The sequence below is a fragment of the Thunnus albacares genome, chromosome 21 (assembly GCF_914725855.1).
Source record: "Thunnus albacares chromosome 21, fThuAlb1.1, whole genome shotgun sequence".
NCBI classification, from domain to species: Eukaryota; Metazoa; Chordata; class Actinopteri; order Scombriformes; family Scombridae; genus Thunnus; species Thunnus albacares.
The window spans coordinates 9,278,203-9,566,560 of NC_058126.1; the positions used below are offsets into that span (position 1 = coordinate 9,278,203).

At 39.9% G+C, this 288,358-nt stretch overlaps 9 protein-coding genes and 1 long non-coding RNA gene across 43 annotated transcripts in view; 3 read left to right on the forward strand and 7 right to left on the reverse strand.

Annotated features, from left to right (window-relative positions):
• The first annotated feature begins 825 nt into the window (after positions 1-825).
• On the forward strand, positions 826-50,410 carry tmem108 (transmembrane protein 108). The gene is made up of 5 exons (XM_044340179.1): positions 826-1,644; positions 28,638-28,721; positions 43,794-45,158; positions 45,810-45,961; positions 48,147-50,410. The coding sequence occupies exons 2-5, from the start codon at positions 28,682-28,684 to the stop codon at positions 48,261-48,263; spliced, it is 1,674 nt and encodes a 557-aa protein (XP_044196114.1). The 5' UTR covers positions 826-1,644; positions 28,638-28,681; the 3' UTR covers positions 48,264-50,410.
• A 2,740-nt stretch (positions 50,411-53,150) lies between these two features.
• Positions 53,151-64,607, forward strand: cdv3 (carnitine deficiency-associated gene expressed in ventricle 3). Of its 3 annotated transcripts, none has more exons than XM_044339000.1 (5): positions 53,151-53,596; positions 55,321-55,394; positions 56,956-57,095; positions 57,454-57,616; positions 63,752-64,607. In XM_044339000.1, the coding sequence occupies exons 1-5, from the start codon at positions 53,411-53,413 to the stop codon at positions 63,924-63,926; spliced, it is 738 nt and encodes a 245-aa protein (XP_044194935.1). In that variant the 5' UTR covers positions 53,151-53,410; the 3' UTR covers positions 63,927-64,607. The 3 variants fall into 3 exon arrangements, with proteins under 3 accessions (XP_044194935.1, XP_044194934.1, XP_044194936.1); XM_044338999.1 differs by having other exon boundaries at positions 53,152-53,596; positions 55,318-55,394; XM_044339001.1 differs by lacking the exon at positions 63,752-64,607 and adding an exon at positions 57,717-59,469 and having other exon boundaries at positions 53,155-53,596; positions 55,318-55,394.
• Positions 64,608-69,615: 5,008 nt separating this feature from the next.
• kif9 (kinesin family member 9) lies at positions 69,616-130,693 on the forward strand. 4 transcript variants are annotated; one of them, XM_044338990.1, is made up of 22 exons: positions 69,616-69,871; positions 71,015-71,046; positions 96,938-97,109; positions 97,677-97,783; positions 97,882-98,112; positions 98,495-98,578; positions 98,703-98,795; positions 98,984-99,131; positions 99,264-99,328; positions 99,424-99,501; positions 99,662-99,730; positions 100,094-100,198; positions 100,296-100,351; positions 100,533-100,620; positions 100,770-100,909; positions 101,235-101,414; positions 101,616-101,824; positions 102,107-102,271; positions 102,395-102,474; positions 102,702-102,806; positions 102,980-103,080; positions 105,344-105,848. In XM_044338990.1, the coding sequence occupies exons 1-21, from the start codon at positions 69,865-69,867 to the stop codon at positions 103,073-103,075; spliced, it is 2,310 nt and encodes a 769-aa protein (XP_044194925.1). In that variant the 5' UTR covers positions 69,616-69,864; the 3' UTR covers positions 103,076-103,080; positions 105,344-105,848. The 4 variants fall into 4 exon arrangements, with proteins under 4 accessions (XP_044194925.1, XP_044194924.1, XP_044194923.1 ...); XM_044338989.1 differs by lacking the exons at positions 69,616-69,871; positions 71,015-71,046; positions 105,344-105,848 and adding exons at positions 95,502-95,811; positions 130,672-130,693; XM_044338988.1 differs by lacking the exons at positions 69,616-69,871; positions 71,015-71,046; positions 105,344-105,848 and adding exons at positions 95,502-95,811; positions 123,741-124,358.
• On the reverse strand, positions 77,556-89,532 carry LOC122972175. 2 transcript variants are annotated; one of them, XR_006399666.1, is made up of 9 exons: positions 88,403-89,532; positions 87,860-87,907; positions 84,619-84,654; positions 84,328-84,402; positions 82,342-84,176; positions 81,799-81,846; positions 78,555-78,590; positions 78,283-78,357; positions 77,556-78,131 (listed from the first exon to the last, which is right to left on the reverse strand). It is a non-coding gene; the product is annotated as an uncharacterized LOC122972175 (long non-coding RNA). The 2 variants fall into 2 exon arrangements; XR_006399667.1 differs by having other exon boundaries at positions 87,860-88,405.
• Positions 103,271-171,968, reverse strand: scrib (scribble planar cell polarity protein). Of its 16 annotated transcripts, XM_044338977.1 has the most exons (48): positions 170,844-171,968; positions 144,624-144,741; positions 142,968-143,046; positions 142,186-142,275; positions 141,631-141,687; positions 141,196-141,259; positions 140,110-140,184; positions 139,640-139,784; positions 138,880-138,998; positions 138,532-138,731; positions 137,945-138,111; positions 137,376-137,503; positions 136,966-137,091; positions 136,644-136,829; positions 136,166-136,537; positions 134,263-134,325; positions 130,685-130,774; positions 130,522-130,599; positions 130,113-130,430; positions 128,856-128,936; positions 126,809-127,057; positions 126,186-126,296; positions 125,888-126,064; positions 125,687-125,803; positions 125,315-125,503; positions 125,098-125,217; positions 124,365-124,421; positions 123,723-123,779; positions 122,322-122,402; positions 118,720-119,136; positions 117,959-118,030; positions 117,750-117,803; positions 117,127-117,180; positions 116,334-116,456; positions 115,526-115,636; positions 115,101-115,151; positions 114,266-114,433; positions 113,652-113,811; positions 113,343-113,562; positions 113,162-113,251; positions 112,892-113,074; positions 111,294-111,443; positions 110,553-110,692; positions 110,358-110,395; positions 109,733-109,807; positions 107,594-107,648; positions 106,640-106,669; positions 103,271-105,489 (listed from the first exon to the last, which is right to left on the reverse strand). In XM_044338977.1, exons 1-47 carry the CDS (start codon positions 171,000-171,002, stop codon positions 106,653-106,655), a joined length of 6,051 nt encoding a protein of 2,016 aa, XP_044194912.1. In that variant the 5' UTR covers positions 171,003-171,968; the 3' UTR covers positions 103,271-105,489; positions 106,640-106,652. The 16 variants fall into 16 exon arrangements, with proteins under 16 accessions (XP_044194912.1, XP_044194915.1, XP_044194906.1 ...); XM_044338980.1 differs by lacking the exon at positions 109,733-109,807; XM_044338971.1 differs by lacking the exon at positions 106,640-106,669 and having other exon boundaries at positions 170,844-171,967.
• Positions 171,969-173,223: 1,255 nt separating this feature from the next.
• On the reverse strand, positions 173,224-182,319 carry puf60b (poly-U binding splicing factor b). 8 transcript variants are annotated; one of them, XM_044338993.1, is made up of 12 exons: positions 182,214-182,319; positions 181,597-181,692; positions 181,271-181,366; positions 180,135-180,224; positions 179,571-179,621; positions 178,280-178,441; positions 177,872-177,964; positions 176,346-176,559; positions 176,033-176,265; positions 175,245-175,377; positions 174,250-174,497; positions 173,224-174,147 (listed from the first exon to the last, which is right to left on the reverse strand). In XM_044338993.1, exons 3-12 carry the CDS (start codon positions 181,346-181,348, stop codon positions 173,848-173,850), a joined length of 1,602 nt encoding a protein of 533 aa, XP_044194928.1. In that variant the 5' UTR covers positions 181,349-181,366; positions 181,597-181,692; positions 182,214-182,319; the 3' UTR covers positions 173,224-173,847. The 8 variants fall into 8 exon arrangements, with proteins under 8 accessions (XP_044194928.1, XP_044194929.1, XP_044194932.1 ...); XM_044338994.1 differs by lacking the exon at positions 182,214-182,319 and adding an exon at positions 182,105-182,127; XM_044338997.1 differs by lacking the exon at positions 181,597-181,692 and having other exon boundaries at positions 175,263-175,377; positions 176,075-176,265; positions 182,214-182,313.
• Positions 182,320-184,014: 1,695 nt separating this feature from the next.
• nrbp2b (nuclear receptor binding protein 2b) lies at positions 184,015-223,556 on the reverse strand. 2 transcript variants are annotated; one of them, XM_044339781.1, is made up of 18 exons: positions 222,802-223,556; positions 193,094-193,216; positions 192,278-192,379; positions 192,085-192,174; positions 191,611-191,651; positions 191,415-191,509; positions 191,215-191,238; positions 191,033-191,113; positions 190,283-190,338; positions 190,042-190,137; positions 189,615-189,747; positions 189,043-189,145; positions 188,890-188,940; positions 188,656-188,791; positions 188,303-188,356; positions 187,855-187,918; positions 187,113-187,168; positions 184,015-186,985 (listed from the first exon to the last, which is right to left on the reverse strand). In XM_044339781.1, exons 1-18 carry the CDS (start codon positions 222,919-222,921, stop codon positions 186,899-186,901), a joined length of 1,512 nt encoding a protein of 503 aa, XP_044195716.1. In that variant the 5' UTR covers positions 222,922-223,556; the 3' UTR covers positions 184,015-186,898. The 2 variants fall into 2 exon arrangements, with proteins under 2 accessions (XP_044195716.1, XP_044195717.1); XM_044339782.1 differs by lacking the exon at positions 191,215-191,238.
• Positions 223,557-234,166: 10,610 nt separating this feature from the next.
• On the reverse strand, positions 234,167-236,492 carry LOC122972094 (lectin-like). Its single transcript, XM_044338858.1, has 3 exons — positions 236,379-236,492; positions 234,665-234,758; positions 234,167-234,544 (listed from the first exon to the last, which is right to left on the reverse strand). Exons 2-3 carry the CDS (start codon positions 234,752-234,754, stop codon positions 234,284-234,286), a joined length of 351 nt encoding a protein of 116 aa, XP_044194793.1. The 5' UTR covers positions 234,755-234,758; positions 236,379-236,492; the 3' UTR covers positions 234,167-234,283.
• A 10,806-nt stretch (positions 236,493-247,298) lies between these two features.
• Positions 247,299-248,737, reverse strand: LOC122972095 (lectin-like). Its single transcript, XM_044338859.1, has 3 exons — positions 248,704-248,737; positions 247,794-247,887; positions 247,299-247,673 (listed from the first exon to the last, which is right to left on the reverse strand). Exons 2-3 carry the CDS (start codon positions 247,881-247,883, stop codon positions 247,413-247,415), a joined length of 351 nt encoding a protein of 116 aa, XP_044194794.1. The 5' UTR covers positions 247,884-247,887; positions 248,704-248,737; the 3' UTR covers positions 247,299-247,412.
• A 13,681-nt stretch (positions 248,738-262,418) lies between these two features.
• slc4a2b (solute carrier family 4 member 2b) overlaps positions 262,419-288,358 on the reverse strand; it is a 45,464-nt gene continuing 19,524 nt past the window's right edge. For 2 of the 5 annotated variants that reach the window (XM_044339480.1, XM_044339481.1), the window contains exons 4-25: positions 281,765-281,930; positions 281,406-281,632; positions 278,863-278,987; positions 277,653-277,873; positions 275,027-275,163; positions 273,905-273,994; positions 273,163-273,343; positions 272,912-273,047; positions 271,859-272,060; positions 271,658-271,766; positions 271,370-271,554; positions 270,606-270,822; positions 270,280-270,486; positions 270,013-270,161; positions 269,684-269,878; positions 268,969-269,205; positions 267,994-268,083; positions 267,715-267,881; positions 266,340-266,593; positions 266,019-266,188; positions 265,160-265,333; positions 262,419-264,777 (exon numbers count right to left, since the gene is read on the reverse strand). In XM_044339480.1, coding sequence (XP_044195415.1) covers positions 264,697-264,777; positions 265,160-265,333; positions 266,019-266,188; positions 266,340-266,593; positions 267,715-267,881; positions 267,994-268,083; positions 268,969-269,205; positions 269,684-269,878; positions 270,013-270,161; positions 270,280-270,486; positions 270,606-270,822; positions 271,370-271,554; positions 271,658-271,766; positions 271,859-272,060; positions 272,912-273,047; positions 273,163-273,343; positions 273,905-273,994; positions 275,027-275,163; positions 277,653-277,873; positions 278,863-278,987; positions 281,406-281,632; positions 281,765-281,930 — 3,720 coding nt within the window. In that variant the 3' untranslated portion in view covers positions 262,419-264,696. The remainder of the gene's footprint in view (positions 264,778-265,159; positions 265,334-266,018; positions 266,189-266,339; positions 266,594-267,714; positions 267,882-267,993; positions 268,084-268,968; positions 269,206-269,683; positions 269,879-270,012; positions 270,162-270,279; positions 270,487-270,605; positions 270,823-271,369; positions 271,555-271,657; positions 271,767-271,858; positions 272,061-272,911; positions 273,048-273,162; positions 273,344-273,904; positions 273,995-275,026; positions 275,164-277,652; positions 277,874-278,862; positions 278,988-281,405; positions 281,633-281,764; positions 281,931-288,358) is intronic. The other 3 variants (XM_044339482.1, XM_044339484.1, XM_044339483.1) reach the window with 3 other exon arrangements.

Here is a 288,358-nt window from a genome sequence, read left to right on the forward strand (position 1 = left end):
TAAATTTAAGAAATGTAAGCTCTGGACCCCGGGTCACATGTTGCATGTGTCATGAATTGTGAGCTGTTCCACCAGTGAGTTAGATTGGAATCATTTTAAGGGCCTGAAGATAAAACCATCAAGCATTTCACAGGAAAACTATTAAAGAAAAATCAAAGAAAAGACATTTCCAACCCTGTTATCCATCCTTTCAAGGGCTCCTGACCCCCCAGATTGAGAACCACTGAGCTATAGTCTTCTAGATCAAAAATCTTGTCGAATGACCTGATGTGAGGATGCTTTAAATGAAAAGGTCAAGCCAATAACAAAAAAAAAAGGAGAAATCTGATTTAACCATCAAATTAAGAAAGACTTAACCTAAAGAATCTCCATGTTGCCAGGAGACGTCATATCTGTCTTACCTGTTATATTTAATTGGCTCTCATGAATCAATTAATTCTCAGGAATGAATGTGCTTGGCAGCGGGCCGCAGTACATTTAGTCATTCTTGGGAAGTAATTCAAGGCTGTATAACATATCTTTTTTCCATTATCATATACAGTATATCAAAACTAGACAGTATATAATAATATATATTGGAGATATCAGAGCCCATAATTATGTCTGATTTGACCAAGAGCCAAAATACAATAAAATCAGTCAAGCCAACAATGATGTGATAAATGGATTAATAATAATAATTAAAATGATTGTGAATTTGCTGTAGATAGTTTATTCAACTAACCATTTCACAGATGTTTGTGTGAAAGCCTGTGTGTCAAAATGCTGCAGCTTTAATCTGAAACCTTCAGTTTCCACAGCAAACACATGAGAGACGAACAGAAGAGACGCTTTTGTAGCGATCAAGCTGAACAACATCGATTATCACAGGTCTCATTGCACAGTTGGCTGGTTTGTTCTGTCACTATGAACTCTTTTCAATCAACAGGTGCGCCACAGAGGTGAGCTGGCAGGTGGCCAACAGTTGAGATTCACTTGACGCTTCATTTCGTCATCACGCCCCCCCCTTCCTCTCCTGTAAGGTAAGTTTAAGCTTTTCCTGTCGGGACAGTGAATTTCATCACAGAGAGCACGACTCTCCGATGAGGGAGGAAACTCTGCAGCAGTCCTCATTAAAATTCCCTGTCCGTACACTCACCACGAAAACCTCCTTTAGAGTGGGTGGCACCGACCGGCGTCCTGCGCGCCTCTTAATTGCGCACCACGCATTAACGAGCATTCACGGATCACAGTTTCCTCTCCGTGGCCGCGGATCACGCTGCCTTGAGGCGGAGAGTTGCTTCATGTCCCGCTATTTACGGCGTCAAGGTTGAGCGAGAGAGAGAGAGAGAGAGAGAGAGGGAGAAAAGGTGGGCAGCAAGAGTCCCACAGGTCCAGCATAGGGTGGCGCCCTGCGCATCTCCATCCAGCGACTGGACACACTGAGCCGAGGGGGGGGGGGACTCACAGTGACACTGTCCGCTCCTGCAGTCCGCTGCTGGGGCTTCTCCGGCTTGTGCTTGTAGCTCATGATTGTGACATTTCTCGGTGGGGGATTGGCAACATGTGCGCCTGTGTGGTGTGAAGTGTGACACAGCGGCTTTAAGGTTGCATTTCTCTCGGATACGCCAAGTACCCGACGTTACGGCGCACCTTGTGTAATAGGTAAGTACATGAGTTTATATCTCTATTTAAGAATAGATTCTCTCCTATGTGCCTTTGGTGTGTTTTGCCACAAGAAGAAGACCTGTATTCCAAATATTGAGCATCAGATTTGCTGAAACCCTGGTTGAAGGTTTCAAGGCAGTTATGAGCAGCAGTAACTATGACAGACATAAAGGTTCACGCATCAAATCACTGTCACTGCTGCATAACATGTCACTGCAACATTTCCTAATTCATGCATCATCAGTTCAGAGCATCCTGAATGTATTGTGTGATATAGGTAATGATGTCAAGACAGGAAAAAGCCATCATCACAAGTTGAGCTGCTGCTGATGATGATCAGTTCTCTGGAAGATTCCTGGAAAAACAAGCATGAAGTCACATTTTTATTAAAAAGCAGATAAGAAGTAATGTCATTTTTAGTTCCTTTTGTCATTTTTGTTTGATTTTGTTGTACATAAAGGGGGATTCAACATGACATCAGCCTCAAAACACTGGTGGTCAATTAAGAAAATGTGCTCTGAAGTGTTTCAGTAGACTTTGGGTGACACTTTATTCATGCAGAGATTAATGGTAGAGATTCCTCAGTGGCTGGCTCTAGTCCCAGTTTCTTTACAGCTGTGGTAAGCTGGTTTGCTTTCGAAAAATTAAAAGTTTCTGAAGAGAGGCGAAGCCATCAATCTTGCAAGTTGAAGATCCCCCCCCTCTCCGAGTGCCCTTCAAGTGCTTTATTTCTCCGTCAACATGGCAGCAACAAAAGCAGATAATAGGAGAAACTCTGTTAAAACGTAAGACCACCAAGAACAAACCGGCATCACCAAATAACCCCCCATTTGGAGTGTGGAGCTCCAGCTTTGTTTCCGAGCGTATGGAGCACAGTTAAAGTGTGTACTGATTGAACCTGCCCTCCACTCTCTCCATTGTGTCAGGAATGTTTGGTTGCCGGCTCTCCACAGAAACCCCCCACTCCTTTGTTCAGGGGGGACAATCCTCCAGTGCCATGTGTGTGCGCAGTGGTGGTGGTTGGTGGGGGGAGAGAGGGGTCAGCGGGGGTGTTGACATCTGTAGCTGACAGCTTCCTCGGGGCGAGCTGACATGCTGTGATACCATGAATGGGTATTAGGGAACATATGAGCAAAGCACTTAACACTAATGAGGACATTTATGCTTTTTGCACGATCCTGGGGGACCAGTCGTATATCCAGTGAGATATCATGCAGTGGTCCAAGTTCTGTCATGATTTATTGAATGTAACTTGGTGCATAAAGATGATTAGCGACACATAGCTTCATCAGATTGCAGCTGATTGATCATACTTGATAAGAAAATGTCTTCAGTTTGCATTCATAGTTCCAATTCTTTAAACTGAAATGGTTTGATTGACGTAGTTTGAGGTCAATCTTGCGTCAAGTAAAGTATATTTCAGTATCTACAGCTGAAACGATTAGTTGATTAATCAATTATCAGAAAGCAGCCTGACAAATATTTTCATAATTGATTTTTTGTTAAGGTTTCGATCAAGCAGGGACACCCAAGAATTCTGAGTTGTGAGGATTTGTGTCATATCTCTACATTTTATAAACTGAATATCTTTGGGTTTGGATTGTTGGTCAAACAAACCTAGCTGTTTGGAGACACTGCCTTGAGCTCTGGGAACACATGATGAATATTTTAAAGACAATTACTGACATTTTTTACACAATATAGTCTATTAATTGAACAAATAAAGACAACTGTGGCTGCAACTGAAGATTATTTTCTTTTAATGTGCCTTTTTTTCTTGATTGTTCAGTCTATAAAACAGAAAAACTGTGAAAAATGTCCATCACGATTTCCAAGAATCTAAGGTCTTCAGTTTCCTTGTTTTGTCTGATCAACAGTCAAAAACCCAAAGATAGTTTACTATGATTAAAAAAAAATAGAGAATATCAGCAAATCCTCACATTGGAAAAGCTGCAATCAGAGATTGATTGGCGTTTTTGCTTGGAAATTGACTTAAGTGATTAATTAATTATTAAAATAGTTGCATATTTATGTTCTTACAGTCGACTAATAGATTCAATGACAAATGTTTGCAGCTGTCCAAATCACAACTTTGTTCCACAGAAAGAAAAATCTTCCCAAAAAAATGCCACAAAACCTCAAGAATTCATCATCCCATCAGTTACCATTTAGTTTGGATGATTTCCTACATAGACCATAACTGCCAATTCTTTCTGATTTCGGTCCGTATAATGAAGGGCAAAGTGTGTGTCCGTCATTTCAACACCTTCCTGTTTGGTGCGATATCTATTGTCAACATTTCGGAAGGATTTTCAGAGGGCAGCAGCAGAACAATCTACCACAGCTGCTCTCTTATCACCAAAGTCAGGAAAAGTCTACATTAACACTGAAAAACACCCGGAAAATATCAGCTTTCCCATTCAGAGTCGGACCTCCCTTAAACAAACTTGTCGGGGGAAGTTCCAGGAAAAAGGGAAAATCTGGTTTCTGACTCTTGCAGCAGAAAGTCCGAGCTGATGGGAAAGTGTTGGGGAATGTCGCTACGACAGTGCACCCGGGTTTTAATACTTGAGAGTAAGTTTTCCTCATGACTGGTAGAGAGTGGTACACCATGAGGTGGAATGCAGCCCCCAAGGGCCCCTCATGCTACACAGTATGTGTTCAGGATGGACTTCGCACCTTCCTCCACTTTGATAAAACAGCAAACGGCCAAAACAGGATTTCACCTAAGCAAAGAGAGGAAAGCCAGCGCCGTTTCTCTTCCTGTGTTTTCTAAATGCCACGCAGTATTAACGAAGGCACTCAGCTGCTTTCGAAATGACTTTCATTTAAGCTGAGAGGGGCTCATACACAGGATCCACGGGGGAAGGTGCCGTGCTGAAAAGCGAGCGAAAGCTGCTCTATTCAACCAAGAAGAAAAATAAATTTTTCCCCCTCAGTCACTTATGATCCTATCAGCTAAAGAGCGTTCCCATAAGACCAGAAGGAGCCTCAGCTAGTCGTGCAGAACCTCTTGGCTTTAATAAAGAGAGAAAACCTCTCTCTTTGGAGGTGTTGACATTTGAAAAGCCATTATACTATATACAGTAGTATCAGAGCAGGCTCTGTTTGCTTGTTGGGGGGTATCAGAGTGAATAATATACCATGTGGTGCCTCAGGTAAACAAAAGACTTGAGTTCTTGGCAGTAGCAGTGACTCCACCTGCCCCGACCAAGCAGAGGACACAGGAAAAGCAGACAGAAGATGGAAGAGGGGGCGCTGGTAATGAATAACTGACCATTATGATGATTACAGGGGGCGATGGGCACGGGGAGATAAGAGTGTGGTGACCGTCCGAGCATAAGGACAACGTGTTTACAAGGGGAATTCCTCGCATTCCTTAGCTGCAGTCATGCCACTCCAATCTGCACCTCCACCCACTGATGGTCACCCTCTGTGCCAAGAGGGACCCAAGGGGCTAAAGGGCCCAATAAGTTCCTTCTCAGCAGAAACCTGCTGTGATTGTTACGTAAGGCGATTTTTGAGTGCTGCTTTAGAGGTTTTAGAGTATTTCGAGTTAATAGTATTTTTGAGTTAATACAGCGAGCTGAAGAATATGTGCAGTCGTTCCCTCGGGTGTTAAAATCACTCACACAAAGGTCTGTTTTTAGCTTTGAATGGAGAAAAAGGAGATTTTCGGTTAAAGCTGAAATCTGTAGGATTCCACACATTCAAGATGCAGAAAAATAATGGAGCTTTTAGCATAGTTTCACTTTGATGTTGTTGGTATCCAGTAAAAATGCCATAAGTGAACTCAGGCAATGTGATCACAAATTTATTATTTACTTAAGGTATAAAATTAGATTGGTGTTACGAGATGAAGAGGTGCAATGTGGCAAAATTGATGAACATTTCTTGATAGTCGTGTATGTTGAGCAATCCCGACCTCGGCAAAATGTGTTGTTTTTAGCTACGTTAGCAGCATGACTCAAGGGATGCTAATATCAGCTGGCTGGTCTGAAATATCTTGACAACAATGAAGTTTCGTACCTGCATTCATGGTCCCCGGAGGATGAATCCTAATAACTTTGGTGATCCTCTGACTTTTCCTTTAGCACCACTATGAAGTTGACATTTGTGGTTTTGAGAGAAATATCTTGATAACTATTGGATGGATTGTAATAACATTTGTAAGTTTTCATTTAGCACCATCTTCCTGTTTAAAATTTAAATCTGTCTAATACTTTGGTTTATGTCAGCTAGCACGACTGACTCTAGTGTTGTTTGTGATTAACCACACTCCACCACCATACTTGTAAAATAAAGATTTATTCAGAAGAGAACTGTATGTATTTCAGATCTAAATTAAACAAAGGGCTGCTTTGTGGTCAAATATTAAACCTGCTTATGTCAGACTACAGGATGTTCCCTCAGTGCTACACCAGTAAGTCCCAATGGATTTTCCAGTGTTTAAAGGGTTACAAAGCTCACACACAAGTCTATAAAGGTCTGTAAAGTAAGACAGAAAAGCTAGAGAATACATGCAATAGTCTCTTGCAGTAATATTTTAGAATCAGGCAATAAATCAACCAAGGTAAATGTTTTTTTAAAGGTTTTTTGTTATAAGGCTCTGAAGTGCAAAGGCTTAAAAACATTTCTGGTACGCGTTTGTACAAGGAAGTCATATGGCTGGGCTTAACTCTAGTCTTTATCCCCACAGTCTATAAAACAATTTTCAGCTTTTTTTTTTTCACAGGCAAGACTTTTCAGCTTGACTCAACTCTCTGAGAAGTGTTTGTATTGTTAAAATCTGAGAGCCCCTTTATTCCTCTTGTCTTGACACATGAAAAAATGTTTATTATGGGCTTTTTTTTAAATTTTAGGTATCAGATTTGTCATATATTTTGTGGCGGGAGAGGTGTGTAATATCCACATGTGAAAAGTGAAACATAGGGATAGATGAGGTCCCCTCTGTGGGCGACTTCAGGACACAGAGGGTTCGTGTTTTAGGATCAATCAGCACATTTTTTTTTAATGCAGCGCAGATGACTGGGTCTAATAGGATTATGAGAAGGCCTGGTGGTTGGAGAAGAAGTCCCGGGGGCCACACGTTACCCCTGCAAACCCCGCCTGGCCCAGAAGGTCATGTGATGGAGGGGGACAATACTAGCAGGTGTCAGCCTGATGATTACAGGGTCTGAGGCTGGGCTCACCTATGAGGATTACTCAGACCTTCTAATGGATAGCAGGTTGTGACCCCGGCTAACAAGGAAGCAAATTGCCAGCCTTTCACCCAGCAAAGTGCTTTCTATCAAGTAAGAATAAAAGAGAGAGCTTCTAGTCTTTGGTTTCCTTGGCAACTTCTTCAATCTGGATATTTGTTATATCAGCACTGAACTTCTTGCAACACCAAAAGCATAAAGATCCTCACATTTTTTATTTGTGAATACTTATCAGTTTTTGTATACAGTAAATTGTATTTATAGTTGGTGTCCTTTTGTTTTTTATCTATTTTGGAAGCTTTTGAACATGTAATCAGTTAACATCAAACTTTGTCTACTGGCCAGACTCATCTGATAGAGGCTGCAGATTAAAGTGGTGCCATATGCTGGAGGACTGAGGAGTACCCCCCCCTCCCCACCCCACCTCCTCCCCATGGTAGAGCTTATTATTGGGCTCCCACGTCACTGTCAGCAGCTAATTGTTGTGGGGGATTGAGGTGATGGGAACAACCCCCCCTATATTATCTTAAATGCTTTGTCATCTTTACTTTACCTCTCCTGCTCCGTAAATCAAAGCTTAATTCTCAAAAATACAGAAACACACAATCTCTTTGTGACTTATAGTGCTGCAACTGATGATTGTTTTCATTTTTGTTTGGTCTATAAAATGTCCAAAAATGGTGAAAATGATGATCACTTTGTCCCGATCAACAGTCCAAAGATATTCAGTTTACTGTCATAAAGGACCAAAAAGTCCTTTTATGACAGTAAGCATTCACATTTGAGAGGCTAGACTCAGAGAATTTTATTCTTAAAAAATAGCTACTCGATGATTTATTAATTTTCAACATAGTTGGAAATTAATTTAATAGTTGGCAAATAATGGAGTAATTGTTGCAGCTCTAATGACCCATCCTTGTTCAAGCTGTTCGAGTCCAAGTTGAGGCAGCCTGACTGCCAGGAAAGGAACTCTGGAGCTGTTGATTTTACAAAACCATTGTTTTCTCTCTGTGCCCTGCCCATGCCGCATATGGCTCATTTCATGGCTGCTGGAGAGTCTGATTGATGGGCTAAAGAGCAGCAGGACTGATGTTCCTCATGTGCAGTGTTTGGGGAGGTATGAGCCAAGTCCTCAGCGAGGTCACATGAGGCAAAAGGAAATATATTGTGGATAGAAGAAGGAGGCAGGAGAAGTGTGCTTTGTGCCAAAATGCTATTCATGCCAAAAGCACAGGAAAGGTGGTTTTCTTAGTTACATGACGGGTAGCGTGCAAGCCAGAGTAGCGATACAGTTTCTGGTGTTTTCCCTCCCGTAGGTGTCATGGGAGCTGATATTTCATTGTAATCATTGCAATAACCACCTCTGGGAGAACTCCTCAAATATGAAACTATCGGCGCTTGTCACCCCCAATTAGAGAGCTGTTTATACGGTTTTGCTCCCATTCTCTCTCTCTCTCTTTCGTCCAAGAGATTCCTGGCCCCAGGGGTGCTGGAAAGCTGTCTAGTAATCTGAGACAGCATTAATACTGAATAAGACGGAGCAAGGCGTCGGCCACACAAATTAATTACCATACACAGAGTGTAGATTAATATTAATAAAAAAAAAACTGCAAAATGATAGAGTGGGATTTTGCCTGGTATTTGTGTGTGAGTGTGTTTGTGGTGCTGGTAGAGGTGGAAGCGATGGTGGTTTGTGGCAGCTACATCACCATGGAGACAGTGGCATAATCGAAGGCGTGTAGGGAGGACGCTGATGCTGGAGTGAGTACAGCATTGGCAGCAGAGAGGAACGACATGGAGACAACAAAAGCTGAGTGGTCAGCAAATGAGCAGACTTATGGCTTTGTGTCAAACACGGGACTCTTATTTAAGGTGTCCTTCACTATTATGTGGAGTTGCCCCTATATAAGATCCATGCTCACACCCAGATTATCTCATATGTACTGAGAATGGCACTGCTGTGAACAACAGCCAAATGAAACTGCTGCTGAAGCTGCTGGAATCACTCCCCCCCCCCCCCCCCCCCCCCCCCTCCTCCTCCCTGAAGAGGAAAGTGTCCTTTGGGGAGAAGAGATGACTTGACGTTTTGGGTTTGTCAGAAGCTGCAAAGAAATTGGACAAACTGGTCGCTGCACAGGCTGTTTGTGCTGTAAAATCACTGCAGCTCACAATGGTATACGATATGTCAAACACGCTGTAGTAACTGCAATGATTTTTTTTGTACCCCCTCTCAACACTGTAATGAGAGTTGATGCATCTGCTGTTGAAGTTATTCCAAATCTTTCTTGTTTCCTTCTACACACACAGGATCACACCAGTGTGTTTGCAAGTTTTACCTACTGAAAGTTTTATTCTTTAACATACAGTATCTGTCCTGGTTGATTTGGTGATAACTGGTGCTAACGGCTAGTCCATTTTAATAATATATACCTCAGAGTTTCTTAAAGTCTCTCTCCAGACAGAAATGTGTTTTTCTTCTTGTGCCTTCAGTTGTATTGTTTTAGCTTCGCTGTGCAGAATGATGTACAGTACGTGCAGAGTTTGACACTAGAAAGCTGTTTTCATGTTTATCTGCTGAAGTTTGAAAGTTTCTCTGTGCTCACAAACAACCTGAGTTAAAGGGTTGTAACTATGAGCATGATTTGTTACATCACAGCAAGTTTAGACCAATCAAGGGTCGGTATACAACTTGCATAAGCGTGATGTTGAAACTTGAAGCCTCCAGCACGCACACACACTGAGAATGGACTTTTCAGTGAAGTAGGAGACATCTTGATTCATCTTGAAATGAAACATATTTGTATATTCATAGATACTGGATTTTTCAATGAGGGAGAAGGAGGAGATGTCTTTTTAAGGATTTTTTTGCAGAGAAAACATGTCAGACATAATTGACTATTCAAAGCAGATGATTTGTATATGTCCGAAAACATGTCTGGAGGACTGACATGTATCAATACTGGGAGTATCAAACATGCCTTGAGCAGCTACTCTGTCAGAAACGCAACAGAAGAAGAGCAAAAACGAGGGCAGCAACACAAACCATGGGCATGGAGAGAATTCATTGCGTTGCGCTGTTTATCAAAGAAGACAAGAAGTCAATAAAGTCATTTGCCATGGTAATAACAAGCTTATGATCAAAAATGTCATCACTTCCAGGGCGCGCACAGTGTCACTTACTTGTGCTTGGGTACACAATTTGGATCCCGCACGTAAATAGTACAGTATACAGAATTGCATTTCTATATAGAACACAAATACATTTAATAGCTACAATAAATAAATAAATAATATAAAAAGTGGGTTTGATGTATGCTTGATGTTTTGCTGACCATTTTTGAATGCACCATTAGCTTCCATTCATTTTTGTATAGTGTGAAAATCTTGCATGAGTGGTCAAATCCATCAGATTATACATTATCAATGTTACATTATAGTTGTATACAGTTTAAGCTCAGATTGACTGAAAAGGTCTGCAGTGTGTGTTACAGACAATCCTTTAAGCACAACCACTTCATGCAGTGATTAACCGAGTTTGTTTTTTTCATTCTTCACACAACAACTTCTGTCGCTTTTCATGTGTACAAATGAGTGCAACATCTTTGAGGGTCCAACACTGTGTTCTGTCATTCTCAATTGTACAGTGGAGGATTGAAATTCTTGGAAATAGATCAGAAGGAAATGAGATGCAGCCAGGAGGAGGCTGTGACTGCCTTTGAGAGCAGCCATTTGGAATAGCTTTAAACACTTCTGCCTTTAGACATGGCCGTACATCATGTCGTAGGACCTCGTTCATTCGAAGCATACTGAACCCTTAAAGGATTTGTAGTAACTGAGCTAAAACAGGCTTTAAGTTGTGTGGTACAGAAGTCATCCCCTGCAGAAACTGTCACCACAGCCGATCTTAAAATAATGTCAGTGAGGTTTGGCCGGCGTCTCTGCTTTCCCCTGGGAACACTTCCCATTCTTCACTCCTCCACTAATAATAGATCTCGCTGCTCATCCCGTCACATTGTCCCATGCCCAGCATCACACAGAGGAGAGAAGCAGCGGAGTGATGGAGGGAGAGACACCTGCAAATTCTCTCCCAGCCAGCTCTGTCTCCCCGCGGGGCCAAGCATTTGACATTTAACTACGATAGCCGTAAACAGGCCACTGGAATGCCATTGACATTCATTTTGTCTGGCACAGTTTTTTTCTGGGTGGGTTTTGTCTCTTTGCAATTCTGCTCAGTGACAGTTTAAACCCAGGGCCTGGATACTCTGTGACAATGAAGCTCGAGGAAGCTTTCTCTAGTCACAAGTTAAGTGTGAAAAAGGTGTTAGCAGCAGAGGTTTAGTCGAAGAAACAGCTAGTTGATTTACAAACTATCTTGATAATCAATGGATTTTTTTGGTCTCGGAAAATTTCCAAGACCTGCTCGTTTCAGCCCCTCAAATGTGAAGATTTGCTACTTTTCTGTGTTTTCTATAATAAAATATCTTTGGATTTTTTGAGTGTCAGGTGGACAAAAAAAGCAATTTTATGCAAAAGATGTAATCTTGGGAAATTTGTGATGAGCATTTTTCACAATATTCCACCATTTTATAGACTAAACCTAATCGATTATTCTATAAAATAAGCAACAGAATAATCTATAATGAAAATCACTCGCATATAGCACACATTTTTTTATTATTATTATTAACATTATTGACAAATGACAAAGAAAACCAATGGGCCAATAAGTAAGAAGATGCATTATTCTCCCACTTTTCTTTTTTCTTTTTTTACCAAAACCAAACTAGTTTAAGTTAGGTTTAAACTATGTTTACTAGTGTAGCGATTATGTCTAAAAGAAAATATATGTCATTGCCAAATCTTCTTTTTCTCTACATGGATATGATGAACTTTTTCAACCGCACATAGTCAGGTCAACAGTTTTGGTCATTGTCATGTCAGAGTAAAAGAAGAAGAGACAGCACTTGCAAAGAATTTATGGAAAATGAGCGTGATGTTTTTACATTGGAATAGTAGAAATAATCAGTCTAAGATACATACTGGTGACATATTAATGTAAAACATGAATAAATGTGCTGTTAGTGCCACCATTATTAAAACACCAAATGTGGGAATATCTAGAAGAAAAGCATCTAACACCTTATGAAGATGTTTTTTTTCCCTTTCCTGTCCATCTTTATTTATTTTTCCCCTAATGAGTGAAGACCAAGATTTATTGGAATCCCATTGACTTCTCTGATGAAATAGTAATCAGTTTTTTTTTACCAGTTTGAAGTAAGAACAAAAGGGCTTGTATCATCTGTATTTTATGACTTCATCACGGTTTGGAGCTCACCAAACAAATCACCCACAAGCTCAGCTGTTCTTCTGAGCTTCATCTCCAGCCTACCGTTGAACCACCACTTCATCCATAATATTAAACGCTGCTGACTCTCATGTGTGTGTTACAGATCTCATCTAAACCATGCTGAGTCTGGCTTGTTCCTCTGCTGTTTACCTATTCATTAATTCACCCATGAGCGATGGGACGAACAAACAAAAGCGCTCACACACACACATTCTCCAAGACGCTGCCAGCGGGCGTCCCGGGCTAGCGTTGGTAATTAATGTTCTTAGCGGTTGCACTGATTGCTTCATTATTTCTGCCATAGGCATCTGTAAGGGATATTTGATGGATGTTGCATATCTGACAGTAATCCATGCTAAAGCTCCTTATATGAACATCAATCTCTTTAAACTTTAAGGCTACCTCACGCCTATAGAAACAATGTTATTTACTAAACACAGGCTGATCCTCTTGCATCAGACTTACTCAATGCAACATCAAAGCTCAATGCAAGTAACCACCACTGCTTAGTTACTCAACATGAGGGCATGAGTCCTGTTATGCTCCTGTTCGGGAGGGTTTCTAAATGTACATCAGCAGGGATCAGATTCATAGAAAGACTTAAAAAATGATTTGGAATAATTGGCTTGTTTTGATCACAGTGGTTTAGTCTGATGCTTTGAGCAGGACAGTGATGTTCAAATGCATGATCCAATTTCAGACACAGATTATTTTTGTATGCTACAAGATATTAGTGGCTGTTTCTCAGTCTTCCAGTCATGTGTTTAATCGATATCTTTTAAAACTCAAATTGTTTCCAAGATGGTAAACGTTTTTCTTTCAATGTTTCAAGAACAAAGTAGACATCGTAGATAGCTCGCTGCTCTAAAAATGATTAGTCAACTTATCTTTTTTATCAATTTGTCAGAAAACTAATAGAAAACAGTTTTGTGAATATGTTTGGGTATTAGACTGTCTTTCAGACAAAACAAGGGCAAATTGTGCTCAAAATGATGTGTCCATTTCTCTGTTTTCTGAATGAATGATCAATTTATCATAAAAATAATAACCATGAAAACAATTCTTAAACAGACAAACCAAACACTGGCTCTAGAGAGGGCCATTCGTGAGTTTCGCAGCCACTGTAGGTTTCCCTGCATGCTTAGAAGGGGAGGGGGAGGGGGTATGTTGCAATCTGCAATGTCACTTGTGCACTTGGAGATATTTCTTTACAAATAGTGCTTGTCTGCTTGATACTTTGTTCTATTCACCTAGCTCCTCTAATGGGTATGTTCGAAACAAACTAGCTCGCATAATGTGTCATCCGACCGCGTTTGAAGGCAAATGTGTTTGTAGCTGCTCCAAACAGCCACACTCAAGGCATAGAAAAAAGCCTGCTCTCATATAGAAGTCTCTCCTCAAAGGTATTCATGGTGTTGTACTCGTTTGTCTTCTGAGGAGTGAGGAATAAAGAAGAGAGCTTGAGTGAGTAGTTCACACACCTGACTGATCGCTGCGTGAAGTGTTCATGAATGTCCGATTGTTGGTTTCAGAAAGTGACAAAAATGATCGGACATGGCCCTCTCCGTTCTGATGTTGGAAAGCTGTGGGTGAGGGTAGTTTCAGATGCTTTTCAGTGATCTGACAAGCACATCCTTTGAAGTATAATGACTCCTTTAATATGGATTCATAAGATTGTTCAAATCCTGCCACTTCTAATACATCCAATTTGTGATTTGCTTCTTTCCTGATAACAGTACATTCACCACAGGGTGCTGTCTGCTCCGTGATATTAATCCAAATAATGTGTCACATCTCTGCCCCTCCAACACCTCCTCCACTGTAACTGGACTCCCACTGGACTGACCGCAGTGGGATCTCACTTTAAAATGTCAACCCTGTCAGGTCCCCACGCTGTCATATCTTCTGTCATCTCCAGGTAAACATCAGTTTCGGAGCCACAGGGAGCGTCGGCTCAAGTCATTACAGCTGCGGCTGCCGCCTCTCCCTTTCCATCAAGTTTTACACTTCCAGCTCCAAAATAATACCAATTCTGTAATCATTGCTCTCTCCTGTGGTGGCTGAAGAAGAAAGGTCACCCCTGTCTGGATGGGAGACTCCGGGTTCCATCACTCTGAAACTGGAGCACCTCTAGAGTGTGCCAATCACACACATTTTTTGGATGTGTGTATATTGCATCACATGCAATTTAGTCTTGCTGTAATTGGCTTATTAGGCCTTTAGTCTGTTTGGAGAATTGAGTAGTCGTGCTGTTCATCCATGAGTAAATTCTCCAGTTTCAGGCCAGTTGTCCTTGTCATGTTTTTGTAGAGTGCATCTGCCTTCGTCTGTCAGCTTGAATCACATGGAGAAGGCCTAATTGATGCGATGTGTGTGTACGTTCACATACAGCCAGCCAGACACACTCTCAGGACTAGCAGCTCTTGGAGTTAATCCGTCTCGCTAATAGTGGGGGATGGAGCAGAGGGGAGGGGGGGGGGCGGGAGGAGTAGAGAAGAGAACAATACAACATCTCTCTCTCCGTCTCTCTTGCTCTCTTGCTCCGGACACGTGGTTGTCCCCGGCGGGAAATCTCTGGACCTTGGACGTTCTCTACGGATATTTGCTCTTCGTGTTCACTTGTCCCAGCTGGCTCTCAGCTGTCCCTGCTGCACCGCTCAAGGAAACGAGGTACAATACACTCCCCCCACTCCAAAAAACATCCTTCCCCACTGCCTTTCGTTCCTGCCATTGTCACCAGACAAGAGGCTGCGTCAGGAGGTAAAATTAGGGATGTGTGTAGAGTAAGGAACTTCCTGAAGTCTTCGTTCATGCCTGCCGAGGGGTGTGCTCGACTGTTTCTGTAGAACGTATGTTTGCAGGCCCATGAAGGGAGGAAGGAAGTGTAGAGACACAGTGGAAAGAATAGCAATGCAAATTCTTGTGTACAGCACAGGATCTATGTCTACCTCATAGACATTCCTGTATGTGTCAAAGGGCCTTGTTTCCTGTTCAGCGCCGGACATATTTCTTGTGTGGTTCATAGATACTCTCAGTGAGATTACCACATCATATATCTACAGGAAAGAGTAAATTCCACTGCCTGTTTTCACAGTTTGTTCTTGAAATCCATAGTACAGTATTGTTCTGGAACAAGAGGATTTCCTAAGTTACTTATTTCCTTTTATGGTTACCTCAATCTCCTTAGCTTATTTAGTTGCATTCAAGTCTCAGTTATTGCAACATTTTTGGGTTGTGACCCTTTAAAGCCCAGCAGTGTTGACTTACATGATGTTTCCTTCTCATACTGTTTCATTTGGAATGTTTTTAGAGCATGACCCAAGTCTGACCGGGTCCTGTACCAGTAGGTTCTCATTTTACTGCAGCGGGTCTCTGCTCTGTATGTCAATATATCCAATACACAAGTGACTCTGAATGGACCTGAGCATATGCTGTATCAGCTCTGTGTTTTGAGGCGAGAGGGAGAATATAAAGGATTTACTTTTGATTTTGATTCACAGGTATTAAATAAGTTTGAAGATGTCTTCTGTCTGTATCACCCAGTTGGCTACAGAGAGATTTATTGTTGGTACAGGAGGTGGAAATCAGACTTTCAACTGTTTATATAAATTTGTCTTCTCTACCTCTACTCCACACACTAGCATCAGCAATAAAGCTAGTAAACTGACTTGAGGATTATTTGGCAAATACTTTTATAATAATATAAAGCTCAATTAGAGAGGTCCAATTTATGTAGCAGAATGTATTTTTTCCCACAAACAAACCTTCTAATTTATCTAATAACTGCAAGTGAGGTATCCTCAGGTTGGGAACCACTGCTCTAGTCTCTGAAATTTTACACAACATCAATAATCATGATCATCAAACTGCTCTGACACAACTGCCCAGGGTTTGTTTTTGCCTTCATCCCCTCAGCATGTTGAAATAAGTACATTGTCCCACCCTATTACATCTGTTATGTTGACTTGAAGGGATTAAACATGTTTATGGTATTATGTCCTCTATGTTGGTGGCAACCCTGGGCGTCTTATTTTACATGAAGTAAAACCTAGAAGAGGCGGGCTGGGCTCATGCCCACAGTGTACAACCCTTGGTTTGTCATCTTGCACTACTACATTTTTAATCTCTAGCCCTCAAGGCAAATAAAATTGCTTTCATGTTAATGCACAATACTTTGTTAGACGACATGAATCATTTAGACATGCAACTCGACTGCAAACGGTGTCCTCCTTTCGTATGCGAACTCGCTCTTAATATCCATCTTTTCATGAGAGCTTGTCTGGTTTTGAGGGCAGCTCACTTAACCTTGTTGATCCTCCGTCGATGTACGAGCGCACTAACTCTCCTCCCCCCAGAAACAGTGTTACACAGGGGTCTCCTAGAGGGAAACACTTTGACAAATGGTCCTTCTCAGTTAGTCGTGCTGCAGCAATACTAATAGTGTTTCTAAAGTTTTGACTCAGTATTTCAAAGCTTGTGTTCTTGCTCTCCGTCACTGGACTTCTTTAACAATTCACCTGCTTGGTATAAGAGGGTAAGGTGCGAGGCCTTGTGCTAATTGTGATGCCTGCTGGGATTGCTGCACGATGGATGGTGGCTGACAGCACCCTTGGTGTTGCTGTGCTACTGCTGTGTCATGCTATTTTGCTGTGGTGTTGGCTTGTCTGTTTGTCTCAATTTAAAATCTCTGCAGAAGTGTCTGATTTTATTGAATACCTGGAGCTAAAAATACCTTGTTCCTCACCAATAGGAGCAAAGAACATTGAACAGTGAGATGTGATTGGAGGAGATGTCCCATGGAGGTTGCTAACCTTTTTCCAAACCTTGAATATAGAAAATGAATCTAAAACAGGAAACTAAAGCACATTAATACATCAATCAATTTTTAAAGTGAGAGTCTTAGCTTGCTGATAATTTTGAATGACACATTCTTCATCCAGATATTGTTTGACATGATCAATGTGCAGATTTCTTCCTCTATGTAGCTGGTCGAAGTGGAAAGATGGGAATAAACAATCTCCTCTCTTGTCAATCTTTCTCTCAATTATGCATTTGTTTGCAACTGTTTTACATCTGCTGTCAGGTTTCATTCCCTGCTGAAATTATTCAGAGCTCTGACTATAATTTGAGAATAATTTGTTCAAAATAAGGAAAATGTCCAGTGTCCTTTTCTGTCACCTCCTAGATCTGTGTTTTTTGAAACATCCACACAGATATTTCCCCTGGTGCACTTTGAGTAAATGTCATATAAATGCTCCATTTGGATGTTGGACCAAAATCAACAAAATTAGTGATTCAGCCTTTTGAGATAAAAAAAAAAAAAGAAAAGAAAAGAAGTGTAGCTGGACTCATGCTGAGATTCTGAAAAGTTCTGCATCTCCAGCTGAGTCATTCTATTTCTGCTGGTGGTTATATTCTGAAAGTGTGTCAGCTCGCACCGAAGGGCAGCTTGGCCACCAGCAGGTCGGCCATCACCTTTACTGGCAGACAGCGAGGTGTGACAGGTGTTTCGACCTGCTGCAGACGGGCTGTCAGATGGAGGCTACCCACGTCACCGGCTTTACAGGAAATCTGATGTAGCGCTAACCTCCTCCACTCTTGTACACAGTAACATATATCTGCCAATCCAAAGTTTTTTGTACATCATAAATTTTTTCTTTGGTTATAGCATTCCACTCCTCATAAAGAATACCCTAAAATTAGACAATAAGAAGGAATATTTATAAGTGTCACTGTTTGACCTTTCTCATAACATAATGCTTTGAAATACTTGCAAAAATGCTGTCTGGGCTGAATGTAGGAGGGAGGAGGAGCAGAGCAGATGTGTCTGCAGATACAGTTTCTGTCCATTTGATGTCAGAGTAGCTTTCCTGGGCTGTTCAGGGGTCAGCAGGGGTTCACAGGAAAGTGGCGATCTTATATTGACACTGACTCTGCTGTGTTGTTGTCAATATACTGTAGGTCTGCAAAATCTTTATCAGTCTTTCCTGTCCTCAACTACAGCTGAAGTTTTGACAATTTCTCTGTTAAAAACATCTTAAGTAGCAACACTAGCTTTCCTTTTTTCTTTGATGAGCTGACATTTGCATGATGACATCTTTGAGTGCTCTATAAATTATAATTGTACCTTATATCTTCCTCTCACAGTGTTTTAAGGTTGTTCACACTCGATAAATGCCAAACGAAAGCATATTTTTTAAAATGCCAGGATGTATATAGACGTCACTCCGTTTTTGAGTGTGTTCTTGATGCTGTTAACATATGATTTAAGTGAAAAGGAGGTGCCTCTCAAACATGGAGAAAGTGTCAGATAGTGGTGTTCTGTTGGTGTTAAACTCATTAATACGCAGAAGTCCATTTTTTTCTTGTTTTTTGTGTTGTTTTCAAATATGAAATTGGTGATACTGATCTGAGGTCACAGCTTCATTATCACTTGCCAAGCATAATTTCCTGTGTGTGCAAAACAGCACAGTACAATCGGTTTCTCATATGTTGACTGCCAGAGTGTCTGTGTATGCACTCTTAAGATGTGCACACCCTTAGCCATAATAAGTCCTAATAAAGTTTTCCTGTTTACTGTTTGGTTGAAAGTATTATTTCTCAACATTAAGCAAAAATCCCATCTGCCAGCTTCCGGGCAGCTTAAAAAGCCCTCTTTGGTTCAAGTGGCTCAGAGCATGTAGACCAAGCCTGAAGTAAGATAAGAAAATGGAGAGAGGAAGATACTTACTTACTAGGATGAAAGCATGGCATGACATAAAAGAAGTGTAGAGCAAAGGGAGCTGGGAAATGAAGGAGAATAAAGGCCCTGCAGCTCTGGGCTTTACTACAACATCAAGCCCTGTGTTAGAACCGCTGCTGGAGATCACTTCACAGAGCAGTAGCAGCCTCTTCCTCTGACATCTCCCAGCTTCAGGGAGTTCGACAGACGTGCACTTATGCAAAGTTACTCTATCATCCCCGGCTTGCCAAGGATCCATGCCTGGAGAGCACAAAGCAAAGTTATCACCTACCAGACACTCAACAAACCAGTTGTCTTAGCCTCTGGGACGCTAAATCAAGAGCTGCAGTCAAAATTAGCTGTGTCTATATCAATTATAAAAATAGTCTTTCCAAATGTAAAAATAATACTTTAGAAGTCAAAGAAAGGTAGACAACTCTACGGAGGTGTACCTATCCAGCGGTGATAAAATCTTTGATTGATGAAGTCAAATACTTCATCAAACCCAGCCTCTTTTCCTGGTGTAAATTTAGATCTTTGACAGCCATTACGTGGAGGATTATGTGCTTGTTATCCGTTACTGTGGCCTCATTCAGCGGCGCCGGTCCGATAATCAATGTGGCCTCGCCGGAGCTGCAGACTTTACATATCAATCTGTCTGTTGGCCGCCGCACTGTGAGATGTAACAGTCTGGAGAACCGGCTGTAAGGCAGAAGCCAGGGATGAAGCTTTGATCAAATCTTTTTCCCCGGGTGTTTTAGATCTGAAGGAGAAAACAAAGGGAAAGAAAGTTCTGCTTTCATTTTAGAAAACAGATTTTTTAGCTGCGGAAAGTAACTTAGCTCAGTATGCAATCTAATTATTCATTTATTCTCAAGGCTGTTGATCAGACACCTTGTAAAAGATTGTTTTTTTTACATTTTTCATCCTACCTTTTGACCTTTTCTGTCTCCTATCTTGTCCTCTTTTTGGTGAACAAAACATTAAGCAGTGCTGTGTTATCACCTCATTTCACTTCATTCTTGCAGAATCACACAGAGAAAAAGGAAAACATGGACAAATTAAACAACTTTTACATTGTCTTTTTATAAAAAAAATGTTTATTTTTTATGTAATTTTCCATTTATATGAGCTTCATCAGTCAAATAATTCCTTGTGTGACCCAATATTAATAACCAAGGAGGTGTGTTAGGATTGAAAACAATACACTATCATTTCCAATGGGCATATACTCTAATTTTGCTGTAACACAACCATTGCAGAGTTGGGAGGCATTAAAACATGTTTCAGTGAGTGTCAGGATTGTGTTCAGACTGATTCGCCTAAAACCAAATAACCCTGGCGAGTGTCATTGTGCATTCGGGAAGTGTGGTGAATTTAACTGTCATCCTTAAGCCCTTTCCACCTATTTTGCAGCGTTGTTATTTTTTGATTGTCTTACCGGTTGTGACAAGCGTAGCCAGGACGTGACACGCTGTAGTTTCACGTTACTCTTCATCATCAGCAAGCCGCTAGCAGTAGCAGTCAGCCGCTTACTCAGTCAGGGGGTCACGTAAGGACAGAAAGAAGAAAGTGAGGGATAGAGGGAGACAGAGATAGAGGGGAGGATATTTACGACTCAGACATTGGCGGGGGTGAGCTGCATCCCAATGTCTGTCCCTTTACTGCCTGGCTCAATAACTCTCTCAGGAGAGAGAGGGAATAAGCTTGTGCAGAGCATTTGCAGGTATCACAGGTCTGGAGCTTTCCAAGTGTGTGTGTCTGCGTGTGTGTGTGTGTGTGTGTGTCTGTGCAGCGTCAATAACAGAAAAGCCAAATATCACCCACTGGGGAGGTCTTACAGGAGAAATCCATCAAAGCGGATATGTTTGACATCATCAACCAGTTTATCTATCTCTGCTGTTTAATACATTGAAGTATTTTGTGATAAAGTGCTGTAATTGACCTATTTTGCTCTCGTCTCTAATTCTGTTTTAGTTGATTTCGTTTGTTCCCCAAATCACCCACTCTTTTTCTTAAAATGCATTAAATTAGGCTTTTGTTGATAAGTGTGTCTCTTCTATAATGGATTTCACTGCTGGTGATTGTTGGACTTTAGTGCAAACCGATAAGCCCTTATTCTTTGATTCTAGTAACAAATCTCCATTGTCTGCAAATATCATAATGTAATATCTTATGTCATGTCATTTGGGCACAGAAACATCACTAATAAAGTCTGTCAGGTCCGACTTCTACTCTAATCAAATCCATCCACTGACTGTCTTTCAATCAGTCCTAGCGCTTGCTATTTAGTCTGTGGTGTTCTCTTTCCAGTTATATAACAAGTCTGTCACAGGTTCTTCCCCGGGGCTCTGTTACCTGTCTCGCTCTTTGTTCCTAACCAGACCTGAGGTGTGTGTTACACAGTGTAGCCGAAAGCCCCCTGCACTGATTCAATCCTTCGCTGAATCTGTCAGACAGTCTGGTCTTCTCTTGGTTTTAATGACTGCCCAGTGTGATACAGTGGAGTCTGACACCTTCCCTCGCAGTGTAAAAAGCATAGAAAGTGACAGCGCTCGGTTCAACTTAACTCCCTAAAGACTTGACTTGAGAGTTTGGAGTTGGACTCGAATAAGATTTAAGTCACCAAAGTCGATTCCCAGTCAATTGAGACTTCACTGGGACTTGACTTACTTCAGACCAGACTCGACATGGACTTGACTCGATACCTGAAACTCAACCTGATACCTGAGATTTTGACAGCAGTCTGACTTGAGTCACAATGTGCAGACTTGAGACTTAACTTGGACTTGACTGCTGTGAGACTTGACGTACTAAACACATGACTCAATAAAGGCTTGACTTTAGACTTAACTTGGACTTTACTTGAAATATGCGACTTGTACTCTGGTTGCTCTTAAGTCAACAAAACCACATGAGGCTTGAGTTGGACTTGAGTGCTGTGAGACTTAATTATTTGACTCCCTGAAGATTTGACTTGAGACTTAAGACTTGGACTTAAGTGAGACTTAAATCAGCAAAATTAGTACTTAAGGCTTTTCTTTGACTCCTGTCAGACTACCTGAAGACCTGGGTTAAGAACTTACTTGACTATTTCATACTTGACTTGAGACCAAAACTTGAGACTTGGGTTGGACTTAAGTCTACAAAATCAGGATTTCAGACTTGACATGGCCCCTTAAAGACTTGACTTGAGACTTGACATTAAGTCTCAGGTTGGCCTTAAGTCACAAAAGAAAAGACTTGAACCCTGACTTGGATTTGACTCTGAACTGAAGTCACAAAAATGAGGACTTAAGACTTGGTTTGACTGCTGTGAGACTTGATCTACTTTAGAGTTGACTCAATAAAGACTAAACACTTGATGCTTGGACTCAGGTTGGACATAAGTCACAAAGATAAAGACTTAATATGATCTACTATACCCTACAGACTTGACTTGACTTGAGACTTGGCTGCAAAAACCTCAATTTCTGACTCCAAAATATTTAAAACAACTAGAAAGTGCACAGGAAGCTCGTACTATGAAACCTTCTGCTTGTAAATGGAGTCTGTGGCAGCTGTACAAATCGGCAGGAATTCTAGTTAGCTACCATTTATCTCTTTGTCTGTCTCACATGTATTCACACACCCACATATAGGGCTTTGGCCACGTTTCCTCTGATGAATTGCTTTTAGTCAGTGTTCCTGGATGTGCGTGTGTGTGTGTGTGTGTGTGTGTGTTGAGTAATGAAGAGACCAGTGATGCTGTTCCACTCCCCCTCAGTTGCCCCTGAACACAGGTGCTCTACTCTTTCTGAGTGGGAGTTCTCCACTGAACGAGTTAGAGATTCATTCATCCTGCAAGAGCAATCGTAGGTTTCATCTTCATTGTTGATCTGACGTGAGTGCGAAGCTGACATTCTGGCATGTGTGACGATAAGAGAAGGCATCAAAGTTGGCTATAGAAGCCAAAAAAACAATCCCACTGACATCTGTGATCCCGGAGTGACTAACACAATATGAGGAACAGTAGGTTCCTGCTCCTGTGCTGTGCGCCATCGCCCTACATTAATGACTATCGACAGGCGTATCATCTTGAATGCTACACTGTCCTTATTGCTCGGTTCTGACATATAGAGTATGTTAGCCCAGGGAGTATAGCCAAAAGGGTGGTAACATGGATATGAGCTGACAGCTTGCTCACTGAGCACATTAAATTTATCAGTGTAAGCATGATGCTGGTATTGCAGACATGTGGCCCTAAAGCTGGAGGCATTTTTTTGTTGAAGTTTAGGTCTTGTCCTCTGTTTGGGAGTGGTTGTTTTAACCTTTACCAGTCAGACGTATCTGTCCTGCCGACATGATTTTCAGTCAACACAGAAGCAATTAATTTAACAGTTTTCATAGCAATTGAAGAAATGCAGATTGTGAGAGTTGTTCTGTAAATTTTACTTGACAACCTAGACAGCTGTGTCAATCTCATCCATGTTTGTTTACACTTTTCTGGCAATTTTTCTGTTGCTATTTTCTCTGGCTTCAGCACAGCTGTCTTTCAAAGTGAGGAAAGACCAGTGAGTGAGCATGACACCTGATTTATTCGAATTGCTGAAAGACTTACAGATGTGGGTAGTGGTTCAGAGGTCTGGTACGAGGCTACTTTAGCCCTGTTTTGAGTATCGAACCCAAAGGTGGCTATGAAAAGTTTTTCTTTTGCTCTTTCATGGAGGCTTGTATTCTCAGCTTTTACAAAAGATTACAAAGGAGTCCAAGGATGACCCAGATTTACTGTTAAAAAATAAAATAAGATTACTCATAGAAGCTTCTCAAACCAATACTGCACCATAATCTACTTCTGTGCTGTCTGCCCACATGCACAATATGATCTAAATACAGATCTTTTTGGCAAAATATGGACCCTGAGGTGTTGTCATAACAGTTACACCATCAATAGAAAAGGTTTAATATCCATGCCATTACTTCTAACTCTTCAATGTTTGTTTAAAGAAACAAGACGTTGAAGGTAATCTCATGTTTGTCGGGTTCATACACAGATGAAAAGTGTGTGTAAAAGTGTATTCTCCTTATATTTTTTGTTACATAACCAAGTAAGGTATCCTAGTGACCGGCTTGAACAGGGTGATGTGTCTCCTCCACGGCTACGGTCAGAGTGAACAACATGCTGGGAGCTTAATGTTCTTTTAATGGCTTGTGTGTTGCTGTACTGTGGGGAGGGCCTGGAGGGGAGCGATGCCGCTGATTGATAACCCGCGCAGCCTCCGCCAGCCTTCATGATGCAGCACCAGCAACTCATCCTGACAGGTTCACCATCCAGGGCCACGACTGACAGCGCTCACACATACAGCGCAGTGACTCAGCAATATGGCCGCCTTCAGGGATGTGAGGATTAAAAAGCTACCTGGAAACCTGCTTCTAGCTCTCGCTCCTTGCATTCAATTTAGGCCTGTTGTTGCATCGAATCAATACTTGTAATCATTCAGTTGGTGTGTGTATCCTGGCTGGATAATTGAGTTATCAAAGCCCCACAGGTCAGCCACAGTCTCTCTTGTGCTTGAGTCACTGGCATTGGTTTTTAACTCTCCCACTGTCGAAATATGGTTTCATAACAGGATTGTTCATAGTCGTAATCAGTAATCAGCTTCCCAGTTTCACAATAAGCCACGGTCTGTTGCCAAGCTAAGTTGGTCGTTTTGCAAGGTCACCAAGATGGCGTCAAACACCCCCAGAGGTAAAGCCGTACTCCTGAGTCACGGCCACAATCTCAGCAGGACTGGGGCCTCGTCAACACGAGTGCAGGAAACACGTGGCCGGAGCAAGAGTCAAGCTACAGCGCTATCAGGGGGCTGTTTACTGATTTCCATCAAAGGGTAAAACAACATCAAAGGAAAAATGGACGCCCTCTGTGTGGGCAAGTCCCCCGGGTCACAGTGAAAGGGCTGGGCTGAGGGAATGTATGTTTCGCACAACTTGAAATGGAGTTAAACACCCGGAGATCATATCAAGCCTGATCCCACTGCTTTGATGGATTCAGAAATGATGTAACCAGCTTATTATATGCACAGCCATAGATCCTGTAATCGTATTGTAAATCTGCTGTAAATTCTGAATGACGAAAAAAAGAAATTTTACTGGATGACTTTCAGAAAAATAGTTGCAGCTTCAGTTGACAGACCCGTTTTTCTCACTTGTTATTCCTGCTGCCTGTATCTGTCCAATTACTTCAAAGCCGCAGGTTTCACACTTTCACACCTCTCTTTATTCTGTACCACCTTCCTCATACAGAAGCTGACAGAAAGCTCCCTCCGGTTCATAACATAGAGAGAAACGAAAGCGTGGGAGCGTGGCATCAAAACTGGAGGGATAGAAGCATCAGTTGGAACAGTTGTGATTGGATGTCCAGTTATCAGTTGACTGTGAGAGAACATCACTGTAGTTCACACAGTCGTCGTCGACTCCCACACTTCCTTTCCCTCCTCCTCCTCGTCTCTCGTTATGGAAAAGCTTTCAGTTTGCAGCCACTGTGGGCAAGCAGCCAGCCTGCTGCCTCGGCCCCTATACATAACCGCAGAATAGAAGGAAGTCCAAAATTAAAAGCATTGTTATCCCTGCGGCTAGTGGTCACGGAGAGATGGAGTGACAGGCTTATTTCATTGTGCCGTCTCAGGTGACCTTGGCTTTGGCCTCTAGGCTGTACCCCCTCCAGACACAATATTCAGAGCTGCAGTCTGGGACCTTCGGGGACCAGGCAGCAGGACCACAAACACAAAGCCTGTACCGAGTCCAAGAAACAAGCAGATTGTTACTGGAATTCTCACTCTGCCGATTGTGAGTGAGAATTTTTTACTGTAATTCAAACTGTCCTCTTTTTTTTTTTTTTTTTTTTTACTCAATTTTGTTTCAGCCCCAAAATGTCCTTGTGAATGAATTTGAATATAATGTACTATTAGGGTTGCCATGGTGATGGCTGCCGTCTGTGTGCATGTCAGTTGCCATGCAACTTTTTTTTTTCCCTCTCCAATAAAAAGCTAGGATGCCATGTGCAAAGTGCTGAGCTGACACTGGACAGAAAACGGTATGTGAATGTTTACCTCTGAATCTTTTTGGTGAAAGCAGCGTCATTGTCTGGTGTCTGGTGGGGGTTTTTTTTAGTTTTATTGTTTTTGTCAATGTGCAAGGCAAATATACAAAACATTTCCTTCACAATTTGGAGCGCCTAGTTCACTATGCACTGCAGTTCTTGTCACTGCTGCCTTTAACGTTGACCTGGGAAAAATACAGATAGCGATGTGCTCCCTCCAATACACAAGTAGTTGCCTTCTTTTCACCTGCCAGCAAGAAATTTTCTAACAGCATGAGCTCACGCTGTGAATGAAGCTCCTCTTTTCCAGGTCTGACGGAAAACAGCTTTTTGTTACTGTTAAAAAAAAAAGCAAAAAAAAAAAAAGCAAGGGCATATGTTGGTGGGCGAAGAAGTGCAAGGTGCTTCTGCTGGAAGTTGCACTCAGGTCTCCGTACTGGTGGGCGAGTGTCAACAGCTGCCACTGAACCGCTCATTCTGTCTGTTGTTTTTGGTCGGACCTACCCTGACTGTCATCCTGTATTATCTTTTACCTGCACGTATGCACAGAGCTGAACTATGATTCAGTTCCCCAGCAGGAGGCCGGAGCAGGCTGTCTTTTGTCCATGTAGCTTGTCTTCCTTCCTCAACAAAAAAAAAAAACACTTGCACTGCTCTGTGATAACAAGTATAAATGAAACACACCATGTCACTATCTTTACCCTCTCCTTCCCCATTTATCTTCCCATTGCCTCACCCCTTGTGCCCTGTGAATTAAAGAGCGTGTCTATGAGCCTACTCTGGCTTGGCAGCGTTGATGAAGTGTAATCACCGTGAAGAGGCTCGGCTGCTCTCTTCACACCCTGCCATTGAGCTCATTAGGCTAGGAACATGACGCTTAAGAAAATTAAAGCACACGAAGTGAGTAGAACTATAATGGTACGGTGTTGGTGTTGCCATCAGTGGATGAGGGGATGGGATTGGGATGGTTGCAGCTAGTGTCATTTCTTCAAAAAGATCCGAAGCTGGGGAAAAACTAATTTTCTGCTGCTGCTGCTACTGTATTCTTGCAGCCTCATCTCTTTTGCAATTACTCACACTATATTACTAAGACTGAGCACACTCCATTACAGTCAAAGATGTGAGTTAAAGGCGGCAAAGCAGCAAGCGTCTCTGTTTTCTAAACACTTGGAACAAGAACAGAAATTGTGTGCATATTTCCTCTAAAAGTGTGCCTTGATAGCATATTTTGTTGCTTGCTTTTATTTCTATGAGAGTGAGGCCAGGAGGAGAAATTGCAAAGTGTTTTTCCAATTTGTTGATAGATAGATAGATAGATAGGCCTACTGTTAATGTCCCTTCAAAAAACTCAAATCTTAAAATCTTAATTTTTGAGTAATGTTACAGTTTATCACATTCATTTTGCTATTAGCGACCCATTTTGTTATCCAGGCTAGCAAAACCTGCAAGACAACATCCAGGCAACACAAACCCCTAGTTACATGGAGGTTAACTTTGCAACTGTTGTATACAAATATACACATTTCATCACATTTAATATCAGTCAGGTTGCTCAATGTTCTGCTTGTGCGTGTTCGGCTGTTACTTCCAGCTTTGTTTACTCAACAAAGTTTTCAAAAGTCACTAAATATTCAGTGTTTGCATACTTCAGATTTACAGCTTAGAAGCATTAAAAGGTTGCCACAATGGCAGCAAAATAAACAGGATGACTCACATGGAGTGTGAGTTGCCTCCTCTCAGTCTCCAGAGCGGGGATGTATTTATGAGAAATGAAGCCTTATGAAAGGATCAGTACCCTTTGCTTTTGTTGTGCGTCCTTCTCATCTCACACGTCTCCCGCGGAAACACAGGTTGCCTGCAACCAGACGCCTCGTCCTGGGGGGTGCAAATCCAATTTCACATGCACACTCACAGCATACAGTATTATTCATGCAGGTAGACAGAAGGGTGCTTAGGTGTGTGTTTGTGTGTGTGTGTGTGTAATGGCTTCTTTAGAGGTATGTGTCTGTTTATTTTGGTGCAGGTGAGTGTTGTGGGCACATGTGTTGCCCAAGGGCATTTCCACAAGGGATGCAAACATGCACACCTGCATACACACACTCCTCCAGGGGTGAAAGGAGAAGTGTGTGTGTGTGTGGCCTTTCATTTAGTAGAAGGCCATCAGTGAGTCATTCTCCCAAAGAGCACCCTTGGGTACTTGTCTCGCTGACACACACACAGTGGCTGTCTCAGAACAAGGCTTACTGGTCAATGTTTAATGCTCCATAATTGGTTTTACTGACCAGCACAGCCCGCAGGATGCCAATGCTGATTTGAAGCGTTGCCACTGAGGCTGACCACCACTGAAGCCCTACTTGGTATTTTGTGGTGAAATGTTAATTAGGTGTTATTCATATTATCCACTGTGAGAGGTGTTACTGTTTTCTGGCAGCCATTACAAGGATTAAACTGTCAAGGTTAAGCCGCACAATCTGGTTTACAATCCCTTCTTCCTTTTCTGTTTGTCCACTGCTTAAACATTCCCAAACATAATCACAGTATATCACAATGATACTTGACCATGACATGATACCAGCGCGTTGAGTTTCATCTTACCTCTCTGTCTAATTTTTTTTTTTTTTGCTGTCTGTCTCTCTTTACTAGAGAATCATGAGCACTGTGGAGGAGGAGCCGGATCACATGATACCATGAAGACAAGCCTGCAGGTCCTGCGCTGCCAGCTGCTGAGTGAGTGGACCCAAGGGGGGGAGCAGGGGGACAAGGGCATCATCAGGGTGTCCTGGGTGTGCACACGAGGTCCCAGCATGCCATAGGGTTCTTGCATATTTCCAGTGAAAACCATGTATCTCCATATTTTGGTAGAGTTTCCGGTAAACTGAAAGATTATAATAATGCCTCTGCATGTTATGACATGTTATGTTAAAACAAAAAAAAGTGCATTGTCATAAAGCTTAAAATAAGGCTGTTTTTCTCATGAAAAGTTGTCATTTTGCCAAACTCATAAACCATTCTAATTGGTATAGGTTTATTGATTAATTTTGGTCCTATAATATTATAATATCTTTATAGTAATGTAATATAGTTATAACTTTTTTCTGTATGTCAGCATTACATACAAACATTTTACAGGTTGTTAAGAGAAAAACCTTTGGATTAAACTTTGGATAGACAGTAATGTTCATCAAGGAAGGTCACAAAACACATATTACATGGAAAACATTAAAATTTGACAGGTTGGGAATATTTTAAATATGCAATGATTCTTGGAGGTCTTAATCCAACCCTGGGTGAGGGTGAAGGTAGCTGAGTGTTTGTTAGAGGTCGAAATCATGAATCACTTTGCTGATTTCAATCATTTTGTTCAGTTCAGCTCAAAGATTCGTAGTCAGTGACTATTTTGTTCACTTTTTTCTAAACAAATATTCTTAAAACTTTATTTTGAACCATTATTTATTTAATCAACGCTCACATTTACAATGGTGCCTGGCTAATACAAAACCAAACAAGTCATATAACAAAAAGTGTAAATCCAATACTTAAACCAAACCTAAATACAACACAAACACAAGATAAATGACTTAAAATACAAAAATGACAGTACATTACACAGGTAGTAGTAAAACAGGAGCATTCATTATATAAAACATCATCCAACAGAATCTTAAAATGTTGTAGGGATAATAATTAGTCTAATTAAGGGAGTCCTGAAGCTTATTCCACCTACGAGGAGCAAAATAGGTGAATGCAGTTTTTCCCAGTTCTGTATTTATATAATGGATATCCAAGGTTATGCAAGGTATCCCATATTTCTAAGTCTTAAAAGTGATGATAAATAAAATGGTAGTTTATTTAGGATGGCTTTATAAATAAAAACAAGACAGTGTTGTTCCCTTTGAGTGGTAAGTGATGTCCACACCCCTTTCTCATAAAGGATACAATGATGGCTCTAAAACTGTCACCTGTAATAAATCTAAGAGAACTGTGATACACAGCATCAGGAGGTTGGAGGGATGCATTTAAATTACATCTGCATAGTCAAGTCAATCTGCAACCTACTTTTTAGTCAGTTCCTCACCGTGAGTTTTAAAAGATAATTTTTCATCTAACCAGACACCCAGGTACTTATAACATGGGACTTTTTAATTTGAGCCCCTGGTATTGTACTAATAATGATGCTTCATTTGAGATCTGGTGAAAAGCATGTCATTTGTCTTATCTGGATTTAGTGAAAGCTTAAATTTAATCAGGGCCCTTTGAATAGCCAAAAAATTAGACAAAGCTTTGTCAATAGAAGGCACCGATGAGTAAATTACTGTGTCATCAGCATAATAATGAATAAAGCTGTTACTAAGAAATGAACCCAGGTCATTTATGAACAATGTGAACATAATAGGACCTAGTATAATCTCATCTTAATAGCTCAGTAGCCACCTATTTGCAACAGAGTTATCACATCATGATTGATCTTGTAGCTTTTCTGGTCTTTCAGTAAGCCTTTAACCAGACTGTAACATACTGTATGTCACATCCGAACTGACAACAGTGCTCTCATCTACGGATCTACTGACTCGGTCAGTGACAATAGTGATCCAGTATAGTCAGTTCAGAGCCTTAATTCAGCAGGTTTCCTGCATAAATTGCCCCAGCTTCCATACATCCTGAGCTTAGTTAATGGAAAATGGGTTGAGACCATTAGTCAAATAAATGGGGGCATAATTTTGCTGTAATTTTATCAGGATATTGTTTGTCTCTGTTATATTAGCACCTTGAGTTTTTATGCCACGTTCACATCATATAGTATGGACAGTGTGCATAGACATTATAGCACTATATCCATTAAATTTTTGGTTTATTTACCTTGGACAATGGTCTTTGGCTGACAAGAAGCATCCATCTTCCATCATCCATCATGTTTTTCAGCCACTTTTGTTTCATTAAGCACCAAATCAAATATATTTGAGCTTTCATAAAAATCTGTTGTTATAATTTATAATATTGATGTTGGCAATATTTTCCAGTTGGAAACTGGTAATTACAGTAACTCCCATATGACATGAGCACAGCAGAAGTTATCATCATCATTCTGATGTCTGAATCAGTCTGAGAAGATTTTTTATTGTTTTGAGAGATGGCAGACAGCAGAGGGAAATCTGTGATTAGTCATAATTGATCAGGTAGGGAGATATTTCCCTGGATAGGTCTAGCTTCCAGCTTCAGGAGATTAGCTTGAAAGGATTTGATGTCTTGGCTATGTACATTTCATGTTGGAGGATTAAACAAATGATATCTATAAAACATGTTAGTAAGTGATTTAAAGATGTGTTGGCAGGTTGATTTTGTTACCTCTTCACAGGTTAGATATTTCCATTCCTTATGATAGGCTAATCTAACTACTTCCTGGCTGTAGCTTCAATTTCAGTGTGCAGACATTGGAGTGGTGAATCTTCTCAACTTCTAACGCCTGGCAAGAAAGTGAATAAATCAGTCTTGCTGTATTATCTGTGTGTGAATGAAAAACTATTCCTTTATTGCTGGTCACAGTGTGAAATGCCTTTAGGGAACCTTTAGTTTGTAGACATCAGATACTGTATTCTTTTAGTTCTTGTTTCAATCTTCGAGTGTGGGCTGCTTTAAATTCAGAGGGTGGGATCAAGGCTCTGGGAGTGGATGTACAAAGCTCTGGCAGGCTACCACCGCCGAATGTCACATGAATATGGAACACAGAGGTCAGACTGGGACCCGCCAGGCTCCTTGACGGTTAGCTAAACAGGCTGATGATATCTGGTATGCACCCCAAGCTCCACCTCAGGGCAGTGGATCCAAAGGCTGTCTCTGACAAATCTGCCTCAATCCCTCAGAAGTGATAAACTTGGACTGGACTGCTGTGAGCGAAGTGCTTTAAGCTGTAACAGAGGGGGAGCAAGGTCACATTGCAGTGGTTTAATATAAAGAGGGGAGTCTTAGTCGAAGCTGCAGACTAGTTGTGAACAGAGTTAATGTTAAGACCATATTTTAGAGCCTCCTTTTTGGTTTTGTAAATCCAGTCTTTGAAAGCATAGCGCTGACTCTTTCTTACATGCGTACTGGACATCCAGCCGAGGCCTGAGGCAGATTACGGGTATATAACGCTTCCATCAGGGTTGCCTTTTTACAGTGTGCAGAGCTGAGGGGCCCACCTGAGATTTTTTTGTCTGTGCAGTCCAGAGACATTTCTGATTTCTCTCTCTGGACCAGCCATCTGCAGGACACAGATGTGCCTCAACATCCTCAAGCTGCAGGCAAGAGAAGAGATGCTGCAGATAGAAAAGAACTAAGTCAGATGATCCTTCATCATGATAGCTGACAGAGCAGGAAGTTTCTCTCTTTTCCTCTGGTCACCCTCAGTGCTGTTTTTTTTTTTTTTTTAATCTGTTCTCTGCATTTTAGGCAGAAAACGGTGTGATGACATAATACACATGAAATAATAGAGAGGACTCAACGTTTGATTCTAGCAAATTAAGTTTTGTCTGGCAGCTCAGTCTTCAAAGCAAGGCCTGACAAGGAAGGCAATTGCTTCCAACTGTCTCCTCTCCAAAGGTGCAAATTGCATTTTGAAGTGAGCTTCTTAAAAAAAAATCACTTGAAAGACCTGTTTGTCTGAAGTGTAAATGAGAGCACAAGGCGTGAGAACTCTTTCAAATCGGACTTCGTCATGTCTCGTATGATTATAGTATGTAGTTTCAACACCTTGTGGTCATTTTAGGGCTGCCAATGCCAATGAAATTCTCTGTAAAAGAGCAAAAGTGTCTGTGACTTTAATAGAGTTGTATAACTGCAGGCCTGCAATTCAGTGCTCTCCCCAGAATCCAGAAAACTTCCTGTTTAATGTTTCTCCTTCCTGTCTGATCTGTTACTGCTGTCACCGTCGCTGTAGCTAAATCATTATCCCAGTAAACAGCACAAGGACTCTTTGTTGTTCTTGTTTTCGCATTCTCCCTCAGCCTGATTCTCAGATAAACACGTCTCTGTTCAAAGCTGCTGTAACCTGACAAACAATTTGTGGAGCATTCAAACAGGAAGCCATTATCCTGTTGCGAAAGCTTTCCCTCTTATCTCTGGGCTCACATCTGTAAAGCCCTCCCCGCTCCGCCTCTCCACTACTCCGCCCATCCAGGCCTCCTCCAGGACGGTCACAGGGGTCCACAGGATGTGCCCTATCTGTCTGTTTCCCCCATGGGGCAGACACTCTACCCAGAATGGCAGCGAACACACCCAGGAGCAAACCAAAGGAATTTGTCTGTTTGTGCTACTGTAAAGATGGCGCTCTATTTATACACCCAAGACTCACATATTTTCCATGAGGGTGAATTTCAAAATGATCTGAGTCTGCGTTTCCACAGCCAGTAAAATAAGAATTACAATGAAGACAGTTGTTATTCTTTATTGAGAGGCTGCATTCATGAAAGATGATTGTGGTTCTGCAACATCACCACAGAGGAAGGAAAAACATTTTTGAGGTGAAATAGATGATGAGACCTGACTCATCCAGTTTTCATAGCTTGACTCTGAGATTAACATACATTATACATAAATATATGTTGTTTTCTTCACAACCTAACTGTTATATAGCTGTATCATGTTCAAAATTACTAGCTAATAGCGAAAATCTAGAGAGAATAACACCTTTTTTTAACACACCTTTTTTGTAGTTTCAGTAACAGTTACGTGATAGTGACAGGAGGAAGAAGAAGATAATTAGCAGCTGTGGAAATAAAAGCAGCGCCTCCTTAGTTTATGGGTTTTCATGGACTCCAGACATGGTAAAGGTAAAGGGCCCTTCCCCTCAAATTCAAAATGGTGACAACTTATGTGACCATGTATCCATGTCACATTCTCCTTTAGGTATCACCAGAAGATACAATACAGGTGCTGATGTGGGTGTTGTGGCACTACTTCATGCTTCTTTTATTTATTTACTTATTTATATGGTCTATGGATTATTACAATGGACTAAGGATTATAAATGTGCCAGCTGGCTAATTTTCAACTGCAGTCCTTTGGCGAAATGTTCTGAAACCAATGAAGTGATGGTTAAAAGTTACAGACAGAAGACAACAAGATGCAATAAAGACAATAGTAACAAAATACGCATTCTCAAGACAGCGCACAAGCCATGCAGAGCAATATGAAACTGCAAAACATTAGTACAATATCACAATAACAGTATCCAAAATACGTTTGGTACATGTGGCCCTGCAAGCAAGACAAGGTAATGAAACACAACCAAGCAATTCTGATTATAAATATCTTTTGATGCACATGCAGACATGCAGAGCAACAATAAGCAATAAGACATAATGTTAATCTTGAAGAAAATGTTAAAAAGATGCAGTTACAAGTTAGTAAAAAAGTAATATACACCTAACATGACCATAGACGATCATATCACATCGTTAATAAAGTAATAGATAAGTCATACATACTCAAACCATGCAAATCTGTAAACAGGCAGAGGATATGGGACCAGTTAGCATCATGCAAGCCAGTAAAAGAATGGAAGGAGAATGGAAAATCTCACCAAATGACCAGTTAATGGTCAATTTAAGTTTCTTGTTTCCTTTTTCAGGCAATGAATAAGCATTGAATCTCTAAAATTACTATCTTGATTGTTGCAGGTTTTGGCTCATGATTTATCAAATGACAGGAGCATTTTTGGGTTTGCATGGAAAAAATACAGGGAATAATGCCTTGCAGATACAAAAGCAAACATGAGTACGTCTGAACATTAAAAAATTAATTCAATTATTCAATTTACATTCCAGGGTTTACTATGCTAAAGACCAGAAGGAGGTGTACTTGGAGAATTTAGTAGCAGTAAAACGAGTTGTGGCAGTAATAGTAGTGGTGGAAATAGTAGTAGCATTAGTGATAGGTGTAGTAGTCACAGTGGTGGTCTTAACATTACTTGTAGTCATTGTATTAGTAGTAGCACTAGTAGTGGTATTAGCAACAGACACTGGTGCTTGTGGGCACAGTGGTGTAGCAGTACTAGTACAGTATTAGTAGAAGTAGTAGTAATAGCAACTAATAGGAGGAGTAGTGGTCTTAGTAGTAGCATTAATAGTTAATAATAAATATTTAGTAGTAGTGGAAGTAATGTCACTGGTAGTAGTTATAGTAGTACAGTACTAGTACTTGTAGTAGTAGCAGCAGTATTGTAGTGATAGTGTTGGTAATATTAGTACTTATGGTATAAGAGGTCATAGTGGAAGCAGTAGTGTCAGCAATTGGACTTGCAGTAGTTGCAGTAATTTAAGGGGTAGTAGTAGTACCAGCAGTATTGCTATGAGTCATAGTAGCAATCGTAGATGTAGTGATAGCACTGTAGTAGTACTATTAGTTACACTAATTGTTGTTGTGGTAGTAGTAACGGTACAGGTAGTGCTACTAACAGTATTGTAGAAATACTGTTGGTAGTGGTTGTAGCAGTGCTGTCAAGTCAAGTCAATTTTATTTATTTAGCGCCGAATCACAACAGAAGTTATCTCAGGGCACTTTTCACATAGAGCAGGTCTAGACTGTACTCTGGTCCACTGAAGTCAGTCGGGGCTGATAGCGCTCTGTCCAGGCGTGATAATCCAATCTTACCAGCAGTTAGTCAGACAGCTCTCCAGTTGGCCTGCTGATAAAGGGTTTTGTCCGCCTGAAGCTGATGGATCTGATCTGTTTCTCTGTCATGCTCTGACAGCACGTCAAAGCTTAAAATTAAAGGCTCGGACTACCTTCAACAAAACTCCCCATTTTTTTTATGATTACTTTGATTTGGGTCTGTCAACCTTTATCCTCAAAAGTGAGATATGGATTTGTTTTGTATTAGGGAGCAGCGCCGTGGTGTGTGTGCCCGTCTGATGTAATATCGACTCATTGGTATTCTGATGGACGCTGTAGATAAAGTCTTCTCCATTTGCCCTGGGGGATTTAAGGGGTATCCCATGGAGGTTTTTCCGCTACTCTGGAGTGGTTGTGATTAGCATAAACTAGCTTAAATGTGATCCATGGAGGACTGGCTGGGTGGTGAGGAGGTTATGGTTCAATACCCTGGAGCTTCCAAAGTAGCAGTTATGCATGTTTACTCTCAGATAATGAAGTGGACATACAGTAATTCCATCTAAATATAGTGATACCGAATAGCATTACTGAGATACCAGAAAATAGTCTCAATTATATTGATGTACATCAGCACAGGGCTGCCACAACACACCGCAGTAGTAAATATTGGTTTCCCCGGTGAAGTGAATGTGGTTTAACTTTTTGAAACAAACAATGATTTGTTTCTCTGTATGAATTTAAAAGAAGCAACAAAGCTATCAAGTTAATTGTCAACTATGGTTTTGACCAATTAAATACAATTTTAGTTGTAATTGCACACTTTTGGCATCAGATAAAACTTATTCCAGAAGTTAAAAAAAACTGACACAGATAGTCAAAGTGGTGTATTATTATTATTGTTCTGATGTTATCTTTTGAAACAATTTACAGTAAATCCAGTTTAAAAACATGAAAGATTCTGTTCTTTCATTTTATTTAAAGGTGCAGTGTGTAGAATTTAGTGGCATTTATCTAAACGGAAATGGCAGAAATAGAATATAATATTCATAAGTATGTTTTAATTAGTGTATAATCACCTGAAAACAAGAATCATTGTGTCTTCGTTACCTCAGAATGAGCCCTTTATATCTACATAGGGAGCAGGTCCTCTTCCACAGATCCCACCATGTTCCACCACCATGTTTCTACAGTAGCCCAGAATGGACAAACCAAACACTGGCTCTAGAGAGTGACTTTTACGTTTTTCATGAGTTTCACAGCCACTGTAGGTTCTCCTAAACGCTTTGAAGGGGAGGGGGAGCTGAGGGGTATTCAGTTGGTTGCAACCTCACTGGTAGATGCAACTAAACCTTACACACTGGTCCTTTAATGCTTCTACAATATAGACAGTCTATATTGTTACTGAATTATTTGATCTTATGACTAACATATATAACCCTCTAAAAAAAACTACAATCAAATATTAAATCTTAATACAGGCTGCAGTTTCCTTTATGAGTATGACATTGGCCAGATTCTCAATGGATGCATGCGTTTTGTTCCTTTTACTTACTTGCTTCTTCCCCGTCATGCTGCCTGAGCAGGGAGATGACAGGGCAGTAACAGTTCAGAAGTACAGCCTGACCAAACATCACAAGAAGCCTTATTGATGGATGATTTTGCAGCGCCTATTTTTGGCTTCCTGTAGAGCCTCCAACTCAAATAGTGCCACTGCCAGCTGCCCACTGATGATGCGGCACAACCAGCCTGGCTCCAGCATTTGCTTAATAGGCAGATTGTTGCCATACATTCGAGCCACATCGTTCTCCATTGCATGTAGCGTGAGGTGACCCCTGGAAAAAAAAAGATAAATATCCCACCCTCCGCAGCAAGCAGCCCCCCTCAGGATTGATCTCACAGCCAAGCTAGTCCATACGCACTGATAGCTTGCATACCGCACACTAAGTGCTCCAGTATGATTGACTGGGCTGGAAGATTCATGATGCATTGCATAGGAATTAAGTCTTAACTTAGGAGTGGATCCATGGAAAAGCTGGCATTCAGTGAAGAATTTCATCAGCAGGAGTAAATGTTATGTTGTTTTCCAACTCACCAGTGTAACTTTAGATTCAGTGACAGCCACCCCTGTCCGCTGACATTGAGTCTAATCGTGAATGATTGGTGGGACAAAGCCTGCATTGGATCAGTGCGCAGGAACCTGCTTTGCAACATGATTTATTGATGTCCCTGATGGCATCAATGGAGGACTTGAATGAATGTCACCGGCTCCCTATGCATTCAAAAGAGCCCTAATTCAGCAGGTTTCCTGCATAAATTGCCCCTCCCTCCATGCATCCTGAGCTTAGTTAATGGAAAACAGGTTGACACCATTAGTCAAATAAATGGGGGCATAATCTCACAGTAATTTTATCACAGCGTTGTTTGTCTCCTTGATATTACCATGTGCTATTCTGAGATGATCAGCTGTGTGATATAGATAGTGAGGGCAACAGGTTGGTGTGAGTGATAACAGTGTTGACTGTGTGTCGCCCTTCAAAGCATATAGTTGAAGGATGAGGAGAAAGACCTCTAATTCAGTGTTACCACTGAAATCTAATCACACCAGTTTTGTTCTTTTTTGTCCCCTGTGGAAAAAAAAGATTCAGAAAACTCTTGTTGTTCACCTCCTCAGTCCTTCACTACTGAAAATAGCCTGACTCTTATTGTGGGTTTGTTTTCGTTTTGTGCTCTGAGAAATCATGTCAGGCTAAAAACAGCCAACATGCTGAGTGGACGAGTGTTGCTGAGCAAGACAAATGTTTCAAAAAGTGCCTCCTATAGTCTCTACACCTTATTTTATAATGAATACTCTTTCATGCATGCACTAATGTGTCTAATCGAACCTTTTTGCTTTTGTCCGTGTCTCATCACTGATGAAACACCCACACATCTCCCTCTCTTACACCGCACTACACCCCTGGCCTCCTCTTTGCATGTCATACCACCTGTCCGACCTCACCATTCTTCCCCTTTTCCATCCAATTTTCTCATGTTCTTCTTAGTGCTTTGACTCAATAATGGATGTTCATAATGCTCACTTCACTTCTTGGGCCTTTTCAATCATTCCTCTTGTTAATTCACTCCCCGTGCCTGCGCCTGCGCCACATGTCTTTGTGGAGGCAGGGCCAGGCTCTCTGCGTTCAACCCGCTTATGCTCTCACTCCATCAGCCAGATGCTCAAGCCGTTGTGACAAATTACACCCATTTGGCTCGCCGTAAAAACACACAGATACACACGTAATCCCTTCACACACACATACAGAAATTCAGCAACGTGAAATATACTGTATAGGTTAAAAAAAACTGATTTCACATTCACAAATAATCAAGGATGCACACACAGCAGATGGGCTGAAAACATGTGACCACAACATTATGATAGCTTACTGTATATGGATATTTTCATTATTCAGAAATTAACTCAAGACACTACGTTAGATCAGTAGCAGTGGGGTGTTATTTTCTCTATGGGCTGCTGATGGTATGTTTCTTTCAACTGTGTCGTATCATTATATTGGCTTTGCTATTTTCTAATCTTGGCCTTTTTAGCCTAGCTTCCTCTGTATATAGCTGGCTAACTCTGTGCGGAGCTTCAAAGGCTGAACACACAAAAGTCTGCTACAGAAATAAAGGCAACCAGTAAAACCAGTAAAATTATGTGGCACTCATCCTCGCATTTCCAGAGCTTTTTTTTTTTTTTTACCATACACACTTAACTCTACAGGGGATTTCTCAAACCATCAATGGGCACCACAAGCTAGTAATGTTACCATAAAAAAAACACATCAGTATAAATGAAATTCCTGCTCTTTTCCTCCTAAATTGTGAGCGCCAAAGCCCCCTTATTCAGGATATTATATCTGGAACGTCAGCAGGTATGAAAATCCAGCAGTTTCCTGGGTTTGTGTTTTGTTTTTTTTCCTCTCAAAAAATTGAAAGTCTCTGCATACATGAACATGTGACAGGCGTTGGTGGAAAGCACAACTTTAATAAAATGAGAAAACTCCTGCAGACCGCCTCACTTACTACTGGAATATTTTGTTCTGTTAGACCTTCATCTGGTATATCACATATCTGACAGTATACATTCATGTACCTGATGAAGATCAAACAGACTGAAATGTCTGAAATTTCCAGCAGTAGGAGACATTGTTTGGGATAAAAGTCGTGGGTTTTTATAAACATAACCACATGATGCATTTTTCATCCAAAACTAGGAGTATGCCAACTCTATTCTGTCACTATCTCCGCAGCATTCATTACAAAGCCTGGCAAACATTTGTACTATTCATTTAACAGCCGTAAACATGTTTTTCTTCCTCACAAAGTTCTTGGCAAAACTATCCTCCACCATCTAGTAATTTGCACCATTCAGGTCTCTGATCTGGTCTAGACCGCTAGATGCTAATAGCTAATTATGCCAGTGAGCTAACAGGGATATACCCTGTTGGGATACTGAACATTTTCCACACATTACTTTTACGATTTGTGCAGTTCAATGTAACTCCTCATGCTATCTCTGGATTGTTCTCTACTCCTCACATACGCATTCCTCTCACTGATACTCAGTTTATTCCCTTATTATTGTAACCCTTAATAATGAGATAGTGTGGTTCCTGTCAAAGTTAAACAAGGAGTCTCACTTGCAAACTCCAAACTAATTAAATGACAGAATTCAACACAGCGTCTGATACAGAATCTAAAGGCCAGTGTTCCCCCGCTACGTATTCAGCACTAATGAATATATGGGTAGTCAGATGTCTGAGTGCAAGCTAACTTAAAAAGCAGATTCTCCCCTTTAACATTTTAGATGCAATCTTTAATAAAATATGATTTAACTAAACTACAAAGTCCCAAATGAATATTAATTTCCATGTTGGCTAGAGATCAGTCGTGAAACAGCACATTTTATGCCGAGTTTGTGATCACCCGGACGAATCAGAAGAATGTGTTCCTCTTTGTGTGTGTGCCAGAGCATTTAGTTCGCCCATTTCTGATATAACTTTTTTTTTTTGTAAAGGGAGTCTGAGTGTTATGTTTTATTCAGTAGCAGCAGAGAGTCGGGTTGCCAGGTTGTGACAGCCAGGTTTGGGAACTGATTGAAGGTGTGACTCAAGCCAGACCTTGTGTGGTAAACATCCTTGCTCCCTGTTGGCCTCTATTATCTCTTTTATCTACTTTTTGCATTGAAAAACATCATTATTTTTACCTTGCTTGCAGCTGTTGCGGCTCTACTTTACACTGATCCTACCTTAAAAAAATGTTTGATACATAATACCTATGAGTTTGTGGCTTTTTTTTTACAGTTTTTATTCATTTTTTGGCCTTTTTTTCCTCTCCTTCTTGTGTTTTGTTCATACTCTGTCTTCAGTATCGAAACATTAGTGAACTGCAGGCAAAATTTGTCATAATGTGACCAGTATTCACATTACTCAGGATCAACAATAGCCAAAATACTTGCGCTTTAGATGGTTAGGGTTGTCTGTGTTCAATTTTCTTGCCTAAAGGATCATCTCAGGAAAGACGAACACTCATAAATCAAGGATGGCCATGTGTGTTATCTCCCCAGATATGGGTCTGGAGTGGGCTCCACGGATTAGAGACGTGACAGGCTTGGTTAATGGAAGACAGCGCCCAGACCCTCTATCCTGGTAGTCTGTGTGATTGAGTATGGAGGAATATGATTAATGATTCAGAGGCTGAGTTTAAATAGTCAGTGCTTTGGGGTTCTGCTGTGGTGTATTTTATATCCTCTAGTGAAGAAAGAGGGAAGAATATGTTTAATGAAATGGAGACGCTTTCTAGGGCAAAGAAATTTGAGATTATTGATATTGACTGCTGCCTGGGCTGCTAGTTCTTTAAAAAATCATCTTTTTACATATAAATATATATATATATATTCTGTTCCTTTCTACCCTTTTTCTTCCTACATGTTTAACAGATTTCTCTTCCCACCTCTTCTCTCATCTCCTTCTCTGCCCCTTCTGGAAATGGAAACTTGGTTTCCATAGTTACTGAGGGAGCACCACGGTTAAATAGTGGTCACAACATTGAGGTCACATGGATGGCTTTAGATTGTGTGTGTTTCTATGACTCAGATGTTTTTGGGAGGGTCTATGGATACCAAAACAATGCAGTCTTAATCACTTTCCTTTATTCTCTCCCTCCACATCTCTCCAAGCCTGTATCACAGACACTTTAACAACACCCGCCTCTGTACTTCCTGTAAAATTACTCACTGTACTTCTGTATGTTTCATGTTTCAACACGTGTATCCATGGCTCATTTCCGGCTCAGCACAACTAAATTTGAACGACAGAGCGATCAGCTGATGTTGGACTAAACAGTCTTAATACATGTTTTCAGATTTGCACAATTCAGTGTAAACATTCTTTCACTGAGTATTATTAAAGGAAAAGACTCTTCTACATTTTTTCTTGATGTCAATAAATCCTGTTAGAAGACCAAAACATCAATGCATTGCTTGTACCAACAAGTGTTTTATAGGATGTAGCTTATTTCTCTGTTGTCCAAAAGCTATCAATCGTTGCACTGGGTGACTGTATCGATTGATTGGTTACAACTAACAGGACCACTTTAGTTTATTTTGACTCAGTTCCACATACACCACCCTGTAAATACTCAGCCGAGCATCAAATATGCATTAATCTGCACCTGAAAATAGACTCCATCAAATGCATTACTTGCTCCTATTTAAGTAACATTTGTAAAAAACTACAGTTCCCAGCTTCTTTAGGAAATTATTTATTTATTTTTTAGAAATAAAACTATATATTTGTGACCAGGATCTTAAAATGTACATCTTCAGTAGAGGTCAGAAAGAGATGACCTACAGTAAAACATTGTTGCCGTTCTATTAAATCTGTTGCCAATAAAAAAAAATATAGACTTTTGTCAGCCTTGTCCTTTAAGCAATAAGCCAATAAGGGTTTAGACAAAATAAAAATAGAATACAAGTATGTGTCAAAATAATTCTCACACTGTCTGCAGTTCAGCATCCATCATAAGCCATATAAGCCCACTGAGAGAGGAACTGGAATGATGTTAGCTTTGTGTAAATGCATGTTCGGTTTCTCAGATGAATGCGTAGAAACCACCCGGTGGGAGCCCAACTAATGTTTCACATTAGCTGTGTTTAACAGTGTCAATAAAGGACGGAGGGGAGGGGAGCAAAGGGGAAATTAATAAGCTCTTGCACGCTCCTGCCTCTATGACTTTCTTGCTGTCTGGATAACATAATAGGACCAATATTCCCCACAGGCACCTGCTAATGGCTTGTCACTACACAGCCTCCTTATGGAATTGAGCTCGAGAAAGAGAATATGTCAGGCTCTCTGAGATGGTTGTGGCATGTTAAGTAGGCTGTTTTGATGCTCTGACTGTCATAATTCTATCCATTGTGTTCACTGTAAAAGCATCCTTACAAGACATTTTGCCTTGTTACAATTTCACTGGCTTAAAATGCATTTTGATAACAAATGACACCTTGTTTTAAAAAAAATACTGTGTATATACATATAAAAGATCTAAAAACTTTTGAAACTGCATCAGAAATGTATGAATTTATCAAATCTTATTTTGACTTTCATAAAGGAAGACAAGATTCAGATTTTTTAGACTGAAAGTTATACAATAAATTCCTTTCTTCCTTTTTTCAGTGTTATCAGGAGGCTAAAATAAAATAATTGCTTCTTTTTTATCATCCCAGTGTTATCCTTAAACATTTCAGCATAGTAACAAAGACAGAGACAGAGACATCCTCCCAATCCCAGCTGTCACCTTATTCATGCACTGGTACACACACCGTGGTACTCGTCTAGTGAGTAATGCGGTTAATAAAGCAATCTAGTTTAACTAGGTGAGTGACAAACACAGTGGTTCAGTAGATTAAAGGCTAAGGAGCATAATGAATGCAAGACAAGACTGCACGTCTCTTCTGAACACCTGAGGAGACAATTTCAGCTGTCGAGCTGCACTCTCGCTTTGCAACGCGGGATCCTTGAGAGAAACGATGTATAAGGAGACACATGCTGAAAATACACAATTACAGGGAAATAGTCCAGTAATTCATGAATCTAAAAGGATATATGATGATGTGATGGTGCAAGTCTTTTGTCATGTCTGATCATCTTTCTTCCTCTTTCTCTGCAGGTGTTCTAGCATTCCTAGCACTGCCAGTAGGACTGTTGTCATCAGCACAGGAGCTGTACCTCAGCCAGACGTCCCAGGACTCTGTCTCCATGGCAGCCACCCACAGCAGCCCCCTGTCTGCCCCCAAACCCTCCCAGCTGGACTTGCATCAGGAAGGCTCCAGTAGTGGGGAATGGTCATCCACAGGAGGCACTCAACCCTCAGACATCATCCTTCCTACTGTTACACTCCACCCTTTTGCCTGGCTTCACCCAACCCGAACCTCCAGCCTGGCTCATGAAAAAACTCCCATTCATGACACAGATACTGTTACCCCAAACACTGTGAGCACCAAGCCAGATCATGTGACTGAAAGCCGTGTGATTCAGCCCCAGGAGCCAAGCTCTGATATTGTGAACCAAGGCCACATGCACAAATTGGTCAGGGTACCTCAAGTCTTTAACCCAGTTACTGTCAGCACTAACCAGGCCAGCAGCAGCAGCAGCCCTAAATCTCCCAGCACAGATGTCCCAAATATAGATGTGGAATCTGTTGCTAGAGGGGCTCCAAACCCCCTGGCCCTTATGTCCAGCTCTGGATCAGACAGAGGAGACACACTGGGACCTGAGCTCTCTCCACACCATGTCCAGCCTCTGAAGTTGAGTGAGGAGGAACCCACAGACCCCAGCCGGCAGTATGTTCCAGATCAGCCCTCCTCTCTGACCTCCCTCTCCTCTTCCTCAGTGGATGATGATCTTGCACTAGGTTTAAATCTCAGAAAGCAGGCTTGGGGTGTCCCAGAGGTGGCTGCACACCACACCATCACCCTGAGGGAGGTGCCTGCGAACATGAACGAGCCCCCCACTGCTGGGCTGGTGATAGAGCCAAAGGAAGGGTCTGTCTCTCCTGTCGAGAGCCCGCCAGAGAATATAACTTCCACTGCGTCCACCCCAGCCCAGTCCACTGAGCCCAGCCCCAGCACACCCAGTCCTACGATCATCCAAAACAACCACACCGCAACCAACGAGACCACTTCTAAGGACAGTCATGTTCAGGCTGGTCCTCGCTCATCACCTCAAGGTAATGGCACAGACAATAACCCTATCGGACCCTGGTCGGCGAATGTAACTACATTTGGAGAGTTGCTCGCTAACAGCAGTTCAGTCAAGGAGGCGCCTGCTCAGGGGAACAGCTCAGAGTCCCCTTCAACAGCCAGCAGGAACTTCCTGAACAGACAGGTTCCCGCCACCACACAGGACCCCTGGACAACCGGCAACAGCTCAGGCCCCACCGTCGACTCCCCCCTGTCCCGCATGACCATCTGCTTGAGCAGGATGGATATTGTGTGGATCGTGCTGGCCATCAGTGTGCCTGTGTCCTCGTGTTGTAAGTAAAGTCATAGCTTGAAAAAAAAAAGTTTAAACATTTTAAAAGTGTCTTTAGAGTTTCACTGACCTCAATCAGTATATACAGTAGATAAATCTGAGATCTTTTTGCATTTGTGCTAAGATTTTGTGATTTATTTTCACTTTCTCTCAACTTTCCTGGTCTAAATACACCTCAGTTAGTGATCTCCTACATTTCCCAGAATGCCTTTTGACAGTCCCCAGAAACACCCTGAGCCTGAACCTGTTGCATTAATTCAGAGACTCCAACAGTATATTAACAGCAAGAGAGTGAGAGTCACACAATTTTTTGCATTTTTGGCCTATTTAGACTGCTGTTGATGAAGAAATAGGGATCATTTTTTTATTCTATGATTGCTGAAAATGTGTCCTTGCCATTTATTTCTGAGAGACTGACACAATTTTGGTTTTAGATGGCTCAAAATGAATATAAGCCACAACACTAGCACCTGTTTCTGGCTGTCTTCAAGTGTTTTAAGGAGGAATTTCAACATCCAGCCACAATTTATTCTAACAGTGGCATGTTGTCCCAGAACATGACAGCCTCTACCTGAGCAGCTAGTGTGGGTGCTTTCAGAAGGTATTTGAAGCAGCCGCTCACTGTGCTAACCCTCATTTTCTCCCGCTGTAGCCGTGCTGTTGACTGTGTGCTGTATGAGGAAAAAGAAGAAGTCGTCAAGTCAAGAGAACAACCTCAGCTACTGGAACAACGCCATCACCATGGACTACTTCAGCCGGCATGCTGTGGAGCTGCCCAGAGAGATACACACTCTGGAGAGTGAGGTACAAACTAGCGGCACACTGACTCTATTACTATTATTGCACTGCACACTGAAGTGGTGGGACATTTACTTGATGTTTCAGCATCAGTCAGCAGAATGGTTTTAATGAGTACGGAAACAACAAGAGGATCCGTGTCCAATCTCTCCCGTCAGCAAGCCTCTAGGCCTGCTGAAGTGCACTTGGGTATGACACGGTATCAATAAAATTTACAGGGATGCTTTCTGGAACAAGCAAACAAAGAAAAGCAAGTATTTCTCTGTTGGAAATCTATTAGATTACTTGTTAGTAGCTTCACATCAACTAAATGCATTTTAAAGTTTTATTAGTATACGAATAATGAAAGTATATGTTGATATTAATGCATCCTTTTGGTTCTTGTAATCCTTGTTGGAGCATGATGTTGACTAATTCTAAAATATGGCAATAACTCATTAACTAAGTCACTTAATCTTTTTATTAAAAAAATAATTTAAAATTCGTTTTTTTTTAAGTTTCCAAAACTAAGAAACAAAACATCAGCATTATTTTGTCGATATGATGAGCAGGGCTGTAGAGGACATTGAGGTCATGGCCTCTGTAATATTGCTGGTAATTAGATTATGACATTACATCATTGCTCACAAATTGCACATATTGCAATATTAAGAAATTTGTTGCATTAATATATATAATTATTTTTAATACTCTAAAAATTGTGCAGAGTTTGGTTGGTGGCTGGTTAAAATGTTCTTAGTTAATTTGGACTCGTTATTTCAGAAATCCTGGCTGCAGCGATGGTGATGAATTATTGAAGGTGTTTTAGATACAGGAGCTATAGACAAAATAACAACACTTCATGATAAAAGGATCACTGTATAATAAATTATTAATATTCTTCAGCCAGTCCCCTCTGCCTACATATTTTACACCTGTCATGTCTTTGTCAATGTTCCCCTTCATCATTTAACCTGCAGGTCGACCGCAGATAATTTGGCTTCATAAAGGAGTTCTTTAGTCTCATGCTGCTTTGAAAACTCAAGTCTGTCAAGCTGACAAATGCTTCAAAAGTTTAAGTCCGTTTCCATGAGGTGTTTACATCATTTATAGTGACAAAAATAACAGAGTCAAATTTGGACTTAATCAGGCTGATGACAGTGAATCCTTGCTGAGTAACAGTAATAAAGCAAATGTGCACAGTGACAGTTTCTTCACATTTACATAAAAAAAAGTGTATCAACTTGTACAACATCTGAGTTTTTGGTGCATTATATTGCCATCTGGTGGAAATGGTAGCACAACACTGGTGTTAATTTCAAGTTAGTGTTAAATCTACAGTCTCCCTTCTTTTTATTTACAATATCATTTTGATTTATTTTCTTTTTTTGCTCTGTTTGCATGTTTTTTTTTTCTCTCCAGTTACCATTTCACTATGTGTGTCTCTTTTTCTTCTATTCCTCTACCATTGCTCAATTTGCATTCCTTTGCTGCCTGTTGGGGGCGTCAGGAGAGGGAAGCTGAGGTTGGATCATGTGTAGGATGCCCCTGGTGACACCCAGGTGTTGTTTTTCCCCCTGCTTTACCTGTTCTCTGTAGAGCAGCAGCCTCATAGCTTCCCTGGTGCTATAGGTAAATGACAGTGCTTTGGGGAGAAAAGGACGCCGTGATCATAAATGACAGCGTTAGTTTGATTTGATTGGAGCTTGCTCATAAAATGGCTTTCATCCCTGCTGTAAAACAAATTATTTTAGTTTTTTTTTTTCGCATTCACACCTCCCTCCTCCGGCACTGCCTTATTACTGCTGACTCACCATCAACAACCGTTTCTACATCCCCGCCCCCCACCCCCCTAAACTAAGTCCCTCTGTTGCCTTGTTTCTTCTGCGTCATCCCTCCCTTTTGTCTCTCCACTCTTGAAGCTTTTACACCCCCCCCCCCTCCGCCTCCCTTTGTATCTCTGTTCATCTAGCTTTGTCAGATATCTTTGTTCACCATCTCCTTAAAAGCCCCGGGGTGCACTGAACCCATATTTTATTCTGTTCGCTTTCACACTAAAGTGTCTGCTCATTGCCTGTAGAGTGACTTAGATAGAGTAGACTGCAGCGTGTGCACTAATAGTGAGCCCTGAGGTGTGAATCATGTATCACAGCCATTGTTTAGCAGTTAGGCACCTGTGCTAAAATTTATCTTTCTGTGCGTGCATTCGCAGGAGCAGGACACCTGTCTACCCCCTAATGGAGACTACAGCGGCAGCAGCGTGGTCCTGGTTAACCCTTTCTGCCAAGAGACCCTCTTCATCAACAGAGACAAAGCTTCTGCCATCTAGAGACAGAAAAAGAGAGACGCTGTTGGACTGGACTGTCAAAAATAACTGCATTCTCCTCTTCTACTCCCCCTGCTGTTGTTGTCTATTTTATATATGTGGTAAATATTCAGAGACTTTGACTTTATACTGTATATTACAAACACAAAGAGCAACCAGAAAGAAGAGTGATGTAAACAGACACTATTTACTATGAGGATGCACCTGCATATTTTTCTGATGTACATTTTCTACAAAAGGCTTAATTGTGATAAAGGTTTTTATGTCTTTATAAAATACAGAGTATACGTGGTTTTGTTTCATTACAGTGGCTTGATGGTGAGTGCACTGTGGATGTTGCCACATGAAATCTGCTTTAGAGAGAGAAACGTGCTATAAAAGCATTAAAAGCTGTTTGTAATTTTATTTTTCCTTTTGAAAATCAATCCCAAAATACTTATAGCCTGTTGAACTTGAATATAGCACCTACCTACTTGGGGGGGGGGAGAGAGAGGTTTCTGGCCAAATACTGTATGTGAAATCTGGGCCTGTATTTATCAAACTTCTAAGAAATACACTTATGAAGGCTCTGAAGACGGAACTAAAAGAGTAAAAAAAAAGTTATTTGCTAAAAGTGAAGACTAAGCAACTTTCTCTTCCTTGCAGTGACCTTTTTAAGAGCAACTCTCAAGTGATCACATGACTGATAATGATAATAAGGAGAACTTAGTACCATATTAACAAGTGCAGACAATGAAGATGAAGAAAGTGATAACAAACTAAATCAATGGTCACTTTATTCTTGTTGTTTTCACAGGAAATGGTGGTGTAAGATCCAATCAAAAGCGAATAATTGGCTTCTGAAAAACGTATTATTAATCATGATCAATTATAATTTGGACAATCACTCTAAATCCTGTCTCAGAAAGCCGGTGGTCACTTCCCATCTCTACAATGTAGTCATCTACTCAACCAACTTCAGAGACCTCTGAGGCTCTGTTATATTCAAGAGCATTGCTAAGTGATTGGAAATTTGATTCATGGCTGTAAAAGTTTGATAAATACAGTTTCAGGTTTTAATAGTTAATCGGAACAGAGTTGGTGTGATTTCTGGGTTTTCATCCAGATGTTTTTAAGAGATGGTGCATCTGTCAATTAAATAGAACTGGCTTAAAATGCCTTTTCCCCCTCATGTGTCACCAGCTTCTCTTAAGAGGGACCACGTAGATGTCTTAATTCCTTATGTTGAGTTGTTGTTGGCCCTTTATATGTCTGTGAGTGAATGCCCTATTTGTGCATGTAAGCATACTGTGTGAGAGGGGTTGAGATGTGCTGTATGTGCTGCCCTCTTAACCAAATACCACTGTTATGTTGAGTCGAACAAGACTTTGCATCACTTTTAGCTCAGTTTTATCTGTTCTTGTGTGTGTGTGTGTGTGTGTGTGTGTGTGTGTGTGTGTGGTTTGTATGCGTGCCTCTGTATGTGTTTTGTTTATCTCGGTCTCTCGTCTGTATCGTGGAGTGGCTACTGGTTATAGCCCAGTTTGAGAAAGACTCTCTCAGCGCCATAGGAAACAATTAGACCAACCTTGCTACTGTAAGTGTCTCCCTCCATAAATAACATGTTTGTCCATCAATGCAAACCGTGTTTGTTTCAAGTACAAATGTTGAATGATTGTGAATTACTTGCTGGATCACATAATATGTGTTAGAGGCTGTCAAAAATCTTGACCAATGAAAAATACTGAGATAAATAATGTCTGCTGAATATTTACTGTGAGCACATACAGAGGCAATTTAATTAAAAAAAAAATGTGTTTGAATGTTTTGTTTAATTATTGAATTGGTGGTCCTTCTATCATCTGTTTTACTTTGCATTGCTGCAGCTTTATTCAATAATTACTGCTGCCTGCCTCTATCGTCGCTAAAGATTTTTCTGCATTGTGAGATGTTGTTCTTAAATCACTGACACAAAAGGTGACGTCGAATAACACGAATAAACATGTTGATATTTCCTGCATTGGCTGCTCACAGCGGAGCTTGTTGTTTTGCACGCTCAAAAGTGGATATTTTACAAAATGTTCAGTGGCACGGTGAAGCAGTGTTCAACATTATGTATTTTTTGTACTGTAGTATACACTGTACTTTTTACTGCTGAGCAATAAAACAAACAAAAAACACCGTATGACCTTTTTGTCTGATTCATCAGGTTGGAGAATAAATTTAGTCGACAGGTTCGCTTCCACAAATTTTGCCATGGGTTATGGTTTTTTGATACCAAAGTCCAAAACATTGATGTCAAGCAAGTATGTTAGATATAGCTACCAGTTTATAACAAGGCAGCGTACACCTGTCTAGCTGACCACAGCACATCCATTGATGCAGTAGGCTGGAATTTTCTCTTTGTGTAGCAGTGCTGCATGTGGTCAAGTGACCCCCGGCTCCGGGAATCTGACGTCACTTCAGTAATCTGTTTAAAAGTCTGCTGTACTGCTGAGGAGAGGCTTTATTTGACATGCCTGTTATTAACAGATTTGTAGGCCCCTTTAAATTTGGAAAAAAAAAAAAAAAACAATTCAATTCTTCAAAATCTTTATAAATAAATAGATGAGCACGTGTTTGGTAAGTTTGGTCCAAATTTAAAGTGATTGTATTGCAAGAATTTAAAGTTTTCTCTATTTAAAATGTATTTTTGGAGATTATACTCAGTCAAAATAAAATGTGGAAGTGGCTTATGTTTTAAACTCCATCTTTTTCCTGATTTAAGCTGCTCTATAAACAACTGCTTAAATGCATCCACTCCACTCGGGTGTGTAATTAAATGGTTAGACTCTTGTGAGAATTTAGTTTTAAAACTAAAATGAATTCAGCTAAACTAAACTAAACTAAAACACAATTTTAGACCTGTTTTAACCTTGAGACAGAAAGCATTGAAGACTTCATTAATCCTGGAAGATTTCTTCTTAAAGCCACATGATACTTTAAATAGATAGATAGATAGATAGATAGATAGATAGATAGATAGATAGATAGATAGATAGATAGATAGATAGATTGGATTTTGTCACAATTATGAGATAGAAAGTAAAAGTTTTGAATTACTCTCTCAACTAAGTTTTCAATTATCTCCAAATATGATACAGAATCTCATAACTTTGACTCATATCTCAAAAGTCAGATTAATTGAAAAGAAAAAAGAATTGTAATTTAACATCTATTTCTTTACTTTCTGTTAAAGTTCCTCTCCGGTAAAAAATGTGTTTTTCTTCTTATTCCTTCAGCTGAATGTTTAAGCTTCATTGTGCAGAATGATGTATGTGCAGTTTGACACTAAACGTGGCTGTTGTCACGTTCATCTGCTGAAAGTGGAAAGTTTCTTTGTTCTCACCTTAAATCTGAGTTAAAGGGGCGGGCTTATGAGCATGATTTGTGACATCACAACTAGTTTGGAGCCAATCAAGGGCCAATATTCAACTTAGACAAGTGTGATGTGGAAACTTGAAGCCTCCAGTTCATGAACACTGAGAATGGAGAGTGAAGTAGGAGACATCTTGTGTCCAACAGTTAAACTTTTAAAGTGAAAAATATGGAGAAAAAATTATGGAGAAGAGGAAGATGTCATTTTAAAGGTCATGTATTAAGACGTATGAAAATACTCTGCTTGGAACAATAATGTGTGTCTGATATGATTGACAAAAAAAAAACAAAAAACAATTTAACACTTTACAATCCTTGAAATCGCATCTACTCCTTCTCCCTCATTAAAAAAATCCAGAATCTACGAATATTGTTCATTTAAGAAATATCTCCTACTTCACTGTGAAGTCCATATTCAGTGTATGTGCACTGGAGGCTTCAAGTTTCCACATCACACTTGTATAACTTGAATTTGAACCAGGATTGGCTCCAAACTAGTTGTGATGTCACACTTCCTGCTCATAGGCCCGCCCCTTAAAATCAGATTTTTGATGAGCTCATAGAAACTTTCCACTCTCAGCAGATGAATGTGAAGACATCTTTCCAGTGTCAAACTCTGCACACGCATCATGCATACCTCCTCCCCATCCTATCTGCCCACAATAACCTTCCCAACATCCCCACCAATGGGCCAAAATAATACGAAATAACGTGTGTGTGTGCTTTGCTTGCTTGTTTCTTTCTTTCCTTTTAGCACTTGATTTTGTTGTGATATATAATTGTCAAAACAGACGTGAAGTAAAGTATTTGTAATTGTCTTTTGTAAAATCCTCTGACTACCAATAAAAAGCAAAATTAAAAAAATGAATAAATACATAAACAAAACACACAAACTATTTCTTTTTTTCATTATTTTATTACTTTTACAATTATTTTATCATTCTTGCAACTGCAAACTAATTATAACAACTGTTAAATTGTTATAAGAATAATGGAAGAATTATTACTATTACTGTAAGATTAGTTTTTAATTAAATTAAATAAATTAATTAATGTAAATTGAAAACAATGAAAATAAAATGTACTTATATATATTTAGTTTATATATATTTTCTGTTTTTCATTTTATTTTTACTAGTATTGCTACTCTTGTTTGTTTTGTTTCAGTTGCACAATATTGCTTCTTTTAACATGGTCCTGTCTAGACGGTAACCCTAGATCTACGAACATTTTCGAAACTCTCGCGAGATTTGTAGGGAAGTGGTAACTTTAAACCACACCACGTTCAAGTGATCATTTTAACCCAAACCATGATCTTTCCCTAACCAAGTGTTTTTTTTCCGTAAATCTAACCAGACCTTAATTACAGCGTTGTCACATCATAAAAAAGCGAGAAAAGAATATTTTTGAAGCGGATCACGAGAGTTTCGCAAATCTATGGTTACCATCTAGACACGACCCATCAGGTCACCATTTAATGCTTAACGTTGATAATATTTCCGGGTTGTGGGTTGAAGTCTTTCCGGGTTACGGTGCAGATTTGTCACAGCCCTTGCATGGCATGGTTGACAGGACAGCCAGAGATTGAGACATTTTTATCAGTCTGTAACACAAGTTAAACTGTTAAACTACGGAGTAACGTCTCATCTGACGGTTTTAACAGCTGTCCTCACGTCTCTCCGAGAGCGTATTTTTTCCCCACATTTGTCATTGCTCTGGTACAGCTACTAACTAGTTAACGTTGCTCTTTGAAAATGGCGGATGCACCACCAGAGAAGAGCCTGGACGATTTCTTTGCCAAGCGGGATAAAAAGAAGAAGAAAGAAAAGGGAAAGGGCAAGGAGTCCGCCGCCGGGCCCACGTCCTCAGTGTTGAAAAAGACCAAAAAGGAGAAGGAAAAATCGACTAAAAACGAGAATCAAGACGCGCAGATTGAGAAGGTAAATAACTGCTAGGCGCTAGTCTCCGGTAACTTTTTTAATTTTAATTTTTGTACCTCAGCAGCGTCTGATGGGTCACCGGTGTCGTGTGAAATTATGTACCCCCCATCAAAATCTGTCATCTTACACCTTTCTAACGTTACACCCAGTCAAGAGGGGTTGATCGCTGATTGACGCCGGTTGGTAGCATATGGCCACCCCCGGCACACACTGTGACGGGGTACATATTTCGTCATAACACGCGTTTTATGCCTTTTTTTAGTAACCCAGCTGTATTTGGACGAGTTGTTAAAGCCGTACCGTTTCACAATATTGCATGCAGATGTTTTGAGACTCGCATCTTATAGCTGTTACACTGACATGGGCCTTGTGTTTGCATGGGGGAGGCTGTCATTACCCCCCTCTTTGAATCGTGGCTTTCCAACTAGGCCGAGCCGCCATTTGTCACAAGTTTTTACGGAGTTACAGCATTTTAGCTTCCTAACGAGATGTAGATAGAGCGATAACACAACAAGACTCGGTGACAGAGATAAGCTGTTCATTTCTTATGTTGAACGGCCTTTAACACGTTGTCCAAAACAGTTGTATCACCATTTTGGTTTTCTTCTTGTTCCTACAGTCAGGGCCGGTGTTGCATCGTATTTGGTGACCCCTCAGATTCTGTTACCTGCAGTGTTGGTTAGATTTACGCATGGGGAGTGAGATGGTTAGGTTATGAATATCAGGGCATGTCATATAATCTGATGGGTCACCAAATACAGTGTCCTGACTATGCTGGTGCACTAGGTGAGATTTCAGATTGGAGCCCCCTAAAAAATGCAATACTAGTACCTCCAAAAATGAATTCACACTAAAGCGAAGTGCAACGATGGTACTTCCAGCCCAGACAAAAAGGGGGTCAAGGCGCATGCAAGAGTGTTTGGTGGCTGTCAGGCAAAAACTGACCGACCAGTAAGGCTTTAAAAAGCAAACCAGATGAAAACCCTGTACAACAGCGGGGAAAACAGAGAGGAACAACTTTATGAATGTTGAACATGTGCTTATTTCTAAAAGCTGTATACAAGCACATCTGTCAGTAAAAAAAAAACAACCCAAAAAACTGTCCCACTCATGTGACATCCCCTATGTGGCCTATACCACGAGTTGCCCCTGCCTACAGTTGAATGTTCGAGCTTCACTGTGAAGAGTTTGACACTAGAAGGCTGTTTTCACATTCATCTGCTGGAGAAAGGAAAGTTTCTCAGCGCTCATTAAAAGTCCAATTTTAAGGTGTGGTCCTTAATGGAGCATGATTTGTGACATCATTAATAGTTTATAATAGACAATCTTGATTCATTATTCAGCTTGCACAAGTGTGATGTGGAAACTTGAAGCCTCCAGTGCACAAACACTGAGAATGGACTTTATAGTGAAGTAGTAGATGTAATTTTTAAGGCTTTTAACAAGATAATTTAACTATTTTGTGGAAAAACCATAAAAGACACAAATTATTGTTCAAAGTAGAGTATTTTATATACATCTTAAAGCATACCTGGAGCTGATCTTTAAGAAATAATGTCCACAGTGCAGCTGCTTTCCAAAGAGCCTCACTTAATTGATTTTCCAACATTTCCAATAATATTTAGATTTTCTGTGTAAGGTTGACACCAGACAACCAGACATTATAGGAGATAATGTAATTTTACTGTAATGTGCTTTGAGTTAATCTGTCTTTTGCCCAGGAGGACGAGGAATGGAAAGAGTTTGAGCAGAAGGAAGTGGACTACAGCGGGCTTCGGCTCCAAGCTTTACAAATAAGGTGAGAGTTAAATGTCTCCTCGTCCACATGAAGAGTTGTCATCTGTGTCTTAACAGTGGTGCCAATTGCAGAAATTACTGGTGCCCAGTCTGTATTTCTAACATGTAAAAAAAATCCTACTGACTGTAGAATTAAAGTCAGCTTTTCCTAATGTGCACCGCTCCCCCACATGCAGATATTTATTCTTTTATGTTGTTGTGCATGGGTTGCGGGGGAAACCGTTTGGCTTAATGACAGTTAGCCAGGCTCCAGACCTCTGAATTACTACCCACATCTCTTTTTTTTTTTTTTTTTTCTCAGTCATTAAAATAGCGAAATGAAATGGCATTTTACTCTGAATCCTACGCTATTATACAGCCACCTTACAATTTCGTTTGATGCACAATACATGACTCATGATGCTGTAAACAAAAGTAGACTGAATAGAAACTGACTGTAGAAAATTCAGTATTTACACTTTAGGCTGAAAATGTGCAAACCTGCTTTCATTTCCACCACTTTTTGTTTATATTATAGTTTATTTTAGAGCTTTCAGAACAAAATACAAATATTAGGATCTCTTAAATGAATAAATAAATCACCTTGTTTCACAAGCAAATGCTTGATGTCCAGAAAACGAAACTGATGTCTAGATAAGAGTGTCCTTATGATAGTGTTGGACTAGCACTCTCCAAACATCTTATCTCTCCACACACTATAATTATCTAAACAAATGTGGTGATTACTGCCATTCAGTACCATTTAAACAACATAAAGGAATACACTGAAGTGGCATGAATGGAAACACAGTCAGCGGAAAAGTAGAGACAAACAGAAACAGATTTGCTCTCTAGGCACCTTGAATTGAAGCAAAAATGTGTCAACTCTAGTTGAAAATGTTTAATTGAAGGGAATGTAGAGAAATAGGAAGGAGAGGAAAATAAGAAACAGGATTTCTGAGTAACTTAAAGTAATAATCTCTAAGATTTTAATTTAAATAAATTTCTGTTAAGTTACTATTTATCGCCGGATGAGGTAACACAATGGTGATTGAGCCTATGACCCACTGATGAAAGTATTATGAAATGGGTGTCGGTGGCAACATTCCCTTGAAAAAATCACAAGTGGCACTCGGTTAGTGACGTGTTTTCCATCACCCAGCAGTGATTGGTCCGCTAGAGAGGGTGGGCGGAGCTCACGCAACAGACTCGTTCTTCAACTTACTTGTGTGTGAAGGGGCGCACTGTTTTTTCTGGTCTGATGTCACACATGCGACACTGTTAGGATCTCTGGGACATTCATGGGATCGAGATCAAAAAACACACCTGCAATTACCATTTATCACCATAGGTGCCGCCAAAGAGAACGAAACAGAGATCTTTGAGATTGTCACTTTAAGGAGATTTGTAGAGCTGTCACACTCCTGACCCTTCATACCACTTAATTAAATATCCCTGAAGGTCAGCGATAGTGCAACAGATCCTCTCTGCCACCTCAAAATTTTCACAAGATTCTGTCTAGAGGCACCAGTTCAACTCAAAATTGTGTTTACTTCTGCTTGACTGTCTCTGGTTGTTTGCAGTGACGAGAAAGAGGAAGAGGACTATGAGAAGGAAGAGGTTGGTGAGGACGGAGAGATCATTCTGGTCAGTGGAGACAAAGTGTCAGGGCCCTGGAACAAGTCTGGAGCTCCTCCTCCTCCTCCTGCCGCCGCACCTGTTGGTGAGTAAACCAACTTTACCCTAACCCTTTACTCTAATCCTTATTTCGCAAATATTTTTCCAACAAAGGTGTCAGGAATTAACAGGGTACTGAATGTACTCTGGGCCTTTTTTTTAAAGGTCAGGATGCCTGTCAGGACACTGCTGGGTCATGGCAACCTGAGACTGAACACGTTTTCCATTGCGTTCCAAGCCACACAAATTTATTTTTTTTAATAAAACAATCATGAACACAGCTTGATGCAGTTGTAAACATTTAATTATTTAGGTTTATGCAGTGTGTTTGTTAATAAAATAAAAAAAACTCTAGGAATTCGCCCTTGAAAATCTTCTAACTGGTATTATTTCTATAATTACAGAGGATGTAGAGGTGCCTGAGGCAAAGCCTGCGGGTGTATATCGCCCTCCGGGGGCTCGGCTGACCACCACCAAACGAAGCCACACCCAGGGCCCTCCTGAGATCTTCAGTGACGCACAGTTCCCCTCTCTATTGGCCACCGCCAAGCATGTGGAGACACGCAAGTAAGTATAGTATTAGTGAGAGTAGTTTATATTTCTTGATATTTATCAGGAGTTTACAGTATTGTTGCAGTTTGACTGAAGCGTTACATCTGTCTTTTAGGGACAGAGAAATGGAGAAGACCTTTGAAGTTGTGAAACACAGGAACCGTGGTAGAGAGGAGAGCGGTGGCGCTTCTATGCAGCACTTGCAGCTTGACAACCAGTACGCCATCCTGGGGGATAAGTAGAACCGCTCCCCTCCGTCCCCTTGCCCCTCCAGCACGGTCCTTTCCAGCCCCCTTGAAGGAAGCTGAACTCCAGCTGTGTGGACTGCAGTCCTGACAGAGCTCACGCTGCCACCATCACCACACCGGTTACTCGCACACACACAGTCTCACATACACACTTACACAGCCATACAGCGACACTCCCTTAAATAGATCATTAATACACTTTTACATACAAAACATTGGTTGGCAAAACTGAAGGACTGCATCTGAAGGGGCTGCTGAAAGAGGGAATAATTGAAAAGGAATTGGCAAAATACACCCAAACAACACTGCAGCAGCAACAAATGACGACGTAGTTGTCCTTTGTGGATTGTACTCAGAGCAGCGGTTGTGTGGCGCAACTTCTCTCTGGACTTCAACTTGCTTCGATAAAGCCACAGAGGACCGAAGATGACTTTAGGCAAGATGATTTTACAAACTTCTGTGAAAATATCTATTTTTTTGCAAGATCGTTATAACCCAATCGCACATGGTATTTTGGGGTGTTTTTGAGTTGCGGTTGGGGCTTCGGGAGTGGGGATACTACCTCAGCAGCATAGCTGGTGGTGACTATGTGGACTGAGCTTTTTTTCGCTGTGGTGGTGAACGGGGCAAACACCAACCCCCCCACATACAAGCTGGCCATCAGGCTCTTTAATTTAGAAACTTGAAGCTTTGTTTTTTTTCTTCCTTCACATGATGATGACACTCTGAAAAGATCTATGGACAAGAAGTGATAGGTTGTGGTCCTCATGAATTCCTTTTTAAAGTGGCCTTACTGATAGAGAGAAACTGCTTTGTCATCTGAAGAGAACTTTGCTTGTTGTCTCACGGGCTGTTGCCTGCCTCTGGATCTCACCACTCTGTGAAAAAAAGATACAAAAGAAAAAAATCCTTCTGTTCGAGAATGTAGTGCTGTTGTAGTTTGCCTGATAATTACAACTACTAACTGTCTTTCATATCCACTGTTTGATTTTGCTGCCCTTACTTTATTTTGGTGTCTTTAGACATCCGCAAATTAAAGCTCACTTCTAATCCAGAAACAGTTAGTGGTAACTGAAACAAATGCTTTACTGTGGTTTGACACCAGATGTCGCAGATGTTACCGTATCAAGAAAATAATGATGGAAAACCACTTTAATGCATATTTGTTCAGGTCCTTCGCCCATATTGAGTACAGTGGTACATTTCAACCCCAGTTTTTAAGACTTTTTTTTTTATCAAGGCTTTTCCTTATAGGTAAACCTACCATCTCAGCCATCATTGAAGTTGTGTAGAACAAGTAGCTTGTGCATAACTCTGGTCCCAGAGAGTTACAGCGATTACTCGTCTGTAAATACAAACTGTCACCAAACCAACAGAGCACTATCCACTTACAAAACAGCAGTATGCCCAGGAAAAATCTAATCAAATGGGGTTTTTACAAGCATAGTTATGTTTAGAAAGGTGAAGAAGAACTGGATTCGTGTTCTATGTTTCTGTCCTTTCCATAAAAGATGTCTGGGAGCGTTGATCCCTGCTGGGACACTTTGGGTGGACATAGATAATATTTGTAATGAAAAGAGAAGAGCCTAACACAAAAAATAAAGTGATCCTTGTGAAAGATGTCTGGTCTGAATCTTTGAAAGTGGGTATTTCTACACAGTGTCTGTTTCCAGAGAAAGTATGATCATCCATTTGTGGTTAAAGACTTGTGTTAACCTGCTATCCCTCCCATAAATACCATCTCTTCTTTAATTTGTTTAGTATCTGAGTTTGTTGGTAGGTGTCAATTTTGTCAAATGGTAGAAAAATAACATTTTCAGGGGGTTTAAATTGACATTAAACCAAGGAAATTGACAAAATGAAAGAAACTTCTCACACAATAGTTTTCATTAAATGTGTATTTGAAAGAGACAGTAAGACCAATAGAATGATTGATTAAATAGCCACTTTGGCCCCCATTAGGGTTTAAAATGTGTTGTCATCGACTGAGTTTAACCCCTCCTCTGTGTCTTCTTTCATTTTTCTGTCTCCTGAAATACGATAAACAACATTTACAGAATACAGGTTAAAAATTAAAAGAAAATACTTGTAATTGCTACACACTCTCTTGCTATTTCTTATTACTGAATAATACTACTGAGAGTATTAGCAACATTGCTCAATTTCGAAGGTTTTTATTCTGAATAAATGCTACTTGTAACATCATATAAACATTAATTGCAGCAAGTGCTGAATAGTTTCTTACCTTGGTCTCATTCTTGACAGTTTGGTTATGTAGAAAATCAGTCCCATTACCTGTCTGAAGGAAAAAATTAAATGAATTCAGGATCTCACTGTATAATTTTGATGTACTGTTAAGTATTCTGAAAAATATATCTGAAATTCATTCCTCCAAAATATATTATTCTGCTATGTTGACACATCTACACGTTACCTGAAGTTGTATAAACTACCATATTAAATATGTTTTGTGCAGCTACAATTATGGAAACTCATGGGTGGTGCTAAAAACCTCAATTTAATCTAATAGAAAAGGCATTCAGTAGATGGTGAATGCTAGGAGACTGTGTTTTAAGTTTAATTTACAAAATAAACGTGCAGATGACAAAAAGCACTGTTTATAATGTTCTATTCTATAGAGGAGTACATAGTGTCCCTTAAAATGTTCAATTAGTGGCTCACATTTACTTCAATTGCAAAAATATCCAGGGCCAGACCTTTATTTGAAGAATAACATCCTATTAACATTAATTGCAGCGAGTGCTGAATAGTTTCTTACCGTGGTCACATTGCTGTCAGGTGCAAAACCATGCTCATTTTCCATAGGGCTCCAGTAACCTATCTGAAGGAAAAAATGAAAAATAATCCAGGAACTCTCTGTATAATTTTGATGTACTGTAAGCATGCTGAAAAATATATGTGAAATTCATTCCTCCAAAATATATTATTCTGCTATGTTGACACATCTACAAGTTACTTGAGGTTGTATAAACTACTAGTTAACATCCACTAATTTTCAGAAGGCCTGTCAGTGATCTCTTGAACTGCATGGGCCTGTCTTGGAAAATAATAAAATTTCTTTCTCCTGCTCCCACTTTTACACATCATTTTTACGTTATGTTTCTCTTCTTACAATTTTTACAGTTGGCTTCGGGGTTTGTGGAACTTCTTCTGACCACTGGAAGGAAAATGCATAACACTTGAATTAAATGAAAGACAATAACATATCCTTTTTGACATTTTATTTACCTTGGTCCTGCAAGCTCATTGACATTTGATTTTCAAACAAAGCAGCAAAATAATCGATCAATCAAGAAATTGCAGCCATATGATACATGCTCCTATTTATTTACTGATTCTTGCAAAAAAGTACTTCCAAGCTCTGTGAAACATGTTTAACACTTTTTCGTTGAACAGCCATAATTACAAAATATAGAGTATAGTAATTAGCACCTGAAGGACTAATATAGGATTGCTTTGTATCAGTTCCAGCTGGTTACGCAAAACAATTTGCGGAAATTAAAGTCATTGCAAAGTAGCAGTAATTTATTTAGCAGGTTAAAGCCAGTGTTATGCATAACTCATAAAACTTATAAAGCAATAAAAGACGCTATTATTTTTATTAAGTTATTTCCTTGTCAGAATCATCAATAAATCTATCACAGTGGCTTACCGAGGCTGCGAAAATAAGTCCCACCAAACAGAGTAGAGTAAGGCTTCTCATCCTGAACAAAAATTAGCTTTGTATCTGCTCATAGACCGTCTTTATAGTGTCCATGTAGGTGGAGGTGGGCAAAGTTCTGCACTGCAAAGGTGTTTTGTGCTTCACTTCTAGTCTAGTTCAAAGTCCAACTTGGTACATTTGTTGGCAAAATATAAAATTGCGCACTCACACAAAGTCTACATACTGTTCTCATTTTCAAGCATCGCTGTTCGAACATGTTAAAAGAATAAAACAAAAAAAGAAGCAACAAAATAAAATATATAAGTAAGAAAACAAAACAAACAAACAAAATCACAAAATTACAAACCAAACATTCAAACAATACAAGAACAAATATGTCAGGTTGGAATCAAACAAAATGTCACAAGTCCATCCCATATACTTTCAATATATTATTTATAATCATTTAGATTTAATTAGTCTTCCAAACATTTTCATTTTTTCACTGCAGTTCTTCCATACATGAACTCCTTTGATTGTGACACAATGCTGTTTCGCATTTGTCCTTACTAAATGCTTTTTGAACACACAAGTTCCTCTCAGGTCATGTTTACATACTCTCATTTGAAACAACCCTTGGATACTGTTGGGTAATTGTTGATTTTTTTTACTCTGTACATGATTTGGGCAGTTTTGAAGTCAACCAGATCTTTCAATTTTAGTGCTTTTGGGTTTGTTGGTTCTCATTGTTTACGATTCTTATATTCTTGTGGCTCTTTTTTGAAGGATGAAGATTGGGTTACTGTTTGTTTTACATGTATTCCCTCACACTTCCACACAGTAAGTTATATATGGGAGTATAAAGGAACAGTATAAGGTGTATAATGAAGCTTGATTTAAAAGATCGTCGGCTTTATTAAGTATTGCAATGGATTTTGATATTTTAACTTTGATATAATTTATATGTGACTTCCAGCATAATTTATTATCTATTATCACTCCAAGAAATGTAATTTCAGACATTCTTTTGATTTCTACATCATTTATCATGAGTTTCTTATTTGAGCTATTTGAACAATTACCAAAGATTATGAATTTCGTTTTACTTAAATTCAGTGTTAGTTTATTTGCATCAAACCAACTCTCTTGCTTTTTCAATTCCTTTTCCACTGTATCCAAAAGTTGTTTCAAGTTCCCCCCACAACAAAGAAAATTTGTATATTCTGCAAATAGAATAGTTTTCAATGTTTTGGACACTTCACATGTATTATTTATGTACAACATAAACAACAAACATCCCAACACTGAGCCCTGGGGAACCCCACAAGTAACATTCAGTAATCGAGATTTGAAATTTTGTATCTGAATGTATTGATATCTATTCTCTAGTTAGCTGGTTAGTCAGGAGAGTACTATCCCTCTAATTCCATATCTTTGTAATCTTTTTAATAATAAGTCATGGTCTACTGTGTCAAATGCTTTTTGAGATCCAGAGATACCCCACCTGCATATTCTTTATTTTCTATTGCCATTGTTATTTCTTCTACAAATTCCGTAATTCTGTGCAAACGAAGTTGTCTATTAGCTCTAAATCCATATTGCTGTTCATATGTACATTATGTTTTTTGATGAAGTCATCTAGTCTTGTATAGAATATTTTTTCCAGTATTTTTGAGAATTGTGGAGGCAAGGAAAAAGGTCTGTAGTTTTAGAGTACATGTTTGTCTCCAGCCTTATACATTGGTATGACTATATCTGTTTTCATTTTTCATGGAAATACACCAGTTTGTAGAAACTGGTTACAGATATAAGTCAGGTTTTGCTGTACATTCAATATTTTTAACTGTGAACATGTCAATTCAATTCCAGTCTGTGGACTTCTTACTCTTGAGATTTTTAACAGTGTCAATAATTTCTTTTTCATTTGTGCCCCTTATAAACATAGATTCTTTAACATATATATCTTTACACTAAAAGAGTAATAAAAAATTAAAACCCGTAATCCATAGCAACACTGAAGCTTGTTTTCTAACTTAAACCATTAATTTGCTAACTGGAACAAAGAGCCCTCCTGAGATCTTCAGTGACGCGCAGTTCCTCTCTCTACTGGCCACCGCCAAGCATGTGGAGACACACAAGTAAGTATAGTATTAGTGAGAGTAGTTTATATTTCTTGACATTTATTGGGAGGTTATGGTATCATTGTAGTTTGACTGAAGTGTTGAATCTGTGTTTTAAGGACAGAGAAATGGAGGAGACCTTTGAAGTTGTGAAACACAGGAACCGTGGTCATCTAAAGAGAACTTTGCTTGTTGTCTCACGGGCTGTTGCCTGCCTCTGGATCTCACCACTCTGTGAAAAAAAGATACAAAAGAAAAAAATCCTTCTGTTCGAGAATGTAGTGCTGTTGTAGTTTGCCTGATAATTACAACTACTAACTGTCTTTCATATCCACTGTTTGATTTTGCTGCCCTTACTTTATTTTGGTGTCTTTAGACATCCGCAAATTAAAGCTCACTTCTAATCCAGAAACAGTTAGTGGTAACTGAAACAAATGCTTTACTGTGGTTTGACACCAGATGTCGCAGATGTTACCGTATCAAGAAAATAATGATGGAAAACCACTTTAATGCATATTTGTTCAGGTCCTTCGCCCATATTGAGTACAGTGGTACATTTCAACCCCAGTTTTTAAGACTTTTTTTTTTATCAAGGCTTTTCCTTATAGGTAAACCTACCATCTCAGCCATCATTGAAGTTGTGTAGAACAAGTAGCTTGTGCATAACTCTGGTCCCAGAGAGTTACAGCGATTACTTGTCTGTAAATACAAACTGTCACCAAACCAACAGAGCACTATCCACTTACAAAACAGCAGTATGCCCAGGAAAAATCTAATCAAATGGGGTTTTTACAAGCATAGTTATGTTTAGAAAGGTGAAGAAGAACTGGATTCGTGTTCTATGTTTCTGTCCTTTCCATAAAAGATGTCTGGGAGCGTTGATCCCTGCTGGGACACTTTGGGTGGACATAGATAATATTTGTAATGAAAAGAGAAGAGCCTAACACAAAAAATAAAGTGATCCTTGTGAAAGATGTCTGGTCTGAATCTTTGAAAGTGGGTATTTCTACACAGTGTCTGTTTCCAGAGAAAGTATGATCATCCATTTGTGGTTAAAGACTTGTGTTAACCTGCTATCCCTCCCATAAATACCATCTCTTCTTTAATTTGTTTAGTATCTGAGTTTGTTGGTAGGTGTCAATTTTGTCAAATGGTAGAAAAATAACATTTTCAGGGGGTTTAAATTGACATTAAACCAAGGAAATTGACAAAATGAAAGAAACTTCTCACACAATAGTTTTCATTAAATGTGTATTTGAAAGAGACAGTAAGATCAATAGAATGATTGATTAAACAGCCACTTTGGCCTCCATTAGGGTTTAAAATGTGTTGTCATCGACTGAGTTTAACCCCTCCTCTGTGTCTTCTTTCATTCTTCTGTCTCCTGAAATAAGATAAACAACATTTACAGAATACAGGTTAAAATTAAAAGAAAATACTTGTAATTGCTACACACTCTCTTGCTATTTCTTATTACTGAATAATACTACTGAGAGTATTAGCAACATCGCTCAATTTCTAAGGTTTTTATTCTGAATAAATACTACTTGTAACATCATATAAACATTAATTGCAGCAAGTGCTGAATAGTTTCTTACCTTGGTCTCATTCTTGACAGTTTGGTTATGTAGAAAATCAGTCCCATTACCTGTCTGAAGGAAAAAATTAAATGAGTTCAGGAACTCGCTGTATAATTTTGATGTACTGTTAAGTATTCTGAAAAATATATCTGAAATTCATTCCTCCAAAATATATTATTCTGCTATGTTGACACATCTACACATTACCTGAAGTTTTATAAACTACCATATTAAATATGTTTTGTGCAGCTACAATTATGGAAACTCATGGGTGGTGCTAAAAACCTCAATTTACTCTAATAGAAGAGGCATTCAGTAGATGGTGAATGCTAGGAGACTGTGTTTTAAGTTTAATTTACAAAATAAACGTGCAGATGACAAAAAGCACTGTTTATAATGTTCTATTCTATAGAGGGATACATAGTGTCCCTTAAAATGTTCAATTAGTGGCTCACATTTACTTCAATTGCAAAAATATCCAGGGCCAGACCTTTATTTGAAGAATAACATCCTATTAACATTAATTGCAGCGAGTGCTGAATAGTTTCTTACCGTGGTCACATTGCTGTCAGGTGCAAAACCATGCTCATTTTCCATAGGGTTCCAGTAACCTATCTGAAGGAAAAAATGAAAAATAATCCAGGAACTCTCTGTATAATTTTGATGTACTGTAAGCATGCTGAAAAATATATGTGAAATTCATTCCTCCAAAATATATTATTCTGCTATGTTGACACATCTACAAGTTACTTGAGGTTGTATAAACTACTAGTTAACATCCACTAATTTTCAGAAGGCCTGTCAGTGATCTCTTGAACTGCATGGGCCTGTCTTGGAAAATAATAAAATCACTTTCTCCTGCTTCCACTTTTAACACATCATTTTTACCTTTGGTTTCTCCTGTCTTTTAGGTTGCTCCATGCCTCCTTCGGACCACTGGAAGGGAAATGCATAACACTTGAATTAAATGAAAGACAATAACATATCCTTTTTGACATTTTATTTACCTTGGTCCTGCAAGGTCACTGACATTTGATTTTCAAACAAAGCAGCAAAATAATCGATCAATCAAGAAATTGCAGCCATATGATACATGCTCCTGTTTATTGACTGATTCTTGCAAAAAAGTACTTCCAAGCTCTGTGAAACATGTTTAATACTTTTTCGTTGAACAGCCATAATTACAAAATATAGAGTATAGTAATTAGCACCTGAAGGACTAATATAGGATTGCTTTGTATCAGTTCCAGCTGGTTACGCAAAACAATTTGCAGAAATTAAAGTCATTGCAAAGTAGCAGTAATTTATTTAGCAAGTTAAAGCCAGTGTTATGTATAACGCATAAAACTTATACAGCAATAAAAGACGTTATTATTTTTATTTAAGTTATTTCCTTGTCAGAATCATCAATAAATCTATCACAGTGGCTTACCAAGGCTGTGAAAATAAGTCCCACCAAACAGAGTAGAGTAAGGCTTCTCATCCTGAACAAAAATTAGCTTTGTATCTGCTCATACACCGTCTTTATAGTGTCCATGTAGGTGGAGGTGGGCAAAGTTCTGCTCTGCAAAGGTGTTTTGTGCTTCACTTCCAGTCTAATTCAAAGTCCAACTTGGTACATTTGTTGGCAAAATATAAAATTGCGCACTCACACAAAGTCTACATACTGTTCTCATTTTCAAGCATCGCTTTTCGAACATGTTAAAAGAATAAAACAAAACAAAAAAAAGAAGCGACAAAATAAAATATATAAGTAAGAAAACAAAACAAACAAACAAAATCATCAGCCAACATAAATATCAAAATCCCAGTAAACAATTTAAAAAATGTATTCCATGTTAGGAAAGGAGTAGGAAGAAGTTTAAAACTTTTCTAGTCCTACCCTTTTTTTTTTTTTTTGACTTCAACAACTCAACTATCTGTCACCAGTGTCCATAATACTCATCTCAATCAAATCAAAGAAAAACAAAATATTCAAACAAAACAAGAACAAAACAGTCAGAATAATTACAAACCAAACATTCAAACAACACAAGAACAAATATGTCAGGTTGGAATCAAACAAAATGTCACAAGTCCATCCCATATACTTTCAATATATTATTTATAATCATTTAGATTTAATTAGTCTTCCAAACATTTTCATTTTTTCACTGCAGTTCTTCCATACATGAACTCCTTTGATTGTGACACAATGCTATTTTGCATTTGTCCTTACTAAATGCTTTTTGAACACACAAGTTCCTCTCAGGTCATGTTTACATACTCTCATTTGAAACAACCCTTGGATACTGTTGGGTAATTGTTGATTTTTTTATTCTGTACATGATTTGGGCAGTTTTGAAGTCAACCAGATCTTTTAATTTTAGTGCTTTTGGGTTTGTTGGTTCTCATTGTTTACGATTCTTATATTCTTGTGGCTCTTTTTTGAAGTATGAAGATTGGATTAGTGTTTGTTTTACATGTATTCCCTCACACTTCCACACAGTAAGTTATATATGGGAGTATAAAGGAACAGTATAAGGTGTATAATGAAGCTTGATTTAAAAGATCGTCGGCTTTATTAAGTATTGCAATGGATTTTGATATATTAACTTTAATATAATTTATATGTGACTTCCAACATAATTTATTATCATGATTTATTATCACTCCAAGAAATGTAATTTCAGACACTCTTTTGATTTCTACATCATTTATCATGAGTTTCTTATTTGAGCTATTTGAATGATTACCAAAGATTATGAATATCGTTTCACTTAAATTCAGTGTTAGTTTATTTGCATCAAACCAACTCTCTAGCTTTTTCAATTCCTTTTCCACTGTATCCAAAAGTTGTTTCAAGTTCCCCCCACAACAAAGAAAATTTGTATAGTCTGCAAATAGAATAGTTTTCAATGTTTTGGACACTTCACATGTATTATTTATGCATATTCTTTATTTTCTATTGCCATTGTTATTTCTTCTACAAATTCTGTAATTCTGTGCAAACGAAGTTGTCTATTAGCTCTAAATCCATATTGCTGTTCATATGTACATTATGTTTTGTGATGAAGTCATCTAGTCTTGTATAGAATATTTTTTCTAGTATTTCTGAGAATTGTCGAGGCAAGGAAAAAGGTCTGTAGTTTTAGAGTACATGTTTGTCTCCAGCCTTATATATTGGTATGACTTTAGCTGTTTTCATTTTTCTTGGAAATACACCAGTTTGTAGAAACTGGTCACAGATATGAGTCAGGTTTTGCTATACATTCAATATTTTTAACTGTGAACATGTTAATTTAATTCCAGTCTGCAGACTTCTTACTCTTGAGATTTTTAACAGTGTCACTAATTTCTTTTTCATCTGTGCCCCTTATAAACATAGATTCTTTAACATATATATCTTTACACTAAAAGAGTAATAAAAAAAATTAAAACATTTTTAACCGTAATCCATAGCAACACTGAAGCTTGTTTCCTAACTTAAACCATTAATTTGCCAACTGAAACAAATGTTTAATTGTGGTTTTACAGTTATGAATTCAGGAACTCACTGTATAATTTTGATTTATTGTAAGTATTCTGAAAAATATATCTGAAATTCATTCCTCCAAAATATATTATTCTGCTATGTTGACACATCTACACATTACCTGAAGTTGTATAAACTACCATATTAAATATGTTTTGTGCAGCTACAATTATAGAAACTCATGGGTGGTGCTGAAAACCTCCATTTACTCTAATAGAAGAAGCATTCAGTAGATGGTGAATGCTTAGAGACTGTGTTTTAAGTTTAATTTGCAAAATAAACGTGCAAAAAGCACTGTTTATAATGTTCTTTTCTATAGAGGGGAACATAGTGTCCCTTAAAATGTTCAATTAGTGGCTCACATTTACTTCAATTGCAGAAATATCCAGGGCCAGACCTTTGAAGCAGGCTTATATTTCAGAGACAGGCTCTATTCCAAATTTTCCTTGTTTTCCTAAGTGGGTTTTATTATATTTTAGAAAGAATTCTCCCTTTTCCTGTTCATCTGCAACTGTAACAAGGTGAGTGAGGTCTCAATAACTAAATAGACTAACTTAAACGGAAATAATAAACGGAATAACTCGAATCCAATAGAGACTAGAGGGTGCATGATTGTCCATGAAATGTCCATGAAAGATTAAAATATATATTTTTCAAGAGAATCCATGGCTATTATTGCTGTTTGAGGTTAAAATAAACTCAAAGCTTCCCCTGTGTTTACCTATCTTGATAAATTCAAGTTAATGTAAATAAAATCTAAATCTAAATGCATCAGTTTACTACTATTTTAGTCCAACGTCAACCTGCTATTACTCTCGCTGACCACAAGGTGTCACTGCTGTGCACACAGTGTAATAATGAGCATCTATATTAAAGCTCGTTCTGGCCGTTAAAGGGATTTAAAATGGCGGGCTAACCAAAACGAAGTTGGTGCGAAATGGCTCTACATTCATTGTGAAGTAAAGACAAAAGTGAAGATACAGACAACTACAACAATAACACTATGGAGGACGGTGATAGCACAACTTTTTCAGAACAACAGCGAGGTAGTGGGGGAAAGTTGCACTATGACCAATCCTGGGGCTAATATTGATGCTAACTAGTGGTCATAACTGCCTCTAAAGACTACACTCACCTATGCCAGGTATGTTTAATAGCATACAGCACCCTTGCCATGCCATTTCCAAGTTGGACACGGGGCCTTAAAAGACCATATTGCTGTGTTTGCTCGCTGTACCCCCTAAACTAGCTTCAAATCTAACAATGCTAAAGTTAGCTTCCAATTCGTGGTTATGGAAAAAACTGAGGGAAACAAAAATAATGATATTTAGAAGCTGAATCTCTATTTTTTTTCAACACTTACACTTGTGAAAAAGATATAGGGATCGTAGCAAAAGCTTTAAACCCACTTTCAGATTTGTGAAACCTTTATTTTGCTCATGAATGAAAATAGGGTATACATTTTAAAGTTGTTCTATATTCTTGTTGTACCCATTTCAGCCATATTGGTTTCTATTTGGTATGAGATCAATAAGAGGCTATGGCGAAACTTGCTATGGTGTAATTCTTCACAATAAACATTAAAGTCTATGTTAAATTTGCCAAGCAAGCACACTTTTATGTAGCTATGTAGTTATGTGGTACTTTTCCTGACAAGTTATACAGTGTTTTACAGAAAAAAGAATTACATGATTCAAGCAAGTTTCTACAGTCTGTTATCTACACTGTATGCTTACTAGGTACACCTAGCAAAAACTACTGCAGTCTGATCTAAAAGCAATAAATGCAATAAATCCTACCTTCATGTAAGTTATATGGTTCAAGTTTTGTTGAAACTGTTTTAGAGAGGTGTTGATTCAGCTTTATGGTAATTTTCAGAGACTATAATTTGTGTTGCTTTTGAATTAAAGAGCATTATACCAAGATGCGTTCCCAATATTTTGTCTACCCCATTTACAGACTGCAACATTTTTGTTAGGCTTGCTGTAATTTTTGCAGTTGCTAATTTCACCTCTTCTGCCCTGGTGTCATTTTCCCACAGTATTGCACAAGTTATAGCATGTTTTGGAGCTCACGCTGTATCAGCATTATGCTAATTTTTATGTCATTTTTATTGCATGGTCTTCTAGTCTATGCTGTAACTACGACTAGTTAACATCCACTAATTTTCAGGCCTGTCAGTGATCTCTTGAACTGCATGGGCCTGTCTTGGAAAATAATAAAATCACTTTCTCCTGCTTCCACTTTTAACACATCATTTTTACCTTTGGTTTCTCCTGTCTTTTAGGTTGCTCCATGCCTCCTTCTGACCACTGGAAGGTAAATGCATAACACTTGAATTAAATTAAAGACAATAACATTGGGCTTTTTCCCAGTATCGTTTTTGACCCTAGTCCTGCGAGGTCATTGACATTTGATTTCAAACAAAGCAGCAAAATAATCACTCAATCAAGAAATTGCAGCCATATGATACATGCTCCTGTTTATTCATTGATTATTGCAAAAAAGTACTTCCAAGCCCTGTGAAACATATGTTTAACACTTACAATTTAGTTGAACAGCCTTAATTATAGAATATAGAGTTTTGTGCTTCACTTCTAGTCTAGTTCAAAGTCCAACATATATATCTTTACACTAAAAGAGTAATAAAAAAAAACATTAATTTGCTAGCTGGAACAAATGTTTAATTGTGGTTTTACACCAGATGGATTTCTTTATAGGGAGCCATACTATCTCAGCCTTCATTGCAGTTGTGTAGAACAGGTAGCTTTTCATGACTTTGGTTCCACAGAGTTACAGTGACTGGATTTATGCGTCCTTTTCATAAAAGATCTTAGGAAGCTTTAATCCCTGCTGCTTTAAGTCTGTTTTCAGAAGAGGCCATTTTGGTCTTTATTCATTAGATTTAAATGTAAAGGGCCTGGTTAATGAAGTCTTGGCCTTTTGTAGGACTGGGCAATGCAATGATGTACAATGATATAAAGAGTCAACAGAGATTTTGCCATATACTGTTTATGACAAAACAGTTTAAAACTGTTTATGAAAGCTATCCTTTAAAATATCTCGTAATATATCTTCTTGTATAAGGCAGTTTTGGGCAATGTGGTGAAACATTGAACAGTATCACAACTGTTTTATGGCAAAATTGTACCTTGATTAGTAAGGTATTTCATTTATTTGTTGCCTAATTCTTTCCAAAAACAGTTTGCCAACTGAGTTTTTCAGAAGATTTATTTACTATACCACAATAGATATCAATATCAGTGTGACATTATATATGCTGTTCAAGGATAGATGACTGTATTATTGCTCACTTCTAGTTATAATATCAACTGAAGACCTTTTACCCTGCTGTCATTTTAATATCAGTCAATTAGTCAATTTTATCAAATGGTGGATAAACTGTATTGTAAAATATTTCATCTCAGCCAAAAAAAATGACTTTAAACAATTCAAATTAATACAATGTTTATTTAAAAGAAGCAGAAGCAGGACGATTAAATCGCCTGGTTGGTCTTCATCCTGATGATGTTGGCCTCATTACATTTGCATTGTGTAGTCATCTGTTGAGTCAAACCCCTCCGCTGTGTCTTCTTTGTTCTTTTTGTTATTCACTGGAAAAGATTACATTTAAAAAAAGCTAAATTAAATATATGTAATAATTGCGAAACACATTCTTGCTTTCTTGAAAGACACAAACACAGACAACTGTGTACAGTACAGCTGTACAGTATCATAAGTATTAATTGTGGTGTGAGTTCAGGACCTGTGTGTCCACTCCAGTAGTTGGTGTTGGTTGGAACCCGCTATCATTCTCAAGGAAATGCCAGACACCAGAGACCTGAGGGGGAGAATCAGGAATTTAATAGCTCAGTATAAACAGGTCGATAACTTAATCTGGAATTCATTCCTAAACATGAGACTTGTCTCTGAGTTTTTGTCTAAGTCATGCTATGTTGTTATATTACATTTCTCCCAACCCCCAACAAGAAAACTTGCACATATTGTAAATATTTAAATGAAAGGTAAGTCTTTGTAGAGACTCTTGTGTAACCAACTATAGTGCACATTATGTTAGGAAGTTACTTAATGACTGGTGAACATGTTGCAGCAAAGCACCACATATCTTTCAAAGAAGTCGATGGAACCAAAACCAGTGCTAAAACAGAATATTGGACTTATGTTAGTCAGGTGGTCAAAACTGCAACTTCAAATTGATGCTATTGTTACATTTCTCCCAACCCCCAACAAGAAAACTTGCACATATTGTAAATATTTAAATGAAAGGTAAGTCTACTTACTGGTTTCTTAGTACTTTTAGACGGCATTGTGCTCTCTGGTGCCTGAAAAAAGCAATACACTTCAATTAAAAAAAACAAAAACAAACCCTAATCCAATGACATAACCATGGGTGTTTGCTGTTTCCTACAAGGCTGTTGACTTTGGACCTCAAACTATGCAGCAAAATAACTCAAAAGTTAATCTGTTTAATAGAAATAGCAGCAGAATGATACTGTACATGCTGTAGGCCACCACTCCAAATACTTAGAAATGGAAAAAAAAACAAACCCAAAACATAAGAAATGTAAATTTAGTCCTCTGTTTGAAAATGACTAAAAAGTGTCAGGACATCAAAAAGTCTTACAGACAGGGTCAAAACACTGACTGAAAGAACCAAAATATCCTGCATATTTTGGATCACAAGTATTTATATATTTAGGTTTTGGTCTGTAGGCTTTCATCAATTTTTGGTTCTTTCACAGTCTTTTGTTTAAAAAGTCCACTAAATGCAGTACAGTAAATGAGGTGCTGATGAAGCCTGTCTTTTGTTTAATCACGTCTCTGTAGGTGACACACACAAATTGTAAAAATATAGAACATTGCTAACTAATGTCAGGTTGATAGAACCAGAATATATTATTTTGCAGTAAAATGATTAAGTATGAAGTAGTTTCAGTGTGATAGCCCAGGAATAATTTACTAAAAAAGGCATGACAACCACAGAGGAAAAGCTGCAGAATAATGTTAAACTGGTTAATAGAAATAGAAATAATCCCATACATTTTGCATCATACAAATAAAATTTATTTTAACTCTTGGTTTAAGTCAGTTGTATCAAAATGAAAATTTAAATTGGAAGCCTGCAAAGTGACATTCAGTTAACCTTCAAGCCATTGCAAATATATTGAAGAACTGTTGGATAAAGTAAATTTATAGAAAACCAAGTTAACGGTGGAACTTATCCATTACAACCCACTACAGAAACCCAGCAATCCTGTAGATATCTAATGATAAATGCCGTGCACTACTCATGCCTAGAGCGAAAGCTAAAAAAGTGCCATTATCCTCCCCTCATGACATCAGATGTTTAGTCAAGTCACTTTCATTTATGTAGCACCAAATCACAACTCTCTCAGGGCACTTTTCACATAGAGCAGGTCTAGACTGTACTCTTTATGTTTTTAAACATGGAAGATAATTTAGCCCTCACTTAACCTCTTTGTTTGATTTGGAGAGCAAGTTTCATCAGAACACATCAAATTGTCCAAAACAGGTGACACCGTTATCAAGAACATATAACACTTTCCATACTTCCAAAAACCTCTTTTAAAATAATGAATTTACTTTCTCCCACAAAGTTTTCTTACCCGTGTTGTGGTGTTTAGTGTGTCTGTTGAGTTAAACCCCATCTCATTTTCCATTGGTGTTGTAATCCCAGGACGCTTCCACCAAGGCATTTTCTAAAGTGACATTGACATTGGATTTCAAATGTGTATTAATCATCTGATCTTGATATTTTTAAGCTAATATCTGTGAGTTTAAAAACTGACTGTCTAACATTTCTTGCCCTGTTGGACAAAATACATTTTTTTGAAAAACCCTATAATCAGTTCAAACTTCCCCTACCACAGGCTCTATGCCAGACCCAGCCAGACATAGAAAATGCACAATATATCCAGATCCTGTAAACATCACAAGATAAATGTATAATGAAGCCATGCATTTCTTAGGTCTACAGAGAAAGCTGAAAAAAGTGCCATTCATCTCTTTCAAATCTTTAGACTGCAGCATAAAACACCTAGTGTTTTACAGAAAAAAGAAAGATGTAGATAAAAGACAGAGAAAAAAACAGGATTAAGTGTACAACTCACAAAATACATGGTATAAGAGAGAGAGCCAAAGAAAACATGGGATTTAAAATGCTTTTTGAAGATGTGTATTAATTTTGCTTCTCCACAGTAGAAGAGCAACGACAGCAAAAGCTCGTTCACCAATTTGTTTTCAGCCTTGACCTCTAGGAACAGCCAGGAGTTCCTGCATTACGTTATAGTTATTTTATAATGCTGTTGAAGCACGGATTGATTTAAAAAGTCTTTACTGCATGACCTCATAACAATAAAGTAACTTTGACACAACAGTAATGCAGAGCTGTGATGGATTACATGATTCAAGCAAGTTTCTTGAGTCTGTTATCTACACTGTATGTTTATTAGGTATACCTTGCCAAAACTACTGCAGTCTGATCTAAAAGCTGTGCAATAAATCCTACCTTCATGTAAGTTATATGGTTCAGTTTTTGTTGAAACTGTTTTAGAGAGGTGTTGATTCAGCTTTATGGTAATTTTCAGAGACTATAATTTGTGTTGCTTTTGAATTAAAGAGCATTATACCAAGATGTGTTCCCAATATTTTGTCTACCCCATTTACAGACTGCAACATTTTTGTTAGGCTTGCTGTAATTTTTGCAGTTGCTAATTTCACCTCTTCTGCCCTGGTGTCATTTTCCCACAGTATTGCACAAGTTATAGCATGTTTTGGAGCTCACGCTGTATCAGCATTATGCTAATTTTTATGTCATTTTTATTGCATGGTCTTCTAGTCTGTGCTGTAACTACGACTAGTTAACATCCACTAATTTTCAGAAGGCCTGTCAGTGATCGCTTGAATTGCATGGGCCTGTCTCGGAAAATAATAAAATTTCTTTCTCCTCCCACTTTTATACATCATTTTTACGTTATGTTTCTCTTCTTACAGTTGGCTTCGTGGTTTGTGGAACTGTCACTCCTTCGGACCACTGGAAGGAAAATGCATAACACTTGAATTAAATGAAAGACAATAACATATCCTTTTTGACATTTTATTTACCTTGGTCCTGCAAGCTCATTGACATTTGATTTTCAAACAAAGCAGCAAAATAATCAATCAATCAAGAAATTGCAGCCATATGATACATGCTCCTGTTTCTTCATTGATTATTGCAAAAAAGTACTTCCAAGCCCTGTGAAACATGTTTAATACTTTTTAGTTGAACAGCCATAATTACAAAATATAGAGTACAGTAATTAGCACCTGAAGGACTAATGTAGGATTGCTTTGTATCAGTTCCAGCTGGTTACGCAAAACAATTTGCAAAAATTAAAGTCATTGCAAAGTAACAGTAATTTATTTAGCAGGTTAAAGCCAGTGTTATGCACAACGCATAAAACTTATACAGTAATAAAAGACGTTATTATTTTTATTAAGTTATTTCCTTGTCAGAATCATCAGTAAATCTATCACAGTGGCTTACCAAGGCTGCGAAAATAAGTCCCACCAAACAGAGTAGAGTAAGGCCTCTCATCCTGAACAAAAATTAGCTTTGTATCTGCTCATATACCGGCTTTATAGTGTCCATGTAGGTGGAGGTGGTCAAAGTTCTGCACTGCAAAGGTGTTTTGTGCTTCACTTCTACTCTAGTTCAAAGTCCAACTTGGTACATTTGTTGGCAAATATAAAATTGCGGACTCACACAAAGTCTACATACTGTTCTCATTTTCAAGCATCGCTGTTCTCGTATTTCACCACAATTTTTTGGGTTTTATTTCGAACATGTTAAAAGAACAAAACAAAATAAATCTATTGAATATAAATCAAAAGTAAGTCATGGTCTACTGTGTCAAATGCTTTTTGAGATCCAGAAATACCCTTCCTGTATACTCTTTATTTTCTATTGCCATTGTTATTTCCTCTACAAATTCTGTAAGTGTAAATGACATTGTCCTATGAGCTCTAAATCCATATTGCTGTTCATACGATACATTATGTTTTGTGATGAAGTCATCTAGTCTTGTATAGAATATTTTTTCCAGTATTTTTGAGAATTGTGGAGGCAAGGAAAAAGGTCTGTAGTTTTAGAGTACATGTTTGTCTCCAGCCTTATACATTGGTATGACTTTAGCTGTTTTCATTTTTCTTGGAAATACACCAGTTTGTAGAAACTGGTCACAGATATGAGTCAGATTTTGCTGTACATTCAATATTTTTAACTGTGAACATGTCAATTCAATTCCAGTCTGCAGACTTCTTACTCTTGAGATTTTTAACAGTGTCAATAATTTCTTTTTCATCTGTGCCCCTTATAAACATAGATTCTTTAACATATATATCTTTACACTAAAAGAGTAATAAAAAAACATTAATTTGCTAACTGGAACAAATGTTTAATTGTGGTTTTACACCAGATGGATTTCTTTATAGGGAGCCATACTGTCTCAGCCTTCATTGCAGTTGTGTAGAACAGGTAGCTTTTCATGACTTTGGTTCCACAGAGTTACAGTGACTGGATTTATGTGTCCTTTTCATAAAAGATCTTAGGGAGCTTTGATCCCTGCTGCTTTAAGTCTGTTTTCAGAAGAAGTCGTTTTGGTCTTTATTCATTAGATTTAAATGTAAAGGGCCTGGTTAATGAAGTCTTGGCCTTTTGTAGGACTGGGCAATGCAATGATGTACAATGATATACAGAGGTAACAGAGATTTTGCCATATACTGTTTATGACAAAACAGTTTGAAACTATTTATGAAAGCTATCCTTTAAAATATCTCGTAATATATCTTCTTGTATAAGGCAGTTTTGGGCAATGTGGTGAAACATTGAACAGTATCACAACTGTTTTATGGCAAAATTGTACCTTGATTAGTAAGGTATTTCATTTGTTTGTTGCCTAATTCTTTCCAAAAACAGTTTGCCAACTGAGTTTTTCAGAAGATTTATTTACTATACCACAATAGATATCAATATCAGTGTGACATTATATATGCTGTTCAAGGATAGATGACTGTATTATTGCTCACTTCTAGCTATAATATCAACTGAAGACCTGTTACCCTGCTGTCACTTTAGTATCAGTCAATTTTATCAAATGGTGGATAAACTGTATTGTAAAATATTTCATCTCAGCCAAAAAGAAATGACTTTAAACAATTCAAATTAATACAATGTTTATTTAAAAGAAGCAGAAGCAGGACGATTAAATTGCCTGGTTGGTCTTCATCCTGATGACGTTGGCCTCATTACATTTGCATTGTGTAGCCATCTGTTGAGTCAAACCCCTCCGCTGTGTCTTCTTTGTTCTTTTTGTTATTCACTGGAAAAGATTACATTTAAAAAAGCTAAATTAAATATATGTAATAATTGCGAAACACATTTTTGCTTTCTTGAAAGACACAAACACAGACAACTGTGTACAGTACAGCTGTACAGTATCATAAGTATTAATTGTGGTGTGAGTTCAGGACCTGTGTGTCCACTCCAGTAGTTGGTGTTGGTTGGAACCCGCTATCATTGTCAAGGAGATGCCAGAAACCAAGGGCCTGAAGGGGGGGGGAATCAGGAATTTAATAGCTCAATATAAACAGGTCGATAACTTAATCTGGAATTCATTCCTAAACATGAGACTTGTCTCTGAGTTTTTGTCTAAGTCATGCTATGTTGTTATATTACATTTCTCCCAACCCCCAACAAGAAAACTTGTATTGTGAATATTTAAATGAAAGGTAAGTCTACCTACCTGTGGTTTCTCAGCACTTTTAGACGGCATTGTTTTCTGTAGTAAAAAGGTAAAGTTTGACGTAGTTCAGATCTAACAGCCCAATAATGAGATAAAGAATAAGACAGAGAAACTACAAGAGTATAGCAGTTAAAGGTATATCCTGTTCAGCCAGTTCAACATCTGAGATCAGTAAATTTGGGGAAATTTAGCCATCTTACTGCGCCTTCAGCCAATGCCATGACACTTACTCCCACCAAACAGAGTAGTATAAACACTCTCATTTTGATCATAGATTAGCCTTCTCAACTGCACATACACCTGTTATATAGTGTCCATGGCCATGTCAGTGGGTGGAGTCTTTGTAGAGACTCTTGTGTAACCAACTATAGTGCACATTATGTTTGGAAGTTACTTAATGACTGGTGAACATGTTGCAGCAAAGCAGCACATATCTTTCAAAGAAGTCGATGGAGCCAAAACCAGAGCTAAAACAATATATTGGACTTATGTTAGTCAGGTGGCCAAAACTGCAACTTCAAATTGATGCTATTGTTACATTTCTCCCAACCCCCAACAAGAAAACTTGCACATATTGTAAATATTTAAATGAAAGGTAAGTCTACCTACCTTTGGTTTCTTAGTACTAGGCGGCATTGTGCTCTCTGGTGCCTGAAAAAAGCAATACACTTCAATTAAAAAAAACAAAAACAAACCCTAATCCAATGACATAACCATGGGTGTTTGCTGTTTCCTACAAGGTTGTTGACTTTGGACCTCAAACTAAGCAGCAAAATAACCCAAAAGTTAATCTGTTTCATAGAAATAGCAACAGAATGATACAGTACATGCTGTAGGCCCCCACTCCAAATACTTAGAAATGGAAAAAAAAAACCCCCAAAACATAAGAAATGTAAATTTAGTCCTCTGTTTGAAAATGACTAAAAAGTGTCAGGACATCAAAAATTCTTACAGACAGGGTCAAAACACTGACTGAAAGAACCAAAATATCCTGCATATTTTGGATCACAAGTATTTATATATTTAGGTTTTGGTCTGTAGGCTTTCATTAATTTTTGGTTCTTTCACAGTCTTTTGTTTAAAAAGTCCACTAAATGCAGTACAGTAAATGAGGTGCTGATGAAGCCTGTCTTTTGTTTAGTCACGTCTCTGTAGGTGACACACACAAATTGTTTGCATCATACAAATAAAATGTATTTTAACTCTTGGTTTAAGTCAGTTGTATCAAAATGAAAATTTAAATTGGAAGCCTGCAAAGTGACATTCAGTTAACCTTCAAGCCATTGCAAATATATTGAAGAACTGTATTTAGAAGATTAGAACATAAGTCATTTTGAAGAAAGAGGACACTGCACTGTTGGACAAAGTAAATTTATAGAAAACCAAGTTAATGGTGGAACTTATCCATTACAACCCACTACAGAAACCCAGCAATCCTGTAGATATCTAAAGATAAATGCCGTGCACTACTCATGCCTAGAGCGAAAGCTAAAAAAGTGCCATTATCCTCCCCTCATGACATCAGATGTTTAGTCAAGTCACTTTCATTTATATAGCACCAAATCACAACTCTCTCAGGGCACTTTTCACATAGAGCAGGTCTAGACTGTACTCTTTATGTCATTAAACATGGAAGATTGATTTGTTTTAATTTAGGCATTTAAAATCTTCCAAAGTCTTGGGCAGTTGTGGGGTAAATGTCTCTCATAGTCTGCAGCAGCCCTCACTTAACCTCTTTGTTTGATTTGGTGAGCAAGTTTCATCAGAACACATCAAATTGTCCACAGCAGGTGACAAAGCAGGTTATCAAGAACATATAACACTTTCCATACTTCCAAAAACCTCTTTTAAAATAATGAAATTACTTTCTCCCACAAAGTTTTCTTACCTGTGTTGTGGTGTTTAGTGTGTCTGTTGAGTTGAACCCCTTCTCATTTTCCATTGGTGTTGTAACCCCAGGTGGCATCTGCGTTGACATTAGATTTCAAATGTGTATTAATCATCTGATCTTGATATTTTTAAGCTAATATCTGTGAGTTTAAAAACTGACTGTCAAACATTTCTTGCCCTGTTGGACAAAATGAAATTTATCGAAAAACCCTATGATCAGTCCAAACTTCCCCCACCACAGGCTCTGTGCCAGACCCAGCCAGACATAGAAAACATACAATATATCCAGATCCTGTAAACATCCCAAGATAAATGTATAATGAAGCCATGCACTTCTTAGGTCTACAGAGAAAGCTGAAAAAAGTGCCATTCATCTCTTTCAAATCTTTAGACTGCAGCATAAAACACCTAGTGTTTTTCAGAAAAAAGAAAAGGAGAAAGATGTCAATAAAAGACAGAAAAAAAACAGAATTAAGTGTACAACCCACAAAATACATGGTATAAGAGAGAGAGCCAAAGAAAACATGGGATTTAAAATGCTTTTTGAAGATGTGTATTAATTTTGCTTCTCCACAGTAGAAGAGCAACGACAGCAAAAGCTCGTTCACCAATTTCTTTTCAGCCCTGACCTCAAGGAACAGCCAGGAGTTCCTGCATTACGTTATAGTTATTTTATAATGCTGTTGAAGCACAGATTGATTTAAAAAGTCTTTACTGCATGACCTCATAACAATAAAGTAACTTTGACACAACAGTAATGCAGAGCTGTGATGGATTACATGATTCAAGCAAGTTTCTTGAGTCTGTTATCTACACTGTATGTTTATTAGGTATACCTTGCCAAAACTACTGCAGTCTGATCTAAAAGCTGTGCAATAAATCCTACCTTCATGTAAGTTATATGGTTCAGTTTTTGTTGAAACTGTTTTAGAGAGGTGTTGATTCAGCTTTATGGTAATTTTCAGAGACTATAATTTGTGTTGCTTTTGAATTAAAGAGCATTATACCAAGATGTGTTCCCAATATTTTGTCTACCCCATTTACAGACTGCAACATTTTTGTTAGGCTTGCTATAATTTTTGCAGTTGCTAATTTCACCTCTTCTGCCCTGGTGTCATTTTCCCACAGTATTGCACAAGTTATAGCATGTTTTGGAGCTCACGCTGTATCAGCATTATGCTAATTTTTATGTCATTTTTATTGCATGGTCTTCTAGTCTGTGCTGTAACTACGACTAGTTAACATCCACTAATTTTCAGAAGGCCTGTCAGTGATCGCTTGAACTGCATGGGCCTGTCTCGGAAAATAATAAAATCACTTTCTCCTGCTTCTACTTTTAACACAGCATTTTTACCTCTGCCCTCTTCTGTCTTTCAGGTGGCACCATGCCTCCTTCTGACCACTGGAAGGAAAATGCATAACACTTGAATTAAATGAAAGACAATAACATATCCTTTTTGACATTTTATTTACCTTGGTCCTGCAAGCTCATTGACATTTGATTTTCAAACAAAGCAGCAAAATAATCAATCAATCAAGAAATTGCAGCCATATGATACATGCTCCTGTTTATTAACTGATTCTTGCAAAAAAGTACTTCCAAGCTCTGTGAAACATGTTTAACACTTTTTTGTTGAACAGCCTTAATTATAAAATATAGATTATAGTAATTAGCACCTGAAGGACTAATGTAGGATTGCTTTGTATCAGTTCCAGCTGGTTACGCAAAACAATTTGCAGAAATTAAAGTCATTGCAAAGTAGCAGTAATTTATTTAGCAGGCTAAAGCCAGTGTTATGCACAACGCATAAAACTTATACAGTAATAAAAGACGTTATTATTTTTATTAAGTTATTTCCTTGTCAGAATCATCAGTAAATCTATCACAGTGGCTTACCAAGGCTGCAAAAATAAGTCCCACCAAACAGAGTAGAGTAAGGCCTCTCATCCTGAACAAAAATTAGCTCTGTATCTGCTCATACACCGTCTTTATAGTGTCCATGTAGGTGGAGGTGGGCAAAGTTCTGCACTGCAAAGGTGTTTTGTGCTTCACTTCTAGTCTAGTTCAAAGTCCAACTTGGTACATTTGTTGGCAAAATATAAAATTGCGCACTCACACAAAGTCTACATACTGTTCTCATTTTCAAGCATCGCTGTTCTCGTATTTCAACACAATTTTTTGGGTTTTATTTCGAACATGTTAAAAGAACAAAACAAAATAAATCTATTGAATATAAATCAAAAGTAAGTCATGGTCTACTGTGTCAAATGCTTTTTGAGATCCAGAAATACCCCTCCTGTATACTCTTTATTTTCTATTGCCATTGTTATTTCCTCTACAAATTCTGTAAGTGCAAATGACATTGTCCTATGAGCTCTAAATCCATATTGCTGTTCATACGATACATTATGTTTTGTGATGAAGTCATCTAGTCTTGTATAGAATATTTTTTCCAGTATTTTTGAGAATTGTGGAGGCAAGGAAAAAGGTCTGTAGTTTTAGAGTACATGTTTGTCTCCAGCCTTATACATTGGTATGACTTTAGCTGTTTTCATTTTTCTTGGAAATACACCAGTTTGTAGAAACTGGTCACAGATATGAGTCAGGTTTTGCTGTACATTCAATATTTTTAACTGTGAACATGTCAATTCAATTCCAGTCTGCGGACTTCTTACTCTTGAGATTTTTAACAGTGTCAATAATTTCTTTTTCATCTGTGCCCCTTATAAACATAGATTCTTTAACATATATATCTTTACACTAAAAGAGTAATAAAAAAACATTAATTTGCTAACTGGAACAAATGTTTAATTGTGGTTTTACACCAGATGGATTTCTTTATAGGGAGCCATACTGTCTCAGCCTTCATTGCAGTTGTGTAGAACAGGTAGCTTTTCATGACTTTGGTTCCACAGAGTTACAGTGACTGGATTTATGTGTCCTTTTCATAAAAGATCTTAGGGAGCTTTGATCCCTGCTGCTTTAAGTCTGTTTTCAGAAGAGGCCATTTTGGTCTTTATTCATTAGATTTAAATGTAAAGGGCCTGGTTAATGAAGTCTTGGCCTTTTGTAGGACTGGGCAATGCAATGATGTACAATGATATACAGAGTCAACAGAGATTTTGCCATATACTGTTTATAACAAAACAGTTTGAAACTATTTATGAAAGCTATCCTTTAAAATATCTCGTAATATATCTTCTTGTATAAGGCAGTTTTGGGCAATGTGGTGAAACATTGAACAGTATCACAACTGTTTTATGGCAAAATTGTACCTTGATTAGTAAGGTATTTCATTTGTTTGTTGCCTAATTCTTTCCAAAAACAGTTTGCCAACTGAGTTTTTCAGAAGATTTATTTACTATACCACAATAGATATCAATATCAGTGTGACATTATATATGCTGTTCAAGGATAGATGACTGTATTATTGCTCACTTCTAGCTATAATATCAACTGAAGACCTGTTACCCTGCTGTCACTTTAGTATCAGTCAATTTTATCAAATGGTGGATAAACTGTATTGTAAAATATTTCATCTCAGCCAAAAAGAAATGACTTTAAACAATTCAAATTAATACAATGTTTATTTAAAAGAAGCAGAAGCAGGACGATTAAATTGCCTGGTTGGTCTTCATCCTGATGACGTTGGCCTCATTACATTTGCATTGTGTAGCCATCTGTTGAGTCAAACCCCTCCGCTGTGTCTTCTTTGTTCTTTTTGTTATTCACTGGAAAAGATTACATTTAAAAAAGCTAAATTAAATATATGTAATAATTGCGAAACACATTTTTGCTTTCTTGAAAGACACAAACACAGACAACTGTGTACAGTACAGCTGTACAGTATCATAAGTATTAATTGTGGTGTGAGTTCAGGACCTGTGTGTCCACTCCAGTAGTTGGTGTTGGTTGGAACCCGCTATCATTGTCAAGGAGATGCCAGAAACCAAGGGCCTGAAGGGGGGGGGGGGGGGGGGGGGGGGGGGGAATCAGGAATTTAATAGCTCAATATAAACAGGTCGATAACTTAATCTGGAATTCATTCCTAAACATGAGACTTGTCTCTGAGTTTTTGTCTAAGTCATGCTATGTTGTTATATTACATTTCTCCCAACCCCCAACAAGAAAACTTGTATTGTGAATATTTAAATGAAAGGTAAGTCTACCTACCTGTGGTTTCTCAGCACTTTTAGACGGCATTGTTTTCTGTAGTAAAAAGGTAAAGTTTGACGTAGTTCAGATCTAACAGCCCAATAATGAGATAAAGAATAAGACAGAGAAACTACAAGAGTATAGCAGTTAAAGGTATATCCTGTTCAGCCAGTTCAACATCTGAGATCAGTAAATTTGGGGAAATTTAGCCATCTTACTGCGCCTTCAGCCAATGCCATGACACTTACTCCCACCAAACAGAGTAGTATAAACACTCTCATTTTGATCATAGATTAGCCTTCTCAACTGCACATACACCTGGTATATAGTGTCCATGGCCATGTCAGTGGGTGGAGTCTTTGTAGAGACTCTTGTGTAACCAACTATAGTGCACATTATGTTTGGAAGTTACTTAATGACTGGTGAACATGTTGCAGCAAAGCACCACATATCTTTCAAAGAAGTCGATGGAACCAAAACCAGTGCTAAAACAGAATATTGGACTTATGTTAGTCAGGTGGTCAAAACTGCAACTTCAAATTGATGCTATTGTTACATTTCTCCCAACCCCCAACAAGAAAACTTGCACATATTGTAAATATTTAAATGAAAGGTAAGTCTACCTACCTTTGGTTTCTTAGTACTAGGCGGCATTGTGCTCTCTGGTGCCTGAAAAAAGCAATACACTTCAATTAAAAAAACAAAAACAAACCCTAATCCAATGACATAACCATGGGTGTTTGCTGTTTCCTACAAGGTTGTTGACTTTGGACCTCAAACTATGCAGCAAAATAACTCAAAAGTTAATCTGTTTAATAGAAATAGCAGCAGAATGATACAGTACATGCTGTAGGCCCCCACTCCAAATACTTGGAAATGGAAAAAAAAAACCCAAAACATAAGAAATGTAAATTTAGTCCTCTGTTTGAAAATGACTAAAAAGTGTCAGGACATCAAAAAGTCTTACAGACAGGGTCAAAACACTGACTGAAAGAACCAAAATATCCTGCATATTTTGGATCACAAGTATTTATATATTTAGGTTTTGGTCTGTAGGCTTTCATTAATTTTTGGTTCTTTCACAGTCTTTTGTTTAAAAAGTCCACTAAATGCAGTACAGTAAATGAGGTGCTGATGAAGCCTGTCTTTTGTTTAGTCACGTCTCTGTAGGTGACACACACAAATTGTTTGCATCATACAAATAAAATGTATTTTAACTCTTGGTTTAAGTCAGTTGTATCAAAATGAAAATTTAAATTGGAAGCCTGCAAAGTGACATTCAGTTAACCTTCAAGCCATTGCAAATATATTGAAGAACTGTATTTAGAAGATTAGAACATAAGTCATTTTGAAGAAAGAGGACACTGCACTGTTGGACAAAGTAAATTTATAGAAAACCAAGTTAATGGTGGAACTTATCCATTACAACCCACTACAGAAACCCAGCAATCCTGTAGATATCTAAAGATAAATGCCGTGCACTACTCATGCCTAGAGCGAAAGCTAAAAAAGTGCCATTATCCTCCCCTCATGACATCAGATGTTTAGTCAAGTCACTTTCATTTATATAGCACCAAATCACAACTCTCTCAGGGCACTTTTCACATAGAGCAGGTCTAGACTGTACTCTTTATGTCATTAAACATGGAAGATTGATTTGTTTTAATTTAGGCATTTAAAATCTTCCAAAGTCTTGGGCAGTTGTGGGGTAAATGTCTCTCATAGTCTGCAGCAGCCCTCACTTAACCTCTTTGTTTGATTTGGTGAGCAAGTTTCATCAGAACACATCAAATTGTCCACAGCAGGTGACAAAGCAGGTTATCAAGAACATATAACACTTTCCATACTTCCAAAAACCTCTTTTAAAATAATGAAATTACTTTCTCCCACAAAGTTTTCTTACCTGTGTTGTGGTGTTTAGTGTGTCTGTTGAGTTGAACCCCTTCTCATTTTCCATTGGTGTTGTAACCCCAGGTGGCATCTGCGTTGACATTAGATTTCAAATGTGTATTAATCATCTGATCTTGATATTTTTAAGCTAATATCTGTGAGTTTAAAAACTGACTGTCAAACATTTCTTGCCCTGTTGGACAAAATGAAATTTATCGAAAAACCCTATGATCAGTCCAAACTTCCCCCACCACAGGCTCTGTGCCAGACCCAGCCAGACATAGAAAACATACAATACATCCAGATCCTGTAAACATCCCAAGATAAATGTATAATGAAGCCATGCACTTCTTAGGTCTACAGAGAAAGCTGAAAAAAGTGCCATTCATCTCTTTCAAATCTTTAGACTGCAGCATAAAACACCTAGTGTTTTTCAGAAAAAAGAAAAGGAGAAAGATGTCGATAAAAGACAGAAAAAAAACAGAATTAAGTGTACAACCCACAAAATACATGGTATAAGAGAGAGAGCCAAAGAAAACATGGGATTTAAAATGCTTTTTGAAGATGTGTATTAATTTTGCTTCTCCACAGTAGAAGAGCAACGACAGCAAAAGCTCGTTCACCAATTTGTTTTCAGCCTTGACCTCTAGGAACAGCCAGGAGTTCCTGCATTACGTTATAGTTATTTTATAATGCTGTTGAAGCACAGATTGATTTAAAAAGTCTTTACTGCATGACCTCATAACAATAAAGTAACTTTGACACAACAGTAATGCAGAGCTGTGATGGATTACATGATTCAAGCAAGTTTCTTGAGTCTGTTATCTACACTGTATGTTTATTAGGTATACCTTGCCAAAACTACTGCAGTCTGATCTAAAAGCTGTGCAATAAATCCTACCTTCATGTAAGTTATATGGTTCAGTTTTTGTTGAAACTGTTTTAGAGAGGTGTTGATTCAGCTTTATGGTAATTTTCAGAGACTATAATTTGTGTTGCTTTTGAATTAAAGAGCATTATACCAAGATGTGTTCCCAATATTTTGTCTACCCCATTTACAGACTGCAACATTTTTGTTAGGCTTGCTATAATTTTTGCAGTTGCTAATTTCACCTCTTCTGCCCTGGTGTCATTTTCCCACAGTATTGCACAAGTTATAGCATGTTTTGGAGCTTACGCTGTATCAGCATTATGCTAATTTTTATGTCATTTTTATTGCATGGTCTTCTAGTCTGTGCTGTAACTACGACTAGTTAACATCCACTAATTTTCAGAAGGCCTGTCAGTGATCGCTTGAACTGCATGGGCCTGTCTCGGAAAATAATAAAATCACTTTCTCCTGCTTCTACTTTTAACACAGCATTTTTACCTCTGCCCTCTTCTGTCTTTCAGGTGGCACCATGCCTCCTTCTGACCACTGGAAGGAAAATGCATAACACTTGAATTAAATGAAAGACAATAACATATCCTTTTTGACATTTTATTTACCTTGGTCCTGCAAGCTCATTGACATTTGATTTTCAAACAAAGCAGCAAAATAATCAATCAATCAAGAAATTGCAGCCATATGATACATGCTCCTGTTTATTGACTGATTCTTGCAAAAAAGTACTTCCAAGCTCTGTGAAACATGTTTAACACTTTTTTGTTGAACAGCCTTAATTATAAAATATAGATTATAGTAATTAGCACCTGAAGGACTAATGTAGGATTGCTTTGTATCAGTTCCAGCTGGTTACGCAAAACAATTTGCAGAAATTAAAGTCATTGCAAAGTAGCAGTAATTTATTTAGCAGGCTAAAGCCAGTGTTATGCACAACGCATAAAACTTATACAGTAATAAAAGACGTTATTATTTTTATTAAGTTATTTCCTTGTCAGAATCATCAGTAAATCTATCACAGTGGCTTACCAAGGCTGCAAAAATAAGTCCCACCAAACAGAGTAGAGTAAGGCCTCTCATCCTGAACAAAAATTAGCTCTGTATCTGCTCATACACCGTCTTTATAGTGTCCATGTAGGTGGAGGTGGGCAAAGTTCTGCACTGCAAAGGTGTTTTGTGCTTCACTTCTAGTCTAGTTCAAAGTCCAACTTGGTACATTTGTTGGCAAAATATAAAATTGCGCACTCACACAAAGTCTACATACTGTTCTCATTTTCAAGCATCGCTGTTCTCGTATTTCAACACAATTTTTTGGGTTTTATTTCGAACATGTTAAAAGAACAAAACAAAATAAATCTATTGAATATAAATCAAAAGTAAGTCATGGTCTACTGTGTCAAATGCTTTTTGAGATCCAGAAATACCCCTCCTGTATACTCTTTATTTTCTATTGCCATTGTTATTTCCTCTACAAATTCTGTAAGTGCAAATGACATTGTCCTATGAGCTCTAAATCCATATTGCTGTTCATACGATACATTATGTTTTGTGATGAAGTCATCTAGTCTTGTATAGAATATTTTTTCCAGTATTTTTGAGAATTGTGGAGGCAAGGAAAAAGGTCTGTAGTTTTAGAGTACATGTTTGTCTCCAGCCTTATACATTGGTATGACTTTAGCTGTTTTCATTTTTCTTGGAAATACACCAGTTTGTAGAAACTGGTCACAGATATGAGTCAGGTTTTGCTGTACATTCAATATTTTTAACTGTGAACATGTCAATTCAATTCCAGTCTGCGGACTTCTTACTCTTGAGATTTTTAACAGTGTCAATAATTTCTTTTTCATCTGTGCCCCTTATAAACATAGATTCTTTAACATATATATCTTTACACTAAAAGAGTAATAAAAAAACATTAATTTGCTAACTGGAACAAATGTTTAATTGTGGTTTTACACCAGATGGATTTCTTTATAGGGAGCCATACTGTCTCAGCCTTCATTGCAGTTGTGTAGAACAGGTAGCTTTTCATGACTTTGGTTCCACAGAGTTACAGTGACTGGATTTATGTGTCCTTTTCATAAAAGATCTTAGGGAGCTTTGATCCCTGCTGCTTTAAGTCTGTTTTCAGAAGAGGCCATTTTGGTCTTTATTCATTAGATTTAAATGTAAAGGGCCTGGTAAATGAAGTCTTGGCCTTTTGTAGGACTGGGCAATGCAATGATGTACAATGATATACAGAGTCAACAGAGATTTTGCCATATACTGTTTATAACAAAACAGTTTGAAACTATTTATGAAAGCTATCCTTTAAAATATCTCGTAATATATCTTCTTGTATAAGGCAGTTTTGGGCAATGTGGTGAAACATTGAACAGTATCACAACTGTTTTATGGCAAAATTGTACCTTGATTAGTAAGGTATTTCATTTGTTTGTTGCCTAATTCTTTCCAAAAACAGTTTGCCAACTGAGTTTTTCAGAAGATTTATTTACTATACCACAATAGATATCAATATCAGTGTGACATTATATATGCTGTTCAAGGATAGATGACTGTATTATTGCTCACTTCTAGCTATAATATCAACTGAAGACCTGTTACCCTGCTGTCACTTTAGTATCAGTCAATTAGTCAATTTTATCAAATGGTGGATAAACTGTATTGTAAAATATTTCATCTCAGCCAAAAAAAATGACTTTAAACAATTCAAATTAATACAATGTTTATTTAAAAGAAGCAGAAGCAGGACGATTAAATCGCCTGGTTGGTCTTCATCCTGATGACGTTGGCCTCATTACATTTGCATTGTGTAGTCATCTGTTGAGTCAAACCCCTCCGCTGTGTCTTCTTTGTTCTTTTTGTTATTCACTGGAAAAGATTACATTTAAAAAAGCTAAATTAAATATATGTAATAATTGCGAAACACATTCTTGCTTTCTTGAAAGACACAAACACAGACAACTGTGTACAGTACAGCTGTACAGTATCATAAGTATTAATTGTGGTGTGAGTTCAGGACCTGTGTGTCCACTCCAGTAGTTGGTGTTGGTTGGAACCCGCTATCATTCTCAAGGAGATGCCAGAAACCAGAGACCTGAGGGGGAGAATCAGGAATTTAATAGCTCAGTATAAACAGGTCGATAACTTAATCTGGAATTCATTCCTAAACATGAGACTTGTCTCTGAGTTTTTGTCTAAGTCATGCTATGTTGTTATATTACATTTCTCCCAACCCCCAACAAGAAAACTTGCACATATTGTAAATATTTAAATGAAAGGTAAGTCTTTGTAGAGACTCTTGTGTAACCAACTATAGTGCACATTTTGTTAGGAAGTTACTTAATGACTGGTGAACATGTTGCAGCAAAGCACCACATATCTTTCAAAGAAGTCGATGGAACCAAAACCAGTGCTAAAACAGAATATTGGACTTATGTTAGTCAGGTGGTCAAAACTGCAACTTCAAATTGATGCTATTGTTACATTTCTCCCAACCCCCAACAAGAAAACTTGCACATATTGTAAATATTTAAATGAAAGGTAAGTCTACCTACCTTTGGTTTCTTAGTACTAGGCGGCATTGTGCTCTCTGGTGCCTGAAAAAAGCAATACACTTCAATTAAAAAAAACAAAAACAAACCCTAATCCAATGACATAACCATGGGTGTTTGCTGTTTCCTACAAGGCTGTTGACTTTGGACCTCAAACTAAGCAGCAAAATAACCCAAAAGTTAATCTGTTTCATAGAAATAGCAGCAGAATGATACAGTACATGCTGTAGGCCCCCACTCCAAATACTTAGAAATGGAAAAAAAAAAACCCAAAACATAAGAAATGTAAATTTAGTCCTCTGTTTGAAAATGACTAAAAAGTGTCAGGACATCAAAAAGTCTTACAGACAGGGTCAAAACACTGACTGAAAGAACCAAAATATCCTGCATATTTTGGATCACAAGTATTTATATATTTAGGTTTTGGTCTGTAGGCTTTCATCAATTTTTGGTTCTTTCACAGTCTTTTGTTTAAAAAGTCCACTAAATGCAGTACAGTAAATGAGGTGCTGATGAAGCCTGTCTTTTGTTTAATCACGTCTCTGTAGGTGACACACACAAATTGTAAAAATATAGAACATTGCTAACTAATGTCAGGTTGATAGAACCAGAATATATTATTTTGCAGTAAAATGATAAAGTATGAAGTAGTTTCAGTGTGATAGCCCAGGAATAATTTACTAAAAAAGGCATGACAACCACAGAGGAAAAGCTGCAGAATAATGTTAAACTGGTTAATAGAAATAGAAATAATCCCATACATTTTGCATCATACAAATAAAATGTATTTTAACTCTTGGTTTAAGTCAGTTGTATCAAAATGAAAATTTAAATTGGAAGCCTGCAAAGTGACATTCAGTTAACCTTCAAGCCATTGCAAATATATTGAAGAACTATTTAGAAGATTAGAACATAAGTCATTTTGAAGAAAGAGGACACTGCACTGTTGGATAAAGTAAATTTATTGAAAACCAAGTTGACGGTGGAACTTATCCATTACAACCCACTACAGAAACCCAGCAATCCTGTAGATATCTAAAGATAAATGCCGTGCACTACTCATGCCTAGAGCGAAAGCTAAAAAAGTGCCATTATCCTCCCCTCATGACATCAGATGTTTAGTCAAGTCACTTTCATTTATGTAGCACCAAATCACAACTCTCTCAGGGCACTTTTCACATAGAGCAGGTCTAGACTGTACTCTTTATGTTTTTAAACATGGAAGATTGATTTATTTAATTTAGGCATTTAATGTCTTCCAAAGTCTTGGGCAGTTGTGGGGTAAATGTCTCTCATAGTCTGCAGCAGCCCTCACTTAACCTCTTTGTTTGATTTGGAGAGCAAGTTTCATCAGAACACATCAAATTGTCCAAAGCAGGTGACAAAGCAGGTTATCAAGAACATATAACACTTTCCATACTTCCAAAAACCTCTTTTAAAATAATGAAATTACTTTCTCCCACAAAGTTTTCTTACCTGTGTTGTGGTGTTTAGTGTGTCTGTTGAGTTAAACCCCTTCTCATTTTCCATTGGTGTTGTACTCCCATATGGCCTCGTCTGCATTGACATTAGATTTCAAATGTGTATTAATCATCTGATCTTGATATTTTTCAGCTAATATCTGTGAGTTTAAGAATCAACTGTCAAACATTTCTTGCCCTGTTGGACAAAATGAAATTTATTAAAAAACCCTATGATCAGTCCAAACCTCCCCCACCACAGGCTCTGTGCCAGACCCAGCCAGACATAGAAAACATACAATATATCCAGATCCTATAAACATCACAAGATAAATGTATAATGAGAACATGCACTGCTCGAGTCTACAGAGAAAGCTGAAAAAAGTGCCATTCATCTCTTTCAAATCTTTAGACTGCAGCATAAAACCTAACCTTTTGTTGGATTTGTTGTATTTTCAAGTGGTGTTCTACTCCCCTTTAGAAATTGGAATTAAAAACCTTAATATCAAAGGGCATGACAATGTTTGGATAATGGGGACATTGACACTATCCAAACATTCAAACACAGCAGCAGAATAATCAATAAATGAACTTATTTCATAGAAATGGCATGATAACATGCTCTAGGGCTCTATACTGGCTTGTTTACCAAGTCCAAAAGAAAATATATCCCTTGGTTTAAGTTTAGTTATATCAAATTGAGAATTGAAACCTGAGTAACATTCAAGTTATTGCAAAGTAAGGGTAGCTGAGTGAAGAACCTTGCAGCTCAGAATTAGAATAATTCTTTCTGTAGTAAAAAGGTAAAGTTTGACGTAGTTCAGATCTAACAGCCCAATAATAAGATACAGAATAAGACAGAGAAATTACAAGAGTATAGCCGTTAAAGGTATATCCTGTTCAGCCAGTTCAACATCTGAGATCAGTAAATTTGGGGAAATTTAGCCATCTTACCGCGCCTTCAGCCAATGCCATGAGACTTACTCCCACCAAACAGAGTAGTATAAACACTCTCATTTTGATCATAGATTAGCCTTCTCAACTGCACATACACCTGTTATATAGTGTCCATGGCCATGTCAGTGGGTGGAGTCTTTGTAGAGACTCTTGTGTAACCAACTATGGTGCACATTATGTTAGGAAGTTACTTAATGACTGGTGAACATGTTGGAGCAAAGCACCACATATCTTTCAAAGAAGTCGATGGAGCCCAAACCAGAGCTAAAACAGAATATTGGACTTATGTTAGTCAGGTGGCCAAAACTGCAACTTCAAATTGATGCTATTGTTGCTGTTTGTCAGCCTACTTTATATGTTTGTAGCTCAGTTTTTGCTATCACTTTAGGAATAATAACTTTATAAGCTGGTCAAATTTGGTGTCTGAATTTGTCAGCTTGCTTTTGTCAACATGTCCTTTGTCCTCTAGTGGCAAAAAGTTTAATAATGCAGCTTTAAATTTAAAGAGGACAAAACTTAAGTGTCTGCACAGATTACTTATGTGCAGATATTAAAGGTGCAATATACAACATTCAGCCCCACTAGATGTTGCACTAGAGCAACAGCAGCTCTGACCAACACCAATGCGTGCGTCATTTACTCAATACATTTTGAGAAAAAAAAAGAAAGTGGCATCTGAACACACGGCTCACAAAACTCAGATGAAACTGTCAAACTAGGTAGTGCTGATCAAATATGGATCAAGATTCTGTGTGGCCTATTTATTGCCTCAAATGTTTTCAGTAACATATATTAGTGTACTGTTTAGCTGTAATATGAGAAACTTTGTGATCTGGCCGCCATTTTGAAAGCAGACGCGGGGAGAACAGGGAGAGACCAAGCCCCCAGGAACAGCACCGGGCTTTGAAGCTAATTTGACACAGTGGCCAAACTGTGTAATTACAATGTCCCGTGATCCTGTTGGGCCCAAATAGTCCTTTTCTCAGAGCCTTACATTGTGAAACAGATGTCTGTAAATCAGCAGATACATTTTTTTGAGCGTCACAATCCCCGTGAAATGACACGTTTCACTATCAGAATTTGATCCATTCGGTCTGATCACATTTTGAAAGTCTAGAAGAGCTGCACGATTTAATTTTTTATCCCCATTCAAGTTAGCTGGGTGGCTAAACTGGAAATTAGTGGTCTCGGTCAGTGGAAATCTCTAGTGAGCATGCTCCATGGACGCATTGGGCCCATAGAGTGAATAATTGGGGCCCCGACTCCGACGCTGTATCCAGTTCTCTTTTTACATCCGTGGGAAGGACTCACATGTACTCACATGTATTGTTTCAAATGCACAAATTAAGAAATTGGTTATAATTAACCAATATTACCAATTAAATAACCAGCCTCCATGGATAGGAAGATGCATGAGTAATTGGAATTTTAAAAAAGTATAATTTAAACGCCTTTAGTTTGCTGATCTAAACAGTTAATTCACTAATTAAAACACTATATTGAAATAGGATTAGCAGTGGTGGAAAGTAACGGAGTACATATACAATATCTTATGTTACTTGAGTATTTTCATTTTATGCTACATTAGTCTTCTACTGCACCACATTTACGAAGCAAATATTGTGCTTTTTACGCCACCACATTTATTTATCAGCTTTATAAATGAAGATTTTACATAAAAACTTAAAAATAAAGTAAAATAGCTTTACATTAACTAGGTAAACATTGAAGTTATTCTAATGTTATGTTAATCCATAAATAACAATAATCCAGTAATATTAATTATACATAAATATAACCCTCAAAAGAAGCCATTAATCATTAATGTGTACTTTTGATACTTTAAATACATTTAGCTCATATACCTATTACTTTTACCATGCATTTTGTGTGCAGGAGTTTTACTTGTAATTGAGTATTCTTGCGTTGTAGTATTACTACACTACTCACTTTTACTTAAGTAAATGAACTGAATACTCATTCACCACTGAGAATGAGTAATTAGCGTCTTTAATGATAATTCTAATGTCTATTTATGTATATTTTTTAAGTGTACGTTTAAATTCAGGTGTATTAAAAAAACAAACTATTAAGTTCAAGTTGCCACCGGTATGCGCGAGCCCTCGTGGCCGTTGCCATGACGCTGAATGGAAACGGGCGCGAGCCCTCGTGGCCGTTGCCATGACGCTGAATGGAAACCACAGGAGCTGAAGAGAGTTGACGGGCTGGAGCTGTTCAAATGAGCTGAAATTACCCATTCTGAGCTGAAAGCCTCACTTCCGAGCGGTTCAGGTTGATTTAGCAGATATTTGTACAGGTTGTGAGTCGATTGGCTTCAGTTTTCCTCTGCTGTGTTTCGGGCAGAGGAGGTATGAAGGCTCACAGTAGTGAGGTCACAGTGTTTGTCCGGATCAGACCAACGGCAAACTTTGCCAAAGACCTCATTGAATGTCTTCCTGACGGGCAGGTAACTTTAAAGTCTTTGTTTTAACACCAGTACCATTAAGATTTGGCCAATTACATCGCGTTGGAAGGGCATTAAAGTTTGGCAGTCTGGAATAAAACTGGGTAACTTCCAGTAAATTGAAGAGTTGGTTTTCTTCGGTTGAGGTTGAAAATTAAACTTTAAGCTAACCACTAGCTTAAATGTTAAATCAGTGCTTCACGTTACTGTACAGTCTAACTTTTATTTGGGCATTGGCTTGCTTTTCCATCTTTGGAAACGTCCTTAAATGAAATTTTAACCATTTTAAGTGAATTTAACTTGGCTTAAGAGACCTTTTTACACAAAAGTACAGGTGCAATTAATAGCATTCATGATGGCTGCCCTTCGTTTAGGTGTTCAGGTCCGGGTTGCTCACTGGCATGCGGTCTTACAGGGACAATTAGATGCAGTGGAGCCATGATTAATGGTGTTACACCTGTTTTTATCTTTGTCATTTCTGAGTCAAACATGCTGTTGGTTTTTTTTAGTCTTTGATATAAACGTTAAATTGAATACCTTTTCAGATTTGGACTGTTGGTTGGACAAAGCAAGCAATTTGAAGCAAGTCATGAAAATAATTGCTATAATTTATGCTAAAGGTATTCTTTAGATGACAGTTTCGTTAGGTCCATCTAGCTAAAACTAATGCAGCCCAATACAATAGCCCTACAATAAAATTGTATCTTCATGAAGGTAATAATGTTCATGTTAGATTTTACTTAACTCTGTATATAGATATCTAATAGATACAGAGATAAAAAGCTTGATAGTCTCTGAATTATCTCACAGCACAGTGACCAAGACATTTTGACTTTGTCAGTGTCACATCCATTGCAATAATTGAGAGCCTTACTGCAAATGTAGAAATCCTTTTCCAGGTTGATCTGTTTTTACCACCCAATCTCCTAATTTAACTAATCATATCTCGTAGATGAAGGTGAGGTCATGTTTGTCATTTCAGCCATACAGTATGACTAACTCTAACTTCATTTTATATACTGTATATATACATATACAATATTTAGTATATTCATTACCTTTTTAAAATTTCAAATTTATGTCTGTGTGTTATAGTGCACACACAAATATTTTTGTGTTTGTTCCTCAGACAGTAAACATCTATCATAAAAAAGACTGCAGGAAGCTCCATGATTCCAAGAAAGGTCAGCGGAGCTCCTGGTCGTTCCGGCTGCAAGGAGTCCTGCAGGATGTGTCCCAGGAGGAAGTATATGCCCAAGTGTGCCAACGGGTGGTACTGGGAACACTGGACGGCTATAATGGTATCTGTCCATTCACATTAAACACAAAGTGTAGTCAAGTATTCATGCCACATTTATGTCTTATAGGATGGATGGTAGAGACTGAGGGGATTCCCATGTTAATGACTTGCAAGCATTTTCAACATCCATATTTATTTGGCTTTCAGGCATTTACGTATTATAAAGTAATATAAGATAAGACTTTATTGATTCCCAGAGGGGACATTCGCAAGTGCCAAGTCAAATATATTGGTGCTTTCAGAAAAATCAGATGTTCCCCAGTCGTTATTGCAACTTCGATATTGATGTGAGTGCTGTTTTTAAGTCGGAAACTCATACATGAAGGTGGCATCGGATCAGATTAGCATAGCCTACTTACTGTCAACATACATACTGTCAACATACCAAAGTGTATTATTTTTTTCATGTTGTTCTGTATCTTGTGTGATACTATAACAGTCAGGGAAAGGCCCTTTATTCCCTCAATTGTATTGATTCAAAGTTTCAGTTTTAGTGTTTTTTTATTACTTAACTTGTGAAATGAGTGAATGGTCCTGTGGTAAACATCATTTGTTGTATATTTTTTAGGTACTGTGATGTGCTTTGGGCAGACAGGTGCAGGAAAAACGTACACCATGACAGGATCCACAGAATCATACAAGCAGCGAGGCATCATTCCTCGGGCCCTTCAGGAGGTAACTCGCACTGTGGGAATTTATTAACTGCTGAAATCCCCCCTGACTGCTACACCTGAGCAAGTATGTTTTAAAAAAATCTCTAACATGGTATTCAGGTGTTTCAGGAGGTGGAGAAGAGGACTGAGCATGCTTTCTCTGTGCACCTGTCCTACCTGGAAATCTACAATGAGACCCTGGTGGACCTGCTGTCTTCACTGCAAGGCTCACCACACCTGTCTCCTCGAGATATGGTGGTGATGGAGGAGCCGGGCAGAGGGGTTTTCATCAGAGGTCTGTCTCTTCATCCAGTCCACAGCGAAGAGGAGGCCCTCAACCTGCTATTTGAGGTGTGTCACTTCTGATGTACTGTTAATTTGAATGAATATTTCAACCTAAAATTAAGTTTTAAGGATGGTAAAACAAAAAGGTTCAGTTTTGGAGTGATCTAAAGGTCCAGTATTTTCCGTTATTTTCTATATTTATCCCACTTCGGTTTCTGCTCATGTAGCAAACCATGCTCCTCCCTTTTCTTATCCTTTGGGAATAAATGGTTCTTTTAAAAAGTTTTAACAGTTTTTACTGTGAGATACAGTTTTATGTTTTTATTTATATTTTTTTAATGGGTATTTATTTCTTATGTTCTGTAATCAGTGTTGGTCAACAAGGATGGAAGCACTGTATCATTTCCATGATTCCCTTGATGAAAAAAGCTGTTCTGTCTATACTCAGGGAGAGATGAATCGCATAATTGGATGTCATACCCTGAACAGGAACTCCTCCAGGTCCCACTGTATCTTCACTGTGCATATAGAGGTAGATTAAATCTATGGTTTATTGTATTGTTTACAATAGTCTTGGTGCTCAAACATGAGTTTTCTTGCATACTTCATTTTGTTTTTAGCTGTGATTTTAAGAAGAAAATGTCTCTCAATCACAGTCTCGGTCGCGGACTCTTTCTGACGCCAAGTACATCGCCTCCAAGCTGAATCTGGTGGATCTGGCTGGGTCTGAGAGGCTGGGAAAGACAGGGGTGAGTTTGAGAATATGACTTCATTTGAGATGCTTTGAATGAGGCAATGTCCAGGTGTGATGTTACAAGCATGCATCCTATTGCAAGTTTTACTTGTCAAAATGTTGAAGCTCTTGTTCCCCTTTCTCTGGGATTTGTTACGTCACTTCACTTTTTCTCCATTTCATTTCATCCTCCTGTTCTTCCAGTCAGAGGGTCAGATGTTAAAGGAAGCCATGTACATCAACAAGTCTTTGTCGTTCCTGGAACAGGCCATCCTGGCTCTGGGAGACCGTCGCAGAGACCACGTCCCCTTCAGACAAACCAAGCTAACACATGCCCTTAAAGACTCACTGGGTGAGACTGCCAGGCCTGTAGTTTTTAACAATGCTGATAGCTGATGGTCAAAGTGGTCCTTGTGGTATAATAATACACTTTTAGAAGATAATGTGAAATTAATGAAATATAGCATTCTGTCTGTTTATGTAGGAGGGAACTGCAACACTGTGCTTGTGGCCAACATCTATGGTGAGGCTGCACAGATAAAAGAAACAGTAAGCAGTAGGATATCTGATACTAACAGAGCATCTTCTTTTATATCATACGTTGTGTCACTTCAGCTCTGGATGATACTTAATATTCTTTGCAGCTCTCTACTCTGCGTTTTGCCAGCAGAATGAAATGTGTCCGGACTGACCCTGCTGTTAATGAACACATGGATCCAGCAGTGAGTTCACATGATAACACATACCAACTTATATGACACAAAAGAGGTAATACATGGGTAAAAATAATGTGTTGGTTTTGTTTACAGTCTGCATTGTGCTGTGCTGTCTGTGTCAGTCATCAGACGACAGAGATCTCATGAAATTCACCTCTGTGTTTAGATTCAGATCAAGAAACTTCAGAAGGAGGTCCAGAGGCTGAAAGAGGAACTGTCCATCTACAATACGCTGGTGAGTAGAGCTGACAAGGAAAAGGGCATATATATTTAAAAATATATTATTAGTTTATTGTACTGGTCCCTGTTTCCTGTTTAACCTTGTTGAATCTAAGATCAACACAAAATTTTCACTTTATAGGCTGAAGTTGTTCATCTTCATTTACTCAGTGTTAAAAGTGTGTAAATATTTAACTTAGAATGAAATAGTTTCTTTAAAATATTGTAATTCAACCTATATTAACGTATGTAACTCACAGGGTGTGTTAAAGTAAAATATGATGCCTTCTTATGTGTCTTTTTAATGCATTAGAATCAGAAACATGTCATCCGCTTCATATCAGAATTTAAATGCCCATTGTTCACTCTTTTTCAACAGGTGAACCGTCCAAGCATCACATACGAGCCGTTATCTGAGGCCCAGCTGGCTGAAATCCACAGCCAGGTTCAGAGTTACCTCAATGGAAGTCTGAAGGAAATCAGTGTGAGGACATAACAAAGAACACAGCTGTTAATATTTTCTTTCACATACTAAACTTTGGCCTGACTCTGTCTTCACTCTGTATGACATGTGATTACAGATTATCAGTATCAGGCAGGTCCAAGCAGTGTTCGCCCAGTTCAAACTTGCTGTGCAGTAAGTATTTGTTTAGTTTTGAAATCTGTAGTTTGAAAATACAGAGTGAATATTCATACAAACGAGTCTGTTATTTCCCCCCTGCATTGTAATTTAATCTGTTCAAATGATTTCTCAGTATGTAACAAGGTTTTAATTAATAGAAACTAGTTAAATATGTTCATGTGCTGTGTTTTAACAGCGAACAGGAGCAGAAGGTGAAGGCTCAGCTATGCCAGACCTACAACTTGGTGAACCGAGACCAAACTGCTAACATAGCCACAATCAAGGTCAGTCAACATCTGATTCATGGTGACGTTGACCTCATGGGTATAAGCTGTAAATTCTTTTTTTTTTTTTTTTTTTTGTTATTACCAGTGACAACCTGTTTAATAAACAATTATTTCTGACTGAGCTTTGATTGGATGTTGCTTTGTAGACTCTTAAGGAGTTGGATACCAGAAGCAGCACTGAGGATGTGGAGGCTAGCAGCTTTGGGGTGGCTGCCCAGTCTCCGAAAAACACCCAACGTTCAAGTTCCACCAAAGCCAAAACTAAGAAGTCCAGGGAAAAACAGAGGTGAGTGAACATTTTTAGACTGAAGCCTATATTCACTTTCTTTTAATTATGAAAGGTTCAAGAACAATGCCAATATTTTCAAATTGTCATTAAATCAAGTCTTCATTGAAATGATTCTAGATCCAACTTTGGGTTACAATAGACCTTTAAAAGAATGATGAAAACACCTTGGACAGAATTTAATAGTTTGACACATGAACAGCCCCTGATGAGATCAATATGTAACCAGGCCAACACCTGCTTTACTGATTACACATTCATTTATATTAACCACAAGCTAATTGTATTGGTATGGTTATTCTAATGGCACACTGTGATTATCCAGCCAAAACAAGAGACAGGGAGAAGGGAGTCCGGTTTCAAGGAAGCGTGTGGAGAGTGCGTCCAAAACGAAGCCGAACCCCGTCCAGACGCCCGAGAAAGAGCAGGAGTCACAAGAAGCAGACACTGAGAGCCAAGACACACAGGAGTCACAACCACCAGCCAATGAACCATTGCAAACAGAGTATGTGTGTGATATTTAGTCTTGTCTGTTGAATGTTTATGCACAGATATCTTTTACTCTAAAACTGTAAATTTACAGTTTACTACTATCTATAGATATAGATAGTAGTAAACTAGATATAGATAACTTATAGATAACTATCTATAGATAGTTTTGTTTTTTGACCCTGATCACTTACAGTTTTTTTTTGTCTCTGCTCAGCTCTCCTCCATCCAAAGCAGAGGCCTTTGAGGATTTTAAGATTGGACAAGGCAGCCACATCAACTGTATCCTTAAGGAGAACAAGGCCATGCTGCTGGAACGCCGCAGTCTTCTTCGACAGCTCACTGAGGAGGTCAACACTCTCAAAAGAGAGATCGATTGCACCACGGCAACCATACAGCAGCAAAAGTATATGACAGGAGGCCAAGGTATTTCACACGTTTCTGTTAGCAACAAGGAAGCAAGTCAAAGATGCTTTGATTTGGAAAAATGTGATTCGTGTCATGAATGAACTTCCATGCTCACACATTAAATGTCTTGTGGTTTAACCAAAATATTTTCAAATAAGTACTGCAAGATATCTTTGGAAACCCTGAATGAAATGTATAATGATGGTTTTTGTGTTTGAGTAATGCTTGTCTGCACAGCGTGGGTTTATAGTGCTGGACCTGAGATTAAAAAGCTTTTTCTTTGTGTGTTTTTGTATGAAGGTCAGTATTTCAGTATGGAGGGGGAGCCAGATGCCACTTTATTGTTGCAGCTCAGAGAGCTGAAGGCTCACTACCGGCAGAGATACGAGGCACTGCGCGACATCAAGGCAGAGGTCAACTACTGCCAACACCTTGTGGACCAGTGTAGGCTGCGCCTTCTCTCTGGTCAGTTCTGAAAATATCTTTTGTAGCTGCTGCCTTCCTGATACAGCTTGAAACTTTCATAGCTTAAAACACAGTTTGTGGCTAAGAGAGAAGGGGAAAAAAAACATTTCCTATGTTTCCCAGAATTTGAGAACTGGTATAAGAAGTCTTTCCTGTTAACTGAGGAGGAGCTGAACGTAAATTTGGACAAGACTGAGGCACAAGTGAGTCTGCATTATACTAACTCTATATGATAGCTATAGCCATTACTACACAGCCAACAATGCATCTCTCATGTAGAGGCTAAATATTAATATTTCTAAATGTAATAGCACAGCTGCAGTGTAAATTCATAGAGTTGTGGCAAAAAGCATTTTTGTTTGACATTTACTGGAAAAGTTGTGACTGAAGTAATGTAGCAATGAGTTCTGTTATTCCCTGATGTTCTTAGGAAGAGGATGGCCAGCAGTGTTTGGAGCGGCTGCAGTTTGAGCTTCTGGCAGAAGACCCCAGCGCTGAGTCTTTCTGCAACGCCCGCTACAGGACACAGAAACGGGCGAGTGTCTCATTGATGAACAACTGTTTATTTTGCCTAAAACCACAGAAGTGAATGTTGTAATCTGGTCATAATGGCCCCATCTGGCCAAACACTTCCTCATCCTCTGCCAGGAAAGTTGCTGTAAAGTGCAGATGTTAAAAATTAAACCTTTGGTGTTTCTGTTTCTACAGAGGAATAGCAGAGCGCTGTCCTTTACTCCAGTGCAGAGGAACACGTCCGCTGGGCCCGGACAGAGACGACTCCCTCCTATTCTACCTGTTACCTAAGAGAAGTGAGTTTTATGTACAAACTAAAGTTCATCAACTACGGCATCCAAGTGCTTAATGAGATTGAGTGTAATTTACTTTTTTTAATGTACCCACTATTTGCTTCACTTGGTGGTTCTCTACATCTAATTTCTACATTGTTTTCGTATGTAAAGTTTGTACATTAACTAAGCACAAAAGACAAAACACAATGAATCAGCTTCTTAAATGAAAAGTAAAATTTATTATTCCTGAACCACAAAATAGACTTCTTTGGTTGTACAAATTCACTAGTTACAGTCTTGTATGAGCTCTACCCCATGACTCTAGGACTTCTGACCCTTTCCCTCCAACCTATTTGCAAGTAAATAGCCCCCGAAGAGAACTCAAGACAACAGAATAACACAAAAAACTTGAAACACTGCATTAATAATGTAGTGAAAACCATCTGAAAAAAAAATTTACCTACTGTAAGTTAAAAAAAGAGATATCAGCCATTGCAAATGTTATCAAACAAACTGAATTTCAGTCAGTGAGAGCAACATGGAAAGCTATAATTAGAAGACCCTACATTAAATTAACACAAATGCTACTATGCTGTGATTCTGCAAAAATACCTGCCAGATACATAAACTGACAGTATGTCAAGCAATGAACTGAATGTCTGATGCGATCGATGTCTCGAGAGGGATTTTAAAATCGGTTCCGCCTCTCTCGGCTCTCCCATTAACAAACCAATATACATGCAGAGAGCATCCCAGCACCAAGCCTGTCCAAACCCAGATGCATCAGCAGTCCAGACACTTGGTCTAGGTCAAGACTGGCTCAGTTTCACACCCAAAGTTTGCTTTCCTCTCAGTATTTGTACATTATTCACACAATAATAAATGATTTTTCAGTGGCATCAGATTTAAATTAACCATAGACAGAAAAATAAAACACCTGCTACCTTCACGTCACTCTGGAATACCTCCAGATAATGCAAGGATAGAAATGAATGGTTCACATTGATTAAAATAAAAGAACAAACATTACCCTAGTTAGGGCAGGGTAAGTACCATTAATTAATAAATGATGCTAAAAATGCATGTTCCCAAACTTTGATATTCAATATTCTGAACTGTTGAGTAAACTGCCTGCTGCTGCCTCCAGTGTAGTCATATTCTCTACAAGGGGAATGTTACACAATCAATAAATCTGGATAGATGCTCACTTGAAGTCTGCTGAGACAAGAGTCACAACATTTATGGTATGACTTGTTACCATGTGATGTGCAACAGCCAGACCTTGTTCAAAGCAATCTAAGCAGGATATGCTTGCCTTAAAAACCCCTGGTGACTTCAGAAGGGTGTATAAAGTTACACTACATGATTAAAAAGTGATATGCAATTCATTGGCTAAAAGTTTTGACTTCCAGACTCACCGAAAAATTCATTTTAAATGATAAATTATGATAAGCATCAGTCATCCTCTTTGTACTCAAAAGGACTGGATAGGTTAAAACTGTGTAAAATAGAGGCCCTTCAATTTGAGTAAAATAATAAAAACAATAAATTATTTAAGATATACCTTCTTAAAAAGCTGATCAGTGGCAGTGCAAAAACGATATGTACTATTTTTTTTTTGTAGTTTTTTTTTTTTTTTTTTTTTAAAGCTCTCCACAATTTGTGACTGTGAAGGTAGCAGGATGTTCCCTCCTAAATTAATATATACACTCCTGTCTGCCCAAGTCTCAAACCCCCCCTGACATTTTACAATCTATTCACTGAAAGCCTAAAAATATCATTCAACAAGTTAGTATAGCTATTACCCATTTCTTTCCTCTTCCAGTATGTTTTTTTTTGAACAGCAAAATCATCAGAGGTGCAAAAAATTAAAAAACTAAAAACGTCGGTCACCTTGTTAAAATAGATCAGCTTCTAATAGGCGAACCGAGTGTACAACAAACAAAAGGAAATGGTCTGTTAAGTAGCAATCCTAACTAACCACACTAGCACTTTCTTGCCCTCGAGGGACTGTTGAGCAATGTCTCCTTGCCAACTCATCCACAGACTGTAAAGGCAAGACTGGCACGCAGGATATAAGTGAATGTGTATGTGTGGCGACTATCAGCTTCGCAGTCTCTGCAGTGGTTATATATGGGAGAGTAAATCTCGCTCTACTGACAGTGTGTAGTGTTTTAGTGACTCTGCACCTCCTGTGGATGCATCCGTGTGTTTTGCCAGTGTTCCACAGTGTATGTAAGTGTGTGTGTGTGTTCGCATTGTGTCTTCGGATTTCTTCTCTCAGTGTGAGGTGTTACGTGGGCACAGCGGTTTCCAGGCTGCGGCGACCCTGCCTCAGTTTGCGCTTGTTGCTGTACAGAGCCATCTCCTCCAGGGCTGAGGTGGCAGGCAGCGGGGAGGGAACCTCGACCTCAGGGTTTGCAGCGGGCCCTAGACAGGAACAAAACAAACAAAAAAACTTTAGTCACAACAATACATCACCAGTTGCACAAGTTTAGCGTCTTTTTCACTTGATATTCACTTCCCAACGCCAGCTGCAGAGAAGAACAGACATTAAAAGCAACTGTACAGAAACATCCTGTGCGACTGATGGGGAAGTGGATGGATCCCTTAAACCTGTGAGAGACGCCCAACATTCAGATCAGCAGCTAGAAACAAGCAGGAGCTAAAGAGTCGAGCAGAAAACCAGAGCACCCGATGGCTGCATGTTTAAACAGGCCACTTAAATGTCCTCTGTGTTCAAACTTAAAGCAAGACTTCAAGAACTAATTTGTAATCTCTTTGTTAAATATCTTTTTCTCCCTCGGTGTGCTTTACGTGCACTAATGTGACCGGGTTTCAGTCAGCTTCCTCCAGTAAGCTGATTTCTTTGCCATGTTTACATGTAACCAGCTTTTTACATGTATGTAACGTGTTGGACAAAGACTTCAGACAAGGAAAGTATCGCTGTGGCAGCAGAGAAACAGGGTGAACGGACAGATTATTGCATTTAGCAATGCATTCTTGTATTTAAAATAATTCCACCCAAAATCCGTTTTGAAACCAAAACTAACAAAGTAACTCCTGTAAATCTCACCTCATTCAGCCTTCCCATACATACACTCCCAAAAATAAAAAATAAATTAAAACATTCGCAAGCAGCATATTATATCACTACAACAATTAACACAAGTAATGCTTCCAAAATACAGTTTGGGTTAAAAAGAAATCTGATTACAGGTTACTACAGTGCATGTAAACACGTTTCTTGTGTGTACTTACTGACTGACAATCACTTCCATTCAACACTTCATGCACAGTCTGACCTCTGGTTAGTGTGAGAAGATTAGTTTAGACACAGCACTCATATTTCTATTTTACTCTGGTCTCATCAGCTGCTTTATATCTGATGGACAGCAGAAACTGAAGCACACCCAGGTAGACACACCCTTCTCAAAGCCAGGACCCACGGCTATGCCACATAACTAGCGGGTTAGAGTTTAAATGCACAAACCAACACTCCTCTCACGTTTTCAATACATACTCAGTTGTACAATCACACATTGACCCACAAACACATGCACACAGGACAGGATCCTACCAATAGGAGCAGCTTATCCCAGGTAGTCACCTAAATCAAAGAGGATAGAAGAAAATTGTGTAATAAATGCATTAAAGGGAAACTTCTGTATTTTCAACCTGGACCCTATTATGCCATCTTTTTGTGTATAGGTGACTAATGGAGACAACAGTATGAAATTGGTCCAGTATTGAGCGAGAGTGCTGCAGCTAGCAGCCACAAAATTGGCTGCAGTGTGATCTGATTGAGCAATAACACACCTGACAGGCTCAGATTGTTATTATAAGTGTCTGACATTATGTAAAAGACCATACAGAGAAATAAAACATTTTTCTTTACCTTTCGCTTGATCCGTTCTGTTTGTTATTATGCCTAACCAAGTCTCACTCAAGGAGAAGTCTCATTCTGAATTCTCGCAAGAGTTAAGTAGTTGTCCAAATCAGCTAAATATTCAGCCATGACTTTGAAAATCTTTTAGATAACACTAAGCTACGCTTTCTGTACTCCAACACCACAAACTCCTCCCGGCACTCCTCTCTCCAACTAAACTAGCTGACTGTCATGGCTGAATATTTAGCTGTCTTCCTGCAACAACTGAACTCTTGTGAGATTTCAGAACAAAATTTCTTGAGTGCAAGGAACAATAACAAAGAGACCAGATCAAGTGAAAGATAAAGAAAAAACACTTATAACAATCTGAGCCTGTAAGTGGCAAAAACAAGCACTTTTAGAGGACGTACTTTGACAGGATGCTGTTGCCCCATCAGATTACATTGCAGCCCTTTTAACAGCTGCCAGCTGCAGCACTCTTGCTCAATACTGGACAAATTTCAAAAATTGTTGTCACTTAGACACAAAAAAATGGAAAAATAGGATAAAAGTTTCCCTTTAACATCACGTTTCTCCTCACATATCTCTTTTACAAAGCCTGTTTTCATCCAAACTGAATTCCCACCAAATAACCCCAGTGCTCACCTGGATTGCTGGAGCCGTCATCGATGAACTGCATGTCGTCGACTGTGTCAGGAGACTGGAAGAAAAGAAGAGACAGTGAATAACAGAGCAGCGGGGGGGGTGTTTTAGTAACCTGTATACCCGGGAAGCCTTCACCAGGTGAGCAGTGGAGCTGGCAGTGAGGGAGACTGAAGCGACGTGCCAGCTGCTCACTGCCGGTTTAGCAGGCAGCGCTGAAGCTCCCAATCTGTCAGAGCCACAAAAGCCAGAGTAACTCTACTTGACTACTCCCCCAGGAGAGATCGGCATGTTAAAAGAAAGGGAGGTGAAGTTAGGTCATCAGTTCCGGGGTTTGATGTATAGTTTTGGCACATTCACAAAGAGACGGTGAACAGTAGTAACCAACGAGAGTCACCAAGGCACAACGGAAAACCAAGCAGTATGTTATCTGTGTGTTGATGGTACGTTACACACTGATTGTTGTTTCCTTTTTTATAAATTTGTGTTGAGAAACTGTTTATTCTACATAGGGAAACTCTCGAGGGTCATGTGACCAGTGGGGTTAACTGAGCTGGCACTACTAGTAGTGAACTAATCTGTTACTATAGCATGTGTACTGCTGGTTGACCGCTATTGGCTATGCAAACTATTACAGTGTTATGTGATTTATTTGATTTTTTTTTATAAAAACATAAGAATTTGGCAAGGATTTTCAAGTATTGTGTGTGTATCCAAAGCCTAATATATCTTATTCCTCAGTGCTGTAGACCACTGTTGTTGTCCAAAACCGTTAAAAACACTTCAATGAGCCACATGTTTGTGTTAATGAAGTGTCACCCACTGCAACAGTGTGGCTCATTTGCATGTCTACAGCACAGAGGAATAGGATATATCGGGCTTCAGATACACACCATACTTGTGAGTAGGATCAGTTCATCGTTGGTTTGGCTCTGCACATGAGATTTGTTGACAATAAGAAAAATACAGCAAATAACCAGCCTTATTCTTTAACTTAATAATTTAGTGTCTCTTTCTAATTTTAACTTTTGTACATTTTTGCATTTATTACTTTCAAACCACAGTAATAGTTACTGCTGTCATGTGACCTTTGCCTTGCAAATCATAGCGTTCCCTTGAAAGTCTACTTTTCTACATAAGTAAAATCTGTCATTTGATGAATCATAGCCACCTTACTGACAACAACATACAGCCTTTAAACGCTACCTTTGTCAGTTCATGTGCAGGAATTAAACACAATACAAACACACTTACATACAACAATATCAATTAAATTACACCCACCAAAGGGAGGAAGTCACTGTGCATTAACCAAACCACACAAGATCCTCCAGTCAGAGGAGCGCAGACTGACAGTGTGACACACAACCACAGATACTTGACCCAAAAAATAAATAAAAGACCACTTTCAAACAAGCTCTGGTCACTCCAGCACCACTCAAGGATTCCCCTGCTTCCCCTCCCATCTCTTCCTCCACACCGAGAGGAAGAAAGGAGCTACTCCAAGCGGACCTACACAAAGTTATCACCCTTGTGAGAACGCATGAAGAGACCCGTAGTGCAGATCAGTGTTTCAAAAGCCAGAGCATGGGAGGAAATCTTATGGAGACATGTTATTCCTCTGCCCAATATAAAACCCATGCGTGGAACAAGACAGCTGATGGAGGTGAATGTGAGAGTGGATGAGATGCAGAGTCTGTGGCCGTTTTCCCCCCCGGAACCAACTCTGGTTAGTGGGATCAAAAATCTGTCTGCGTCTCTGCAACCAGTGAGTGTTATTGTCTGTGATTGATTAGTTAGCTGAGAGATAGATGGATGTGAATGGTTACTGCTAAAGATGCTCTTACATTTGCGAGTGTTAAGTGAAAAGGGGGAGGCAGACCGAGAGGGAGGGAGACCCAGGGCTGATTTGGTGTGTCATTTATTTAGAGTAACAATCTCTCTTCGTTGTGCAAGTGAGAGTTAGTGAGCCACACCACTATAGTGAAGAGGAGGAAGAACTGATCAATCACGGAGCCAAAACCTAGACTGCAGTCGCACCGATGCCTCTTGATTAACAGAAAAACTAGCGGGGAGAGGCAGCAGGGAAAGACAGGGGAAGGAGACGGTCTGGGCCCCGGGAGCTCAGCATGCAGCCAATACCTGGATGTCGTATACGGGTTTGGAAGAAGGAATGGCAGCGAACTGTCGGTAGTCAAACTTCTTTGACGACAGGGACTAGAAGGATAGCAAACAGAATGAGCAGAGGTGGAGGGAGAGGGAAGAGAGGAAGACGAGAACAGAGAGGGGAAAAAAGGAAGGGTGGGACAAAGTATAGAAAGATGGAGAAAGAGGGAAATAAAGGAGACGAGAGGGAAAGGGATGAGGAAATGGGAAAGGGAGAGGTAGGAGCCCAAGAGGCTAATGGGTGATTCAAACAGCCAGCTGTGGCATGTGATGGGAGAGCAGTGTGTGTTCTCAGCTCTGATTGGCTAGAGTGACAATGAGTAAGATGATGGATTAATGTCAATGTGTTTTGAAGCAAATCTACTTTTTTACCTCTCCAACTTGTGAAAATACTGCTGTTTCCTCTCACAAATAAAGCTCCTTAAATTAAACTGCAAAGTCAGTGTTACATCTTTGTTCAAATATTTGATGAATTGAGCTCTACAAGTCCGTACAAAAGGAGAACATTTATTTATGTTCATCCTTACACTACTGGCAGTAAAGAAGAATATCAGTCATTTGTGAAAGCTTAGAGAATTAAGACAAAAAGTTTAGTGCTTACCAGCCTGCCCGGTGAGGTTACTCCTCGAGGACTGAGCTCTGTCAGAGAAAAACAGGAACATTACAACAGAAAGGCAAGGAGGGATAAGAAGGAAAAAGAAAATCAGGTTTGTCTCTGTATTATTATTATTTTTAACATAGTATAGTAAGTCCAGTGCTTCTGCTGTTTGTCATTATGACTAAGTCTCAGTCCTACCTTCCATAGGGGTGGGAGAGGGTGTGGGTGCAGGCGAAGGTGACTCTGTCAACTGGTCTAACGTTCCACGCTTCTTCCCATCCCGAGACTTGGCAATGACCATCTGAGCTTTCAGTGCATCCTGCTCCAGAGACTTCATTCTACAAGAGGAACAGCCACAATCAGACAACAAGAAAAGGAGAATAAAATAAAGTCTTGAAGAAATAGAGACAAAGACTGACAGAACCACACACCACTATGGGTGGGGGTAGTGCCAATCACTACTAATTTTGGGTGCTCCTTGTCCTGGTTTGCTGTGACAAACAATGAGTTTAATTTCATTGCACAATAAAAAAAAAAAGAAGGCATTCCAGGAAAAGGACTACCTACTGCTAGTAGGCTTACCCTTGACTCACAAATAGCTTTTGCAAACTTACTGCGGGCTGTGTGTTAGTACAAATAACTGTGAAAATCAAGAGAACAGCAAGGCACAAATGAAACTGAAAAGTGCTGCAGAGAAGGGGGGAGACAAGACAGAGAAAAGAGAAGGAACCAGAGAAAGCTAGAGATGGAGTCAGCAATGACGTGCAGAAGCAAGACAGCGGTAGAAAGGCAGTGGAAGCACTGTCGCAGTGTTGCTGCGAGTGCTTGCTTGGACCTTTCAGAACTCGGCCTCTAGCAAAATACCCCAACACCAAAGCACCCCAGCACACCCCACGATGCCGTGCGTCTGGCCCTGGTGGCTGGGGCCGAGGAGCAGACCTGAGCTGGGAGGCTGCAGAGGAGGAGGTAGAGGAGGTGGGGGGCTGGGGGGCCACGGCCGTGCCCTGAGATGCCCTCACTCGGGCCTGGTAGAGCCTCTTAGCCAGGTCCTGCTCATACTGCTTAACATCCTCCTCTAGGCCAGAGGGCCTGTGCCCCACGAGGCCAGGGGCAGGGAGGGGGTGAAAGAGAGGAGGAGGAGGAGGATGAAGAGAAGTACACCAGGATGTAGGAGGAAGATGAAGGAGGAGAGGAAGGCAGGAAGGAAAGGCACACAGAAAAAGAGAAGAAAACCAAAGAATGGAAGGTAAAACACCGACACAATTAGAAGAGCCAGGAATAATAAATAAGATCAGTTTTAAAGACATGAAAATTGAGAAAAGATTAACTAACCGCGCACACACAGGATGGTGCCAGGAACAAACTGAACCTTGTTGTTGACCAGGTAGACAAACTTTTATTAGGAAATATGGGACCGAAGTACAATAAGTGTCACTAACCCTCTTTTACTGACAAAATGCTACATCAGCTCTGGAACAGCAAAGAATATTTTACTTTTTGACTTTAAAATCAAACCTTTCGATCACCATCAACATTACAAGAATCCAATCCAGTAATGAATGTACAGTATGTATGCAGAATTGTTAATGAAAAAAAACCCTGATTTGAAAAATCTATTTACTTTTGCTCCAATCATGTGTTTCTCTCCGTGTGTCCATGTGCTTCTGTATGCGAATGTTATCATCACAGTCAAGTGTACCGTCACATCGCTCAAAAAAAACAAACCTTTCCCCTTCTCCTCCCACTTCTGACACAAACTTTGTCCAGATTTAGATTAGTGTTGAGATGCAAAGTGTCACGGCCTTGAAATGAAATGTCCCCGTTTGTCCCTTGTTGTCTGCAGCTCAGAAAGGTAACAGAGTGTTGGACTGTACTATAGGACATTACACCCTCAGAGAAGTGTCAGGAACAAATGAATTTAGTTGAGAGCCCTGAAATTAATTAGTGGATTATTCGACAGAAACTCAGTCAATTTTACTTCTAACAATCCAGTAAATATTTCTGTAAATGCTGGTTAAACCTTGACAAGATTTGCTCGCTTTTCTGTGTTTTTACATGCTCATATTATTGTTTTTCGGTTGCTGGTCAGACTAATGAAGCAATTTTAACACACCGGTTTTGGTTCCAGTATCGTGTGATGGACATTTTTCACAATATGTAATTTTAAACACTATTTGATTCAAGAAAGGACTAATTGATAATCTCAATACATCAATGTCTTCAAAAATGTGACTGAGACCAGTTTGATGTGAATGTGTTATTCTCTCAACTGGATTAATTTATGCTTATAAATTTCTTGTTTGAACTGGTAAACTATAGTTTAAGTATTTAAGTGTTCTGCAAATGGAACTATTTTCACTATAACCACACTTATGCATTATGCTGCTTTACAACAGATAGGCTGTGTACAAAGGGATTGAAATACAAGCCGAAGACAAAAAAGTGTCTTTTTTAGGAAATGCTTAGAAGAAATACACAAAAAAACCTGATAAGCCATTTTTCTTCCTAGTTAGTGTGTAAAGTCATGTTATATTTACCGTGCTGCTCTCCACATGGCTCTTTTCTCTGCCTCCAGAGCTCGTTTCTCAGCAGGGGACAGGTCCTTGTCAGGGGCCACAGACAGTTCAGGGCTCTGCATGCGCAGCCTCTCCTGATGTCTGCGCTCTGCTTTGGCTGTGCGGATGGGAGCCGTTGAATCCCCGGGGTATACTGGGATCAGACTGAAAAGACACACAAAGAGCAGTGATGACTACTATGACAAAAACAACACTGATATTTACAGATTTAATAGTGTGCAATGTCATTACCCAGTCATGGAGTTAGGCCGCTGCTCCAGCCTGAAGCTGTCCTCTAGTGAATTCCTCTGAGAGTCTCCCTTACCATCGACTGAAGAAGGCCTGCATACAAGAACAATTAGTGGTCAATGAGCTGAAGCAGTGAAAAAAAGAAAAAACGCATAAAAAGCAAGAACTTTATGCAAATTTGTACCCTGAGCTGCCACAGTAGCTCGGTGGTGTGACGTTGTAGCTTGGTGGTGTGGAGCAGTGCCGAGACGGGGTGGATGCAGGCTCCACCTTGTACTCCACTCCGTCCAGCAACACCTTTCCTGTGGCCTTCATCTGTGCCACCTGCTTCGCAATGTCCTCCTCTTCATCCTCATCATCTTCGTCCAGCAGGTACTCCCGCGCCCGCTGCTCAAACTTCCTCTCTGAGTTGAGATGAACAGATGGGTTTGTAAATTTAAATATTTCTTAGTTATCGACAAGGGATGCTCACGGAGGCACACTGCAAACTAACCTTCCTCCTCCCTCATTTTCTTGAGGTCATCCTCTCCTACGAGGGAGACTCGAGGTTTGGGCTTTTCTGGTGTCTGCTGCTTCACGTCAATCTCAAAGTACTTCTGTCTGTCCCTGAAAGAGCGCTGCTCCGGGCTGTCCTTACCAGCAGGTGAAGGACTCTGTGGGGTTACAAGACAAATAAAGGATGGAATAAGAGAAGCAGAATAATAAAGAGTGGTGTGATCATAACACTGATTATTTGCAAATTAAACAGTCAAGACAGGAGAGCAAGTCAGCAAAAGAAAGGATGACATTTATTATTAAAATAGTGATTTTTTTTATTGCTATTTACATTGCTAAAGTCACTTCTGCAGGAACGTTTTTTCCAAAAGTAGAGAAGATAATAGAAGAGATGCCAGAGGATAAAAGTGTCACAGACCAAGCAGCAGGAAAAAAATCAATCAGGAATCAAATCAGAGCCCAGCACCATTTAACAGATTTAAGGTCAATCAATTGGTAGCATGGACGTCTCCCAGTCTGTGGCAGCAGAGACACCACCACCGGTCAAGCCAAGCACACCGCAGCTCAGATGAAGGATAGGGCTGCTCTAGCTGTGGTGGAGGCGGTGGGTACCTGAAGGTCCAGGGACGCCCTGGAGAGACGAGGCACTGCTGCCAGACTCATATACTCCCGACGGTCAGGTGAGAGGGAGGGCCGGGGCGAGACCTTGCTGGTCTCACCCGTGCCAGCTCCCTCCTGACCCTCTATGTCATCATCAAACACCTCGTTGATCAACTCAGGCTGAAAAAGCCACACAGGTTGTCACCAGACTGACTAAGATGGCTAAAAGCCAGCGGGTTTTCTTTTAGTCACTGCAGTACACTTTTGAGCAGATTTAGACTGCTGAAAATTCAATATTCATTTGTTAAATATTGTAATGGCTCGAATAAAAGATGACTCCCCACCCACTTCTCAAACATCTGTTTTTGGAAACAGTTTGGAAACTGTCTAAAACTTTTTGAAGATGGAAAACACTTTCAGACCACAGAAATTATTGATTCAAGAAGAAGATGGTCCTCAGACTGAATATTAACATTTTTTAGTTTTGAGCTCTTCATCATGACATTTTGTGGCAGAAATATTTCTTGGCTGCTTGATGCTCTGTTTATGTAGTAAAGATGTTGGAAGAAACTTGTTCCATCATTAGGCATTTATTTCCTTTATGGCAGCAAAACACACCACACAAACCGTCTGAAATTTCTGTAGGTTGCAACTGGCTTCCTAAAAACTTTTAGGGCAATCCAACAATAAAACACACTATAAACACACTTGAAGAATATTTGATGTGAACATGGAAACGTGTAGTTTTTGCAAATGCAATAACGAAAATAATTTCGCCTTATATTCGGGCCAATACTGTACTACAGACAGCTGTGCTTCAAATATTTCAGTCAGTCTGTTTACTCACCTCTGGAGAAGGTTGCTTTGGGTGGATATTGTTCCTCACACCATACACGTCCTGTTGGGCAGAGCAGAAAATAGGAGTGTTAGCAAAATAAAGGAGAATCTTGACGAAGACAGATACAGAGCAGGCAGACTCATTAGCAGCTGGGAATTAATATATAACAAGGGGACTGAAGATTAGTACACGAGCCACACATGGATGGACGAATGGATCAAGAGTCAACACCAGTATGACAGATGATGGCACTGGAGTACAAAACCAACGATGAACGCATTCCACACGTCACAGCACTTCACAGGCCCCCCGACACAGCGCAGGCTCTGTTAAGGACAGCCTGCTCCAGTCAGGAAGGGGCGGGGCGAGACCAACCAATCAGCACAGCATGCTTTGTTGTTGTGACCCGAGCAAGTCCGGGCAGCACGGCCTACCTGCGGCGGCTCCAGCACTGCCAGTGAGCGAGGCACGGCGGCAAACGCCTTGTATGCCTGCTTGACATTCATGGGGAACTCGTCAGGCGAGGTGGGGGAGGGGGCGCGAGGCTGCAGGGGGAGGTTGGGGGGGCATGGAAGGTAAGGGAGGACCATATGGTAAAGGAGCCGAGGGGAAGAAGAAGAGGTGGGTGGGGAGGACAGACAGACAGAGACATGGAGGAGAGGGTAGACGATGAAAAAAACCAGCAAAGTTGAAGAAGACTGTGGAGGAGAACAGGTGAACGGCATGGCGGCTGGTTTCGTGTGTGAAAGGGGGGAAGTATGCCAAAGACAGACAGACAGTAGGGCTTGGAAAGTTCAAAGCCATGACAGATTTTTTTGTATGAGCACCTTTGTGAAACAATCAGGAAGACGTGAGATGAAATCATAGCTTCTTCATTATTAACCAATTCAGTTATGCTGCTTGCCGAAAGAAGAAATGAGAGGAACATTTCAGGTAGCTGCAATTATGTCTGATTCAGGAGCAGTTGGACTGGATGCTCCAAATACAGATTAACCTCCAGGTGTGCCTGGAGGTCCCTGCCAGCAGCACCTGCGCTGACTCAGCTCCCCCTGCATTAATATTCAAAGTCTTCCTTTCTTTGGTTGGCGCCTCATTTAGAAACAAAAATCATTCTTGTGCCATAATTATCTTTATCTCTGCTGTGCTGCTATTAGACACCATTTGAGTGTTTTAGGAAGGTGCCAGCGGCACAGAGCTGAGAGTGGCCAAAGAGCAGCCCTACGTGGTGGTGAGGGGTCTTACAGAGGTCTGGGAGTTGAAGGGGGAGGGGCCATGCTGGAAGGGGTTGGGACTGTGGCTGTCCGGAGTGGCCGGAGAGGTACTTGGCCGCACACGCCCAACTGGCTGGATGGCACCTGGTCGCGTCTGGAGAGAGAAATACATAAGAGATCAGTTAAAACGTAAAAATAAACAGCAAACTGGGATGAATGACAACTCAAAATGAAAGGTGGAAATGAATCAGAGTGTAAATTACCATTCAGATTTTTTGTCTATGGAGTTTTGAATTTCTAAACAGCTACCTTCAGTCTGAATAGAATTTAAAGTATTTTGATTTTTATATCAAACCATTACAAGCATTAAAAGTCCCTTCAGAAATTTACTCTTAGGTGGAAAAGCTTCTAAAGCTGGATCATGAGACCAAAACTCTCTTTCAGACTGGTCACACAAGGGCCAAACGGCCTTTTACACCACAGACATTTTAACATGTCATAGTAGGAAAAGCATAGGTGTTACTTTATTCAGGTGCCCCAGTAAGTAACATGACGGTGTGTTGACCAAAACAGTTAAATGAAATTCAGCCATTATCACTTTTATTATTTACACCAGTGCTTTGCACGCGGATACGTGTAAGTGGAAATTTAATGAGTTTATTGTGGCTTTTAGGCTTGAAAAAGGAATCACAGTTTCTCTAATAAAGATTTACTAAAATGTCATTATATTGGCCTGATATATTGGTAAACCAGTACAATCAGCCCAACTCTATTCTAAAATTCCTTTTCTTAACATTTTGTTTCTGAGCTCCATAGACACTCACGGATGATGGCGTGTTGTCCTTTGCAGTGGGAGTGGAGGTGTAATGAATGTTTGCCTGCAAAAAATAAAATAAAATAAATAAATAAATGAAAAATGATGACAATGATATTGAAAGCATGCAGCGGTACCTTCCACTTGACTTTCAACACACGGTGCATACAGTCACTATACTTGAACTGTGGGAGTTTCTTTATGACGATGCAACGCCAAGTAAAGACACTCAAACGGTGCAACACCAGGATTCACCATGAGCCAATTTGAGAACTTATTGTGGACCTTTATCTTCTCTTGTAAAGTATATATAATATTCAACTTGACTGGTAAAACACAACTTTTTATTTCACCATCATCCTTTGAATATTAAGACATAACTGTAAGTAGACATAAAGGACAATCAAGTCAATAAATCTAGACCTCTAACGCACATCCAGTCTTCATGAGGCAAAGCATCAGTAATCAGCTGACCATGGAGAAGCAGTCACATGCTTTTCAGGCCGGTACAACTGTGGCAGACATGATAGCTGAACTAGTTATGTTTTATTAACAGATATGGCGCTCAGAGCAGCGGCACATGTCCTTAAAAAAATCCAGGCCAGAGCAGAGAGGGCGACAAGACCCACTTACAAAACGGGTCTCCCTGCCAGCACACGTGGAGCTGTTGGAAGAATGGTCGCTGGGCTACGGGTGGGAGGAAAGGTCAAAAGGGTAAACTGTAAAATACTTTCTATGGAGCTACAAGTGACTCATGGAAAAGGAGAAAATAAAGTAGAGATATGATATGAAAGCGGATGATGAACAAAGAGTGAGGAGTGCTGGGTGTTAAAGCTGCTCACCGGTTGGATCGTGGGAGAGTATGGTGCTTCTCTGATTGGGCTCTCAGTCCTGGTGTAATCAGAGGAAGGCGCCTGGAAAAACAAACACCAAAAACACACTTAACAGCTGCTCTTACTTTCACCCAGTGCACTGAAAAAACTGTGTAGTAACAAGGAGGCAAGGGAAACAAATTTCACTGGTTAGTCCTGTAGTGAGCTGATCCTCCAGTAAATTCAACCAACAAGAAGCTCCTGCGTTTTGGAGGCCATGTTCCTTCGTGACTTATGACCTCCGACGCAGCTGTTGGGACACACATTCCAGTCGATCCCCACCATGTACCAACTATGTGCCTAAATACCTCACAAGATGCTACAAGCTCTGTGCTCACGGCAAAAACATGCACCAGTTCAGCTGGTTGTTACACTGAGATTAATAAACATAACCTGGACACATTTCCTTGGAGAAAAAGGCCTTGTGCACCACTTTTTAGCCCATGAATCCTTCTTGAAAAGCAATGAGTAAAGCGTATCACTAATAAAGCCAAGTTTGGTGGTTTGATTCCAATTTGGGCCAACCATACAAAAGATATCTTACTAACTTTTGTTACTCTGTAGTGCTTTGGTAAACGCAGCCAAATGGTAAATGCAGCAGACAATTCTTGTGATCACTGTTAGAAGAAAACCCTGTGACCCAGTTCAAGGGAAATAAGTGAGAAACACAACAAACTGTGCGCAGTAACACACCATGCTGCCTCCAAACCACACTCAGGCAGGCGGCTTGCCTTGCTGAACAACCAGGGCTGCAGTTGGCCTTGCTTCCCGTAACCCACGGGAGGCCCTGACAGGATCTGCTCTCCAGGAGGAAGGCTCTTTCCTTTGCGATTAGCCACCAAGAATGGGTTCTCTTTGAAGCAGATAGGCTGAGAGTCCACCAGGCATTCCTCCTCTTCAGGTACAAATGTTGAATCGATAGTTGTTGTCGAGCAAATGCTGTCGGCGGTGGAGGTTCCGTTAGGGGAGAATTGGGATCCTCGAAGATAATCGTTCTCCGTGATCAGACTGGGGCAGGACTCGGGGTCCATGTGGCTGAGGGGATTTGTGGGGTGGTCTAAGCTGAAGCCCGGGGGCTCTACTGGGGCTCTGTACTGGGCCTGCAGGGGGGCCTCCATGGGAGCAGTCAGACTTACAGAAGTAGAGGACTGAACAGGAGCAAAGGAAAGAAGGAGGACACATACAGTAAACTGACAAAATAGAGGAATGACAGGAGACACAAAGATGAAACGAGTTGAAGTAACTCACACAAAAGAAACAGAATAAAAGCGGAGTTTTAAAACAATAGAGGAGACACTAAGTCAGTCTGGTTTTAACATGGAGGTTAAAGGTTTTTCAGGTTTATTACAATGTTTAACAAACGTCTCCATCACCAAATTGCAATGATCTGACAAAACAGCAGCTGGATTATAATAATTACACTATTATTACTAAACAGTGTTTAACAATAATAATAAAAGGTATTACTATTAACATGAATTAACATGTAGGCAATAATACCTCATTTCACAGGAGAAGTGAATACTTATGAGTATGGGGGTGTTTAGACTGACATTAGCTCTACATGAAAAAAACGATAACAGTCTTGTTCATTTGATTTGCACCGGTCGTCCGCCAAAAAAATTGAAAGAGGCTCAACAACGCTATGTGACATCATCTGGCAATGTGCTATTTTGTGCTTTGTAATTTCACTGATCACCTTCATTTTTTCTTCCAAATAAGACTGCTCATGTTTTTGTTTTTTTTTACTAAGTCTGAGTTCTTTATAGTGATTTGGAATTATCCTTTAGGGACATTTGTGAGGAAATCTAAAATAGATCTACAAAGGAAGGTGTGTTTTATCTTCATTCAGTTTGGGTTCAACTTGAAACAAATACAGCAAGAAAACAACCAAAATAACTATCTGAAACAACAAAAAGAAGAGAAGTTCCCCTACAGTGTGTCTTACGATGTGGTTCTCTGAATAGACATTTGACACACAAGCCTCTAGCTGCTATAAAGAGTCACTCACATCACTAAATCTTTCCTGAAGATAGGTTTCTTAGTGCTCATCATTCATGACGTGATAACTGGCTATGTGTGCTGCAGGACTAATGGCCACATTACTGCAGTCCAGGCTCTTGGCCCCGGCCTTAAATAACCATATTATCAGAGCAGTGAGACATTCGGGCACCTTCAACTCCTACTACTGTACTTAACGGAGAAGCCTGCTGATGTCACTGCATTTGAGGAGAAAATACATGATGTTTAACTCAACTCATGTAACAGAAGAGACACCCGACACTCTAAGTGCAACCTTACAAGTGTCATGTTTTTACACACCCAAAACCTAAAAATACCTAAACTATTTAACTACACAAACAACTTCAGCATTTACAAAGATGTGCCCTTGACATATGTGGCGGTAATTAAAAATAGCTGGCCTAATACACGCATTGTGAAGCAGTAATGTGGCTCTCTACATGCTGACTATAAGAGTCGGTGGTGTGATGAGGGTCAATGGGATGGAATGTGAACGAGTGCCCTTTTGGCACCGATCCAGACTGTGAGGGACAGCTGGGGTTTTTGGTGTGTGAGAGAAAAGCGAGGCAGCTAGCTCGCCAGCATGCCAACACACTGAGCAAGCCAGGGGGGAAGGAGTGCAGGTCAAAGGAACAGAGAACTGAACAATTTATACTCGTACAATAGATAGTTCTAGTCTTGAGTTTGATTTTAAACAAGTAGAAAACACCAGTAATAAACACATCATGCTGCACTTCTTCCAAAAAAAAGGATATTCAGCCAAATAGAATTACATTAAACTATAACTGATTAAAAAGTAGTTTTGGCCTTTTAACGCAGTTGTACACTCAATTTGAATACTTATTTTTGAGAAAATCGGATGCTTAGCTCTATGACTCAAGTGTAATTTAGGGTGTACGTACAGACTTTTTCCAACATTCTGCGTATCGCTTCATTCATTAACAGAGTTTGGATTTATCAGCTGCTAAACCATCATGAAATCAGCGAGAACTGTCTTTAGTTTTCAGCTTAACCTTTACTAACAAATTACAGGCAGCCTCAAAGGGTCACTGTGATACATTTTGAACAGGAGCATGCGTGCTGGAGCAGCAAATCCATGCAGAGTGTGAACAGCTGCCTGTGATATGTAGGTTAAGTTCTTCTATGATTTAACAGGCCAGAGATCTACAAGTAGGACACACCAACGTCTGATAGGTAGATCTAAAAGTCTTCAGAAGTTTACATTAATTTTATACAGAAGTGCAACTTTTAATATAACTAGATATTGTTCATAGTTGTTCAAAGATACGTGTTTAGGAAAGAATGACAGAACAGACAACTAAGTTAATATAAAATCCTCAACATGGCGCCTAATGCAGACACACAGCTGGATCAAAGTAAGGGTGATGAGTGAATGACGCACAGAAATCAATGAAGGAAAAAAAAAGAGACAAATACAACAAAAGAAGAAGTGAGAGAGGAAAGAAAAATGAAAAAAAAAAGGGTAAAACTCTTCTTCTCTTTGTATGTTTATACTCACTGTAGGATGGTGGCTGGACTGTCCTGTATGTCCACTCAAAGTAACTCCTCCGAGGACTCTGGGAACTCTTAACGGAAACACTCGTCTGTTCCTCTTAGACGAGACCCTCCCCAAACCGTCTGGCACCCCACCCACCCACACAAGAGCCTCTCCGTCCAATTCAGAGCCAGATGCAGGTTTAAAATATCGCAGAGGATAGGCTGGTTGATAGTGGGCAGCTGTCCCCTTCCCCCATCTTGCCAACTCACTCACACACACACACGCTTTTATCAAACCGTGTGTCATCCTTTGGCCACGCTTCCTTTCATTTCCACGTTCTTCTATTCCTCCAGATGAGTTCGACCTTCAAGTTTCTTGTACAAACATCTTGATCGGTCCTTGGTCTTCATGTTATTCCTCCACTTCTGCTCTTGTTAACCGATTCATGACACAGTTATATCACTCTGGGTTTGGCCTTGGAGCCTGAGGTTGGTAGTCGGTTTTGTTGACTTGGGGTTATGCACATGGAGAGGAGGTTAACATTCCTGCTCCTGGAGGGGCAACTGGTCAGCTCAGAGTTTCCCGGGACATAAACACAAGGGATTCCATGAGGAGGTCTATTCTGAGCGACGGAGGCCATTTCCGACATAGCTCGCGCAAGAATACAATTCACAACTCAGAGGAAACGAGTCGCACTCGTTTTCAAACATGAATGAAAAGCAGGACGAACGTGATACGTAAACCTAATTTTGGTGTTAAAAACCGGATCTTTAACCACCGTCTGAAGACACAAGAACATGAAGAGAGACTCACCCTGTTGACCCTCTGCAGACTGGTGGTGGGCAGCGCAGCCAGGGTTTTGTAGTCAAGTTTTAGAGGTCCAGTGCCAATGTTCTACAGGAGAATACATAAAGCCAGCGGTGAGAGAAGGTCTTAGCTGAGGTTTATCATACAACAAGCATCAATTAAAAGTGAATTATTTTTACTGGCAGAGATTATGACTTGAAGTTTAAGTAATATGGATATGCTGTTCATAATAATTGAAATTACAGGAGCTTACTGGGGCCTAGTAAAGGTACATGTCACACATCTACAGTCAAGTTAGTATTTAAGGGGTTTAGTCAGTTCAGGTTCAGTCACTTTGGGGGCTGAATGTGGCTCTAAGGTTGCCTCCGGTTAGTAGGTTAAGCTGGCAAAAATTTTGGTGCTATGTATTTAATGTCTGCCTGTGAAGCCGACCGTGATAGAGAGAGGGGAGGGGGAGACGTGATATTAAAATGTGGGAATAAAAGCACATATTTTCAGACAGTCTCCTGGAAGAGATTAGTGTTGCACTCGGTTGTTCACACAAGGAGAGCTAGAGAGAAGGTTCAAACACTGGCTCCTTTCTCACTTTCGCATCGCTGCCCAATCACTGCATGAGGTGTGATGTCGGCTCGTCGGTGTCGGAAAGTTACAGAAATGGCTGCGCACAGACCATCTGACGGGCACGTTGGAAGAACTATAAGGCCCCTTAAGGCAAATATGTGCAAGCGCACAAATCTGATATATTCCTTAATGTAATGTATGTGTGTAATGTGTAATGTGAATACTGTATTTCTACAATAAAATCTTGTGTCACAGTATTATAAACCTCTCTGTGGTGTTTTGGCTTCTGATAAACCTTCAAACTCATGGACTGTTACTCAAACTGGACTTCCTTCATCTATCCTTTATCTGAAACAACCAACACCAACTCACCTCCTTGCATTTAAAAAAAAAAAAAAAAAAAAAAAAAAAAAAAAAAAAAAAAAAATCAGGGCTGTTTATTTATTTATTTTTTTTATCTCAATGCTAACTTTAACCTCAAGTAACCTTTAGGGCAATGCCCTCTGCTCGCTTTTCACTCACAAACACTGCCTATTGTAGCAGTTTGAGTGTCCTAACAAGTCAAATACTTATCTGCCAATAAGTGAGTCTGTGGTGTTTTTTCTAACCTTTCACCTGTTCGCCTTGCTGAGGTCCTTCTCCAGTAACCCAGTAAGCCAGTTTGAACATGTGCTCAGGACCACTTTATTCAAGAAAAACTAAAAAATAATGTATTTTCCCTGAAAATCCAGGGATGAGTGACATGGTAACCTCCTGTGGAGGGAGTGCTGTGGTAATGTGGTCAGACCACCATTTTACACAGACAGGAAGTTTTGTCTGAGGACTTGTTGTTGAGGAGTGTCTCACCTCTGTCTCCTCTTCTAGCAGGCGAGTTGCCTCCTCTCGCTCCAAGCGCATACGCTCCTTCACCAAGAAAGGAAGGAGAGGAGGAGGAGGAGGAGAGTACAGAAGGGAAGACACCCAACCACACAGCCACACAGTAAATGCGATGAAGTGAAATGAGACGGTGGAGGAGTGACAGTGTTACAGAGGGTGAAGTAAGAGATAAAATAACAGTGGAAGAGTGGTATGGAGATGATGGGATGATTGGATGATTTCATATCACACCAAACACACCAAAAGTAAAGGAGAGATGAGAGAAAAACAGAAGGGAAAGAAAGGATAGAATCCGCACACATTAAAAAGTACTCTATTCATTAGCTATGGGAGCAGAAAAAGCATGCAAGGTGGGACATTACAGGAATAGTTCTGTCAAACACAATAACCACACAGGGTGCAGACGAGAAGCTTCATTCACCCGATAACAGACGGACCTGAGCAAAGCTCCACCCTGCTGTATGAAGCACCCGTGTTTGGTATTTTTCTGAGCTATGATGGAGCAAAAGTCTAATTCTCTTGCTTCGCTGTATTGCCATCTATCTGCTGATCTGACATACAATTCTACCTCTAGATTCCCAAAAACAGTAATGGATTTTCAGTTTCACTTACCACTTTCTCCATCTCTTCTCGCTCCCACTGCGATGTCTCTCTCACCATCTCAGACTCCTGGAGAAGAGCAAGATTTAACATCCTTACAATCTCATGAAATGGCTACTGTTCATCCTTTAATCTTTAACAGAAGCACTACCTGCTAAACCAAAGCTATTTTCACGTGTAATGCTGGATTTTCTGATTGTATATCAAACATGTGTGACTCCAATAAACTATTAAAAGCTCAGTAAACACTAAAAAACTGCACTGATCTAATTGTGTGTGAAGGAACAACAGAACCTAGCATTTAATAAATCGACAGGCCCGTACATTCCTTTAGTGCGGGCAGTCTCCCAAAAGCTAATCTAGACAAAATAAACAACTGCGCTGGTGCTTTCCGGGTGCTCTGGTGCATGATTGGAGTGAGTGAAACTCTGCTGTTGTTGAAAACTCCACCTGCTAACACCAAATTGCTGTGGTAGCACAGTGTTGATGCGACAGAATCGCTGAACAAAACATTTGATTCATGTGTCGACTTGGCTGCTGCGCTCACAAACTCACCAAGCTGCTTCCTGGTATGTGGATGATTAGCACATAAAGGTCTAGTTAAATGTACGGTACTGACTTCCCAGTGTACAAACTGAGTGGTAGGTAGCGCTTTACATAATTTCTATAAGTGCCGATACCTGACCTTAACTGCACAGATCATTTTAGTGTTATAAATTTATAATTGTGTATAATAGTGTTGTACCTTTTGCATGATATCTATCTCCTCGGGGCTCAGGTCTCTGTCTATAGAGGAGATGCTCTCCATACTGTTCTTACGGACGATGCCTGCTGCAAACGGGTTGGCAATGGTGCCAGGGGATGCCTGGAAAAATACACATGGAGAAGAGTTTATTTAGTTCTCTACCCCTCAAGTGTCTCTAATAATGTTATATAAATACACGCTCGTCATGGTGTCTCACCTCCACGGTGGCCAGGTTTTGTGGATCAAAGCCGTCGCACACCAGCATGACCAGAGAGTCTCCAATGGCCCGAAGCACTCGCACTGCCTCTGTGTGCGTCATCCCCAGCAGGCTGTGGTTGTTCACCTCGAGGATGCGCATGCCAACCTGCAGTCGGCCGTCTCTGGCAGCTGCACCACTTGAACTCACCTATATGAATATCAATCAAAGTACAAGTTTTAACATGTGGTGTCATACAAATAAGTACAGCCTTTATTATCTAATGATGTAATAATATAACTGGAATTTTGGCCAATTAAATTGAATAACCGAATGTTAAATGCAGCTTAAAGTCTGTGTACTTCAGTTGTGGTACTACTGTAGTTTCAATACCTTAGAGATGAAAATGCCCTCATCTGTGGGGTCAAACGGGTTTCCTGCATGACCCTTGGCCCCCCCACGAATACTGATACCAAGCTTCTCCCCCGGCTGCTTCTGGATCACAATTTCCTGCAACAACATAGAGACCGCTCATTAGGCGAAGGCAGGCTGCATCTGTGTGTCTATATTACATATTTGTGTGGTCTACCTCACCTGCATCCCAGGTGGTGAAGGGTCCCTCCGCACTAACATACGGATCTCCTGCTTGTTGGCCAGCAGCGCGCGTACGGCTTCCTGGTGTGTGGCATGACGCAGGTCGATGGCGTTCACCTCTAATATTCTGTCGCCAACACGCAATCCACTTTGACATGCCAGACCGAGGGGAATCACCTGATGATGAGACACATAACCCTGTGTAACCATGGCAACAGTACCACATGTTTAAGGAGAGGCAAAAAAAACCCCACCAAACTGGAAAACAAGGATCTATATGACTCTTTTAGAGTTATACCTTTGAGATAAACACCCCAGGTTCATTGATGCCAAATGGATGACTGGCATGGTCACTTCCTCCCACGATGCTCAGGCCTAGAGGACCACCTGACTTCATCAGAATCACTTCCTGTTAGCGCCAAGTAGAAAATTTGTTGCGGTGAGAAATTTTGAGAATATTGAAAGTCCAAGTCTAACAAAAGTGACTCAATAAAACATCAGGTCACAAGTACAGTAAACTACAGAAAACCTGCTGAGAAGTGGGAATTAATTAGAGGTCTTTGAGCCTGCTTGTTTGAAACCGTAATGTCCAGATCAATCTACATCTAGAGACTGTTAAACAAACACAAACTGACCAGTTTCTACACATGGAGATTTTTGTTCACGAGTCTAAGAAACCACAGTTGGAGATTATACAGCTGATGTGATCGGACTACACTCTACAGTACTTCGTTAATTAGACCAAGCCTTCATACCATGCACCATCTTCTCTGGAACTGGACGGCATTAAGGATGAGGCAGGAGCCAAATAAAGAAACATTAACACTAAATTCATTGATGAGGGTTCTCCAGCATGGTCTAATAAAACTAAAAAAAGCCATTCGACAGATTAAAGAACCGATTCAGAGTCACAGGTCTCACCTCGATGGGATACTCATCTTCCATCCGGCTCAGGTGGTTCCCATGAGGGGAAAGGGCTTCCTCCTCCTGGTCTGGAGAATATGAGGGTTCTGGGGGTGGAGGGGAGTGGGCTCGTGCCCGGGATTGACCTGGAGAACCTCCTGGTGCATTTAGGTCTCGCTCCACCAGGAGTGCGATGGTGGGGGAGGTGCCGGTAAGGAGCGCTACTGCCTGGTCATGCCTGGCCTCTGTCATGTCTACACCATTGATCTGGATTGACAGTAAAACCAACCACGGAGGGTGTGAGCCCACCAGGACATTCCCAATGACAACGGGCCACATTAGCCACTGTTACATGGGCATTACGAACATTAAAGAACAGATACATGGTGCCAACAGGCGTGTCTCATCAGATTCCACATCCGCATCACTCAAAACTATTTCTGAAAATCTACTTAACATCTGATTTGAGAGTTTTTTCGAGTGCGTCAAAGTGAGTAATGTTATTTGAAGAAAAGCCCAACACCTATAAAGAGTAACAGGGACAAGCACAGAGAAAAAAGAGGGTACAGGGGTAAAAGCAGGCTGCTGCAGGCAATTTAAGCTGGCAGAGCTTCCCTGAGGGAGAAAGGCTACGAGCATGCAGAAACCAGTTTTTCCCAACAAAGTCATGAAACTCCCTGGAGTGAGCTTTATGAGTGATTGTATCTGCTATCTTTCAGCGTGTTTAGTTCACTTTCCCACCACTATCTTGCCTTTATTTACTTAAAACACAAGTGGAAGTGTGTAGTTCCTCCAAAAAGTCTGATCTTAAGTCAACAAAGGCAAGCAGGCAAGTCCTTAGACAACTGTACCTTGTCATAAATAAACTACTTCATCGTTAGTTTGTTAACATTAAGTTTTGTAATTATATAAAGGGGGTAGCTTTCTGGCATGCACAACCTTAGAAACTGCACTCTGGTCCAAAGTGACAAGCAGAGGTCAGCACTGGCCCGACAGTATCAGCTCTTACCATTGGCTGGTATACTGCCGCGGCCGCTGCAATGGTAACCCACATGTCTACCATGTCAGCGGGGCGACAGGCTCAGCCCACTCCAACCCAACACCATACCCACCACCAAGCAGGCAAGGAGATGCACTTAATGCATTAGTGAGCATGCAGAGGGAGAGATAGTGAGAAACAAGAGGCAGTCTACGCAGAGACGGAAGAAAAAAGAAAAAAAAAACTGCCAGAAAAGAGGGAAGAGTAAAACCCAGAAAGAAAAGCAAAGAGGATCATTCACAAAGCTTTTTTTGTGATTGTCAGAGAGCAGGATTTGAATAAAGAAACAGTTATGAGTGCAAGAAGAGTTATTAACAAGTAGGAGCAGTTTCACATTCAGCATACTGGCATATCTCAACATGATAACATCAGCTGATTTACAGTAATACAGTGATTTAAAAAGTGAATGGATGCGACTGGATAAAAACACACAAGTCAGAAACAAGAGAGCAAAACCAAGCTGATGAGCAGAGAGTAAAGAAAGAGCAAAAAGAGGTCATGCAGGAATGGCTTAGCAGTGAAACCTAAATGTTGTTTTATTCAACCAGAAGAGCTACAAAATATGCATCACAGGAGAGAGCGGGGGTTAAAATTAGAACGAGGACTGTATAAGTAACATGTCTCAGCTCTCAACTCATGGATCTGATGCGTGACAGTGAAGTCTCATGAGCTAATTTTTTGCATGTGGTTAATCTGATCTTGACATGGACATGGCAAGACTTAGAACTTGAGTGATGAAAGCAATGATTTGCAATGGAGAGTTTAATGAAAAGAGCAAATATGTCACATATTAAGTGCTTCCTTTACTCTGCTCAAGATGAGGCACTTTGTGCAAAACTGAGAGAAGCACTCAGAATCTATTCATTTTATATAAATTATTTGGTCTAGATATCAAGTTATGCTGTAAGCAGGATATAAAAAGGAGACAATCTGGGTCTGGAAAAACTAAATTATTCCCTTTCCTGCAATCATGTACATTGTAAAGGAAACCCAGATGGAGATGTGCGGAGGAGGAGTAGTACTCACAGAGATCACCCTGTCGCCTACACGCAGCGTGCTGTCTCTGTGTGCCGCTCCACCCTCTGCGATGCGAGAGATGTAGATTCCCTAAAAACAGATTTAAAAAAAAACACATGTATAATGTCTTTAATACACACGCCATATCGTGCAATTTCTCGGGCTGTTACAAAGAACTAAAGATAAATGAGATGCTGCTGATGTAGTGCCACTAAGAATGCTTTAATCCATGGGAGTGGTTACCTAATTATTCCATAAATCTTTTGTGGCCTCTGCACCAAAGCAGACAGTGAAAAGTCTGGTGCAACAGGCTGCAACGCTGTGATGAATCACTGTGCTAACTGTGAGCCTGTATAACATATTAGGGGAGTTATCACTCAGTACGTGATATCCCACCATGAAGATCTGAACCAAAAATAGAATTCCTTTATTCATATAGGCAGTTTTGACATAGTAACTTCTCACAATCCCACAAATTTTGATATAAAGAAGCGTATATACACACAAACAAACCCAAACATGCATTACAATTGATTAAAACCACAGTATTAGATCACTAACACACTTAAGGTCTCTGCAGCACAACCAGCTCATTAAAAAGCACGACCCATGAGACATTTTTGTCCCTTTTGCTCAGACAAATAACACAATTGGTTAAACCAAATAAAACCCAGCTGAACTTCTAGTCTGGCTCATCAAAACAGAATGTAAACACATGCAAGAGCTTAGTACTGCACCGCCTCCTCATATCAACTAACATTTCAAAAACCTTTTGAAAGAGAGGCAAAACTTACGGTCAGACCCGCTTATATCATAAGTTTGAGTCCTTTCCTCTATGTGGGCGTCTTGAGCTGCATGCGTTCCAGCAGAGTCCCTCACAGGCCCATGCACTGGCCCAAATATACACCTCAGCCCGTCCAGTAACCGTGAACCTATCAAGTGTCAAGGCTGGCTATTCATATCGCCGTCTCCCTAGTGATGACTGTAAACGCTGCGGCTAGAATAGACGCTGTTAAAAGACAGTGCCCTGTGACTGAGGCAGTTACTGTAAACACTCTGTGACCCAACTTTAAAGGTATACTACGCAGTTTTTTCCTAAAAACCAATGTACAGACTCACACAAAAGTAATCCCTCTCTGTATCTACAGAGTCTCTGCCTGTATTTTCTTATTGTTTTTGCTCTGGAAGCTTCTGGGCGTCAACCTTTGGGCAGTGGGTGTGTAGCCCCCGGCCAATAATGGTGATTGCCGTGTTTCCGTGTCTCACCGTGTCTCCTGTGCGGTAGGGCGTGGAACCTTTTCCCCCTGCGATGCTGAAGCCGAGCCCCTTGTCATTGCGGATCAGACATGTGGAGAGCCGCTGCTGAGGCCCGCTTGAGGTGGGCTCCAGGTTGAAGGCGAGCCCGCTGCTGCGTCTCTCCCGTGGGAAGTAGTCGTCCTCGGGCCTCAGTGGCGTGGTGGTGATGGCGTTCTCCGGCTCCACCATGCGCTCGCGCAGCACTGTCATGGAAACTGTAGCACCAGAGCTGCGGAGAGCTTCCACCGCCGTGTGGTGTTCTGCTTCGTGAAGGTCTACTCCATTCACCTGAGGCAAAGAGGTCGAGATTGTTATTTAATTAAACATCTTACAATTTGACAGAATGGTGATATGCACAAGTGTGCTTGTAGGTCTTTACCTCTAGGAGTTTATCTCCCACTTTAACCCCGGCTCTGGCAGCAGGGCCCTCTTCAGATACTCTCGAGATAAAGATTCCCTGAAGGCACAATCAAAAAGAATATTTATATAATATATAGCTTCTAATTTCTTGAACATATCCATATGCCAGGTAGACATCTTACCTCATCATCTCCCTTGTAAGGTGTGGATCCTTTCCCTCCAGCAATGCTGATACCCAGGCCGCCTGTTTGTCTCATGATGTTCAGGGTGTGCTGCAAGTCGAGGAGGGGCAGTGAGCACGACTAGAAGTGAAACCTGCTTATCACCACTCATCTCTGGACAGAGTGAGAAGGAGGCGAGCCCACAATGTTTGCTATTTTGTTCTTTTTTTTTTTTTTTTTTTAAATTGATTGCGATTTCGTTTCACATCTTAAACTTTATGATTGAAGTTGTGGGTGACCTCCCTCTTTCTGCCAGGAGGTGGTGTCATCCTGTGATCACACCCACTGATGGATGGAGACACTTCACTCGTCCGGAGCCTAAAGTCAGTTTAAGTGGAAGGTGGATGTTTTGTTTTTGCCTTAAGTGAATTTACCTTTAAAAGATATTTTGCAGTTGGGTTTTATTTTGTTTTAGTTTATTCAAAGCAGCTGTTCAAACAAGCTGCAGCCAAATCATTTATCATCTACCAGTAATCACTTAGCTGACATTAGACTTCACACATAAAGTGAATAAACTCTCTGAAACCTTCTTCAGTTGGATTTATAGATAATAAACTGATGACATTCTCACTATGTATGTATGGGAGGAGGGACTTAAAAATGTGAGGTAAAAACACTGAATAACAACTTGTAATAGTGTAACTGTGTGTATTCTGTACACTTTCAAGCCATGCAGAGAGGGGGAGGAGTGAAGGAGAATGATGGGACAGGTAGAAGGAAACAGGAAATGTCAACAGTAACAGATGAGAAGAGTGTGCTGTGTCCTGGATGCAGAGAGGATTTCTGGACTCTGTTGTGGTGTTCAAACTTCAGCGTTTGTTGTAATAAGATGGAATTTTTCATTAAAATGTTGCAATGTTGCTCTACAACAGTGAACAGTAAAAAAAAAATCAATGTTACAATTTCTTTTTCACTAAAACTAAACACCATATGACAATTAACTATACCGCTCAGCAAAATCTAGTTTGCCATTTCCAGCCATGTGAAAACTATACTGTTTTATTCTATTAAGAAAAAACAATAGTCTCAATAAATAAACTTCTTCATCCATCCGGAGACCATCTTCTGGTTTTCAGCTGAGTTACATAACATCTCTGTATACCTGCATACCAAAATAAAAAAAAAAAAAAAACACTGGAGGAAGCTGGTGATGCAGACTGGCATCTTTCACAGAGCAACAAGCCCATTCATTCCAGGGCAACACAGCGTCGACAGGGGAGGAAAAGGAGCAAAGCAGCAGAAGCAGAGAGAAGGCAGCAGAGACGTAGTGTGGCAGAACCTGATGCTGGACTGGGACTTATAACATGAGGTCTACAATCAAAGTTCCCGCTCTCTGGAGGAATCAGTTTTTCTGGATGTCATGGATTGCCAGCCTTTTATTTATTTGTTTATTTTTTTTTTAAAAAGGCAGGATGACAAAAAAGGTACGCAACCATAATATGATTATTGTATTCAGGTGACTAATAATCACTTCAGTGTGTCAAGTTTTCTGGGAAATACATAATATTTGGCAGGTTTCCCAAGAAAAGTATTTGTTGTGCCGTTTTCAGAGCTGCTGTTCCTTATAAATAAAGTTGTCTTTTAAGGTCCAGTGTGTAGAATTTAGTGGCATCTAGCAGAACAGACTTGTCAGAAATGGAATTTAATATTCATAAGTATGTTTTAATTAGTGAATAACCACCTGAAAATAAGAACTGTTGTGTTTTCGTTACCTTAGAATGAGCCCTTTATATCTACATAGGGAGCAGGTCTTCTTCCACAGAGCCCGCCATGTTGCACCGCCATGTTTCTACAGTAGCCCGGAACGGACAAACCAAACACTGGCTCTAGAGAGGGCCTTTCATGTTTTTTATGAGTTTCACGGCCACCATAGGTTCCCCTACATGCTTGGAAGGGGGAGGGGTTAACAGTGCTAGATGCCATTAACTCTTACACACTGGTCCTTTAAATAAATCAAGGACAAAGATATGAGTCTGAAATAACTAACAGAAGTTATGTAGCATTATCATGACTTCCTTTGTGCTCCTGCTCGTCTGTTCTTAATATTTACTTAACAGTGTTTAGCCAACAGACGGACAAAAAAACCCTGAATAATTCTGAGCAACTGGTTTCTCTGGAGGACACATCAGACTAAACATACAGGGTTCTTAATCTGAACCCATTCCTGTATCAACAAAATAGGGTGGTAGCCTAAAACAATCTAAGTAGAAAATTGAAAAGGGCTGCTCTGATCTCCTGACAGATTTACAAGTTGTTATTAAAAAAATGTGTGGTCAGGGTTGAGTAACTGCAACTCCCTGTTGGTAAAAAAAAAAAAATTGGCAGGATCATTTTTGCAAACAATAATATTTAGAGTGAGGAAAAGTAAAAGCAGCAGCAGCCATGGTGGGCTTTATGAAGAGCTGCATCACTCTCGCTCTTTTTAATACTGCTCTTTAAGCTTTGCAAATGGTTGGTCACAATGTTCTTAGTAGATTCAAATACTAAAAGTGATTAATTTATTGTCAATTAATGGTTAATATGACCTTTCATGGTAGCACCAAGCAGCAACTTCTGGGGCCACTTGAGGCTCCGAAAGCGAGTCAATCCTCATAGACCTCCATGTTCAAATGCCCAACTTTACAGCAGAAATAAACATGTTTGGTCTCTGTAGCTAATTTGCCCGTTCATGACAAGTGTACAGGGGGTTATACAACTCACCCGTTTCAATTTTATTAAGGCTTAAAGTTAGGCATAATTAAGGGTGTGGCCACTTTGAATGACAGGTCACTACCACGGCAACAATGTTGGTTAGGTAATGTAACCTGTCGCTATTTCACAGTGTTTTCAAGTTAATTGTAACATTTTGGTCACCTAAAAAAAAAAAGTCTTGTTCAGCATTTGGTTGTACTTTTTGTAGTTTTTCCAGTAAGTAAATTTTGTTTTAATGGTTTTAAGCCTGTTTTCGCTAGCAAAAATTAGCACTAGCACTAGCAGCTAGCATTAGGGTCAGCTCCACCCTCTCGTCCAAATATTGTCACTTGTGGCTCCAAAAAACCAAGATGGCGATGGTCAAAATGTAAACTCGAGGCTCGAGTCCACAAACCAACGGGTGATGTCACGGTGCCTACATCCATTATTTATTTTACAGTCTGTGGGTAGCACAAACTAACTGACTAAGTAGGCAAGATCTGAAATTAAGTCAGCAAGATAATTTGAATATTTACTAACTTCACTTGCTGAGAGTTAATTATTTAAGAGACCAAGGAGAATAATTAAATACTTTTGGATATTGGCACAATGTAAGAGTGTCTGTGCTGCTGCCCTGTGGAAAAAACAATACATATGATAAATAAAATATGGTTACTGCCCTCCTGCATCCAGGTTCTGCCACACTGTCCATCTCATAAAGGAGTTGTGGTTAGGGGGTCCCTAGTGATTGGCTTGTATTAAACATGGATTTCTGTAGGTTTTCTCTCCACCTCTGAATACAGGTGGGTGAATGAGTAGGTGAGTGAGGGACAAAGAGACAGACTGGACGGGAAAGAGTAGGTACAGACCTCTTCCTCCTCAATTCGAGCAGGTTCAATCAGCAGATTATTGACTTGATCAAATGACACCCCCTGTTAGGACAGGAACCAGCGAGAGGCATGCGGATTAGTCAGGCCAAAATAAAAATATGCTCACACACACACCAAAAAAAAAAAAAAAAAAAAAAGCCACTTTCTCACTCTTTCCATAAACTTCACCAAACACAACCAACACTCCGCTGTCTGCTTGCAGGTTGTGGGGATTTCCAAGTCCACTGAGATGGACCACCTTGAAGCAGAAGCGATCCCACACTCACACCCCCCAGCCACCAGAAGCAGATACAGGCAGAGATGGAAAGACAAGACCAAGGAGCTGAGCTACAGCGCAAAACAGTGTAGAGAGAGCGGACAAGAGAAGGCAAAAGCTCCCATACGAGAATATGCCCAGCCTCAACACCACAGAAGGCGATTTCCTCCAGTAGCAAGATTTAACTTAGAAAACAGGCCTACTTTTGTTAAGTATATAGTAGTTAAGTATGAAAAGAGTTTCAGTCTACAAAATATAAACATATCTACAAGATGACTTTACAAAAGTCATTTACAGTACATTACGACTAAAGAAAATGCTGAATTTCACTTATAAGAACAATGAATGTGATATTTTATCATTTAGAAGAATTGTAACATCCTGTAAAAGATTATTATCATATGACACAAACAAGGCTCGTTGGATCTCACATTCCAGCTCTGCCAGTATACGTTCCGGTTGGTCTGAGGTCAGCCACACAAACAGACCCACATCCATAAAAACACACACAAAACAGATTTGGTGAGATGATGATGTTTGATCACAGTGTTAAAAAAAAAAAAAAAAAAAAAAAAAAGGATTTCTACAATTAGAATGATAAATCAACATGTCTCATTAAGTCTCCCCGAATACTGATGATCAATACGGAGATTCATTTAAGCGGCACCTGAGCAGACTTCACTTACTCAACTCATACAAACGCGCGCACACACACACACACACACACACACACATACACACACACAGTTATAAAAGCACGAGTGTGAAAATGTAATTAACCAATTAAAATCAGGAAATGGCTGATAATACAGTGAGATTTTTTTTAGTACTGAACAGGACCAGTGTTCAGCCTGCAGCTGCTTGTGAGGGAGGGATATCATCATTTGACATCAAAGAAATCATAAAACTAAAACTTCTCTTATTTATCTCCAAATTATGAGACAGTGTTTTTACATCTCTCTGTTACTGCATCATATGTTAAGTGATTCAAGCACTGAAGGGTTTATGTGAGCGTTATCAGTGATGATATCTGAGTGTTTGTAAGCATTAGGGTGGAGGACGTCTCGTCTTTGCGTGGGACAGAGAAAAGAGAAAGCAAAGTTCTGAGGGAGCCATTCTTATGTGAAACTACCGGTGAGTTTGTGGTTAAAAACCACAAAATCAACTTTCTGAGAAAAACATTCCCCTTGATTTATAGTACAAGGGTAGACGTTCATTTCCACAATGACCCTGCATGCAGTGACAAAATCCTTCTCCGGTGCTAGCAGCCCACTTCAAACTGAATGCAACTTGCAAGGTGGTAAGGGCACTCTATGCATTCAGTATTACCTGTTTGCATAGAGGCAATAAGCAAGCCAAAATATATTAAATTTAAATATATTATTATAACATAAATAGAAGATTTTAATAAATTAACAGATTTGGTGTTTGTCTACCTATGATATCACTTTCTTCTCATACTGTATATCTTGTTTTGCCACTTTAATACATATGAACCTCCATCTCTACACCAATATCTGCTCTAATCTGCATACAAATGCAGTTTTATTTAGCATATTCATCTATCTCTACCCAGCCAAACATCACTGAACTGCATTCCTGCCGATGCCGGGGTCTCTCCTTTACCTTTACTTGGCTGGAGTTGACCTGCCGGCTGTCTTCCAGCTCCGGCGCCTCCAGTCTGTGATGGCGTTGAGGGGTGCTAATACTCTGCTCTCCCTCCTCGTCCTGCTCGTCTTCGGCGGTCTGCGTGGGAGAGTTGAGGCCGTCGGGACTGAAGCCCTGCAGCAGCGCGGCGACGGCCTCGGGTTTGGGCAGCTTGGTGATCTTGAAGTGCTTCTTGTAGTGTGGCGTGTCCTTTCTGATCAGACGCTGCTTCTCCGCGGGAAAAGCCGGCCTCTCGTCTTCCTCGTCGCTCCTCTCACCGTCCTCCCCGTCCTCCTCCTCGTCCTCATCCCCACCACGGATGATGGGCTCCTCTGCAAAGTGCACAGTGGGCTGGAGAAAGGTGGGGTTCAGATTTTAGAGTTATTATCTTTCTCCTTAAATATGAGAAATTATCTTTATAGCTGTGTAAATACTACCGGACATTTGGAATATTTACCTCAATATACTCCACCTCCATCTCATCCAGTTCCTCCTCCTCGTGAGGGGAGTGGCCGTCTACGAGGTCCTCTCTCTGCGAGGCGACGGTTACCTCCCGTCTCTCTTCATGGGAGGTGGCTGACAGTGTGCTGTTGGACACCTGGGAGTCGTGGCTCTGATTGGAAAGGTCACTGAGCCGTTTCTCCTAAAACAAAAAGCGTCCGTTTAAGTCACTGTGCACAAGAACAAAACTGTTTGTTCACTTCCTAAAATAGCTGGTGATTTTCCATTAATTAGCATGCTTGATATAATAATCATTACATATTATATACGGTATGTACCTGTGGGTCAGAGGACTCTTCATCTCCATCAGGTCTGGATGAGTACGCTTCGTTCCTCCTCTCCTCAATCACCTTCTTCATCACTTTCAGCTCACTCGGATGTGGTGTGGCTCTACGCTGAAGGCCCTGAAAAACAAATTTAAAAAAAAACAATTGCTTTTGTAAACGTAATAACCTTGTTAAAGCCCAGAATAGCGTCAGGTGATTTTGTATCATATTGGCACTTGCTCATGCCTCATTTGAAGCACATCTTCAATCAAGATATAATAGCAATTCTGCAGCTCCAGCAAACGACAACAGGGATGTACAGCATTGATTGCTGATAAATAATAGAACAAAACATGAAAAATTCTCAACACAAGGGGACATGAGGAGAGTACACGAGTGACACTGCATTGTTGTTTTCTCACTCTGCGCTCTGCAGCAGCCTCATCATCCTCGTCCTCAGCCTTGGTCTCTTCCTGGAACTGAATGACTGACACTCTGTTCAGATTGCTGTCCGTCCAACTGTCATCAACACTGTTCTGTAGCAAATTCTCTGTGGGAAAAGGAAGGAAGGGGAGCGCAGATGTCAGATGTCAGACTGAGCTGATAGCAGCAGCAAACCTTTAAATGAACAGCTGCACGAACAGATTCTGGGTCACAACCATGTACAGATTTATAAGCCAAGACTAGATTGGTAAAAACTATATCAAAACAAATTATAAATCTCATAAACCAGCCATAAATCATGTCATACTGAGGTTTTATAGGATAAAATATATATTAAGTATAAGATAGCTAAGCAAAACGAGTAAAAGATACTCAAAGTAGGTTAGAAACCTCAGGGTGATTTAGTCAAAGTTCTGAAAACCCAGGAACATTTTCAAAACAACATACTGTATTTTAAGCATTTATCAAGCAGACATAGTTCAAAAAACATGATTTGTAAAAAAAACTAGTGACTTAACCACAATGGGGCTGAAAAAGTCCTACTCACCGAGGCTCGGGGAAGGCTGCTGGGGCAGTAAATAGCAGGTCAACACTTTCTCCCCCGTACGCTCGTCATCCTCTGTCTGGAACTTGAGCATCGGCTGGGACTGGTTCTCTGCGAGCCACATGGCCTTCAGGTTGAGGTTTGTCAGGGCGAAAGGCAGGTTTTGTAATCTTGATGTGGAAAAGAAGAATCAGTTACAAGAGAGTTAAAAAAGTACTTAATTTATTGTCAACAAGACCTCATTTGTACTGAAAAATTAATTCACAGAAGAAAAAAACAGGAATAACATGTTCATAAACCAGCAGATATATAGTTCTCTCCATAAGTTAAGAGGAATTTGAAGCATTATCCCTGACATTTTCCAGTATATAGTCAAACTTGGCATCACAGCTTTGAAGATACATCTATGTGTAGGCTACGATGTTGGCTCCTTATGACATTAAAAAAGGTAAAACTAGAGGTGCAGTGCCTCTGCAGGTTGCTGGTAATACACGAACTATTTTGGCAAAAAGCGTTCTATTTAAAGCTTTAACCTTAGCTCAAAAAGCTGCAGTGCATTATTGACGGTACAGGGTGTTCAGTGAGGTTACCTGTTTCCAGCCACATCCAGCACATGCAGCTCAGTGGCATCTGCAAGCTCAGGAGGCAGTTTGCCCAGGCGGTTGTCTCTTAATGAGAGAACGTTGAGGCTGGCACAGCCGCCCAGCTCTTTGGGCACGCTGCCCAAACGGTTGCGGTCTACATTCAAGTTGGTCAACTTCTTCAGCTTGCCCAGCGAGCGAGGAAGTGACTTTCAGGGAGGAAGACAGAGAGCATTAATAATCAGTTAAATCAATATTGAAGCTTAATAGTTGTTAATGGAGTATTAACAGGGGTATATAAATTCCACCTGGGTCAGAGTGAGGCTGTTGTAAGTGGTTCAAACTGTAAATCCCTACCTGTAATAGGTTCTCTGTCAGGATGAGTTCTGTAAGGTTTTCACACTCTCCTATCGAATCAGTCAGGTGGGTCAGTCTATTCTGGTCCACTTTCAGGATAGACAGCTGTTTCAGACAGCCTGGATAAGAAAAACATGCCATTAAACAAACTGCAAGCATAGAATACTAACAGTAAATGTGATGTGTAAGTATGTGTGGTTTTGATGTTGAAATGTTAGCCCACATTCTGGAGTAAGACAGACTGAACTTCAGCCAGTGCTGCTCTTCACTGGCATTATTTTTCCAGTAGAGGTCAGTGCTGTTCTTGTTTAACAGAGCACTTAGAGTACTCCTACACACCCACACTGGGCCTGCCATAAGGTCGACTTTATCAACAGTGTTGCCTAATTGGATGGCAAACTTTCAGTAAGTACCACAAAAACACATTTGTTCAGAGAAAACACAAAGGAGAAAGAGAAGGTTTAAAAAGGACTAATTAGTATTGGGCAACTTATAATTCTTGTAACAAGTAATATGGGCTTGTTTAACTGTTTGAGAAACACACTTCTAAATATCCTAATACACAGAATAATAAAAATACCATTTAATGATAGTGATGGAGAGTATGAAATGTATGGATGGCTGAGATGGTAAAAGGGCAGCCAATGTTGCTATGATGTCATTCATTTTAATTTCATTCATTGCTGTTTCTGACATAGTTTTACTGAGAGTTGTCATTTCCATCCTGTCTCTCTCTATTTCCCCTCCTTGTATGCCTCACCTATGCTGTCAGGGACGACCTCCAGCAGGTTCTGTGTGAGCAGCAGGTCGGTGAGAGCCAGAAGGCCGTTTAGCTCTGAGGGAAGCTCTTCCAGACGATTCTCTGACACATCCAGACACACCAGTCTCCGGAGATTCCCCAGCTCCTATAAACACATACACACAATAAATACCACTTATTTACAGCACAGAACTGATACATTCTTAAGAGCTTCTCGCCCCAAAACCATTAGACTCCCTTTAACTTCCTCCATACACACACACAAAAAGACAACTAACATAATTGTTGTCATTTTGTGCCTGTTGTTATTATTTTGTATGTTTCTATCCATGTTTTATCTGTCTTTATTTTGCATGTTGTGCTTGGAGTAAACGCAGTTTCATTCTGCTGCGCACCCCTCATGTAAATAATCACATTTCTTGCAAAAGGGCAACATAAAAACTAAATCTATGTTATGAAACTGTACTTACTGGTGGTAATGAGGACAATTGGTTACGGTCAAGCCACAGCTCCCTCAGGTTGGGCAGAGCGCCGAGGGTGTCCGGCTAAGAGATGGGATGAAACAGAAGGAGAGGAGGGAGCATATTGGTTACTCGCGGTTGGTTATTGGAGAGAGCAGGTTGGTCATTCTTGTTAATGTTTATGGTGCGATGCCAAGAACTGTGCGGTCTAAACAAACCAGGAAACAGTGAGTGGAAATCTGATCTATTTGAAAACTGTCAGAGAGGTTGAGGATACAGCAAACAAGAATCATGTGCCTTAAATACACAGGCACTCTATATATAAACTGGATGGTTAAATACATCAGCATGTGGTAGAACATGGCTTGTTGTAGTAGGCTAAGAGCTGCAAACATTAGCACATGGGTTGATTTTTAAGACTCTTTAGTTTGACTCCTCTTGGATTATAGTTTTTTGATTGACAAGGATATGAATTTAAATTGATTTATCTGGTATTAACATTTGAATAATGGGTAAATAAATAGATATAGGATCTTTACATGTAGTCATGCTCTTTCTTGGGATTTATTATCCTTTTATTGAAGCTCCTAAATCCAGTCAGTAGGCTAAAGTCTCCCAAAATTAGCTCAAATGCGAGTCTAAGCGATAAATAAAATTAAGGAGGATGTCAGTAAAGCGCTGGCTTATGACAGACACGCAAGCGGGCAAGGTTTCATCATGATGTCAACTGTTTGCTCAGCCTCCGCCCTTGTCGGGTCATGAGGCATTGTTTACCCTGTCCTATTGAGACTGGTGGGCGTACCCAGGCTAAAACCAGCAGTCACTCTGGGGTACAGCGCATACGGGGCCTCGGGTCTGACAGACCGGCTTCTGCTGTGTTCGTTGAGGTAAACATGTGGTTCGGATCATAATTATTATGGTGGGAATGTGAGAAGTATATTTATGACACATTTCAAGAGTGTGCGTGTGTGTGTTCAACCGGCAGTTCAAATATAAAATTAATTATTTTGAGGCAAAATCAAGAGTGTGTTTTGAGCACTTGAGAGGTAGATTTAATTGTCTACTGTATATCATACGGATGAGTTTTCGACTTACTAAAACTTCCAGTTCATTGCTGCCCAGGTCCAGCTGTTCCAGTTTCACCAGGAAAGAGAGAGACCTGAAAACACACAGAAAATAGCACATGCAGAAGGTCACACAAATATGTGCCCCTAACGAACAAAGAGCACTATTTTGCATATGACTACAACATACCATTCATTCCCATGTACTGACATGCAAAGAATGTTTTTAAACCTGCGTAGCTAAAAAGGTAAATTGTAGTTTTTGGCACGTTCTTCCACTCTGCGATATATTTTCTCTCCTAAAACTATTGCATTCATAAGGGTTCTAGCTAAAGAGGTTAATGTTGATATATAAATAGCTGCATTAATTCTTTAACGTTGAGATGCTTATTGTTCATGATGGAGATGGTGGAGAATAAGAGACTAAAAGCTGAGCACATGTACGCTGGAGGGAGATGACACTTACGTGGGCAGAGACTTCAGCAGGTTCTCCCTGAGCTCCAACGTCACGAGATTGGCCAGACTATAAAAAGAGGAGTGGTAGAGAAAATGAAGCAAATGTGGGAGAAGCAGGGGTAGGAGTTGGCAGGCGACGTGAAGAGGATGGGGGGGGGGGGGGGGGCGGGGGAGAGAGGAGAGGCAGGTTGGTTAGTCAGATGGCAGGTCTGTTCATCTGGGCTGCCTGGCATGGTGAGGGGCTCCTTCCATCTGTCTGAGCAGAGCAGTGGCCCAGAGCCCGGAGACCGGCTTCCTCCGAGCCCACTGGGCAACACAATTACACTTCATGAAAACCTGCTCGGTCTCGTAATGTTTCATGGATCTAACCGAATTGAAGTCCTTCAGTCTGGCGGCGTGGACGAGTGTGACGGCTTGATAACAGACTACAGTATACTTTAAAAATTTTCTTAAACCATAATAACACAACAAGAGTTTCTGTGACTGTTAAAAAGAAAAATATAGTTAAACAATAAAAGTAAGCGTAACCAATCAAAATTATGAGCCACTGTGCATGTATACATACTTTCCGATGTCATTGGGCAAAGTCTGCAATGACACGTCGTTGAGTGCCAAGTGAGCCAGCGCTCGGAGTTGAGTGAAACCATCCGGCAATCTGAGGCAGACAGAAAGAAAGAGAGAAAGAAGGGAAAATTGTGGAGAGAGTCTTTTTTAGAGATCTTTTGTACAAGCGCATGATCTCACTTTACTCACACAGACTATTGGCCCACTAGGTATTCCCATCTGTTCAAGTATTCAGCATATAAAACTTCCCAGCCATTGATTTCCGATGGGAGAATGTTAAAAGGCAAAATACCGACCTAGACATTGCTGATTGCAGGTGTAGCGAGAAATGTTTTAACAGAGAGAGAGAGAACGCTGCAACGGTGACTTTTTACAGGGGTTAAAATCTGATCCTGGTTTTGTTAATGTGTGTGATTTCATATAGAGCCATGTTTGGTCAGAGAGCACATTGTCACACAAACCATGATCTCCTCCAGGCATTTGTTCAAGTACTGTACATAATTGTGTCTTAGCAGTGGAACATTTAAAAGCTTTGCAGTTACGAGTCAGGATAAACATTCGAATATGTACTGTATACATGCGCATTCACAGTCTTTCACATACAATTGACTGCACATTTTTTTTAAAAAGCAAAGGAATTAGAGCAAACGAATGACACTCATCATGCTTCGTTGCACATTTCATAGTCGTACTGATTTTCTCCCCTTTCGTTACATGTGGGTGAGCGCGTTATTTTCTCGTAGTGATGATGAAAAGAGTGATGGGTTGTTCTACTTCACTTACCTGGAGAGGGGGTTTCCACTAAAGTCTGCAATCTCCAAGGCCCTGCAAAACTTAATGCTCTCGGGGATCTCAGGAATGTCTGCAGGAGAAAAGAGGAGAAGGGGGGGGGGGGGGGGAAGGAGGTGAGGGGTGGGGGGGACAGGAGTCAGCACCATGGACACACAGATGCAGAACGGAGATGTAGAGGGCTCGTATTCTATAGAGCGAATCATTTTAAGTTCCTTTTAATCGTAACCAGATGGCCAGAGGCAGGAAAATGAGAGAAAGAAAAGGGAAAATGAGACCGAGAGAGATGGAAGCTGTGCTAGGGAGGACATGGTCCAAGTGTACAAAGTCCCCCCCCCCCCTCCTCCACTAAGTAAAATTTAGAGTGCAATCACACATTTATAGCGACTCACTTATTATGCAAGTCCAAATTAAGTTCACTGGATCCTCTATCTGTATCTAAAAGCATTCGAGCTGTTACTTATGTGCTTCAGTCTTAAAAGAAGGGTTTCCCATGTACGGTAAAAGACATAACTTAGGGGTCAAATATAGAAAAAAGGGAAGAAACCTATGAAATCTACAGCTGGATGGGGTAAAGGCTTCTTTGATTATAGGGCTGTTTATTGATTTGTTTTGTCTGTCACAGTCTCGCTGCATTTTCAAACAATGCAGATTGGAGATAAGGAGATCTGTGTGATAAATATTTTGTACTGCAAATAAAAGAAACATATTGCTTATATCATAAAAGCACTGGTTTTATGGTGTGAAATAGTATGAATTTCCAAAGCCAATACTCATTCATTGCAAGGCAAGCAGGTGTCTGCACCTAAGCCCCACATTAAGTGGTCGTAAGATAGTTTGTAAAGTAAAAAAAATAGCTTAAAATGTTAAAAGACAAAGGCATTAATTTAGCTTTACTTTTGCCTGCTTAATCTGATGCACATATGGAGGGCACGAGTATAAATCTGACCTACAGGTCTGACCAGAAAAATAACTTTTACCACTGGATCCTGCAGGTGCATGTTAAGAAATCCCAGCTGAGCCAAGCAGCCTATGACGCTTATCTGGCTCAGTGTTGTCCTGCAGCAGGAGCAGACAGGCAGACAGATGGGAAAGGCCCCTTACAGGCCACTGAACACTGCTCCCACAGCACTTGATGCAGTTTGTAGCAGAGCAGATGTCTCACATCTACCATATAGTCTCTTCCTGCCACTGAGAATCGGTTTATTTGTGAGCAGCACGCAAGGACACAAAGAGGGCAAGATATTTGTTGATGAGTTGCAGAAAACGATACAGCAGGTCTTACTGAAATGTGTTTTATTTGAAGTCTCTGTGACATGTATGACTGTGCTTGTCTTAGGCATGAAGATCAACAGACGAATGTCTGTTGTGCCTGAGGTAAGACTGGATAATCTGGCAAAGAGCTAATATTTATCAAATGGTTGCTGCTGGCATGTTGATCCTCCAACTGATTTGGCTAGGCTTCTGATGCGAGACACCACATGGCAGGAATTTTTACAAATAGCCTATAACTCCCTTGTTGTTTTTGGTGTGGTCTTGTCAAGAGTGGAAGGTTATTTTACAACATGTCATTAAAAAGAACTGGGTTGCATGCTGACTGGTAATGAAACAGTAAAGCAATTTGTGTGCGGCAAACTTGTATTCATGTACCGTTTCTGGATATGTCCAGTTCCACCAGCTGCATGAAGTTGGCCACCTCAGGAGGGAGTCTCTGGATCTCATTGTCGCTCAAGCCGAGCTTCCTTAGGTTCAGTAGTCTGAAGAAAGGCTGCGGAGACACATGATAACATATTAATACTTCTGTAGGCAGTTGACATTTAAATTCTTTATATTTCACTTAATCATCCAATCTTGCAAGGATGCATCAAGGGGCAAACATGGACGGATAACAATCAAATATTGCAGATAACAGAATCAAAATCTATAAAACATATAAAGTGGTAGAGACAATGCAAACGCTTAATGCCTAGGGCCAAAACTAGCAATCATTTTCATTATTAATTAACCGTTTGGTGTATAAGATGTTAGAAAATAGTAAAAATGAGTTGCCATAGTTGCCATATAAATAATAGATGATTTGATTTATCATTTTGGCTCTGTTAATGACCATTTTAGATCAAAAGTGGACACACAGCTGCATGATCTCAGCGTTTAGGATTGATTTACTGGCTCTTGAAACTGCAGGCTTAAAAACATTATGTTAAAATCAGCTGAGCAAATGTATTCATTTTGAACATGTTGAGGACTTAATAATAACTGTAAAGTGAACACACAAAACATCCTGTATATTCAGAAGGAGGTCGACTCCAGAACCGACATTCCATCCTCATATTCCCAAAAACTCCTCCTCGCCATGGCAACGCCAGCCAAACAAAGTGGCTTTCGATAGGGGAGAGCTGAGGAAAGTGCTGCGGCTGTGGCCATGCCAAGTGCTTTCACAAGAGGCTGGTTGTTGGACAGGACAGCGTTCAGAAACATTCCTCCGCCAGCCGCGCTGTGTGTCTGTGTGTGTGTGTGTGTGTGTGTGTGTGTCTGTGTGTTCGTCTGTGTGTCATCTGCCGTTCAGATGGACAGACAAGACAGGCTGGCGGGGGAACAGCAAGATAAACAGGCCAAAACTATGCAGTTATTAACCCCTCAATCAATCCCTAGTTCTGCAGCCCACAGAGGACCCACTGTTTACTCTGTCAAAAGCCAGGCGACTTCTCAGACGCTGCAACGAAGGAAGCGTCTTGAGGAACTTGCCGACTTGGGCTTACTGGAATAGGAATTTGTATAAACTCATTATTCAGGGATGCTTTCTGAACATAGGGTGCACAGACGTCTGCAAGCCTGGAGCCTCAACCTTAATTCAAATTAAACCTCAAGCCGTCAACAAGGCCCTCTGTGGAAAACAACTCCTGTGTGTCAATAACCGCAGAGATTAACATACTAAATTGGGAAAATTCAGACAATTTCCAAACACTTCCTGCTTCATGGGGCTTAAGGTTTCAGAAATGTAGCGCCGTCACACTCCTGCATCCCAAGTGTTGAATAAACATGTAGTCGATCAGATAAGACAAAACGTTCTTTGATGTGTGTTGTCGGGTCTCTGCCTGACAAAAAGTGTAATAACACACAGATCTACACACTGAATGCAACATGCTGGGAGACAGCTCTACAATTACGCTGCCAAAGAGAAGAATGCGCAGTTCAGCTCCACTCAGTTCCTTGATGACAGATATTTCCTGCTCTTAACTGGTTATGTGCACCGTGTTAGGATGGGGAGTAAAGTTGGCTACAGCAGCAAGATAGAGCTTGTCAGTACTTTCCCAATATTCAACATTTCCCAGCAGCTGACTGGTAGTTTATAACCAGCTTCCCCCTCCTGATGGAGTGAAGTTGGGGGGGGGGCGGGAGGTAGGAGATAAACACGGGGAAGGACGGAGCCAGAGAGAGAGACAAAAAGGGTGTTGGCTCACTGAGTAGCAGGTGACAGGTATCAGATGGCAGGAACAGGAAACAGGAGCTCAGGGGGACCATGTGACCGAGGCCAAGCCCAGATGGGAACCGGCCCCCTGGAGGGGAGGCAACCTTGCTGGCAGAACAGGTGACAATTGGAGATGAAAGCCTCTCAGGGTGTGAGTGCTATGAAACACACACACCTGAGCACTCATTCTGCAGATACAAGAACTTAAACACAAACTTAAAAACCTAATTTCTATCCCCTACAAATATGGCTGGAGTTTCAAGTTCCCACGATGAGGCAGTACTCTCATACCAAAGTATGTTACTGCTACAGACAATCAGCGATTCTTCCATCCAGGCTAAACCAATCACCCAATAAAAGCTTTTGCATCAGTGCATTCCTCTCCTCTCTTGATATCGTCCAGAGCCCAATCGGTGATGAGGGGAAAGCTGGACGGTAATGCAATCATGCCTGTGAACAAGTAATTATGAACACTCACAAAGATGGCCATTCACTCCTAAGTAGGCGCTCGCAGACAGGGTTGCCGGTGTTTTTCTAGGAAGCAACTATGATGCTTTTACCCAGTCTACAAAACAGCTTTACTCCAGCAACGAAAACACAACAACACGGGAGTAGACTCACGAGTTTTTCAACTTTTTAGAAGATAGTAAAGATGTTAGGTAACTCCTACAACCAAATACCGACAAGTTGATAACATTTTTCAATCACGTCAACTCTTCCACGCGTAATAAATCTGTTCCAGTTACTTTTAAAGCAGTCAAAGTTGGTAAAGTAATAAAAATCCCTATCAAACAATGGCAATAACTGCAATTCCCTCAATTTAAACTGGGTCTGATGTCCCTGCCGTTTCCCACCAACTGGTGTACTTTCAAATTAAACAATGGAGAACCAACAGTTTTATACGGGTCAATGGGTCAGTTGGAATAACAAGTGGGAGCAGTGGGATTTAGTGTACCGCCACCGTCTCTTCATTGTATTACTGAGCCACATCAGTCTGCTCAGTCACTCAGGCAGCATTTACAGGACTGTTTGTGTGTGTATTTGTGTTTGTGCCAGTGTGTGTGTGTGTGTGTGTGTGTGTGTTTTGTGTGTGTTACCATTTGTAGAGTGAGACGGCACGTTGGTGAGAACCAGTGTGTTAAGTTTCCTTTACAACTTTGCGAGTGGGATGTTTTAATGAGGGCTTTGGTGAGACTTGTTTGCTTAAGGAAGATGTGAAGAGGGAGCGTGGGTGAATGATAGCGGTGTCAGCAGAGGGCAGTGTGGGGTCTCAGAGCTCCAGTCACCACAGCTCACTTGTAAATAGCCTTTAAAACCACTATGTACCAGCCTTTCTTGTGCCTATAAGACGGTGAATAACCAAATCCATCTTTGCAACAAGTCACTGGTAAAAAGTAATATCCTGTATATTTGCTGTTAAGCCTATTAAGTAAACCAAACAGAGGAAAAGCAAGCATTAAAACTGGAAATCAACACCTGCCATCTGTCAACTGTTGATAGCACTCTAATATGGTAAGGAAGTCTTCATTCAACCCTTTCTAAAAACAGCTCTAGCAGATAAAACATCTAATTCTAAGTGGTTGGATGAATAAAAAGCTAAGAGTCAAACCTAATGCAACACTCCCTTTCAAACTGCTTTGGATTCCAGAGGATAGAGTGGTAGATAAATTATATTATTAGTGACTAAGACAGCTATGAGAACTGACACAGCTGCAAAGATTCTGCCGGACTATGATAACGTTTCACACAGGGGAGGATTAGGTCTGTGTAACATCCAAAAACATGGCCAACTCAAGCTAGTGTGAAGTGGCTTCTGTGGTGCGGGTACTTCTTTGAGATATCTCCCATTATTATACAGTGAATGAAGACTGGTCACCCATGAGCAACCTGTTACAGAGAGCAGTGTGTGTGTGTGTGTGATGAGATACACTGAGAGGTTACACAAATGACACGTTGCACGTCAGTATGTGTTGAGTGTCATAAAATGCTTTGATTTATCCGACATCTCTCTGCTTGGGTTACATTCCTGCCTGACAGACGAAGTGCGTTCATGTGCCTCAGGATGTGTGTTTGTATGTGTGTGTGTGTTTGCATGCACGCTTGCACGTTTTGCAGAAATCTTTAAGTCGCAGGAGGGAAGATCCTGTGCTGTAGGTCTTTTAAGCCAGAACACAGCAGTGTTTAGAAAATCTTAGTTTTACTTTGGCTGGCGTTGCCAAGAACTCTCTGGCTACAGTAGCAGTACTCAGCATGTGTGTGTCGGGGGGGGGGGGGGGTTGGGCAGATGTTAACGTGCATATTTGTGTTTTCATGTGTATTAGCGGGGGTTTGTGTTTGTTTAAGAGTGTTTATGAGAGTGTTTATGCGCGCTGGAAGAGACTGTAAATTCACAGGGCAGAATGTTAATGTTTGTGGACCTCACATCACTCCAGACAAACTAATTAAAATGTGACTACAGATATCCAAGAGGCAAAGTGTGTGTGTGCAGCCTCACATGTGAGTAGACTCTATGTTCTCTGTATGACTAACGTTCCACTGTAAGTGCAGTGACCTGAAGCCTGATGTTCACACACAAGATAATGCTCCCATGAACATTTATTGGTAGGCCTATACCACCATATGGTGGTGTACCAATAAATGTTCATGGGAGCATTATCTAGTGTGCAGACTCTATTTTTCCATTTTTCACGTTTCTTCTGTCCAGCACCTAGTATTTATCGTTTGGATGTGCGTGCTTTTGTAAACTTTTTCCGAAGCCTAGTGTTCACAGAGGCTGCAGTGTTCCAGTCAAGTGACTCCATTTAGCTTACGGTTTCCCTCCAATCATGCCATCAGACTAGAGACAGAGCAGGCTCCTCCGGCCCTCCGAAAACACACACACACACACACACACATAACTAAACTCGACCTTCGTCTTACAGGGCGCTTTTGGTGTGCAGGGAAACCCCAGGCATCAAACTCCATGTTTACCCTCAATCACTAACCTAAAGGTCAGGTTCACAGTCTAAACATTCTTTAAAAAGGTAGAAGAGTAACAGTAGAAGAGTGGTTGGTATCATTTATACAGAAACTAAGATATCTAAGGTCTTGGCATTTTGTGAAACATAAACAAAAGGGCTGATCCGACTTGATCAGGTCTCAGCTCGCCTATAAAGGTATTCAATCAAAGAGGAAGTGAAATTACATATCATCATTAAACCTCTCCCCTATTCTTTCCATAACCCTCATTTTTGCATTTTACTCTCGCACACTTCATTTCCTCTGGAAGTGAAATTCCTTTTCACACATTCCCGAGCCTCTTAATCTTGTCCCAAATCTGCCCCGTTGGCCTAGTCCTTATGTCCCCACTCTTCCCAATATCCATTCCCTCACGATACACACCAACTACACACACTGCGTACACAATACTGGGGGTGAGGGGCTCAAAAGCGAGGGGAGGGGAGAGAGCACATGCTTTTGTGCTTGCTTGGACTCTTTCAGTGTCCGGGAAATAAAAAGCTGAGAGGATTTGGTTGACTGAGTAACTTCGTCGGTCACTCGAATGGCGAGCCCCATTACTGCACTCTCGTTTCTATAGATAGCTGCGGTTATTGTTGTGGTATAAACTCAGTACATGAGTGACCGCAGACACAAGGCAGCCATAATACAACGTAAATCCGCATTAAGAGGGAGTCCTCCTCCTCCTCCTCCTCCTCTTGCTGAGCTTAAATATCTTCAGTGCAGAGTTATGTGAAGTTAAAAGCAGCGGAGCAACACATGGGCTGATGTTGCTCTGCTAAGTTGGCCAAAGCGTCCCCTCCCCCTGCAGAGCACTGTTTGAAACCCAAAGTTCCCAAAACCTCTACACATGAATGACACCCTAACTGGTCCTCTTCCCCTCCTCCTCCTCCTCCTCCTCCTCCTCTTGCTCTCTCTGCTGCTCCACCTCTTTGGGTTCCCTCCATTTTCCTTGGCAGAAGGACAAAGGCCAAGCAGCCAGCCCCACACAGGCCTGTCAGTCACAGGCCAGCTCTCACTGCCCCCCTCCCTACAGCTCGGCCAGGGGATTCCTCCATTGTCTGAAAGGGCACCGCGGAGAAGAGAAAGAGGGACAGGAATGGAAGGATGAAGACTTGAAAGAGGAAAGTGGCAAAGGATAACAAAAGGCAGGAATGACTAAGAAGGATAGAGGAGGCGAGTGGGGAGAACAGGCGCAGGGAAGAAAAGGAAGATTGTGTGAGAAGTAGAGAGAGGAGAGAGCTGAGAGAAAGGGACTGACGGTGGATTATTAATAAAGAGTGGAGGGTCAACAATGGATTCCCACAGTGCACTGCACACTCTGCACCACTAATGGGAACAGAGCCTTCAGCCACTGACCAACAAATTATCTCACTCCGCTTTCAACGGCCTACAGACTCACTGCCCGTGTCTCTGACAGATAAATAATCTCATTTATTCATCAAAATCAAAACACGGAACAAGCCAATGTGGTTTTTGTCCGGTCTGCTGTGGTCCATAACACAGTGTGGAGTACAATACTCCCACTGGTCTCCTCAGAAAACCCACACTTATCAGACCAACAATACAACCATCCACCTACTCACAACTATAAACCTACATTCGACTTCCTCTGCCCTCACCCTCTGCCTCCCACACAATCTCCCTCTATCGCTTGCAGCTCAAATCTGTGTGTGTAGTTGTGTGTGTGTGTGTGTGATAAAGAAGAAAAAGGAACCACCAAGAACAACCAAATCCACAAACACAGCAGCAGTACATGCTGAACTACACCAGACAGGACAGCCCAGCTAATTCTATTAACCTTAATCAAACATGCTTGCGCGCAATCTACAAGGCACATAAAGAGAAGTGGGCGTGTGTCTCTGTGTGGCCATTTAATGGTGTTTTGTGCTGTTATAAAATGCCGCGCATATGTGTATGAGTGTTTGTGTTTCACTTAAGTGGCACTTTCAACCATGACTACCCTTATCCGGCTCCAGTCCCCCAGGGTGAACAGCCCACACAGAGAGAAGGGCGTGGTAAAGCCGGCGTGAGTGACAGCCTGACTAACTCCCATCTACTTACACCTGTCCCGAGGACTTTGATCTGTGCACACAGCAAACACAGCTCCAAGACAGGCCTCGCAATGTCTGTACCTACTGCGCCACTTTAGCGGTTTTGAGCTACAGTAGCCAAACTCTGCTCTGACAATTGAGGGACAGTGGGGGAGGGGGAGGTAAAAGATGTTGCTAGCCCTAAAAAAAAAACCCAACACATTATTCAACACTTCTGCTCTTTGCACAGTAAAGCCAAAAATTTGCATTGTGAGGAAATGAATGCCGTGTGGAGCTAGGGATTTTCTGGATGCACAAAAGCAACTCAGTCTGGAGCTTTGATAACACAACTAAATATTGTTTCAGTGTGACATCTACGTGAGCTACAGATTGGCTTTTTATTGATGTGATATGTAAATCTTTGCATGCATGTCTCATATGTGTGGCTGTTCTAAGCAGCTGGACCCATGTTAGTTTACATCAAATTCACTAATACATGTCTAATACCTGATGCAACTAATAGTTTGAACAAATTCTGGCATAAATATGACTCTCTCTTGTTCTGTCTGGACGTCCTGTGCTTCGCTGTGCTGCCATGTTTTCTTAAGTGAAGATGAGTCAGTGTGGATGGATGAATGGTCCTAGCTGAAGGCGTTTGGGCCACGTATGTACACAATTTATGTGTGTGCATGCGAGTGTGTGTTTATGCTTGCTAGCCTCGAAGCATCCTTTTCTGGATAAGTGGGACGGATGCCTGGAAAGACTGCAGTTGAAGAAAACAAGAAAAACTGTTCAAGAAAAGAGGGAACCCCTCTATTCAGGGCGAACAAACTGAAACAATGACAATAAAAAGCATAATAAACAACTCAAATAACCCACTGAAAATACAGTGAAGCCAGATTGTGTTTCCACGTAGCTACAGCGAGCGCCAAATGCTTGTCCAAAGTCAACATGGTTAATAAACAACCACAGTGACAACAGGGGCTTTTCCCCCCTTTTTGCCTCCTGGGAATGCGGTTCAGTTTTGTTGAGTTGACACAATAAAATATTATGTTTCAGAAGATGCCTGCCTCAATTCAGCCACGTGTACAGAACGGGACGGTTCAGCCTAGATTCTTATTAGACAGCTGTTTTTGCGTTATCAAAAGTATACTGTAAAATAAACAGAAAGCCCGTATCGCACTGCTGTCTGTCGACGTAGAGTCCAGAGGGCTAAAGGAGGAAGATTGAGAGGGAACAGGTGGACATGGCATTGTGTGGATAAGAGGCTCCTCCAATCATAAATATACATGGATCAAGAGTATCTCTGTGACACACATACAGCTGAGTGTTTGCCACTATGACAAAGTTCAAAAATCATTTTCTGTTTGGATTCACGCACCACAAATAAATTAGTAATATGTCATCTCTTTAAAAGGGGAAAAAAAAATGGAGTAGTTATATATTAGCCAGCCATACCTAGCATGACTAACAATGTGAGAGTGGAAGCAGTTTTCTGTTATTATAAAATGTTCTAGTGCAACAAATGTTTCTTCCCACAGACAGATGTATAATCATGATAAACACTGTGGCATATGATGTGGCACTCTCGGTTATGCTCTCCGTAACTGAGAATGGCGATTGCTCGATGCAGTAAAGCGATTTCCAGTCAGCACTATTTTAAAAATAGACAAGTAATCCCTCCAGTGTTGCCATATTGGGGGGCTAATCACTGCTTTGGTCACTAAAACCGTCACAGTGATAGAAAAGCTTGCACCACCGGCTCTGGGACACAATGTCCACAACTTGATTAACACAAACACACAGAGAGTCGAGTGCTGAGTTTCTGTGCAGATTTGCAATCCAAACCAAATTCAAAGCAGCAGCCAGGCTGAAAGCCTTGAACTTGATCTTTTCAGAGCTCTCTCTCTCTCTCTCTCTCTCTCTCTCTTGTCTGCCTACAGTATGCCTACGTTTCAGGTTTCATACAGCACATCTTTCACCTGACCAAAACAATCAGAACACTTATGCAAGATAATCAATAGATTGTTATTGACAACATCCTACTTCTACATTAGAGAAAGCAGGAAACCACTTCAGACTACAAACTGTGCACAGTGTGTTTCAGCAGTGTGTGACTGCTGAGGGAATGAGCAAACAGACATGTTTTTAGGGCTGCAACAATTGGCTGATTATTTGATTAGTCGACCGACGGAAAATTAATCGTCAACAATTTTTATAATCATTTAATCGTTCTTTGGGGACTTAAATTCTCTGATTCCAGCTTCTTAAATGTGAATGATTTCTGGTTTTTTTAGTTCCCTATGATACTAAACTAAATATCTTTGGGTTGTAGACTGTTGGTCGAGACAAAACGAGACATTTTAGGTTGCATCTTGGGCTTTGGGAAACACTAATCTACATTTTTCACTATTTCGTGAGATTTTTAAAGTTAATTAACAAATTAATAATCAAGAAAATAATCTGCGGATCAGTCGATAATGAAAATAATCCTACATGTATTCCCAAACTTGGCTGCTTCAGTCAGTAGCAATGAAACAAATTTAAAGCCCACTCAGCCTACAGAAGGTGTGGTGTAACCAACACCGACACTGCCTGGAAATGTAAATGAGCAGCGGTCCTGCAGGTGTCCGAGAGTCACGGAGCAAATCATGATCACGCAATAAAAACAAAGTGAAGGGCCTAAATTTTGCATGTAAATCTCATTTGTTGGTATACTGATGAAGAGAAAATGCACGCTGCTGGAGCCAGGCCTGTCAATTACTGGACTTGCAAAACTCTTTTGGTGCTGCTTCATTCAGACTTTGCTGTTCAGTTGAAGTAATTGCCTGAGATTCTCCAGCTATGCTCTCACACAGGAGGAATGAATGAGTACACAAGGATATTAGAAACTGTAACCCCCCCCCCCCCGGCCCCCCTCCTCACTCCCTGACTTCATCACATGCTCTCTTCCATTCTCCTTCTGTGTTCCCACAAACATGACACAAAACCAGAAGCCCTATTGTTTATAGTCCACAGAGGACGTTTGGCTCTTTCCTGGATGGGCTGGATCCGGTATGTGCGGCCTGCCTGACTGCCAGCTCTCCGTTTGTCCCACAGTGAGGCTGTGCTGCAGGGGAGCATCGCAGCAACCGGGCCCCTGCACAATTAATTTGCTAAATAGTATACAACAATCAAAAAATAAATAAAAAAAATGCTACAGTAAGAGGAGCAACTCTGGCTCTGAAGCTGCTTGATTCGTCATAAATAGAAAGAAGGGTATTCAACAGGCTTTGTGAAGCACAAAGACGGTGCTGAGGTCATGGTTTAAAATGGAGGGTGGAGCCAGATGAGCTTTAAGCTTTCATATCGAGCCTCGCAGGCACCAAAGGGGGATGTGGTCTCCACATATAATCTCTTACAGTATATAATACTACACAGCGTCATTATGTGGACTCAAGCCGTGTAAAAAGCCATCAGTGAAGTAAAGCCAGTGAAAAACATTATCAAACTGTTTTTACTGCAGGGATATTTTACTCAAATAGAGATCAACTTGTGCTCTATGTTGAGTATTATACATTAGAAAAGTTCCTGTGTGTGTGTGTGTGTGTGTGTGTGTGTGTGTGTGTGTGTGTGTGTGTGTGTGTGTGTGTGTGTGTGTGTGTGTGTGTGTGTGTGGTGAGTGCACAAGCACCCTTGGTACAATTGACTCATTGTGTGTGTCCAGGTTGTGGCCTCCCTCACAGGATCATGTGGCTCGGTGTCTATCATTTTCCAGTAACGGTCTCTGCACTCTCCCTCTTGCAACGGGCTTCATTCAGGTCTCCCTCTTTACATTTCTCTCTCAGGAATGTTCTCTCAACCATTTCAAACTGACATGGAAATACACAGCTGTGACGTGCCAAAGCCTGACCAGTGTTTCCCATGCGATGTTAATATTTGGGTCACCTGCATGGACTTTTTTTTTTTTTACTTCAAGATATCCGCCATATTCACTCATGAATTAGATCTTAAACCTCCTGCAGTTTCAACAGATTTCATGACTCAGTCGTGAGGCTGGAATGAAAATAACCCTATCGGGTGGCATCAACAGCCGGCCTGGTGCTGCATAGACATGAGCTGACAAACATCTGTCAGTTTTCCCTGGATCCAACAAATCTGGATTAAACAGGGACTCCCACTGTTTTTGAGTAAATAAATCAAAAAGGTTAGAGTTAGGGCTAAATTTTCTTTTTGCGCACATCCAAATGGCAATATAAAACAATAAATGAAGTTAACCTACTTAATATAATGTATGTAGCTTTTCGTTAATGCACAGTATCATAAGCCTATATATTTGTAGTGCTGTTAGGACGGATCTTCAGCTCTACAACACTAAGTTTAGTAAGTAGGTCCACAAGTGCAGCACAAAGTTACCTCTATGTAGTTCACCCATCTAGCATCCGAGCCCCTGTGGAATAATAACTGTTCCACTTTAGGTGTTGCTATAAAGTGTATCTGCCTTGCTGCTGTAGCTTTTTCAAAGCCCAAGGACAAAGTGTGGCTTTGAGACAAGCAGATGTACTCTCTCCCTCTCTCTCCTCCTCCTCCCCCCGCCCCCTTTCTCTCTGCTTCTGTGTGACAGGTTTGGCTCTAGCAGAGGCCAAGGTTTCGGTGTTGCAAGCAGATTTGGAAAAAAAAAAAAGCAATCGGTAGGGTCTCACACAAAAAGGTACAGTAGTAGGTCTGCAGTGACAGGGAAGCCCCAGCCCATCTGGTGTCTCTCCCTGACAACACAGGGTAAAAAACGCGCCCCCGCATCAGGCAAACCACTGGCCCTGGGAGATCCATCACCTTGGAGACCAGCGTTTGTTCAATGAAGAAGCCAGGGAACAACGAAGCAGAAACCTCCCCGGTGACGCTTGACTGACGATGAAATGAAAACTTAGCCTCATTGGATTCAGACACATAATCTGCTGAGACAAAATGCAGTATGTGGACATCTGCACTGTATCCTCACCACAAACAGTACAACCACTCCTGCAATGTAATTTGGCTTTATGTCCATTATCATTTCATCTCTGTGTTGTGGATTCTTTCTTTATGAACCCTCAGCCAGAGGAGCACTTAACACTTTATCACATACCCTTACCTTTCAATACAAGACAGAAGAAAAGGATGCCGTTACTTAGGATTACAAGCCAGACCCCATTAATATGTCATTGAGACAGCATAATTACAGAGTTGGCTTCACACCCCACCCACCCCTCCCTCATGACTCCGGAGAGGATCAACGCCAGGAACGACCAAAACACTAGCCCTAAGCCCACGGGGAAGCACATGCTGATCCCCCCCAAGGCCGACTGAAACATGCTCTTCTACATGCCCGATGTCATGAACCTGGTTTGTGATAGCAGATCTAAAAATACACTCCAGAGGAGCTGATGCACATAAAATCAATCACACGGTACTTCAGAGCACAGATATCACATTTTGTACGTTTGCCAGCATGCCATGTTACCGTGTCTAACATACTATGAGGTGAGTCCAACCAAACCTTGTATATGTACACTCAATCTGTACTTGTCCTTGACCTCACCTGACATCTTCCTGCGCTCAAAAGAGCCGTTAGACTGCTGAGCTGCGGCAAACGTCATACATGCAAATCACTGTTCCCAAACTCACACCGTGTCTACACGGGAGGCGTAGCATGAGCAGCACGTTAGCAGAGAAGGAGCTACTTCTACGTCTGTGTGTCTATACAGGATGCATTCAGGCACGGCGTTGAGTCTGTAGGTCACCCACATTTTGGAAGCACTCGGAGCGTAATGTACAATCACTCTAGTTAGTCACATAAAACAAGAGTGCTTCGGGTCACGTTTACATGCATATAGCACAAGCCGTTACGCAGCCCCGTGTAGACAGGTGTATTGATTAAAATAGAAGTGAATCTGTTCTGTCAGACGCACTTGAGAAGGACGACTGAAAAACACGACCGAAACACTTTCTGTGTACACCTGGCAGCTGTATATACTCTGCAGCCTGTTCCAGCAATCCTCCTGTGGTTTGCAAATCCTTAATTACATCACACTCACACAAAATTAGTAATATGAAGTTATAGTTTATTTATGAGGTGTCCATTGTCAATATTAGGAAGAATAAAATGTTAGAAATTGCTCTACTTACAAAATAAGGGGTTACAAATAGTGGAAACTTGTGACTGACATGTCCGGATGTGCCGAAGTGTCGGCCTGCAGAGGGCAGCTGAGGTGCAGTGGTGAAGAAGAAAGAAGTTCAGCAGTGACAGCCGGGTCATTCAACCACACACACACACACACACACACCGAATCCCAACATTTAAACTTGCATTATTCAAACTTTTCATGCAACTACACTACACAATCATTTTAGCTTTTGTAAATATTGTCAAAATAGCAAAAGGTGGAAATAAATCAAAAACATGGTGGAGTAAGGCAGAAATGTTCCCACTCAAGTTTAACAATGAGGGTGCATATCTGCATAATACAGTCTCGAAACAGCTATTTGCTTTTTGTGGCTAATAGACACAACCAGAGCAGTTAAACTACTATGGATTAGCAAGACAAAATTTTGCCTTTCGGCCTTGTATTTGTTGTTTAATGTACTGTGATCCAGATATTTACTGATCAGGGGTGTCAAAATGTACTGACAAAATAAAAAAATAAAATAAATAAAGCGTATTGTTAAATAAGACCTTGGTACAGGCATCTTACTGAGCAGTGCAATTGAGATATCTTCTACATCTTTCCAGCCAAACTCCTCTGCAGTATTCCCATTAGTGTTGTAAGTCCCCGAAGAACGAGGGCTGGCTTAATTAAAACACCGTTAGAATGAGAGGAGACTGACACGGGAGACTGAAATGAAGTTTGATTAGATTCGGAGTTCGACTGAAGCAAGATGTGCGTATCATGCATGCTTCAATGTTAGTCTAAGTATAGTGGCTGTGTGTGGGCCTTAACTACAGGAATGTGAGATGAGTAAGTTCAAGTGTGTGAGAGCGAGAGAGAGAGCGAGAGAGAGAGAGAGAGACACAGGAGTGAGTGAGCAGGAGCTTCCAGAGAGGGCAGGGCAAAACTCCTGGAGATTCCAGGCATGCCTGCATTTCCTTGGATGTGTCACGTGCTGCAGTGCAAACACAGCCATGGTAAGTTAATTACACGGAGCACACCACGCTTCTCGCTTTTTCCCCCCCAAAAAATGTTTCAGACTTTAAGCAAAACCATTATTAAGGGAACGTTGAGGCAAAAGGTGCTTTAAATGCTACTTATGGCAGGCAGGTCCATCCCAAAGATGAAGATTTATATTTTCTGTGAGGCTCCGGGAGTCTAAATATTGTTTTGTGATGTTGACTGAACTCTCACACACACACACAAACACACACACACACACACACACACACACACACACACACACACACACACACACACACACACACACACACACACACACACACACAACACAGATGGAAGAAATATTATTAGAAAGCTGCCCGGTGGGAAAAGAAAGCAAGGAGAATGAACACAAAGAGTTGCATTGTGCATTGCTGCAATTCCTCGAGTGAAAATAACTGACCTTTTACTATAAACAATGCACTAACAATCAACACTTAGTGAATCAGTCATCAGATTTGGCTGTTTCTGTTGTGACCAGGTCAACTCATTTAAATGCTGAGACATCAACACAAGAAATAGTAAAGGAAAGGGTTAAGTGTTGAGGCCAAAACACCCCCCCCCCCCCCCAAAAAAAACCCCCACAGTGAGCCAAAAATCGAGGCATTCTTGCTGCACAGGAGATGAAAAGATGTATTTGGGGGGCCTACTGATGTGCACGCACGTACCAGATAGTGGACATGAATTGCTGCCATCTCATATTGGACAGACCTGTAACTGCTTCATTTGTTACTCATCGCTGGCGTGAGCATGACACATACGTGCGTGTGTGACGCTTTGTCGTCTCCGGAGAACCCCGCTGTGCTTTCTGTTGACCTCTCTCGTCCATTCTCTCTCTCATACACACAAACATTCACCCATCAGCACCTCTATTAGGAGCCTCAGACTAATTTTGTGGCACAAACTCGCACATTCAACGTGCTTTTTTTATTGTGTTTGCTCACCAACCAAGACTGTGTAGCATTGTTAAACTCTACAAGTGTATCACAATGGTGGTAATGTCTGCTCAATTTGAGGCTAGAAAAGATGCTTCCAAATCAAAACTGTAGACTTTTTCCACACAGGTGGTCCTGACCCCCTAAGACTTCTATTTAACAGCAACAATATATTAGTCTGGTGACCGCTTCACACAACAATTCACACGCAGCCCCAGTGTGAACTTTTACACAGCTAAGTTGCTTAGGGAGATACAATAAAACAGATTTCATTTATATCTGTCAGTTTGTGACTAACAGGGGCTGCAGGAAACTTGTGCAATATTGAGGTCACTATTTATCTTTTTTTTTTAAATCTCTGATAGCAAGATTAATGATTTTACTCATTTTAAATTGACAACAAAATGGCACTTTCACTGTGCTCGCCTGCAATGCACATATAATCACGCTTAAAATTCAAGTCCAAATATGACTTTCTTTACATGAAATCAGTGTCATCTATGAGCAAAATAAAATATTATTGTTATATGAATTATAAATTATATGAATAATAATAAGGCTATGCTCAAATGGCAGCACAAGCATGTTACAAAATATACAACTGACATACACAAGAAAGAAAAATCACTACAGACAAGACGTTAAAACTGCTTTTGCTATTTAAAAAAAGACATTTTTAAACATTAAGACAATTGCAGTTGCTTATTTTACTTGTTTAAAACAATCAGAGATTTAAGAAAAAATCATTCAAATGATTGTTGTCCATACTTTCAGAGGCTGTTGTGACTTATTCCAAGTGGATAAAGGTGCCAACATGAATGCTCTTTTACGGAGTTCACTGATACGAAGAGAGCACTAGTTGTAATTTGACTAAATATCAAGACGAAATATGAAAATCTGTTTAAATAATGGAGTGGATTTATTTACAGATTGTTGGACGGATGGTACACAAAAAAATATATATATATAAAACGTGATGAGTGTAGATGTTATTGCTGGTGGCCTTAAGCAGATTACTGGCATATAAAGAGAAAGAAGATGTGTGTCTATAACGTTCAGTGATACTGGCTAATGGAAGACCAAATCAATAGCGTGATCAATAAGGAAGGGAAGCAGACACCACAGCAATTTAGATAAGTTGCAAATGATTATTCAGTCAATGATAACTTTAGTGACCAGGAAACACAAAGCTCTGCAGTAGGGGTTTTGTTATTGCATGGTACACATATTAGGTAAATGCTGTGTATGTGCATGCAGTGAAATAAAAATTTGTTTCAGCAATATGTGTGCGCTTGAGAAAAAGTACGGACGCACGCACATAAACAGGTGCCCGACCGTCTCACTTTACTGCACAAAAAGCTTTTCAACTCCACTGCAAGCAAGCTATAAATATCACTTGTAGCTGATTACACATTTTAAAGTCCCCTCTTCCACTCAGAAATATGTTTTTCCCTCCTTGTTCCTGCAGTTAAATGTTTGAGCTTCGCTGTGCAGAATGATGTATGTGCAGTTTGACACTTGAAGGCTGTTTTCACTTTCATCCGCTGTTAAGTGGAAAGTTTCTCTGTGATTTCCTGCATATGAGCAGGATTTTTGACATCACGACGAGTTCAGAAGCCAATCGTGGTGCAATATTCGATTTACACAAGTGTGATGTGGAAACTTGAGGCCGCCAGTGCACATTAGGAAGAGACTTTTCAGTGAAATATGAGACATCTTGTGTCCAACAGTTAATCTGAAATTAAACATATTTGCCATTTTAAGGATTTTTAAAAAGGGGTAATTATACTTTTTTTGTGGAAAAAAACCCATATCAGACACATATTATTGTCACAAGCGGAGTATTACATATCTTAATACATGTCTGAAGGGGATTGTTAAATATTTTCCCAGATTAGCTCTTGTTCAAGACATAAATATTAGCTTGAGAGGTTTCTTTTTTTGGACCCGTTTAGGCCACACACACACACAAACAGACAGTTAAGTTGTAGTTTTTTTCCATGACTTTGACATTTTAAAAACAGATTTAATTGAGTAATTTATGCTTTGGGATTTGTGGGCTGATTCGCTATTCATTTCCAGCTCTTTAAGAGCAGTTGCGATCCACAAAATCAGAAAGTGCAAACATTTCTGCTATTGAGAAGCACACTACACTAAATCTTATATAGTAGTTTGGGGGAAAATCATCATTAAAAACTGATTGGTTTAGGGACAATTATTCCCTAAATGGAATAAAATGTTGAGGATGAAAGGCGGTGAGATAGTTGAGTCAAGTGTAGAGTAAGTGGTGTCGACACTGCCATCGTAGTAACACTGCTGCAGCCACAAGAGTATTACTGCACTCCTTTATCATGACTCTTGAGCTCTGGGGCTTAAAAGTCATTCACGGGTTGGTGCAACATCTTGTAGGATTAAAGACAAACATAGAGCTTTGTGTCACTTATCATAAACACAATCAGTTAGAGGCACTGTGCGCTTCTGAGTGTGTATACAGGAGAGAGTGAGGAGCAGGAAATTTAAAAAAAACCCACTGCTGTACTAGGAGGAGTAGGAGGAGGAGGAGGAGGAGGAGGAGGAGGATGGGGGGGGGGGGGAGTAAACAACAAATAAAACATGAGCAGATTTTTCCCCAAACCTTCTGTTTTCATGCTTGGATTTAAAGTTCCCCAACGCTCCACTAACATGGTCCAGGGAGGAGATGGCCTCACAAAAACAGGGCATTCCATGGCTCACTTGATTATTCCCACTTCCTGCTTGCAGAGACGCTCCCAACAAAAAAGGAATCAACAAGAGAAACAAGGACGTCAACAAAATCAACGTGGCTCAAACCTAAACGCTGACCGAGAAAAAACAAACAAACCAGGGCTTTGTGAGAATCCCTGAGGGAGCTCTGCCACTTAGGGTGTTTTTAAACCTATAGTCTGTTTGCTTTGCTCCCAATCAGTGGATGAGTTACTAATTTGTTGCATTTCTCTTTGGTTCAGTTATGGTTTCACACACACACACAAAAAAAGAAGCGAACCAAACTGTATCAACAAAAGCCATGTGGGAGCTGTCACTCCATTAATTAGTCAGAAATCAGAGTAAGGAGAGTTTGTTTTTCTTCCGGCATATTTATCCGAAATGGACCATCAGCAGAGTTAGAATTTCTTCCTAATTACAGTCATCGTTTGGACCATATAACAAGCCAAAATATGCAAGCAGAACAGCACATCTGAAGGCACTTCAAGGCAACGTCTAGAGAGCAATGTGTTGCACCATGTTAGTTGAAGAAGATGTGCTGCCTTCAGTCTGCTGAAGAGGAGAAAGGAGGACACAATGAGCGCATACCTGCCTGTACATAACAACATAATAATAACATAATGCACAGTGCAGCTGGCTATGTGAGCTGGTTTAATCCAAAAAAAAATGTGCAATGCTTTCTGCAGTTGGGCCGGATCATGTTCATACCACAAAAGAACTGAACCGGAGTTCATTTGTAACCGGACCGAAACCACCTCTTCAACAAGGTCTCGGTCTGGTTGTTCTGAGAGCGATTGCTGTGTTCACACCTGCCCAAACCAACCGCACCATGGGGGTAAAAGCACCGGGGTTCGATTCAACCAAACTAAACAAGGCAGTTGTGAAAACACCATTAGACTAGCCCAGACAGACAGTCAGGCTTAAGTGGCCACCTGTTTCAAAACACCATAGAAATTGAGAACTGCTGTTGTGGAAGCTGTTGTGTAGACGAGTTGGTTGCTTATTGGTTAAATTCCAGTTTCCGCTATTAATACCGAATGTGTTGTCACATGCAAAGTGTTAAAATACAGCTTCTTTCACTAAATCTAGGAAGCATCTTTAACTGTAAATCCAAGATGGGATGGAGACAGGGTCTGAAATTAACACCCACCGAGCGCTAAATGCAGGTAATTTTCCCATTTGGCGAGTAAATCTCAGAAGGCTATCCACCACGCTGGCGGGTAAATGTTTGTACCAAAATAGTCATGTGATAAAATATCTGGCATGACGGCTCAGAAGGAATTATCCATGTTTGTCCCTGTACAGTGTAGACGTACGCACCATGTGTGTTTAAACACACAGTTTAAACTGTGCCACGAAACGTACTCGAGATGGTCTGAGGCGAAGGAGCACCAACCATATTTTGCCCAGTAAAAAAAATATGCTTAGCCGGTGGATATTTTTTTCATCCACCAGTCCCCTTGGCAGGTGAGTGAAAAAGTTGATTTCAGACACTGGATGGAGATAAGAGCTGATGGTGAGGGACAGTGACCCATTCAGAGCCACAAGTACACCAGGCTGAGGATGTGAGGGACTATCAGGTTTCAGAGTGATAGATAGAGGCTTTCAATGACTGTGTGTGGCCAGCAGATAAAGGGCAGCATTTGTTTGTGGTTGGTTTTAATGCCATTCCGGGTGACCTACTCCTCCACAGGGACATCAGTACCCTGACAGATTAGCCTCAAAGGGCCATTTGTGTGACTGAGAGTGTAGTTCCTGAGCTCCTGTATGATCAAAAGGTTCAGAAACAGCATCCCATCCCAAAGAAATGTCATTGCTGAATTTAACCACTCTGAACTTCACATGTTCATTGGCCGCGGTCCCTTTTTTTTTTTTTTTTTTTAATCTGCAGTCATAACCTGCTAAAATGCGTGAATGCCGCAAACAGGCAGTTTGCTCAAGCAGAACAAACATCTGGCACAAGTTGACCTCAAACTGTACTACTGACAGGATGGGAAATAAACCACATACAAAGCAATTACGACTGGCTGATAAGTGAGTCTGTTTACTAAGCTTTACTGACAGCAACAATTACTGCATTTGCAGCAGGGCTTTTCTAGTCAGGAGAGGACGTATGCAGGGCAGTGTAGTTTAAAATACAGATGTGCAGAGGTTTTGTGAATTTTTTTTTCATAATTTAAGATCAATATACATTACAAGACTTTTACATTTACTAAAAATATCCCAAACACAGTCAGACATAATTTGTAGCAAGTACAATAAAATGATGACTTAAGACAAGACTGATTTTGACCAGCTCAACTGCAAAACCCTGAATTTGCTCCTTATAATGCTGACATAAGACATTTGCTAATACAAAAAAGTTGTTACCAGCCACTCTGGCCACCGGACTGACTGCATTTTAGTTTATGTATGTTTGTAAAAAGGATTTAAGAGTGCCACTCCCTACTCTGGATACAGTCAGGCCTGTGCCCTTTACCTCTGAGGTTTTTTAACACCGGCTATTGAGAAGATGAGATCAACACATAAATACAGCTGGACAGAGAAAATGGCGTCACCTTGCACATCTTGTCTGCATGTACTTAATGCCTGTAGCCAACAGAGCTCCCATCCTATCACAGTGCTCCAGCAGGGCATGCGGCAGCCACAGACTCTCCCCTATCGCAAACAGCTGCCGCCACCAACACAGCCATCAATTATTCACTGGAGCCTTGCCTCCGTGTTTACCTTTGAGGCTGGCGACCGAGGCCGGAGTGCTGCGATACAACAGTGCAAGTGTACAGACCAGTTGTTAAGTCCAGAACACACCGCCACCGCGGCGACGCAGGGAATCATCGGGCGCACGTCATGAGACGGCCTCAGCCCGAACAGGAGATGCTACTGTGGGTAAAGTCACGCAGGGTCGGACGAAAAACATAATAATGATGCCACTTTGAAGTACAGAGCGGTATTTCTCAGCGTTTTTCTACCTCAAATACAACCTTTCCTTTTTCAATTAATCAACTCGTTTTCTATTAATAATTTGTTCTTGGAAATATGAAGAATAGTGAAAAACGCCCGTCACAAGTTCTTGAGCTGAGTGCCCATGTTGACACATTCAAATTGCTTGTTTTGTCCAATCAACAAGTCCACTATCCAAAAAGGTATTCAAATTTATAATGATGTGAAAAAGAAAGGTAGCAAATTCTTTACATTTGAGCAGGTGGACTCAGCCAAAGCTCTGCAATTTGGGCTGAGAAAAGATCTTACAATTAAGCAAAATTGCTGTTGATTTATTGTGCGGGGGGGGGGTGCTTTTCAGGGGCACTGACATTGAAGAATAGGTCAGTTTGACACCAAAAACACAACAGGCGGCCATCTCCAAGCATGCTGTATTGCAGCGCTGTGTTTTTCACTGTAGTTTTAGCATTACACAGTTAACCTTGCTACTATTTCCCAAGAAGAATGTATGATTTTGTAAAGTGAAAGGGAGGGTGAGGGAGGAGAATGTCTAAGCAGTGAGTGTGCGCATATGCTTGTCAGATAGAGTGAAGCAAAAGATCCATCTACGCGGCGCAGAAGTCTCCTCTGACAGCTCTTTCCCACCTGACACTGGATGTCAGCCCAGACTCCGGTGTTCATGTATAGATGGATGGCCCCAACATCAGAGTCCCAGAGGGCCAGGGATCAGTGGAACTCAGCCCCCAGATCACTTCCTCCGGTAGAGGTGCCAGAGCCCCCCCCCACACCCACCCCCCACCCCTTCTCCTGTTAATCCTTCTCCAGAATAAAATACACCCCCACCGCCACTACACACACACACACACACACACAACTCCCATTACCCCTCTGCCCCACCACATTGGGAGGAGGGGGGCAGGCAGGATGTGAGACCAGCTGGTCATCAGCTCAGACAAAGAAACCTGCTGAATGTGCTCCAGCATCAAAAAGGAGCTCAGATCTCTCACATTGCTGTTTCTTCGTGGGTTCACCAGCTCTGGATCTCTTTCACTTTTTACCGATCCTGTATTAGGGGGAAAGGGGGGGGGGGGGCTGATTACAGAATTTAAAACTCTACACCTGTTTTTCCCACAATATATTCTTCTATAATTGGGATGGGGGTAGTCTCAGTTACAGCCAAAGACTGAGGAAATCTTATAGCCTGTCCTGACACATGGAAACAAAACATTCACACAACAAATCTTATTTTAGATTCAGTTACACTTTGTGAACAATAGCCCTGCCGGCTTCCACATGCTTTACTAAAGCAGGAAAGAGGAGAGTAGTAGAGTGAGAAAGAGCTGAGCCAGAGGAAAGATGTGGTTTTACTGCAGAGAGGCCAGTGGCAGGTGTAATTTATCTTTCGTCATAGCCTAGTTCAGCCCGTCGCTGGGGAGATAGAAACCAGGACTCTCCTGTAGAGTTAACTGGAAACTCAGGGAGGGGAGAAGGACTGCAGAACTCAACAGCACACTGCAGGGACATGGAGTAAAGTATAGAGGTCCTAGATTGTTAAACCAAACTTCCCTCAGTGAGCAGCAAACTTTTCCCTGCATTTCTCACCCCTCCTATAGGAGTTTTACAGCAGATGGGTGTAGCACCACTCATTCTCAATCAGACGGAGCCGGTTTTCTGTCTTCCTTAAGATAATAATAAAGACTTATGTAACAAAAACATAAAACAAAAACACTTGAATATTCAAGATTAGGCAAACAATTGGAGACCATTTCACATTCAGCAAGAGCTGACTGAAGGGGCCTAATTTAGGTCTCGTTTGACCCAAGGGACTCGAGAGAAAAGCACTCAGATTTTTATCTGTGCATTTATGTGCTCGAAAAGAGACCCATACGGCAGAGAAGCAGATCCCAGAGGAGGCGAACACTTAGTTGCACTGGCCTGCATGCAGGGGGGTCGAAAATGTGGTGCTGAGGGGCGTTTTCACGGCCGGGTGAAGCCCTAATCTGTCCTTTAGCCGCAGATCTGTTCGCACACACACAGAGGGGGCACTAGTGACAGCTGAGGATTAAAAAGATTGCACAGTCATCCTTCCTATCTATCATGCACATATACATCTTTATTCAGACTGCAAACTATCCAAACGTCTAATTTTCCAATTTCAGGCAAAGCTTGACCTCCAGTTAGTAGGAAACAGAATCATAAACTGGTAAACACATGGAATCAGTTATACTGAGTTATAGATTTCCTCGCAGCCCAGTTATTGGGTGCAGAAGTTCTCGTATTCCTGAAATTGTAGAGGCAGGATCTCAGAACTGTAACATATTACGGCGTACCTGGAAGGTCCTATTAGGTAATAATACTGGGAGTGACATGCATAAAACCTGTTTGGCAAAGTTCTGATGGGGACACACCCATCAGGGATTTGTTCCCTATTTCAACAATGGAAAAGCAGAGACAAGAAGAAGTAGATATAGTAGGCCGTTGTTTGGACTACCGCATACTGTACCTGGAGCTCAGCTACCTTCTCTAAAAAGTGACCTCCTTGTGCTTTTTAGCAGGTGTAACTGACCTACAACAGATCTTTAAAATGATCATTTGAGTCGCGATATGCTTGAAGTCTTAATGTAAGGCTGGTCATGGGCAGTGCAGAGCACACAGGAAACACAAAGAGCCATGACATTGGATATGAGGGGGGCAATCAGACTGGTGAATGGACTTCTTTGTAACCTGTCATGGGACTTGAGAATGGCTAAAAAGATAATTCCCTCTTCCTCAACATGATCTTTGAGGCAGGGCTAGTTTGGCAAAGCAGCAAAAAGAAACTCAGATCACTTTGCTGTAAGCACAGGACATTTTTATATACATGCAATTTATTATAATTTTATTATTTAATTTAATTTTCCTTTTTAAAAACCTACAATGGTCTTGATGTCGCAAACAGAGACATCGTTACTGCAGCGAACATAATCTTAGATTGGTGGGCAGTGCGGGGGGGGTGAGTCACAGCAAACTTAAGGAACGAACTGTCAGGACATCTAAATCTCCATCTGTTCACTACGTTAAACCCCTACGGATACGATCTAGACCCATCCACCACCAACAACACATTAAATATCTCTACACATCACAACTGCTTTACTGTTCATTATTAATTCAAAAAGAGTTTCCAGCATTTAAAACATTTTAATGGCCATATTGATTATGTCATTGTGTATTTTATTTGTTTCAAAATTTTATTACACATATTAATTTACATGACTGAGACTAACCTTGCCTGACTGGTCTGTAGGGTTGTGTCTGTGTCCCACGACCTTTGTAAAGGTGTCTCCTCTGAGTCTACATGCTGTATATGGTTGCGCAGCCAATAAGCATGCCACATTTTGTCCATACCGTTTGTCATGAAAGGCGACCTCATTTCCAGACACATGGGATGAAATGATGAGCAAAAATGACCCGGGATGTTACACTGGCAACTAAAAATAGCCAAAGACTAACAATTAAGTCTGCAGACTCATCTCTGACTTGAATACACAGAGCCAGGGAAGGAGCACGCAAATGCCATCAATGCATTCAGACCCTTACGCACTTTTTGGGATCATTATGTTAATGCGATTCATCATACAGTCAGTGCCCTTGTTCCCAACCCTGTATGGGCAGTGACCTCGCACGCTGCTCCCCTCACTGAAGCCCCGCTGACTCTCAGGACCAGAGAGGGCCCATATGCTTTGTGTCTGCACGCTACACATTCACTGCAACCACACGAGACATTCTGTCACCACGTATTTATGTCTCCTGGTTGAGGCCAGCACCACACAGGGAGGCTGTGTCGGTTAGCTGTCTGCGCCAGAGCATTTGAGTGCATCCGTCAGTCAGTATTTCAGGGGCCGTGCACCAGGTACACTGCGGATATGTGACAGGTATGAGCTAAGTGGAGAACACGCACTGTCTGCAGGTAAGCATCACCACCGCCTCGGTCTTTGCGCAGTGAACAGTCCCTCTTCCATTAACAACAATTAAGACAAGCTAAAAATATTCAACAACTAGTGTGTGTGCATGTGTGTTGTTTTGAGTTTCTCTCTGTTCATCTGTGCTAAATCAAGCAAGTCCATATCCCCTGAGCAGCGATGCACAAGGTCATTTTTTATCAAACGAACACAGGAAGGACTGACCTAAAATAAATATGTGTGATAAAAATATTATACAAGTAAAAGCAAAAAAATTGTTCTAAAACACAAAGCTGGTCTGGTTGACTCTAGCGTGTCAGGATTTTGTTAGCTCAGGGTTTGGAGGTTTTTTTGTACTCTGACTATGCGCCTCATTTCCCAACATTCTGAAAATGAAGAGTCAAAAGTGATTACTGCAATATGTGTATCCACTGCCAAAACAAAAAAGCTCTATTGTTTATGATTCCCAGAAGGTAACATGCTGCGCTGTGCCAACACCTCAGCATCTGTTGACCTTGACTTGTTAACAATCTTCATTAGTGAATGTGCCACTTGTCCCTTTCACCACTAAAGCTAAAGCCATGAATTGTGAGACTGTCACAGTCTTCTACTGACTAGTGCATTCATACAAATGCCCTGCTCCATCAAAATCACAGCCAGTAGTTTGTCCTCAGGAAGAACAATGCCTTGAACTGAATAAAAACAGCCAGAAAGTCGAGCAAGCAAGTGTTTTGTTCCAGAGCTCTGTAGAGCCAGAGGGAAAACAGACCAACAACAGTCCTGCACCCCTTAAAAATAAACTCTTTGGCCACGCAAAGAGAACTTTTGTCATATTTCAAATAGTGGGAGTGTGGGTGGGGACAGCTTTGCAACTCATTCCACGCATGCCTTCCCACACTGCATCCAATCCAACTGGCCACTGATGCTATTACTACAGACAATATGGTGCGTGCCAGCTGTTTTGATCTGGGTTATACCCTCTTATCATGCAGCACATCCACCCTGCAGCAGGACAACACTCAGCACTCCTCTTAACAAAAAAAAACATCCTATCACACTGGTCCACTTCCCCCCGCACTTAATTCTTCTATTCAAACTAACTAAAGGCTGTTGGAAAGCCATGTCAATAAAATATACTGCCCTAAAAAGAACTGAATGAGCTGCATTAACTAGTTGTGGCGTTTTTTTAAACGTCATAACTCAAGTTTGGAGCTGATTTTGACATTGTGAGACCCTGCTGAAATACTGTTACACATACATGTGCGTGCAAGACAAAACAAAAGTATTCTAAAATGACAGGTTGAAACAAGAGATACTATCTTACTGTAAATATCTAATGCTGTTACATCACTGCAGGGCATAATGATCAAACCCATTTCCAGGGAAGTAAAGCAGGAGCTACCTGAGCTGAGAAGGAAGTATTTGAGTAGGTGATATAATGCACGCTATTTGACTGCTTATGTCACCTGGCAGTGACCTTTTGCTTCTCAAACATCTGAATAAAACAACCAAATGTGTAGTGATGCAGGGTAAACTCGACAGTTTAGACCAGAAAGCAGTAGCCTGTCATCATCCGCACATAACCCATATTTAGCCATTTCTGTCAGGAGAATAATAAACACAGAGGAGACACAGCTCTGTGCATACCTTGGGTAGTTCTTTGAGTTGGTTGGCATCGAGGAGAAGCTCCTCCAGGCTGCGACTGTAGCGGAATATCTCATCAGGGACTGTCTGCAAGTTGCAATGCCGCTTGTCCACCGACTCGACGTGGCGGTTGCAGCGCCACAGGGGGATACACTTCAGCATGTCCGGCCGCCGTGGGGGATTTGGTTGCCGGTGCTACTGAAATCTCCGCATCGGAGAGTGAAGCAGGGGGAGGTGGGAGTATATTTTGTGGGAGTGGGCTCACTCAATGTCAAAACACGACCGTGTTCCCACGACGATCCCGAACAGGAGGCCGAAATCCACTTAGAGACACAAAAATAATCCCTTCGATCAGTCAGCGATATTCCTAGTTTCAGTTCGGTCGTGCTCAAGGATTTGTCAGACTCGTCGTAGCGTCTTCCACCCCGGAATTAAAATTAGCATAAACAAAACTGTGAACTCCCACTCGGCTGAACTGTTTCCTCACTTCTTGCACTCACTTCTTCACGCAAACGGAATAACAAACGTTAGCTTGTTTTGCTACCGCCACCACCATCCCCTCTGTGTCAGACCCAAGCTCTGCCGTGGCTAGCTGGAAAAAAAAAAAATCACACAGCCAGCGACCCAGCTATGCAGAAGCGTAAAGTGAAGTGTCCTCGTCATGAGTAGCCACAGCTAATACAAACACTTGACTGGTGTTATAGATAAATAGCTACCACAACATAGCTAGCATGTCCCACGGAGCGAGTCAACAGATTAACCCGGGTATGGCTGCGCTGGGATGTACTCGTCCTCACCGGCTGTGTTGTTAGCAAGCTAGCTACCAACGGCTAGTAGCTGACTGAACGCCTTTGTGCCAAACTGCCGTTAGCCAATACTAATACCGCAAACGGCTACGGAAAACACCTTCTCAACCGGCCGGTTGTGTCTGGTAGCAACATACCAAAAGACGTCAAAGAAACTGCCCAGTGACTGCTCTTTTATTGCGACGTAGATGAAATGCCAGCAGCGAGGGCAGGAGCTTCAGCAACAGCCGCGCTTCCCTCCCCTTGTTGAGCTCGAGCCAGGCCGGTTTGGCGTGTGGGGGGCTGGGCTCGGTTTGAGCTGAAGCACCGCCGCTTTGCGCCTCTCTGTTGCAAAGGCCACACACGTTACTATACGGCTCCACCTAGCGGAAAACAGGTAGCTTCAACCAGCCTTCTCACATCTCATACTAAAAAATGTCATTATGACTTAAAGTATACCATAAAGTTTCACCTCCCTGCCCATATTTTGTACTATTAAGACATTTCAAACTCTACACTACTACACAGCTTTTTTTCTGCATCACTCAAAACATCACTAGGATTTTTCTTGGTTATATGTGGAATACATGTAGAGATATCTGTGCATAACTGGCTGCACCACATAAGAAAAGGGCTCTATGATAATGTGCATATAAGCAACCTTTAAAAATGGTTTTGGTAGTGTTTCATGTGTCCTTTAGCACTGACATGAACAGTTAACTCAGTCACTGTGGAGAAACCCTGTAACACTAAAATACCTACTGTACCTACATATTATACATATTTATTTTAGTTTAAAATACAAAATATGCAATATACCTGTATACAGACATTCCTTGTGTATACTATACTACTTAAATTCCTTGTATGTGTAAGTATACTTGGCCAATAAAGATGATTCTGATGAACAAAATCACAGATGCAGACTAAGATCTGATGCTGCTGAGGTGACCTCAGTAATTATTTTCAGGGTTCCCACACCTTCTTAAAACATAAAATTCAAGGAGTTTTCAAGGATTTTCCAGGCCCAATTCCCTCAAATTCAAGGACCCAACACAGCATAGTCTGAGACACGGATCAAGGTTAATTACTGTTGCAACACAAGTTTTTATGAGAACTGGCAGGCTTTACAGGAACTCAAACTATATGGTCTCTTGCCTTTTCTAACACAGCACAGAAAAACAATATTCTATTCTTGCACAAAATATATAAATTCAACCACTTTCAATGACCCATGTCTATTTGTCCCTTCAGGCCTTGATCCCCCCCATAAACTTTCATGGATTTAAAGGGTCCGTGGGAATCCAGTATTTTACTGATCAATGATTGAGGAGGCCTGTTCCTCCTCAAGCTGATATCCAATAATAGATAAAGCATCCACTCCCTTCACTCAGTATGTTTGGCTGCAAGTCATCAATGACGCAAACTTAAATTACTGCAGAATTGCAGGGCTAAAAAAAAAAAATAAAATAAATACTTGTCAGTACTGAGCAATCTCTGCCTTGTATTGTGCAAGATAAACAATGTCTATTGCACAATAATGACTCATTGTGACAAATGAACTTTTTCAAACACATTTCAATATCAAGTCAAACATGTTTAGTATTTATGGCTATTTTAATGTAGGTGTTTACAATGTGATCACCTCCTGTACAAACATGACCAAAGCAGTAGCATTAAAAAAAAAAAAAAAAAAAGTTAAAGGTCAAACTTCTTTAAAATAGTTTTTTTTACTCAGCAATCAAATACTATTTTCTACATTCAGATTCTAGAAATATGTTTACAGATTCTTCATTCATAAAAAAAAAAAAACAACTTTCTTCACACTTTTTGTGGACAAACAATAACCTTTAATCGTAGAAAGAAAAAGTGTTTACATGTCCCGGCAAGTCCATGAGAGGGAAAAAGAAAAACAAAAAAAAAAGAGGAGCTAAAGCAGGAAACCTAAATGTTCAGGATAGGATTACAAAAATTTGAAACTTGCACAAAAAAAAAGGAGTCTCCACAGATCACAAAGCAAAAATCTGACACGGAAATATTTTTAATGAATCCCCAAATGGGGCATTTTAACATTAATATGAACAGCAATTTAAAAAAAAAGAAAATAAACATAATTACAAGTTTCAGAGGCCCGCATTTCTAGCTGCAGTGACTGTGGCTGAAATGAGTTTGGGCGACAGGTACTGGGATGGGTGCTGTGCTGGTGAACCATTTCAGACGCTTTATGCAGAGAGGTCACTGCTGTTGAAACGGTCTTGGTCATACACCTCTGCAACAACTTTGCGACCTCCGAACCAGCGGTCGTTGAGGGCCTGGATTGCTTTGTTCATCTCTGAGGCCATGGAAAACTCTACAAAGATCTTGACAATGATATCTGCGTCTTCCTCTTCTCCTTGCTTTTCCTGGTAAATGATGACTCTGTTGACGGAGCCGAACTTGCCGCACTCTTCCGTCACCTCGCCTTCCAGGTCGTCATCGATGTCCTCTGGTCCGACCATATTTCGAAGGACCATTACGGTGGACTGGAGAGGACCAAGAATTCAATGAGTACAAATGATTTTGATACTAAAAAGGCAATCACTTTTCTAAAATCACAGCTTACAAACTGTTTAATCTTATCTCACCTCTGATTTTCGTAGCAGTTTCTGCATCACCATGTGTCTGGCGCTGCTGCCTGAAATGCTCATGTGCTCTTGGTCACTCAACATCTCCTGTCCTGTACCATCCTGAAGCATCTCCTCTTTCTCCTCTTTCTTCTCTAGTTGGCTAGAGCCTCCAGCTTGATTGGACAGGACTGGTGGTGACGCAAGCACAGGGTTCACGAGACCAACCTGGGGAAGCACTGGTATGGGAGGACGCACTGGTGTCACACCTTTGGGGGGGGGGGGGGGGGGGGGGGTAGACACGCAGTAAGTAAAGTAAACAAAGAAACAACTCACATTAAATATTGATTAATCAAACGTTTGCTATCACAGTCAGCTAGGACAGACGTATCCTACAAGATTATAAGCATCTGAATGTCCTTTACAACTAAAATTATAAACAAGATAAAGTCAAACATCCCGAAACACATCGACAAGATAAATGCAACGCATACAAATTGGATTCTTTGTTTTTTTGCAGTTTAGTATCACAAAGTTCACCTTTTGCCTTCAGAGTTCCAAACAGTTTAAAAATACATCAAAGGCTTCTTTAAATATAATTTCCTCATGTTTGAAGTACCTAAAATTAGTAGGAGCTTTGAGTCCAAGTCACATTCCTATTCCTAATTCCAAGAAGCTAAACTCGCATGGCATGATGCCTAGATTTTCATGGCATTTTAATAACATTTGGTGAGCAGATGGGACAAGAATTATACATTATTTCAGTAGTCCATCTTATGTGAGGATTCTGACCGACTCAGCCTTTGATTAAAATTAAGCAAACAAAGTACCTAAATTGTCAGCAGTTTATAGACCTTTAAAAACAGCAAGTTAAAAATTTATAGACTCAATTCATAAAATTAAATTCAACTGGTCTGGTACACAGCTTTACACCCAAGTTGTATGTTTGAAACAGTACTACATGCATCAATAAGATTTACTGAACTCGTTTACTTTTAATGAAAATGAGCACTCACTCATGTTTTGGTACACACCTGTGATGACCCCGGGTGCCTGGGCAGCCATAACAGCCTGAGGTATTCCCATTTGCTGACCGAGAAGCTGGGGCGCAGCTAACGCCCCCAGGACTGATGCCCCGGCTACAGCCTCCTTAAGAGAGGGGGGCCGAAGACATTAGGTAAGGGAAACACACAGAACACAGCACAAGGCAGCACAGTCAACGATCACACAGCATGGCACAACGTGAGCTCAACCTTGCCTCTTTTGAGGAGAATCAAGGTCACAAACATTATTTCTCAGTACAGATTTACTAACAAATTCAATAACTAGTCTTAGCAAGTCATAAATGTACAGCATTTAAGTGTTTATAAGTGTAATAATTAAACATTCTGTAAGGAACACAATTGTCTGGTTAATCATAGCGACTGTTCACACTGAAAAATATCATATTTGTGCTTACTAAGAGAAGACTCTTAGCTTGCACACCCAATCAGTGAATGGGAGGAGCTTTGCTTCCTTATATTACTAAACAATGTCGATCAAATGATATTAAATCTTACATTGTGTGTCTTCCATCATCTATTTCTTGTATATAATAGATTCTGTTTGTGTTTTGAACACATTAAGCTGAGTAAAATTGTTCTGAAATGTCTCAGAATTTTAAATTGACACTGTGTCTGGGCAACTACAGTTTACATGTGATGTGTAAAAAAAAACTGGCCTTCTCCCAGTCACCTCAATAAAAATTCTACGCCCATATTATCTGTGCTCGTGTCAATTCTAGCTAGATCTGGGTTATATTTACCTGGAAGGCCATTAAATCCCTTTGGAAGGGATTCATACTTGCCTGGGCCGTTATCTTAGCGGTGGCTGCCGCTGCGGCCACAGCTGCTGCAGGCGGCAGACCACCAGGGGTCGTGGGGGTCAGTAGGGGCATAGGCGGAGTCACTGCTTTGCCAACCCGTAGGTACTGACCCCCCAGGTCAAAGAGGTTCATAGAAGACACAGCATCCAGGGCTGACTGTGGCTTTTCATACTCTGTAAGTGAAAAAATAGTAGTTAGCAGCAGAGCGATGACAACACAAGAGCGCCGAGCGAATGAGGTCCCTCCAGCTCACCGATGAAGCCAAAGCCTCTGTGTCGTCCTGTGGTGGGATCCCTGGCTAACGTACAAGACTTGATCCTTCCGAAGGCCTCAAACACACTTTTGATGTCATCATCTGACAGGTCAGGGTGGACGGATGCCACGTAGATCCGGTTAAAAGCGCGCGCCTCCTCTGCCAGCTGGTCAATGATGGGTTGCGCCTGACCGATGTTACTTGGCCGCCCAACCTATAGCACAGATCATACCAGCAGGGCTACTGAACAAGTGGTTCATTATACAAACCGAGAACGCACTCTAAATCCTTGCCGCGCATCCGCTGGTTATGCTTAGGTACATGTCCATGACTATACTATTTAAACCTTATAATATACAGTACCAGTCAAAAGTTTGGACACACCTTCCCATCCAAGAGAATGGGAAGATGTGTCCAAACTTTTGACTAGTACTGTATATCTTTCTACCCATCTCATCCAGGCCACCTGGTACCAAATACACTAGCACTTAAAATTCCATCCTTTCAAAGCGGAGAGAGGTATAAAAAGGTAAATAAATAAATAATTAGCAAAAAAGTAAAGCTTTGAGATAAAACATGACTTGAGCACTGAACTGTGGACAATGGTCCAAGTTTGCTCTAAATCATTTGCATGTTCCAGTGACTGCTCATTTAAAAAAAAATACCACAAATTCAAAACCAGTCTCGCTATCAAACAAACAGGGTCTGCTGAGCAGACCACTTAACATAAATCTGATAACTGTAAGAAGATTTAAATTCATGATAAGTTTCTTTACATGAGTGGAAAATACAACTTTCCTTTTTCTGTAGTACCTAATATCACTTAATTCTGAATACAAATACAAAATTGATTTTACTGTGACACTATGAAACAAGGGTCAACAATAATTTCAAAACACTGGATTCTTGTATAGTGTGACTAGAGGACCGAAAGGGGAACGCAATGTCTCAGCGGCTTCGCACTCTAACAACTTCCTCTGTTTTTCAAAAGAACTAAGCTTCCTATATGACACGACAATCTTACAAAGGGTACTGGGATCTGTACTACAGATGGGGCGGCCAAGCAACACCAACCAGGCGCAGCCCATCATCAGCGCACCATGGAAACAGAGCGACGCCACGCGCCACTGGGCGTCGTACTGGAACTGGTCACTAAAACAGCCTTGACAATATCATGGATGCATAACACACAAGACAGACAATACACTAAACATACACACACAACACACGCACCTGGAAATCAACAGACACAGACAAGCAAAGAGAGAGAGAAATTAGTGTGTCTTTACATACTGTCAGACACTGAGATAACACATTTGAGCAATTTCATGAGTCATTCAAGTAACAACCAAGCAGTTAATTAAAAACTGACTCTGTATTCCAAATACCAGGAAGGAATCCAAATCCCTGTCTCACAGACTACACAAAAAAGACATCGTTAATGGAAAAGGAGATATTAGGGTTGTTCCAATTTATCCTAGTGTCGCTAAGGCCTCGAGAGACGCCCGTGTCTCCGGACAACTCACCTTAATGTTTCGCCCCCCCAACATGACTGAGTTCATCTGCTCCAGAGCCAGCTGAGCAGCCTCTGGCACATCATACTCCACAAAGGCAAACCCCTGCACGGTAAGAGAGAAAGCAAGAAAAACAGAACATTTACAAATGTTCTTTGTAGTTCTGGGCAGTTTAATCAAAAAGGAACTAGAGAATTTATACACATTTTGAAAAGATTATTATAATAGATTTTTGGCATTTTTGCTTTTATTGATAGCGGAGAGGCAGACAGGAAACAAGGGGGAGAAGAGAGAGAGAGAGAGAGAGAGATGGGGATGACATGCAACAAATCAAACCAGGGACATTGTGGTTATGTGTAGTAACCATTCGGCTACCGAGGCAGAATTCATACAATTTTTAACACTGTGAGAGACACTAACCTTGTGTTTCATTGTTACAGAATCCCAAGACATATCAATGCTCTTGATTGGGCCGAAGGGGGCAAAGGCCTGTCTGATGGTGTCCTCACCAAGCTCATAGTATATGGAACCCACATACACCCGACACATGATGGCTAGAGCACGTTGCCGCTGAGCTGCCACCTACCAACCGGGGAAAACAACACATGATAAGCATTAGAGAGTAAAAGAAAGGAAGACAAAAATACAAACACACACACTAATAATATATGTGTATTTTCTACTGTGCTTGCTTTCCCCAGAAATAGTCAGAGGCCAATTCAAAGTTAAGGGGTCTGGAGATAATAGGGTAATAATGGGATACAGTAATCAAAGGACATAACTTTGTGAAAGAAATACTAACACATATAAGACTTATAAAATATTTATGTCACCACTTGTAATTACTATATGGCCTCTATTCTGTTACTATTGAACAGACATATGGAGGAAAACACACTGAAGTGATTGACATGCACAGCCCTCACAAATATTTGGCTTCAGTAACTGACCTGTAGTCCAGGGATGCAAGTAAGGTAACAAAAGTAATCGTGGAGTTCAAACGAAATCCAAACAAAGTCTTGATGAAAGCATTTCACTTTCTTCTCAAGTCTAAGGGGAGGGATGGTTTAACCACTGAAAGTTGCTGTGTTTTATGGATGTCTTTAAGTCACTCTGCTTCTTTTAATTTTATTCTATCACCAACAAAATATAACAAGTGCCTAATTCATGACGTAATGGGGAAATTACTTGTTCATTGACAGAAAAAAAAATTGACTTTAAGATGGACACAAAGATCCCTGTTCCAGCAGTTCTCTCATTTTAGTCCATTAAAGGGATTGCTGTCCCTCTTTCGTCCCATGCCAAGGGCTTTGTTTTTAAAATCAAGCAAATGCATATTTTTCAAAGAGATTTGACTTTTCTCACATTTATAAACCCTTAATAAAGTCCTTTAAAACACCCCTAAAACAGCCAGAGAGCTTTGGCTATCTTCTTGTTAAAAAAAAAAAATACTAATGCAAATTATCCCACTGCGATTCATTAAAGCAAAAAGCCAAGTGCCTCAAAAAATTAATAACAGTCATTCTTCTCACAAGGATTTCAGACATGGTCGCATGTACACTAGCTGTAGAAAAGCAATTTTTCTTACAAAATATGCATTCTTTGATTAGATAAAATGGCAGGGATTGTTGCCAAAGCAACCAATACAAGAAGGGTAACAGTCCTTTTCCATTGGGAATGCGCACAGAAAAAAATTTAATAATCTATTGACCGATTGTAAAGGTGAGAGAGGATCTCCAAAGCCCATTGTCACTGCTGCCATCTGAAAGACAGTAAAGATGAAAAAAGTGCTGAAAAGTAGGTTAGATATCCCTTAGCTTTGTTTTTCAAAAAGGTCATTGCTTTGCTAGATAGACAAAAGTGGTTAGGCTAACACTGTATTCAGACCCTCCCTCTAAACAATATACAGTTTGGGGAGTTGCCTCCCCTGTCTAAATTACAAAATCACCACAAAGCAATTAACATAAACAAGTCCCCTTCTAAAATGCAAAGCATTTAACATTATAACCAAAGGCTTCATGATGATCTTCTCCATCTGAAAAAGAGCAGAGGCAAAAGCAAGGGCACATGGTCTACGCATGTGGTCTTTTTCACAGCATGGTGGTGAAGGGAGTAAGATTTCCAAAAAAAAACTTTATCAAAACCGACTTCTGAAACAAGAAAATTACTAACGCATGAAAAGATATTCTGTCTAGAATCAAGACTTCAACGCCGACACGTGCATTACAAACTTTTTCTTTTGGCGGATTAACAAAAAAAAAGTATCACATCTCACCTGCAGGTTGGTGAGCTGTTGTTGCTGATGGGCAATGGTCTGCTTCACCAACACACTCTTAATGCTTTGTTCCATGGCATACTTCTTTGCCTGGAAAAGGAGAAAAGTAATTAATTTAAATTCCTCATATGAACATACACTTGTTATAGCATTATTACTAAGACTACTGCAAACAAGAAAGGTTACTCAGAAATCAGATATTCGGGAAAGTGGAAAAATGTGTATACATGCACAGTAGTAATCTGGTTACTGTAAATCCATGAATACACGCAGCAGGTCAGTATTTTGGAAGACTTCTAGAGGCTGTTTACTCTGCCTAGAGTATTTGTCATGCACGCGCTTACATGTAAAAAGTTAATTAGAATCTTACTTACACATGTACATGGCCAAGAAATTGTCTTTCTCCAGGAGAAATCATGTTTCTCTAATCCCTTACCCCAATTATGGAAGCCAAGTTTCTCATACACATGATATTTAAGAATTTTGTCACTGCAGAAAACCAACAGTAACCTGATTACTTAAAGTCCCCCTCTACTCAAAAATGTGTTTTCTTCTTCTTCCTACAGTTGAATGTTTGGGCTTCACTGTGCAGAATGATGTACGTGCAGAGTTTGACGCTAAAAAGGCTGTTTTCACATTCAGCTACTGAAAGTGGAAAGTTCCTCTGTGCTCACTAAAAATCTAATTTTAGGGAGTTGGCCTCCGAGCACAATTCGTGACATCACAAATAGTTTGGAAGCCAATCCTGGTCCAATATTCAGCTTACACAAGTGAGATGTGGAAACTTGAAGCCTCCAGTGCACAAACACTGAAAATGGACTTAACAGTGAAGTAGGAGACATCTTGTGTCCAACAGTTAAACTTTTTGGAATAAGAGATATTTGCATATTTATAGATTCTGGGATTTTTAATGAAGGAGAATGAGAAAATGTAAGGATTTTAACAAAATAATTTAACTTTTTTTGTGGAGAACCATGCCAGAAACAAATCATTATTCAGAGAAAACATATCTTGAGGGGATTTTTAAGTGGATGTAAACACATTAATTTTAACATGAATTCCTCATATGCACTCTAGTTATAACATTTTTACTAAGGACATATTTTGGCAGATACTGCATGTCAGAGGTTTCCTACCCTCTGAAGTGCCTCCTGCTGCTCTGGGGTGAGTGGCGGCAGGCCAAGCTTGGAGCCTGTGCCCTGTCCATTCTCCATCGTCAGAGCTTCAGCTCCCTGCAATTCAGAAACAGCAATTTATACAAGAAATAATGTGAAACGAGAGTCTGGAGCATACACACCGTCCTCTTATGTAGCCATAACTATAATATTACCCTGTAAGAAAATTCCTGAATTGCAAAAAGAAGTCAAGTCACCTCACAAAGGATGTGTTATTATTAAATATGCTAGTAAATACAGCACATATACCCGGATTTACACCAGGTGGGACCGGACGAGCTCCTTACCTACGCAACCCTCTAATCGCTGGGTCCACCAGACTGAGGCAGGAAAGCCCCCAAGGGGAAGATGACTGACGGGAAGCTTTAACAATTCAACAAATTCTAGGGAAAATAAAAAATGCCTTCAGACTAGCAATAAGAGACACAGGCAGCTAGCAGTATTTTTACAGTGCAGCCTACAAATAGCCAGCCCGTCTTCCCCCTTATTTCAGTCAGCTAACGTGATGCACATGAATGCTAACACACTGCAGCTCGGTAAAGTAGCAATAACGGGCTAAGACTTAAGCTTAGCCGAATGGTTGTTCGGCTAAAGTCGACGTGGATAAACACTACGACTTATCTTTGTTACATTTCAATGACCCCAAGTGCATAATTACAACAAAAAGCACAAAAATGATTAGCGGGGCCTGGTTTCTATTTAGCTTCGATATTAGCTAATGTTAGGCATTCATTACTATGGCGCCAGAAGCAAGCTGTTTTTAACCCCGGTGATAGATATATATTCACAATTTACCGGACATTTAATACAGCTAAACGCTACTAGACATCGCGCGTTATTTACGCAACGACCACTGCAGCTAAATAAAGTCTTAACGTGTCTATTTGTCAAGAAATTTAATTACCGCAGTCTCCGTAACCGCCATGAAGCACACCTTCTTGAAGAGGCCCACACACCATAAATATCGCGAGATTCTCCCGTTTTCAATGAAAGGTATCGCGATAGATCAACCCTCGCGATGGAGAGTTTTGAATGCAACGGAAATAAAACAGTCTATGACCTGATTGGGAATTTCAATTATGCTGACTGTGTTTTCCTCAAGTGCAAATGTTCTGGTCTTTTATTTATGGTGACTTAAATTGGAAAAAGGAATGAGGAATATCTGGCAAATGGTTTTAATAAAATTAAAGGTCTCATTTTAAATTTTACATAGAGCAAGTACATTCAGTGAAGGTTTAAACTGAATATTAATTATTCTTGTGATTTCTGTGGTCTAGACAAATAAAAAAATATTTCGATTGTATGTAATCCAAAATATTTTTGGATTGATATGCAAAACTTTCTATCTAAATGGTCCATGCTTTATGGTAGTGATATTTTAATGTATTTTGAAAATAACTCAAAGAACAAGAATGTTACCTTTTTAATCCAACTATTTATAATTTTTTGGCAGATTCCATATACTTAAAAAGAAATGGACCAACAGAAAATCAAACTTTACCTTATTTCTTCTTGATATTGAGCTCTTTTACAATCCTCCAGTCCAGCTGCAAAATAAAAAAGCAACAAAGACCCAAACAGTTTTAATCTGTATCCATTTATTTATTTATTTTTCCTCTTCCTGTGTATTATTTTGTTTTTACTGAATGTTGCACAATCCCCTTACCATTTTTTAAAAGTATTTTATTATGTCATAATTGAATTCTCTGGCACTTTCCTTTTTTTGTTCTTCATACTTGTTTATATGTTACTGTTTTTTGAATTTGACTGTTTTCAATAAAGTCGAGAAAATGCCTGTGTTTTTTGGCACCCCATAGATAACAGGAAGGGTCACAAATGTTGATATCTATTACCAAATGTTGGTGAGACCACATGATATTTAGGTAGAATTAACTGTGTAGATTTGCTCACAGAATTTGGCACCAACCAATATCACTGATAATTAGTTTCAGCTACGCTTATGCCTAGTGCAAAAAAAAAAATTATGGGATCCATTACATAATCAATCTTGTAATTATTTTATAATCTTCTCAGATTTGGTTTTATGCTCCATAACAGACTGAATCAAATTTGTTTTTTTGAAAGTAAATTTAAAACATTTGTTTTTGAGACTTCATTCAGCCTCTCGTTATTCTGTTAGTAGCCTAAATACTTCAAATCTCTCAATTTCTACTTTAAAAAGTTCCTGTCAGTTGCAAACTTATTACTTACTTATATGAAATGTGTTATCATTTGATAACATTAAGTTTACTGGATGATACCACACTTTGTTTGTCTTATTATAATAATTTATAATGATTTGTAGATAGATTTAGGTATCAGAGAAATGTGTCTAATTTCCTTTGCTCTAATTTAAAATAGCAAGACCTACATGTTCCTATTACTAACTTTATTTAATTTGTCAACAGTTAATAAACAGCAGCTGTGACATTGTAACTATATGACCTGCAGGACAGATGTGAGATTTCGAGAGCAATTGTGTGAATTTTTGTACACAGATGAAAAGCTTTTTTCTATTATAATAATTTGCGTTTCCAAAAACTTGCTAAATAAAAAGTTATAGCTAACTTTTCTCTTAAAAATGTAATTAATTTCTAGAAAAATTGTTAATGTGAACATCACAAATATACTGTATATTCATTGTACAATAGGGAACGCTCCATAATCCACATTAATACATAAATCCTAATAATTTCAGACATAACCAACATGTCACATATTGTTTATTGTCATGTATTTAATTGCAGTAGCTACAATATTTAACAAAGGTTTAAGTAGAACACATCCAAAGGCAAGTTTCATTCAACAGATTCACAAGAAAAAGTCATTTGACATAAAATAAGACTGATATGGATGTTTGTTTGTTTTTTTTTTTGTCATGTTCGTACAGTCTAAACATTCATTTTCTTGGTCAGGTCCCTCCTGGAACTGACCTGTGACTGACAAAGGCAAAATGCAAAGTTTTGAATGGTTGCAGGCTTTTAAGACATGCAGCTTAGATCAAATGAGAGCAAGAGTGGCACTGCTTTGCACTGAAAGTTTGTCCAAAGTAAACCCCTTTAATAGCCACAAACAAATATGTACACCACAGCCTATAGTAGGTGAATGTCTGGGAAAATTCAGGGCTCCCGTCTTCAGAGACACACTGATAATAAGAAGGCTTGATGCAGAGTATATAGTAAGTAATTACTGTAAGCAATGACTGTACAGCAGCGTAACTGTTATGAAACCACGACCTTGCAGACCGGGGAAACAAATGAAGCCTAGCTAAGTGATTCTGACAAACAAGAGTATACTGCTGAAGATCGATCAGACAATTCACAATTGTTTTTAAACGTCTAGTTTTGTTAAGAAAAAAAAAATCCACCCAAATATTAAGTCTTTTCCGCTGCCAAGATTGGCTTCTCGAAGAGAAAATCTGCCAGAGCTGAAGGGATACACACTATTTTTGCGTTTGTGTGGGCTGCAATGCAATCGCTTCCAAAGGTCACTCTGATATTGTCTGAAATAAAAGTAGAGTAGATGTGGTTTCTGAGAAATAAATATGTTTAAAGCAAAATGTTCCACTCTTCTGTCAGAGATTATGTTTTTAGTATCTGCAGCCCCATAGAAATCGACATGGAAAATTGAATGCCATTGAAATTTAATGACTACAGAATTTACAAAAATAATAAAACTATAAATATTCAAAAGTTTTGGGTACATTCCATCAGGCTTAGAAATCCTACTGGCCAAAAATGAAAATGTTGTAATGAAATGAAAGTCAAATCTCCCATCGCCAGTTGAATTGTGGCTCTCAGAAGTGAACAGGTGCATACCTCTGGAAAAGATAACCTGCTCACTAAGGAGTAAGATATCATTTTTATCTATAAAATATGGCAACTTTTTATCATCTACATGGAGAATCTCCCATCTCACATGATTGAATGATCATCTCTCTATTTTCACCACACTAGTGTTGTAAAAGACCATCCTATTGTGGTTAAAGCTAACCTATCTCTATTGTTTTACTTACTCTCAGTAGCTAAAATTTTATTTTAATTGTTACGTCTTAATCTATTTTTATCATCTGTTAATTTAATTTTGAGACATCTGTAATGTACAATGTGTGGTTGTGTGGTTTATGTACTATTTGAAAAAACTAAATAGAATACTCCAAAAAGAATTGAGGGGTAGATTATTCCTTTAAAACACTTCTAGACACATTTACAAAATTTCGGTGTTAGAAAATATCCTCAGATGGTTTGGGAAATACAGCAAAAGGAAATATAGCGGTAATATTTATTGACAATATGGCAAGTCTTAAGATTACATCACCATCACCTTTTCTCCAATTTATATAAGGTCTACAATTTTAAATCACAAGCTTCCCGCTATGTTTTCCAATTTTGTAGATGAGCCGCGGCTGTTCCCAAATTAATATTGGCAACAACAGAGACCATTATCACCCGATACACAGGCTGCAGCTCTTAATGGAGCCGCCATTAACTGGTGTCAAGCTGAAGTTGGTCTTCACATTCACACAGGCTGACTTTGTTAATTATAAGACATGGGAACTGTATCCTACTCTGAATCAATGCATCTGGTTTTAGTGCTGTAAAAAGTCAGCCTTAATGGGATTTATTCCAATTTGCTAAGTTGGGTTTGATGCTGTTTCATTAGAAGTTTTTTTTTTGTCCAAAGTACATTGCCATATGAGGCACTTTTGCAAGTCTTTGGCTTTCAGAACACTTTTGCAGGGAAAACCCTTTAAGAGCACTACAGGCTAAAACAGAGGCATCATCTCATTGCTTGTCACTACATTTAGGCGTAGCATGTTTAATTCTGGGAGAAGACGCCTTTAACCCAAGAGTGCAGTGTTACTTTGCAGGTCATAAAAATAAAGCAAAAAAAAAAAAAAAAACAGGTTTGTGCAATGCTTCAATGATTCACAGTTAAACAGAAATAAATAAGTTAACTGAACGAGTATAAACAGCGCATGTTGGACGGAATCTTAAATTCCTTAAACTGTAATAAACTGAATGTTCTGGCTAGTAAAGGAGGGAGTTTTTTAGTAAGTGACTGTATCTTTGTTTACATATCAAAGTTAATATTCACTGATCAAAGTGGACACTGGAGTGCAAACGAGGCTTATGAGCAATAAAACGTCCTTCTGAAAAACATAGCTGCTGCATTTGTAAGTTAAACAAATCCGTTCTGAAGAGTGGCATTATGGAAAACCTTAGTTGTCAAAGATAGCTTAAGGCATGATAGCCCTTTTTGGCAGGGAGTTTGTCAATCTTCCACTGCTTTGTGGGATTGCTGAACACAGCCATGATGTCTCTGGTCCTCCAACCAGAGGTGCCTTCAGTTCCTTTTTCATTGCTGGCGTTTCCTCCATCTCTCTGGGATGATTTACTGGCTGTCAAGGCCCAGCGTCCTCCTGTATTTGTCCCCCTTTTTATCCCCAGCTGGGTCAGCTCCCTCTACTCCCTCTGCTCCCTCCGTTCCCGGCTGTGTGATCCTGCCTGTTGCCCTCTCCCTTTCTCGATCTGTGTGGTCAACGCCCCTGGCCCCTCAGTCAGGGCCAGCCGCTGTCATGATCCCTCCTCACTGTGTGCTCCCAGAGACGAGCGCTCGGACCCGGTGTCGACTGATGGCGTCCTCCAAAAACCCCGCAACCTTCTCACTGTCCTCCTACGCAGCACACAGGACATGACAAACATAAGACTGTTTGGTCAAAACTAATTCTTCAGACTGGATATAAAATGCTGATACTATGTCATAAATCCTTCTTTTGTTTAAAAATGCAAAATTTATTTACCTCATTTATGAAGGCATAGTGAACAAGTTCACTGGCAAGGTCTTTGGAGGTGTCAGCTGAAAGTTACACATAAAATATTTCAGTTTTATTTCAAAATCTGCAATAAAAATGAACCCATAGAGAACGGATCTTTTTAAAGGATAAGTATGGTGTTTTTTTCTATTTTTCATTGCCAACAAATTCCATGAAAAATCCCAAAACAACAATGAATTGATCCGACTGACAAGTAGGCATAGTGTGTAGCCAAAGCCTGATATGTTTTATTTCTCTATGTCCTAGACCTCTATTATTGTCCAAAAACTGTTAAAAACACATAAATGAGTCATGCTCTTTCACTGAGCGACAAATACAATTAACATGGACACTGCAGTTTATTTTGAGTTCATTCCACATTCACTGTCCAGCTGCCGTAAAAATCAATCCACAGCTTAAAATAGTCCCAACCAATTTACTTCTATTGCTAAAATGACACTAAAAACTACAAGGCCCAGCTGCTTTATTAAAATACAAGCCTTTAAAAACCAGAAAAGATATAATTTGTCCTGTTTTTAAAGGTTTACGTCTTTAGCAGGAACCACTGAGCTCGGTGCTGAGAGCTACAGACAGGCTGTAGAAGTCAGAAGGTATTGAAAGACAGACTGACGCTTTAATGATTTTGGTCAATTCATGGGATTGTTGACAATAACAAAAACATAGAATAACACCAGCCTTTTCCTTCAAGGTACAGTTGTGGTCAACGTACTTGGAAGGATGTCACAGCTAAGCTGCCGATGAAGTTTATCATCCATCTTCAGAAATAAAGACAGCTAGGGAGAGATGAAAAGGTCCAATTTAAATCAATCATGTTTTTTAACCACTACAACTGACTTAAACCTCTAAATTAAATGTTGCACTCCACTGGTGCAGAACTGCTAGACCTAATCATCATATTCACTCAAAATATTATAATAAAATAAATAAAAAAGCAACAATTTCAATTGTCACAGATACTGAAATGGGTAAAGTAACCCATTCCTAACCATCTGAGGGCAGCACTCAGGAAGGCTTTTTCATCTTAACTCATTATTTATATTAAATTATAGTTTATGTTTTTAACACTGTAGCAGCTAAGATTCACTGTGAATGAAAAGTGCAGTACAAATTGAATGAATTATTATTATTATTATTATTATTATTATTATGTGACTCACATGGGTTTTGGTTCCTTCTTCATTTGACTCCAAATTACAGTGCATCTGAATAACCTATGATACAAACAGACAAAATGTTTTTAGGTCCTGTTACATGTTACATGCAAAACAACTCAAAGGGCAATGCAACAAGATTCTTGCATAGAAAAATGTGCAATCAACACTTTAGTAACATCTGCTGCCATGACACATTTAATGTGGGTGAAATAATTCATGTTAAATACCTATAAGCATTGTTTTCTTTATGTGTGTTAGTGGCTTATAGCTGATAAGAAGACAGTGTTCACGTGTTTGCTGTGTAGGCAGCAACATTGATGATCTAATACAGGTGCGGTAACGTCTGAAAGGCTAACCTTCCTCGTCTCCGTCTCCTGGGGTTCAGGAGTTGGCGTCTTGACTGTCTCAACCTGCTCCTGAGACAAGGAGAGGGCGCGAGGGACGGGGTGAGGCCGAGATGAGGCAAAGTTCATCAAGGGGTAAATCCCATTCCTGATGGAGTGACAAAAATATTAAAGCAGTGTACACAGCTGTTTTGAAAATGTTTATTTTTCTGCACAAATCACAAAATAACTCATAATTCCACTTACTTTACATCCTCCAGAAACTTGTCAAGTTCCAAAGGGGACACATGGGAATATCTGTGGGATGCCAAGAGATACAAAAAGAGCACAGTGAGCACTGTGCTCGACATGTCTTGTGATATTCATAAGTAGCCAAAGATACACAGTGGTTGATTTTACTTTAGCTGAACTCCTTGTCTGTCTTCATGTTTAATCTCTGCCATGACAGCATTTGGGTCAAAGGACTTGGTTTTCTCCTCTACACAGTTCTCTGGAAGTAAGTCTGTGGATGCAAAACAAGTTTGTATATTAATAAATTGACAAGAGCTTATTATTTATTAGCGAGCTGCAGCCTTTGTCCAACATCTACCAGAAAAAATAATCTGCTATTTATTGGATGCTGTTTGACAGAGTAAACTTTTTCAAAATATACTCAGAATTACAACTAATTTTTCTTTAAAAAACAAAACAAAACACCCTTTTCAAACTTTAAAATGACTCAACAATATGTAAACCTAAAAAACATATCACATGAGAAGTTAAACTGGACACTCAACAGCATAATTAATTAATAAGAAACAATTTTGCATGAAACTGTAACAGACTTTTGATTCAGTTTTAAAATCTGCCTTGCAAAAGTTTGACAGTCTTTGCAGACCTGCTGCATGTAGGAACGCTGTAACTACCATGGTGAACGACACAAGAAGTGATTTTCACGCAGTACGCTCAGCGTGTGGAGGTGAGAAACTCACACTGGTTGTTGATGAGGCAGTGGGCGGCCAGCAGTTTGAGGGAGTGGACCTCGAACAGGACTCGGTGGAACAGAAGGTCATGAGCGGTAGGACGGTGCTTGGCTTCGTGACGCAAACAAGACTGGGTGAACTCCTGCAGAAAGCAACGGGACGCCGAGGTCTGAGTCCAACACGTAACCACATGACTGTACTGTATGACCCCAGGTTACTGAGCATCACTCTATGTTCTAGATTTGATTCTTGGCATGTGTTACTGAAACATACACTTTGAAACTGTACAAAGTCACTGTATGTGGTCTCAGATAAACCTAGAAGCAGGACAGTGTGTGTAGGCGAGTGTTAATAGAGTAGTGTGGGACTGTTTGTCTTTTTCCTCATGTTTCCTTGGTTGCAATGGTGGTATATTTAGGACATTTTTGAGACTCACTCTCATGAGAGGGTCTTCCAGAGATTGACCTGCATTGACGATGGCCTCCTTGGACACAGCAGTATCTCCATTGGCCTGGATCTCCAGTACTGCCATCTAGGGGTACAAATAATCTGTTAACACACACACACACACACACACACACACACACACGTACACACGCACACATACACATACACACATACATACATACATACATACACAGAGAGAGATGGGTATTTTACGGATCTGTTTCTCTCACCTCTAGAGCACAGATGCCAAAGGAGAAAATGTCTATGGAATAATCATCTTCGCCAGCTAGAAACGGAAAAGGAGAAGCACAGAAGAGGGAGGTGAGGGGGGGTTGACATACAGGCATCTTTAAGGAAAAGCTTACCCCAAAATGAAAATATAGTTTGTATCTTAACCACTGCATTTTACAGGATCATGAAGCACAGAGTGAGTTAGTATTTGTAAGTGAGGTTTAGCCTTATTACAAAAGACACAAGTGACCAATCTGTCTTTTTACTGCTCCAAAAAGCAACACAAAATATAATTAAATGTCTCCAAATAACTTGTGTGGAATAATGCAAATGTTTTGTGGCTAATCGATTGCACTGTGGCTCCACTGATTCCAGCATTTATCTCATTATCTCCAACACTTACAGTCCACAGGTCACAAACTTCCCACAGCTTTCAGGTGGAGGACTTCGCTGTCGGCAGCGAGCTTTGCAAAACATTTGGATTTTGCAACTGTGCGCAAAAATAATGGACATCTAATGCTGATTTTGGAGCTTAACACAGATGATCGTGTTACTAGAGATACTAACTTACTGTGTGTTTGATCATTTTATCAACTTCAATAGATTTTAGAGTCACACAAGGTTGAGAGGTAATGACTGAATTTTCACTTTGGGGCAAATCATTCAGTTAAGAATGAAAAAAAAAAAGATAGATTTTAGAAATTAAGCTGAAAAAAAGTTATGAACAACCTCTGCTCCATCACACTTACCACCATATTCTGGAGCAAAAAAATGAAGATTCCTCTGCTCGTCGCGATGTTGCCTCCCTTTACCGCTGGCATCTGGGAACACTGGTAAGAAGAGACACATAGAGAATAATAAATAGTTCAAATCAAAAAAATTGATAGACACCAGTGAAAACATATCTACAACAAAATTATCTATTTCTTACCATTAACAAATAGCCGATGCCACACTGTGGAAAGAAAATTAAGCATAATTGAGATATTTTTTTTTTGTTTTGTAAAACTGCAGAGATTAATTTAGTAAATCCAGCAATCCACAGTCTGTCACACACAGTTACAGTATGGGTAGCCATACTGACATAGATATATGTCTGTAGTAACATAGAAAGCCCTGCAGGAAGCAGACCTGAGCCGATCTTGATGAGGCCGTTGTGCTGAATGAAGATGGTGTCGCACGTCAGGTTGCCATGGATTATTGGTGGGTCACAAGAGTGCAGATAACTGCCAGTAAAACATAAAACATTGCAGTTTTATTTTAATCTTATGTGTGAGTCTCAAGACATCTCTCATGTTAAAATCCTGGGGAAGAAATCAGTCAGTACCTGAGGGCAGAGAGAATCTGGGTGCACCACCTCTTCCAGGCCTAAAATGTAGTGTAACAGAGCAACGTGAATCCTTTTGAAGATACTAATTTGCTCCACAGAGGGCAACTTGGCATGGTAACCTGTTGAACTACACTCAAATACACAGTTTTCCTGTTATTCTCAGTAATATAGTTGTATAATGAAAGCCACATGCAGCACTGTTTCTCTGCAAGTCTTTTCAATTCAGCAAAAGCACACAAAGAAGATGAAGAAAAGGGTGATAGATAAATTGCATGCTAATTTCAAACCCACAACACCCCGAGGATAAGATATATGTCTGAGCAGACTGAGCCACAAGGGTGCCCTGTTACATAATCTCTAATCCTGTTGGAAATATGGATCTGAATAGTGATTGGACTGCAGTACCGTGTGCCACCACCAAGGGACAGACTCATGACACATTCATACGTGACCAAGAGTAAAAACACTGACCTTCACATTCATAGTCTTGTGGTTCTTCTTGGTTTTCTTTAGAAACTGCTTGAGACTGCCCGATGACATGTATTCTGTGATGAATATAACCTGGTGGAGGGATTTTCTGTTAATTTACAAAATGAAAAAAAAAAAAAAAAAAAAAGAGTGGAGCGAGGGAAAGAAAGACCAGGGAGGATAAAAAAAATCTTACACGAGCATGAGTCTCCTTCATGTCCAGCCAGTATTTGTGGAACTTGACAATGTTGGGGTGTTCAACCTGCATCAGGTTCTCAAACATCTCCTTGATCTTATCCTAGAAAACATCGGAGGTGTTTCACATCTTCACATTACTTCATTGACAAAGTAAGGTCCTTTATCCCTCAGGCCTTTAGCAATACAGCTAAAACTCGTTGTTTAATTGATAAGACTATTGACAGAAAATTAAACAGCAATTCTTAGACCTGTGTCATAAATATCTGAATACCTTAAAAGGTATTTGACTCTAAATTGGACAAAACAAGCAATTTGAATATGTCAACTTGGGAGCTGGGAACTTTTGACTGGAGTGCTCTTGTAGCCTGGAGGTTAAAGTGCCAAACATGAACCGCAGCATCCCTGGTCCTCTCTCTACTGTCAGCTTTCTACTTAAGGCCCCAAAGAATATTTATAAAAAATACTTTTGGCTGCTAACAAGAGAGCCACTACATGGAAATATGAGCAGGCAAACCCTCCAACAAAGGATAACAGGCCTGCAGTTGTCAGTGAAATATGCTCTGTGGAGATACTGTGATTTATCTTAAGCCTACAATATGAACAATTTGTAAAATACTGGGAAAAATAAGACTTTATACTGTATATGTGCCTAGAAGATACATGTTCCTGTACAAGTATTTTGTGTGTCTCATTAACACATGTTTATTTAGCTTGAAAATACCTAAATTACCAAACTCTTCCCACTCCAAAACCACAAATTAGTTGCATAACCGTTAATACAACCTGTATCTAAAGGTAAAAGGTACCACAATACCTCCTGTGCTTTGAAGACCTTCTTGTCAGAGAAGAGCACTTCGTTCCAAACCACCTCCACACCCTCCTCTGTGTCCATGGCCAGAGATGCACTTTCCACACCTGGGACATTACCTTGGCTCACCTGCAGAGGGCAGACAGATACAGATATTGGATTTAGCATCATGCTAGCACTAGCACTTTCATACATTTCATACTATAAAGGCAACTTTAAACCTGCATGAACAGATTTTTCACCACTTTGAGGCAGCAGAAAGAAGCAACATACACTTATCACCTTGTGTAGTTGATAATGTTAACTTGTTAGCAAACAGTTTATCAAGCAAACATGGAACAACATTAGCATTCATGTGGAGTTAATTCACTACTCCTTTAGCTTTGTTTTGGTCTCCACCAACTCCTGAGAGAAAATATCTGTCTCTTCAAACGCTAAATGCTCCACTATGGTGAGCAGTAAAGAGAGGTGGGAGGATGAGTAGCAGCTTGTGTAAAGAAGGAAGAAGTGGATTAGCAGGAAACAGAGAGGGAGAAGTGAGGGGATTGTGGACGAGGGATTTAGAGAGATGAGACGTGGGTCACAAGACGGAGGAGGTGGGAACGGGCTCCATGAAGAAATGCAAAGAATAGTTAGCAGAGTGGAGTGAAGAGGCAGCGGCCCGGTCTATAATCTGGCAGACGCAGACACCCTTGGGGGATCCATCACTGCATGAGACAGCGCTTATGCAACAGCGGCAAAGAGCTAAAGACTGCTCATCGCAGGATATTGCTGCATATTGTGAAGCCGCAGCGGTGGTGCAGTTATTAAGGAGACTGGATTTGGGTTCGAGGTCCAGTCTTAATAAGAGCTAATCATGATGCAAGAGCTTTAATTCCTTCTAATCCCACATCTCGCCAAATTAATGGAGAATTGTTTCTACTTAGAAATCCAGTGACGTCATTTTCAGAGGCCGCCTCAGGATTTCCAGGATTTCCATGTTCTGTTTTAATGACCAGTATTTTTCCTGCTCTGCATCTGACCCCATTTTCTGACCTAATTGAGATTTCCTCCCAAGGATCAATAAAGTATTAACACTACAGTTATAGACAACATGGCATCATTGATCTCAGTATTGATGCACCAGACTGAAAGCTTTTACACAGTCAAACCTTTCTTGAAGGTTTTGCTTCCATGCAAAACCCTTCAGAGTGCCGCAATGAACACTACAAATATTCATATTCATACCAGCCTGCACTCTTCTGGGAATGCTTTGAAAACTTAACTCTTTTTTTCACTCAGTTCAGTTATTCTTGGTTGTTTTTATCAATCTTTTATTGAATCTTCTGATGTTTTCTTTTACTTGCAGGTTCTACAGCCTGTCAGTGACAGACAGAAACAGCCTGAACCGAATTCTTAAGATATGATCAAATGAAAGTGGTGTCAAACAGAAGGATCTGAGTGTTTTTGTGACCATCAAATCTAGGAGACATCTTAGCAACTGAATTCTCACTGCTGCCTTAAGGACGTTGCTATGCTCTACCTGCTTAGAAAAGTAAAGGCTGTTCTTTAACCCTTCTTTATCTGTCTTATGAATTATTCATTTTTTATGGATTTTGTACATTTATCTATTAATGTATCTATTAGTAATGCCACATATAGTTTTTAAGCTTATTCCGTTTGATTGTTTTAGCTTTGTAATAACCATTGTCTTTATTGTGTGTAGGGCTGGAACTAAAGATTATTTTCATTATCAATTAATCTGCAGATTATTTTCTCAATAAAATGTTAGAAAACAGTAAAAAAAGAACTTCTTAGGGCTCATGGTGATGTCCTCAAATGTCTTGTTTTGTCCGATCAATGGTCTAAAATTCAAAGATATTCAATTTTACTGTCGTGTATGACACATAAAAGCTTCAAATCCTCACATTTGAAAAGAAAACTGACCTCGGTGGCAAGCTGCTTTATACAGTTGTCCTTGCAAGAATGAATAAAGTCGCAGTGAATTAAATTGAGCTGAACTGAATAAGATCCAGCTCACAGATAATGTTTCAATTCATCCCAGAGATTCTGATAAGGTTGAGGTCAGACAAGTTCTTCCACACAAAACTGGGAAAAAAACATTTCTTTTAAGTCTTTGTGCACGAATACACTGTCACTTCAGAACAGGAAAGGTCCATCCCCAAACTAACACCACAAAGCTGGAAGCACAATATTGTCTGAAACCTTCAAGAAGTTCACCTTTTTAGAACTGTTTTAATATAAGACTTATGTCCCGTGCCACCTTGTGATTTTAGTGTGTTTTTTAGTTACATAGGATATTCTTTTTACTTGTTGTGAGTATCTTGCAAAGTAAATAAAATGTATTATTATTATTATTAATAATTTTAATTCATATCTAACAGATAATGGATCTGCATTAACCAGTTGTAAAGTTCTGCAACATATTGCTTGTTGAAACCTGCATTCAAACAACTTCCTGTTGTTGAATTTAATTACATGTACTCCTCCATGTTAACCCTGCTCTACCCTGAGGCCTTTTCTCATCATCTCTGTAGGAAGACACATGTAAACTAGTTAAAAGTTTGAGACATTTAGAGAATAAGCAAGCACACCTGACACTCCTCTATCATCATCATCATCTCTGTGGTCTTAAAATGTCAGCTAGGCGTCTCTGATGAACAGCTGTGAGCCTGACGACAGGGCTGAATGACTATTATTTAAGCTTGTCTCTACGCCCAAATGACTGCTTATTAAAGCTAAATGCTAGCCATTGATATATTCTACAGAGCTCCACTTGTACCACGCTTCATGACATCATCTTTGACTCGGCGATGAATGGAGTCAAAACGGCTTTCAGTATGCGGCTCAACAGGAGGAGGTTTGTTAAACGAACCAAAACGAGCAGAAGACAAACAGCAATCAGAGCGACCAAGAAAACAGCTATAAATATTCTTATTTTATATTCGGACTTTCTAAACACCACATATTTCTTGGTGTTCATGAAATAAACCAGAGAAAGAAATGTTTCTCGGCCGCTGTGGTTGGTTTCTTGCTTGACCTACAGTACCCTGTCTGGAGGGTAGGAGGGGTTTCCTTTACAGACAAAGTGAACAGTGCAGGAGACCTGACATATAATCTCGCTGCTCCCACTCTATGGGAGATGATAATCTGATTACTTGTATTACAAAGCTGGAACACAATGCTCCGACTCGCTGACAGCAGAGGGAATTCCTTTGCTTCGATAGCTGTCAAGAAGGAATCATGTCAAGTTTCTCTGCGGCCTCAGGGTTCGGCTGTTGTTTACTTTCTCCAGATGTTGAGAAACACTCGGTCCCCTGTCCCAGCGTCCCCGTCCCAGGGGTATAGCGGGGTCTGATGCTTGGTCATGGTAGCGTGAGACTGGTAAACAAGCACTCAGGATTCTGGGCTCCAATTGGCTGTGGGAAGGGAGGTGGATTTAGGGTGCGGAGAGGGATTTAGGGATTGTGTGTTCATGTCAGAACAACACCAACTTCTATTCTGATGTTTGCTAAATCTTCATCTGAGCCGGGTAAAACTGGATCTGTCACATGAACCTCTCCATTATCCCACCACACAAGTTATTCCTGTGCATCTCATTTTACACTGGCGTCTTCACACTCTGTCGGATCCTGCCAGATTCTTATTAATAAGCACAGCAGATTACCCACAATCCACTGGGATGCCATGTCATGTGTATGGGTAAAAGATAAATGTCACACTTAGGGACATATGTAAGTTCAGAGTCGGTCATTTTAGCTGCTAGCAGCCCGACTCCTGAGATGATCGGCCGGTTAACGTCCATCGTCATCCCGGGGAGAACATGATCCGATGAGCTGATCTGCGCAGCTCTTTGGTGATTTACCGCCGGCTCTAATGTCTCCGTAGCGTTTTGCTGTATGATATGATTCCTTTTGGAAGATAAATGTTGGTTTCACAGATGAAATCTAACAATTGCAGCCTCTGGGGCTCTATAAATGTATTAAAAAGGAACAGATCAGTCTAAATTAAATTTCGTTTTATTTTACTAAGCTACATAACAGTTAAGATTTTATCATAGCTACATTACAGACTGAATAACATAATTTACTGCATCTGTCTGTCAATGAGGTTATTTTTTTGTGTTACAGGAGCTTTATAGCTGAGATTATTTTGTCACAGTACAGTCGGGTAGGTGTGTTGAAGCTGAGCTGCTGCTGTCAGCAAGTAAGCTGCCGTTCCAAATGCAGAATGATCGTACCACGTCCTCCCGTCCTCAGAAGTTCGTGTCCCGAGTTGAACTTGCCATGTCTGAACTAGCAAATACGCAAGTTTGAACTTGGTGTACTTGGTATTGAGAAAGGCCCTCTGTCAAATTTGTTTCAGTCAAAGCCTGGCGCACTTCCTGTATCTGTCGTTTCAAATTGAAAGCCCTCTAGCGTTTCATACATGATCCAGCCATATATTAGGTTTTGACCTAGTCTTGTTTATTTGAGATATTACAATAGACAGTTCACAGGAAATGAGAAGAGCAAGAAAGAGAGATGGGGAATGATATGCAACAAAGGACACCAGCTGGATCTGTTTTAAGTACAGAAGAGCAAAATGTGCAGATGTTTCAGTTAGGCCATCTTCTTTTTATTGTTTATCTATATTAGTTTCTGCTAATGTGGTTGCTTGTCTTTCTGGGGTCAATAGATACACTGAGATAACACGTGACAAAACTATAGACATTAAAAGACACAGAGACAAATTCTAATGAGGAAAATGAAGAAAAAATAAGAGAAAAGAAAACAAATTAGTAAAAAAGACTGAACTTATATTCAGTGTTACATACAATACAATAGAAACTGAAAAAAAAAAATTAATTAAAAGAGCATTTGGATGTACTTATATCTTCAAGCTTGTATTTCATATACAGTAAAGTACACTCAGCTGTACCTTCATGAAGGTTAAAATATCCAGAAACCGTTTTAGAAAGGTGTTGATTTAACTTTGTGGTCATTTTGGAGGCTGTGGTTTGTGGTGCTGTTGAACTGTTTTGCATTATACTTAGAGGTGTTTCTAATATTATGTCCACCCTATTTATATCAATGAGGGCACACTTGCAACTGGCTGTTTATGCTGTATATTGTTAACGGACACGCCATGCTTTCTGTGCAGTGCTGAATTGGCTTTTCTATAAGCACACGAGGAGAGCAAATCTTCGCCGGCTGGTCCATCTGCAGTGGTAGTTTTATAGCCGGGTTTCAGAGTGGGATCTATTTTACATGTGGCACAAGGCCAGCGAATTATCTCAAAATGAGAAAAGGTGCCTGATGAGTCAGCCAGAGGGAGAAAGGACAGCGGGAGGATTAGCAGAGAGGTAGAGGAGAACTGAACTACAGTACCGCAGCTCTTTCAGTGCGATTCTCCCTGCGGAGGCATCTTAAATGAAAGAGTGCCTTTGTCTGAGACCGTGTGTGGGTCCAAGTCTGATAGCGACAAAGAGCTTTGTCTCCTACACGTCGGTATCTCGCCTCTACCGGGCCTCTTCCTACACCTCATACCTCCACAATGAGCTGATACGCCGCACCACATAAATATTTAAGAAGTAGGTCTGGTACAGAAACAGCTACACCCAATTAATCTGCATTACGCTGTACTCGATGCTCCCTAGGTTGGTGTACTGTATGTAAATGAGAGCAGGCTTCTTTCTCTGTCGCTTTGTGCTTTCTCTCTCGGAGATTTCACAGACATCAAAGAGGAGCAGCATCAAAGAGTTGGATCAAAATGTTGTGGAAAATGCGAGAGGAGACGTAGAGAAAATCATTTCTAACTCTGAAATGTGGATGTGCGAGTGAGGAGAACAGATGCACCCTTTTCAATTTAGACACAACTGCATACTGCTGTTACTGAAAAAGTAATGTGTTCTGAATAAAGATACTTGTGAATACCAAAAATATGATAATGAGAATTCTGAATGACTCATTAAGTGTTTGGATACATTTTCTCATTGAAGTGAATGGGAAGGTGTGTCTAAACGTTTGACTGGTACTGTAGGTGTTCTTATGTCTTATGAATAGATAAAATACCATAAAAATGTTGTAGAATCTTTATGCAATCTTGAAATTTTCATTTCTTGAGCTTTGTAGGCCAACATTTTTTGCCCTGCAAAGCCAACAAAGTCAGAAGTTGTAACAGTGACATATATTATGTGGTTTTGGGTTATTTGACACTTTGCAATTTACATGAAGTAGCAGCTACTGTTGAAAAGATTTGACAGTCAACTGTCAGAAAATGAATCAATGACAATTTACACCTTAATGAGTAATAATTATATTTAATAATTATAATTTTCAAATAAAACATAATCAGCACTGATTGGCTCAAACTTTGAAATGTGACAATTTGCCTGCTTTATTTCATATCACATCATGATGAATTGAATACTTTGAGTTTTAGTGCATGTTGGCCAGAAAAAAACAAGAGATTTAAACACTTTTTTTTTAAGATTAATCAATGATGAAAATATGTTTTGTTTGATTCTAGAGCTGCAATGATTAGTCAATGGACAGAAAATCAACTACCAACCATTTTGGTAATCGACTCATTTTGAGTCATTTTTCGCAGACAAAAACGTTCGAATCGTCTGCTTCTAGCTTCTTAAATGTGAATATTTACTGGATGAAACAGATTTTTCAAGATTTATAACCATGTGAGCACAAGCATTGGCAATCTCTATCTGCTGATGAAGACCATGAGATATTGTTGGAAGCACTGATAAAAACTGGTAAGTGGACTACTGTCTCCAATGTTAAAGTTGCAGTGTGTAGAATTTAGTGGCATCTAGCGGAACAGACTTGGCAGAAATGGAATATAATATTCATAAGTATGTTTTAATTAGTGAATAATCACCTGAAAATAAGAATCGTTGTGTTTTTATTACCTCAAAATGAGCCCTTTATATCTACATAGTGAGTGGGTCCTCTTCCACGGAGGCTGCCATGTTGCACCGCCATGTTTCTACAGTAGCCCAGAACGGACAAACCTGACACTGGCTCTAGAGAGGGCCTTTTGCGTTTCTCGTAAGTTTCATGGCCACCGTAGGTTCTTCTTCACACTTGCAGGGGGAGGGAAGGCGTATTTAGTTGGTTGTAATCTGCAACCTCACCATTAGGTGCCACTAAATCCTCCACACTGGTCCTTTATAGTCTTGCAATACCAGACAATCGCAGATCTCAGCCTACCGGAGTCTGGGATTTCTAGATGGACGGTAGTTGTTCGAACAGCGGCGAGAATGGCCGCTAATAAACCTACACCCCTTACATTCTTTCAAAGACAAGCCTTACCTGCAACGTCACCCCTCAAATACAAAGGGCCGCCTTAAAGACTTTGGATTGGTTCTGCGATGCAGCGTTTTTTTTTAACTCTCTAATTGTTTCTGCCAGGTTTTAACCACGAAACCTGGGAGCTCGTCTTCAGTCTCTCTAAAAAAGATTTAAAAAAAAACATTTTGCTGCAATATGAACTAATGATTTGAACTTTTATCTTGTCTCATTGACATACTGTATCTTTACCAACCCTCCTTTATCATCTACAAACCACTGATTCTTTACACCATCGCGCTACTCAGCAAACTACAAAGCGAACCAGACTTGACAAGCCGACTCTCACTATCCTTCTGTCCTGTCAGTATCAGGGCCTTGAGCCACTGACCGTCTGCTGACCTTCACCAGCCACACGAACAGCTGCACAGTCTGCCTACACGGCTCGCTCTCTGTCGCCCCAGGGTGTCACATGTGCAGCACACAATCAGGTCAATGTCTCAGATGGTGTGCGGTGTGTCCGCTCAGCGTGAAGAATAACGTGATGGCACCGGCCGTGACAGGAAATGTGCGACTCAACCTTCTCTGTTCCCCTTTAAGTGACAGTATATCTTAATGTGAGTGATAAATAACCAGAGAAAGCCATGCATTTCTCAGATTAACGTCCTTTATATCTCACATTATCTAAATTAAACGACCTGCTCTGCCGCCGGGATCTTGACTTTCCAAAGTATGAAAAAGGTTCGACCTCTTTCAAAGCATCAACAAGGTCGCACGTGGCTCACGAGCAGATATTAGACAGATCAGCCCTCATCATGTCTCACTTGTTCATTTTCTCATGGAACAGTTTAAGCTCCCCACAAAGAGGAATGCAGGAGAGCAAGGCGGGTTAGCAGCGAGGAACAGATGGATACAGAGAGGCAAAACAAACAGCAACAGGACACAACATAGTCTAAACATGGTGAAAGCAGGGAAAGTTGTTGAGCCTCTTTCATAAGGCTCTGCTGATAATTCAAAAGCAGGAGAGAATAGTTTTATTTCTTACTGTCGTACCGAAAATGAGGCCCAGCTTTTAATAAAAAAAAAAAGCTTGTATTCCAGCTAAAAAGAAACTCTTCAACAAAGAGGAGCCAGCCTTGATCGAGTCCACAACCCGCCTGTGTTATTTTTTTTTACATAACTGGAAACATGATGAACATTGTGAGGCCTTCACAAAAGATTAGAAAATGTTTGGTTGCTGCAGATGTTGTGTCTTTCAAATTCAGCATTCGGTTTTGTGCTTGCAGTCGAGAGGTAATCATCTGTAGCGTGCTTTAGTCTGCACCAGGGCTTCAAGATTACACTAGCCTTACTGTCCTCCTTCCCATTGTCAATGTGACAAAGCTGCAAATTTATAAGGCCAGCGAGAGAGTGATGCCAAAGCCACAACTGCATTCAAGAAGTCGGGAGCTGCCCTGAGCGGGACGTGATAAGCATGGGAAGTGTTGAACAGCCTCGTTATATAAAACTTTTACCAGTTATTCTCTCGTGTTATGTTAAGGATGAAGGGGTGGTACAGGTGTGAACACATATGTATAAGTGTTATGTATTACACACATGTGTCTGCTGATGTGTGAAGAAGTTTCACACTAATTTACACTTTGAGTCCGACAATCCAAAACATTTTATAAGCTCTGAATCCTCTTTAGGTTTAGTTTTCAATCATTTTAAGCAGCAAAAGTCTTGAGTAACTTACTATTTAATGGATAAAACATCATTCAAATACTTACAACCAAACTGGGAATCAGTGGAAATATTTCAATACTGGTGCCAGTATGAGCCCTTCGGTTTGTACCAGTATTAAAACTGGCTCACTTTTTTCAATACTTTAGTTTGAGGAATTCAGACCTCTTATTTACAAAGAGTCACTCCAATTCAAAAGGCATGAATTAATTTAAAAATTGCTTTTAAAAGATATTAGGCTATTTCCTTGAACCACATCGAAGTGAAAATATATCGTCTTTCTTCTTCTATGTGCCAATGAGATACCTCAGTTTCAGTATCAACACTAAAACAGTAACTTTTTCAACATCTTAGTTTAATTAGACCTGTTTATTTACAAAATCCCTTTTTTTATTAACAAAATGTGCCAAACTTCTCAATCCATCTGTGTTTAATCTTCCCTGTTGCATTAGAAACATACATTTTCCTGATTCCTAGTTTAGATCATAGTTTAGAGGGCAACTTTTGACACTGAGTTTTTCCAGACATACAAACACATTTGCCATTTAAGCATAACTCTGATGAATCTGTGCACTCCCATAAATCTGCTCTGAACTCTGAGCAAAACCTCTTTCCATGCAAACCAGTCAGTGAGCTGAAACACACACACACACACACATTTCAATCAATCAAACATTCCTGTGTTCAAGTGGACAGAAAATGCACAAGGTCAAGGCACTAAGAGCCCGTTTTATCTGCATACCTACACTGTGTGTTTACTCCTTTTCCCGCTCAACCTCTTAAGAAAGATGAGATAAGAGCCCTTTGACTGACATTCACTACATCTATGTGCTTAATGGAGCACAGACAAGATTCATTTCCAAGCTGAGACTAAAATGATGTTTACAAAACAGAAATCCAATATCTGACCACAAGCATTTACCTTGTATTTATCATTCATGGGTGAAATGTGTAACTCTCCGTCTCATAATCTATTATGACGAATATGAGTAGTAGGTGTTATCTGATAAGTATGTGGACCAACATCTGGGCTTGCAGGCACATGAGAATAGTAAATAGGAAATCCCTATAGTGGAGAAACAACACCTTCACCGTATCACACCGCAGAAACCACCTGGTTCTATGTGTGTGAGGTTAAAACTGATTAATCTAGCGAGATAAATCCTATCTGACTCTGTTATCTCCTCAGCATTTTCTGTTCTGGCTTTTCTCACCTCAAATAATCACTGGCGGTTACCGCAGCCGTAATTAATCATTTATCTGATCGTTCTGTCTTTCTGATGAGAGTTGTGCTGATTTTACAGAGCAAATGTAAAAGAGAGGGGAGGGCATGAAACAAAGGTCGACTGTGTCGAACTCACAATGTCACAATCACAACTGATGCACCACAACTCAATAAAGTATCATTTTTATGTTGGTGCTGTTGTTTTTGCACATTTATAACCTTTTTTTTTTTTTTTTTTTTAAAGTTATTGATTTTTCCTCCCTGTGCACGCATCATGAAACATTTAAAATTCACATGGAGAGAAGAAAAAAAAAATGTGTGTTACTCTTTTCCTATTGGAGCTATGATTTGCGCTACCATGTGCTGGAAATTGGTACTATTTTGTCAACTCTTTCACACTGGTGGATTAAGCTCTAGAATAAATTATAACCTGACAAAGATATTTCATAATATCAAAGATTAACCCCAAGAATAAAGCATGAGAGAGTTTTAGAGGCTGTTACAGCTATTTGAGAGTTCCAATATTCATTTCTTAACATCAACATAAACCTCTGTACCTGATGAAGTGAGGAGTTTGGGTCGGAAATGTACTTTAAAGGAAGCATTTTAATGTTGCATGTTTACTTATTAGCAGACATATACGCTGATACTAATATATCTTTGATAAGCTAATATGAGGAAATGGTGTTGGTTTCCTGTTTGAATTTTGATGCAGGAACTATTTTAAGAGGAAGACATTTGAATCTTGATAAATATGGACCTTATAATAATAGACTTTTGAGTATAAGTTTATAATAGATTGTTTTTGTATGTACTCATCTATGGGTTCCCTTTCTGAGACCCTTCTCATTGCAATTTGTGCTCAGTTTAAATGACAGACAGGCACTGGATATGTAATAGTTGTGTATGTGGGATGATATGTCCATACTAGAAAACTTGAAAAATACAATCTAGTGAGTTAATGATCCTTATTTCACATAGTATTATTTGAATTGTGTCAAATATTCATGCATCACTTCACATTAATCCTTCCAATAATCCAGGCGTTATTTGACAAAACACTCATCTGTTTTAACAAAATTAAAATTTCTGCCTGAATAAAACATTCAATTACTTATTGGGATGAATATTTATAATCCTGTGGAGAGGCCTGCCTTCCTCTCTCCAGGGGAGTCCAAGGTTAAAAGGTTGAACTGTTGTGTGCGTCATTTTTAATAAAGCAAACAGCCCTCAGATCAAAAGGGGGTCCTGTCTCATTAAGACTCCTATAGAGCAACACAGTCTGCCGTCCCCCATCTAAAATTTGTTTGTGCACGGATGAAGAGGTGCATATAATACTTCATGTGCTTCCAAAAGTATCTTATTCTGCTTTCTTGTCACTCATTTAAATGATTATGTCGGCTCTAATCACCTATTGTTTACAGGAAACAGTGTGATCAATCGATCTGATATGCTGGAACAGTCTGACTCTCACATTGCACATCATCAGTTCTGCAGGAGCAGCATGCAGATTCACTAAAATGCTGGAAAATTCCTTCACGTTGCAGCTAATAGCCTGATTTACTCATTTTACAGCCTCTGCTGAGCTACAGATTCATGCGGAGTCATAATTGGAGAAAATCATCAATGCTTCTTCTCTTCTCTCCCTCCTCTGAGGGACTGATTGATGGTACAGCAGCTTATTGAATAACACTGACAGATTTTTCAACAATCCCACCTCTCTGCCACTGCAACCAGGTAAAACTTCTTTTCCTCCCTAACTGACGTCGCTCCCATGGTCCTTTTTGAACAGCAGGATGCTCTTTTTAAATGCTGGCCCTGTTTCAATGTCAAGACTTACAGACTTTGACTCAAGTCCATGACGGCTCTGAGTTTTCCCACAGTGCTCGACGGCTCCCGAACAGACATTTTGAGCCCTTCATGCATATTTTCCAGAAGTCAGCGGTAACTAAGTACATTTAATCAAGTACTGCACTTTTGAGGTATTTGTACTGTTTCTACCTGACTAAAGTTTCCATGTTGTGCAACTTTATACTTCAACTCCACAACATTTCAGAGGTAAATACTGTACTTCATACTCCACTATATTAATGACAGCTATTGTATACAAAACATACGATGAACTTATAAAATATATATTCCTTCTTCATGTACTTTTGCTTTACAAATACTGCTGAAATTCAAGACTTTTGAGCATTTTTACTTTGTAGTATCTACTATAACTATATTCCTACTATTACTTAAATAAAGGATCTGAATACTTCCTGAAGACTTTGTTGGGGGAATTTAGAGCTTACTAATGTTCCAAATGGGGATCACAGGGGAAGTCTAAAATTATCAAAACCTTTTTTAAGGTACGCTTGTAATGTGTAGCTCTGGGGATGTCAATGTCTGTCTGTGGGTCAGCTAGTCCGTCACTTTGGTCCAGACTGGAAAATCTAAATAATGCCAATGTTGGATCGATCACCATGAAATCTGGCACACATATTCATGTCCCCCTCAGGGTGATTTGTAATAACTTTGAGGATTTCCTGACTTTTCATGTAACGCCATCATCAGGTCAAAATACCTGCAAATAAAATCTGAACTTAGATTGTGAACATGGTAAACATGATACCTGCTACATGTTAACATGGCAGCAGATTCAAAGTCTTGCCAAAAATGCCAAATTTGATGGTTTTAGGTTCTCAAATTTGAGAATTTGAGAAAAAAAATATGAATCCATTATGAAAATATAAGTTGCAGCCATATTTTCATGTGTTCAAACAACACTACTAAAGACAATATATTCAGACTCTGTTACACAACATATGAAACTTGCACTTCCACAAAGTGCTGTTTCATTCCACGTTGACGTTTTTGGAGCCCTGGCAGCTCCTCGCACTCAGGCACTTGATGACATCACTTTAAAAGTCTGTGAGCATTCAGTGTTCGGGCCAAGGCTTGACATTTGGTCTGGGCTGCTGTCTCACTGAGGCTTCAAAATCCAAACTGGGCCTCCATTTCCATTACGATCACTTTCACTTATAAGAAACTGACTCAGTCACACATCCGCAATTTTGGCAGCGGAGGACTTTCGGAGAGAGAGGAGAAGGTTTACAAAACAAGGATGGAGTGTTTTGCAATTGGGCCCTTTTTTTAGTGCAGTTCCTTGAATACAAACAGCAGTTCTGACTCGGCTGCTAAAAGAAGTGTGATTGTGTTTGCCTCGACCTGAAACTGGCTCCCCGCCCCGTTTCTTTAAAAACATCTACAATTGACTGTGTTCTTGGAAAAGCTAACCGGGTCTGGCAGAGTCCGTCTGAGTAATAAACTTCTCCATAAAGCGGTATAATTTCAGCCCACTGGATTACCCAATTCATGCTAGTAAATCCACACACACTGCTTGCTTCATTACTACTACAAACACAGCGGATGTGTGTGTTATGCGAGCTCCACCGACCGCACCTCCGGCAGAGGTTACTGCAGTACAGCTTTCAGGCAAGCAAAAGAGGTGACTCAGGGTAAAAGCTCAAAACACTTGGCAAACAGCGTAAAGGCTTATTGAGTATTTGCCACAGTAGCCAGCGAGTAACAGTTAAAAGCTTCACCCCCCCCCCCCCCCCCCCCCCCCCCCCACCTATTGCTGAAGGCAGGAGCAAGAAAACATCATAGTCAAGCAGGAGAAAACAATTAAAGAGGGGTGTAAGAATGCAGTTAAGCAGAAGTTTTGTCTCTCTCACAGCTATTGTTGTGTTTATAGGCTTCAATTAGTCAAGTGGCTTGTTAAGAAGGACCCATGAGGAAAAACAGAGAGGAACGCTAAAGGAAAGTAGATATTAATACGATGACGGAGTAGAAAAGAGTTGTGTTTAACCATGTGGCGTTTATCTTGCAGGGGGGGATTAAAGCTGGGAAGCGAGAGTCAACCTGAGCTGGCTCTTCAGCACGTGTTCAAACAAAAGCCTGTTGGCAGACATGCACGGAGACAGCAAGCTGCTTTTCTTTTTTGGTGCCCATTAACGGTTGTGTAACGTTACAGACAGAGCTCAATAGGAGTGTCTGTGAAAGCACCACGTGGGGTGGGGGGTGGGGGGGTGGGGGTTGGTCTGTCTACATATCAAACCCCCGCCTACCTGTCCACATTGTTTCTGCATGAGACATCAAGTGTGTGTTGAGTGTGTTGTTGTCACCAAGGCTGTAGACAGGATTTTAAAAATACCAGGAAGAAGGAAAAGTTTGTATATTTTTCTATTTGTTTCCCTTCTGGCTTTATGTTCCAGATTTTCTCAGCATAATGATCTAAAAGCTGTTTGTTGTCTGAGAGGTTTCTGCTCTCCACCAGGGATTAAACTGCATACTCAAAAATGACAGAAGTAGTTGGGTGAAGGATAAAAGAAAGAGAGACGATCCAGACTTTTCCAACTCCACACATCTGGTGAATCGCTGTATAAGGTCGACATGATTGTCAGTTTCACAAGGTTTCCAGAAATTTTCAGGCACAGTCCCTCCAACATGCACTTAGTTTGAATAACACTGTCCAGTTAAAGGACGAGTTCACAATTTTTCAAGTCTGTCTTGAAACAGCAGTCAGGAGCCCAAATGAACAGTGATACATGTTTTTCTTGTTGTAATCATTCCTCCTGTTCATACTGACCATTAACAGATCCCCTCATAATACACTTATAATGTAAATAATGGCGGCTAAAATCAAGTTTATCTGAATCTAATATGAAGCTTCAGCCATCCAAATCAGTCAAATCCAGTAGACATCTTTCAACGTTACTGTTTTTTTAGTGTTCCTCTTTTTTTAAAGTTCCTCTTTTTGTTACTATACTTCCACTGCAGCTCAATAGGGAAACAGAAAGAGGGAATTTGATGTTAAAAAAAACTGTAAATGTGTCAGATATCCACTTGATATGACTAGCTCAGTCTGTTGACGCCTCATATAAGCTTTAGATAAACTTTTAAATGCATTTTTTTACAAAATGGCTGTGTGGACACACTGTGTGGATTTTGGCCTCCATCACTTACACTAGAAGCACATTTGAAGGGGATCTTTTAATAGCCAGTATGAACAGGAGGAATGATTACAGCAAGGAAAACCTCTTTCAGTGTTTATATGGACACCTGACTGTTGTTATAAGACAGACTTGAGAAATTGTGGCCTCTGGATCGCTCCCCTCACCTTACAATTTCTTCAAATAGGTTCCCTGGTTGGAAAAACAACTGCACCAATAAGAGCTTTGACTGCGGGACTAAAATGTCATCTTCCTGTGTCAGACACACATACTGAATGGCAACAGATGAAAAGCAACAAGCGCGCAATCAACGAAGTTGTACAGGTTGTTGTATGCCCACTTACAAAAATAACAACTCTTAAATCTGCATGTTTCTTCCATCAACGTGATAAAAAATGAAGTTAACTGCTCCTAGCAACCACAGCTCCCGTGTCGACTGAAAATGATGTTGACAGGACAGATATTGCACATCACCCCCTTCCTTCAGATAGAAAACCGATGACATAGACACAATGTCTGACTAAACGATGACGGGATGTCATTCTTCATCTTTCTGCGCTTAAAAATAGTCAAATTTAGTTGACCATGCTTGCAAAATATGGCATCTGTCTTTCAAAACTGCATTTCAGGTTCCCATACTCCCAGAGAAAGAGACAGAGGACATGACCTCTGTGTGTCTTCAGTGGCAGCTAAAGCCCCAGATAATCACTGTGCAGCTCAGGTGTTTTGGGGCTTTCTATTCACCGGCTCCATCTTTAATTCATCAGGCATCTTCCTGATTGACGGCTGCTGGGACGTACTTCTAATTCTACTGTGGCTCCTGCATGAGAGTAACCTGCTTTACTTTCAGCCTCCCGAACTGCATAAACAACACAACAAATTCAAATTCTCAATGCAAATCGGGTTGTGTCTGCCAAAACAGAGACGACGAAGCATAAGTTGGATGTTATTTCAGCTGAAGAGGAGAAGAGCTTTAGGTAAATGATGAGGCCTCATGCAAAGACACTGGACTTCACAAAAATCAGGACTTCATGTCAGCTCATATTTGATGTGAATATTTTTACACAGGACTGTGTTTCCACGCTGCATCTTCCTTTCAATAAAATCATAGTGAAATTGTTTGCATTCATTGACAGATTTACACCTGAGCTGTGAGGCCAGCACTTTGTTTTGAAATAAGTGTCAAAGTTACTGCGAATTTCCCGCATGCATCTTCTCATTGCTTCACTGGTTTAGTACAGGGAGGCTATGAGCCGTAGAATAAAGATAGAAATAGAGATCATATCATACAATGCAATGACTTTTGGCAGGATGTTTTCACATGTGAGATAATACATGTTTTTCAGCCTTAAGCAAGTCTGAACAGCCCTGAAATAAAATGCATAGTTTAACTTTTATGCAAACTCCTATAACAAAATAAGGTCCAACACATTTAAACAAAAAATATTAATGTTTCTCCACGAGATTTATGGTTGCTATTTCCCTTTTATGTGCATATTTGACACACACACACACACACAAAGATATCCATATTTGGTTTCAAAGGTCAAGATACGAGCCGTCGAAGTTGAAGTGCCGAGGAATGAATCTACACTTTGAAACCTGCAGACACAGAGAGTTTTCATATCAGCTGGTCAACAAAGTAAAGAAAGCTCCCTTTGAAGCAGTGAAAGCATGTGTATATGAAGCTTCAAGTAGTATCCCTTCTTTATTGGTTGTTAAAACAGAGAGGTCTTTGCAGGGATAGTCATGTTTATAAAGGCTTAGCACAACCTGTTCTCACCTTCCTGCAGAGGTTGGAGTGCTCAGTAGGGTTTGTGCAACGTTTTAGGGCTGATGTTCTTTGATCAAAGTGTCGACCCGCGCATATAAACACCGCAACAGCTGTTGTTGGGACGGGGAGGACCTTGCCCTTCGCCTTGAAGCAGGGGGAGGGTGACACACTCACATTCAACAGCAACAGCTACCTGACCATAACTGTACCTTTAATGACTTTACAGCCTCTTCGCTTTGTGCAACAATCCTTTTAAATCAGCAGACTGTGTGGGAATCAGTCGGCACTCAGAGCAGACGGCGGAAGGCTAAAATAAAATATTTAAAGGCTTCACATTACGACAAATGACAGGAACTAGAGTGGGCTTAGAGACTATTATTATAACTTAGAATATGAGTGAATCAGAGTCATATGACTAGATTCACAACACAGGAAAATTCCACCCTCGGATAAATTCCCACTGTTATGCATCATGTGTCATTCAAGAGCTGATGTATATATTTATATGCATTATTATATATACGAAGCCACTGCACTTCCCTTTGAGATTTCTCCCGATAATCTGGTGAATATGTATATGTCCATGGGTTGAAATCATAGACTGTACATAAATATATATATACATATATATTTATGATTATGTACTGTTTTTGGTCCCTTTCTTATGTAGTGGTGAAGGCAGGGAATCCCGTTTAAGTGAAGCGAAGGCAGCATATGAGGTGGCAGGTGTGATAATTAATATCTACCAGTTGATAGTCACACAGCAGCATGTAGTGGAGATACTGTGGTCAACACTATTTTCATCTTTTCACATATTTTAAGTGTTGCCAGAGACACACGAGGCTGAAAGCACAAACATTAAGAAAACACGCTCCAAATCAAGAAATACAACAAATACATAAACACATACAAAAATGGAAAATGCTACAAAACCAATTGGTACAGCTGTAGTGCTCCAGGATGGTATGGGGGATAAGAAGCAACATGTTAAACCAGTTCAAACTGGCACTGTGCTGGTGGGGTTAATGAAAGGACAGCATTGGTTTGAGGAAGGCGGAGGTGGTGGTGGTGGGATCTTTCATAAAGCAAAACGAAAAGTAAGAGTGACAGATGGCGGACGGGTATACAAAATAAAGGCAGAACAGTTATTGTTATATGACTCCATGCGTTAAATAGTTTCTCCAGCTATTTAGTATCAAGCCTCCATAGAGTTAAGAAACAGATTTTTAAAAAAAAAGAGTGGTCAAAATTCAACATCATAAGATGAGATATTCTAAATTTAAGTCCTTGGTATCAGTAAAGCTCCAAAAACCACTGAATCCTACACTTCCCACAATGCAACTCACTTTCATTACACTCTCACTGTCTTTTACAATGTCTTTCACTATGACTGCTATTTCCACTATTCCTTCTGTTTGTATTTTATACTATTAACTTTGTGTTATTAATTTTTAGCCTCAGACCTCAAGCCAAAATAACCCTGATGACATCACACGGGTTTGTTTTTTTTTAGGCTTGCGTAACTTCTCCAGTATCACAGAGGACTCTATTCACAGTAGTTGTCACCATGACTAGTAAATTTAATGTGCGAAATCAGGGAAATTACTCTCAACCTAGTTATTGTCATCCTTCTGATATAATAATAGATAATAATAATTAAAGAAAGCTGGTTAAAAAGCCAAATTTCTGCTCGACAAACCAGATTTCGAAGGCATATTTACACCTTTCATTCAACCTACATCAATGCCTTTTTATTCTTAATCCCTGCTGTGGTTTAGTTGTTGCGTCATGGACTTTTGAACTCACTTCACCATTAATGATTTTAACATACTGTTGAATCTTTGCGCACAATGGCAAGTGTAGACAGATGCTTTTTAACACTGAAGGGCTGAAAACCGAAACCTGACATTTAAGTTTTTGTTATCAAGCTCCAATTGTTGCTGAGCTAAAAATACCTTAATGTGATGTTACACTGCCCTACATTTTGCCAGTTATCCTGAGCAAATAGAACAACACATCACAGAATGTTGTATTTAAGAGTCTCAAAGAGATTTTTTTTTACTTCATTTAACTGCAAGTGGAGAAAGAGACAGAAACTCTAGTAGCAGACAGTGATGAATGAGGAGAGATGCATGGTGATGATATTTTGTAGTTTGAATTATGTAAAATCCAAATGGAACTGTTAAGACCTCTGTTCTCTGTGTGATAAATGCCAGACCCTTCTCCACACTTTTTATATTTAAACAGTAATCATTTCCACACACTCATGTCAAAAGATGACTCGGGGGAAACTGTTGTCTCTCAAAAGATCTTGCAGACTGTGTGTAGACAACACTTGAACTGGTGCGACATGCTCCTCTGAGGCACGGATGTCATGAGATGTGAACTACTATGACAGCTCCGCGAAAGCCTCCAGACATGTCAGCCAATCCTAGAGGATTCCTTTTCATGCCAGCTCTCCGGTCCGACCGGCAGAAAGTCCGGGTGGCTCCATTTCACGCAGCTGGAGTGGAAAACGCTGACAACTACCTCTCTGTATATCCCGTCAGATCTGATGACCCCCAGAGGCCTCGCTGGCAGAACGGGTCACATTTCACAACCAGGTGATAGGTCACATTTCTGACATCTTCGTGAGCTGCATATTGAAATATGAAAATGTTTATAGGCTGAATAACTCAGGTATAAAAGCGTAATTTGTTGCACTTCTTGGTGTGAGGCCTGTTCATGATGGAGCCTGATAGGTTGAACACCATCTGTTCTGTTGTTTGGCTTTAATTCAGCTCACACCACAGCTCGTAGCTCACAGGGATATGAGAATATATTTATATATATAATGTTTCATTGTGGACCTGATGCATTAGCGGATTTATTCTTAGTCTGTGGAAGGTTTCTGTCCATGCACAGCCACAGAAAAACAACTAGTTTAATGTAAAAATAAAAAAAATATTCTAAATACTAACTTGCATTTCTGGACCTGAATAGTTGTTTCATGGTGTATTTGCCTCATGTGTTTTATAAAGGGGATGTATTATGCACATTTCCAGGTGTATATTTTTATTCTGGGGCTCTACTGGAATATCTTTGCATGATTTACAGTTTTTTTTTTTAAAAAAACTGCTTATTTATTTTATACTGGCTCTTTATGCACCCTGTAAGTAAACAGGCCGTTTTAGCTCCTGTTTCTTTAAGGCCCGCCTCCCAGTGAGCCCACTCTTTTCTGATTGGCCAGCTCAAGCCCTGGCTTTTGACTTGCAGAGAGTATTTAACATAGACATCTTACATCATAACAGTATATAAATGACAGAAAATTACAAAAAGCATGATATGTCCCCTTTAACTGTCCAAACATTTCCAGTACAACCACTATGGAGTCTCATTGCAGAAAAAAACACTATAGCATAAAAACATAAGTATGGTAAATGTCAGGTTTTGATGACAGTCCTTTAGAGCCAAAAGGCAAGCAATCATACAGTAAGAAATCTAGACGTCAACACCTCCTCCTATAATGAAAGAGGACGGCGGTAAACCGCTTTCTGTATTGACAGATGCTGCAATAAACCATCATGTAATGCTCTGTAATCCCATGGATGTAATACAGGCCCAGAAGCAATTAAAGCCATCTATGTGACAGCTCTACTTAAAGACAACAGAACCTGCACCACAGGTTTCCTTTGTTGTTGTTGTTGTTCCTACATTTTGTATAATGTCCTATTGTATGTTTCACAATACTGAAGAGGAGTGTGAGTGTGGATCTGTTGTGACAAGAAGATCTGGACTGGATTCAGACAGTTCAGGTGCAGTTTTCAACCTGTCACAGTAAATCTGCAAAATGTTGCAGTAAGAGATACAAAGTGATGTCAGGAGGGAACATTTTTTTAATAAATCATAATTCATTCCCATAGTTTTGTTGATTTTTCCATTTCTCCATTTTCTTATGTCACACAGCGGTTTGTTAACAAGATAAACTAAATGGAAAATAGTGCAGGCTATACATCTCATTTTTAATTATATCAATTACATTACTGCTGATATATTATTTACATTCAACTGCTGATTACGGTGCCTTTGGAGCCATTTTGTCTCTGCTTTGTTTACACTTTTGGCATTTTGTTCACCGAGTGAAAGATATGGTGGTCACAAATTCCCCATCTGCCCTGCATGTAATTGCAACTCGGAGGTTGACGTAAATGTTTCTTTCCCACTTGGCTGTTTGTATTTATAGTCTTCACAATATGACTTAAACACAGGATAAGTAAACGAGAAAACAAAGTAATTATTTCAATGGCACAAATTGGTAAATTGAGGGACTGCAGTAAGTATAAGACACACATTTATTTATGATTTGAGGGCTTAAGCCAATAATCTGAGGGAACAATTTATCAATTTAGCTCTATGCAGTGCAGCTGGAGGGCGTGTTGCTTTGAACTAGAGGTACAACGCAGGTTTTCTCGACTGGATTAATTTGCTAATGCGAGTGGAAAATTTTAACAGAGGCACGCTCTTTCCTTCTCCTTCCTCTCTTCCATCTGCATTCAAGTTTGGATGCCAGCTGCCACACTTACACTCAAATGAACTCAAGGAATGCACTCAATATCACAGGCTGATGATAACAGTATGTACTGTATATCAGAGAGTGGACGTTACCTTCAAGCTATTAGCAAGCTGGAGACTATATAGTAATAGCTTCCTTGTCTAGATGCTGACCAATGAGTGAACGGCACCTAAAACACATCATTCAGGTGCTATGCAAGTCCTGCCTGCTATTGTTTTGTATAAACAGGCTTCCTCCATGCACTAGTGATACTCTGTAAACACCAGAGAGTATTCAGCTTATCCCAAGTGTATCAGGAGTACGTCTGCTCTTTGTGTGTTCAAAAGCACAACGATTAGCTCATACGCACAACAGCGTGCCACCATTAATTTGCATTTTCATTTGAAACACCCCCACTGGCTGAGAGCTGTGTCGTGAAACTTTTACTACAACAGCTATCAAATACGTGGATGAAAATAGCACGCTACCTTTATTTGATGTAATCTGGCAGGCAAGGTCAAAGACGCCCAGGCTGTAAAATAGAGCACGTCATCACATATGAGAAGGTGAGTTACACGGTGTCATTAAACCATTCATAAATCTGATGGCGTGTCGAGAGGAGGAGGAGCTGCAGTTCGCTACTATTCCCGTACAGATGGGCAAATTTTAACCAGCATAACCTTTAATCGACACACACACACACACACACACACACACACACACACACACACACACACACACACACACACATCTGCGCCGACACAAACATGCAAATGTGTCCAATTCTGTAGCCGCAACAAGATACCACAATACCACATTATATCTTATTTTACTGCACAAATAAGTTTATCAGATGATACTGTTTTAGGTGTAATTCTCTATCTCTGAGGTATTTTACATAATCAGATCTTTTTTGTTAGAATAGGTTTAAATAATTAAGTGAAATGTTCAACAATCTTTGAACAAGACTACGAGTCCACAGCCATGCGAGCAGTCGACAGCAGTGCATGTTAAAGTCCCTCTACGCTCAAAAATATGTTTTTCTTCTTGTTCCTACAGTTTGATGTTTGAGCTTCACCTTGCGGAACGGTGAAGGCTGTTTTTACTTTCATCTGCTGAAAGTTTCTCTGCGCTTGTTGAAAATATGATTTTAAAAAAGGGGCCTATGAGCAGGATTTGTGACATCACAAATAGTTTGGAAGTCAATCCCGGTCCAATATTCAACTTACACAAGCATGATGTGGAAACATGAAGCCTCCAGAGCATAAACACTAAGAATAGACTTTACGGTGAAGTAGGAGACATCTTGTATCCAACACTTTTTTAAACATTTGCATATTTATAGATTCTGGCATTTTTAATGAGGGAGAAGGAGCAGATGCCATTTTAATTATAGTTTTTTTGTGGAAAAAACATATCAGACACACATTATTGATCCATGCACAATATTTTTATATGTATTAAAACATGTCTGGAGGTGATCTTTAAGGTTTAGCAGACATATTTTTGTTTAGTGTGTTAGCTAATCAGCACTGAACACAAAGTACAGCTGAGGTTGGAGGTAGGAATACCTGCAAAAATAGTGACATTCGAGCAAAGTACTGGACTATAAAAGGCCCCTTTACACTGTGTGATTTTGTCTGAGACAATTGTGAGACAATCTTTGGTCGTCAATCCAAAACGGTGCTCCTGGATCTCACTGTGAGACACGTCCAGCGACAATCAATTTGGAGCTTTGGAGACAAAAGACAGCCTGAGTCAGAAATTTAGGCCCAAATGTGACTGCTGCTATGACCCACGTCTACAAACAAACAAAACAGAATACAACATGAAATGACAGGATACACTGGCCTGGCGTGACATTTCATGAGTGCAGTTTTTAAAATAAAGTTCAGGGGGGAAACATACTCGTTCTCCTCCTTACGTCCACGGCACGCAATGAAAAAGAGGTTTGTGTGACTTTGCCGCATTTTCAAAAACATCAAAAGCTGATGACGTGCCTCCGCTTTCATATACTTGGTTCTATTTACATCGTAGCGCTATGATTCACCACACATCCAGCAAACAATCTGACAGCCTCAGACTGATATTGTGCAGACTTACGCAGATTGTGACCAAGATTTTATCGTAGGCGTCTCACAAAATGTGACATGCAATGAAGTCACATATTCGTTGTTGTCGCACTGACTAAAGCTGCCTTAAGTAAGATTTTGAGCTGATTATGGTGCTAGATGAAAATTTAAAGGCTCTCCAAAGTTACTACACTTCATCCTGCAGAGATGTAGACATCTGCACCAAATTTCATGCCAATCCTCTGAGGACCATGACTGTCTGTACAACATGTCAGGGAAATCAGTCCAATAGTTGTTGAGACATTCAGTCAAGACCAAAGTCATCCAGCATCCCTAAAAGAATCATCTGCACAGATTGTATTTGTATTCCAGGGAACTGAGGGGGGGTTGATGTGTTTCCTAGTAAAGTCTTGAGCAACAGGCGCCGGGGACCGCCGTTGGCAGAGCGACTATGTTAACAGGTGGATCAAAGCTGACTGTCCCTGCTCTCAGTCCCCCCCCTGCCCCCCGCCCCCAGGGAAATCTGAGTGGATGTCATTCCTCATAGGGCAGCTGTCAAACCAGTGAGCATGCCCACGCTGCTGGATTATTATGGAGTGTAAGTCATTAGGGGGATCCCCTCAGGACAGGCAGGGCTTAGTGCAAGCCACAACTTGACATGGGCTTATGAGGGGCAACGCTGTGTGCCGAAGGTTCGTTTGCTCTGTTTAATGGTTCGTCTTTGTGACCTTAGACATGGATAACATCCCGAAACTGCTTTGCATACATCATGGCTGTTTCTTAATCCAACGTGTGTGGCTAACCTCAGATTTTAAACACACTGCATTGCCTGACAAAAATTATACAGCTACTGCTAAAATTATTTATCATCAGCAAAAATGCAAAAACATACCCTGTTTCCAACTCCTCAAATGTGAAGATTTGCTGCTTTTCTCCATTTGATATCACTGTGAGCTGAATATCTTCGGGTTTGGACTTTTGGTTGGTAAAAAACAAGCAATTAGAGATGTTACTTTGGGTTTTGGATGAATGTGATTTTCCACTTTATAGACTAAATGATCAATCAAAAAAATATGAAAAATATCCTCAGCTGCCGCACTTATGTATAACCTCATATAACCCCTTATCTGACTTTTTGATAACTACTACAGTGTTGTAGTTGGTTGAATTGTATTTTATTAATAACTTTCACTCAAGTGCAGAAAATAAAGGAATAGTGACTTGTTAAAGTAACGCATCATGTGATGCTCCACACACCAGAGTGCAAATTAACATGACCACATGACATGACCTGCTTATAGTGCTCGTCTATTTTCATATAGATTATCTTAAAAAAAATGGGTTTTATGTTAGCAAAATACAAAAAACAGCCTTTTCCCATGTTATTTAGGTGGTCTACCTCACTGAAACAACCACCGTCTCTGCTAAGATGTATAAATGTATAAATTCATACAGTTATACCTGCAGAGGAAAAGCAAAGAGATGATATTAAACTGATGCCATACGTTTAATGACTGTGGCTCTTTTCCATCATCTACTCACTAAATTGATTAAGAGATGAGATGCGTCGGGATCTGGGTGGCTTACCTTACCGCTTTGGATAAACACTTTTCCAGGGAAAACCCTGAACATCCTCACATAATTACATGATGGACAATAATACTGTTATCAATATCAGCCTTTTTCACAGCAGACATTTTGATTTGTCACTGCAGGAAAAGCAGAGGTGTTATTAATAACATAAGCAGAATACAAGGACCCAGAAACTGAAGCAGCTAATTCAGCCATTAATTTAATTATTGACACCCATGAACCTGTGACACCGTGTCTTCTGTGGAAAAAAGGCCTGTCGCAATACTGTCTTCTCACCTCTGGCTCTACGTGAGTCATTGCCTCGAGTTTCTCAGTCCTGACACAAGCATGGGAATTTGGGTTACACGCAAGTGCAGAAACAAGCATCTAGCCGTCACACTCAACCTCACATATTCATCCGTGAATGTGAATTAACACCTCGGTGAACGTGTCTGACCCTGAGCCGCTTCATTTTCACCTCACTATGAGCAGATGGATGCAGAACCTGGAAACAGAGGATGTGTCTTTCACAGAGCAATTACTAGAAAGAGTACTCTGTACTCTCTCACTTCCGGAGACCTGCCCTGCTGCATTATGCAGCTAAGATCACAAGGGTTGGCCAGTGATAATCTGTCCAGACCAGACTGTAATAAAATGAGCTCGGTGTGATGAGTCAGGGTGAAAAGACAAGGGCTGATTTTGACAGACTCATGCTTCAACAGCAACATTTTGTGAGTCACCGTATTGTCAAAAGTGCTGCGTTAGCCTGAATGTCACCATTCTGGGAAGGCACACGTGACTCAATCAAGAGGTTACGTGCTACCAGTCAGATACTGTACAGTATGTAAATCAAGAACTTGTAAATCATGTTGCTACTGACGTGCTAATTTCCTAGTAAGTTAACAAGAAGAGCACATTGCAACATGTGAAACATTTGTCCACTCGGTTTAATTTCTTGTTCCTGGAAAGAAAATACGATAAACCATCAAGTTTAGTTTGAATAACATCTTGTGTCATCTTGTGGTGTTACTCAAGGGAACATTTTCTGCTTCTTTTCACACAAACATCAACAGAAACAACAACAACAAAAAAAACAAAACAACTGAGCAAGGAAAGATTTCCACTAATACAGCTGCTCGCACAGTTTTTTGCTTTCCAATCACAGCGATGCCGCTCGGTCCAAGAGAAAAGCCAAGACAGAGGGTTAAACTGACTTTGAAGGCAACACACATTAATGCAATTAAAAAAAAAAAGTCCAAACCACTTCGACTTCTCGCCTGCGCTGAGAAAAAACAGCCGTGCGGGGCAACAATACCATGTGCTGACCATGTGACTTGTATTTATTTTTAATGCCTGAGTTGAATAACAGATATGGCAGCGTGTATTCTCAACTTTCACCCACTGACTTATTTACCGAGGATTCATAAGCATTTCAAGGCTGCTCAGACACACCCAGGCCTGCTGCACGGAGAGAAAGAGAAGAAAAACAAGGAAACATGCAACACTTGTGCACCACAACAGTTTTAAAATGCATAGTGTCAACGTGTTTTTGACTGATTGCTTTGTTACTATTAAAGGTTTGATATGATCTCACAGACCATTTACCACAATTTGTGGTTTGACTTGAGGCAGCTGCACTGTTGTTAGTAACCTGTTTGAGCTGCTTTATGAGTTGGTTAGCAACAGCTATTATCACATGGGTTCATTCTGTTTGTGATAGTGTGGATCAAACATGTATAAACACTGAAGCCTGGAAACTGGGGCAAATGAAAAAAAAGGCCTATTCATAACTGAGGTTAGATGATGATTACGTCATGTCAAGGTAAGTATATTAAGACATAAGTGACCTTTCCAACTAAAATTCTCTTTATTGACCGGTGTGAGTGAGTGCACTTTTCTTTAATCATCACTTTTCTTTGTTTTATGTGATTGTAAACTGAATATTTTGGGGGTTTTGAACTGTTCTTTGGGGAAAACAAGCAATTTGGTGACTTCACCTTCACGTTTTTTCAGTTTTCTGACATTTTATAGACTTGATCGTCTCGATCAACCATGAAAATAATCAACATATTAAGCATAAATGAATATAATCACTAGTTGCAGCCCTAGTTTAAGGGCTGTAGGTAGGAATGTATCATGATGGTCATATCGTAGTAGTGCTGTAATGATTAGTCGATTAGTCAATCAACAGAAAATGTATCTAAAAAGAGTTTGTAATTGTCATTTTTGAGGCAAAAACGCTAAAAAAATTTGCTGGTTCAAGGTTCTTAAATGTGAGGATTTTATGTTTTTTGTGGCTTTATGAGTTTAAAGTGAATATCCTCTTGGTTTTTGGGTTGTTGGTTGGAGAAAAGTCATCTGAAGACATCGCCTTGTGGTTTAGGGGGTAATGATGGCCATTTTTCACTATTTTCTGACATTTTATAAACAAAGAATTAGCCAAATTGACAGAAAATTGACAGATTGATTGATTGAAAATAACAGAGTTCCATATCACTGTTTTGTTTAGCAAAATTATGGATTCCAAGCAAATTGTGATTAAAAATGAACAAAATTAGCTAATAAAGTTTCATGTTTGCTTTTTCAAGATGCATCAGTGGAACATAAATGAGTATTTTATGTTATTTAGCATAGACTTTTAATTTCATGATATATACTGACATCAAAAAATGACACCGTGTGTGTACGAGAGATATTCTGATATGGATTTTTTTTACTGTACCAACCAGCCCTTCATGACTGATGCTGTCAGTGGGGAGTAAATGGAAATGTGACAGTGGAAGCAACCCAGAAAACACCACACATACACACACAGATGGGTAATCAATGGGTGGAAAAACACTGGGGTTTGATAGCGGTGTAGTGTGTGTGTGTGTGTGTGTGTGTGTGTGTGTGTGTGTGTGTGTGTGCTTTCTAAACATGAAGAATGCTTAACGGTACAGTGTAAGAGAGGGAGGTCAGGTGGCTGCAGAGGACACCGTGTGTGTACGAGAGATAACCTTCAACATAAACTCTCCAGTCTTATCTGGAGCTGTTAGCGAAGGCGGCACCTGCTGCTTCACAATGTCTCGACCGTTTAGAAGAATGTTTGTTTCCTCTCTGATAATAACCAAACTTTTTTAGGGCGTTTCTGTAAAATGCCTGAGGACGAGTTTCAGTCTCATCAGGGCGGCTGATGCTGTGAATGTCGCAGATACTGTGCTGCGTTTCAGGTCTTTGATGTTGACATGAAACAAACGCGGCCTTATTGATAGGAGAGGAGGCTCCCAGCGCAGCCACTGGGTTATTTTCTGTTATGCTGCTGATGCTTTGTCTGGACAAAACAACTACTGCTGATCCAAACATAGAAATATGAAGGTGGCAGAGTCATAACAACAGCTGTAGATCTGAGATAGACGAGGAAATGCATCACTTGATTAGATGAAAATAGATTATTATTTCTGCCACAAACAACAGGAGCCTGCAACAATATTGCCACTTATTTATTGCAAATGAGTTCTTCCTCGAGTTGTTTGAATCTGCTCTGGATGCCTTTAAAGATGCTGCAACAAGAAATCTGCTATTTTTTGTGAATGGAGGGTCAAAGCCGGTTTTGCATGTTGTTCAGAGAGAAATGCATGTGCTGTATGAATAAAATTAGAGCTGAAACGATTAGTAAATTAATGGATTCGTCTGTTTTGATGGTCAATTAATCATTTGTGTCATTTTTAAAGCAAGAATACCAACATTCCCAAGTTCAAACTCATAAAATGTGAGAATTTTCAATGTTTTCTGTTATTGAAAACTGAATATTTTTGTTTTTTGGACTTAATTTGAGACCAAAAAGGATAATTGAAACAGTCACTATGAATTTTATTCAATTTTGATGGCTGTTTTTCACAGTTTTCTGACATTTTATAGACCCAACAATCAATTTAGTGATTGAGATTCAAGAAAACAATCTGCAGAATGATTGGTAATAAAATGATTGTTGGTTCCTGTTTTGAAATCTCTAATTTTGATGAGCAGCACTTTATATTACCTCACTCAGTTTTGCAATAACCAGTAATCATTACACACTCTCTCACTGCTGCCTCTTTCCATGGTGCAACAATTTAATTTTAGCTTTATTTTTAGTGATGAGGTGGAGTAGTTAAGACTTGTTAGAGTATGTTTGTTTGATTTGAAACCTGTAATTAAATGTGCCAGAGTGACAATGTCAATATCATGAACAGAGAACTGAGCAGAAACAGCAGAAGTTGAATAATAAAGTTGAATTTCTCACTGAAATAGACTTCATGTGGGCTATGTAGATCAATAGAGATGGAACTGAGTGAGGCTTGAGGTGGGATAGTGCAAAAAAAAAACACACACACCAGTGCAATAATACATGGAGCTGGCTCAAACATTGCATAATGCGGGGTGTCCAGCGTGCTCAGAGTGGGCAACTTCGCTTATTTATTCCCTCATTAAGGAGCAGATCGCTTGCAATTCACAGAAACACACACACACATATATAAATACACACACACAGACACAGACAATCGACCAACCTGCTCTTTTCGCTTCTGCCAGCGGCCGCAGGGGCTCTCCTCCAGGATTTCACTCTCATCCTCGCTCTCCTCCTCCTTCCCCTCGGATCCTGATTTCCTCTCCGGGACGGACATCGTCATTTTAATGCCGTATATTTCCAGGTTTTCCAACCACAGATCAAACCTTTATTTTTTTTTTCCTTTTCACCTTCCCTTCCTTTCCTTTCCTTCCCTCCCTCCTCTTCCTCCTGTCTCTTGTCTGTTGTGTTGTTGTGGAGGAGAGAGAGAGAGACGCGCAGTCCGCCGCTTGTCTGCGCAGTGAAGACGACACCAGCCCCCTTGGCGCTCAAAACATCTTCTAAGGGGGAAAAAATTTTAGGAGATTGCTTAAAACAAGCGCAGGATGCCCTCCTCAGTCAGAAAGGGAAAAAAAATACAAACACTTCCTTTAGATAAAAACAAAGCGTGTACACATTGCAGGGTCGTTGGAAGAACTGAGCAGGGTGGAAAAATATATCCCAGACTCTTCATGCGCCCTGTAGGCTGCATGCAAAATAGGTTGCGAAATGTTTTTTTCCTGCTGGTCCGTTTCATTCACAGTCACGCCGGAGCGACGCGGGTGTAAAAAAAAAAAAAAAAAGCTCGAGTCGGTGAAGTGAAATGTTGTGTGACTCCCCCCGTGCGTCTGTTTTTTCACGGAGGAGAGCTCATTTTTCCACCGTCTTCCACACGCGTCATTGTCGGTGTTGCTGCTGCTCTGAAGCCGTAATCTCCTGCCAGGCACCGTGCGCAGGGAGATGGAGCAAAAATACCGTAAAGACACCAGTGAATGCGCACAATATATTTATGTAGGCGTAAAAAAACTGAGTCTGCGTAAAAGAAAAAGCCGTAGCACCTTATCCGACATTATGTCTGTAATGTTGTGTTTTTATATTGTGTCATGCTTCAGTTTATGCACAACACCTTGTTTGTATTATATTTTATTTTATTTATTTCACGACTTCAAGTGTGTTATGTGTGTGTTGTTTCTGAGAGAATGAAATCAAACCAAATCAAATAAATTCTGGATTTAAATAGGGATTACTGCAGCAGTCACTACCCATAAAACCAGAACCTGGACCAGCACAGGCCACCAGATGGGCCAGGCAGGTTTTATATGTTAATAAAAAAAGGAGAAAGGGCCTTTTATTCCCTAATAATAGAAGGTCTGTGGTCTAATGTGGCTCTGTTTTAGGAGTCATAACTCCAGTGGTGGAAAAAATCCACTTACCAAGTGAAAGTTCTGCTCAGGAAAAGATCCCAAGAGACAAAGTATACTGATTATTTACTCACCAGTAATTAATTGCCAATATTAATGTTTCATTGATTTATTGCGATGGCAAAATCCTGAGCAATAAAAGTCATGAATGGTTAGTATGAATTAGAATAAAAGAAGTGGGTCTTTAGATTGACATTTTCCCAAATTGTTCAGCAGAAGACGCTCCTGGAAAGCTGCAGCTACTAACACGAAACCTCCAGATTCATGTCGAGCCACAGAGAATAAAGACCTGTGATAACAAGTAAACTGAGAAAACCTACACTGTAATCCTTTAAAAAACAATCCCAGTAATAGATTCATAGGCCTAAATTTGAACAAATGAGCAATGTAGCCTACATATAAAATCATGATAACATTAATAGAAAAATACAATATATTATGTTAAAATGCAAGTATTGGCCTTCAGTATCAGATATTTAAAACCAGATAATCAGGGTCCCCAAAAGCTCCACATTCACAGCGTCACAATTGATTTTATTGAGTTAGTTAATGGAAAAACTTTTTTTTTAAAAAAAGCTACCATATCAAGTAATGTGCGTGGTTGTGCATTATGTAAGAGATAATGTACAGCCAGTGGGTCTTTATTGAGAAAAGAACCCCGACAGGGTGATGCAGGACCCCAACGTGAATATCAATATAAGGTAAGGTGCATGGTCGTGCATTATTAACTGATATTGTGGCATTGTCTTGTGGAATACATCTACATTTAAGGCTTTAATTATTTTAGTTTATAATTTGCTCACATGGTCCACATTCCTCAATAAAATTGCGTTTAATCAAGTTGCCACAAACTAATTTACAAAAGCCAAGGAACACTGATGTCTGGTTATATGATGAAGATGTCATGTATAGTCTGCTGTGTGAACTGCAGATGTATACAAAGTGCTTAAAGGGCAGGAGGTGTGTGGCTGCAGGGATCAATAGGGGATCCACAGCACATATAATAGATTTGATAATTGTATACACACATTTCTTTTACCATGTTAGATGACCAAGATTGAAAGGAAAACCACTAAGGACAATACAAATTGTATATATACAATATATTATATATTATATATAACATTTCTGAGAAGTTCAGTAAAATATTGATTGATTGAGTGTCCCAGTGTGCCTCTCTGGTGTTGTTTGTTTGTTTCAGGGCAGAAGTAGCTTCTTTCAGATTAATTAGATGATTAGATGTTGATGAAAAAAAAAGTTTGCAGTTCATTAAAAACACACTGAGGCTCTCATCTGTTTATTATGCAGAACTCTTAGATAGAAATCCTGAGTTAATTTAGCATAATTTATAATCAAATCTACTTTAAATAATTCCCTGGGAGACTTAAGATCTATTTGCATTGTTAAAGCTCCCAGACAACATTTAAACACAGTGTGAAGAATCACAACAGATTTAAAGATGCATCGCTCTCCAAAATCATTACCCAGCCCTTAAAACCTGAAACCTGCAACAGTACTGAAGGTTTATAGTTTGTATCCTTTTGAGCCCAAACCAGAAAGAATACGGTAACCAGTCTGTATCAGTAAGTATGAAGCAGAGGTTTAGATTACTGCATGAGAACTGGTTTAAATGTAAAGCTAGTTGGCCATCTAGTGGTTCAGCTTTAAAACTCCTCTCTGGCCAAAACCGTGACACTAGTCAGCGTGTGTAGGAATGTAATTTGCAGGAATACATACATTTACTTAATAATATTTGCATTTGATGGCTTGTTTAATGTGTAAAACAATCTGGATTTTCTATATAATCTATTTGCTCTTTATGTGTCATCGTTCACATAGCAACACTGTCAGCAGCTCGGTGGAAATATTACCAGACTCGTACTGGTTAAGAGTTCATTTGTAATCACAGATCTATACAGTAATCACCCTCTTCCTCTATTTTTAGCACACACAGTGCTCACAAAGAGCCTGAGTGAGCCGCTGTTCTGCCAATCTCCTCTCGCCGTTAATGAGATTTACTCTTGGCACAAGGAGCGGAGGAGACGAGCCTCGTCTAGGGCACAAAATGGTGTTTCAGAAATGGCAGCAAATAACAAGAGGAGGGCGCCACCAACATAATAATGACTAGTCAACATCAGGAGAACTGTTGCAGGCACAATTTGAGCACAAAGTGTCAAAATTGTGCCCTAAATATTTCATCTTTTTGGAGATATTCCATGTTTAGTCTTGATCATATTTGATTTTGGCAGATTTGTTTAAATATTTTTGCCTTAAATCCAAGAATGATTCATTCAGTCTGGTTGATGGTGAGATTACAACATAGAAAATGATGAAGAAAAAAAAACAAGCACTCATGTTTACTGTCTACAGTGCTGTTAATTCAACAATGAGTATTTATTTATAAGACTTATGGAGATCCTTGCCCTTTGTGCCACTGAATTGGAATAACTTCTATTTTCTTCTATTTGAAGCTGTCAAGGCACCACAATTTCATAGGTTTAAATGCATATTTTAAAGCCAGCGGGTCATCATATATGCATGACTCTTTTGCTTGACGAGGTTGCAAATCATCCTGTAAGAGTAATGACATTAAATATCCTATGAAGTAAAGGTATTAGAAGAATCCAGTTTTAATTCTACAAATGGGGAATTAGCTTCAGTATGGAGGGAAGAATAATTTCCCATTAACATTTTTTGATATGCAACTGTTCCACATAACCACAGACACGAATGTACATGCAAAATGAAGCAAATATATGTGGATACAAAGCCTACAGTGTGTTTAGTGTGACATTGTGTTGTGTGATTAAATCACTTTCAGATCATACAGGTCATTGAGTTCTTGTTTTTTTATAATCTAACATTGACAAAAATTTGAATTAAAAAAATGTCAAAACTCTTAAACAGGCACTGTATTATGTATTCAGTTACTATTTACTCACTAGGGGTCACTGTGGACCATAGGATGTTTTACTGCATCTAAATGAAATTGAGGGAAGAAGAAGCAGAACAGAACCAGAGTCAAGATAACGCAAGTGTCTCGCTCTCCTTCTCTTTGATGTTTTGTTGACTTGGGCCTATAACGAATTGGCGATAAGGATGGTGAATGTCAGTGTGCTTCTCCTGCCATGCATGGGACAACCCGTGATTCCTTTCGATACGTGGATGAAAATGTTCAAAATTATCTGCTTGCTATTCACACGGAGGGGGCCAACTGGCTCCACACTGTCTAGGTACTAAGGCCAATGTATATTTTATACACTTACAGATGCAGGTACAATGATTCAGCAGTGAATGCACTGTGTGCACATTTCAGCCTAGTTATAAATGTTGTGGTGGGACGACAAGTTCAGAGTGCAGAGACCGCATGAGACTGTTAGTGAGTACCAGACACGTGCATACCAAGCAGCAACCTCCAGGGCTGAAAAATGAAGCCAATGCGGAAGTGCCAAAAACTGCAGTTCCTCAAATGGCCACTTGAGGCTGGCTCCAAAAGCGAGTCAATCCCAATAGACCCCCACGAGAAAATGCCCAACTTTACAGCAGAAATAAACATGTTTAAAGTCTGGTACAAAACAGTTTTGGTCTCTGTAGCTATTTCCATGTCCATTACAACTGTATTGGGGGTGAATTTTTATATAACTTACCTGTTTAAATTTTATTACAGCTTAAAGTAATGCATACTTAAGGGCATGGCTGCTTTGAGTGACAGGTGTGACCACAGCGACAGTGGTTGGGTAACATAACCATGGCGTGACCCCGGATTCTCAGAGTATAGGCGTAGCGATAGCCATTGCTACTTCAGTGTGTTTTCAGTTCATGAAAGTTAATTGTAAAATCTTGGTCGCCTAAAAAGTCTTGTTCAGTGTTTGGTTGTACTAAAAGACCCTCTAAGGAGTCGGATGTTCAGTTTTTTTTTCAGTAAGTAATTTTTTTTTTTAATGGTTGTAAGCCTGTTTTTCGCTTGTGAAAATTAGCATTATCACAGTTAACCATAGACTGTAAATGCACTGTGCTAACCAAGTTAGCAGCTAGCCATTAGCATTAGGGTCAGCTCCACCCTCTCGTCCAAATATGGTCACTTCTGGCTCCAAGATGGTGACCATCAAAACGCAAACTCGAGACTTCAAAATGGAAGTCCACAAACCAATGGGCGACGTCATGGTGGCTACATCCATTATTTTTTACTGTCAATGCTGTTACCCCTCTTTATCAAAGAGTAAGAAGCTCCACCTAGTGGCGTAATTGCATACTACAGCAAATCTACAGAACATTTTCTGACAGTTACACTGCATGCCCCTCGTCTTCTACGTTACCAGTTAATATATTTTTAACCGGTTACATTATTAACAGCAATTCACTGATAATTGATTAATCATTGACATCCCTACTTTCTATCATCTATTTTCTCTGTACTAGTAGGCCCAATTTGAAACATAACTAAGCCTATGTGAAATTTCTTAATAACCTAAATGTGGGTGTGGGTGGATGTGTTTTAAGGCACCACAGTTGAATAGAGACAAAATAAATCTTGTTCTTCTATCAGATTGAAACTTATTAAAATACATCCACATACAATATATATATTCTATATTATAACCTTTATTTTTTTATCATGAAATTATGCAAATTAGGCAAACTGAAATAAGTCAGAACAAATAAAGCAATTTCAGATGTATTGTCTTCCCTTAATCTTATGTGAATAATAATAATCAATTAATAAATAAGAAGAGAGACAGCTGACTGGAGGTCTGGCAGGATGTTGGTGGAGACAGCCAACAGCAGGGGTTCAGGTAGGATGTGGAGACTCCTCAGTACCCCGTGAAAACGGCGATGTGAGTTCCTTCGAAGGGGGACCGCTGGATGTCAGGGTGGCTCCTCATTTGTTCCATATAAAGCTCCTGGGGTTCAGGGAATGCAGGATCAGGACAGGCAGGCTGCAGGCTCACGAACCTGAGCCTAATCGACTGGGGTGCAGGCTGTTTGCAAATAGTCCGGGGGACAAACTGAGAGCTAGCAGATCAGAGTACAGGCTGAGGTGCAGAGGAGGCTGGAGTGACGGGGTTGGGAGAAGTGTTGGCATAAAACTTCCACCTGTAAAATGTCACAAACTGCGAGGGACTCAAGGAAGCCTGGCTGTTCATTTACAAAAACATCCTGTGTCACTCCAAAGTCATGCCAGGAAAAAGGCAAGCTGGGCTGGTGACTGTCTGCCGAGTCCATTTTTGGCCAGTTTGTTTGTCACGAATGAGTAATGCAGACAGACAGGCACAGGTTTGGACCGGCAATCTGGTAATTCTAGCAAATGCCAGATGGGCCAGTCCTCCTGTGGGCTGTAAGGCCATCATCAATGTGGAAAAAAAAAATGTGGGAAACAATTCAACCTGCTGGCTGCAGCCCACCTGATGTTGGAACAGCCCATCTGATTGGGGGTTACATAGTCCCAATTGTCAATAGGCTACCTATACTGTAAGGCAGGTGCAGGAAGTGCTGCCATCATCCTCCTCCCACCCCTTCAAGTGGATGCATCTATCCATGTAATGTCAGAGGTCAAGTGAAATAATCAAGTCAAGACAGAAATAGTTTGAATCGAAAATTATGCTAGCCCATACAAATAGTTAAAGGTCCCAAAAAGTGAAATGGTGGAGTGGAAAAGATCAGAGAGAAATAAAAATCTTGAGGCTGATGCTGCAAAATGCTTTAAGTTTACACATTTATTCAAAATATTGATGCCACTGCCACGCAAAATCCTGTTAGCTTTAGCATGCCTAGCTGCAGTGATAAGATTAATAGTCCACTGCCAAATGAAGAGGAGGAGGAGGAACGAGTCTGGACAGATTAGCAGACTAATTCCAGCGGAGAGAAGGAGCAAGAAGAGTAGGCCGCTGCTGAGGACGAGTGGAAGGTGCGTGACAACCTCCAGCAGGTGATAATGCTAACGTTAGCTCATGTAGTGATGGCGGAGCTCCGGACCTGACCTTCTCCGTTACACAAGTGGCATGCGAGTGCACCTTTTCAACTTTAAAATAGATAAAATAGATTACGGAGCGCTACATCTTGAAGTATCCATGCTTATGGCTACAGAAAAAGACATTCTTATGGCTTTGCTATAATCGACAGGATGGCGAGAGAAGAGTGCACTGATGGGAAGTCTTCTCACCGCCTAAAGAAGGACACGATATTCTATTCTATTTGCTGCTTAAGGCCGCTGTGCTATGTTGTTTTTTTTAAATGACGTCAGATGATTAGTCACTCTGAGTCCGCTCCAATAGGGTGCAGGCACGCTGCACTTCACAGCTTAACAATACCAGTGCATGAACGTTTAAATAGCGTCGTAGCATGAAATCCTGACTTGTTAAGCCTGAAGTGTGACTTGCATCAGATCAGCTGTGACCACAATGTCTGATAATTGACTATAAATAGCTCTCACATTTCCAGACCATCATGGGAACGCTTTTGTCCAGTGCGAAAATTTAGTTTTGGCTATTTTGTGTCAAGATGACAGAATTGCATTGTGTCATAGACTACATTCATGACATGTGATTATGTCATATTTGTTTTATTTGTGAAGTGTCGACTTTTCCTCTAGGCTACTTCTTGGCTATTTATTACATTATTTTATGAAACCCTGTAAGTACACCTGTTGTTAAGATGTAAACTTGATATCTATTGCTTAGCCTTTATGTTATAAATAGCCTGATATTGCTTTATGCAACTCATAAGTGCGTTTGTTGGGAAAAAAATGGGACTGGTCCAGACAAAAATTGCTAGGCAGGGGAACGAAAGGGGCTTTGATGATCAAAATCAAAAGTTGGGCTTACATCAGGAAGGCAGTTCAAATCAGGCGAACAAATCCAAAAGGGGTAAGGCAAGTAGGCAGGTCAAAAAACAGGCTGAAGGTCTAAACCACAGAAACAAACAGAACAAGGTTGAATGGAACCGATATATCCATGAAACCGACAATGACGAACTGGCAGAGAACAAAGGAAATGGACCAGTATATGTAGTGAGTGTCTGATGAGGGAATGAGTTGCAGGTGAGGAGTGTGCGGAGTAGGCCAGGTAACTGCAGGAGTGATGAGAAGGGGGAACTGGTGTGTAGATGGGGAAAGGAGAGAAAGTCTAAGGGCATCTAGTGGACAGTTTTAGGATGGCATGGCCTAGAAGAAGTGAGCAGGGGCCTGAGACAGAGGGGACATCTCACGTCTCTTATTGATCTTTCCTCGCTCCTCGCTTGAACCGGAAGTTGTTCTGGTCCACTTTGACAGGCGTCCCAAGTCTTTTATTTCTGCAGCAAGGAGCAAGGAAACATGAGAGCAGGCTTAACAGAAGTCTTTTACTGGCTGTCTTTTACCCACTTATTGAATATCAGTTATTGATTGGATGCTGCAGCTGATCGGACTGATCTGAAACATCACAATATCACTGCAGTTTCATACTGAAGGGGAGACAGATGAAAGATTAAAGTGTATCACTCCCAAGTTGTATATTTTATTTGTTTTCTGATTCATCATCTAGTTAAAAATCTGTGTTAATTGTAGGTCTGATCAACAAAAAAACCATAAACAACTTTCTTCATTTATTAGAAAGATTTTTCTTTTCATGATCTGCTTATTTCCCCCGTTAGCTTTTATCACGGATAAAATTAAAGTCAGGGCGAGTCTGTCTGTCAGCAAGAAACACATTTGAGACACATTTATAATTTACATAATTTGTCGTCATATCTATCCAGTCACATGTGAAGATGAAATTTCCTGAGTGTCTCGTTTGATATGAGTTACGTAACTTAATAATATAATAATAAATAAAACCCCAGTGTTCAAAAGACACTTTAATCATAGTCTGGGTTATTAAATAATGAATTCATGATCAGAATATCAATTAATACAGACACAAATAATGAATAAACAATATAAACACATTCTGCCAGTAGAAAAGGTTCCTGTACCTCTGAGCAGGACACAGTATAAATACAGGATGCAGGTTTTTATTCATGTGCAGGTGTTTGTCAAACAGGTAACAGGCTTCAGAGAGAAAACAGCTGCCGGCGGTGACAACTGTGCACCTTTATCAGTATTGTCACAGTGCACATGTGTGCAGACTCAAATTCCACCAAAAGTCGCTACAGCTGTTAAAGCCGACTGACAGTTGAGCCAGCTGTCACCAGCTGCCACCATCATCAGAAACAGATGTGGCTTCATGTGACACTTCAGAGGACAGGACGTTTCATTTCTTTAAAAACATATTTCCTCGTTTCCTCTCTCCTTGCTCGGTTTCCTTGCATCTCTCCGCTCTATCTCAGTGGGAGGGACTAAGACGCAAGGAAAAGATGCAAGTGAGGGAAATGTGGATGCAATTAAGAGACTTGGGATGCGACCAGAGATGGAGAGCAACGCAGATGGCTGGGGATGAGATAGCGTGGCTGCAGAGAGGGACTGAGGAGCAGATTGTGGCGATAGTTTCAGTATAGAGGGAAGAGTAATTTTCCATTAACAGTTTGATATGCAACTTTCCCACATTACCACAGACATGAATGTACATGCAAAATGGGGCAAATACAGTTGGATACAGAGACTACAGTGTGATCAGTATGACACTGTTATGCTTTAGTGAAGCTGCAATGGTTGCTTTCATTGTAACTAGTTCCTCTGAAGTAAATCACTTACAGGTAAGACTTCAGTTACATTTTTGTTTTCTCATAATCTTACACTGACAAACATTTGAATAAAAAAATATAAATACTATTACTCTTAAACAGGCACTGGTATGTTACGTAAGTCACACCCTAGTAACACATCTGATGGTTATTAGACAATCATCCCTGCTTAATCACCATCAGATGTTTTACTAGGATGTGGCCTACGTAACATACCAGTGCCTGTGTCCTACTATTATTGTTGATCTTGAAGAAGGTCTGAGGGCTGAAATGGCATCTAAATAAAAGAGAAATGCATACAAAGCATGAGTGTTTGACACTTTTTTCCTACTCTCAAGTCTACTCCCAGTGGTCAGCACCTCACCGCAACCGTTGGTGTGTGTTACTTTTCCAATAAATAATCTTATACATACATATCTTTTTATACTTGAAAAGTTTATTAACCTTCATTCTCAGGTTTCTTACTTCTCACAGTATTTTTTCAGCATTCGCATCTTTATTTTGATGCCAATAGTAAGTAACTGACAATATTATTAGCGTAATCACAGAACTTGAGAAAATGGACGCTTTTGGCCCCTCAGACTCTGCAGGTTTTAGTTTCTATAAGTGGCTAACTGACTGTGTTGCTACCATTGTTCAAGTGCTTATACCTGTCATCATTGTATTTGGTATTGTACTCTGCCTCTGCTCCTGTACTCTCGCCTGTGTCCATGCTTTAATTTACAGGCGGATAGATACCACTGTTGATGATCTGTTCCCTGCTTACACTTATCTCATGTAAGCAAGATGTGTGACCGTGACAGTTATGAAAGGAGGATCAAAAAAGCTTTTTTCAAAGTACATCTGATACACATGATCTCATAATAATGATCCATGAAGTCATTGTTATAGATGAAGTGAGGGAGAGTGAGGGAAGTGAGACTGACGAGGAGTGAAACGGGACTCAGACATGTCACACAAATATGGTATAAATGTAATTTACTGATCATGCTTTTATTCTTTGAAGCTTGCATTGCTGTACTGCTTCCCATGTGCATGGCTTAAAATGTACTGGCTATATGTCAATACAACTTCTTCTCTATAACTAGAGATCCAATACCAGTCTGCTCCACTGAGCAATAATGGGAGACACCATTAGATTAAACATTTGGTTTGGGTTTTTCATGTTGTTATAATTAAGCTAGAATCCCTCTGTATTTCACCGCAGCACAGAAGCTGTGACATTAGATATGATGGATGAAGCATATGTTACTTTATTTATGAATATGAGGCAACTCTTACTCATATTTCAACTCAACAACAGTTTTATGTTCAGAGTTTTGTTCATAAGTCACTAAAAAACTTGTCTATCATCACATAGTGCATCTACTTAGTATGTTAAGCATTCACTCTGTTTGAAGTTGAAGAGCCATATTTAAACCTTTGCCCACTACTTAACCAGAACCCACCACAAAGAGAAGGAAAACACATTTATGAATTGTAGTAAATAAGCTTTTATTTGAGTTCAGATTACATTACAGGGAGGTTTATTGATAACTCAAGTTGACATCCACAAAATGTAAAAAGTACTCAGTTTTTAAAAGCATCATTTTATTTCATGCCTTGGGAGTTAGCAGAGGTCCAAATCTGATCACCTTCCCTGTCCAGCACCAGTTTGCCGTCATCTGTCAGATGAAGACGGCACATGTTACTCTCAGGTTTGGCGGAGTTTGTGTGCCACTTGGGTTTATCAGCCTTGTTGTACATGACCAGGTTGCAGTCAGCCTGCATGCACAGGCGGTGAGCATCACTTCCTGCAGTGTCTGAAGCCCACATTGGCTTCCAGCCAAAGATGACAAAGTTACCATCATCCTGCAGGAAAAAACAGTGACTGTTAGTAATCAGTTACTTCTACATTTAATTTTACACAAATCAGTAGACATGTATCATCTTGCATCTTGATAAGTGTCTTGAGTGTCCGAATATTCTCACCTGGAACATAGCCTTCCACTGCCTGTTGTTGGAGATCAGATAGTCTCCTCTGCGGAGCTCATCATTTTTGGACAAGTAGTTCCTGCTCATGATTCTGAAACAGAAAGAAACTCTTGGTCAAATTCACAAAAGGACATTGTTGCTTTTGCACAAATAGGACAAAAAGAAACTGTGTAGGGGAGAACGGGGTTGGTTGTCACATTCATTGGATGCCACTCCCTTTTCAGACATTGGGATCAGAGGTCACCTACAAGACACTTGACACTGAAGTGAAAGGACTTTTAGTGTTTAATGTCAAAATGTGAATATCCAGCTCTTCAGTGTTTCTCCTCTAGGCATTTACACAATGGGTTTATAATAAAACAATTATTACCATTAAAAAGTATGAGAGAAGAGATATAGTTTAGTTTTTTTTCTTAGCTACGCTACAACATGTGGTTGTTAGCTTTGGGGGTAGCAAAACTTTTAAAATTCATATTTAAGATTGCCTCCATTTTTTTTTATTTTTCTCCATTAAAATAGAGGGACAACCAATCCCATGATCAGGATGGTTATCACAAGTGCACAAGACGCACTTGACAGTCTACATCTTTTGAACAGAATAAGCTTAAAGAGAGTAAGATCACACCATTCTTATCTGACACTTTAGGCTCCCAATGCACATTGACAGGGAATCTATCAAGGATACAGTTTTTGAGGGATTCAAGTGAAGGTAAAATGTGTGACTACCAACCCTGTTCTCCCCTAATTCACAAAGCACCACAAAGGGTGAAATGCAACCCTAACTGCGCTGCCAAGCAGCGTCTTAGTGCTCCTTTGCTGTTTGCACGAATTTAAATGAGGCACTATGCACACATTTGGTGCAAAATTGGTCCCTGTCCAATTCACAACGCCCAGCACTAACAGCCACATGCAGTTGAAGTGAAATTATTAGTGTCTTCAGAGAGTTGCTGGTAACTGAAGCACATTTATAAGGGGGTGCCACGCCCAGACTTTCCAGTGATCATGGCTTCAGGGATTGCAGCCAGGTGAAGGCATCATTATCATCACTTTTTGATTTAACTGAGACTGAAATTATTCGCAGATACATGTTACCAGGTCAAACAATTCTTGCTATACTTGATGACATCAAGGATGACACTGAGCCAGCCACCCAAAGATACAATGCAGTACCTGGCATTGTCAAACTGCTTTCAACATTTATACTTTGCTGCATGGATAATTGCAATCAGATGCAAAACAAGGTCAAATTGCATTCAGCTGTAAAACTTTATGGGTGTGTTTATGGGTCATATAATTAACGCAATATCTTTTGTGAATCGGACCTTGAGATAGTGATAGATAGACAGATAGTGGTTGCAAATGATGCACAATTTATGGTGCTATCAGCAGCTGCAATCTATTCTTTGTGAATTTACCGCTCTATGTTGAATCCATCTAAAAGACTGAAAATTCATTAACAAAATATGTTTTGTAAGTTTGCATTTCCTTTGTGCACCACCAGAGACCAGTGATGTGATTCTTTTTATGAATAAAAAAAGTTATTCTTTTCCTTCTTCCATTGGTTTATACCCACAATGAACCTAATGTACCTATTAGTAACATAATTTCAATAACACAGATTTAACAGTAAACTATAACACTTCTGCATTAAACTACTCTTGCACAGCAATGTATGAATCCATCAATCAGTGTAGAGGTGCACGGTACTTACAGACTCAAATGTTCCACACCTGACAGACTGCAGAAGAGGAAAAGAAGAGGTGGAGTGAAAGTAGTAAAATCCACTCCATTTTATATTATTTGATCTGGGGGTGGAGAGAAAATGGGGGGATAAGTGGGGGGAAAGAGGAGTGTCCTGCTCCCCTTGTTCAGGGGGACATTCAGTTCAGTTCTTTCATCCAGTTTAATTCAGTACAGAACATTCAGTTCTCATTCTGGACACACATTCTTTATGTTAGTGTCGTTTTTCTTTGGAGGACAGTCTCAATAAGCGACAAAATGCAGCGCTCCTTCCGTGCCAATGTATTTAAACATTTATCTGAAGCTTATATAAGGCTTCAGCTGTACAAATTAGTAAAATTAAGTCAGTGTCTTTCAAAGTTAAGGTCTTTTTCATACTAAATTCCCTCTTTTTGTTTCTATACTTCCACTGCAGCAGAACAGGAACACTGTCTGTTGAGACACAAAGAGGGATTTCTTTTTTTTACTGGAAGGACTGTAACTGTGGAAGACATACACTTCATTCATTTGATTATATCATCTCAGATAAACTTTAAAATAACATTTTGCTTGAAATGAGGTTTGTGGATTTTGTCCCCTGTCATTTACATTGTATCCCAAGTTTTATTGCACACTTGCACAAACTGCATGAGAATATAAATGAACAAACTCATAATGATCTTAAAATTGTTTTATTTGTTGTTGTTGCAGGTCAGCAAACACAATGGACACGCCTGTGGAGAGAGCTCTCCTCTCTCCACAGGCGTGTCCAACAGTGTTATAAATTAAAACAGACATGCTAAAAAAAAGGTTTTAAAAAAGTTGGAAGTTAAAAGTTAATCTCAATTTTTATTGCACGCTGCACAAATTGCACAAGAATAGAAATGAACAAAATTATAATGATCTTAAAATTGTTTTCTATCTGAACCAGGGTTATAGGAGAAAAAGGAATAAAAGTATTTTCTGTAGATACTACACTGCATTTATGCTACTGAGTGTAAAGTAGGCAATATAGTTTAAGTCAAGTCAGGTCTATTTCTATTTATACAGCCCAAAATGTAAGCCAAAGAGTGGTTTTTAAAGCCATAAAACTAAAATAATGATAAGGAACCACATGTTGCCACAGCTGGCCTAATACCAGAAAGTAAACAACTATGTGCTCACATTTCCTTTGTCCATCTGCCAAATACTCATAAATACTTTGAATGGAAGGGATGTCAGTAGAAGGAAGTCATGATATTATTACAGTAGCAATCTTAATCAATTCCATATCTTATGTGATAACGTTGAAGAATATCTTTTCAGGTTTTATTACTGGTTGCATGCAAGTGATACCACTTATGCCATGCATGGCAAGTACTGGATAAGAGTGGGTGGGGTGGGGTAGTAGGTAGCAGGCATCCATGACGAGGAATTCAGCCTATAAAGAAAATCTCTTAACAAGCACATGACCTGCACATGCACACAACAAATGTGAGTTACATCACAGTCTTATTGGCAATGAATACACTTTCCTCTATTGTTGCTTTGCAGATAAACACCCAAATTACAGTAAATCAAATCTGACTCGGTTAGTTTTTTCTTTATATTTAGTAAACAATGTTACATCTGGAATAAAAGTGACTTTACGAGCAAAGTAGGATCTAAACTATCACAGCAGAGGAGACTGAACAGCATCTGAAGGCAGCATTATCAATAGTGACTCATAAAGACATGCTTTAAGATTGTGTGTAATTTATATCATCAGTGAAGCCTTGATGAGAAAATCCCAAGGAAAGGACACTAAAACTGGCATGTTAATTCACTTTAGTGTGATGAGCATGCAACAGGTTAACTGTGGGTTCTTCAGTGGCTTGTTGTTATGAAGCATGTTAAAATATTAAGCATGTTATTTCTATTATTAATATACTTTTTAACCAGTAGACGCAGCTAACAGCGTAGGAGCTCCACTGTTGTAGCTCTTTTTTTTTTTGCAGTGCTCCGTCCTGCTTGTCTTCATTTCCTGAAATGAGAGAGGAAATGCAGTGAGACGAATGTTCAGGCATCATTTATGTACACAGTTGTTTGAACATTTCTGATTTTGGTGCTTCTGGTGGAAATATCAAAAGACAGGATCCAATCTGGGGGCCACTGAGAATTAAAGGATAGGTTCACAGTTTTTCAAGTCTGTCTTCAAACAATAGTCAGATGCCCAAATGAAAACTGAAGCAGGTTATTCTTGCTGTAATCATTCCTCCTGTTCATACTGACCATTAGAAGATCCGCTTCAAATGCACTTACAATGTAAGTGATGGGGAACTAAATCCACAGTCCATTTTGGCTTCAGCCATCAGAGCTAGTCAAATAAAGTGGATATATTCCAGAGTTACAGCTCTTTAAGTAAAAAATCCCTCTCTGTGTCTCAATGGACAGTGTTTCCTGTTCAGCTACAATTGATGGATTGTAACATAAAGAGGGAATTTGGCACCACGAAGAACTCAAAAATTTGAGAGATATTGAATTAATTTGACACCCGCCCCCATCATCCTGCGGGACTACCCCGTCGACACTGTAGAGTTGTTCCACACACTCCTCGTTTCGTGCAGTCTGCTGTCCCCCCCAGGACTTGCACGCCTCCAAGACACTGAGGCGAGCAGGAAAGATCATGGCCGACCACTCCCAGCCAGACAGTAAACTTTTTGAAACGCTCCCCTCCGGCAAAATGCTGCGGTCTGTCAAGACCAAAACCTCACACCACAAGAACAGTTTCTTCCCATCTGCATCCGGCCTCATTAACAAGGCCCAGGATCCCCACTGATACGGACCCCATCTTTCCCATGGACATTACACATTATATTAACGTAAAACCCTGTAGTCTTATATTGCACATCTGTGATCTTTAATCTAATATGGTGCGTTACATTAACACAACTTGTATTATTAGTATTATTATTATCATTGTAAATTGCACACTACATATACTGTTTACTCCTGGTCAGTATTTTGTACATTTCACTCCATTCTCTTCTATTTAATATTTAAAATTTAAACCTATGGCAGCTCTTTTCACTTGGAATATATTCTGCATATTTTTTATTGTAAGTTTTTTCTTTTTTATATTATTTAGGTTTAATTCATTTTGTGTATATTTCTGACTGTTATGCACCACAACAACACCAAGGCAAATTCCTTGTTTGTGCAAACCTACTTGGCAATAAACATGAAACCACAAGGATAAAATTATTGCAATATTTTGAAAAAGCACAACTTATTAAGCTGGGAAAACATGGTTAAACACAGTAGACTGTGTCTTGTTTTCAAGGTACTACACAATATGGCTCCTCCAGCACTCTGTACTTACATCACATTAAAAACAAGCCAAACTACTAGAGAAACAACTAGAGGAGATTGTTTTACTCCAAGAGGACTAAGTAGTTTTGGCCAATCTGCTTTTTCTGTCAGAGCCTTTAAGAATTGGAACAACTTACTGCAACACATAAGAAACTGTGCAGACTACCATTCATTCTCCACAACATTAAGAGCCTGGCTCATTAAAAATCACTAGAACTAGAACAGTGAGGTGTTTTCATGTTGTTTGTTGTCTTACTTGTCCTTATTATGCTTAATGTAAGAGCTGCTCTTGTTTATCATAAGCTTTGTAGGTAACATCCACACTTTATCAGTCCTGACATTGTGTTGTCGTGTTATTTGTTGAATGTGCTGTAATCCTATTTGTTTATTGTTGTCATGCTATAGTTAATTTTGTGTGTCTTATTTATATGTACTGTCCCTGTCAAATAAAGTAATAAAATTAAATTAAATTAAAAATTAAACCTGATCCTGATTCTGAACAAAGTCAGAACAAAATCCGAGGCTGACAAAACTTGAGACGTGATTGACATGGTGAGAAACAAAGAACAGAAGCCGGTTCGTTCCTGATAACTGACTTGTGTGAGCTGGATCCACAGTTTTCCTAAACTTGAGCTGAAATAGGAATGTAAAGTCTGTAATTGTGATATCATCTGTGTCTTAAGTGGAGAGTGGAAAATCCCTGATTGTTATGCCTTATTTTTCTCAGTCAGGCATTCTACTTTTACAAAGCACAACATATGGAACCAGTTTCCTGGAAACAACCTAGTCCTGGTCCAAACTACGTTTTCCCTGTTCGCTAAACTGACTCTGGAGGATATTCAATAAAAATTCATTGGAGTCCAGGACCAGTCTTGAGGATAAAAACGAACAGTGACTTTAATCCTGAATGGAGTGTGTTAAGGAGGCATGTTCTCCGTCTACAATCAATTAATGTTCTCACAGAATGGAGGAATGTTTAAATTATACACTCACTGCTGCAGAACTGATAGGGTAGTTAAATATCAAAGACACAGTATCTGCAATCAAACTGCCTTTAATGAATTACACAAATCGTACATGTACGGGCCACACACGCACTGATCGCAATGAGAGACACCGAATGAGATTACAGGATCAGTTTTACATCAAAGAGGTGGTCACACAAGTATATTTATTTGGTAATATTTGATAAGGAAGTTTCTTTTCTACTGGGTACATGTCCTTTTATCGTCATCCACCGTCAAGGCCTTCGCAAACAGCTGAAATCAGTCTCCATAAATAGATTAAACACACATTTTACATGATTACACATATGTAGGTGATCACACAGTCACATGTTTAATGTAGCTATTTCTCTAACGCTACCATGCAAGTGCCGTCGATACAGTCTGACCTTCAAAATGCTGTTTTCACAGAGATACAACTGGATCAACCCTCCAGCAGCAAGTTTCTTCCAGTTACTGTTCTTGTTTGAAAAGTAACTTTGGGTCCACAAAATATTGTTTAGAGTGGGTGCAAACAAAGTTGAGTGCAAAATGTGAGAATTAAACCTGTGCAGACCTGTCCCCAAATCAGAGAGCAGAGCAGTATTCATCAAGTGGAGCATCGAGTGACAGATAATCACTGTAACGTTATGATATAACATCCAAGAATGATGCTCCCGTTCCTCAAAGCACGACAGTATCATGTCAACACTATAAAGATAGTCATAAAAAATGTTAAGACAAAATGCTGAAAAACATTCTGTACCTCAAATATATTGTTCTTTTTTGAGGAAATGTTCTTCCACATAATCTAATGAATATGACGGAATAACTTCAGAAAATTTTAATGAACATTTTATGAATAATCTGCAATTTGGTTTATGGCAAGAAATCCCAGGAAAGCAATGACCCGCTCACCTGTTCAATCTCCACCTTTTATGCAGTTTTTCTCAAGAGTTGGTGGAGTTTATATTGAACTTATATCCATCCGGTGGACACAAACACTACTCCAGAGGGATGATCATGTCGCTCTGAGTCTGCTGGATGTGGAAGTTTCAAAGCTGGGGCTATTTGTAAGATCTGCATTAAAATTTCTAACTTTCTGTTTGCACATCTGCCAACATAAATGCTGATACTGACAGATCTATGATGAGTCTATATCAACTGATAATATCAGACATGTACATATCAAAGCTAAAGCATGTGTGGGTGTGGACTGCTCCAACGTGCTTGAAACAAATTTGACAAAAATATAAATAATGACCAACATTTCACATCAGCAGACAAAGCCAAAAACTTGAATTCATTAGATTTCAAGTTTGACTGGATTAGTGTTATCCAAATGATAACAATTATGATGTTATGAATACATTGAAAAACCTTTGTGTGGGGTGTTTCTGCTGGACTGAGGACTACTTTGTCTTTATGTGAGTTTTTGATTTTGTTTTTGTTAATTATTTGTGTTTTTTAGGCAAATTGTTTTGTGTTTTTATTCCTTAAAATTTTTCCCGCATATTTTCTTTAAAGATCCTGTATGTTTTACTGTTTAACCCCCCCAAACTTTAAACTTGACACTTTTCACACAGGTTTTTGAGAATGATGACAAGCCTCAAAGTGAAAACGAGTTGATATTGGGAATGTCTGACCAAACAACTTAAAAACTAATATTATTTTCCAACACAGTCAAAATGAAAACTGTTGAACCTACTGCCTGTAGGTTTTCTGCTCAGCAGCTGGATGCTGTTGGTGGGTTTGTTTTGAGGAGAGCTGTTATTAATGTACATGGAGCAGGAGGAAGAATATTCATTCCTTCAGTTGTTCTCAGTATCGAAGGTTTCTTTGTATCTTGAGAACTTTTGATGCTGACTGGATGCAAACCTGCACTGATTGCATTCCAATGTTCTCACCATTACCTGAAAATAAGAAACAGAGTCACAGTGGTGATAATTTGGGATATAACTGTGATTTATTAACCCTGAAAGTTTCAGCATTACACATATTCAGTAATCTTAAAGCCGCATATGTTTCAGTATCCAATGAGTAAAGGTGGGATATGTTTCCAATCTTATGTGATTAATTTACAGAACAGCTATTATCTGAATACCAGCTTTAATAAGAGAATTTGTGTTTCATACAGATACTCTTTCAAACTCACCAAAAGTCTTGACTTCATAGCCTGAACTCTGGTGCAGCACGGTGTTGTGAGTTTTAAGATTCTTACATAATGTTGAGAAACTATAGAGAGAAACTTGGGAACTGAAGATGTGTTGGTGTGAGACTTTCTGCTACAGTAAGTTCAGCTCCGTTGAAAGACATGAATCCACCTCACAGAGAGCAGCAATCAGACCTGAACTGACTTTTGTTCTTTTTCTTCCTATAATGTCGATCGCTACAGCTGCAACCCAACCGCCAGAATAAAACGTTGGCATTGTTTCTACAAACCACGGATACGTTGAATCTCAACGTTTCAATGTTGATCACCTTTTAAGTTTCTTCATGTGTCATTTAATAGCACATTAAAGGTTCTGTAAGTTGGGCCTTTGGACTACCAACAGGAAAACAAAAGAGGTAAGCTATGTTCTGCTATCAATCTGGAGCTTGTTTTCTGCTCCTTTGTTGACGAAATAATGTTGTTTTAGCTGTGTGTACTCAGGAGTGGGCGACTTGTCATTGCAGGGGTGTTTTGTGTGAAATGTGTAGTGGTTGATGGAGGCAGCTAGCTGTTTCATTAGCTGGAGAGCTAATATCTGCAGGGTGTTTCTAGTCGGTTAGCACCGTTTTTGTTGTGTCGTTGTGTCGTTATGCCGGTCGTTTGTTGACGTTAGCCGGAGAGAGGCAAATATGTCACATGGGAAAATCCAGCCCAGGTCCTTCACATAGAAATCAGTCCACAGGCTGTTACAGACAACTGAGAAAGTCTGGAAAGGGCTAATTTTTTACATTACATTACTACCCATTCATTCATTGGCAATAAAAAACAATTAATACATGTAAATTGCTTCACAATTCTATATATAGAACCTTTAAATGGCCGTTATCAGTTGAACAATTATGTTTTATGCTGTGACAATGCTGTGGTTAAAGGTGCAGTGTGTGGAATTTATTGGCATTTAGTGATTTGGCAGAAATGGAATATAATATTCATAAGTATGTTTTAATTAGTGTATAATCACCTGAAACTAAGAACCGTTGTGCTTTCGTTACCTTAGAATGAGCCCTTTATATCTACATGGAGAGTGGGTCCTCTTCAATGGAGGCTGCCATGTTGTACCGCCATGTTTCTACAGTAGCCCAGATCGGACAAACCAAACACTGTCTCTAGAGAGGGCCTTTCGCATTTTTCATGAGTTTCATGGCCACCGTAGGTTCTCCAACACACTTGGAAGGGGAGGGGGAGGGGTATTCAGTTGGTTGCAATCTGCAGCCTCACCGCTAAATGCCACTAAATCCTACACACAGGTCCATTAATGTTTGGTTAGGTTAATGGGTAATACTCACTTCCTATCACACACACGCAATCGCCTACTGAAATTTGTATGTATGTAGCCGGCCAATCAGGACGTGCCTACTGATTATGCATGTCTCGCACACTATAGCAGCGTCTCACTGCAGCTTACTATCCTCTTTTCTTCAGCAACGGCGATATCAGCTCACTGATGCTTCCTCTCCAAGGATGTAGTCGCCGCTCCCAGCTCATTCCTGCCCATCGTGCCCCAGTCTCTTCACCGCCACCAGGCATCACTTCTGCCTCTAGTGCCTTGGACGGGACAATCCAGAAAGCGGCATAATGCAGCCACCACCCTGCGTGCACTGCCAGGCACTCCCTCCTGTTCAATGCCAGAAATGGTGGGAACGTTTCAGCTGTATGATGTTTCACTCTGCTGCAACGAGAGTGAACCAGACCTCGAGATTGATCTCCACGGCGAAGATGAACTCATCACTTCATCTGGCCCCCTGCTGCCACCACTGTCAGATGCCCCAGCTGAGACTCTCTATGTGGCTTCTTCAATGGATAACGACAACAACACTAGTGCACCGCTGCATTGTCTCGTCAATGAGGTATGTTTTTGTCCATGAATTGTATTGTCATGTATTGCTTGATTGCAGCTCTTCGTAGCACTTTTGCCCCAAACAAATTTCCTTAGGGACATTAAAGTCTTCCTGGGTGAGGCCTTGGAAGAGGCCTGCACAGTCCTCCTGTTTCCCCACTTGACTGGTGGCCAGAAAGTGAAGAAACTTCACTGATGCAGGACAGAGAAATGCTGGAATATTTTGAGTATTACCCACAGAGTTCAGCAGAGGGCTCCACCTGTACTTATAGAACTAGAGTTAAAATATCGTAACCTTCGTTCTAACCAACCACCCACTATGCAACCCGCCTCATATAGTGAAAGTGAGCTCATATAGATATCACCTCAACTATCAAGTCACTTTTTCCATGATACATATTGTAGAAATGTTGATATGGTACATATTGAAATGTAGAGATTCAACGTATCCGTGGTTTGCTGAAACATACATGGACTGCGATCACCACTCGTACTTTCTCTGCTCTGTTTGGTGTTCTGGCAAACTCTATTTCATCATTGGTTATGACCCCATGCCCCAGGAGTTTATCCAGCAGCTTCTGTAGACCAGGTTCAGACTCTCTTGTGAATTTCTGCGGGGACACTCGGGAGCCTCTGCCGGACCAGGACCTGGAAGATGAAGAAGAAAAGTACCAGCTCTCACTTTAAAGAGAGCCCGTAGAGGTGACAAGAACAGGATCAAAATTAAAATGCTACAAGATTTAAAGTGCACCCACAGAGCAGCAGCAGGAGCTCTGATTTAGAGCTGCAAATGACAATCATTTTCATTATTGATTATTTTCTCAATTAACTGATTAACTGTTTGGTTTATAAATGCCAAAAAGCGCCCAGGCTTTTTGGCATTTTTGGCCTTTACATGTCTGGTTTTGTCCAAAACCCAAAGATACTCAGTTTACAGTGATAGAAAAAAGGGAGAGGCAGGAAATCTGAGACATTAGAGAAGCAACAACTAGGTAATGTTTTGCTTTGATCGAAAAAATCAGTTTTGATTAATTTCCTGTCCATCAGCTCATTCATTAATTGACTGGTGGTTTCAGCTCTACGTTGTTATGTGTTGTTGGAACTTGTGTGTGGGGTGGAAAAAAACATTAATTAGTTGCATGAAGCCACTGTCACAGACAACTTTATGTTTTATTCAATATGAGTTTTTATTCTTTAAACAAATCAGCTGTTTTTCTGTTTTTTCTCCCTGATGCTGCAACTTCTTTGTTCATCAGTGATGTTCTGTCTCCATCTAGTGGCTTTAATCCTGTTGCACATTGTTTTATTTTTAACCCCTTCCTCTCCTCCTCCTCCTCCTCCTCCTCCTCCTCCTCCTCCTCTCCTCATTTGACATCAGACCACATCATTTTGTGTTTGTGTAAGTTTAGTTCAGAGCAGCTCTCAGCTCTGAAGAGCATCAGCGGTCCATATGTTACTTTGTGATTCGGTCACATAAGGCTCTCTAAGAGAAAAGTCTAAATGCTTTATGAGTGGCAATGTCAGTCTGTCTGTCTGTCTGTGGGTTGATCAGTCCAAACTGAAATATTTCAACAACTATTAGATGGATTGTACGGAGCCCCCCTGAGGTCAGCTGAGACAAAAAAGATCCATGTGTAAATTTGTAAACCGTGTGCTCAAAAACCGCAGTGAAGTTCATTTTAAGTTGAATGTTCAACAGACATTCACTCCGGATCCAGCTGCTTTTGGTAATGTATGTGTGACAGCTCTACAAGTGCTTCATTCAGGCAAAAATGTGTGGAGGGGCATGGATTGTGCAATAAAAAATGGTTATTTATAGGGTTTTAGTCTTCTAATGCATAATTTTAGATATTTAAAGTGAAGGGCAAATTATATTCAATAATTGGGGGTGGCTGCATCTCTGTTAGAACGGTATGAGGGTTGTTTTTTTTTTTTGTGGTTTTATGTATGTGTACATGAAGGGAGTACCCTCGCCTTTTTAAAGTCAATGATAATGTTAGTGATAAATGTCTGACTTTAGAAGATAGTAATGAATTTCAAAAACACAGATAATCCTTCCACTTAAGTCTATGCATATTATTGATTAAGTCAGTGGAATGTATTTCAGATCACAATGGCAAAGCTGTGCATTTAATTCTGCTTTCTCTGCATGACAGATATAATAATACCAGTCTGCTCCGCTGAGCAATAATGGGAGACTCCATTAGATTAAACATTTAGTTTGGGTTTTTCATGTTGTTATACCTTAGCTAGAATCCCTCTGTATTTTACTGCAGCACAGAAGCTGTGACATTAGATATGATGGATGAAGCATATACTACTTAATTTATGAATATGAGGCAACTCTTATTTCAACTCAACAACAGTTTTATGTTTAAAATTTTGTTCATAGTTCACTAAAAAACTTGTCTATCATCACATAGTGCATCTACTTAGTATGCTAAGCATTCACTCTGTTTGAAGTTGAAGACCATATTTAAACCTTTGCCCACTACTTAACCAGAACCCACTACAAAGAGAAGGAAAACACATTTATGAATTGTAGTAAATAAGTTTTTATTTGAGCTCAGATTACATTACAGGGAGGTTTACTGATAACTCAAGTTGACATCCAAAGATGACTTTCACAAATTTTAAACAGAACTCAGTTTTGAAAGCCTCATTTCATTTCATGCCTTTGGAGTTAGCAGAGGTCCAAATCTCATCATATTCCCTTTCCACCACCAGGTTTCCGTCATCTGTCAGATGAAGACGGCACATGTTACTCTCAGGTTTGGAGGAGTTTGTGTGCCACCTGGGAGTGTCGCACTTGTTGTACATGACCAGGTTGCAGTCAGCCTGCATGCACAGGCGGACAACATCAGATCCTGAAGTGTCTGAAGCCCACGTTGGCTTCCAGCCATAAATGACAAAGTTACCATCGTCCTGCAGGCAAAAACAGTGACTGTTAGTAATCAGTTACTTCTGCATTTAATTTTACACAAATCAGTAGACATGTATCATCTTGCATCTTGATAAGTGACTTGAGCATCCAAATATTCTCACCTGGAAGATAGCCTTCCACTCCCTGTTGTTGGAGATCAGATAGTCTCCTCTGCGGAGCTCATCATTTTTGGACAAGTGGTTCCTGCTCATGATTCTGAAACAGAAAGAAACTCTTGAGCAAATTCACAAAAGGACTGTGTAGCTTTTGCATCTGCTAAACCTGCACAAATAAGTCAAAAACAAACTGAATAGGGGAGAAAGGGGTTGGTTGTCACATTGATTGGACATTGCTCCCTTTTTAGAATTGGGATCGGAGGTCCCGTAAAAGGTAACCAAAATTATTCGCAGGTACAGGTTACCAGGACAAACAATTCTTGCTATACTTGATGACATCAAGGATGACACTGAGCCAGCCACCCAAAGATGCCATGCAGTACCTGGCATTGTCAAACTGCTTTCAACATTTATACTTTGCCGCATGGATAATTGCAATCAGATGCAAAACAAGGTCAAATTGCATTCAGCTGAAAAACTTTATGGGTGTGTTTATGGGTCATATAATTAACACAATATCTTTTGTGAATTAGACCTTGAGATGGGACAGATAGCGGTTGCAAGTGATGCACAATTCATGGTGCTATTAGCAGCTGCAATCTATTCTTTGTGAATTTACCCCTCTATGTTGAATCCATCTAAAAGACTGAAAAGGCATTGACAAAATATGTTTTGTAAGTTGGTTTGCATTTCATTTTTGCACCACTCGTGACCAGTGATGTGATTCTTTTCATAAATAAAAGTTATTATTTTCCTTTTTCCATTGGTTTATACCCACAATGAACCTAATGTACCTATTAGTAACATAATTTCAATAACACAGATTTAACAGTAAACTATAACACTTCTGCATTAAACTACTCTTGCACAGCAATGTATGAATCCATCCATCACTATAGAGGTGCACGGTACTTACAGGTTCAAATGTTTCACACCTGACAGCAGCAGAGGAAAAGAGGAAGTGGAGTGAAAGAAGTAAAATTCACTCCATTTTATATGAACTGATCTGGGGGTGGAGAGAGAATGGGGGGGGGGCAGAGAGAGAGGAGTGCCATATGGCATTCAGTTCAGTTCTTAATTCAGTTTAAGTCAGTTCAGAACATTCAATCCTCATTCTGGGAACACATTCTTTATGTTAGTGTCATTTTTCTTGGGAGGACAGGCTCAATGGGGGACAAAATACAGACCTTTTGTGCAAATGTATGTAAAAGTTTATCTGAAGCTTATATGAAACTTCAGTCGTCCACATGAACTGTATCATTGCAGCAGGGTGGGAGACCAGTTGGTTGTTCCCAAGATCTTGAGACCCACAGTCTTGCAGCTAGCTCATTCTGTACATTGGGCAGGTCACTTAGGTCATCTCAAAACTTTCTCCAGAATGACAACTCGTTTTTATTGGCCACAGCAATTTGCTGACACAGTTCAGTTTCACAAATCATGTCCACAGTGCCAGTTAACAGCACCAGGTAGGTGGGGTGACAGGGCTTCACTTATCACCATGCCAGTTATAGACAACCCTTTCTCCCGCATCACCATGGACATTTTAGGCCCACTGGAGAGGAGCAGTGCAGTTCACAGGTATATTTTAGTAGTGTGTGACTACACTACAAGATATCCTTAGGCGTTCACCCTCAAAAAGGTCAAGGCCTGCCAGATTGCCAACAGTCGGATACAAAGGTTCTTAAGGGTTGGGATCCCCAAAGAAATAATCACTGACCAGGGGTCCAATTTCACTTCTACCTTTCTGAGGGAAGTCTACAAATTGTTGGGGATCAGAGGAGTCAAGACCAGTCCCTACCACTCACAGACGGATGTTGGAACATTTCAACAGAACCCTTAAATCCATGCTGTGGAAGTTTGTGGAAGACTCTGGGGCAGACTGGGACCAATGGCTACCTTTTCTACCTTTTGCCTATAGAGAGGTCGCTCAAGCATCGACAGGGTTTTCTCCCTATTCCAGTGCCTGTATGGTCAGGCAGGACGGGGTTCACTGGATGTGCTGAAGGAGGCCTGGGAGGGATATAAACCTGAAAAACAATGCAGTGTTCTCTTGTATGTATTGAAGATGAGAGCTTGAATAGTTCCAGGAGTTAGCCAACACTAATCTGGTTAGGTTAAAAGACTTGCCGGAGGTGCTTCCAAGAGGGCCAGTATCTTACAACACTTGACCTTTGTAAAGGGTATTGACAGGTGCCATTGACAGCCTTCTAAAGACTTAACAATGTTTATGGTCCCTAGCGGACTTTATCATTTCAGAACAATCCCTTTTGGACTGCACGGACTTCCAGCTACATTTCAGAGGCTGGTGGATGAGTCCTTAGAGGAGCTGATGGCTATGAGAGGATCACGTTCAGCACCTCTCTGATGTTCCACAATTGATCCATGAAGCTGGACTGGTCATCAATCCATGCAAATGTCACATCGTCAAGTACCTTAGATACATCATCAGAGGGGGGGGGGGGTTATCGGAGTGAGGGGGAGAACCAAAGGCCAGTGCTGCAAGCTCTTCTCAAGGGAAACAAGGTATTCTACTATTAAGAAAGAAACCTTGGCAGTGAAATGGGCTTTGGACACCTTGAAGTGTTATCTAATGGGGCACAAATTTGTGCTGGAGACTGACCATTTTGCATTGCAGTGGATGAAAAGAATTAAAGATTCCAATGCAAGGATTACCAGGTGGTATCTGTCTCTACAGCCATATTGTTTCAGGATCGACCAGGACACAAGAATATGGTGGCTGACTTCCTGTCCCGGACTGTCTTAAGGGAGATGGGAGGTGGGTGGGGGTGACAAAGTGGGTGAGAACTCTCCTTTACTTAACACTTGTCCCTTTCATTTTCATCTCATACATTACACCATATTATTTTCTGCATGTGTTCATTTTGCAATAATTTGCCATTGCATCACTTGTTTGTTTGTGTTAGCATTATTTTACAGTTCACATCAAAGCACATGAGTAGGTCAAAGACACAGCCATAAGTTAGATTCAGTTATCTTTATTATGTTGCTGTTTGAACCTTGTGTGATTGTTTGTTCCTTTGTTCAGACCCGGTTTTCTTTTTTGTAGGAATGTTTCTTTTGTTTGTTTAATGCATTCTAAAAGTAATGTATTAAGATAACTTACATTTTATTGAGCCATTTAATAATGTAAATGAGCTTGTAAATGAGTCAAAGAGTGTTGTTTGATTTCCATATATTAAAGTTACTGTGTAGGTCCCCCTTAATTGTTATGGTGCTGGCAGTAGCAGTCTAGGTGTGAATTGAACACCATATAAAGTCAGTTGGGGTTTTGGCTCCTGAGGAGGAGCGGTGAGGCCGTGCTGCCATGAATGTGCCTTTGTTTGATTTACTGACTTAATTTTCTTAGTTTTCTCGTGTTTCTTTTTTTGTTTTGTTTTGTTTTTGTATAATGGAGAGCACAGTAAATTCACCCCGGCGAAATCAAGATGTCTGCTGAGTCTGCCTACCTACCACCTTCTTTGAGCTAGACTACTTTACAAACAAACAGTTTTAGGTATGCATTTTGACCTGTTGATGGTGCTACATTAAAGATCATTAGGATTCAAAATGCATTATTCCCCATTATGAGGGGCCGTTAGGGACATATTCAGAATTACCATGCATATACATGTACATTTCCTCTCACATACACATATAAAACCAAACTCATTCACATACTATACTGAAAACCACACACACATACAAGTGAAATGCTTTTATGTACACAACTGAAACACTCTCACACAAACAAGGGAGGATTTCAGCGCGTTGTAAGAGAGGATTGTGAAAACATTTTAAACTGTTGAAAAGCATTCATAGGTACTATTGAAAAACATAATTTTGTATGTCATTTCAATATGTTGTAAGAGAGGATTTCAGCACGTTGTAAGAGAGGATTGTGAAAACATTTTAAACTGTTGAAAAGCATTCATAGGTACTATTGAAAAACATAATTTTGTATGTCATTTCAATATGTTGTAAGAGAGGATTTCAGCATGTTGTAAGAGAGGATTTCAGCATGTTACAAGAGAGGATTTCAGTTGAAACAGAAGGTGTTTCAGTTGAACAGGAAAGTGTTTTAGTTGAACTGAAAGGCGTTTTAGTTGAACCAGAAGGTGATTGAGAAATTGCACTCCCTTGTTTCTCCAACAATACACCTGCCAAGTGTGAAGTAGATCAATGAACGGTTTTCGAGATATGCAAAGGACAAACATACATAAACACATACAGACAGACAGAGATTCCATGCTTTGTATAGAGATATAGAGAGATACAGAGATTGACCAGTCAGTGGTCTGCAGTGTTTTCACGTCACCTTTTAGTATCAGCTCAACTTGAGCTCAACAAGTTTTTTCAAATGGCGTGCTCTAAAGAGAACAGTAGACAGCGTAAACAGAGCTTTTAATCAAGAATGGACAGACTCTCAGACTGCTTCCCACAGGCAGTTCCAAACCAGTATGTCTCATATAAGCACAAATCTTTTGAGCGAACATACCCACTCAAATGATCCGAACTGAAACCACAAAAAATAAACGATCAAAGAGCCCAATATGATCAATTCACTTTATTTTAGGGTGAACATTTTTTCAAAAGCTCTCTGTTATGTATTTTATTTTTAAATGCAGCCCTCATCATACTTGTAATGAGAAAAGATTCACTAAAACAGTACTTAACATCTGTAAAATGTTAGTTTCTTTCATGTTGTTGATGTATATACTCATTCACACTGTGTTGAAGCAGCAATACCAGAGAAATCCTGTTCTGACCAGGCACGTTTTGAACAGTCACTGCACTGTGCTGCTCTGCTGTGGCCATGCAGCAGAACGATCTCCCTGATTCCTCCTGATGCTGCAGCTTCTTTCTTCTTTCATCAGTAATGTTCTGTCTCCATCTAGTGGCTGAAACAAAGAACAACACACCGACCTGCAGACAGTCTGTCCTTTGTTTTTAATCCTGTTGCTCATTGTTTTATTTTTAATCAGTCCAGGCTGAAATATCTCAACAACTATTGGATGGATTGTACGGAGCCCCCTTTGGGATCAGCTGAGAAAAAAAAGAGTGTCACATAATGCATTCACTCTGTTTGAAGTTGAAGAGCCATATTTAAACCTGTGCCCACTACTTAACCAGAACCCACTACAAAGAGAAGAAAAACACATTTATGAATTGTAGAAAATAAGCTTTTATTTGAGCCCAGCTCATTCTGGACACATATTCTTTATGTTAGTGTCATTTTTCTTGGGAGGACAGACACGATAAGGGACAAAATGCAGCCCTCCTTCCGTGCAAATGTATTTAAAAGTTTATCTGAAGCTTATATAAGGCTTCAGCTGTCCAAATTAGTAAAATGAAGTCAATATCTTCCAAAGTTGAGGTCTTTTTAATACCAAATTCCCTCTTCTTGTTATGATCCTTCAACTGAGGAAGCAACTAAAATAATGATAAGGAGCCACATGTTGCCACAGCTGGCCTAATACTAGAAAGTAAACAACTATGTGCTCACATTTCCTTTGTCCATCTGCCAAATACTCATAAATACTTTGAATGGAAGGGATGTCAGTAGAAGGAAGTCATGATATTATTACAGTAGCAATCTTAACCGATTCCATATCTTATGTCACAACGTTGACGAGTATCTTTTGAGGTTTTATTACTGGTTGCATGCGAGTGATACCACTTATGCCATGCATGGTGAGTACTGGATAAGAGTGGATGGGGTTGTAGGTGGCAGGCATCCATGACAAGGAATTCAGCCTATAAAGAAAATCTGAGTCTCTTAACAAGTCCGCAAACAACAAATACGAGTTACATCACAGTCTTTTTGGCAATGAATGCACTTTCCTCCATTGTTGTATTGCAGATAAATACCCAAATTACAGTAAATCAAATCTGACTCTGTTAGTTTTTTCTTTATGTTTATTAAACAATGTTTAATAATATCTGGAATAAAAAGAAATTACAAGCAAAGTAGGGTCTAAACTATCACAGCAGAGAGAGAGGAGAGCTCAGAGTGGAGTCTGAACAGCATCTGAAGGCAGCATTATAGCAAATAACAAAGAGACAATTTAAGATTGTATGTAGTTTATATCCTCAGTGAAGTCTTGATGATAAAATAACAAGGAAAGGACACTAAAACTGTAGTGATGAGCATGCAACAGTTATTAAGCATGTTATATCTATTATTAATATTCTTTTTAACCAGTAGACACAGCCAAAAGTGTAGGAGCTCCACTGTTGTAGCTCATTTTTTTGCAGTGCGCCGTCCTGGTTGTCCTCATTTCCTGAAATGAGAGAGGAAATGCAGTGAGACGAATGTTCAGGCATCATTTATGTACACAGTTGTTTGAACATTTCTGATTTTGGCGCTTCTGGTGGAAATATCAAAAGACAGGATCTAATCTGGGGCCAAATTATTTTTTTTATACATACATAAACACAAAAATAGAGACAAATACTTAAATAGAGCAGCTCAAAACAGCACAATAACTTTTTTCTGCAGTCAAGGTGCAGTAACAACATAATAATAACAACATATCCTGTACCCTGTCCTTCCTTGCCAGTCTTTCTTTCTGATTGTCCATTTCATATTTTTTTTAATATGCTATTTTTAAACATTCATGTAAACTTACATGTTTTACATGTTTTCAGTTCCTCACTACAGCTGTTCCATAGATTTACTCCTTTGACTGTAATACAATGATATTTCATATTAATCCTCACTAATTGTTTATTGAATGTACAAATTCCTCTCAAGTCATGTTGACTTTCTCTCATTTGAAACAATTTTTTGATACTTTCAGATACTAACTGATTTTTAACTTTGTACATGATTTGAACCGTTTTAAAGTTGACCAGATCTTTGAATTTAGAACTTTTAATTTAATAAAGAATGTGTTTGTTGGTTGTCTATAAGTGTTTTTTTTGGGGGGGCCCCCCCCCCCCAAAACAGAAGTTGTACACTTCTTATGGCTCTCTTTTGAAGGATGAAGATTGGATTGTTGTTTGTTTTATATGTATTTCCCCACACTTCCACACAGTAGGTTATATATGGGACTAATCAAACTTTTAAATACATTTTGCACAGAAGGAAGACTGTGGATTTTGTCCCTCATCACTAACATTGAAAGTTCATTATGAAGGGATCTTCTAATAGTCAATATGAACAGGAGGGATTATTACAGCAAGAAAAGCATGCATCAATGTTTATTTGGGCTCCTGACTATTGTTCTAGGACAGACTTGAAAAATTGTGAACCTATCTTTTAAGGGGTGAAAGCAACACATAGACTGCACCTAATTTGTCTGCATACAAAAATGTATGTCTTCAGAATAATTTGAAAGATGCTGTAATCACATAAAAACTCTATAAAAAAAGAGGCTTTAAAATAGATATCCTGAAAGGGTAAAAGCTGAAAAGCTCCAGGTGTGTGCAGAGAAACTTTCTTACCATTAGAGATAAGAAATAACAAGACAGGACAAAAGTAACAATACCTCTGTGAGTCTCGGTTTCTGGATGCAGTGAATGTACGGCTTGGGGTTGGTTTCTATTTGGTCTCCTGCTGCTTTGTAGCAAACTGCGCAGTCCATCAGTGGCTGTAAAGTCATTGTAAACATTAACAAGATGCGGTTGATGTTTTGGATGCACTATAAGGTTGAAAAATGAACGGAGCAAGTAGAATTCACTCACTCTGTCATTCCTGAAGGGGCATCTCTGAGGGTCTGTCTCAGCTGTCTGTTTGGAGCACCTGGTAGGTTTCAGGTAAAAGTGGTGGTACAGGTATTTCACACCAAATCCAGACTGTAAGAAAGCAGAGAAGTCTGTGAACATCCTATCTGATCAGCAGGAGTTTGTTTTCTCACACTTATGTTTGATTGCAACTGATTAAAGCTGCACCACACAAGTTTTTAATGTAAATATATTTAAGTCAGGGTGAAGCATAAAGACAGGAAGAATAATAAATCTATCAATAAACTGAATTTCAAATAATCCATCAAAACAATTATTTTTTAGGTATGCATTTTGACCTGTTGATGTCTCTACATTAAAGATCATTAGGATTCAAAATGTGTCACTCCCCAATCCCTCCCAGTGCTTCCTTATGGGGAGTGATGATGACTGAACAAAGATGAAACAATTTATATTTTGTTAGTTTTATAAACTACAGCTTCCATATTTCTTAGCCATAAGTGCGCCATCACACTCTCAACTTTTCAGAAATGCTGATTAAAGAAACCTTCCTCAGGGAAATACTTTCAGAAGTGAAAGTTAGTTTAACAGAATCTAATGCGGAACTTGCGTAACAATCAGAGGACTGTGTGCAGTTTACTGGCATCACATCACAGGATAGCTGGGTAATGAACAAGCAGCAATGACCGCGGCTTGAGACCGAAGCCAAAATGGAAGTACCTTAAAGTGCAATGCCATCAACAACCACTAGATGCTGGATCCCAAAAACCCTGGGTCCAATAGACTCCTATTCAAAAATCACCAGCTTCTCTCTACATATACTAAATCAATATGTTTTTTAAACGAATCATTATGGTCACAATCGCTGAATTCGGGCCCTCTAATAAGTGTGCTGGTGGTCATTTTGTTAGTTATTGCTCTGTTAATAAGATCTAAAGACTTATAGTAGCTTTGATCTCTGCCATGTGGTTGTTGATTGACAGCTGTGATCGACAGGTTAAGTGTTTCTTGATTATGATACTGGCCATTTTAGCACAATTTAGCTAGGAACCCTCCAAAAGGAAAAGATGGAGCTGAGCATAAGCAGCAACTCTGGACTTCAGACCAGCTCCAATGTAAACGAAACGGGTGTCGTCACACCTCGCTACATCCATTTTCATATACAATCTATGGTAATGAAGTTTAGATGTTTCATGCAGTTACTTCTCACAACCTTGTGGAGCCGCCAGTGTGCATGAATTTTATAAAACATTTTAACAAATAAAATGTTTTAGTAAATATCAGTCACATAAACTATATGTACAAAAATTATATTTAACGGCCGAAGTTTTGACAAAATACTTTGATTATGTGTTGATCTTGGATGTGTCTTGAATTCTGGACTGTAGTAGTTTCTGCTTTGGATGTTCAGCTCACATATTAATGACTTGTGTAATAACTGAAAGTACTGTGTGAGCTATGGAGCAAAAATGTGATGATTTGCAGCTGTTTCATATTTCTACACGCCAGCTCATCCACTGAGTAACAACAGATGAGACCATACAACACGAAAACCATACAAGCTGCAAATTTGCACTGGTAAATTTCACAGTATTTCACAGGTGGAAGGACGATGGGGAAAAAAAATCTGTACATTGAGAAAAGTATTCCAAGGAAGACACACTTAACTAGTTTTTTGTTGCTGTTGTTTTTGTTGCAAAACCAAATTCCTGAAAACATGTTGCAGGTGTTTAAGACAAGTATGAACCTGAATTCCCTGAAGGCAACGTGAGAGTCTATAACATGTTGATCAAGTATCCTGAGTCCAGCCTTCCAGGAGAACATTTTATAAAACCTGCTACAGTATGACATATTTACCAAGCTGCTATCAATCTGCCTCCTGAACAACACCATTATGAAACAGATAAGATGTTGTAATGCAAAGTTTTCATGCTAAAAGGTATATAAACAGAGATATCCACCTTAATTCTTCAGATCAAGAATCATAACAAATGATAAAATAAACAAATACTTGCTTTACCTCGATCTCTGACTTATCCAGAGTTTTTAAGAAGCGAAAATGGTGGTGCACCCCGGCATGGGAGTTGAGTTGCTCCAAAGCCAGATCTACTCCCTTCCTGTAGATGTTAGAAAGCTGAGTATAAGGGTCCTGTGCCTCGGCAGAGTACAGCAAAGCTCCAGCACAAATCAGCAACAGCAACGCAGCAGCCATCTTCCTCTGAATGTGTGAGGAGAGCAGCTCGGCTCAGAGGGTGAAACGCCTCCTCTCTCTAGGAGATCGATACTAACATCAAAAACAAGTCCTATTAAGGCTTGGAAACTAAACAACCTGACCATCAACAGGCCTCTGCGCCAGCTATTTGCTCTTCTCTCTCTCAGTTCCCAAAATGCCCCAGGGGACAAAGATTAAAGCTTGTTGTAACAAAAAACACTCTCAAAGGGGAGTTTCCACAGGATAAACTGCTTGCCAGAAGTGGAATTACAACAATGTCCTTAAGTGTTGCAATGGAGACCTGGATTAGTAATCCAACTTCTGGTAACAAGCCCAGCATGCAGTGAAAAGCTGCTGGCTCCAGGACTGGTGTAAAGGTCAGCTGTGATCAACGGGTGAATGACCTCTTGGCTCTGCTTAGTTATAAACAGGAAAATGGGTCACTTATTGGAAATGGGATTTCCTTGAAATGCTTGAATGTATTTGATGGGGTGAGTAATAAAGCAACTTAATCACTGAAAATGAAATTCATCACCATGTTTGAGTCAATAGACAATAGTTCTTATATAAGACAATAAGTTCTTACGACCACTAAGCCGTCTGTGATTCAGTACATTGAGCACATGGTTCCCTTTTTGCCTTGTGACCCCTGAAACCAGGAAATGATGTCTAACTGTCAATAAATCAATCAATATATATGTATATATATATATATATAGCCTATTTATAATTTTACAAGACAAAAATTTGTTTCTTCTCTCATAACCATCCTTTTTTTATCATACACAAATTATATTTTCAAGGTATCTTTAAATTTAAACAGAAAACATCCATCAGGTTTTTAAAACAGGTCCTGTCACGCACAGAGACGAGTACGTCTACACTCCGTATGCGGACACCTTAACATTGCACCCATATGTGATTGCTGAATATGCTATAACAACCTCCCCTCTTCTGGAAGGTTTCCTACAAGATTTTGGAAGCTGGCTGCAGGGATTTGCTCCCATTCAGCCAAAAGAGCATTATTGAGGCACTGTTGTTGGGCGACGAGGCTTGGCTCGCTCCAATGCATCCCAAAGGTGTTGGATGGGGTTGAGGGGTTGGATGGGGTTGAGGGGTTGGATGGGGACTCAGTGCTCTGAGCAAGCCAGGCAAGTTATTCCAAACCAAACCAAGAAAAACATTTTTTATGGACTGGACTTTGTGCATGTGGGCATCTTCATGCTAAAACAGCAAAGCACCTTCCCCCAACTGTTGCTACAGTTGTTGTAAGCATGCTATTGTCTAAGATATAATTGTATGCTGCAGCATTCAGATTTCCCTTCATTGTCTCTAAGAGGCCAAACCCAAACCATGAAACAACTGCAGACAAAGAAGTATGCAGCACTAAAAGACAGAGCCACAGGGTTACGTTATAGTGCATGACCCACTTTTGTTGATGTTGTACTTCATGATGCGAATTCCTTCACAAATATGTAATTAATCAAACTGAATCATGGTGAAACTGGAGTTATTGGGCCACAGGGCAGTTTCTCACTGTGCCTGGTTGGTAGTCTTGTTGCTATTAAAGGTCCTGACCTTTGTGCAAAACTTTGTTTTTTCAAATTTCCCTTTAAAGAATTTAGTCAATAAAACTTTGGACATTTTTTAAAAAGACTGAAATGATTTCTGCACTGCCTTTGACTCAGGCGTGCTCAGGGGTCACTGTGTGTTTGGTGAACATTTGAACTTCAATAGAATTTTATTTTACGTGAAGGGGGTTGACTTTTATTGTGAGACAAAACAAAATAAGGCTGGTGTTTTTCTATATTTTTCTCATTTTCAACAAATTCCATGAAAAGACCACATCCAACAATGAATTCATTCCCCTAATAAGTGTTGTCTGTGCAGCCAAAGGGTGATATTATTCCTCTGAGTCACAGACCTCCATTGTTATCCAAACACACATTAATGAGCCTGGACTGTTGCACCGGGTGACACGGTCACTCATTACCATGGACGCTCTGTAGTTTATTTTGAGTCAAGCCCACATACATCGTCTTGCTGCTGTAAAAACCCAATAAAGCACCAAATGTGTATTAATCTAAGGCTGAAAATAGTTCACAACAAATGCACAATCAACTCCTCCCTGAATGATGTTTGCTAAAAACTACAGTGTCCAGCTTACTTGGCTTTGTTTGAAAATGTTTATATTCATGTATATATATAAAGTAGAAAGTAGGAATGAATGGGCTTGAAGCTGAGTGCCACAGACAGTGTAGGGAACACATTTTATACATTTTTATGGAATTTACCAGCAAAAAACACAGAGTATCGGCAGCTGTATCCTCTCAAGTATTGCCTCCGGTCAAATTAGGCCACTCACACCCTCTGGAAGAAATACAACTTTTAATAGTTCACAAAATGAAACTTTATTATTAATTTTGTGTAAGTCAACATTCTAACATTTTTGCATAGACATAATGATGTCTTTAAGATGAGAGTAGTTATGAGGTGAGGTATGCATCAACAATAATGTAGCTGTATGGTTTTAGTTTAAAAGAATGTAATAAAAAGTCAAATAACGCCTTTCAAAAAGCATAAAGAAACCCTGAAACTTATCTACAGGCTGTTAATTCACATTCACTTTGTTCCAGTTGATGCAAGAAGAGTTGGGGCTCCGCTGCTGTAACCCATCCTGTTGCAGTGCTCTACTCTGCTGTCCTTCATCTCCTGCCATTAAGAAATAAGTGAACATGATGAGGAAAAAGTCCAAAACAAGCTTACAGTTAACTTTCTTGCACAGTTGCTTTGCATTTGTTTATAATAAAAGCAAGACTGACCTCTGTAAGGGCCGGTTTGTGGACACAGTGAACATACGGTATGGGTTCTTGTTCGATGTTTCCTCCAAATGTTTTGTAACAGACTGCACAGTCTATCAGTGGCTGCATGAACGCACAAAAACAAAAAAACCACAGACATGTTAGAGCAGGCCTCACATTCCCCAGTTCAAAGATGACCTATAAAAATCAGACAGCACTTACTCTGTCGTTTCTGAACTGGCATCCCGTAGAGTCAACTGTTCCCTTTGGGCACTTAGTGGCTTTAAGATAGAAGTGGTGGTAGATGTAGGTCACATCAAATCCAGGCTGAGGAGAAAGAGGAGGAGGAGGATTAGCTCTGAACAACTCAACTGCCCTGAAGATTCCTCTTTGATAAAATCTCCACATTCTTTGACAATTAGAGCTCTCCCTGAGGATTTAACTCACAGAAAATCACAGGAAACTACTCAATAATGAGTCACAGCCAAAACAAATGATGAGCACTGATTCTTTCATGCAGGCATGCATGTACAATACCTCAATGTCTGACTGTGCGATACTTCTGAAGAAGAGAAAATGGTTCTGGACCCCAGCATGAGAGTTGAGCTTCTCCAGGGCCAGATCCACTCCTTTCTTGTAGGTTTCAGGAAGTTTTTTGTACGCCTCTTGTGCATTAGCCGAAACAAAAAAGGCTCCAAAGGTGAACAACAGCAGTGATAAAGCAGCCATCTTCCTCCCTGTGTCTGTGTGGGTGACGGGACTGTAACAAACCACCCACTCTGTTTTTTTTCCTTTTTTTGAAAAGAAAAGAAGAGCCCGCCCTCTTTTCCTGGCAGACAACAGGAGACTGGAGACTAAGATCACCATTTCTTTTAGACACACCTCAGTGTTTAGATATCAACATGAAAATCTGGGAGAATTTTAATGATATCTTCTACTTTCCTTTCATCTCTCTTTCATTGGTAACATCTTTGGAAAAATAGTTTACCAGCGGCTTAATAATTATCTAATGACCTTTATGACATTGTAAAGTCTGGATTTCTGTCACAGCGCCGAGAGAGCTCTTATTAAAGTTCAAGATGATTTTCACATAAGCTTAGACCAGCTAAGACCCCAGGGCTGCACTGATAGAGTGGATCACAATATATTGATGGATAGACCGGACAATTAGGTGGATCTAAACTGATTTAAATTATATTTACAGAACAGAAACTTTTTGTCTATATTGGAGAATCCAGGTATAAACAATATAAGACTTCATACGGAGTTCCACAGGGTTCAATTCTTGGTCCTGTTTTATTTAATCACTATATGCTTCCTAGAGGCCATGTAATTCACAAAAACATTATTTCCTACTGATACTGATACTCAACTTTATATATCACTCTCTCCTGAAGACTTCCAGCAACCTCTTTAATGACTGGATGTCCCTGAATTTTCTCCAATGCAATAGTGACAAAACTGGAGTAAATGTTTTCGGTACTCAGTATTACGTAGGCAAAAGATTAATACTCATTTGACCTCCCTGTCAATTAAAGCCTAAAATTATGTCAAGAATCTGGGTATAGTCATAGACTCTGATGTGAACAGAAACCACATGAAATCTGTTTCAAGATCAGCCTGATACAATCTTAAAATATAACAAGAATAAAAGAATCATTCTGAGTCATTTGTTTAGGCTCATTCAAGACTTTCCGCCTTCATGCAACTTCTTCAGAACTAACACTGGTTTCCAGTAATATCAGTGTGGATGAGTAAGTCTCCTAATGTTATCATTTTCATTTTGTTTTTATGACTTCATTTTCATTTCTTATACTTTCAGTATTGCCTTAAAATGTATCATGTTCACAATTCTGTTCATTCTTTCAAAGTTTGTTCCTTTTGAAACTTAAATGTCTATACATAGAAAACACAACTGAACAGCAGCCAGGATAAATAGAAAATAACTTTTATTTGTCATCAATATTTGAACCATCAATGTACAAGGGAAAATTAGCAATAGCCTCTTGGACTTTGTATTGCTTTTGAAATGGAACAACATATCGTATCAGCATTTCATGATTTTGACAGATACTTTGACATACACAGAGCACCTTCATTCGATCCACAGGCACAATAAGCAAACATAAAACTGACACTTCTTACTTCTGATAAATATCCCCTTCATGTCCATGGCCATGGTGCAGCCAAATGTGTGTGTACATTTAACAATTCCAAATAATCTTTTAAAAAAAAAAAAAAAACAGCAATAATGCCTCATATTGCAACAGATAAGTAAATGGAGAGATGTTTGATTTATGAGCGTCTCAAAAGTGCAAAATATTGTAACACATGTGTCATCCTTACAAACACAGCAGACACTTGTAGCTGATCACTTCATGGTCCCACAGGCACTTGAGATTTTGTGCCAACTTCCGTGACACCAAACAGGCACAAGATCACAACGACAAGTCAAGTTCAGGCTGAGATGGGACAGTTCAGAGGGAGAGGTGAAAAGTGGTGTCTGAGATACAAATACACACTTGAGAGTAACAGAGGACCGAAAAATCACGTTTTGTTTTGTTTGTTTTTTTTTTGACACAGTCAAAGCTACCGATCCATGTCACACTGACACAACATGACATAAAAACAAACACACACACACACACACACAAAAAAATACATATTTATACTTTTAAAAGCCTTCCCTCTCAGCAATGCATGAATATTGAGATTGTCTACACAGCTTCTGTTGAAAATTTGGTCGACCAAGTTAACACAAGTGTAAATGACATGTTTTGACGACTAGTTGCTGCCAATAAAATCAGAGGAAATTTTATAATAAATTGTGGAATGTTGTATTATGAAAATTTGTTAATTTAGGCTGAAACACCTTCAAGAAAATACAGTTAGGAGACGTGAGATGACTGAACTGCAGCTTATTGTTTTGACCACAAAACTATTTACATGAGACATTTGGCACTTGGACAAGCAAACCAATAAATTACAGCTATTCCCATAAACCAACCACACCAAGTGAGGCTTCAAAACAAACTCTACATTAGTACATTAGTGCCCTAAACATGTGAGTGGAGACATTTAGAGTATATTTATCATGCCACTGTGTTAACGCTCTACTAAAAAAATGTGTTATGATAAGAAACATGATACCATGGCATTAGTGTAATGAGAAATTGCATTTTCATTTTCTTTTTTGGTACGTCATGACAGATATCTCCCTCTGCTGGTACCCTTAATTCACTACAGGTACAGAATTCAATTTAAACTGCTGCATTTGAGGACAAAAAGGCTAAAAATCAATCACAATTAGTCCTTTAAGAAGCAAACTAAAGCAACATTGATATTTAAGGGGACTCAAGAGGGACTAAGGAAATAAAATGATCACATAAAATACAGTCATTGTTCAGATTTGGTGTCTTTTAAAAAGTGCTACGAGCTTCGGGAGGCGGGTAAAGTGATCAGCTGTCTAAAATAAGACAGAATGAGGGGAAAACACCTCTAAGAATACCTTTTTATTTCCTTCATAAGGCGCTTGGTGAGCTAAAAAAAAAGAGCAAAAACATGAAAAAAGCGACAAACTTAATTAGCAATAATGCAGTATGTTAATATAAAGGAATGTATCCCATTATATCCTCCACATATTCAATGTGAATCAGAGCAACCTTTCAGGGCTAAAAATGAATCAGTTTGCACATCTATCTACTGTAATCATGTTTAATTATGAGCTCGAGATCATATCACTTGATTTGGAATCTCTTGTCCCCTGAAATATATATAGTTTTTAAAAAAAAAAGTATATTATGAATGAACACATGATAATGACTGTTTGATCTCCTCTGACGTTCATTCTTTGTGCCACAAAGTGCTGCTAACCGGCAGAAAAACCCAGAAGTGTGTTATGTCACCTGCGTGTTATGAGAATAAACACAGCTGGGCCACGAATCTGCCAAAAAAGCTACTTAAATAGTGAAAAGTTTGACCAAAGCGACAACCGAACAGACCTCCGACAAACGTCCGTGTCTTGGTAATGATGAAGAGGGCCAGCTAGCTGCGCACAGTGATGTGGCATCAAATAGCTCTGTGAGTGTTTCAAGTTTGAGGGACTCCGTCGTCGGATCTCGTTGGATGTCACCGGTTGGTGGTAGAGTGATTGAGGGATTTTGGTGTCCACTAAGAGGAGGTAAGTGGTAATACAAGGGCGTGTGGTGGCTTACACGGGCATGTGCATCTCCGAGTACTCATCGTGACACTCGCGCTCGTCGAACTTCGGCTCTGCGTCGTCCGCATCAAGCTAGAAGAGGGGCAGAGACATCAGACTTAGGACTTTGAACACGCATAAGGGCTCCATTTTCAGGTAATTTCTCATTATAAATATCTTATTACAATAACAGACATTTTCTTAAAACTATGAGGCATCAACAATGAGTTATAATCCTTGGAGTCATTTATGATGACATGTGGGTACTAGTTTAGTTTCTGTAGGTTTATAGTGTTTAGTCTATTAAGGCAATTTTCCTACATTTCCCAGAATGCCTCTCTATGACCCCTACTTGAGTAGAAATGAGCTTTTGTATTCTGACACCACTACAGTCGCACAGAAAATATCTGCTTCACAATGTTTAAATGTTTGTAAAAAAAAAACAGCCAATGGCGCCCCCCTGTGGTTGACTTACACAAGCCATCTCTCTGGCGTTGAAGATGCGGCGCAGCAGGAACATCTTGACAGGGACGGTGAGGATGAGGACAAATGGGAAGGCCAGCGACGCCTGAGTCGACATAACGGCCCAAAGAACAGCTAAACAAACCACCTGGATGCATGTGAACAGGTGCATGCGCAGCGTACGGACCTGGACGGAAAATAAAGTACATTCATGTGATTCTCGACAGCATTAAAGTGAGAAAAACAAAAACTATATTTCAAAAGGTTTAGTTTGATTGTAAAAGCATCACTGTTGTAACTTTAAATATTATAGTGCTGTTTTAGGAAGAAACAAATATGAGATTTTGTGGTTCACAATATAATAAGAATGCTTAAGAAGTTCACTACAGCTGAAACGATAAGTCGATTAGTCAATGAGAATAAAAGTAATCATCTGTGATTACTCGTTAATGTCATTTAGCAAGAAAAAATGCCAAACATTTTCTCAAATGTGAGGACTTTTCTCAGTTTTGTGTCACTGTAAATTGAATATCTTTGCTTTTTGGTTGGACAAAACAAGCAATCTGAAGATGTTAACTTCAGCATTTCCTCGCCTTTTTCTGACATTTTATGATTATTCAGTTAATAAAGAGATTAATTGATGATTAAAACAATCTTTACTTGCAGTCCAAATAAAATATTTTCACATATTTTATTCCTCCAGGACAAATTTCTCAGAATCCTGCAAATGATTGTTGGTTGTCATTGTTGATAGAAATGAGCACTCATATAACCTTCTGATATTTCACGTTCTTACACCTGAAACCTTCAATCCTTCAAAGCACACATCATATATCAGCCTTAATCACAAAATGAAGAGGAGAACTTCTCACCTTGCGGACGTAGGTATGGTCCGGGTGGTACTTTGGTGGCATTAGCAGCAGCATCATACGCTCTGTTAGCTGGATACCATTGAGCGACATCACACCCATGTAAAGGAAGATACCGAACAGCACGGCCAGGGGGATCTGACGCAGCAGGTCAGCGATCACAATGGACATGCCTGGGAGAGAGAGGAGAGTACACGCGGTTAAAAATAAAACAGGAATGCCAAAAACAGCTGGAAGCACACAGGTGATGAAGGATTTTCAAAAATATTTTGGCTTCATTAATGGGAAAACAGCGGTAATGAGATTCCAATGTCTGACACTCACCGACCATGATGGCCACCAGGAGCCCCGTCACCCTCTGCTCCTTCACCTCTTGGATGCGAGGCTTGTCTCCGGGGGCGACGGCTTTACTCATGACAGTCAGGGCGTTGACATGGGTCACTGAGCGGACGGTCGCGGCCGCCATCCACGGCAGGCCGAACAGAGCTGAGCTGCCGCCCAACACCACGATCAGCATCAGGTCCAGATGGAAACCGGATCCCTTGACGAGCATCCGCTCCTTCTTACTCACGATCAGGCTGCAGGAAGTCAGAGAAACACGCGGTTCACACATCTTTGAACGGTGCGGCTGACTTTGTTGATGTGGTCATAGCAGACAGCTGTTTAGTCAACTCAGTTATGCTCTTTTAGATTAATGCCCTCCTGGTTTCCATCAGTGTGGTATACATTTCAATTAACACTTTAAAAAAACTCCAAAGTCATACTGAAAAAAGTAAATATCCCAATATTTTTGTCATTACTGAAGATGATCAGTGTCTATCAGTGTCATTCAAAATCTAAACTAGAGGAAGGTGAATGGTACTGGGGATATAATGGCAAATCAGGGATTATTCAGTTATTTCGGTTATTCACTCAGCTGATAGAAATTCTAATTAGTTCACGTAATTGTATGATTCTGCTGTAGTGTAGCCTGTATTGCATATTTGGTTGTAAATGTTACAGCAACATAAACTTTAAAAAGCAATTTATGCCCATTTTCAGTTCTCTGGAAGCTGAATGTAATGTAATAAGTTTTAAAATCTTTAATAATGTAATGAAATTCCCCCTTAAAATTGATTGTAAAATATAGGAAAACTAAAAGTGGCAAATTCCTGAATTCCTGCCACTTATTACATCATAAATGATTTTATCTGGAAATAACACCGAAAACGCTGCATTAATTATTTTATATTGTTACATTAATTGCTATTATGCCATCAAATATTGCAATGTAATTGTCGTTAAGGTATATTGTTCAGCAGGTTGTTGGTTGTTACATACTATAAGAGTTCACATTAATCAAGTATTGCATCATAAGAAGCGTGACATTCACATATTATGGGACATTTATAAGATTATCTGTCTCTATTTATCTATATTATTACATAATATTATCTATAAATTGTGAGAAGACTACTCACAATATAAATACTATATTTACGTGTGACATCAGTTTCAGGTTGTACAGTATAAACACAGCCAGGTTTGGTGAATGATAACTAATTTCAATCAACACAAACCAAATTAATCTTTGACTTAATGACCCAACTATCTAATAATAATAATAATAATAATAATAACAATAATAATAATAATAACAATTATAATGTTGTGTTGTTCTGATGTCATTCCTGTGTGATGTAACCGCAGCGTTACTCACGTGGTGATCTGCGTCTCCATGAAGATGAGGATGAAAACCAGCAGGGCGGGCAAACAGCAGGCAAACATCATCCAGATGGGGAATTCACCGTCGCTGCCCAGAGGACTGATGATCCAGCCACGTTTGTCGGGACTCGTCACAGAGAAACCACTGGGAACACTCAGTTTCTGGACAGGAGACAAAGACGAGATGAACAAGATGAAGACGGTTTGTATTGTACGTTACAGTAAACATGAGGTCAAAAGGAAAAAACATTAAGTATGATTCAATGAGTCTTACTTGTGTGTATGTGTCTGATATGCTGTAATCCACCAGGACCATGATGAGGATGGCAATGGGTACCCCGAAATCTCCAATAATTCTGCGAAGCTGAACACCAGAACATGGGACAGTTTCAGCAGAACTGGCTGCTACATACAGTTTATTATATCCAAGGACAATCAAAACAGTCACAAATCTTTATTTGTTTATTTGCACGACACATTTCTACACTGATTATGAAGAGCGGCTGTAATTTAAAACTAAAATTGGAGTATTTTAAGACTGAAAGTTCATTCCTAACTTCTGCAACACTAATTCCCTTTTGGTAGATGTACAAACTTGTTTATATTCCTGGAAAGGAGGAAGACAGTACAATGTGATCAAAACCTCCAGAATAGTGACTAAATGGACTTTATGTTGAGATCGTTTTGTCAACTGCTTTTTCCAAGGCCAAGAATGAAATTTCAACATGGCAAACATGGACGAGAAGTCCTTCAAATGCTTTGAAAAATGGAAATTTGAAGATCTACGATGTCATGACAATTAGTCAAACTCCATCTGCTGAAGAAGACGATGTGATACAATCAAAAGCTCCAGAACAGCTACTAAGAATCGACCTTGCGGTGAGATTTTTTTTGTCAAAAACTGTTTACAAGATCAAGAATGAACTTTCAATGTCAACTTTCAAGTCCTTAGAAAAAATGTTAATTTGATCGTCTACAAAGCCAAACTCCATCTGCAGAGGAAGATCATGTCATATAATCAAAGGTATCAGAGCAGCAACTAAATGGACCTTGTAGTGACAATGTTTTGTCAACTATAACATTTTTAATTGCATGATGGCAAGTTTTGATTGATTATTCTTCGTCACTTGGTTTTCACCACTTCCAAAACTTCTATGGTGATGAAGGGTTTAAGGACAGTTAAAAACATGATATATAGAAGAAGTAATGTTGCAGGATTAGTGTGATAAAAGTAAATTTACGTCCTCACCCTTCCAGGAAAGAACGCACTGTTCTTGAACTTGCGCAGGTAGAAAGCAATGAAAAACGTTGAAGCCATGAGCACCAGAGAGAGCAGCGCGGTGTTGGGTTCGCCGATGACCTGCACCGTCACAGGAACGGTGCTGTTGCTCAGCACCACTGTGATATTTTCTGTTGAGACGTTCTCGTCCGTGCCGTTGACGGTTTTGTTAAGCGAACAGCGTTTCAGAGGGTGATCCTTGAAAATCTGCCCGGCGACAAAAAAAAAAAGGTTCGTGTTAATACACGACAGTTCAACGACAGCATAAACACACAAATATGTACAGGAGGCAAACACAAACACCTTCTGCGATTAGTTTCCTTAGAAGGATTATCATGAATCACACTTTTAGGTATCACAAACACACTTGAAGGAAAATTAGATTAGCCCGTAGCCAAACGCCTTTCAAGTCTGTGCCATAAAACTCTACAAATACTGTAGCAGGCCCTTACAAAATCATAAGCCCGGATAATAGTTTAACTCTCAATCCATTAAACTTTCAAGGCCAATCAATCACAATAGATTTCAGGTTCACTTGTTAGAAAAACATACTCATTTCGACCCCGAGGTTTGAATATCATCCAAAGATTAGTCTGTTCAGTTTAGCGTCAGGGACGTAAACCCACGAGCGTGCCAACAAAAACTTTTTGTAATCAAGAGTTGTTATTTCAAGTCTCAGGCGTACCCTGCCGAGCTTGATGAAGGTCTCGCAGATGAAGATGAGGGAGATGAGGAATGAGAAGATCTCCTGGGTGAATCGGGAGACGAAACGGACCAGGAAGCTGCCCTCAAAGGCCACTGTGACGATCACGATGACGATGAGCCAAAACCCGATCCAGACGCGGCCCGTCAAGTACTCCATTTCGTTCGCTTTGCAGAACTGCGAAGACACATAGCCAAGAAACATTATTAAAAAAACAGAGTTTTAACAGTAATGACGTCAACTAGATTTTTAAAAATTAAGGCTGCTGTTTTTATCCAGAAACACTCAAAATGACTCGACCTTCAACTTACGCTATAAAAGGCTTCTTCAAAAACCAACAGGGGTCCAGAGAAGCCCACAACCAGTAACGGCTGCGCTCCGAGCAAGCAGAAGATCACACCCTGCACTGATGTCGACACGATCAGCTCAGAAACACCAATCAGACCTTCAGTCTTCTCACCTAGCAACAGACAGCCACAACAAATTAACACCACAATGAACACAATAGGGTTTAAAGGTCCATCAGTAGTTTGTCAGATTAACCATCATTACAAAAACATGAGAAGGGTTTGACTCACCCAGAAGGCCTCCGAATGTTATGGCTGGAGAAAGGGCAGCAAAGTAGATAAAGATAACAGCAGCCATGCACTGACTGTTCAGGGCGTCCTTGAAGTCGCTGATGTACTTCGGGTAACGGCGCCGTACGTCTCGTATCAACCCACCAAAGGGGCGTCCGGTGCGCTCCAAAGGATCATCTGACTTTTTCATAGGTGTGAGGAGGGCCACTGGGTGAGAGGAAGGGGGTAAATCAGGTTATTAACCACATTTCAAATGACAGGAAGTCATGTAACAACAGCTCAATTTTCCTTTGACAAGCCCGAAGCTTCAGGAGGAAATGATTTACCTTTTTCTTCAAGGCTCTTGGGCTCTTTGGCCAACAGTTTGACCTCCTCCTCCTCCCTCTTGCGCAGCATCTCCCTCTGAAAGCGAGCTACAGAGCGCAGGAGCTCATCGCCGCCCATTTCTGAAGGCGGCAGCACGATGCTGCAGTCCAGGAAGCTGTTGATGGCGTTCAGCAGGTCCTGCCTATCGTCTGCCAGGTAGGCTGCTTCATGGAATTGCTGAGAGGAGTAAAAATAAATATAAATATAATCCTCTTCTATACTTTTGTTGTATATCTCTTGTATGTAGGTCTGTTAGCCAGTTAACGCTCTATTCTCCTCTTAAACTGGCTGATAAAATGACTTCTGGTGGATTTAGGACACAAGAAACTGACTTTCCTTCGATATCTGAGAATAGTAGGTGTTGGAGGTGTAAGAGAACATACAGTAAGGGACTTTCCTTTATGCTTGATGGGAAAATATAGTGAATTACATGAAAGAGGGTTTGGGGATATGGATCCCAAAGTGCCTTAGGTTAAGTTTATTGTGCGATTTCTCTAATGAGCTGAGTCAAATGCAGGAAAATCTATGAAGCCGGGGTCTTGTAGCAATGATTGAGCTGGTCTTTAGAGAAGGAAGAGTCCAAATATACCATAATTTAAAAACTGCTTAATTATGCTGATGTATTTTTAAAAGAAACAAGAAAATCAAGAGCTGCACTGGAACATGGAATAAATTAATTTTTCAGAGGGAGAGAAAAACACCTCTATGTCTACACCTTGCTCACCTTGTCAGACATGAGCGTGGAGATGGAGCGTCCTATCTGGTGGTAGTCCATGCTGGTGGTGGGGGGTCCGAGCAGAACGAACAGGAACCTGACAGGTACGGGGACCTCCAGGACAGACTCCAGCTCCACCGCCTCCTGCAGCCGAACAAACGCCATGGTGGGCTGCTCCAGGAAGTCCACACTGCCTGGAAGACCGCAGGAAAAAAAAAAACAGTCAACATACAAAACAGTGCTGCACACACATTTTTAAAAAAAAAAAACAAAGTGTTTTGGTTAGAGATAACTCACCCACAAGGACAACAGTGGCCTCCGCATTTTCTGGAATCTTCTCCAGCAGCTTCAGTTCATGTTTTGACTTGGACCGATGCATGCCGGGCACCATGGTCGGCTCCTTCTGCTGGAAAGCAACACAAAAACAAAAATCAGCATAATGAAGAATACTTATACACGAACAGCATCCGTTAACTTCTACCTCAAAACCCGACTTACCTGTACCTCGTTCTTCTCCACGTCGATGCGTGTGTCTGTGTCCCCCGCGGCGTGGACGGTGCCCATGAGGGGGTCGGTGACAGACGGCTCGGGCTGATGGGTGTGATTGGCACTGTGGTGGTGGGCCATCAGACTGCCCAGGCTGGCTGCTGAGATGTTTCTGGGGAAAGGGCTACTGTGCTCTTTCTCATCGCTCGGGTGACTAGGGGAGGCAGGGAGAGGCAGAGAGAGGGTGAGCAGGAGGAACAGAGGGAGCGACAAGGCATATAGCCACCTAGTAGCAGGAAGCAGCAGTGAGAGGGGAGATAGTTTAACAGCTGTTTTTAAGACAATGAAACACACATTAACTGCCACTAATCACCAGCATGGAGTAGTTTTAAAAGTGAAGTTTTACCCTTGTGTCAACATGCTCAGTGTTCAGATTTTTACAGCATAAAATGAGTAGCTCCCAAACTTTTTGGGCTCTGACCCCTTAAAAAAATGAAGCAAATCTACTTAGGTCTCCCCATCACAGGGAATGACCTTAGTGTGGACATGAGCTGTGAGCAGTTCAAGTGATTTTTCTTTCTTCGATTGTTTCATTTAAAGATAAAGGCTCAAAGAGGTGAAATTATCTGTATATCACAGAAAGAGGCAAAATAAAACTAATTTTGTGCATCAGAAATGTATTTATAACCTTGTTACCTCTAAGATTCATCCCAGGGAACCCTTATAGGTCCAAACCCCCACTTGGGAAATATTTATATCCTGCTGAGTTGTTGATCAATAACAATGATGCCATGACGTCTTTGGCAGCCGCTGAGATTTCTCAAGTCTCTCCCTCCAAACTCACCATTACAACTGCATGGACGTGTTCCAATGACCAAGAAATAGTTGTTGCCAAACCTAAGACCTAATACCTGCTCAAATCTAAAAGAGCAAAATGTAATAGTGCTATTGTGGCTAAATTTTGCCTCATAAACCTGGATGGAAGAGATAAGTTCTGTGTCCACAATCAGAGGGAATTTCAGCAACACGCGAGCTTGTTTGTTGTAGTCTGGCGCCACCAGTCACCTGTGTTTAAGCAGCAGGGCCCTCAGGACGTTGGCTCTGTCCTCAGCTTTGATCTGATCAGAAATGATCATCTGCTCCACCACCTGGTGGGCGATGCCAGGCAGGGTTTTCTGGTCCAGGTCCAGCAGCACCGCACCTACACACACACACACACACACACGCGAAGCTCAGTCATCTATGAACTGCATCATTTACTTTTTAGCTTTCCAAAATGATACGTGCAAACTTAACTGTGTTTCTCTCTCTCTTACCGTGGGAGATGGCCTTCCGGAGCTCCAGCAAACTGCGGAAAGACAGCGAAGCCACGTGAGGTTTCCCCCAGCGGTCCGTCTCCTCCTCCACGTCTTCCTCAAACTTGATCCATCGAGCCGTCTCCTTCCACTGCATCTCCTGGTTCTTGTCCATAGTCAGCTCGTTCAGCTCCACAAACACCTGGTAGGAACATCACAAGGAAACGGGAATAGGTGAGATGAGGCTGACGATATCCTGAGACAAAACGACATGCACGTTCAGCGTGTGCCTGATATTCAACTAAATAGCCAAAGCATTTTTGAAACTGGTCAGCTGGGACACTCTTGATTAGTGGTGGAGCATTTTGCATGTCGTCATGAAACAAAAAAAAAAAGAAACAACAGGCTCCATGCTTACCGGGATTCCAGGTGAGTTATTTAAAGCACTTCAAACACAAAAGACTTTTCAACATTATTACCCTAATGTGTTAAACGTTGCAGAAAAACAGCAACTTAAAATTTAACCAAAAAATCTGAGGAGAGACAATCAACTGCTGTGCATCTCTCGGCTCTTTTAGCATCCAATATTTGTTAAAAGGCGATTTTTTTAAAAAACACCATGCTCGTCTTAATCCTCTGTGAAATGACGCTGGGAAATATGCCCTTCTTTAAACAGCCTTGTGCCTTAATACACCTGCTGCATGCCTGTGAAAATCACGCTCACACGTGTCAAACCTGACTCTGGCCGGTCACCCAGCCTCACCTTCTTGTACTGAGTCGTTTGACTGGAGTCCATGTCCAGTACGAAGCCGTCTGGCCGTGAGGCAGAGCGGTACAGAACCACCGGTAACGGCTGGAGGAGCGAGACGGTGCAGGAGAGGATTCAAACACTGATACAACCGACAGCGGCACAAACGAAGCGACCCTCACTTTTACACACATGCCTCACAAGTAATTCCTTCTCATCACACACGCACACACACCTGACAGGGACCTGTTGTTTACCCCGGGCTGCTGGGGGCTCGTAGCTATGTATGAGAATGTGTGTGTGTGTGTGTTAATAAAACATAGCTCTCCCTCTCTCAGGAGCTCCCAGTGTCTGGTTACCTCAGCTCCTCTCTCTCTCCTCTTTTTTCCTTTCCGTGTGTGAAAGGAAAGAACTCGTTCATTCATTTTTAATCGTCTCCTTCCCCCTCCTGTCTCATCCACAAAACAGAGAGAGAGCTGCGCTAATTTTGATAGAGGGAAAGACGGGATTTGCTTCCAGTATTTTACAGTTTTGACGCATTTAAGGCAAAATCTGAAGTGGAAAATAGAGATTAAAACATTGAATCGGAGTGATCCCCCCCCCCAAAACTTCCTTGAATTGCAACTGAATTTAAAAGATAAATAACAAGTTTATTATTCATATAAATGAAGCTTATGACATTCTGTGTATTGAAAATGTAGGGCTGTTTTCTCAGGTTTTAAAATTAACACTCCCAGGTTCCATTTCTGGGTTTTTAATATTGCTGAAACAATTGTTTGCTCCATAGATTAGTTGAGTGACAGATAACTGATGATCTGTTTTACATCACTGTCGATTGAATATTTGTAGGTTTTGAAGCGTTGATCATAAATAACACGATATTTGGAGACTTCTACTTGGGCTCTGGGAAATTGTTATGAACATTTTTTAGTGTACTTTGACATTTAATAAACACCATATCCACCAAACTTCTTAAATGAGACTTAAAGTGCACTTTTTCCCAAATATATTTAGATACTGACGAGGCTTAAAAACGTTGAGTTAAAACCAAACACCATCATCAATCTCTACATCGGCTGCATTATCTGATCCGTGTCCTGTCTTGACGCTAGCGGATGCCTTCAGGCGACGGCTCACCTCATGTGGGGTGCGGTCTTGCTTACGGCTGCGAGTGGTCGGCTCTTTGTGGTCTTTGCCGATGTGCACCACTTGTCCCTTTGTGCTCTTTCTGACCAGGTGTCTGCGCACGCCGGGGACATCTTCAAAACGATGACCTGGCGGAGAAAAGAAGAGAAGAGAATAGAGATGAGAAAAGACGAGACAAGAAATAACAAAACATCATGTAGAATTTACATGATATTCAAGTAGCAAAAATGGGAATTACGTCCCAGCATGGTAAATTTTACAGTGTATTATATTTAACTTCTGCAGTCCTCAGCCTGCACATGCGTTGACCTTTCACCTCAAGTTCAAATCTCAGCCCATTAAGTCACAAAGAGCCGGGCTACTTTGCTTTTGTTTCTGCGGTCCCACAGCAGGGAGTAGGGTTACCCAGACTGGCAGCACACCAGACATTGAAAAGGATGTGGAGAGAGACACCGGATGGCACAGATACCATACAAGACTGAGAGTAGGAATTATCCTATCAGGTGTTAGGAGTTCAGAAATCAATGGAGTTACCGGCAAAGAAAAATAAAAATAAACTAGAACAAAAAAAAAAACTTAGAAAGCAAAGCAACGAGCTGAGCTAGTCCTCAGAAATCAACTGTTACATCCAGAAATTATAATCTTACAACAAAGAGAAAATCTTAAACTACAGAAATACCCAAAATTCCCTTCAAGAATACCAATCGTCTTACCTTTAAAAAAAGCTTGTATATCCTATGTAACAAACAGGGAAGCTTTTGAGGTTCTTCATCAATGTTTCAACCTCATTATCTAAAAATCATCTGCTCTCCTGTTCGTTCTAGCTTTACTCGTACCATCTCTTCAGCTCCTACTGAGCAGGTTCACTGTAAAGTAGCTCCATGATGTGTCCACTGGTGTGTGAGTGAAGTTTAGAGTAAAATGAGGCCTGACTGGCATGGGGCTCTTGAAGGAAGAGGAGGATTTGTGGTGGGCGTAGGGTTAGAGAGCTGGCACGGCCGTCTGACTACGTGACACACTCGCTGCTCAGACCGGAGTGCGCGACTTGTGCGGGTTTTGACAAATCGGAAAAAGTTGCCATTTCTTGACCGCCGCCTGACCCCACGAGGGCTGAAACTATCAGAGTACATCAGTGAGCAGAGGAGTTAATTGCTCGGGTCGAACAAAAGGGGAGGAACAGTGATCTAATAATTCCTGTTGTTGAGCAGCAGCCAGAGACAGAGCCACTTTCCCAGGATGATTTACGGTGGCGGGAAGCAGATAAAAGATAACTAGTGATGAAGCTGCTGGGAGGCTCGACTCTTTGTCACTAAGCCCCATAATATCAAGCCCAAACCTCCATCTAAAGTTTCTTTATTTTGCCCTCTAGTCTACTTAACTCTTACCCTTGTTTCATTCCACTAATGATTCAGGGTTGTGAACCGAGGTCCAGGTTTCACAATTAACCACCATGTTGGCTCGGGCCTGATTCCAGGGGCCTCAGCTGACAGCGGGAACGGCTAATTTAATAATGCGGGCCTGTCTGCCACACTCTCTGATAAGCTGCTGCTCTCCGCTGAGGGGTTGGCTCCCTCACGTAAATCACCAAAGCCCTGAACACAACCCCACGCTGAGCCGGGGGGCCGGGAACATCACAGGACGGCGGGGCGCCGACTGCAATGTAGGAGAACTTGAGATGGCCCCCGCTCTCATCTGAGCATCAGGAAAGCTCAGCCTTTATTAAAAGGTTTTTTCTTATCACGCAACACTATAGAGGGGATGGAGACACTGTGGTGATACGGACAAAGTTTTCAATATTTTGGATAAATGCCTGGTAGAAATAACAGGAAAAAAAACGAAGTAATTCATAAATGGTTACCCTGGAAATGATCAAAGAGATCCCTGAGTAGGAATTATACATTATGGATAAAAGATGGATAAAATGTATGACACATTCATAGAAATAATGTTTTCCTCTCTCACGCTTACTCCTTCTGTGAGCTTCTTTCCATCCTTTTCTTTTTGTGTTATGCTTTCATAGGTAAACATACACAAATTATGTAGAGTTACATAAAGACTCTCTGTCTCTAATTTTCACTGTTTGTGATATAGATGTCATGGTTTCTAGCAACAGTGTTGTTTTGTTGTTATTGACATGGAAAAAATGATAAAAGAAAGCAATGTAAGAATACAAAAAAAAATTACAAAAAGAACAAACACATTAAAAACACATTCTTCTTTATGGTGAGCATGTAAAGATTGAGGAAATTTCAACATTTCAAAGCACCCCATGCCTACATACAGTCTGCTATAAAACCTGATAAGAATATATATTTGCTGGAAAACTGTGTTAAACGTTTATTTCTTCACTTCTGTGAACTTTCATCAACAATAATTTACCTACAAAAGCAAACAAACACACAGCTACAATGCAACTTTAGGGGTTAATTTCTTATGGAGGCCACCTTCTTATGAACTCACAGAGACAAAAAAAACCCTCCAGAAATACTATTTCAGAACATTTAAGGTATAAAATGGATTTCTACCTGTGACCTTCTCGCCTCCTTGTCACTAAAAGTGTGCTAAAGCCTTTTTTGAGAACACAAAATCTGCAACGTGACAGTTAATCTAAACTCACTTTTAATGCCATCCAGGTCAGCGGAGGCCAGGGTCTCAGCCTCAATCTCATCAGTAGGGATGCGCTGGTACTTTGCCTGCTCAGCGCCCGTCATGTTGCCCGTGCGACGGCGCTCTTGGAGGTCGTAGCTGCGGCTGGCGGAGGACACCCGGGCCAGCGGTGTGTGTTCGGGTGGCGTTGGCTGGGGAGCGGCACTGGACGTGTCGGTTGAAGCCGGTTTACTAGATGAAGACGAGTGGAGGAAGGAAAAAAAAAAGAGAAAGCTGTAGCGCAGGTATTGACGAGCGACAGGTTATTTTTCTTACAGCCTAAACTTCAAAGGTTGGAAACTACAAAGACGAAGAAGATGACTTTTCTCTGCTGAACCACACACATTTTTCCTCAGTCTTTTTTCTTCATAAGTAATTACTTAATTTTCATAACACAGGATAATTCACCATCTTTTGATCTTTTAACCTCTGCTCCTGCTATAACACATTGACATCTCTCAGCTCAAAATACTACAAAATACTAACTCAAAATGTTAATGCATAAAACAGTAAAAACTCAACAAATATGGAGGATAAAGATGCTCATCCTAAATAAATCCTCCAAAGCTCTTTCGATACAAACATAATAAACTCACCGTCCTTTAAAAAAATATTATTCCACAATATTTCAAAACTACTTTCTCAACCTGTTTTATCAGGATGTTTCATAAAAACAAATCCTCAGCGATGAGGTCGCTCTCCGACAGATTAAAAAACCAGCAAAGTGCGTAGTCGCGGCTTTATCCCAGCCCAGATTCAACCCTCCTGAAGTGGAAAAGTAAATGTCATAGGTGGAGCCTGGGGGCTGCTGAGGTGTGTTTTGTGTCGTCTATAGCGACAGGTGATATATGGGCGCCTGAGAGAGGATTACTTGGGTCCATCAGATCATGCCCAGCAGGCCCACTGGATGCCTGAGACATGGTAACGTACAGTGTGTGTCTCACAGGCCAATGAAGCATGCGCCTGAGTGGTCTCACCCAATCAGAACAATATCACGGAGCGGGCGTGAGAGCATTTCAGAGACGTGACAAAAACAAGCATTATGCAATCATCACAGCAGGTAAAGCATGATTATAAACACAGCAGCTGTCCGTGCCTCCTTCCTGATCTCAGTCTGAGAAGGACAACTGTTAAAACATCAGTGGGGTTTTTTTTGTTTTTTTTTTTAAAGCTTGACTCACTCTGTGGAAGTTGCATCTTCAGTATCTGTTCCCAAACCAGACTGGGGTACGATATCCAGCTCACGAGCTGAGCTGGGACTCTCTTTGCCACGTTTGGCCACATGGTCTTCATCCGAAACAAAGAACTGTGGAGGGAATACAGAGCGTATTGTTACAATAGATCATAAACCCAAAATTCAAACCATGAACTTCTGATATCAGATTCAAACAGCAAAAGTACAATAGACTTGTGCACATAAAAAGGACAGGTTCACATTTTTTTTTTTTTAGTTAAAACAGCAGTCAGGAGCCCAAATGAACATTAAAATAGGTTTTTCTCACTATAATCATTCCTCCTGTTCATACTGACCATTAAAAGATCCCCTTCAAATGCGTTTTCAGTGTAACTCATAGGAGAGAAACTCCACAGTCCTCGTTTTGAGCAAAAATACATTTGAACGTTTGTCTCAAGCTTATATGAGGCTTCAGTCATCTGAGTTAGTCAAATAAGGTTGATATCTTCCACAGTTACAGTCCTTAGTAAAAAAAAAAAAAAAAAAAAAAAAGTCCCTCTTTGTGTCTCGACGGACAGTGTTTTCCTGTTCAGCTGCAGTGGAAGGATCGTAACAAAAAGAGGGACTCTGGCACTTAAAAGACTTTGAACGATACTGACTTGATTTGACTAATTTGGACGGCTGAAACTTCATATTAGCTTCAGATGAACTTTTAAATACATTTTTGCACAGAAGGAGGACTGTGGATTTAGTCCCAGATCACTTGAACACTATGAAAGGATCTCCTAATGGCCTGTATGAACAGGAGGGATGATTACAGCAAGAAAAACACTGTTTTACAACCGAAAAATTGAGAAAAATGAAAAACTGTGAACCCATCCTGTAATCTGAGGTAGAGAATTTAAGAGTGTTAATACATCAAGAAGGAATCTGATCTTTAAAAACAAAGATTTATAGAGATATTTACTGTACAAGTCAGGGATCATTATGTAAAGGAAATAAAAAACAATCTATCCAATGAGGGTTTGCCTTAAACAATGAACGGATGTAGTAATGACGGTGTATTTGAGACCTGGATCTGGACATAAAGACAGTAAACCAAAGAAATGTATTCTCCACTTGTTCCCAATGCTTTTTGTTTTCCCCTTTTCTTTTGTAAAATATATTTAAATTGACAAACAAATAAAAAAAGTGACAAAAAAAGAACAGACAGCGAAACAGACGATGAAGTACAACTAATTTCACTCATATTCTGTAACTATGAATACTCTTTACTTTCATTGGGTTAAACCCTGGTCTTGTTTTGTGAAGTATCATAATAACAGCCAAACACAAAACCCACTGATGAATGATTAAGACTATACTGAAATATTCATAGAGGAAAATATGGTAATGCTACAACAGTAAGTGAGCGGGTTGGGTATCCGAGCATGGACAATGGCCATTTGTACAGCAGCACATTCCTGAGCGCTTATTCACCCACATCTTAATGCAAATCACCTCAGATAGTAGCAGATAGCAGTGACTCACATTTCAACTGCATTTAACATGTGATTTAATTTTAACTGGACATCATAAAAACACATTAAAAACCAACGTAGACTGCAGGGTGAGCGACAAATAAGAGTTTTTACTGCGATACTGGCTAATGTTGTGTTGGCTGATGATATTAAAATATTATCACAGGACATAATACAGTAAAAAGTGCTTGAGCTTAGACGAATGGAAATAAAAATGGACATGCATATCTGACTATGTGCTGTCTTTTTACATGAATATGTTCCAAAGAAAAAATGTATAACTTAAGTAAAGTATATATAATCATGTTTTTTTTTCTTTTGGTTTATACATGTGTTACCACAAGATGCATGTTATGTGCATATTTGATGTTTCATAAATAGCAGTGTCTTGTAATCCTGTGATGCATGGGCTGAATGTTTGACATGGAAATAAAAACTTATTACTTACTAACCAACCTTTTTGTTGTTTTGGTACCATTGTCACATGTTACTGGTTTCAAATCTAATAACTGTCATAACTAAAGCAACTTTCATTTGCTGCAAAAGGGAAAATAGAACATTTTTTGGACATAAAAGGTACCAGTACTTATTATTTGGAAAGTAAGTCACCTTCTAGTCTATAGTGAAAAGGTGTTGATATCAATAAAACAACATTTTTTTGCCAGGTGCTGGTTGGTGGGGTTAATGGATAGATAAGTCTATGTGTTTATGTTTATGTATGTATATCTTCTTACTGTGTGTTGTCATTTTATATTTAAAACTATAAAAAAAAAGGTGTTTGTGGTCATTCAGAGAACAGGATCAACAAGATACATCATTTTTGAAATGATGCTCTTCAGTTTACATGTAGTTGTCATAACATCTTAAAGTATAAAGTATCATTTTCTGATCACTTTTAGAATATTTCTACTCTTAAATATAAAATCACGGGACTAGAAGTCTCCACTGAAACCAATACAGATGACAGCAGTCAGAGCCTATCAGAGCTTTCCCCCCTCACTTTAAGACTGGTTTCAAGTCCAAACATTACCTCCACATCTTTGACTTTCTCAGAATCAGACGGAGCAGATGTTGTCTCCGTCCCCTCCTCCTCATCTTCCTCTTCATCCTCTCCCTCCTCTATGGGGCCGCTGCTGGGAACGTGGCTACTTTTTTGATCTTTGTCCTTTCTCCTCTTCTTGCTGCTCTTCTTCCTGCGTCCCTCGGGGGGCAGTTTGGACAGAGGTCGGTGGATGTGGTGAGAGGAGTGACGATGGTCTGCGGCGAAAACAGCGAAAATAGAACACAAAGATCAACCCCCGGACGTATTATATTTAGAGAAGATGCATGAGAAGACAAAACGTTTCGCTGACAAACTTATTGAAAGTTGAAATGCATCTGTGTTCTTACACTCAATGTCCTCCTCATGGTAGTTATGGTGCTGCTCATCAGGAACAGCAGAGGGACTGAGGATCTGCTGGAAGCGCTGGACGCCCAAAGCTTTGTTCAGGTCCCCATCATCTTCCTCCTCTGGGCGCGGGGTCCCTTGTAATGACGAGGCAGCGGGAGCCTCTGGCTGCAACACAAACAACAAATAAACACATAAATACAAAGAAACATCAAGATAAAACAATGAAAATCAGCAAGTTGATCAGGAAAAAAATGGAGATCCACGATGCCCAATATTGAATAAATAAACATTAGGAAATAAATGAAATCTATAAATGTATTGACGAGGTCATGTGATTGACTCTCTGCTCGTTAAGACCACAGAAACAGCCAATCACATAACTGGCTCCTCATTATATGTGATATTATATTATATGTGAAACAAATATTAAATTATTATTAAAGTCATTAGAAAAAAATGGTGCTGTGAAATTAAAACAGACTTAAAAGGACATTTTGAAATAAAAAGCTGCTGAATTTAAATAATATTACCTGCAATAAACTATGTTACTGTGAAAAGAAGCAAGATTAAAATAATATTTCATAACAATGAGCTGAGTTTTGAAGAAATTTCACAATTTTGTTGCCATATATTTGGTCTGTATTCATTCATATGATTATCAATTTTATAATGTCTTATTCATTTAGTACTGAACACTTTGGGTCTCCATGCAGGAAAGACAAAAGCGTCTGTTTGTCTTTCACTTAAACCGACACTAGAGGGAGTTCTGCTGCTGTGAAAACGCTCCTGTCAGAACATCATATGACTGAGTCCTCTCATGCATGTGTTCTTCAAAATAAGCCTTAAATTGGAAACAATGGCCATGTGCTTTGATCAGCTACTCTTTTTCCACGCTGTGGTGTGACAGGAGTCATGTGGGTGATAACAGATCTGTTTTCTTGCAGCAGGATGTTGCGCCCTGCTGCGCCCTGCTCTGCCGGTGGGATGTTGTGATAAGGATTGACTGGAGCATTACGGCTGGTGAATTTACTCTGGCTAACAGGACCGTGCCGTAGCCACCTCGAGGCAGTGTTAAGGTTGCCATGACTACTGGGCAGATGTCTCGGATCCTGCAGCGGACCCTTCCTGCGGCGGCTCTCAGGGGCCACGAGTCATCTGATGCTCCCGCAAATAGTTCCCAGGACGACCAACATGTCAATCACATATTAAGTTTGCACTCAGTGCTGCAGGGAGTAACAGAAAACATGTGCTGATACACAATTACGCTTCTCCCCCCTACTTAGTGTTGAAAACTGCTAGTAGAAAGTAACTAAATGCATTTACTCATGTACTGTACTTAAGTGCAATTTTAAGGTACTTTACTCAAGTATTTATATTATCTGCTACTTTATTCTTCTACTCAACTACATTTCAAAGGGGAAATATTGTAGCTTTTACTGCACTACATTTATCTGACAGGAATAGTTATTAATTACTTTTCTGATTAAGGTTTTACACAAATAAATATATGATGAGTTTATAATATATAATTGATTGTTAAAGATCAAAATAGTTTTGGCTGGTTATGGCTCATTGCCATGTTTCAAATGTTTATGAGTTCAGTTAGCATTTCCACCAAGGAGACATCAGATAGTTTTCATTTAAATAATTAAAAAAAAAAAAAAACTGTTTGTGGCCAAAAGAGGTAAAATTATCAAATATTTCCAAAGACTCCAAAAAGGATAAATACAAATTTATGAAGCAGAACGATGTTTTTTCATTGTTCCTACCCAATTAATCATCTCACGACCCTTTAGATTTTAGTGACCCTACGGGGGCCCGACTCCTAGATTGTGAACCACTAGACCAAACTACCTGAACTTTGTATAAAGTAGATAAATCAGCTCCACCTCGACGAGCTACAACAGTAAAATGTTACTTATACAATTGAATAATGCCATACATAATAATATATCACTCACAGCGGCCATTTTTCTGCAGAACAAGTAGTTCTTACAGAGTACTTTTACACTGTTATTGGTACTTTTACTTAATGATCTGAATATTTCTTCCACCACTGCAAAATTATTTCCAAAAAATGCATCCAACTGTAGCAAGAACCATAAATAAATCCTGAAATGGTATAATATCAAATCAAATCAATTCTTTCCACCATCTTAAAGATCACATCACATATAGAATAACAACTCTGTGTAGTTTACGCCACATTTTCTATAACTTCACCTGACACTCACAGAGAGGCATTAAGCTCATCGAATCCATCTAGACAAGGAAATGTGAACAGGAAACTCAAGAGTTAATCCTCAGTTTATGATACTTGTAGCTCGACAGCTGTTAATAAATGGAGGCATGTCCAAAGAAAGTGTGAGAAGCTATATTGGCAAAAAGGCTCTGATTCTCATGACCCACATAACCATGCAGAGTTTTACTGACCTGCTCTTACATGCCACACACAGGTGACAGCAGACGGCCCTGCAATGAACTGTGGACCAGCAGAGATGAATGAGTAAAATAAGAGACAGGTGGGCCAGTTAGACACACATTCAATATTGACCCAAGGTTCAATTCCTTTTCATTCCTTTTTACCCAACAGATCAACAAGAGACTCAAAAATAGGAGTGAGTAAACTGTGTTCACCTCGCTGACCTCCAGAACAAACTGACAAAGACAATTCAGCACATTTAAAAAGCACCAATAACACTGAAACTTAAACCAGCGGAGCAAATTTCTTTCATGGGACATCTTAACCAACATCTAAAAAAAAAGGCCTAAATGGAAAATGCAGCTCTTATGAACTCTAATATTATTGCATTGATCATAATTAGATATCGCCGCTCATGCATTTCACTTACTTAAACTCAAAATTTAATAAGATGACGGATTTAAGAAAAACAAACAAAAAACAACCTGTCGCACACGTATCTTCTCCAGATGACTGAAACTCTTGGAGCGCTGCTACGCAATCTGGTAGTTTATTTTTACAGAGCCCTCATTCATATCATGGTTTCACAGTGAATCCCTAGAGGTGGGAGAGATGTGCGAAGGATTCTCAAGGAGGTGAGAGAATTTTCCACAACCGAGACCATGTGCAAAAACAAGCCGAAGGGAGCCGAGTAAACACAAAACAGACAATGAAGAAGACTTTGACAGAGATTGATATTTTTCTGACTTCAGTAAGGAATTTTAGTAACTTACCTCGCTCATGGCAACGTGAGTTTAATCACGATCAGCGTTTTTGCTGGCAGGAAGCGTCAGTGCCTTCAACCATGACAACACTGGAGCTTTGACCCTCTACACTTCTATTAAGAACGGCAGGCAGGAGATATCCCTCTGCCCCTGCTTATCAAAGCCTCGTGATACCCTAATCAGAGCCCTATCGGCCAACCTGCCACCTTCACCAGTCTGTCTATTGTGCCAGGGCAGAATAAACAAGACTCTCGTTCTCGCTTTGAGGACAAATGCTGACTGAAAGGACAAGCCGTGTTTGAACAGCCAGGGACAAAACCTTACGTTGACATTCATCTCCATATTATAACTTTGCCACATGAAGCCTAAATATTGACCAAGGTGCTTTTAGTCAATGAGCCTTGAAGGGCAATGTAAATGCATAAGAACTAAAGATCTTTGACTTTTCTAAAGATGCATGATTGAGGGTTAATATTTACAGAGCACATGTTAAATAAGTTGCGTGTATCAAAAAGGTAAGACCACTAGTGAGCAGATTTCTACATGACAAATCACTGAAACAACATATTTGCGGTTGAATATTTGACCAGTAAGTCATCAAACAAGTAGAACAGCTGCGTATGGAAGTTTTTATAAAATGTTCCATCATCTTCAGTCAGACAAAGTCAATCCGAAAGCTGGAATGCATTAGTACGGGGCATGTTGGTAACTTCCAATCAGTGTATTCCCATCAGTCCAGATAACAGCACTAATCTTGTAATAGCGATAAAAAAAAATTTGTCAGAATTTGAATTTATGTTCACTTGAGAACTAGCAGGACAGGAAGCTTATCCATTGCACTTATCCGATGGATGCAAATGGTGCCACGCCAGCGGCCCTGTGACAGTGTACTCTCAAGGTACACTTGCTAGTGCCTTGAGCTAATTGCTAATATCTGTGTGCTAATGTGCTCACAATGCTAACATCCCAATGGTTAGCATGCACAATGTTTACCATGTTCACCATCTTAGCTAATTAGTTCTAAACACACAAAGTACAGCTGAGGCTATAATCGAAAAGAGATTATTGATCATTTGGAGATATTCTTTAAGAAAAAAAAAAGTCAGAATTCTTTGGTTCTGGCTTCTTGAATTTGAGTATTTAATATCTTTGGGTTTTGGACTGTTGGCCTGGACAAAAGGAGACATTTGAGGACATCATCTTGGGTTTTGGGAAACAGTGGGTAACATTTTTCACCATTTCCTGACATTTTATAGACTAAACAACTGATTGATTCATTGAGAAAATAATTACTGGCAACACTGACTGACCTACAACAGACATTGCCAACCCTAGAGCCATGCTGCTAGCATGACTAAAAACTAATTTGCTACCCAAACCAACATGACTGATACTAGACAGCAAGATTATTATCTGCCATAAAACAGTTAAAATAAAAATAATAGCTAGTAAAAGAAGCAATCCTGTGAGGCAACAAGCTGCCTGAGGTTTTAAAAAGTTGTATGCATGTGCAGTGGCTGCAGAGGAGATTATCTGTGTCGTGAGGTAGGCTCAAATCCAGCACACTCAGCACTTGGAGGGGAAAGGGAGAGATAGGCTGCGGATACTGTCATGATCATGTCATACCATGTGGCTGCTGAGTCACTACATTCCTACATAACTTAATGTCAGTCTGCGAGAAGATCCGAATGCACAATATGCTCAATGTTTGATCATTTTAAGACAGCATGCGAGTTGCGACCCAGTTTTGTGCCCTGCCAACACTTACTGTGCATTTTGTGTTTGGCAAGCACAGATTTGCACAACTTTCCTATTACATCATAAATTGAAAGGTACTTTTCCGTTGTTTGCATATCATGCAACAGTTTTAAAAATGTAATACAGTAGAAATTTCCACATCATATCATATTCCACATCTAAAATTAGTCTTAGACTGGAAAATATATCTCTGATTCTTTGTTTTCACTTCCTGTCTGGAGATACCCTTTGATTGTATTTGTATTGGCGATCTGGCTTTCAGCTTTATCATTTCCTGTAGGGCTACACCCTAATGGTCGACCAACTGTTAGTCTAAGTCGACCAAGTTTTCATTGGTTGGTTAGTAGCAGGAAATTTTTTTTTATATAAATTTATGATATTAATTTATATAAATTAATATCATAAATGTGCAAAGACTAGTCTACTAATGGCTTGAACTAACGACTACTGATCTTTGGTCGCAGCCCTAATTTCATGTTATGCAAGTTTAGGTTTTCACTAGCCAAGGAAAGGTCATTTGCTTTCACTGCTTTCACTCCTCAGTTTTATACAAGTTGAAGATGTCTAACTGATAAACTGTGTCTGTTGAGCAAGAGGGGTTCTGCAGCGGTGGTATATGAGGTTAGAAAAGTAATAAAAGTTGATATGGAGGAGGTGGTGTGAACAGTACTGTACCAACTGTACTTAAATGTAAGGTCTGACGTCTCACTTTCTGAAAGGAATTGTCTTGGTGGAGTCACTGATTCAGTTTCACGATGATGTCTTAGCTCAATCATTCACAGTTATGGATGTAGACATGGTGTCAACATATTTTAAATGCATGTGAGCTGACCAGTAGTCTCAACTTGAAGGTCAAGACCTCCGAAAGGTGTTGAAAGATGAATATAAATATAAGGTGCAATGAGATTATTAACGGTAGAAGTATACTTATTTGCTTTCTTGCCAAGAATTACATGAGAAGATTGATACCCCTCTCACATATTTCCATAAAATATGAACCTACGGCCAGGAGACAGTTAGCTTATTTTAGCGTAAAGCCTGGAAACAGCTAGCCCGGCTTTGAAACATGTACACACAAGCAAATGTAAAGCTCACTAATCAGGCAGGCAGATTTTTTCACCTTTGAACAAATCCAAGATAGCCGTTTCCCCTTGTTTCCAGTCTTTATGCTAAGCTATGCTAACTGTCTCCTGGCCACAGTTTAATCATCACTGTGAGGTTACCAGGCAACCAGTGGAGACATCAGGAAGTTACAGCCTACGCCAAGAAATAATCAAGCACATAATCCTGACATTTTTAGATTTCAGACAAACTGAGATATAATGTGCTAATTTGTGAGCCTTCAGACAGAGCCAGGCTAGTTGTTCCCCCATGTTAACAGTCTTTATGCTAAGCTAAGCTACCTGGTTGCTGGCTACACCTTCATATTTATCGATCTCATCTAACTCTTGGCAAGAAAGCGAATAAGTATTTCCCAAAATACCAAACTATTCCTTTAATGTGACATAAGCCAAAACATTTGGGAACCATTTGTCTAGATGGTTTTCAACTGGCGGATACAGTTTCGTTTGTGCAGCTGAACTTCCCTGCAGCAAACCACTGAATCCTCACCAGCACCAAATGTTCTGTTCTGCAGCTGACCTCTGACC

Coding starts and splice junctions, on each gene's coding strand:
- tmem108 (XM_044340179.1), top strand. CDS start 28,682: ATGAAGACAAGCCTGCAGGTCCTGCGCTGCCAGCTGCTGA. Junction 28,722..43,793: donor CCTGCGCTGCCAGCTGCTGA/GTGAGTGGACCC, acceptor CTTTCTCTGCAG/GTGTTCTAGCATTCCTAGCA. Junction 45,962..48,146: donor TACACACTCTGGAGAGTGAG/GTACAAACTAGC, acceptor GTGCATTCGCAG/GAGCAGGACACCTGTCTACC.
- cdv3 (XM_044338999.1), top strand. CDS start 53,411: ATGGCGGATGCACCACCAGAGAAGAGCCTGGACGATTTCTTTGCCAAG. Junction 57,096..57,453: donor TCCTGCCGCCGCACCTGTTG/GTGAGTAAACCA, acceptor CTATAATTACAG/AGGATGTAGAGGTGCCTGAG. Junction 57,617..63,751: donor AAGCATGTGGAGACACGCAA/GTAAGTATAGTA, acceptor TCTGTGTTTTAA/GGACAGAGAAATGGAGGAGA.
- kif9 (XM_044338989.1), top strand. CDS start 95,716: ATGAAGGCTCACAGTAGTGAGGTCACAGTGTTTGTCCGGATCAGACCA. Junction 97,784..97,881: donor TTCCTCGGGCCCTTCAGGAG/GTAACTCGCACT, acceptor CATGGTATTCAG/GTGTTTCAGGAGGTGGAGAA. Junction 98,579..98,702: donor TCTTCACTGTGCATATAGAG/GTAGATTAAATC, acceptor TCTCAATCACAG/TCTCGGTCGCGGACTCTTTC.
- scrib (XM_044338971.1), bottom strand. CDS start 171,002: ATGCTGAAGTGTATCCCCCTGTGGCGCTGCAACCGCCACGTCGAGTCG. Junction 138,732..138,879: donor TGACAGAGAACCTATTACAG/GTAGGGATTTAC, acceptor CCTCCCTGAAAG/TCACTTCCTCGCTCGCTGGG. Junction 113,252..113,342: donor AGCTACTGTGGCAGCTCAGG/GTACAAATTTGC, acceptor TCTTGTATGCAG/GCCTTCTTCAGTCGATGGTA.
- puf60b (XM_044338991.1), bottom strand. CDS start 182,234: ATGGCGGTTACGGAGACTGCG. Junction 177,965..178,279: donor CTGTAACAATGAAACACAAG/GTTAGTGTCTCT, acceptor CTTACCGTGCAG/GGGTTTGCCTTTGTGGAGTA. Junction 176,560..177,871: donor TGGGGGGGCGAAACATTAAG/GTGAGTTGTCCG, acceptor TCTGTGCTATAG/GTTGGGCGGCCAAGTAACAT.
- nrbp2b (XM_044339781.1), bottom strand. CDS start 222,921: ATGACGATGTCCGTCCCGGAGAGGAAATCAGGATCCGAGGGGAAGGAG. Junction 193,217..222,801: donor GGCAGAAGCGAAAAGAGCAG/GTTGGTCGATTG, acceptor TGCCCTCTGCAG/GTGAGCCAAGGTAATGTCCC. Junction 188,941..189,042: donor AGACAAGGAGTTCAGCTAAA/GTAAAATCAACC, acceptor GGCATCCCACAG/ATATTCCCATGTGTCCCCTT.
- LOC122972094 (XM_044338858.1), bottom strand. CDS start 234,754: ATGAGCAGGAACTACTTGTCCAAAAATGATGAGCTCCGCAGAGGAGAC. Junction 234,545..234,664: donor AGTGGAAGGCTATGTTCCAG/GTGAGAATATTC, acceptor TTTTTCCTGCAG/GATGATGGTAACTTTGTCAT.
- LOC122972095 (XM_044338859.1), bottom strand. CDS start 247,883: ATGAGCAGGAACCACTTGTCCAAAAATGATGAGCTCCGCAGAGGAGAC. Junction 247,674..247,793: donor AGTGGAAGGCTATCTTCCAG/GTGAGAATATTT, acceptor TTTTGCCTGCAG/GACGATGGTAACTTTGTCAT.